The 239,352-nt window shown below is 27.5% G+C and overlaps 1 protein-coding gene across 3 annotated transcripts; it reads left to right on the forward strand.

The window, feature by feature from the left end:
• The first annotated feature begins 8,064 nt into the window (after nucleotides 1–8,064).
• LOC132951959 (protein eva-1 homolog C) lies at nucleotides 8,065–231,159 on the forward strand. Of its 3 annotated transcripts, none has more exons than XM_061024036.1 (9): nucleotides 8,065–8,402; nucleotides 165,279–165,475; nucleotides 194,346–194,478; nucleotides 211,574–211,723; nucleotides 212,942–213,085; nucleotides 216,887–217,096; nucleotides 219,092–219,232; nucleotides 222,141–222,412; nucleotides 228,948–231,159. In XM_061024036.1, the coding sequence occupies exons 1-9, from the start codon at nucleotides 8,327–8,329 to the stop codon at nucleotides 229,023–229,025; spliced, it is 1,401 nt and encodes a 466-aa protein (XP_060880019.1). In that variant the 5' UTR covers nucleotides 8,065–8,326; the 3' UTR covers nucleotides 229,026–231,159. The 3 variants fall into 3 exon arrangements, with proteins under 3 accessions (XP_060880019.1, XP_060880021.1, XP_060880020.1); XM_061024037.1 differs by lacking the exon at nucleotides 8,065–8,402 and adding an exon at nucleotides 14,274–14,740; XM_061024038.1 differs by lacking the exon at nucleotides 219,092–219,232 and having other exon boundaries at nucleotides 8,067–8,402; nucleotides 228,948–231,158.
• Nucleotides 231,160–239,352: the final 8,193 nt, after the last annotated feature.

Below are 239,352 nucleotides of genomic sequence, written 5' to 3' on the forward strand. Positions count from 1 at the left end.
AATAATGTAATATTACGCGTATATTATTATATTATCGTAGTGGAATATACGAACAAATCTGCGCATAAAACGTAGTGACATTAATACGTCGAGAGGTTTTTCTTGTCGTAGGTATGTACTCGGGTATAGCGAACGGATGCGAAGTGTAGCTGCAGGACTGCTGCAGTGTTCGAGGTCTTAGCCTAGGTGGTTTGTTTTTGGGCGGGATCGGAGTCGCAGAGTGTATAAATTCAAATTGAATTCATTTTATCATGCAATTCCGTTGTTCGAGAATAAGTTGCCAGTGTATATATGTCATACGCCAGCGGTGTGTTAATCAACAGTGGCGTATTAATGATTTTTTTCGTTTCGTGCGGCAATGGTGTAATCACTAATTAGGTATGATGAATAATTTTACGAGTCCTCTATTTAAACAGTTTTAGTAATGTTATTATGTGTAGCTAAATAATTAGTTGATGACTTCAAACAATCCCAATGAAACATAAATAAATCGAAAATTCAAATGCATAATCTTTTGTAAAGATATTATTTTTACTTCAAATGTCGACAAAATTGGATATTTAAAAAGAAAATAATGTTTTTCATTTATTTTGTTATAGTTCAAATAATATTGATCGTAGGGACTTGAAACTTTTGGTTATCATACGTGCAATTGTGGATAACAGTTAGCGATATTATGTGAAATAATATTAAAATAATTAAAATATAACCTACCTATATTATATGCTATTTGATTTTGCCAAAATGTAGTTCAACCCAACGCGATATTACTAATAGAAAAATAAATTACTGTAATAACAATTTAAATATATAGTAAAATATCCTTTGGAAAATAAGTTGACAGATTGACTCATTTGTCATAAATTCAAATTTAACACATCCATTACAGTGACCTATACCCAATAACCAGGTACATTTGTGCACACCCACCATATGGCATAGCGTTTTCTCCGGTTTTTTCCCTATATTATAAATTTGAGAAAATATGTATATAGGTTCCAAGAAATATAATATAATACATTTCATGGTTTTGGTGAGGGGTAGCGGTATACCACCACCCCTCAATACGCCACTGATTGTAATACATTATTTGAAAGTAATTTTTGCACTCAAAAAGTAACTCTGATTCGGATGTATCGGTTTGAATCGCGTTTGTTTGTTTTTGTCGTTCACGACACAGTCGATGGCGGTTTTACGTAATGCCTTATGGAAACCATACTGTGAAGATAAAAAAACATGACCTTTTATGAATGCCAACAGCTGTCGATTTCTAAGCTACACGAATCTTTTGACATTTTTTTTTAAACTGCCCGAAAAAGTGTTGCCGGAAAAAACCGTGTAAAAACGCACGAGGTAATGCTTATAGTCGTATTTTACGTGAACTTCAGCCAGTCGATTATCCGACGTCTTGATTTTAGACAATAATAATAGTTGTAGGTATATCACCAATGAATAAACGGAAAAATAACTAAATAATATTATAAATTATAATCTATAAATGTAACAAACAATTAAATAGTTTTTTTTTTTTTTAATTACGAAATGCCAAGCATCAGCTTCAACATATTTTCAAATATCTCTTTAGTCTGCGCAGAGTTGTTATTTTTTTGATTTACATTAGAAACGACGAATCAACATGTGGGAAAAACGGATTTGCTGTAAATCTTATTGTTAAAAGATTTTCAACATTTATTTTTAAACTCCTGGATAATTCTAAAAATGTCCTGTTTAAATTAAATCCTACATCAGTTTCATGTTTTTACTATTATAGAAAGGTTATTTTATTATTATTTGCATTTATACAAATTATTATAATACTGTTAACAGACGCATCAGGATAAAAAAAACAATATGCTTACGAACTACATTTTGATTTCAAACAGCGGTGAATAGTTATTATAGTTTTAAATTATTATATATATATATTTTTACCAGTATTTTTAACCTTGTTCTATACTTAACACTTTTCTAGGTAGTGAAAAAGCGCAAAAAGTTTCGTATAGCATCTCTATAAATTGGAAATTGAACACGGTCTGAAACTTTGAACTTTAGAAAGGTAATTTTTTGAATTCTTCAGCAGTCGAGAAAATTGCATAGAACAGCAAAAAAAAAATTGAAAAATGGCGAAGTAATGAAAGAAACCGCACTGCTCGACAACGAAATCGCCACCGGCTAAGAATCGTTTTCCGGATGAAACAGTTCATCTCGTAAAATCGCTTATTTCCCTCCGTTGCTCCACCCGATTCCTGCAGGATCGGCCGCCGTAATTCGTATATTTGAAATATTTACATTTAACCGTGGAATAAACAGAATCTATTCGATCGATTAAACAAAAAAAACATCACTTTGGGAAGTCGGAAATCACCCCCTTCCTCCCCCCTCGTCGTTTGCATTTCCATTGATACTCGTGACGACGATCCATCCGTATAATGTACGCGCGTACCGTGTCCGTCGTCACGTGCACCGCGACCACCCCCTAATGTGATATTATGTAAAATATTATATTATAATTTATATAATAAATCCGATCGCTCGCTTTGTCAACCGGCTGCGGTACACCGACCGCCCGTCGGGTGACAATTGTGTGTATATTTGTTTGCAGTGATGGGGTGCGACACCGGGTAGGTACCAAAGCTGTTGTCATTAGAAGGGTGTATAATATCGCACAACACACCGCCGGTATTGTATATAGCACCAGTTGGAGGAAATTAAATTAATAATAACTTTTTTGTTTATATATAAAATAAAACGTCTCGTATTGTGTTTCCAAATACAAGTATTATTATTGAGTAGTTTCAGAGAAAATGGTTACACCTCTTGGTGCCACTAACCCATCCATATAATATCAAATAATATACGTTCTATCTATAAAACATATTTTGCGGAAACGGAGTGTAAACAAGATATTTTGTGAATAACTAAAGAAAATAAAATATGATATTTTTTAAATTAAATTGAAATAAGATGTTTGTATTGTAAATGCGAATAGGCCCTAGAATTTGAAACATATTTATTTTTAATGGAAATAAATTGATATTTGGTATCGATTCGAACATTATATTTTAATCAGTTTTCCCAGAACTCGGAAGTGTGCATATAAATTAATTGTTTGTTTAATTTCATAATAATTTATAATTGTAAACACAAAATAATAAATTTACATACAAATGTGTATACTTATTATTTAAGAAATAAATTTATTCAAACTCGATTCACTTTATAACAATATTTTATCATAAACATTTTCTTTTAAATTATTAGATTTAAAAATATTTTATTTATAAGAACTATTGATGCAATTTAAACGTAATTGTATTAACAATTAAGTTGGTACCTACTGGAATGTATTCATCAGGTAGATTTTTCTCTACAAATGTTGATGTTTTCTTTATATATTATATATTTTTTTTTATAGTTTTGTTGAAATAAACGTAGCCTTTGAGTAATTCCAGTTATTACTAGTACAACTATCATATTTTTATTAAAATCGTATCTCCTATATAATATTACGTTTTTAAACCAATAGGTTATAGAATTTACGTTTTATTTAAACTGTTTAAATAATAAATTACTATTCTCTCGACGTGTACATTAATCATAATGATACATATTAAGTATAATAATATGTACCAATTTGTTTATTTATACAGTATACCCACGCAAGATCGTGCCTGGAGGCATCATCCACATTAGTCATTACAAATATTACAATAATATGAACTTCTAACAATATTATTTGAATTGCAGAACAGGGAGAAGGATAAAGGCGACTAAAGGCAATATTGATCACAACTTAGGCAATGCAATAATATTAGGTACCTACCTAATTAATACAATACAGATTGACATTTCAGCATAAATCGCTTCGGAATTGCATTCAATACTATCGAAACATTTGATTTTATACATTTTAACCTTCGATATTGAGCCCCGTATTTTATTTGTTCAAAAACTATAAATGTAAAATATAGTATACTGGGTACTTGGTACTAGGTACTATAGATACTATACGTATTATAATTATTATTGTAAGTTGTAGTCTATGGATTTTAGCCACTATATACCGGACATCGCTTCGTTTGGAAAGATGACATGTTTTTTTTCATAATTCGATATATTATATGTTGTGCCCTGTATAAGATTTTCAGATTTCCATCTCATCCACAACTAAACACGGCAATTTCAAACTGTATTCTTAAGAACTAAAAACATAGTTTACACTTAGGTTTATAGTGGAAACTAGAAACTATAAACCGTAATATATGGTTACACTAAAAATTATTTATTCATATGCCTTTAAATTAACCATCATAATCATCTGTCGTTTTAGAAATAGAACATATTACGCTAGAATTATAAATTATAATACGTTACATCGTGTAATTCTGAAATGGTACCTAGGTAAATAAACTAAAATATATTGTAATATAGGTAGCCTACTAAAACTGATTTGAATGCATGTGATGTCATAAATAATACGCAATGCAGCGTAAAAATGTAAATTGCTTGTATGTTTAATACTTCAGTTTATACCTACATGTTATATTAGTACTTACATTGTACCAACCATCAATTATTAAAAGTAAGGATATTGCTCAAAATTCCAAAAAAAAAATTGGATATTAATAAAAAAATAACTTGTGGGTACACATTTCAATTGATGAGAATAGATATTATAATTTTAAAATTCTAGTGAAAAAAAAGACAAACAATTAATAGTAAAAATGTTTTATGGTGTTTATGGGAAGCTATCAGCTGGTTATGTTATAGAATTAGATACATCAATGTTTGTTCGACAAATTAGTGTTCTGTGGATATGTGTGTGTTGACATGTTTCATTCGATTTTCGCCACAAAATAGATTAAACCATGTGCAATTTCACCGACCAAACGTATTAAAAATATATAATAATGTAGCGAATACTAATTTATACGATTGATATTCGGTTCGCATAAAACTATGTTTTTACTCTGAATTAATCCTCTCTCTCTCTCAATAAAATTACCTATATTAATTCAATGATTTGGATTTGAATGTACGCGGTAAACTGTATTTGGGCCAATGTGGACTACGTAATTTAGCATTATATGATGAGAGCTGGAAATAAAAAGTCGAATAAAATCCAGTGTTTGGGCTTTAAGTGCAAAATAACGGTGTAGGTAAGTACCATGTTATTTAATATTCACTAAATTGAATAAATGATTTAATTAGATATTGTGAGACGTTATAGACTATCTACCTATAATATATCCTCATTTACACATTATACCAAATTATACACACAATAATTGAGTAACTATGGAGACTAAAATATTATATTATTGTTGTAGCTTCTTGATATTTTGTTAGTATAATGTAACCATCAAATCTTTGTGACTACATTGGGTACTTCAACTTCATAGTATTACTTATTGTATAAACAATTATAATAATGTTTATTGTGAAGATGTGTGTAGACATTTTTAGAAGTTGTGACTTAATACGAATATACATGGCTATTCTTAGACCAGAGTAAAAATAAAAATTTTGAAATAGATTAACATTGGATTAATACGAATTAAAAGGAATTCGGGTGTGGTTTTATAGCCTAATCAGTCAAACCCTATAGCTACACGACTGTGCGTGAGAATGTTAACACGCCTACTAGTCACTATTTCGGATTACTTTCCCATTTCACCAAGAAAATAATGAAAAAATCTAATATTCGAACATTTGAATTATTTCGTTCATGATTTATACCATTGAAGTTTTTCACCCGGGTTTGAACTTTAGTGGCATACTGATTACTATTACGCTCATCTGAACATTAAATACTTGCTTAAGAGAAACAACTCGCGTAATATTCGATTATTGTATACATCGACATCTTTAGAAAAGTATTCAGATTATCAAAGAAATTACAATTATAGGGGCTGTTTAATACTTAAAAGTTGATAGTAGTGGGTTTACCGATAAAAATAAGGGTGAAAAAAATAAGGCCAATATATATTTTTAGGGCCGAACATGTTTTATCCAAAAAATATTAATACATTTTGAAATAATAATGAGTGCTCATTGTTATAAGAATCATCCTGTACGTAATAATAGATATGCTCGTAATTAAAAAGTATGGTTTATAACGATATAGGAATAGAAAACAATTTAAAGATACATATTCACAAGGCTATCATCATTATAAAATGGTATTTTAAATTGTATAAGCGTGTTGAGACGTGTTGTTTTATTTTTTTATTTATTAATAAACGACAATGTGTTTATTTATCATACTGACAGTATAATTCAATAATTTTAATAATATCATCTAAGGGGTCAATAATGTGTACCTATCTAGTATCTATATTCTATTTATATAATTATATCAATTATTATTAATTTTTATGTACAATTATAGACTATAGTACAGAATCAAATAATATGTATGTTGTAATATCTGCACATAATATTATACAATGTGCATACCTACGACCTACCTATTATATTATAATTAGATGTGATTATGGATTCAGAGCTGTAGTGTAAGCGTGGAATATGTCTGAGTCGTACATCCATCAGTAATCTCACATGCAAATAATTGTTATTAATTATTGGTTGCTACATTACGATCGGCTGATATATTCATTATTAAAAGAATAAATTATACAGTTATTAATATGAGAATATTATTATACTGAAATAGGTACAAATAAAGATCAAAAAGCCCACATGATAATTATTATTTTGAAACACACTTTTGTAGTCTGTCCGGCTGTATATATATATTATGTTCTGAAGTAGGATATTTTAGTTATAATAAACGATATAATTTTAGTTTAACCTTGGTATAATATTATTATGTAATAATAATAATATAAGATGTATACGTTGGTTGAAAATGGCGACGGTGATTTATGGTTATTAAACAAATCGACAAATTTGTTATTAGAAGTAATCAGTTTGTGATAAATTATTGTAAACTATTTATTTAGTTATAATTTAAATCGATATATACTTAATAATAAAATCAAAATATAAATACATATCTATTATAATTATTAAAGTCGCTATTCTAAAATATTTATCGATGTAGAGATAGCTTAAGATAGAAAATCTCATCTTAAGTCTTACGAATAATTATAAAAAAACTATTTTAATTAAATAAATATACGAGTACGGAGTACCTACGTGCAATGAATGTGAATGTGAGTTGATATTCTATTCTATTTAGAGGTTAGGACTTTATCTATTTCTTATTTGATCACTCAAATTTAAGTTTTGGGTTGTTGGGTTTTAAATGATCAAGGTTCTACTGTTTTTTAATTAAACAAAAAAGTTGAATGGTTTATATTTTAAAAAAGGGCGTTTTTAATTAACCAAATGTAATCAGGTTCAGTTTAATAATATGTATTTATTAATAAAAAATAATACAACTTCTTGACTAGTCATGAAAATTCACCTATTCAATTTTGAACCTAACATTTTAAAATTATTTATTCGACTTTGAATATTAGATACAACGTGCTTAATGTTACCAATTGATCTCTATTTATAAATATGCACCGTACACAGTTTTTTTCACCTATAATAACTAATGATAAAAAAAACGAGTGGCCCCTCGTACTCTGTATTATAGGTTCGGTATTTTGTCGATTGATATCATTTGATTGTTTATATGACGTACCTATATAATATTATCGAAAAACGGGTCCGGAAAATCACAAGCTTATCGTTTATTGTACTGTCGAGAGTATTTGAACAAAATCGCTGTCGGCCCGTCCGTTCAGGTATATCATGTTATGTTTAGCATGTCAGAGTTTATAACGACCATAATGAGACTCGGTGTCAAAATAAATTTTGGAAGTGCACCAATACAACAATAATAATTATTATAATATGATGCCGACCGTTTTGTGTACATCACAATTCACAATGCATATATACCATGGAGGGTGGTCACTGGCTGGTTTAATCAGGGACTGTGGTTGTGGTCATGGCGGGTGGCGGCGGCGGGTGTGGGCGATGGAAGCGGGTGAGGGGCGTTGCGTGATGTTTCCGGTACAGTTCCTGATGGAGCGGCGGCGGTGGCTGCTACCCGCGTGTGTGCACCGTCGCCAGTTTTCCCGCAGCTTTCGTGTTGTTCGTTCGTCCGCCGCCGTGTCTGTAGCGCGTCACCAAAAGACATAATATTTTTTACGATAGACTACTCGTGCCGTCTTTGATTTCCATTTTTACCGTGATACCCGTATATTGTTTAAAATGCATGTCCGAGAAATTTTCTAACGACATGGTTTGTGCGTTGTCCGACGGTAGTGTTTTGTGATATGCCCAAAGTTAAGTGATTGAGACGGCCATGATGTTATGCCGTATCACTATGGCGATGCTGCTGTTGCTGCTGTTTCAACGGACGGCCATCGCGGATAATTTAGGTGCCTAACAATATAATATTATAGTAATTTCAATATTGAATATTAAATTTATGGTTTTTTTCAATATTTTAGATTTTGATTAATTCTTGTACACTAACAAAGATGTTCAGAATATTTAATGATTTTCATGAACATAATATTATTATCATATAACAATATACAACCGTTGTCAGACCTCTTGCTCACAGTATGCAAAATTTTCTTCAACCATAAAAATATGTGTATATATATTCGTAGTTGCACCATTTTTTTTTATAAGGGTATGGTACTATGGTTATGTAAATATATATTTATTGTACAATTTTTGAGTATCAATTTAGGGTTTACATGGGTTAGCCAGTCACCCCTGTATTTTCTATTTTACTGTGTTTGCTATATGATAAATTGGTATAATGCCACGGTCCACTCTATATCCGGCATAGCCTTTGGTATACTGCAAATCGCAAATGTCGAATAAATATAATATTGTACCTTTACCTATTTGGTAACTAAATACCTAGATAAATAATAACATAAAACAAAAAGTTCTTTAATATGTTATCACATAAAAAATTTGGTTAGAAAATTGTTTTAGTCCGAGAAACGAAGTAGTTAAAAAGTATATCATAACTTGTTTTAAATAGGTAGGTATATTCTTTAAAATGTTTTTGACATATATGCGTTGCAGAAATAACTATGGATAAATTTGAACTTGATCACTTTAAGATTTGTGAAAAAAGAACAACGATGGGATTTAATTACTCGAAATTGTATGACATAAATCAATGTTTAGATCAAATTTCAAAAAAGATTTGAGTGAAGAATGAATTTTTCAAAAGTTATTAAGATTTTGTGAAAAAACTGGTATACTTTAAGTATGGAGAACTCTAAAACTTACATTCCTTAAGTAGATTCAGTTCTATAAAAGTATAAACTGTTCTCAATTTTAAACGCACGTAGGACCTACATTGTTGGTACTGCACGGCTTATTCACTATTCCTTTTTACTGCGCCAAAATTAACCATTAGTATTATCTGTTACCTCAAGTATGATGGTAATTTTTTGTATTATGTATATTCTTAACTATTTATTTTATTTTTATTTATTCTTCAAGAAGATAATGGGCCCCACTGAACCATATGTACCGGCATTGAATTTTTTACTGACAACGACGCACGCTCATTTGTTATTTTTGTCTATTTTATGCGTAATCAAAACCATTAATGTTACAGGTTTATGTTAGAACTTATTGTCATATTATACTTCATAAGTTAGTAAAAAGTAAATTTTTTGTAATATAGGTAGTTTTTCACTAACCGGTCAATCTAACCTTGGTTTGAATATTCTTTAGGTTGTTTATTTTTAATCAGTACTAATACAATCATTGAAAAATCGGTACAAAATTTTAAAATTAAAATACAGAAAAATCCTAAAAAGTTCACGGATCAATGTATCTACTATAATATTATTTTTTCATTCGTAAACTTGATAATAGATAATATATAAATTGTAACCAACGACCAACGTTTTAGTTGTACGAATATTATGTTTACGGCATTGCGTACTTACTTCAAGTCTGATGGAGAGAATACAGCGTGCGTGTGTGTGCGTGTTCGTGTGTGTATACTGGCGTCTTCACAAGTAATTATTTACTTTGGTAAAGTATATATTAAGTAAATCACCTATGTTGTTGTATCATTAGGTTTTAATATTATTTGTTTTGGTTTTATAGATAGCCAGGCACCTAGTCCCTAGTTGGCACTTAGCTCAATCGATTGTCATTACATTTAATCGTAATGTGTATTGTTTTAAAATACTGACAAATTTCTAGTGCGCATGTAAAAAGTTTGCGCGTGAACTGTGTACCAATGTGTACGAATAAAGAATTAATGCTTGGACCAATAAATTGTCCAGTCCAATGGCTATGTGTGGGTGTGACACTTACCGTGGTCGCGGTGTATTAGATATGTACATATAATTGGTAATTTTCTTTCTTCCATATACGCAATCGTGTGTTTTGATTAGATGATCGACTTTTGGTTGCTCTACAATTTTCTGTGACCTATTTGATTTTTAGGTTTTCAGTGGGGAGCGAGCAAGCTATTGATTTTACAATATGTGTTTTCGGAAAACACTTTTTGGGGAAGTGAATTTGCTTTAGAACTTTTAAATGGCAATCTTTCGATGGGAAATTGATTTTAAATTGTGGGCAATGTAATTTACACAATTTTCGTATCATATATTATTCTTGGAAAAATCAGCATAATATAATAAACAGACGTTGAACAGTTATCATGAATTTTTAACTATTATTCCTGAATTGTCACTATATATAATGTACGTATTATTTTAACCAGCGTAAAGCAATGATTATTAATAGTCACATAAAATTTAAATTGATTAATATTAATATTTTAGTTCTGTACATCATAAATAGCTTTGTTAAAAAAAAAATATGTTAATTTCCAGGCTTACAATTTTTTTACGATAAATTAAAAAAACTGCTTAATCAACTTGATTCAATATAGTATGGAAAATGTGCAATAATTGCAATTTTAAATTGAATACTTATGATACAAAATTCACCCTAGTGATCCAACTTTTGTTGCTATTTTCCATGTTACCATTAATTATAAATATCAAATTTAAAAATGGCATTGTCATTATTTTGTTGTGACCACATATATATTATATATTAGGTATATTATATTACAACCAGATAGCGGATTCTCTTACAGTCTTACCCGTAGTATAAAATATTAAATTTAGGAAAACAGCTGGCTATACTTATTAAAAGCCCATGTTCATTGACAAAGACCAAATAATAAATCTCAAAATATTGTGGTTATTAAATGTGTGCGGTTATAATCCTGTATTAGATGTAAAATGTAAACACGAGTTTCTTTGAGAAAAGCATTTTCCGTTTTCCAGATTTTAATATGAATGACAAGTCCGCCTATTTAGTTGTATGCTTGTGGTTGGGAGAGTAGCGTAACCTACCAATAAAATAATAATTTATTTTGGTAAATTTTAAAAGAAAAACGATGTATAAGAAAAACTATAATGGGTCTCTCTTTTTTTTTTTTATTGATGTAGAGACTTTTTTATTGGATATGGACATTTAGGTATAACCAAATAAAAATTGTAAGCCAAATTTATAACAGTTCAAAATATTTTTTACTATTAAGTCATGCTACAGTAAATTTCTCAGTTCGTAAAAATGTTGTTTTAAATTTAATTTTAATTTTGAACAAATATTACAATTGTAGGTATGTTTTTTTTGTCGGGTGTAAGACTACTAAATAGGTACTAAATTTGGGGAAAATGCAGTGTTTCTAAAAAGATTCTTGTAGCAATGTCATAGATCAAAACTTAATTTAGTTCTTACAACTTATAAAGATTGAAGTTATAAACGCATTACGTATTATGTAAAAATACATTATTTTAAATGTTTTTCGTTGTTTTAATCAATTTAATTTTTTGAAATAAAAAAAATTGATAATATTATTTCATTTTACATGTTGTATTAAAAACTCAGATTATATTTATGGAACAATAATAATTGAATTATATAATATAATTATTAACTATATTGGTTGTATGTTTAAACTAAATTTAAAGCAATTTTTAAATTACACCATTGTATGAACCAATATTATGTCTAATCAAAAACTCATTAAACTAAAGTTTACATTTTAAAGGTTGTAAGTATTTAAAATGAAATGTAATTTGCTTAGGTATATAATATGTATTATACACTATGCGTCATTGATATTTAATTCTTAAAATTCTTGATATTGATTTAAAAACGAATCTATTGATGTAAATACTATAGTAGGTAGTAGGTATACGCGTACCTCTTATACGTTTATTTGGTTTTCGTGTTAAAATTAAATTAGTTTTAATTAATTAATTAATTTTGTCACACAAAGTGTGAATATTAAATTCTGCTCAACTACTCATATTCTTAAATTAAGAGTTTTAATTAGAAAAAAAAAAGAAAACCTCGAAGATAACATTTTAATGTTCACAAAAACGTCCTTTTGACAATATTATCAACTTACACACTGCATATAGGTTTGACATATTGGAGTGGAAATAGCTGGTGTATTTTTTTCCTTACTCGTATGCTTATGCCGAGTCGTTATAAAAAGTTTTAACATATCATTACGGTTCTTATTTTAATTAAAGCAAGGCTCAAATTGTTACCTAGTTATTTTGTTTTAAAATTGTTCTTTGTAATTTATTGTGTGTGTGCCTTGGATTTATAAAGGAATTATGTAGGTAGAATAATTACATATAACACGTTAATGAACCGTAGAACGTTTGTCCGTCGTTAGATTTTTAATTTTCTTTTACTAACTATCTACCTTCCTGAGCTTATTTTTTTATTTTTCTTATTACACGACTTTTGTTTTAAAATATTTTTCTCTCGTCAAAAGTATGTTTGATAATAATTTTAACTTATGAACACTTTTATATTTCTATGAACAAAGATTAAAATAAAGTTAGAAAAAAAATGCCAAGACTATAAGTATTGTGTGCTGAAACAACCATAAATATCGTATATCATAAATGTTTTTATCAAACATAACGAACCGGAGAATTTTCTGAGTGTAGTAAAGTAGTAAAAATAGTTGTAAAAAATGTATTTTGTACGTATGTCACCGAAAGTTCTATGAGGACGAAACCAAACAGAAGCATAAAATATGTCTTATTCTAATTGTTAGTTGCATTAAAAAAAATAAATATGATCTCAAATATTCAAATGTATAAACTATAAATACATTAAATAACGTAATCTTATCATGACGAAATCGAGATTTTCGTTTTTAAGAAATTGAGATTTTTCACTTACGTCCCATCAGATTTTAAAATGTTATTTTGTTTTTTAAATTGCACAATTTCTACCCTAATTTCAATGAATTCAGATTGAATAAGTAAATAAAAAGTGACTTGGTACCTTTTGTTATTATGCCTACGAATTACGATATAATTTTGAGTTACGCAATGTGATGTTTATTGATGATGAAAACGTGAATAGTTTTTAAACTTGTAGAACACAAGGGTTTGAGTTTTATTTATTTCTGCTCTACTATATTATACATATACTGCAGACAATTTATCGTAGTAAACCACTATACATTATTATCAATGTTTTAAGAGATTTATATTATAATAACTAGATTGGTAGGTAATATTTTAAAGTTATTTGTTTCAAACATTTTTAAAAAATTGTTTTCTAATTGAAACATTTGCATGTCACAGTTAATGTATTGTGTTTCTCATTTCATTTGTATAGATTGAAAAGTAAGCGTGGATGTAATGAGGTGCATAATGCGTTAAGCTATTTTGTAAATTTTCGGGAGATATCGAAGAGATTGTAAAAAAAAACTTTAAAACGTACTATTACATGTATTAACGTGTTCTGCTTATTTATTTTGTATTGTTTTCCGTGTCTCGTTTTAAACTTGAACTTTACAGTTAACCTTTATATACGAAAACGGGTTTTCTCCAGTGTGGCATTCCATTTGTCGTTTTGTTAGATTGTCATTCGTTGAAAAGAATTCATGACTTACAGCTGCTCATGAAAATGGATTTTATCCTGCGTGACTTCTCATGATGTGTGCCGTAATCGTACTAAATACTTCAGTGTTGTATATATCGCCCGCCGCAGCTGCAAAGAAGGTCGTATCCCTGTTTTCACAAATTTTTTTTTTCAAGTTGTCATATCTGTTTTATGTAATTCCCGCGAGACTGATAGTAGTATAAAACAATCAAAGACGTTATATACAATAAAATGCAGTTACTACCGTCTTCGCGGGAACTACAAAGAAAAAGTTATGACAACTTGAAAAAAAAAATTGTGAAAACAGAGATACGACCTTCTTTGCTGCGGCGGGCGATATATTCTGAAAAATGTGACAATTGAATTGGTTTTTCTTATTATTAAAATATGACGTTACTTGTCAAGTCTATTCTATAAAAGCGAATTCGCAAGTGCCGAAAAGTAGACGAACGTTCGTTATTTTTATACCACATATACCTAGGTATAATGTGTTTAAACAGTACCGTTCAAATCATTTGTGGTACAAGACAGACCAGTAATACTGCAGCAGTAGTATTAGTGCGTGGTCCTTGCGGCACCAGTTGTGTTTAGAAACGTGTACAATTTAAAAGGTGCGTTTCTTAATGGGGTGCGTGTGCCAAGTATAGATCAAAAAAGTATGTATATATTATTATGAATCAACCGTCTACATGTGCGTCACGTGAACTCCATATTTCTGAACCATATGGCGGTCCCTTCCGCAGTTTCACCGAAATGTAAGCCGCCGGTTCGTACTGGACCCTCATGTCAGGTATTAAAGACATTATTTTCAAACATATTGTAATAAGAACATAATATTCAATAAAAACTATGGGTAGGTACGTCATTATCTGTATTATTTAAAAAAAAATTATAATATTGTATAATTTTACAAATACAATAGAATAAAAATTGTATTTAACAAAATATAGGTACCTACATGAATCATGATTCATGATTGAATGATCTAAGATTCAATAATTATAAAAAAAAATGTATCGTTTAGTTTTCATTTGTTTCAAACATTTTGTATTTCCGTCTTATTTGTATCTACGTAAAATAATATCTATAGTTTTATATTTCGTCTAGTTTCTTGGAAAGATTTAATATTTTGATATTGTTGCATAATATTTTTATATACATTGTAAACAAATAATTTTAAATTGCACAAGAATTTATTTTTCAATATTATGTAAATGCAAAAGCCAAAAATTATTCTTTAATGGCCTTAGTCGATTGTAAAAATATTCCCTTAAAATATATTGTGATTTGTGAGACATCTTCATGTCCGTATATTATGTGCTAACACAATGCATTTTAAGGAAAATAAACCTAATGTCAAGTGTAGGGAAGAAATATGTTTTTTTATGTTTTGGAAAATTGTGTATGAGCTTTTGTAAAATACTTAAAATAAAATACTATGCAATATAAATGAAAACTAACAACGATATACAATCAATGAGTATAATTTGAGTAATACTAACAGCCTAACCTTAGAGACTGTTTGAGGATTCACCTAGTTTGATTGATATTATTTAAATATAATATTCTCTGAATACTTTAAATTTAACTCGTCATTGTGTACTTTAATGTGGGTAACAACAATGATAATTGGCATTCTTGAAACGTAATCGGGACGTTTATGCGTCATTCAGTTTCACAGGATTTTTTTTCTTGTATTTTTTCTAACTAGGAGCTTTTTTGTGTCAAGGGGTGTACCGTAAGTCCGTAACCATTAGTGGTATTATTCCACACCGAGTTTTATTTGTTTTTTGAATATCAAATAAATTTCCGTTAAAACCCTCTCTTTTTCTTTTTACATTGTCAATACAAATTATTTTGATTGATTGAATAATTCTTCTCTTAAGTTGAAAAATAATACACGTGTTAATTTATATTATAAAATTAATGTTTGGAATTTTTTACTCACATACTTTTATTATTTTAATGATAACGTATAAAAACGTAATTTAAATTAATTAAATCTTTTCAGACATTTTTCTAATAATTTAATATGTCGTGTGTTGTTTTAAAAATTTTATCTTCACCTTTTTTTCTCGAAAAGTTGAATTACGGGTGCAATTCTAACAACCATTTGCTTGTCTTTTGTTAGTAATTATTTTGAAATTAGTGAAGACTGATTTAGTACATACCTAACCGAGGTCAACTGTAGGGTATGTTTTTTCACTTGTTTTATCTTCATGGATTATTTAATTTTGGGGTGAATAAAACAATACCTAATTTTTTTCGTAAGGTTTAGACAAATGAGGTTATGATAGTTTTATGATAATTTAAAAATATTTTTTTAAATAGTATTTTTTTACAGTGAAAATGAATAAAAACTATTAATGTACCTACCTAACTTATTTATTATTTTCCGAGCCTATAGTGTCAGTAAATACTATATATTTAGTAATCTAATAAAAAGCATATTTCGAAAAATAATGTGTAACACTATCGTTTCATATAATAATATATAATAAATGGAGTTTTTTAAGTCAAAATTCTACGAATTTAAGATTTTTTCAAGTTATATTTGGACTCAAATTTAATAAAATGTGGTATTCATGATTTAAATTGTTGTGTCTTGTTAAGTGTAACATTACCTATAGATGTTTTGTATTGGATGCTGTTTTGAGAATACTTTTTAGATTATTGAAAGATTGATTAATTGATTCAGTAAATAAAAAAAATTTTAACATAATTAAAAATTAAATTAAAATTAAAATTTATAATCAGTGAAAAATATGAACTATACAATTAGTAAAATTTAATTATTTTTTATTTTATTCCAAAAAATATAAGTAAATAAAATTTCTTAGAATTTTTAAAATTTGAATTCAGTATAGTGGAATTGATTAAATTCATTAACAATTATATAGGTAGTAGGTATTGATTTATTATGCATTGGAGTTTAATATAGTAAGAATTTTAATTTTAGAATAAAAGCTCAATTTTGATTTGTGTTTTAATAATATTAGGAACTTTTAGATATTCACTTTCAATAATCTAAATTATAGAATAACTTTCATTTTATTATAGGTATTTTAGGGTACATTAACATTATATACACTTTATATTACCATATTTCTATATAATATTTGTAATTGAAACATCAACTTTATAAAAGCAATTTTTATAAACTTAAGAAAAGTCAAAATTATTAACACAATATTCCTCAATTTCATTATTTATCTAAATATGTATTAAATAACATTTTTTTTACGTTATATAGGTACAAAAAACAAACGTTCAGCTATTTGTTCTTTAACTCCTACACTCGAGACGAAAAATTTTCATTTATAAATAGGTTATTGTTGACTTTAAGCCAAGACTATAATAGACAGTATTGTTGTACACGATGAATTGTTGTATATTTTTAACTGGCAAGCACAATTACATAACTCATTTTTTAAAAATCTTTTGCTGTATTAGTTTATTACTATATTATAATTATTTGGGGAAACAAGTTAAATTATATATACAGTTTTGGTACATATACGAAATATAAGAAAATTTTGTTTTCTTAATTTATTTTAATATATTTTGATGTATCTATCCGCTATCGCTATTATTAATTGTTCCATAACATTCGAATATAGCTATATTAAATGAGTAGGTACCTATTAAATAGTGTCTATATTATACAAAGTTGAATTCATTAAATTCGCATTAATTACTAAAATAATTTTACTAATGTTTAATATTGACAAAAATAAATCAAATGATACATTTGTGTCACGTTGTCTAGGTAAATAAATTAAAATATATCCAAGTAAATCGTCACAGTTTTATTACAAAATACCAATTACTCATATTATTGAACTCAACACATTCATTTAAATTATGAATTGATTCAAACTGTTGGTTAATACTTTCTGTGTTAGGTACTATCTGTAACTTGCATTTTGTGTATTTAGAGCAAAGTTCCAGAGCCTGAAATTAGATAATTGACTGATTTACTCATACCTAAGTCATTGTATTAAACACATAATATAGGTGACATTATACAAAATGTGAATTTTAATAAAAAAAAAATTCAAAAGTTTAACAAAATATTTTGATAATTTCAATAATATAGTGTGAATGTGACCACAAACGAGTTAAATTTCTTTTGTTTGATATATTTTGGTAATATTATTGTCATAATACGGTTGTACTTATATAGGTAGGGGGACTGGGTACAATTGTAACACGGGCAATAAGTTGTTCAATATTGAATATAAAAATCTCAAATAAATTTAACAGTTGGGGCCCCTACAATCATATAGTAATATTATTCCATGATAACAACCGATGTTCTCTCCATAGAGTAATTACTCTGTGGTTTCCTTATAAAAATTATAATAACAAGATAACCGTTTGGCAAAAAAATTGAATGTGTTTTTGATAACAGATAGTAAACAAAAATCATACATTTACTATTTGAGTACAGATTTTTAATTATATGTTTGGCTGTAGTTATTTTGATATACACCAAAAGTGGTGTAGTTTTTGTTGGTTCTGGTCTGAATATTCTAACTAGTCAGTATTTTTTCTAATATTTAATCATATAAAAAAAAATTGAATGGGTACAAATGTAGCAGTTACCTTCTGTGTTACACTGTTGAAACTATTTTATTTTATGTTATTTAAATGAAATTAATATATATATATACATTTATGATAATGATATAAATATTAAATTGTTATATATTTTTTAATAATTTAAAAGTTAAAAGTTATGTAACTATTTATTATTTGAGATAATCTGTTTACTAAAGTTATATTTTATTTTAATTAAAGGCTATTATGTTATAATTGTTTAACAATTTAAAAGTCAAAAATTATGATGCTATTTAAGGTAATCTGTTTACCAGAGTTATGTTTCTTTTATTTAAAGGTAACTATTATATTTTATAAGTTTTATAACAATAAAAAAGTAAAAAAAATATATATGTAACATTTTTCCTTGGTGCCGTTACAATTGTACCCTGTATCAAGTACAGTTGTAATATTTTTTTTCTATATTTATATTTATTCAACAAAATGTGGAAATAAAGATTCAATACGCACACATATTTTTAAAGGTAACAACTTACTTTACTAATTGATAGTGTAAACATATCAACAAATTTTGAATTTTGGCAGAAATAAATAATTTTATGAAAACTGTTAGATACAATTATTGTTTCCAATCTACCATACATTTCAACTATTAAATTGATTGTCATTATTGAAGAAACAATAATATTGTGTTCATAATTCGGTACTTCGTCAATAAATATGATATGAAATACTTAATGCAATATCTTATATTTTATTCATACATAACATATTTAATTATTTAAATTATTTAAATTATTAACAGTTGAACTATTCACATTTTGTGATACTAAAATGATAAAATATATAGGTATAGGTACCTACGCCATTATCAGTAATAAATATTAAAATAGGTAGATTGTTTGCAGTCAAGGTTATTCAAAACAAACAGAATGAATAATCTAGAAAAGTATATAGTTAACCAACTTCAGTTAGCGTTTCGATTTTAAAAATAATTATATTAAAATAATAATAAAATATAATAATTGGAGATACCTATAATAAATATATTTTGACAAAAATAATATTAACGTCATGGATTTTAAAAAGTAGTTAAACGATATTGGAATAAAAATTTTTCATATTTCTTGATGCACAATTGATTTGTCGGAATTATCAAAATGTTCCTTCAGAATAAAAAAAAAATGTTAACAAAAGCTGTATAATTTAGAAGAAATATAGAAAATCTCTTATATTATCTTGGATATCTATTATATTTAAATCTTGTTTTATTTGATGACGAAATTATTTCTATTTTGTGTGTTTCATTAACTCACCGCCTAGGTTTAGCTAATGCAATTGTTCTTAAAGCGCTCTATTAATGTGGCAGAGTGGTATTTCTGTTTCAGGTTGTACGTGCATCATTAACACGTATTACCCAAAATTGTTAGTTGTTGAAAGGGGGTAGGTACACGAAGCGCGAAAAACTAGCACGATTTCATGGTGGGGTTATATGATGGATAGCATCCGCGTTCAAGTTAATAGCTCCATACACCTACCCCAAGACCACCCTTTAATAGCACACGTCTCTAGGGTAGTTCTCGGTTGGGTTGCCCACGCAATAAAGGTTATCTGTTCGGACTACTCGTTTACCCTTCCACCGTTAGTTCGTCAACAATCTCTGACATTTTTGTCGATATTATTTAACTGGTCGTTTGTATTCCGCACATTTTATATGTAACTACACCCGGAGCCATTTTATCGATACAGCCAGTTAAATATTAATATATTATTATATTAGCTATGTTATAAATTATAATACAGATCAGAACTAAAATTACCAGCATTATACAAATTTATCGGTTTTATTAATAGCCAGTTAAAATTTAAATCAACCTTATTAACAATATTTTACCAGTTAATTTAACTTGGTTGCCATTTTAATTTATATACTTTTATCTAGTGTAAATATTATAACATGTAATGACATTAGCGTAGTTCAAAATATGTATAATATTAAGTTATTATGATTTTTATGTCTGCGTATAGATCAACAATGATAGAAACTTCAACTAAGTAAACATTTTCGTGTAAGAAATAAAATACAAATTCTTTTGAGATAAGTTTTTACGTTAAAACATTATATTCATTTTTTTTTTGGTTCTATGTGTTTAAATATTTTATATTTTTCTTAGATTTCGAGCGATATCTATTGGTTTTACAATATGGGTTTGTTTTTGATATCCGTAAACAATTTTTGATAGAATGAGTACAACTTTAATAGTTTTATAAAATATCCTCTGTAGATTGGAAATTTTATGCACATAATTGTATGTCTGTGATGCCATTTTTCGTAATGGCACTGAACTGTTGTTAAAAAAGCATCATAGAGTTATTCACGAATCGTTAATTTCGCATTTATTCTTATCGAAAAAATAAGGGTATAAATATACCTTATTTATATAGGTAAAGTAGAATAAGCACGATGTCATTATATCAATATAATAAAAAATAAGTAGTACAATTTTAAGCATAAGTTAGTATTCAAAATATCAGTGAATCATATAGAACTTCAAACTTGGAGGACATGACTAACTTACATTTTTTACGGTTAGATACCTATACTCATCAATTAGTTAAAATGTCGATACATTTTTGATTATATGAATAAAATAAATCAGATTAACTGATAAAAATCAAACAAAAAATTAAAATTAAAACTAGAATTTTGAATTACGCCTGCAAAATACACGTCAGAATTTATAGAATCGCGTGCAATCAGACCGACACGATTGCTGCACGATCATCACAACAGCTGGTTGCGCACGAGTCATCCGTCACATTTGAATTGTCTTTTAATTGCTACCTTGGTATATGAAATCTCAAATCGCGACGTATCATTCACAAGTCGCTAGGGGTGAATATAGCGTTGAACGCGAGTTCCGTGACAATTTTCTCGGAGGGCCTAAGAAAGGTCTAAAAAGGGCTTAAAGAAGGCTGTAAAAAAGGAGGAAGAAATTGATTAAATTACCATTGCCGCTATTTATACTGTGACTTCTCTGCTGTTTAACAATAAGATGTCTTGACTTTAATATGTTAATTTTTATTTTTTTAAGACCATAGGTTTAGAATTAGTTTTTACCGTTATATTAATAATAAATTCAGTAGGTATCTGAATTGCAAACAAATTTCTGTGTTTATTATGTCTTAATAAATTACTTATTTATCATTTACGTACCTTCATAACTAAAACCTATATGGCTAAAACCTATATCTTATAATTATTTTGCCTATAATGTTTGTAATAAGTACCTAATAACTGTAAAATTATACGAATACATATAAATAAATGTACTGTGCAACCTAACATAGTATAATTTAAAAGTATTAAATAACTACCTCCTACCTACCTACTTATATAAATTCTTGTAAATTATATTGTTCATCGATTGTAATTCAGTTTGTAAATTCACATCGGGAATACATACTGAGAAGTGATAACAATAAAATGTCTACGGTCAAAATTAATTTTATTTTGTCCTATTTCATATTTTTTTTTTGAGGAACGATTTATTCGATTACATTTATTTTTAAGCAACTATTTTGTAAGCTATTAAAATCTTTGCAATTTGAAAACAAAATGTACATTTTTGAATTAACGAGATTGCAAATGAATAATTATTTAAACCAAAAATGTACCAATCTTTTGTCAATACACCGATAGACTTGATAACGTGATAAGACTTCTGAAAACTGATATGAATTCGTTAATATGTCTACTTGAGATCGATCATTCCACTTTTTTTTTAAATGTTGTTCCTAAACCTACTATACATTTTGTTTGAATATTGATTATTCAAAAATTAAATGAAGTATCTTAAAATGTGGCCGAGTCGATCTCAAGTAGACATATTAACGAATTAAAATCAGTTTCCAGAAGACTTATCGCGTTATCAGGTCTATCGGTAGGGTTAAAAAAGTACTTACAAATAATTAGCATAAATTGTGTACCGAGTGTTCACCGTGTAGGTGATTTGAACGGGTGCGTGCGGGAGCGCTCTGCTATTTTCTTTACACACAGACACACAGTACACACACACTTAGTACGCGTCTTACGCACACATTTAAAAGACCGGCATACATACACTTTGTAAATTGCATTTTTGAACTCCTTAAAAACTGTCTGTTTGCAATCCCCTTAACTAAGAAAACAGTACAACAAATAATTCCAAAATAACCTATACAATGATTTTAATTTTTATCTAATTTTGCAACGAAACTGGTCTTATTTCTTCTCTAGCGCATAAGATTAAAATATTAAATTGAAATGTCAAACTCACTGGCTTAGTGCTTGGGTTAACATAAAGAATTATTCAATTTGATCGTGTACCTATTTTAATTTTTATATACGTATCTTGTAATTCAGTGACAAACACTTATCACTTCTTAATATTAATGTTCTATAAAATAAATTTAATATCTCAATAGAATCTTATTTTTATCCATTTATTATTCTACGTAAAACAAATACGCGTAAACCTGTTTACTGGCTAAATACCACAGAGGAGCATGTAAAAAAATTTAACTGAAAAAAAAACCACTTCTTTGTATAAGCTCTTGACACACAAAAATAAGACTGTTATATATAAAGATTGTGAATTTATAAAATACAGCTTTTATTCATTAGTTAAATGTTGAATTTGACGAAAGCACTGTAATGATAATGAGTGGGAATGATGATCTGAAAACTTTATATTTATAAGAAGATTAATTTTTTCCTTAAAATAATAATAAATACCTTATTTTTTTTAATTTTGTTGCTTTAAAATAATTTAGGAAGGGAAAACATTATAACTTATTTATTTTTATGCTTTATATTGTATTTAAATGAAAACGTATTTTCACATCAAATCATTTACCTACTTATTTCATTAGGAGTGTTGTAATGTTTTCCAAATATTAATATTTAATTTAAAAATAATAATTGATCATCAAATTAATGATTTTTAAATATTCGTCTCGGAATTCAATGTAAAAATTATTTATAATTTTAATATTAGAATTATTTAGGAATATTAATATAATAATAATACCATAACAGCAAATTACATTTTTATATTTAAAGACACCCTTTGCTAAAGCACTGCTGCTCATTGAGTGGTCATTGAAAATGAGTTAGAGATATTTATTTACATGTGGATTCTTATATTTATTACACTGTTAACACTTAACAGAAACATGTATGGCACAAATAAACGATTAAATTATCATTAAGACATAGCTATTCTATAGTAATAGGTTGTTGTGTAAATTGGCAGCGACCACGAATTTGATGGTGGTGAGATGGAATTGGGAAGCTTTGAATTTTGTCTGTCCTGAGTTTATCTATAGCAGTCAGTGAAAATATTATTGAATTAATTGGTTATTAAAAAAAAACACATTTGTGTGTGGCCAAATCTAGAGTCTAGTGATAATTACTTCAACATTTCTGGACAACTAAAGTGGGAAGATGATTTCTAACAATTATTGTTTTATTAATGACAATTAGTGGAATTATAAGACAACTATTGCGGCAGGTGTCACGTAGGCGCATATTCATTTTTTTTTTATAATAAAAACCTTGTAAGGTCAGTATTACACACGGCTGTAACATCTCTCTGTGTGACGATTTGTGAAGAAGACGATGGTGTGGCCGGTGTGGGTTAGTGGATTGTGGATTGTGCTTTTCGCTACAGCGCATTCCTTTTCATTTACGTTAGAGTGACGGGAATTCAGAATATTTTAATTTTGAAGATCATAAATAACATTTTTGAATAAATACGTTTATTTAATAATATAACCGATTACTGACTAATAAAAATATGTTTGAACGGTTTACAACTTATAGTTATAAAAATAAGTTTAGAAGTTATATTATTTGTAATAAGAATATTTACATCGATTAAAAATATTTTCTCAGAATATCTTGTATGACATCTTGTAATTACAATTTAACATGCTAAAATTAAAATCATATCATAATTTAAAAACAATGTTTGAAAATACATGTGTATTGTACATATTATATATACTATTGTGCGATAAGATTCCGAAGTCATAAAGACGGATTTTGGTTAATGGACCGAATGGTTAACTTAGTTTAGGTGGTGTAATTAAGATATTTTAATGAACTCAATACCCCAGCTAAACTTTTGGTCAAACTTTTGTCATCTGAAATGCGGGCTCTAAGTCACATTATCTGGTGTAGTTTATAATGTTTCTGAAATCATTGTTTAGGTTATCAGGTGGAATTGGAACCTATTTTGAATCTGTGCTAGATCCGTGAGGAATATTTTAAATACATAAATTTAAACTTTTTATACGATTAGTAACTTGTATGATGTACGTTTGACGGTTATTATTTTATAATAGATTTGATTTTTAAAATATTATTTTTAATGAAAGAACATTTTAATGGATGTAAAAGGTTACGAGTGTTAAGAATTTCTATTAATAAAATAAAAGTGCCTTAAGCATAATTATGAATATTTGATATTATGTTTAATAAGTATATTATGTGCAATATTTGTCATCGTTTTTTAATATTGATTACTATTATATTACCTATATAGTTATTGCCTATCGGCTATATAATATGTGAATATTTATTAGGTATTTTAAAATTACATGTTTAATTATGTTTTCTAAGTGACACAAAATTAAAAATAATATTAATTCAACTGAAGTTAAATAAAGTGTTAAATAATCTTTGTTTTATTAAAAATGTATTTATTTTTAAAATGGCCTCACTAAAATAATAATTAGGTGTAAAATGATAAAAGAGAATATGTATATGAAGTTTAATTTAAGTCTACTGAGAATGGCATGAACTCAAAAGCATTGTGATTTTGGACACTGTTCAATTCTCGTTTAGACCAAAATATTAACATGTGTATAAAATAAATTAACAAAAAACTCCAAACACAAAGTTCGGAATTCGTCTTTGTTTTTATGAACTATTAGGTTTCACACTTATTTGTTTTTTGTTCAAAAAATACTGTTATATAGGTATGTGCAAGATAGGTACTTGAAAAATAAGTATCATGATGATAGGTACATGAGATACAATTTTAAAAATAATTATCATAGTAAGTAAAATAAATGACTAAAATGTGAAATACTTCAATATTATTTTCTTTAACTTAAGAGGAAGAATGGGCCTCTAATAATAAGATCTATGGGACCGAGACCGAACACTCCACTATCTTCGGTATTGCATATACTTAAACCTCCTATAGTCCTACACCATTACACCATTAAAGGCGTTCAAGAATAATTTGATTGTTTTTTGTTTCAAATTTAAAAATGACTAAATTATCAATTTTGTACTATACACTGCACTTTGCAGACCCTTTTAAATTTATTTTATGATTAATTTTGTGATTCTATCAATATTAGCCATATGGAAAAAACACAATGCAAATTTAGAAACTAACTCGAATATTTATTTTTGTTAAACTTCTAAAAAGAAATTGTTTTAAAAATGTAATGAGCAGCAAATAAATAATAATAAAATGTGAGCATGCACTTGTCTTAAACAGAGTCGTCACCAGTTCACCGTGTTTGGTAAAATGTGTTATATATTTAGAATATTTTAAATATGAATCAAATAACGTTAGTTTTAACTGTCCAAAACATCTGTTTTCAAAAGGTAATACAAGTGAGAGGTAGAGATAATATGCTGAGATTGGCTCAGAATTCAAAGTGTATTAAACTGTATTTATGTAGGTATACCTCTATATTTATTATTACTATTAATGAGTTTACAAATTTTTTTAAAATATATTATTTCATATTTTAAATGGGTATTTAAGGAATATGTATAATGTATATTATGCTTGTTAAGTTTTAAATGTAAATAACAGTATAGGATTATGTTTGTATTGAGTTAAAATAAAATTGAAGTAAATAATTCTTTGAGTTATGAGCCTATTGGGAAATCTTATTGAAGGTTTTGAAATTATCGTTTAACTGAACAAACTTCGGTCGATGATGTGCACAAGTTGATACAACCTTGTATGTTATATTTTTGTAAATTGTGTGGTATTTTTTTTCCACCATAAAATAATTGAATAGACATTTTAGTAAATTATTCAACTAGTGTCCTGGTACATAATATATACTTTATACTTGATATGAATGTGTTTCAAAGTATTTTTTACTTCAATAAATACTTCAAATACAACGATAATTATTAAAAGTACCTGGTACAAGTACACTCGAAACCCTCTAAAATACACTATTGGGTTTCAATTCCTTATTTCAGTTCATAAAAAAAAGTTGTTTACTGTTAACAAAGCATTACTTAAAACGTTTCGACTTTTATATTTTTAAATATAGTTTTGAGGGATTTATATGTATTGTTAAAAATGTAATATTCACAATGTTATACTTGAACATCTAAAGGAAACCCATGAATGCTGCTCTCTGGAGTAGGACAATTTTATATTTAATGAAGTACCTATTTTTAAAATAACTAATTCAATTTTGTATTTTATTTTCAAATAAAGTCAATGAATACTATTCGAGGAATACTAATGATAAATGTACAATATAAAACTTTTAAAATCTCGCGTTGTGAATGAAAGGTAACTATGACTTAAATCTTTTAGAAATTATTTATGGAATAGCATATAATTTTAATATATAGTAGTAATAGCTAGCTGCTTTACCAAGATATTGTGAAATTCTCTATAAAATAAAAATTATAGCTCATAGTTCTAAGAAGTGGTTTCGCTGTTTTTTATGGTATTACAATATGTTTGTATAATATTATATTTCTTATTTTATCACATATCATAATATCATAATGTTATGGGTCGTAATTATTACTTTAAGTTTGTCATTTATTTCTATAGATGATATTCGTTAATTTGAATTATAATCGGTATAGTATTAATAATTTACAATATTAGTGTTTATATTATGAATAATTTGATTATTTTCAACAAATTTAAAAAAAAAAGTCCCAATACATACAAATGAAAATAGCTATACTAGGTTAGTTTATTTGTATTTATTCTTCATGGCAATTTAACTAAATTGTATATTGATTAACGTAAAATGTATAGCTATTATACATAGTTGTTTAATTATTTTAGTATTTTTTTGTTAGGTTGAAACAAGATGGACAAATAAATAGATACATCGTTAACCATTAAATACAACAATGCCGTAGAACTATTCAAGTTATTTGTATAATATATTATATCATAGAGTTTTGTGAAAAATTATTGTATTCATATATCATACACGATTATTATATGATATTTCGGGGAAATCGCAAACAAAGAGTCAGAAATAACTGTGAAAAGCGTAATAAAAATATGATCATTTCATTACACATTACAATAACTGGCTCATAGTAGGTGAATCCCTCGGTATGTATTTAGAGTCTGAGTAGAGCAATTTATTGTTCTGGAAAAAAATTGTTTTGTATCAGTTGGCACACAATTTTACTTTAGATTGTTCATTTTTGCATATACATGTATTTGTTGAGAAAATTCCAAAATGTATTAACAATTTTTTGGAATTTGCCATGAAATAATTAGTATCTTTTTTTAGAGTTTTGTTTGTATAAAACAATTTAAATGATTTATTTTTGAATTATGTAGGTACAGCGTTTTATTTCTAATTACGTAGGTAATTTAAGGAAAACATAAACAAATTGTAATTATAACAAATTAACTCTAAAAGTAACTAAAATCAACTATTTCATTATATTATTGGTACTTGATGTCATATTCTAATACCTAAATGTAGAATTTAATGGAAATTTAATTTCAACTGAATATTAATGCTTAAGTTTTATAAGCTTAATCAGCTTTATAATTTAAAAAAATGCAATCCACTGTTTTTAAGTATTATTTCTTCTAAAAATAAGTGAAAACCCTTTTTCAATTATTATTATTGTTTTTATCCGACGATATTAATTATTTTTAAATTGAATATGTTTAGGAGGTGCCCAATCACTCTTGTGACCATCAAAAATAATAAATTACTATTAACTCTATTATATACTAATAAGTCACCAAAGATTATGTTTTCGGTTTTTTTCCTCGATTGCAACTACTTAACTATCAGATACCTATTTTACTTTTTGTGTCCTCAAAACACGAATGTTAAATAACTTTTTTTAAACATAAAAAATGTATGATTTTTACTCTCATATATTATAGAGTATACATATTTTGTTATCTCCGTTGTTCGTTTGTTACTCGGTTAGCAAAAGAGGCAATCCTTTTATTTAAGGGTTTGTCACGTATCGAAATTAAACTGACACGTAAAAAACAAAAGGGAACGATATTTCATTTAAAACATTAGGTTTCTTCGGAAAAAAGGGTATTTATATTTTAGTTTACGTATTATTAAAAATATCTTTATTTACATTTTTCCGTGATCGTAAATATTGTTTTTTTTATCACTGGGTCAACATCCATTCGTGCTTGTTTAGCCAGACGTAATATTCGATACAAAACTAGAGTATAACAAATTATATAAAAACAAATTAATTGGAAATATAAAATTAATACTGATCTAAATATCTAATGTGAAAAAACGGTAACCATATAATTATTATTATATTTTTTTTTTGGAGTTATACTATTACATCTTATTTCTTATAGTAGGAAGTAAAAATATATATCAAAAAGTGTATTAAAAATGAAATCAATTAGTTAAGTCAGGATTTAATCCAAAGATTTAATTAATAGAAATGCAATATTTTTATTACAGTTGACGTTATTTGTATTGATTTTATATTAAACTTAAAGCTGAAACCGTTTGGATTTCAATAATAATTATGCATTTTATCCTAATCCTTCACATACTTTTCCTGCAACAGAAGTGCGCTAAAAGTATTTGTACTTTATCAAATAAAAATTTGATATAGATGGCGCTTCAGAAAAATAATTTGTGAAATTTCCCCGAAGTTTTGAGAAAACCATAAAACTTTGGAACATGATGAATTTTTCGTCAATTCCATTCTGATCAAATTCTATTTTTATAGTGTTTTACTTATTTAGAAAATAACTTGATGTAAATAAATGTTTGTTTCAATTTAGATCAATACATTATTACTTACTTCTGTAAGCATTATTCATTATTGAATTTCCATTCAATTGCGTACCTACGTATAATATAATATAGGTAGTATAAATTAAAATTTTGAAAAAAATAAATACTATTTCTTATTCTAAAAAAACTGTAAGAAGCTAGTTGGTTCCCACTTGTTTTTTTGAACTTAAAATAGGTGAACATTGAATATAATATCAGATAAAATATTTTTATTATTAATTTAGTAACTCTTTCAGATCGATGGTTCAATAATCATGTAAAATAACTTGTACCTCGTCCTCGTGTTAGAATTTATTTAAATCTAATATACATTTTTGTACTAAAAACACACACCCATATACGCATATATTTACTAAACATTATTTTAACTTGAAGTTATTTCCGGTTATCACGTTGAAAAAGTACACTAACTCTTTACATTAATTTTTATGTTTTACGTCAAATATATAGTAAGACATGATGATGTGTATAACGTGCCGACGTGAGGGAACAACCGTTTTGGTAGATTAACTATGGCGCCGACTGTTTTTTTTTTCTATTATCCAACACACGTGCAGGATATGCTTTTTGTAACTGGACAAAAAGTTTGTTTGTTATTTTTATAAGCTGAATAAAAAAGAGTAACCTACACGAGCTCATTGGTCATAGAATAATATGTTTTGAAGGAACATTATCAGTAAATCTATGTATTTTAAATAAAATCAGATCTATGTTCGCAGTATCATAATATCATAGTTAATACAACAGTTTTGTTATTATAGTTTATCATAGGTAGTTAAAACCATAATTTTAATCAAAATAAGGAGAATAGTGGAACGGAAAGACTTACAGTTTTTATATTCCTATATAGTTCCTAACTTTTACTGTTCATGGTCTCGTATGTAATTTAAGTATTATTATTATGAATTAGTTTAATTACGAAAATGAAATGAAAACTCATCGAGATGGTTGCATATAAGAGTCGAGTATTAGTGAAGTTAAAACTGATATTACTATTTATCACATTTTGAAAGATGATCTATTGTTCTTTATAAAGTTAAAGGTTCATTATTTTTGTTAGCAAACGAGATTTGTTCTCTTATAATATAGTATGTTGTTTTAAATGTCTAGATGAGTTAAGAAAAAGCGAAGTAAAAGTTTAATTCGATTTCAATGATCATGTTATTTTTGTACAAATGTTGGAAAGTTGTTTTTGCTTTACCGTGAATATACTTATTCGACAATTTTGGAACGCATAACGTAGGTCATTGTGGGTTCAATTTCGGTTTGTATTTTTGTTTGTGCGTGTTGTGTTTTTGATTCAAAATCATAATAATGACATTAATTACACAAAGTACATTATCTATATTAGCTTTATAAATGTATTATATTAATTATGTTTGTTCAGTTTGATGAGCTTTTGGGAGTGAAGAAGAAAACAAGATGAAAAGTATTATATTTCTATGAGGAAAATGTTTTGTTTTATCGAGAGAGTACCTATTTGTTTATGTGCTTAGAGTTATTATTATAGTCATTATAATATAATCTTATTAATTAACAACAATAATATATAGAGGAAACAGCAATATATTTTTATGGTAGGTAAATATAAACCGAGTAGATACATACATTTTTTTTTTTTAATGATTTTGTAAAATCTTGTAAATTCTTTAAGATTTGGAGCAGTTATAATTCTATGATGGAGCTCTAAATATGTTATTTAACTAATCATAATTGTTTATGCATAATTTATACCAAGTAAGTGTACATAGAATTAATATAGTAAATATAAAATAATTTTTTCTAAGGATTTTACAATAACACAATGAAAGTGGAGTTGCTTATATTAGTACTTTATATACTATATTATAGTTAAAAGTACCCGACGCGACGTTCTGACTAACATGGTTTTTATTTAAACGTTCATTGTTAATAAATTGAAATTAGTAATAGAACTAAAGAATAATAACGCCTTCTTTAATTTAATTACGTGCCTTGGTTCTATATAATATTATGAAATTATGAAATATTGTTTTATAACTGTGGAAATCGCCAATCGGTTAAACAATTGTATAAACAAAATAACGTTCAGAGACGGGAAGGGGGATACATTTATTTACATAACGTTTGTATTTATAGTTTATACATTTCTTAAAAAAAATAAAAAAAAACAAAATTAATATTTTCTTAACATTTAAATAACATACTATACCGCGTTTCATAAAGTGATTCATTTGATGAATGAGACACCGGAAGTATTAAAACTATTTAAAAAAGTAGAGGTACTCAACCTTGCTGCAGAGGTCGAAAGTCGTACGGGATGTTATATTACCCAACGCAGGGGGTGAAAATAGTTGAAAATGACATTTATTTTCTACGGTCCTTCCTTCGTCATCAGTCCCATCCCTCAGTGCTACTTTTTATATCCAGACACTGAACAAGAAAAATAAGATTAATGATCTGCCGGTATAAAAAGAAGGAAGAACCGAAAAAAAATAACTATCAACAACCATAAGATGATGATGGATGGGACTGGTATATATGATATGTTAGGTCCGCGGAAGAGCAAACATATCGACAATAGATCCAAAGGACTGCAAAAATATAAATTTCCCTTTTTGCAGAAAGATCTGAATTAATTTTACTCTTTAAAATTTAAATTTAAACTCGTGTATGTATTTGACAATAAGGAGCTGATAATATATAACGTATGGGAATAAAAAATGTGTACTATCATTATCGTCGTAGATATAGTGGTCATTATTTAAAAATATGTTAATATTTTAAGTATAATATATAGTCATACTTGATTGATTGTTTTTTATGCTTTTAAATATTAATAATAATCATCATTATTATTTCATAAAGGTGAGCTTTTATTTTACTTTACATTTTAATGTACTCGTGAATAAATAGTATAGGTAGAGGTAAATTATTGTTGCAATTGAACATAGGATTTAGCGAGAAGATATTATAATATTTAAAGCTTTAAGTGAAAACCATGTTTTTATGAAACGTATTGCATTAATTGCGTGCGTGGTGGCTCATACATTTATTAAAGTCCTAATTGTTTGAATGTACCTAGTACCTACCTAACAGCTAATTGAGTTCATAATATTTAATTTTCTATGAAAAATGTGCAGAATGTGTATATTAATAATTATAGTACCTAGTATGCATTTATAATCATGAGATTCTAATTAAAGATTTGACAATAAAATGCTAATTTCTAATAAATGTACATTTAAAAAAATAAAAACTTAGTCATTATTGATTATAATAATTTGTAGAGCTAATAACTATAGTTTTAGGTAAATATAAACTTTACTTTTTAATATAAGGCAACTCAATACTCATATTATTTGCATTACTATATTATATTTCACAATATTCAATTATTATAGTTATTTTATTGAAACTACAAAAAGCTTGAAAACATACTATAATATTGTATTTTTATGACTGTATCGGTTTTCTTCAGTACACAATATAAATTGTTTAATTTTATATATAGGTAATATATTGTATATAATGAAGTAGAAGTTTGGTAGGTAGCTGTTAATTATTTTACCCTAAATGGCCAAAATTATTAGGTACCTGTGGGATATGTCTATACAACTAGTATATTATTCAAATTCAATAGATCACCTCTGTTAAGCATTTATTATACTGGAGCTCATCCAACCTTCCAATACATTATTAGGTACCGTATTAATATAAGTATTGCGGGTCGCGCATTAATTTAATTGATATCTTCAATGTGTTACGCTAACTAAATTATGCTTTAAAATATTTACTCAGTAAAGATAATAATATTATAATATAGATTTTTGATACTTTTAAATTATTAAAATAACGTGACATTTATAGAATAATTAATGTCTTTGCCTTAAAGATTATGTACATTCTTCAATGTAAGTGAATGAAGTCATTGAACTTTAAAAAAAATTTGAATATTTACATCACTTTTATGCGTAATATTATTATATTTTTATCTTTACACGTTACATATAATACGGCCAATGATATTTATGTGAATTGAGTGGGCGATGTAAATATAAGTAACAGTAGACTAATTATTTAAGAATGTCTAAAACAAACATTGTTTATCGAACTATTATGAGGCTGGTCATTAATATTATATCGCCTAGTTTCTTATGCTTGTATAGTTACTACTAATACAAAACTTGATCCTAGGTAATTTCAGAATGTTCAACATTTTAATCAAACATAAGTTTAAGTATAGAAACTTATCAACAACTCAGGACGATGTCTATATCAACCATTAAATGGGTTCGATTATTAGTTTGAATAAAATTGTTGAGTCTTAGCCAGTTTTGAAGGACCATGGATATTCGTATTTATAAAGACGTAAAACTATTAACAAATATATATATATATAAATTATTGTTTACGCCCCTTCAACAATATCTATATTTTACGCTACGCGATGTCATACTTTTTTTATACTTCTCTGAATTCGAGCTGAGAGCAGTCTAATTCATATTTAATTTATTTAAATAATGTTTTCTTCTAAAGTTTAGGATACATTTCAACAGGTTGAATCTCGGAATTTCGATGTTTTGAACGGTTCAACAATAAAAATATTGAAAATTCCTTAAGATCACATATACAGGCATAATATTATATGTTCAATAATATATTTCATTTTAACGAAATATTAAAAAAAAACAAAACAAAAATTTAAGAATATTTAATAGTAAAATGTCTTAAAATTTTTTCTGATAATCTTTCGAGTATTACTTTTGATCGTCATGCAATCGTGAACAATTTTTTTAAATCATCAAACGCTTTATACTATAAAATTAATGATATTAAATGGAATTGTGGAATGTTCACTACGTGTTGACGGAGAAATAATAATTGTAACAAGTTATTTTATGTGTAATAATTATATTTGAAAAAACTAAATATTTTATTTTCTCGATGCCGTCTAGCAGCACGTAGTAAACATTCACACGTTTTTGTTGGTAGTTACTATTGGTTTTGTTTTAGGGTGGTTGGTGAAGTAGATACCAAATACCAATGTAGTATTTTATATGCAGTGGGACGTTTTACTCATACCATATGGCATAAGGTTATGTTAACATTAGGTACTTTCTTTTAGAAGATATATGGTTTCCACGGAATATTGACTATTGTAAATTTACATTTTGAAAAATGCTATTACTAACCAACTTTTAATGAATTTTGAGTTATTTTAAAACAAACCCAAATGTACAGGTTTAATACGTTAGATTGTTAGAGGCCTCAAAAAGATTTTATAAAAGCAAAAAAATAAAGAATTTTTACTATTCTTGTTTTAATGTGATACAATTTAATTATTATTGTTGCTTCCTCGTCCCGTTATTGAAAACACACGACAATTAAATCGATTTCACACGGAAACTAAGGTTAAATTACGAATTTAATTTATTTCATTATGGACTTAATGAAAATAATAGTATTGTTGTATTTTAAGACCATGCATTTTACCATATAATTCCCTCGCGTAAATAATAATGTCGTAAATCCTCTGTAGGCTTTTCTAAATAATTGTGGTTATGTTAAATTTGAACCATAACCTACGTATATAACTATATAGTATATATGGTTTAATATCTACATGTGCATTTCCGGAACCGCAACTACCTACTATGGATTATGTTGACATGTGTTATAGAATTTTATTCTGGAATGGAACTTTATTGCTAAACAATGTCTATATTTGCAGAAAAGGATGACAGGTATTGACATAATAGATGACTGACAATATTCAATATATTTTAATAAGCCATTTGTAAAGGCTGTATCATTCAAGTTAACCGTGGGTATATTATTTTTGTATTCAATTTATTCACTCAGTTAATTATAAATATTTTTATGATTAAAACAGTTTATCTATAACAAAAATATATTAATATATTTTTTTAAGTTAATAAATTTTCAGAAAATGTGGCATAGGTTAGGTCTATAGTTACTTGATTTAAATACAAACTTTTAATTTCACGATCTATTTTTAGATTAATTTACATATAAAATATTAAAATTATAGAACTATGGCTACTTAAAAAAGAGAAAATGATTTTCGATACAACTTCATCATAATCATATTAAATGTATCGAATATTTTTAGTACATTTCCTCAGCTTAAAATATTAAAAAATATATTGTACACAGTTGTACTGTACTACGTTATTTATTTATATGTTTTTTTTTTTACATTTGTTGATTATTTTTTTATGTGGTAATCTTTTGTATACATATTATACTACACAGTATGCAGACACCACATCAATTGTATTCTCAACGATAGAGAAAAATATTCAAAAATGTAATCCATTCATCAATACTTTGATATATTGATTGTATTTTAAGCAGAAATAAATATTTCAACACTCCGAAAAATTTGCGGTTTGCATGGAGCACGCGTGATACGAAATTAATAAGTTTTCGGCGCCAGATGGTCTGATCGCTATTTTTTCATTTATGTTTTATTTTAATGTGTGAGGTATGTTATACTCGCCTCAACATATGGATTAATTGTAATAATTATTATTGATGGGTTGCATAAACAAGACACTATCTTGTAAATTAAATAAAACAATATGTTTACTATTAACGATTTTAGTTGTAATATAATAATTATTCATTCAAGAACATCATGCAATAGATGTACCTACATATTCTATTATATAAAGATAACACTACTACTATGATAAAAAAAATATTTTAGTTGTTAGTTTGTGGTACAATATTTTGTAAAAATATTATTAAAATTAAAACAATTAGTTATCTCATTATAATGTTATTTTTGGTTATAAACTTAAATTTTTTTATTCATCATAATATAATTGAATATTATTTAAAGTCTGTACCATGTGCAATGTGTACATGTGTTGCATATTATATTTGTTATAGTAAATTAGACGTCGTGTTCTACAGAATAATAAACAAGAGCAGGTTAGTAGAGTAGAAACGGGAAGAAACCCATTGGAATGCACCTTTGTCGAAAATTAAGTTGAAACCTTCGGCAACTATTTGGTTGGATTTTTAAATATAAAAATATATACTTTGATCACATTTAGTTTAAACTTTCTCGTTTTTCTTCTACTAATTATTTTAGCTCAAATTCTATGTTTATTTATCTCTTTGTGATTACCTATTTATCTACTTACCAATTCTGTTCAATTATTAATAACTGACAAATTTCTATTCCATAAATACGCAAAAAAACACTCACACGTCACACAATACAAACATATTACACACAATATGACATGCGTTTTATACTAAGTATTATTTAGTAAACAAATATCTTGTTAACATTGCTTAACTATTTATTATTTCATATTTGATCGTGTCTTTTAAAAACAAACTTGAAGAGTAGGTTAATTGGAAGTAGTGTCAATAGATGCCCACTCACGTGGTCATGTCTAGTTAAAATGTTATCATATTTACTTATTGGATTGTTTATGTATATGTAGTATGTACCATAGAAAATATAAGAATGGATAGGTCACTTTTAAATTTAAAAATAACGGTCCGGAATGCGGATGAGAGACAGGCCGCTTTTATAATTTAGCACACTCAATCCAAAAAAAGGGGATTTTATCATTAATTGTATTTGTTGTATTCACTTATAAACCTAAATGATGAGACCGCTTGAAACCTAAAAATATGTCTATACTTCATTCTCGTGCGATCAATTCTGGTGGCTTATCCATTAATTTATAATATTATTATATCTATGATGTACGTTCAGATTGTAATATATGTTGTATTTTGAAATAAAACAAAAAATAAAGAGGATTTAGGGTTAAATATTGTAATGTATACAAATATCAGTACTTTTAGTATTTGGTTAAACATACAAGGTTTTAGACCATAGATGGTATTTTACCGTAGTGTAATAATTATAATTTATATTTTGAGTAAATGTATGCTAAAAAGGCGTTGTTGAATTTGTTAGATTATTGTCTATGGGTCGGGTTAGGTACGCTCCATTTGTGTCCTCAGAAGGAACACGAAAGAAAAAGCCGGTAGTGCGCGAATGAACACACCGGACGTTTCAGTGCTTATGAGCTCGGAAACACGCAGTAGCAAAATGTTCCTCCGCTTCTATCATGAATAACAATGACAACGAAAATGCTAAACATCATTGTCGTTCGTCTCGAGGAAAAAAATTCTTTTGATAAACTCACTATTAATACTTGCGGGAAAAGAACTCTAGGTTATTATAAAGTTTTAACTCAAAAGAATATCGCGGGCAAAGAAAGCAAGAAGTCCAATTTTTTGTCAATTCGAGACCTTTTTTTTATACTTTATATTATTATTATTTGTCGACGATATAATATTTTGTTCATATTTTAATGTTAGGTATATTAAAAGTTTTACATATGATTTTTTACTTATTTTATTAAAATATTCTGTTTTCTTTTATTATAATTAATATTATTATACTACAGTGTGAGGGAGGAACTTACGAAGCTCGTATAAAAATGTTGCGATTTTTTCGATTGATTTTTGACGTAATCATTAAAATTACTACTATTGGAGCATTTAATATTTTGTCGCTGTTTAGAGAAAAATGGTTTCGTTTTAATGATCTCGAATACTTAGATGATTGGAGATGGAATGTTTGTACAACCTGCATCTATTCCTTCAAAATATTTTTTTTGTTTTTTGTAGCATAATAGTTAATAATAGTTATAATTATGTTTAGGACGTTACAACTTACAGGAGAATTTAAAATTATAATAGAATATAGATACGTAGGTATAGACAGAAGAATTTAGTTTCCCTCAGAAGAAGGTCTATGAGGAGATCAAAACAATGGCAGACTGATAAAGTGTGCAGAGTAGGCTTGAGGTTCAAGGATGTGGAAAACGGATGAGAGTAAACATACAGTGGTTAGGGGAGGCGAAGGAAGTCGGTGGTTGCGTTGGCCTCGATGTCATTTAAAATCCACGGTAAAGGGGAATACATTATGATTATAAATAAATTACGAGTAAGATGGTTATACTCCAATCATAATCATGTTTAAATAAATATTTTCATAGATTTCATTAGCTTCCTGACTTTTTAGATTTTTCTTCTTTAATTTGTATGGGCAAAGGCAATTAATAGTTATTGATTACCTACCTGCAAGATAAAATTTAAAGTACTTTCGAAAAACAATCAAGTGGGTATAAATATTAATTAACTACCTATCATAAAACATTGTTAAAAAGTTTAAAAACCGTTCGTAAACTTGGGGTCTCAATTTTTAGAAGAGTGGAAAAGCTGTACAGTCCCAATACGTTTTTGGGTTGGAAAAAGCTCTTTATAGTTTAAACGTGTTTCAAACGATTTATGTAGGGTATATATTTTAATCGTATAAAACTGTGTATTTTATTTGAAAATTCTAAAATAACAAGTTTCTCTTAAATTTGGGAGATAATCACAAATAACCATACAAATAATTAAGGTCAAGATCCATAACATACGTAGTTGAGTCTTGGTTATAGTATCATGACATATCGTTTTGAATGTGATATTAAATATTATTTATAGTTGAAATAACAAAATACAAAATACTTTTACATATTAACGCAAGTTATCTTTCCAAAATAAATCTCAGAAGGGTACCTATATCATATTCGAAAATTGCCAAATAAAAATGTAGAAAAATCGATTATATTTTTCAAAATATATTATTATTATTCTTGTAGTGCAATATAATGTGTTTAAAAATCTGATAATTATGAATTAATAATTATCAGTAGTAACGACAATACATAATTCTTGAAAAGTTTGATGAGCAGTGAAAAGTCACCACAGTATAATTTAAATATGTATTTTATTTGTTGGTTTTGATGAAAGTTTTAAATAAACACGTACCTACCAAATAACATTTAACAAATCTACATAAATATAATACCACTGGCTATATACAATTTTAACTTACAAAATCTATACTCATTAGTAGGTTATTCAAAATGTAGCGAACTGATAACATTTTTTTTAAATGATTGATGATGTATTCCCAAATGTATAAAATGGGTTAAAATGGGTAGGTATTCTTACAATACTATCTGGTGCTGACTTGAAAGATTAACCTAGGTACTGAAACTAGTAAAGTTTTTGTGTAAATTTTTTATTATGTTCATAAAGTTAAAATTTGGGTGTGTGTGTATACTTTCCTAGAAAGCAGTTACTTCTCAATATTACCATTGAGTTATGAAACCAGATAAATAAAAAGTTTACTACTATAGAGCATGTTGGCGCAAGTCATAAAAAGAAACATTTAAAACTGTTACTAAAAGAAAATATACTTCCATGACATATTATTATTTGTATCGGTTTTTTTTAATTTAACCTATTTCTAAAAATGAATTCAAATATTTTATCGATTGTTTTAAATAAGCACACTAATTATTTATAGATCTGGTAAGACGAAGCTATTGTACATTAATATTTTTAACTTTAGAAAGTTTAAAAGTCTTTATATTTACCGGTAATTTACTTACATGTCATTATCCTTCACAAACACTCAAATGATTTCCATAAACAAATTCATACTTCAAATCGTTTTTAGAATGTGATAGATGTGAAGAACATTTAAATTTAATGTTTATTACAAACAATTATGCGGTCTACATTGGTAAACTAATAAGTAATAATCAACGCACGCGTTCAAAGACCATCTGAATTTTAATGTTGCTTGACGGTAACTATAAATTATTTATGCTATTGTAATACCAATTTTTTGGTAGTGATGTTATCTATACCTATACAGATGATTGAAAATTTACTGTTACCTTTTATCTATGTAATAATATTATGATTATAATTATTATTATTTAAAAAAGTAAAAATTAAAACCTAAAATATAATTATTTTTTAATGTATAAAAGCAATTTGATTGAAATGATTATTTTAAGTATGAAAAATAGAAAAACAGAAAATATTTATTTAAATATCAAATTGTTTTTGATTACCGGGATGATTATACACACATTTTTAATCAAGTTTATTTCTACGAATTTCAAGGAAATAATGTTTGAAAAAACATAAAATTGGATTGGATTATAATTTATGAAGAATGGGATGCCCTAAGGTTGTATTGAAATTTTTTAAGAATACAAAGAAATCGTAAACCTTTATACATCACATTTTTTAACATCATTTGATGTCGTTGGAAATAAAACGATTACAACTGCCGAGCACAATAATTTAAAATTTATTATTTGAACACTATTTAATTACTTTTATAATTTCGTTTGGATCTTTAGAAATGCATATTATTATATTAGTTTAAAACTGCGGAATCTAGGAAGAATAAAATTGACACGCTAATGGCGGAAATGACAGTATTAATTTTTAAATGATGTACTCCTAAGTCATATATTTTATTATATTTTGAAGGATGCACCTACATCCTGTGTTCATACAGTATATTTTACACCTACCTGTAAACACAAAATAAACTTTTTAAATTGTAATTTTTTAATTAAAAATATAAAATTGCAGCCTTACGGTAAATGAATAAAACAATAGTAAGAGTAGAAAGTACTCGAAAAGTACTCTACTACTCTAAAACTACTAAAACTAAAAGTAAGTACTCGAAAATAATCCAAATATAAATCATTATGAACATTTTACTGCAAATACCTAGGTACTGATACAACGCGGTCACGTTGTCGAATAGTATTGATGAATCCTCACTATTGAAAAGTTATGGGATAGAAGGGAGGGGGACCAGCTACTTATCTTAACGAGTCGTCCAGTGTGGCAGTTAGTATCCACGTTCCCCTTTACCACTCGTCACTCATCACCTCGGTTATTTCGTCGTTAACTGTTTGTGTGCACGTGTTATTTTTATTGAATAACTTTTATCAACTATACCTATACTGTATTATTTTACAATAGTAATATTGTCGTGTTGAGAATGAAAAAAATTACAATACTATTTGAGATTCTGATTGTAGAATGCTCAATAAATGTATTGGTTTTATACAATGATTTTATTGTGTGTGTGTTTTTTGTGTCTTATCTCCTTTTGGAGCAGTAAAAATATTCCAGTATTCAATTTTGCGGTTAATGATGATTTTTTATCATAAAGACACGTTAAAATTTCCCAAAAAGTACTTAAAACTATCCCTCTTTACTAGTTTGAATAATGTACGCAAAAAGCGGAAGTTTTATTGTTTTTAAATTTAGGCCTTACCATAGTTACAACTTGTTTAAAAAATAAGGTCATAATATTATAAATTATTATATATTATATTAATATTGATATTATACAGTTTCCTTTCTCGTTTCATAAATATATATATGTTGAATACTTGAATGTATAACACATAATTCTGAGTAATGTTAAATAATGATGAAATGGATGACAAAAACGCTCAATAATACACTCTGTGGCACTATATAAACGTACTGTGTCAGAATATGATATTATAGATATAATACTTGTACCTTGTGTACATTTTGGTACCAACACTTTTGAGCATTTTATCGCGGCTATATATTTAGTATCAATATTTAGAAAATTGCAACAGTATAGGTTTCTTTCATAATATAACATTTTAAAATAATATTTAAAGAAAAAAAAAGGTAAGCTCAGACGCATGACGATCACTTGAAAGTGGTCGCATAAACATAGTAGAAGTGCGGGTACCAGCACAAATATTGCTTGAAGTATGGTGTAAGATGTCAGCCACAGGAATGGAGATTAGGATTTGAATTGCAAGCTCTACACAAATGTCAAAACGAAATATTATTTGTTTTTTTTTTTTTTTTTTGATAACTTGTATTTAATCTATGGACGTAATTTTGCCTCCTTTATCAATATATGTTTTAAACATAATATCGTTTTAAAATAGTTTTTATTTGGGTGACTAAATTATAAAAGTAGGTACCTATGTATACATATTCAAACACTTGAGTCGATTAAAATACCTAAACCTATGTTTAGATAATAATTAGCTCTGGAACCGTATAATATAATATATATATTTTAATCTAATTATAGTGTGAAAAAGGTTTAACGCAAAAGTGCACAAAGATTCAACGATGAGAAATAGGTGTGGTTGTGTTATAGTTATTTAATACATTTAAAAACAATGATAAATCATCTTATTTAAAAATAATTTTAAGTAGAGCTCAGTTTACTAAAATGTTTTTTTTTTGTTAGTAAAATTTTAAGTGCTCAAATAAAAAAAAAATTTAATTATTTAATTATAACTAGTTATTTCAACTATCAAAACTAAAAATTAACATATTTTATATAATTATTAATTACCTACTGTAATATAATATTAATTAATTGGTTTTTAAAATTTTTTTTAGGTAATTGACTTTAAACATTTTATATTGAATCAAAACTGCAGTCTTTTTCATTGAACTTGTAAGTACATTAAAAATAAATAAGAATGAATCTTATACTTAAGTTGTGAGTTTAATTGTAGTGTAATTAAAAATAATTATATAGTCATTCAGACCTGGACACGAATAATACTAAGAATTATTAATGTTCTGAGGTAGGTAATAAAAATTGTCCATTAAAATATTTTACTTTGATGTTGTAATAATATTATGTGCATGCTCATAATGTCAAAAATGAATAGTTAGTGTTCTTACAACACAGACTTATTAATTTTTACCGGAGCATTTTAGTTCATTTTAGATAGGTAATAGCGTATACCTAATACTGAATACAGCTTAATATAGGTACTTAATACATTGTAATATTTAAAAAATCAATTCAGAACATTATGAATGTTCTTTGCAGAATTTATAGTAATATTTAGAAAATTAATTTTATACGCAACTACCTACTCCAAATTAATGAAATATAAAATAGGTAATCATGTTGTTTTCTATGTTTTTCTCAGTTATTGGAATTTAAAGTTCCATAGTCTATTCATTATAGTAAACTTTGTTAATTGTGATTAATATAATACGTATTGATGCATTTAAAAATGATAGCTATTAAATTCCAATTTATTAATTGGATTTTCACTGGTGTTGAGATTTATACTATATTTATAGTTGTTGAGCGTAATAACTTAAAAATAGTTCATGAAACTCTTGAACTGTGAAAAAACAAAATTGAAGCAATAAAACCTCATTTGTATCGTGGTAACGTTTTTAACTTTTGTTATTCCATAAAATATTTAGGTGTATCTTTATATTTTTTTATTGTGCATAAAACGTGTTATATGGTAAAATCCAAAAGTTTATAAAGTATGTGTTCTATCAAAATCCGCCGGTATGTCGCATTGACTACCTTATTTCATATTTTTAATACTGTGTGCTGTGGCCTTTTTCGGAAAAGGGCAGACAAAAAAAACAATTTGTCTCTTTTTTTTCCTCCTAAGTGGCACGCGCGTGTGTGTGCGATGAAGAACTGCCGGTCAGGTTATTGGCGAATGTCTGCACGGGAAATAGTTTATTTTATATGGCACCTTATTCGGACAGAGGGTAGGGCGGGATTTATGGGCCGGGGACATCTGCAAAGTTCCTCTGAGCCGAATATTTATTATGCTGGCTGGAAACTCCGCGGTTGATTTATCGCGTACCGTGGTCCGATGTAGGCTAGATTCAGCTCCTGTTCTTGTATTACGCATGTCACCACCATTATTTATCGACATTTTAAATACGAGTACCACCCTCATTGTAGAATAAGAATTTCTGAGTAAACATTTCTAGTTTTCCGTGTACGGTTCCGGTGTTAGTCCAATTGATAAAAAGTCAAAAGTCTTATTGAATGCGAGTTTTTTTTCCCGTAAAAACACGTTTAATACCGTTATAACATATAAAATCATAATACAATTTAGTGTTTATAGCTAACCGTTGTTGAGTCAACTCAACTATGAAAAGCTAACTAAACGCGTATTATAAACTTAATAATTGTTAGGACCGTTTTGTTGTAGATACTATGGAAAAAGGGCGACCTACATCTAATATTAAATTTATAATTTTTATTTTTCATTAAACTTATTTGATTTATTCTATTATGTTGTATGAATTGTACTTCGATAGTATGTATGTTATTTGTAAAGTATTTTTTGAATAGCTTAATAACGTTGATGATAAATTGAGAAGTATAACTTATGTATAATAGTTCAAACATAACGATCGGGAAGTTATGATTACTATTCTAATTCGTATTGTGTTATTTTTAAATTAGTGTTATTTTGAAGTTAGTTTTTATTTGTTGCAATATAATAGATAAGTTCGGCCAGTTTATATACAAAGTTTGTCATGTAAAAATTGTTATATGTAGGTTCTTATATAGTAAAAAATAAAGTTTGATATAGAAATGTGTGACTTGTCTTTGTTAATTATTAAGCTTTTTTTTATTTTTTCGGGAGCGTAAAATGTTGGCTCAACAAGCAAAACGAACGATTGTCGATCACTAGTCATTTATTTGTATAATAAAATAATAACATAATTTTGAAATAATTGAGAACTATGTGAAATATTTCATTTATTCATAAGATATGTTACTCGTTAGCTAGTAGTTTTCAATCGGTATGCCCCGGACTCACCTAAGATGTGTGAGATGTGTCGCCAAATAATTGAAAATATATATCATCCATATATTATATTATAGACTCTAAAATATAATAATATTATAGTGTGTAGGCCACCGTGAACACAAAAAAATTGAGAACCACTGGATTTAACTCATGAAACAATTTGATGTCTTAAATTTAATGACGTTTGGCTTGTTGATCTTCAAAAAATCTTTAAAGGTCATTAGAATTGTCACTAAATTTTAAATTAAATTGTGGTTTTTTATAGGTATATATAATTTTATCATATCAATATGTTGTCTAGTATAATTTAATTGAACTCAAACACTAATCATTCCATCATCCATGCCATATATGTATAGATCACCTGTGCCGTGAATCAACTAACTGTCTGATTTATTTAAATACACATTCCAAATTTCAGTAAAAAAAATAAATAAATACTATTTATAAGAAATACTCTCTCTCTCTCTACTTATAAATATGATAAGTGTTGAACGATATAAACGATGTTCAACGATTTCTTTCCTCATTTCCGCAATAAACTTCAAAAATCTAGTTTTTATTCTTTAACAATAACATTTTTCAAAAGATCTCTAAATCGTTCATGAACCAGATCTATGCGATGCGCCAATAGGTACCTGACTTTCCCAATAGTATAATCATAATTAGCATACTATCAAAATTAACAACTCAAATATTATTTTAATATAATTCCTACGTAAGTTAAATAATACAAGATGACTATTTATTAAAAAAATAATTTTAAATATTTCTATCACAACAGTCCTGAAACTGAAATTTTTTTGCATTTTCGTGTTTAATTTTAAATCATAATACTACGTTAATTTGTTGTATATTAGGTTTTTCGTAATCTATTGTTACTTTTCTATAACCACCCACGTTTTAACTTTAAATTTCAAGTAGAGGAGTATTTATTATTTATTAGACCACTACTTTTAATGATTGACTTCTCGGTTGAAATTCTTTACTATATTTTCGTTATTTCAGTCTTTTGTTATTTGAGAATAATAACTGTAAACATAATAACATAGGTACATAATATTATAATATATATAATAAACATAATTTAATACCTACATAATAAACATAATAATTTAATATTTGAAAAATTGCCTGTATTTATCGTTTTAAATTATAATCTGTATACAATTTATAATCTAGTTATTATATACATAATACAAGGACTTAATTACTCTTCAAGTTATTTTTCTATGAATAAATTATTTTGAATAGCGTACAAAATACAGTGACTAAGACTTGGAAGCTCGGGTCACTTCAATACAGTGTTTTATTAAATTATTTATTAATTTGAGGCATTGGAAATTCATTGAATTTGAAAAATGATTTATAAGTTAAATATTAAAAAAAAAGTTTAACTTACTTTACTCAAGTGTTGATACTATAATAGTACTCATGAATATCCGATTAAAGTCTTTCAAAATGTATTGAATGGAAAATGAATGGTAGTGCCATCCATTGTATTCAAATTTTTATTTAAGTATCTTAAATTAAATATTACATATTAAATCAAAACAAATATAAAAACAAGTATTAAAAATAACAATATAAGTATAAATATTTGGATTAACACTGAAGTGCGTGTTCTACATTTGTGTTGTGATGTTGAATTTTAAAACGATGATAAATTATTGCATCTATAACACCATTCTAGAATTGTTGGGATTCTATGGTTGCTTAAATTTCTTCATTTTATCAACACTTCTTTGTATTTTTGCAAGCTCTTAGTTTTAAGGAAACTACCATAAACTCTTGAAAAAAATGATTATTTCACTGTAACTATACATTTCATATAATATATTATGTATACGCTGTATATGACGATTAGGTGGGTACTAATAAAATGATTTTTTTTCTTCTGTAAGAAAATGATTGCCATAAAAATCAAAATATAATTAAAATTATTTTTTTCCTCACTTTGACTAATAAGGACCAAATATTATAGATACTCAAAGTTTATAAGTACTTACTTCGATTTTTGAAGCATAACGTGTTATTTTGTTGTAGGTGTACTGGAAAATAATGATAAAAACCTAGATGGTAATCTTGAACTATAATAAAATACATTAATATTATGGATTAGATATATGAACCGAAATGTTGAATTAAAAATATCATTGGTTATCATTTTAAATGTTTTATTATTATTTTATATGAAGTCATGCAAAATAATTATACTACCTATTTATGATTTTATGAATATCATATTCATTTTTTCAAAATAATTACTTTCGTAAGTACTCTACATAATTACTTTATTATACATTTTATTATGAAGCTATACATAGAAACCTAATAAATTATTTAATTTTACAAAATATTAAAATTAACGAAAGATATTGCTGGAAAGTGCCATGTTTACCTATCTGCACGGGAAAACGGTTGCATTAATTATTAATTGTTGACACTAATTTTATAATGATTAGTTTTATATTATAATATATAGTGTCTGCTCGAAGCAATGTAGAGGATCATAGTAGAATGATTGATGGTACACCTGAAAAGTCGTTTAAAGTCTCACTCCTATAGTCTAATGTAATCTCCGATTTGCAGCTAACAACAATTTTTCACATGGCCTTGAATACTTTCGCTTGGAAAAATCTTGATACCCTGGCCGAGTTTTACTAACGTAAACGATTTGGTAACCATTTTTAAATAAAATATAGAAATAGATATGGTATCTAGGTATAAATTGAACAACAAAGTATTTTTTTATTTGATCTCTACGTCATTTATCAATAATTGGTTAACTCGTTGATCGTTTTCCAATTTCTAATATGATAATTATTTTAATTTGTTTATAATTTTTTAGTTGGTGCTTGAGTTTATATATTTTGAGACAAAAATTACACAAAAAAAACCGGTGACCATTTGCACTAGATTTTTTTATAATTATATATTCTTGGATCAATACTAAAGTAAATGGCATTGTAAAAAAGGGTAGTAATTACAAAATTATGAAAACTACTTATTTTAGATGGTATTTTTTGTTATTTTTATTTTATAACTATAATTTAATTTGAATAGCCATCTTTTCTTTTGTTTATAAATTTATGAATATGATAATATAATAATATTCATAAATCATGAATTATATAAGCAAATTCCACATAACTTTCTTGATTGTAATATATTCAGAAATTTCTGCATCTTATTTATAAAATTTAACTAGAGTAGTTATGGTATAATATCACAAGCCCTAAATTACAAGATTAATAACAGGACATGTTTAAAAATTATATTAAGTTTGGTTTGATATTAATTTCATAAACAATGTATTTGTTTCTTATACTATTTTTCTTAATAAATAAATCAAAGTAATAAATCACAACATTTGTATGATTCATATTTTTTTAAGTGGCGGGTAATAAGTGTTCAATTTTTCATAAAAAATATACCTAATTTAAAAACATATTATTTTTGTAAATCTATATAATATTTTCTATAGCTGATTATTATTCCTGTAGACGTGCATTACATATTTATATATCTCTAAAACCAATGCCAAATGTGTATATATCTCAAACCAGTTAAGTGCCTGCCAAACTACGTAATAAATAATATTTATGACTACCGTATTGAATAAGTCTGCAGTTCTTCATTCATCTAAATGGGATTTTATCGGCTGAACACTAAAATGGGATGGTATAAGCTATTTGAAATTCAGCCGGACCACTGGCTATCTACGTTAGTAATGTACTATCGCTACATTTTTTGAATACTTTATTTTATTATTTGTTTATTTATTATTATTGCCTTTATTATATTATCATAATCGTTATAATTATAGGTTTTATTAATTATATATATATATATATTATATATTATACTATTATAAAATTAATTTATATATATTATATTATATTCAATTAATTATATAAAACCATTATGCAGTAGAAAGTTCTAAACATTGTCGGTATGAAAAAAAATTTAAATAATTTTCCCTTCAAAAATATTTTTGATATCACGAATTATTATTTTTATTTATTATAATTAATTATTTTTTCAGTTATATTTTTTCAAAATGTATTTTTTTACTCGTACATTCTTGATATTTAGTAACTACTATCGACAACTAACACTTTTTAAACTTAACACACATAACAAAAATATAAAATAAAATTCAGATAAATATATGAATATATGAAAAATGTTTGAATATAAAATGATACCTATTCTATTTATAAATATTATTTATAATAATTGATATTTTAAAAAATATATATTTTAGGTACAAATTTCTCTAAGATATTTTGAGTTGCAGCTGTCTTGTTATAGGTATCAGCTAGGTGTCTGATATTGTATATAATTATATATATATTATATAAATAGTTATACCGGACTTAAATTTAAGATTTGAGCTCGATGAGGTTCTTTTTACAACTATATATGAGTATTTGCTTATTTATTTATTATTATTATTATTTTTTTTTATTAAAATTGAATATAAAAAGTTTTATATCGCGACGTTATTTGTTGGATATTTAAAGCAGATGGCGAGAAAGTTGTTTCTAGATATTTTTTCGTGAAAATGACCAAAAAACTGAAAAATATACGATAGAATGATTTTAAATGAATTGTATACCTAACCTAACCTACTATATTATTATTTATTATAAACTAATTTGAAAAAGTTGTGGTTTTATGATATTTTATTTTAATTTACTATTTAGGCTTAATGTTGATTACAATACAAAACTATACACAAGTATATTATGATTGATGTTTTACTTTAATTTAATTTAGTTTATTTATTCTTTATTAAATATTGTAGAATACGCTTTGATTACAACTAATAGGAATTCTTAAATCAGAGAATGTTAGTGTAATTAGCTACAGTTTTTACATTAAAACTTTTAAGTGCTGATTCCTACGTGATACATTGACACATTGTTATATCTATTCAACATTTACATTATACATAATAAATAGTATTTGTTTAATATTATGTAAAGCCAAAGAATATTAGATTAGGATTAATTTCATAGACATAAATAACTAACTTTACGTTATTATTTGAACACTCGAGTGTTGTATAACTTTGAATTTATATTCCAATTAGGTGCGTTTCTTTTCAGTGTATATTTTTTTTGTGCAGCACGCAAAAGTTACTATATTTCTTTTTCAACCATACAAACTTTGCAGTAGTCTTTTTCGTTTTGTTTTATATGGTGTAAATTTTAAAAGTTGTAAATCTCATGAACATTTTAAATAGAAGCATATTACCAGTGGGGGGGAGAAGGTTCGTGAAAAAAAAAAGGTCCACCTCGGGATACGACTATACCTTGATTAATAGCCGAGTTTTCCTTCCCGTCGGTTTCCCAACAGCCATTTCGTGCATGTGAGTATATGAGAAAATGTTGGTGTAGTGCGGTGTGGGGGGAGGTGGTTGGAGGAGAATGAGGGAAGTACGAAAATCGGAATTTTAAACAATAGGTACAACGTTGTACCTACCTATGGTAATTAAATATTGTACTGTCTCCAATGTTTTGCGGAAACCGCATAATATTCTGGTCTCTTCTTGTATACGGAAAGTAAATTCTCTGTAATAATATTATTTCGGTAGTTTACTTTATCATGCATATTTTCTGCCTTTAAACACAAGGCTTATAAAATAGGTAGGTAAACTTATCATAAAATTGTGTAATGAAATGGAATTTTCGTTGGCCATACAAGCTAAAGCCTCTCTATTTTTATCAACACTTTTGGACAAGATTCGAAACCGGACCCAAAGCAATGTAAGCATATTTACGACGCGGCCTGAGAAAAGTCAAAAATTCATATCGCTGCATTTAAAAAAAGCTGAATACGCAACTGAAAGGTCGGCGTGTTCGTTATCGGACTGGGAGTGAATTGCAAAACACTGTGCATAAACCCAATACGTACTTACTAGCGGTGACGTGAAAACGGCTGTGTTTGTAGATCGAGATATCGTCAGACTAGAAAACAAATTTTAAAAGGAGATTAGGACACCGGACAAGGATCGTAAGCTCGATCGAGGCGACCGTCGTCGTTCATATCACCTAATGTATACCGTGGTATACTTTACCACTAGGTTACCTCGATATTTTCTGTTTTTAACATCCATTTTCTCCGCGTTTCTCACGCCATTGTCTGATTCATGTCAATTTTCGATTGAATCGTTTTCGCATAGTTACCTACTGCAGAACTTCGAAATTTCAGTAAAACAAGTTTTGAACTAGCCAATATAATATGGATATTGTCACCTATACGATAAAACGCGCCCAGTGGTTTGTAAAGGTCGTTCACCTTTATTATTTATAGGTTCCTTGTAGGAAAAGTGACACATTCATACGCCTCTATGACACTTATTTAGCTTATTTTATTGAATCCAAATGTATACTGCACCATTGGTGTACCTATTATTGGTATTGTATGGGCTTAGAAGATCTTTAATAAACCTTGGTAAAATGGTCGCGGGAAATATAAGGTATACCTCACCTAACCTATGTGTGAGTCTATTGATTATTAGGTATTGAGAGTTATCGTCTATCATTTCGTATGCTATTTATAATATATTAAAATTACATAGATTCTATATAAAAAGTGTATTATGAAGTGATTTTAGAAGGGGGAGGTTTATCAAATTATTAAATTACACAAATTATGGAGTTACTATAAAATAACAAATATTGAATTAATTAAAAATGATTTTGAATGAGTATTATAGCGTAGCACAATTTTGTGAGGGTTTCTCCGTCACTTATAACATCTCACATTTTATATTAAATTTAAATATTTGTAATATTTATAGTAAGTTATTACTATACAAATCGATTTTTTTTGCAGCATACCTATAAACTATACTTAAAGTTGTATAAAAATCTTTTTTTTTCATATATTTTAGCAACTGCATACTGAGTGTTTTGTGTAGAAACATAATGTCTTGAATCTTTTTATAACTATTTAACGAAAATATATAAAAAATCAATATTTTTTTACTTAAATGTAGCAATCATATCACTTTCGGTTGTATAATAATATTACTTGTCAGAATCGTATTGCTTGTATGATATCACTAATTAAAAAGCAAGAATAAAACATCTTTGAAATCGGACCTGTTAAATGTTTTTGTTTTGATGCTCCCTCTATATATGTAAATAACAATAAGTCGTGTCAAAATGCAAATTCGGAATTCGGCAAATTCCCGTTTAAAACGGCTATCAAAATCAATTGGATTATGCTTTATGGAACCCACTGATATTTTCTTTGTAGTTCTTTGGCCCTTTACAATCATGTGGTTGTCGACTTGTAGTGGTTTTAGAAACCTCTTTACAGCTTTCTTGTTGTTTGCGTTATACCTCCCTTGTCTATGACCACCGCCACAGGCACGGTTCGTCTAAATTTCAATTATAATTTTGATCCCAACATTCAATGTTACATCGAGATTATTATATGTTTTTGTATAATTTATAAAATTGTAAAAATGTTATTGTCCACAGTCTATACTTGTCTACACCTTTGTATTATAAAAAATATGTCTATAATTTTAAATTTTAAATCTATTTGGTATTAACAATATTGACTTAACTTGGATTGTAGAGGGGTCACCAAATAAATGTATTTATTCGAAAATTTAAATAATACTAATACATTTAACTGTCTAATTTCATTAAATAAATACATAGGTAATTCAGTTACTTAGGTCTTGCAAAATTATACTACCTTGGAGCCTGAAGGCACATATTATAAGTAATAAAGTATGGGGACATTATTTATAGACGTTAATATTTTATTTTTATCGTAAATTTTACATCGACAATTCTGACTTCAATTTCAACACCAAATAAACATAAAATGTCGTGGTAGAAAATATGGCTATGGAAATGAGGGCCATCCTTCCTATTCTGTATGTCGTTATATGGGTGACAGCAAAATGGACGACTAAACTTGATGACTTTAGACTTCTTCGATGTTTGTCTCTCCTACAAACTTGTTATTTGTTAGTTTTATAGACGGACATTTCGTTAGGCTTATTGGGTTATATTTTTTATACCTTCAAACTTACACTATCATCGATTGCAATTGTGTTTGACTGTTGTTGTGTCGAATTTGATCTCACGGAATAACTACTAAGCTTAAATTTGTACTATACTTTATTTATTTGTTGTTGGAATAATGTTTTATACATGAATTATTTATACATAATATTATATACAATGGACATATATGACTAATACATTAAACATATACTTACGATCGTAAACAATTCTAATATTATAAATGTCAATTTTATATATTTTTTTAAAAATAAATTCATTGAATGATATTGTTGTGTTCATTTTAACTGATATTGACATTTTTACTGGCTTTATTCCTTCCATGTTTGTATTCAAACTAAGCAAATAATAAAAAATTCACAAGACAGAAAAGTTAAAACTAAATAGAGATTGTGTCAGTTAGTTTTGAATAATATTTTGGCTAAAAAAATGTCACCGTTACTTTTTTTGTGAGCTCTGATAAATTTTAGTTTAAGGTTTTATTAGAGAAATAAAATAAAATTGTTGTTATTGTGTGTACAATTTTTGTTTATACTTGTTGTTTTATGGTAATGTTAGTTTTTTAGCTAAAATGTGCTTCATAGTCTGTACTCTGTTGTAAACAATAAGTTTAAACAGATTTCATTAATTATTTTTGTATAAATTTAATTTGTTGTTAGTACTAAGTTAGGAATGTCTGAAAAGGTAATTAAGAAAGTTTAGTTATTATTTTATGGTTTTAAATTTGTTTGGAATAGAACGAGATCCGAAATGCTTGTTTGTTGAGAGATTGTAAAATAATCATAGATATCAACAGTTATTTTTATAAAAATATGTTTTTATGTCACTAATAAAAGTTTCTCAAATATTTAAAGTTTTTATCAAAATTAAACCTAACTCTTTTTAATTTTCCTATTGAAGTAATATATTATATATAGTGACATTATAAATGACTACTCAAATTGTATAAGTGAAGAAAAAATGTTATTATAAACGAAAGGCAAAAATATAAAATATATTAACGACCATTGACAGATTTTAAATTAGTTTAAATAATCATAACGTTATATACAACTACTGTTTAAAATACGCAAATCCCTTGAAAACAAATGTATGCCACCTGTGTCCACTTTCTAATTTATAAAAGGTATACATGATATTTCTGAGAAAAAATGTGTCATTGAAAAATTACAAGTAAAAGAACCCTTACTTGGGAATTGAAAATTCTTTGAGAATTTAGAGTAACAGTCAAATGCAAATTGGTAAAGCATTGTTTAACGATTCATTGTGAATCCTAATTTTGAATTTTAATCTATATTGTCTTACTTTGGTAACTCTAATTAAATAAAGTATTTTTGTTTGTTTGTTATCCTGGTTTCTAACATACTGTATAAATTATTAAAATGTGATTGTTTTTGTGACTTCAATATTATTAGACTAATTTAAAGTTCACAATTTATTAAACTTTTAATTAATTAGTAGCAAACTGTGTTTTGAATATTGAACACTTTTGCTTTTGTTCATCATATGTTGTAGCTATAACGCATTAGGTTAACTTTGCCATTACTGAGTTTTCAGTGTCTACATTTTCTATTATGTACGACAGTTCATGAGGACGTTTTTAGTCAGCGGTCTTAATGTGAGTTAAGTATTAATATAAACCCCATTATTTATAATAAATATGGTATCAGAAACACCTTTTTTCTATTATTGATTAATTTATTAAATTTTTTTCGTCAACTCGTTTTAATCTCTACCAAATAATCATTTTTCTTCGGAAAGTCTCCACAGTGGAAATCCTTAATCGAATTTTTCCCTAAGGGTAGTGATGGAGGAGTAGTAGATACACATTAATTAGCATGCTGTCATTGACAACGGGGTGTCTTTACTTCAAGGATTTTTGGTAAGCAAAAAAAAGACTATTCATTAAGAGTGGAATTATAACGGTTTATTATTAATCATCGACACGTCCTGGTTTTTATCGCTTTTTAAATCAGTCATCAATCAAACAGAGCTTTTGGTTCTTTTTTGAACAAGTTCATCTCGTTAGAAATAATCCAAATATAATAGATTTAATGTTCTACAGGTATTATTAAAATATAATTATAAAATACTTAATATAATTTTATTTTATTTAAATAAAATATAATTTAATGAAATTCATTATTACCTACAATTATGAGTGTTTTGTTTTGTGTTCATCTTCAGTCATCACGTATTTTTTTAGTTAACACTGATCCAAAAGTTTTTCTACAGTGTAGTTTTAACAAAAAAAAAATAGTCTATTTATAGGCTATCATGCTAAATGTAGTCATAATTTATAATTTATTTATTTATAATAACTTATATAAACTTTTAGTTTTTTCATTAAAAAAAAAAAAATTATCTTTGAATATTCCATAAAACCATGTTATTTTTTAATTTTAAAACGATAATCTTTAATTTTAATAAGAAATTATTTAAGTAGTTTTCGAAAAAGTTTGTGTACCGATATAAATTTAATATTTATGTTACTTTCATAGTTTAAGTTTTAGACTATAGGATTGAGGAGTATGGTGACATATTTTGATCCATACACATACACAGTTTATTATTGTATACTATTTTAATTGTTTCGTGATTTTATTAAACTATAAAAACAAGTTGAACCGTACAAAATATTACTGTAAGTTAATTTGCCCACTTTTAAATGCTCATATTTTGGTTTAACTGAATCATATTAATTGAATTCTCGAAATCATACTAATAATAACACAATACTTACATTTCAATGGCTGTAGTCTGTAATTCAAATGTATATAATTTTATATTTCATTTTTTTCTGGCCCCGGCCTGTATTGTACTAAAATAAAATAATAAGTCTTATACAGTCCAATTTGTTAGTAATTACTTTTGGAAATATTATTTTATAGGATATTACGAATACAATGAATAGTTATATGTAGTAACCATATAGTTCATAGTTTTTTTTTTATAATACTTTTTATTATTTTATTTATCCTGTACACGTTTTATAGTGTTTTGGATAGAACTATAAATACCGGGTGATTATTTTATCATAGGACACTCATTATTTCAAAAAGTAAAAAAGTTTTTTGAAAAAAAGAATTTTACATGGTTCGTAGTCATTCAAAATCAATATTTTTAATATGTATATAATATATATATATATATTGATACTTTTTATCCTCAACATTTTTTAAGTTTTCACTTTTTTCAATGACAACATACAATTTTAATTTTATATTCTAAAGAAAAATATTTTTATAAGTATTTTGATGCATAAAAATCAAATTTAGGGCGAGTAGTTTATGAGCTATAATTATTTAAAATATAGATGAGTGGTACGCGGTTACCCCACTAAATGTTTATCGACTACTCCGCTCATCAAAATTTTAAACTTTAAACACTAATTATAGATAACTCAAAAACTACTCATCCTAAATTTGATCTGTATGTATCGAAATACTTAGTAAAATATTTTGCTTTCGAAGATGAAATTAAAACTATATATGTTGTAATTCAAAAAAGTAAAAAAAACATAAGCAATTATAACGAAAAAAAAAATATTTAAAAATATAATTTTTTTAATAAAATGGTTGTTTTGTAACAACATGAAAGCATATAGATAAAATATAGAAAAACCAATGAATATTTTTTTTGAAAAATGAGTGTCTTACGTTGAATGAATAGTAACTCCGATAATTTTATATCACTAATTAGTGATGTACAGTGATTAATTAATCATCAATAATAATAAAGGTATAGAATGATATTATAATACATTTAGTATCTTCAATAAAAATAATAATTTTAAGACATTTTACATTATGTGCTTATTCATGATATTATTTTTTATGTAATTGCCGTTGTTAACATTTGAAATTACAAACGTTATAGTTTTGAGAAATTATATTAAACTAAAGAGGTAGAAACTATTTCAACTGCGTAATCGTCAACATCTTAGAAGTTTTGACAGCAGATTCTTATCACGGATTACCAAAATGTGTAATGGGTATGAAAGTTTAATAACGGTTTCTGGTAAACTTTATTTTGAATATTAATGTATGCACCTACTAGCTAAGAATAGATAATATTTGAATTATTAGGTAATATTATTCAATTAGCACAAATCGGTTTTTTAAAATAAAATTATATTACGTCATCCCAATCACACTGATGATATTTAATAAATTAAACAGTTATTTGTAGCTTTTGAGACAATAACAAAACCCTGATGAAATCTCCTGTAAATTAATCATAAAGTCTTAAATTTCTAGTTTTTAAAAACGTTTTTACTGCATTAGAACTTGTATTAGTTAATTTTTGTAATTATTATTATTTATTAAGATATACATATTTATCTAGGTATATTTTTTATTATTATATTTTTATAATTTTAAAAACACTAAATAGGAAAGATTGTAGTTTTATTTATTTAAAATTAGAAAAATCCACGGTACCTTAGTATGCGATAATAATTTCTTTCAAATTTAATATGACAGCGCACCTGCTTCTGCTGTTGTCACAAAACTGTGGCCTACTTTATGTGCAGAGGATGTCTGCTTTTTGGTGTTAATAAAGTCGAATAACTTTTCATATAATAACCCCACTACCCAAGTACTTATAGTATTTTTTCTTCTTCGCCGTCAAGTAATCATTTATCATGTAAATTCTTAACTTCTTAAGTTATTCTCTTTCATTTTTCCTTGTCTGTTGCTCTATCCATCTTAATTTTAGCCCGTCAATTTTTTCGAGAAACCTTTTTCACTCGTCTTCCTTTAACTTTTTAGAACCTGTTCAAGCTTTGTGTAATTAATTTGAATCTGTATCACTTGTACTACATGTTTCGGATCTTAGAGTTTTAATAGTGCGAATTACTCGTAGTATATATTTTTTCTTTTCATATCTGTCTTAAAATAACAAATGTCTTTATATATTTATACGACACAATATATTATAATCTAATCATACTACTTTCTATATTTTCTATGTTAAAGTAAATAATTGATAATTGGCTTAGTAAATTTGTTTTTATCTGTATAAATTGAAATAACTTGTTTATTATGTATTGATTGGACAATTAAAATAAAAATGTCTGTCCATTCTGTATTTCACGTATTATTTTAATTATTTAATATGATGAAGTATAGGGACAATACTATTAGTTTACTACAGTCAAATAGTATTCCTTCTTTATATGTTATATAAGTCTACAACTGTTGTGGCCTGTGCGTGTAGCGTGCTGTTTTGACGGCATATCTGTAGACCAGTATGTATACCTACAACTTAATGGGGGTCGACCATCGTCGACAAAAATAGATCGTTCTTGTCTTTTTTCTAGTAAAAAAATTATAGAAATTTTTTTTATTAAAGTTTAATAAAACGTATTTTATTTTTATGTCACACTATCTGACAAGTTTCTTATTTTTTTTCTCATACCATTATTAGTTATTACACATAACAACTAATTTTTTTCATAAGACAAATTTAATTTTTCTAAAATGTGTACGTATTATAATACTATCATGCATACTCTAAAAATCTACTTAATTATATATATCAAATATTCTATGATGAACCTGAAGTATATATTATAGTACAATAGTACCTACATTATTATTTATAACCATTTAAAAGATCAATAAGTGGTGTGAAATTGTAATAAATAGTAACATACCAAAATGCTGCTTTAAAAATCTCTCGGAAAAATAGCTGCAGGAAGTCTATTTTAATTTCAGTCAAAAATCTTGTAATAAAAAAGAAGCCCAAAAAAAACAAATTTTAAAGTTTAAACTTCAACTTAGTTTTGTACTTTAAAAATGCTTTGATGGATTTTAAAATTACGATGTTTAAACATTAAGTTCAAACTGAAGAACTATCGATTGTAACCTAATTTGTGTAAATCTATTGTTCTTCTATATTGTTCACTAAATTTTCATTGAAAACTTTTACCAAATTTCTAAAGAACATATTAAAATTTTGCATATTATGAAATAACAATATAATATAACAAAGCACTTGAATCATTTTTATTTTTTAAATCCAATTGTAGCCAAGAAACTGATTAAATAATCAAAAAGTAAGCTCCAAAATCGAAACTATAAGTTTATAGTGTACGTGATTATAGAAGATAATCATGAGTTTAATTAAAACTTAGACCGATTTGGTTTCAATATAACTCAATATATAGTGAAATTCAATAAGGTTTTGAGGATATCGTTAACTTGCACGTTTCAATATTTGATAATGGTATTGGTGTATGATTGGAACCATATAACAATTATATTAGCCAGTTACGAGAGATAGTTTGAATGCAATACATTTTACTCTATAAATTTAAGAGAAGTAAGAAGAATTATTATTACAATTTAAATATTTGTTTCGGAGCACTCACCAACTTTAGATGTACACATACAAATTATTTAAAACCATGATTATAAAAAAAATAATTTTTAGGTAATTTAGAATGATTTTCCACCTATACCTACTCTTGCAGAGTAATACTAAATAATTTTTTTGACTGTAATTAATATTTTGCCCAATGTGAATGAATGAAAACACAGATTAAAAGGTATTAAAACTGAACGAAAGCTTTAAAATATTTTTGTTCTGTTTCATAAATCAAAACGTATTACGTATGTTCATATAGGACGATTCTATAGGCAAAATCCTGTCGTTTAACCAATAATGATCATTTTGATTATATTAATATTGTCGTGTGATTGCATGTTAAAATTAATTTCAGATAATGTTTATGATTTCTTCATAGCAAAACTGATTTCATGTAATAACGAAGAACAAATTTAATTATCCTCGTTTTTAATTATATCACTCATATGGGCACCTCTGCCCAGGTACAGTGATTGCTATTTGTTATGACGTTCTGTTAAATAATTATAAATAATAATATATCCCTTTCAATACAGAACGTAAGAAACATGATATTATGCAATTATTCCATGTTGTAAATAACAATAGTTGTGATTTTTCATTAATTTTAAAAATGGAATTTTTTTTTGTGTAACAGTTAATTTCATTTCTAAAATAAAACTGTCAAACTATAAATATGAATTTTTCGTTATATAATATTAAATGTCATAATGTTAATACTACTGAAATATACATTATGAGAATACGGTAAAAATATTTATGATATTTGCTTCAGTTTATATTGTACATTTACGTCTTACATATATAGGTATTATGTACTATATTCATATATTTTTATTTTTAATTAAGATAAACATTCGTTGCTAAATTTTACTTAAATTGTACGTTATTTATTATTTAATTTACAGAAATCATAATAATACTTGAACAAATCGAAAAAAAACTTCCTAAGAGTAGATTTAAGTTGAAAAATAATTAATATCGTATTTTTAAACATAATTTTTAGCTGAAAATAGTAAAAATATAATGGTGTGTTTACTAATAAAATTCATATAAATCTTTACTAAGATTAATTTTATATTTTTTGAGAAATTAAAAAATTTAAATATGAAAAATCTTCTTGATTTGTGAAGTGAATAAATATTGTTTATTGTTCAAAAAAATCATAATCAATAGTTGTACTTATATAAAATATAAGAAAAAAAAGTCCAATATTAATTATTGTGTTTATGATTTTTGGCTTCTATGTTTTTGATCTACATTATATGAAACGTTAAAAACGTAAGTACCGTTTTTTAAGTTTATAAATCTGCTTCAAAAATAAAAATATTATTAAGCACTGAACAATGACAATTAATTGGACACAGATGGCATTATTTAGACAGGTTAATTTTGGAATTTCCCAGTGGATTTCGAGAAAATGGTAAAAAAAACTAGGTACCGTGAAACGGGGAAATGAACGATAAACCCATTTTAAACCAAATGTATTTCGGTTATTTAGCAATTTTAATTTCAAAGACATAAAATTTGAATACAAGTTAATTATACGTCATTCTGACTATACTTTAATAATCTCAAATAAATAAATTAAATTATACCATTCGAATTAAAATTACAGCGTAAGTAAATTATATTTATTATACGAATCATAATGAAATTATTATTTATTTCAATACCTATGTACCTCCTACATTTCACTTATTTTTATTTTCTGTATTAAAACAAATATATATTACAAACATCCGATTTAAACGATATAAAATATATTTTACCTTCCTTTTATTGGAGTTTGGTAAACCATTAATAGACAAAAACTGCTGTTTCGTTCAGCATAAGGTCTATCGATACTGAAATATATTATTATGCCTTACAATATGTACAGTAGGTACATGGGTATCGGACGGTAAAATCAAACATGATTATAGTTATCCAAAACGGCATATTTCCGCTACGTTTGTTTCTCCAGGAATATCTAATGATGCAAAAATCTTCAGTTCTCCGAACCGTAACACTGCTCTATCATAAGTTTATAAATATTCCTTTAAGAACGTATTTTTCCTATGTATTTTTAGTACTAAAGTCCGCGCAAACAGTTCAAAATTGAAAAACATAAATAAATCACTCCGTTTTCAGCCTTTTTTCACATCAAAAACATAATCAACTTCTCTATATTATATTTAAAAATAAACTAATACTACGTGATCCATTGTTTAATTGGTATCCCTACAATTGCACGGAGGATCATCTTTGTACTTCCATTTGTGTAAAAGGTGTCCACACCTGCCTTGCCCTGTTCTGATGCAATTCGCTGTCGACCAGAAATTGGTTGTAATGTTCTGTTTCGCTTCTGTCTTTACTGGGCTTAAGAAGGGCAATGACTTTAGCTTTTTTAAACGTCTTTGGAAGCTTGGATGTCTGTATAACATTTAGGCAGCCACTTATGGGTACCTGTTTCAGTATATTTTAGAAATGCTGGATCCATCGAATCCTGGCATGTATGTGTATGCGTTTTGTTTGGCTGGGCTTTAATACACTCAGTTGTTAACTATCATTCAAAGATTGTCATAAAACCACTGGTGCATGTAGGAAGGGCAACAAGGAAGCTACCACTATCCTCCATCCACCATACATATGAAAATATACATTTTAGGTTATCACTTTTAACAGAGAGAAAAAGAAAATTGTAAATTAGAGGGGGCTTAAAAGTTTTTTGTGACAATAAGTAAAAGGAAATTTAAAAAAGGGGCGCTAAAATGTGTGTACCTAGGGAGCCAAAATCGTAAATATGCCTCTAACAATATCTCTATATTTATCGAAGTATTTAAATGCATCATTACCTCATCCAAATTATTAATGTCAGTTTTAAATACATTTTTACATTCAATCATAATAACATTGATTATAAATGCTAGTGTTTATAATCAATGGTAATATCTATCTCATAATTATTGTATAACTAATTATTGTTATTATTTAAAAACCATACTATATATTTTATATTATTATGATCATATCAATGATCTGTATTATTAAATATTCTTAATTATCTATATTTTTGTCTTAAGCTATAATTACTTTTTGTCTGTACACATCATATAATCGTTGAGCTGTAATATCATTTATATTATAATATTCTTAGTTTTCCTAATAATAAATTATTTACATCTATTAATTTTGGAGAACTTCTATTCCTTTGATAAAATTGCATGATAACCATGCATTACACTCTTTTGTTTGAGATTAATCAAAGGTAGTATATTTTTAAATTATATAAATATGACTTAATCTTTATTTCTTATTTTTAAATTTTAAATACCTAGTAGGTACTTGTCTAAATTATTTTCTAAAGTTGAATACCGACTGCGGCGGTAAAATATTTTTTTTATAAGTGGACTGTACGTAAACTATGAATACTACTTAATTACATTTCAAAATTTTAATAATATCGTAAAAGCATTAGCATATGATAATCTAAAATACCTAAGATATTATTATTTCGATTTATAATATATTATGTTATGATCCTTAATCATACGGCATGTACAGTTTTAATGTAAAAAGGATATTCAACAACAGATATTTTGGGTTTTCCTTATAACAACATCTGTTATACAAACTTTTAAAACTTGTTTTTTTTTAATGTATGTTGTTAAAATCTTTGGGCAACAGATGTTATATTCACAAGCTCAACGAAAGACATGAGATGGTTCGATTGAAAACAAAGGTTAATGATTAAAATGTTCTTAATTCAATACAGATTAAGCGTAACAATTATAATACCTATTTTTGAATAGCTGAATTTTAGATTTAAATTCAAAAAATACAAAAAATAATATAGGTATTTGACAAATATTAAATCAAAATAAATCAAATAAATCTAAAATGTACAATCAATTTATGTTTAACACCAAGCAGTTAAAATAACTATAGATAGGTACTTCATATTGTTATGTATAGCAGAGGCCTGATGGAATAAATCGTATAAGAACAAATATAATACAAACATTCTAAATCTATATGTAGGTACATAAGTATTTCATGTCTATTTATGTTTAGCAAATAATTAAATAATTAATCTATTATATTATGGTACCTATGTAATAATATACTGTTTGGTAAGATATTATGACATTCTAAATAAGCAGTATTTCAAGTAGCTTAGTTGTATAAAATATAATATAACACGGGCCACGGGGAAAATGTATCACTAACTCTTTTATCACATACAGTTTAGGGTCAAATAATTCACCATTTTGTTTTTAACTTATGATTAATTACCATTGGAAAACTTTTGTAAATGCTCAGAAAGCAAAGGCGCGTAAACTTTTTACTTCGTCAGTTGTAAGCTACAGTTTATAACGGCTTTACATATATGTTTACTTACTATAGAGGGTCCGCGTAACAAAGCTTAACAATTTTATTTTTCAATTATTGTATTTTGAGTTTTTACTTGTGTTAATTTTTCTTAGTGACTTTTAATTTAAATTTATTTATATTTATTATTTTTAAGACAGTTTTTTCTTCATTTTCACATCCATGATCAAATTAATTTGTGATAGTACGCTTTTAATGTTATATATATATATATATATATATATATATTTATTGTTAATATTTCAATAAAAAGTTATTTCGTAGTATGGTACTGAGACAAAGGACATTATTTTTATGTTGTGCACCTCCCCATTAATTTTAGTAATCACATTTTTGTAATGTATATTTAGCATAATATATTATATATTTTTTTAGTTTACTGCTTTGCAATACAATTTGAATAAACTAGAAGTTATATAAGTTATATTGGTATATTAATCATTAGGTAGTTACTGTTTTTGATAAAGATAGTTTACAATTTTCTTTAAAGATCACGTCATACATTGAAAAACAGATTCCTTTTTTAATACAATTGTCACAGTTTTTTTTGTAGGATTTGTGTTTGAAAATTAAGTTGCGTTGGCCCTGGAGACTACTGGTTAATGCGAAACGTTTGAACAGGCTTACCGTCGAAATTGCATTTACCTTCACCCAACGTTTATGTTCTGTTAATGAAAATTCTCGACAAAGCTGAAAGCTCCTTCTGTGCTATGCAAATTCGTTGCGGTCCAGCAATAATGCACAAAAATATAACTATTAATTATTATTCATTAATAATGTATTACCACTTTAAGATAAGATCAACATTCAGTAATAAAAACTCACTTACTATATGCCACTAAACTGTTTAAGCTACATAATTATAAAACTAATTTAGATCATTCAGATTTGACATCTGAAAACGGAGAACTATAATTGAAATTTCAATAACCATCATGAAAAATATTTAAAACAATTTTTTTTTTTTAATGAAATACATTTTTCTCATAAAAAGCTCCAACAAGTGTATTAATATCTAGAACCATAGATTGTATAACTAATTTTACAGTAAAATATATATCATAATAAAAAATATATTTGTTCATATCTTAAAAAAATAGACTAATCAAGCGTGCAATAATGTAATATTTATTTATCTAATAATTTTAAACAAAATTCATAGTATGAATTTGATGGTATATTATCATAGGTATGAAAATAGAACATGGTTATAAAATAAGCATATTAGTAATAAGTTACCAATATTACTGTTTAGTCAACTAAAATAAAACCATTTTAGTAAAAATGTACTTTATTAGATTGCGTTTGAAATTAATTTTATCTAGTTAATATATTACTGCATTAGTTAATATTTCTATAGTTAGAGTTCTTATAGATTTAAAATAATTAATAAATCCTCGATATGAATTAATTTTAACGAGACATAATATAGTGATACATTATATAGTTATAGAAAGTCTTTGATCGTTAAAACATCTAGTGCAGAGACTTCCGGTTCAGTTAACACGAGTAAAATAGTTTGAAAAGTTTTGAATATCAGTCGGGGTAGCGGAGAAAGGTTGAAATTATGTGTCAAACTTATAGAAAAAAAGAAAATGTATATTTATTTCTTTTAAATCATTTAAAACTTTTAAATATTAAAAACTCAAAAATATAAAAAAAAAATTTGTTGCATATAGAGTTTCAAATCTGATTCTAAAGCCAAAAAATAACCCGTACTGCAACGATTGGTTTATACAAATATAATAATGAAAATAAAATAAACAGTTTGACCAATCGTTATAATATTTAACGAAACATGTTAGAAAATGAAATATTTATAAACATGAAATAATAAATGTTGACATGGTCAATAATCCTATAATAGTATATGTTACATACCTACATTGTTTAAATTATATTATGTGTATTGCTTATCAATCTTCTCATTGGTTTGTCATCTTGTCGAGTATAAATTGTGCTTTGTAGTCATGACTATAGGAAAATAATAAATCGTAATATATCATACAATTTAATACAACACGAATAAAACTTCGATACTATAGAGATTTCATTCCATGAAAATAATTACTTATACGTTCTAGTCGATAATATCAACTATTATTTATGTAGTAAATTGAATGCATATGTGTACCTATATGTTTTGTACACGAACAACCTTCCTTTATTATTACTGAAAGGTTAATTTATTTGATTGGATGCCGAAAAAACAAAAATATATTCAACACCCACCAGAAAAACTCGTTTATGCTGAATTAATAAAAAAAAATATGAAAGGAAATAGGAATAGTGGTGGACGAAGAAATTTTCCTTTTTAAATCTTTTAACATCGCGTAAAAGAAGATAACTATACAAAGTCAGGTGCGCTGTGTAAGTACTTGTTATTGGCATAAAAATAAGCAGTTATGATTATTAGTTGAAGAGAAAAAACAATTAAGTGTAGGTACTCACGTTTGATAATTGTTGAAACGTAAGCGAATACTAATAATTTATAACAAGTTTATGTAGCTTGTACAATATTCGATACGATAGCGTTACATTAAAATTACCATTTATCAAGGCTGGGCAAGTTAATAATTTTTTTTAACTCAGTTAAGTTAAGTTAATATGCACCGATAACAAAAAGTTAAAAGTTAATTTAACTATAGGTTAACTCAGTTAAGTTAAGAGTTAATACACAATTTTTGTTAACTTTTAATTAAGTTAAAAAAAAGTTAATTTGTTTATACAACGCTAGCGTACTTAATTTTTTTCCAACCCAAAACTAAATTATAGACTATAGTGTTTATACTTTGTACAGTATTTCCATCTAAGTTAGATTCGAATGATATACATTTTTAATTTTAAACAATTTACGATACATAATTTTTGACATGAAAAAGAAATAGACTGAAATAGTGAAATATAATTAAATTAAAACAAAATAAATAACTTAACTTACTTCTTAAAATGAAAAACTAACTCGTTAATTTCACGTTAATTAAAAATTAAATTTGGTAAGTTAACAATTAAGTTAATGAGAAGTCAAAATTAACTAGTTAAGTTAACAAGTTAAAATAAAATAAACTTTTTAACTTAACTTTAACTTTTTAACTCGTTAATGCCCAGCCTTGCCATTCATCACAATATTATTCTTTTGTGTCCTAAGATCTAATAATATATAGGCATTTCTATCAAATCTCGAAAAACAATAAGATGTGTGATCAATTCCGTTATATGATTAGAAACATCTGTTCCATCGTCAATAATATAGTTGGCTTGAATCTGAAATACTCATACCGATTGCATTATTCATGTCTGTATGAGAAAATGTAGTCTTAGAGTGCTCTGTAAATACACTTAGTTCTCAAAATCAAAAAATTCTCTTGTTCAAGTTTCGTTGACACCTAAAAAAAAGGAATATTTTATTGATAATCGGAAAATAAAGCGTGAGCACGATAAATTTGATTTTTATACATCTCCAAGAGTTATCGGTGATCTTAAAATTATTTATTATAAATAAATTATAAAATAATACTGAAATTAACAAAATACATAATAATATTCATAAGCTAACTATATTTTCATATTTTTTAGACTTTTATCTAACAGGAAATTCTTATTCTTGGGTGTATTATATTATTATGTTCGTAATACAATTATTATTATTATTTTCCATGTTATTTTATTTTAAGATATTTGATTATATAATGTAAACACTTTACTTTACAACATGTTATTTTTAAAGTTTAAATTTAAAGCTTTAGTAGTTTGATAGTAATAATTATTATATTTTAGGTCTTAGAATATATTTTATTAATAAAACTTTGTTTTATCTGTTGTTTCATAAACTATTAAAAGATTAAATCTTGGTTTATGATCAAAAGCATTATAATATTATATTGCACGTAGGTATTGTATTGTGCTAAGATAATGAGACGACGTTGGTATGATTTCGATTCGATTTACCGTTATTTTTATTTTACTAAATATTTTACAAAGATTTATCAGTTTACGTTTTAAGTAAACTGCGGTTGGCAGACGCGTGAAAACTGGTGTTTCGGATGCCTCTTCGATAGGGTGGCTGTATAGCTTTTAGAAATTAATGAGCTGAACATAAAATGAGAAAAAAAAAACCACGTACTACTTATAGCCGATCTTATTCTGTCAGCCTTTGCCGATTTTGAAAAATTACTTACCTTGTCAAAACAATGATGCACGAAAGCTAATGGTCCGCGTCTTGGATGCAGGGATGTATAAAATACTTCAAAAACAATAGTAATGTATTAATATCCAAAAATAAAAGAAAAATATCACGGCAAAACAACCGAAACTTACACTTACAGTGTATTTTATACTATTCTATACAACATAATATGTAACTTAAAATGTTCAGTAGGTAGGTACTCCATAAATTAATAATATTATTATTTACTACTAATAAGCCTAACAAAATATTTTACAAACATAGTTTAGTTTAGTGAACTCACGACGCTTCACTTGTACTTTCAATTCTGCAAATTTCACCAAGACACAATCGTACTTATCCAAATCGTATTTTACATTAGGTAGATTATTATAATATTATGCTTTTGCAGCAGAGTTTATGAAAAATGTTTATAATTACATCAGCAGCGGGCAACGGTGACGGAAAATATCGATATTCATTCTGATTAAAAGTTATTTATGAATGTAACTAATTATAATTTGTTATTCACACATAGTTTTTTTTCGACGATATCATATTATGCAATGAAAATAAATATCAACCAAAGCAAACAGGTTAAATTTTGAATAAAAATTGTACCTTCAATTATTCATAACACTACACTGATTTTTGTTCATTGAAATTTATAAATTATTTATGAGCACTTTAAAATGAATTTTATAAAAATAATGAGCAATAGAAACATTATAATACCATATTATTATAATAATTTGATTAAAAAAAAAAACACTTTTCAACGGATTTGTCTAATTTTAATTAATATAAACAAACTAATATAATATATATATCTTAAACATTTTATGAATAGGAGGTTAATACTAATTTATCGCATATTGCATAGGCCTATAACATTATTTTGGCTATCAATATTGTACCTATAGGACATAAGTAGTTGACATTTCACTTCTGAAAATAAATAACCTTGCGCAGTTGTGCACCTCAGGTGTTCTATATTTCTTAAATTGTATTCACGGTGCTTTTAAAGTCAGCAAACTGTTATAAAGTGTTATAGTTCCCGTAACAGTAAAAAAAAAAGACATGGTAAATTATAAAATTATCTATTTACTTTTTTCTTAATCTGCTAATTTCTCAGATAATTATGTAATTTACGATTATATATTACAGTAATAATGATAAATACCTACCCGTATTTCCTAAAAGCAACAAGTATTATTTATAATATTAATTAATCATTTATGATACACAAAGCCTAAAGTTCCAAATAATAACCATGGTACAAAATAGTTGTACTGAAAAAAAAAATAAATATCAATCACTGATCAATTTTCGTTTGAGTAACAGCTAGTTATTTCTACATGAGTACCTATTATACTAACAGTTATAAATCACTGTAACTGGTATACTTAATTGCGACTTACCCATCTAGTGATATAGAGCTCTTAAAGGTGTTTTACCGAATTAACCAAATTACCTTTACTGACCGTAGGTGGTGTACACTAACCTCAAGTATCTGGTATAATATTGGTCGATCAATGATTCTGAGGTTACCAATAACAGCTGTATTTGCCAGAATACGTACAACTCATTAATTGGTAAATTATCGTATACAGACCTATTTGGTAAATTGCGGTATAGTGATATTTATCTTTGTATCTATTTATATATAAGGTATACCAGCTATACCTTATGTATAGGTGCATGTGTGTATAACATTTGATTTTTGTTGTATGAAACATACTTTTTAGTATTGTTGAAATATCAACAACTCGCAGGAAGGTTGTAAAAAAATAAAATGTGATTTACGGAAAAATCGAAATAAGAACAGTATAATACTATTACAGTAATACATACATACAGTTTAAATTCTTGCTTATTTATTGTTTACTATTACCAATTTTATATACCTAAGTATAAGTTTATGTGATAGCATTTTTTCATTTCTCAGAATTGATGAACAATTTAACGTGGAATGCTATTTATTTAGAAATGCGAAAGTCTAATATTTATAATAATTAAAACATTTGTTAATAATAAATTAATACAACTTGTATTTTTGTAAAAGAAGCCACTGACACTTCACAAGATTCGTTTGATAATTATGTTAATTAAAAATTACGCTTCTCCTAGTGGGGTGTCGTGAATTTAATAAATAGCATTACCATTTTCATTTCAGCTTTTGCGTAAGCTTCCTGGACAATTAAACAAGGCAAGATTTTTTGAGGAAATATCTTGGTAACCACGGAGTGTGTGTATTGTAGTAGACTTTATAGCATTCGGATATATTTAATAAAACTATAATATATCCGTGTAAGAATTATTAGGAGCTTGTATAATGTTAGATTTGCACAAAGAGATAGTTTTGAAAAATATTTAAAGGTTACCTACGCGTTTGTTTAAACAATATGCTGTGATCAATATTCTTGTAAAACTTCGGTAGACCTTTATTTGTTTATTTCATCTTTATATCCTAACACTATACATTTCATTAACCTATTCAAAAGTGTTTTGTGTGTTCTGGAAAATAGGGATACAAACGTTGTGTAAACAGAGACCTAATTTTGAGCTGGTTATGGTGAAATGCATAGACTTTCCTTCTTTTGTCAGATGCTATACATACTCGTAAATGAAGACCGTTGATGAACCTTGGAGATTCTATCACCGGAGCCCCGAGTATTATGTTACTTATCCATAGAAACAAATCGAGATGATCTTCTGAAGATATGTGCCTCACTGCAGCCTGCTATACGACTCCTTTAGTTAGGTGCTCATGATTGTATTTCAGACACAGAAAATAGAGAGATGTATGATAGTGGATGTCAAATTAGCAATTGGTGAGGTAGGAAAAAAAGTTCAGATAGAAAGAAGAAGGATGTGAAATTTTCAATTTGCTAATAAAATCACATGAGTCTTGACGTGTGCCAAACTTTATCGAAGACTGGGGAGACATCAAGAAAAAGCACAGTGCAGTGCAGAATACTTGTGTTTATATATATTTTTTTTTGCAACAAAGCTTTAATTTCGTCGACAGTTTGATTTTTCTTTTGGTGTATTAGAAGTTGAATTGATTGCTGAAAACAATATTAGCTAATGATATTATATTCGGGAATTTAGCACATTATATTTTCCATTATATGTCACTTTTAAATTATTTTTAAAAAATGAGCTCATCTTTATATTTTATAACAAACAATATTAATAGTTTACTATCTATAAAATATATTACCTAGTTGGAATGCGGTGAAAAAGTTTTGCAGCGTAAAAAATGAACAAATATGTAATAAAAATTATTTACCTACCTAACATATTATTTTAACTATATTTAAAAAGTCTAAAGTATTTTCTCAGTGTTTTATGAACACTAAAAATGTGAAAAAATAACCTTTATAATTTAGTAGAGTAAGCCATCTTTAAAACTGTTTTTTGAATGGAATAATTTATCGGTATTCTATCATTTTTTCTGCTTTGTGCGTGCATTGATGCCGTTGATTTGACTAAAGAAATAATAATGAATCCATTAAATTTGTCTATGGTTTTAAAATGAACAGTAATACTATTTTAGTAGGTACCTAAAGTATATTACACCAAAATTAGAGAAATATAACGAATTGTCTTAATCCAACAAAGTATCTATAAAAATGTTTCCGTTTACAATATTTGTGTTATAAAATTAATAATGTTACGTATTTATTTTTTTCAGGTAAATATAGCTGTTATGGAATATTATCGAATACTTAAAAGTTGTATAGTTTGCAATGTAAGTACAAATTAAAAATTTGATCTTTATAAAAATATAATCCTTAACCTTATTATATACTTTTTTTTTAATTTCATATTTTATAAGTTTCGATTAAAATAATTTATAAACACAGATTAGAGAAAAAAATGTCTATTGACTAAACATTAATGTAATTATTTAGTTTTTTAAAAGTCTTAATATTCTACTTTTTTTTTTTTTACTTTATAAAAATCATATTTTCCTGTTTTACAAATTTAATTTTTCATCACATTTTAAGTATCTAAAAGGGAAAACATTTTCTAGTATGCATATAATATAGTGACTATGTTGAAAACAATTATCAACTTTCACCCTAAACTTTGTACTTGATGAAATACACTAATTAATAAGAAGAGTCAACTGACTTTTCGAGGTATTTGCATTTATATAGAAATATCCTGATGCCCGTACTCAAACAAAGGACTTAACATAATCGAAAATGATTACATAAACTTCTATGTCATTATCTGTATTTTGTATCATCTCTACCTTAATTTGAAGTTGAGTATTAAAATACTTACCTAAGATATATATATCATAATATATTATATTTTACTGTCTGTCTGTCCACCAAAAGTATTGAAACAAAGCTCAGTGATTAAAATATTGAAACAGTAATAGTATATACGTTTGAGTGGCTAATGGCTTTACTTTTTATTAATTAGGTTAGTAATAACTGTACCATACTAGTAATAGATAATATTATAATTTATAATATATACAATCTTTATTGTTTTTAAACGTTTATTTTTTTTAAGTCATTACAGATTAAAACAATATGTAACGTATATAGTACTCACAGAATGTTTTTTTAAATTAGAAAGGCGTACCTGCGTCGTTATGAAAAATACATAGAGAACATTATGAAATCATGGTAATGTACCAATATATTCAAGCAATATATTTTTTATGCAAACCTATGAAAATTCAGTACCTACCTATACTTACATAATATTTACATGCGGATCGTAATTATTAGAATAATTATTATATTTACATACCAATGTTTGTTAAACCTACTTTTAAGTTTTAATAGCCTATATAATATTTCACAAAAATATGTTTTTAACTCAATACAGTTTCCTTTTTGTACCGAGGACTCAAACGAGCAACTATTATCATTATTACGGAATTTTAGTTTCCGTGAAATTTTCCACACTATACATTTGACGGATCACTAAAATTGTGACGATTTTTACGATATAATACCATAATCGTAGGGTTAACGCGTATGCAAATTAACTTTGACATATAATCCTAACTAAACACTATTAAAGCAAGGATCAAAAAGTTTGAAAAAAGTTGTTGGAGTAATGACCTAGCTGCTTGAATAATTTGGTTTGTTAACACAGCTTCTCTCTAACATATTATATTTTTGGTAAAACTTAGATTTACCTTGGACCACATTTTTTTTATATGCCAGGGTTTTATTATAATAATATTATCATCTTTGTAGTATAAGTACACCGTAATACCGTAAAATTCATGAAAAACTCTTACTGAATAAGATATATTTTAGGTGTAAACTTTCTATCTTTAGAAATAATAATTTTGAAGACTTCAAATATTGACTGAAAACTGACTGACATTTTTTTGTAAATATCTTACTTTTATTTAGATAAAGTATAATTTTACTACCTTTAGTTTATACGCTACATGTTTATACATTAACGTGTAATAATATAAAATATGTAATTACACATATTATTATGGGCTTTAAATAGATGAGATTTTTCAAAAAAAAATGTTTCAATAGTTTATCATGTTTATAGAGTTTTTACTTTTAGGCTTTAGTGTCCATCCCTAAATAAAAAGCAAATAACAAATTGCTTTTTAGTGAAGAGTTGGGAAATATCCTTAAGTCTATTAATATTGGAAATTTAAGTTTTGTCAATAAAATTAAATATTTGTAAATAATCACTTTGTTTGCATTAATAGTTCAGTCTAAATCAGTGGCGTATTTTCAAATTCTTTGTAGGGGAGGGAGGTCTATTCGTTAAGTATAAGTTTATAATATTATAAAAAAATACATACGACTTATTATTTAATAATTATATTACTTATATTATATTTCACTATTATTATGAATACAAATTAATTGTTTTTTATGGTAAAAAAGGTAGAAGTCTTTTTTTCACCAGTTCTTAACAACTTCTTCGACAAAAAATAACCAAAAGTTAAACCAAGTTATTTATACAAATTGTAATACAAACATTAACACATAATATAAATTAATATTCTCTTTCTCTGTACCTACGTAGCAAAGTTATTTATGACTTTTTAACCTTTTTTTCTGGGGGGGGGGGGGGGGAGTGAGACCTGGGACATTATAAATACATTATTTTAATATATTTGTTTAGAAAATTCGTATAAGCGTTTTTGAAAATATTGAAATCTTATAAAAATTATGTTTTAAATATATTTTTAATTATTTTACCGTTAATCATGATCAATAGTTGAAAATGGTAATTTCAATTGATTAATATAAAAATGTTACTTATCAGAACAAACCATTTGAGATATTCAACAATTATAATATTTACCAAAAATGTTTCGACTTAAAACCCTCTTGCGTTTGTAATTTATTCTCGTGACTGAATCATGATGTAAAGTGGACACTATTTATCACTTCAATGAACGTCCTACAAACATTATTGGTGGTATAGGTGCAATCAATAATCTGTGCGGGTTCTATTTGGTGCGGGTTCTACTTGGTACAGGTTCACTCACAACGGCTTTGACGTATTATCTGTTGACAACAATTTCTTTACATTTATTACATTATTTAGGGAGAATAAATTTCGAGAGAATCTACCGATGACAAAGGATCCACTTTTCGGCGAATGATTGAAATTCAGTTGTTGACTAAAAACTAATAATGTAGGTTAGACTTTTTTTAATATCACTAGAATATCGTAGACTCTTTTTCTCAACAACCCTTTAAACCCAATTGTTATTTTATACTATTTTTTTTTTCGGTACTGAAGTTATTCTGCTTTAGTAAGGTAACAAAACATTCTTTGCCGGATGTTAGCTGTCTCGTAACCTCGACAAAGATTTTGTCGCCTTTTATTATTTGACCTGGAATTTTGATTCTCTTTTTGTTCTTTATTTCACATTCTATATTACGACCATTATAACTAAATTCACAACATTCATGAAATAGAAAAGTCTGAAACAAATTAGTAATTTTCACATTGTAAGACGATAATAGCATCGTCGTCGCTACGCTACAATTTGACAAATATTTTTTAACTTTTGAATATTCCTATAATAATATTATAATATTTCGATCATAAATTAATGTAATTTTAACATTCTTACACAGATTAAAAAAAAAATTAAATAGATTTTTGTTTTTATAACAATTCTGAATTCTTCAAATTAAAATTAAATTTTCATATAATTACACCACTTCAAATTTGTTCCAGACTAAATAGCCATAAATTAATTTAGGTACTATTAAATGATAAGAATTATAGGTGAAAAATGAATTCAACTTTGTAAGATCAATAGCTGTCCTTTTCTGCAGTCAAAAATATATCTCGTTAAAAACTATAATAGAGTGACGCTCGAACTAAGTTTTAACAGAGAACGTCAATGTGTGAACTTCACGGAGAAAACATCTAAATAAATATTATAATATTATTGCAAAAGATAAAAAGTGACTTAGTATGATGAATAAAATTGTATTAAAAATAATAATAATAATAATACGCAATCATAATAATGTCTCAAATAGTTTTTCAAAGACAAACATTTCGTTAAAAAATGTTTAAAAAGTTTTATTAAACAAAAGTCATAATTTAGAGCACAATAAGTTGTTAAAAGTTATAAATTGCCATCATTTAGTTAACTATAAATAAATCTTATTGGTTCCTGAAGGGTATGAGTTTATGTTTATATTACGGAGATAATTTTTGTCAATTGTGTGATTTTGCATTTCGTACGCATTCGGCTGATAATAAATTAAAATTGTATCTCAGACATTTATGCTTATAAATATGTAAAATAGTTTCAGTTTCAAAAATAAAATTGATATACGAGTCAAATTATATATATCTGTCATATGTATAGTATTCGCCAGTTTAAATTCAACTGAGTTTAGGGGTGCAAAAAAATGCTGCCTACTATAGGTAACGGCTTTTCTGGTTCGAATGAGAAATTATGGGAAAAGTTACTGCTACATCTACTCTTGTTCCACATTTTATACCTCAGGTGCGTACAATAGCCAACCGTGATATAATAATATAATCTCATTATTTTAGCCAGGTACCGAAATTTTCTCTCTTTCTCGTGTTAAAATATATCGTACATATCTACAAGAAGTATATAATACGAACATCTGAAACAAAAAACGTCGAAAAATGGTTGACCAAACCACCAGATAATATTACATTGATAGTATCTACACAATACCTATTTGCGAATAATGAACAATAATATTATCATTCATACAATTCAACATACATTTGAAAGAATATAGATTATACATATTATGTGTGATAAAGTTCATGAAATATGTTCCTAATATATTATTTTAATCTAACGTAAACAAATAGAATTTTTCATTATTATCTATATTACATTCAACATCCACAACTCATTTGCACCATATTTATTAAAAATGACAACAAATTAACAAAATCGATTTTGTTAAAAATTGGTGTTGAATGAATAATATTAATAATAATAATAATACATAATATTCCCTTTTTTCCGTAATTTTTTTTATGTTGATGATGGGAGAACATTCAGACATACAGAAAAAAAACACTTCATTGTAAAACCAATAAATTCTTAAATTCACACTCCACCAAGAATCTTAAAAGAAAATGTTGCTTCTTTAAAGTCATTGTAAAATTAAATATCTATTTTAAATGTAGTTTACTATAAAAGAATGTTTGTCCCACGTTAGTATGACAAAAAAGATAACTACCGTAAACTAGATAGTCAATTTTTAATAAGTCATAAAATGTATTTTATTCAGAAACAAATTTAATTAATTAGGTAGGTACTTTTAATGTTATGAGAGCGTTAAGTTACATAATTTGTTGTAAAGCCGTTTATGTTTGTTACATCTTTTCGTTCATTAAAATAAGAGTAAAAAAAACTTAACTATCAACAAATGATGAGAATGGAACGTAGGTAGGTACTAGGTACTCATATTATTGTAGGTATATAACAGAAATACTAAAATAATCCACGACTAAATATTTTTAGACACCTAATAATATTCCCACACACGTTGCACGAGTAAAAATATTAAAATATTATTGATGCGTTTAAAAAAAAATATATTTTTATCAACGATTAACATAATATTACAATATATTATGACAAATATAAATTTCTGAACAAATATGAGTACGTGATACATACACGACGCACGACTGGATGTCAGCTCACTGCATTTTGTTTCCTCTTATTTACATACGAGCCAGCCTTTAAATTTGTACGCCTCTATTTCTGCAGCTTCCTGCCTCTATACCTATTTTAAGAATGAATTCATTATTTGAATACTTAATGGAAATTAATAATTTATTTTTTATTTTTTTTAAATATTTACACATTTTGTTGGCTAGATCAGAAGTTCAAGTTAACTTTTGACATCATTTTTTTGATTTTCGAATAAGCTAAAGAGTACCTTCTTAATTTATGATAAATGTAGTGTCTCTTTAACACAGTTATATTACACAAAAATCCCAAATAAATAGGAAAAATAGTTATTGACGGGTTAAGCACGATGATACAAACGTGTATACATAATATTGAGAGATTTTTACAATTTAGAGATAAATACCATAATCTAAGTACAACTTATTAAAAATAATTTTCAGAATTTACTTGAAAATATTTTGCCTTTTCACGGGGATATGGAATTGTATGTTTGTGAATTTGTTGTATTCAATGGGATACAGACCATACAGAATAAATATAAACATTTATCATGCTGAATAGCCAAATCAATTTTCTCTCCTATAGGTAAGGTCTTTATTTGATCTACCTTATTATTATTATGACGAAAGAGCTCACAGTCCAAAAGCTTTGCTTTTGTTGTGGCATACAAAGGAAACAATTAACGTTGTTTCCTTTTATGAATGTCACTGACATTAATTTGGAAAATGTATCCCTCTTATTTGGCGTAGAAGTAAAAATAATATGGTCAAACACTCTTACACACCACTAGAGGTACGTTTAATATAATTTTAATATACTTATAATATGCTTCCTAACACGACCGTAAGAAATTAAAAATATTTTTTAAAAAAACGAACATATTTAGGTGTTATTTCAATGATACTCATTAATTTCAATTCAAATGTGTACCTAACTATACTTACAAAAGTTTAATAATCAGAGTGTTGAATAGATTGGATTTCTGTTTTGCCCGTACTTCATTATACAGTTTTCTTTCGATAGCAATCAATACCGTCGCAGGTATTCTAAAAGTAGGTCCTTACCTACCATTTGGCAATGTTTTTAAATTTTCAACAATATTAGATCTTAGCTAGTAAAATATTACCTTTTGTATTTTATATTTTCGTCGTGGATTAATAAATGATCATTTTTTAAATTAAATAACACTCATTGATAGAACTAAATGTTTTTATTTTATTTTTTTGTGCTTAGAACGTTTGTTTGCAGATAGTATGTATTCGCTTGCAATCTGATACGATACGCCAATATTTGTTGTATAAAATTATACTTCTGTTGATATCCCCATTAAGTTTAGTGGTACCTAACTACAATAAAATCATAACATTTATAAACTTCAGTAAACATCTGTAACGCCAAGAATAACGCCCCGGGCTTCTTTCCATGTTTACGTTTTATGTACTGGCTTGTTTATATAAATGCTCTCTGTTCCTGTTTATTTTTATTTCACTTGTTTTAATCTTTTGCTTTACTATCACTTGAAACTAACATAAATATTATTTGTAAACATTATCCTCCGCATTACATCAGCTCATAAAAATCAAAGCATAAATACAGATTATTATTCCAGTTGTATAATATTTACAGACAAAAATAATATATTTTATTGGATTGTCGATGTCCTAGTAGCGTTTGTTTAAATTGAAAATCATAAATTCGTAGTCTCAGTTTTTACAATAGAATGATTTTCTTAAAATGATATTTTTTTGCAACAAAAATTGCCCACAAATTTTTCTGTCAGAAAAAACATCACTTATAAAAAAAAACAACAAGCGTACAGTTCCAAGACTACACCAAAAAGCGATCTTCTATTGATTTTGCTGCATTGAATCGCAAAGTTTTTTTTATGTCTGACCCGAACCGACAAACAATTTCAAAGTTGCAATAAATATTATAACAGTATCTCGTTACATAGTGGTTTTTAAATCTATATTATTTTTTTCTTAAAACCTTTGCTCGTTTCGATAAGAAATATCATGTCTCGTGCACCGGTGGACAGACGTCGGATAACCAAAGAAAGTGAACTGTTTATACAAAATTTATAACGTTCTCAAAACTGCCATATCGAAGATTATAATACACGACAGCGTATTTCAAATCATGGACAGATGATGGCCGTCAATAAACACTACACATAAATCTCACGACACTTTGTGATTTGCAATGAAGTATTTCCTAAACTGTTCCTTACAAGAGACTATACGACTGATAATATTACAACAGACACACGAGCAAATAGCTGGAAATTTCAGAACGGTATTGATAACGATATACTATAGAGACGAATCATCTAACCACGACCACGGATTATTATTTGTTCTCACGGATGTACGATTAAAAGGTGGGATGACGGTGCGAGTTTAGAGGTTCAGTTCTGGCCAGTAATATTATATACTCTCCATTTAAGCCAATTGGTACATCTGCAAGAGAATAAGCAATTCTCATATATTCCTACTGCCTTTTTATACTAACTTTTTACACTAACTTTTTACATCGAATTCAAAGAAATTAATATTTTGTTGGAAGACACGACATGTTTGTATTAAACAGTTTTCGTTATAACTCTTAATGTAATATTATATTACCTAGTCATGCCTAAGTTGCCACGGGTTAACAAATAAAAAAAAAATTACCTAGTTATTACTATAATGTGCTTGTTAATCGTTATTACAGATAGAATATACCTAACCACAAATATATAAAAATACTAGATAGACGACTCCCTATTCCTACAATGTAATAATTATGAATTATGTAAGTAAGTTAAGTTATTAAAATCATGAAATATCTATACAACTTAAAAGTTTAAACTTGTACTTTATAACATTAAATATTAATTATTATTTAATATGATCAAGTGATAATAATAATATCTTTATCAGTGTTATGAAAATGTAAACATTCACCTCTTAGATAAGAGAATTTCGGCCATTTTGTAGGCTTAAAAACATTTCCAAGTCGTCTATCTAGTATTTTTTTATATATCTATGTACCTAACGCACTGTTTACATGGTGTTGTAGTAGTATCTAACTATATAAATGTGAAATAAAAATATCCCTACAGGCTAAACTCTGGAACTACTCATCAGATCTTCTTGATTGTTTTTTAAACGAAAGAGTATATCACGGAGAAGGTTCTTATGAAAGAACATTTTAGGAAAATCCACCGGAAAAGTAGGAAATCTGGTTGTCAAAAGTACAACCGTGGCGCCATCTGTCCAGAAAAAAATAAACTAAATAATAAAAATGTAGTTTATTGTTGCAGATTGAAATAATAATAGTGTATTATATTGGTTGCTATTGGTTAATCGGGCATGTTTTTTGATTTGTATTATTATTTTTTGTCAATATATATGTATATATATTATATATAAATGATTTTTCGTGGGTAGATTAGACCTATGGGAAGAAGATGGGATAAATTAAAAAGGGTTAAATTTGGTTTTTTTTATTCATCGGATTTTAGTAGAGTTAGGTTAGGTTAGGATTTTATATTAATTGATTATATCAATCCATGGTGTGTGGAATTAAGTAAAAACAACAAACTTGGTATCACTTTGATACTTTAGAGTTAAATCATACACTTACACAAAACAGCACGAGGTCCGCGATCTTCTGCAGGTAGATTGCCTACCTGATAATATACTGCTGCGAATCAGAATTTTTATTCCGAGCAACAGAAAAGTTAAGATACATTTTGAAAACCATACACCAAATATTGAATAACGAATTGAACAAAGTTTGAGTCATATAGATTTGGTACATTTAACGGGCAACGGAGTGCACGGGATCAGCTAGTATGATTATAATATAATCTTATATTACATTATCAAATGTAGTGAAATTTTAAAACGTAAACAATTTTTTATTCAAAACAAACCCATATCTTATAAACGCTTATACATTTAACACACGTGCGATTATAGTGCACCTTGGAATAGCAGATATTGGCATATTATATTATAGATGCATTACGTGCCTATTGCGTAAGACGTAATCCATAGAAGATTTGTGTTATATAGCTGTAGGTTCTATTAACCAAGTCCTGGAAAATAATATGTTCTTTAAATGTTATTAGCGGTGTTATGGTTAATAATAATATTATGGTCAAGTTTAAAGTCATGGTCTGCTTTTGTTTAAAAATAATATTACGTTGGTCAGTATCACCGCCATTACCACGTATATAATAATAATAATGGCGAAAACACGATAATATAGCAATAGCGCCGTTGAGAAAGTACGTTTTTGCTCCTTATAATACGTTTGACCTTTCCCCGCGTACAAATGACTGGCTGTTTCTTATGTGTTGTTATCAAAATGTCGACGTCACGAATCCCATCAGCCTTGTCACATTCGGCAATACTACAGCGGCCGTGTACAGCGGAGGGGGGGGGGGGGGGTTGTAAGGGGGTTGTATAGGGGAGGGTCGGCCGGATTGGCGTACGGAGGAAAAACAGTAGAAGAAGACCGGAGTTAATGTAACAGTATTATTTATCGTGCACAACCGTTCTCGTACAGGCGTATCAATCAATTTTATTTTTAAAAGGGTGGTTGCCCCAAATAATATATATCGTACTTTACCGAACATCCCTTTGGGAATAGTGCGACCTTAATGTGTTTGTTCGGCTTATCGGCCTCGAGTTTAACATTGACGAGCATCCGCCTGGACCATGATTTGTTGTGGCGCATCAGTTTTTGACAAAGCGCCACTGTATAATAATAATATAATACCTACACCGCCTAACTATAGAATTATATTTTACACCTTCCCGCCAATGAACAGGGCCACCTCCACTACCTTCGCCACCTCCACCAACGGCGGTATGACGGCTATTGTACGTCAGCCGTCTGTCGCCAATTGTTATCACAATTATATTTGATTCTGGACGCGGGACACCTGGCTGATAATCGATTTCTGTCGCTGGCAATAAAAATAATAAGTATATTATGGTAGTATTATATCGATCGCGCGTTCCGGAGACGGTTTAACGATGATAATAATTAATGATGACGAGAAAATATAATATTAAATAAGCGTGTGGTTTATATAGCTTGAGGTGTCTTAGAAATAAATATTTGAGCCAAGCGAATCATTGACAGACTTGTACGATAATTGGTAACGACAGTGTGAAGCGCGCGTCTTGTTTATATAAACGTGAGTATAATAAATACTGAAGCATTTTTTGTCGGTTACTGCACTTTTGTTGCACTTATGATACTTTTAACAAATTACCGATTTTCGCAGGGTACTTTATATTATTAAAATATCATAGTAAAATATTATTATAAAAAAAGGTTAGGTTAGGTTATAGTTTTATTTTATTATTGTTCAATATCAGTTTTAATTGAATCAGCTGTTTTTATTTTCGTGATTAATATCCGCAGGTATATTTTAAAATATGTTGAATTATAATATATCCAGTGAGATCATCGCAGTTATGATTTTGTTATGCTATGTTTTAAGAACAAAAAATAAATAAATATTATTTGAAGTAAGTAAAAAAACCCCAGGGAACTGACTTCTGCTGTATAGTAGATTTCATGTATATCTCGTTGTAAAGTAGATCACTGTTACATTAATATTGTGATAAATTTGAATTCAGTGATAATCATTAAACGTGAAAAAACGATTCTTAGCTAAGGAGGCGCATCCATCTAATTCACCACGGTCAGAATCTATTTTTAATGAAATTTCATGTCATATTAATATTTATTTAATAAATTATTCGGAAGATGAACTGATTTCTGCGAAAAAATCATAGCATATCATAAACTTTCAAAACCATACTATTATTTACTTTTGAAGTTATATTATATAATAATTTAAATTCCAACTAGGTAAATTTTTGGATTTTATTTACACAATAATTCATCACACCTGAATTCACTGAAATGGAAGACATAACAAATTTTCCTTCAGAAAATTGGTGTTTTTATAAAAATTAAAGGTAATAGTAAGTAACAACATTTGTTCAAGAGTATTAGTCTCTCGTTAGTTTTTTTTCAATATTTTAATTTTCAAACTAGTTATGAACATTATATATTCAAATATTTATTTTTTACATACTTAAATATCGCTTAAAAATTAAAATATCCTAAAATACTTACAAGAAAACACAGAGAATGTTTTTACTTTTAAGTTTGATAATGGATCAATTCACTTTAATATTTAAGCTGACAACACAAAATTTGGATTTGTTAAATATATATTTTGGTATGTTATACACTTATGCGATTATAAGACGGCAAGACACATATGCGGGTACAATGTCCTCCTCATTGTAACATTTTATGTTATGGTGTAGGTGAATTTTCAAGGCTTTTCGCTATAATGTAGTAATCTGCAACCTTAATAACTATGCCTTACTCGATTTTTTCTTACATTATTTTTTAAATGTTAAAGCTATCATATCAGATATTCTGATTAGGTAGGCTAAATCTTTTTTGTTATGTTACTTATATAACCTAATAATGTCTGTTCTATTGTGTTTCGTGTTGAATAATCTCACAATAGGGTTTGATGTACCACAGGTGATTACATTCATTTCAATTTATTTTAAGATCAATAAAACAAAGTTATCGACTAAAAGTTAAATTCAAAAAAAAATATTTTCCAATTTGGTTTTTATAATATTATATTCTATTTTTTATTACTGACCTCATTAAATATTTTAGATATTGGTTACAGTCTTCCCTGATACCCTGGCTATTAAAACACCTAGGTATTGGTTTATTATTTAAATGACTGTTCTATATATAGCTATAGTGGATATAACATTAACTTTGCATTTTTAAGTCATTTTATCAGTGAATGTATTTGAATCATTTAAATTTCCGTAATTTAAAATCTACATTTTTTCAGAGGGAATACCTTTATGATATACATTTGAAAACCTTAAACATTAATAAAACTGATAATCAATAGTTAAAACCAATTAAAAAAGAAAAAAAATTGTTGTTAAAATATACAAATACCTATAATACTGTTACTTTAGATACCAATTTCTTTAAGTCCTTCATACGACCATTTCAAATTATCGTATAACATGTATCGCAAAAGCATACACACGTTAAGCACGTCTTATATAGGTTAGGACGTTAGGTACCACGTGAGATCATTGCCATCCAAATTTGTTTACATAAATATGATATATTCTATAAATTTAGTTCGACACGTAGAGAGCGACGTCGTATAACGTCACTATAACCTTATATATTATTATTTTTTGGAAATGTCAGCTCGTGTCCCGAATATCATCAGTAAGTAATATTACAAATAACTCAATTTACTGATGAGTGGGGAAGAGGATGTCTTGGACTATATACGAGTTTCTCAATATGATTTGATAATATAGAGCGTATAATTATACAAGTCAAATTAGATTATTTTGTTTTTATATTTCATATTAATTAATAATTAAAATATTGTATAATAGTAACCTTACTATTTATAACAGCTTATGAAAAAGTCTATACCCACTACACGCCTGGTTTAGGCCATTAAATACCGTTAATTAAAGTATATTGCCACCAGGGGAATATTAAAATATAGTTTTGTGGTATGTTATACTCGCCATTAACTTGTAATCTATTTGTAACCGTAATAAATCAATTCATGATCACATCGCCACGTTGTGATCTGCTACTTAAGATATATGGCATTTAGACTTATAACGATCTGTCTATATTGATATTTACTATTTGGTGTGAAAGAGATGAGGGTTGGTCGAAAGTGAAAATGTATATTATAATCTGACGAAGGGTGTAATGGGAATGAAATTGCTTCTTGTTGTGGGACACCAGAATATTATTGTATTGTACTCGTCTCTCAAACTTTTCGGACTCTGCTGATGGAAATAACATCGTTGATGATAGGGGTGCGGTTTAAAAATTCCATCCGGTCACGACGTGTCGTTCATTGTAATTGCATGGGTTCGAAAAAAAGCAGGTGAATAAAAAGTATACCTTAAGAATCAAGACGTGACAAAAAGCACAGGGAAAATGTTAGTGAAAACAGAATATTATACTTATTTAAAAACATACCGTATAATATAATTGGGTAGGTATTAAAATATTTCTAAAACCATGAAAATAAAAATTTTAGTTAATTTGTTTACTGGTTGTTGACGTTTCGGTTGAAATTAACTATATTAAAAGTACTATGTAAGGAGAGGCTACCGATCTAGTTAATTTTTACCAAACTTATATTTTTGGAATTAACGAAACAATTTTACGGCTTAGTAAACAAATCACATTTCAACAATAGTTTTCATATTTATTCCGTTGGTCACTGCTATGTGGTCTGCAGTTGAGAGCGCTTTTCACATAACATGATTGGAGCGATCGACAAAACTACGAATTTTTTGTTCAGTTTTTACAATTAGTGCTGTCGATTAATGTTTCCAGGTGGTCACCACTCGGCAAAAATAAACGATATCCTATAATATCATGCAGTAGCTAGTATAGGTACTGGGTCGGTAACTACGGTGGAGTGTTCTTGAATAAATTAACAATATATGGCCATATTAACCCGGTATAATATGAAGTTTGTTGAGTTACATGTCCTCGAAACTTCAAGTACCTATAGGTAAGTGCTACCTAAGATCCTGAAAAAGCAATCATATATTTTTTTTCCAGTTGATGACGTTTCGGATAAAAGTTAACCTTTATTAAAAGTATCTATTAAGCCAGGAGAAGCCTGATGATATTATGGTCAATTCAAACCTATATTTCTGGAATTGATATAACAATTGGAATTTCACGGGCTGTTAGTAAACAAAATATCACATTTCAACATGGTCTACGAATTTATTAATTATTCCGTTATGATATAATAATACAGGATTATACAGGATAATACAGGATTCGGTTAGTCGTCGTTATATGATCTGCAGTTGCGAGTGCTTTTCGCCAAACATTATTGAAGAAATCAAGAACCGGCTGAGTACCTAAACTACGAGTCTGTTGTGCGATTTCGACCATAATTAGACGATGGAATGGCCGAGTGTTAGAAGTCATAATGTGTTATCGATTAATGTTGTTTCCAGGTGGTCAACCATCCGGTAACAATTAACGATATACGCATCCTATAATATCCTGCAGTAGGTACAGCGGTAGAGTATTCTTCGATAAATGGTATATGATATACCATATATGGTCATACTAACCCGGTATAATATGATGTTTGTTGAGCTATTCTTCCTCGAAACTTCAATAGTAAATGCTATATATCTCGTGTAAATTCGCTTTGTCTAGCCCAGTACAGGAGTTTAGGGATCTCGTCTTTTCAGAAGGCGTTTTTGTAATAAGAACTTTGTCTTGTAAAATCACAAGACGACCTGCAAGCAACACGCGTGTGTAACTATATTTAATATTATATTAAACGCATTTATATTTTTTGTGTAAGTATAATATTATATATAGCTTACAATATTTTGAGTGTTCGGGTTAAAAACCCACAGAACACATTTTGATTTACTCGTGCGCGCATGTAATTCTTTTTTTTTCTCGTTACACAATTATGGGATCAAAATATATTTTTAATTATAGTCAAGAAAATCGTGTAAAATATTAGCTCGAGTATTATAATAATTGTGGGTAATTAATAAGTATGCATGTAAGTATAATTATCCTATTTTAAATGGATTATCTTTTGTTTAAATGTTAAAGCTATATGCTGAATGGAGGAATTCCATTGAAATTACCACCTTGTGCGACAAAAAATAATTAGGGTGCAAATATAACACTATACGTAGTTAATTTAGGTTGCATTCTTTACAATTATTTATTTTTACAACAAAAAAAAAACAAAACAAACAAATAGTAACATTAATAAAATCCCACATAATTATATGCGTAGCCAACAAAAATATAAATATTTAAGTATTAATGTCCCTGTTGTGCACAAATATCATTATAACGAGCAGACGTCTTTAGGTATTATTTTATTGGAAATATTCAGTGTTGAGCTATATACAAGAGAATAAACTTAACTGTAAATCCATTAACAAAATTATTTAATCTTTAAATTGAATGCAAATCTTAATAAACTCGGATTAAGCAAATTAATTGAATAATTATGATTTAAAAAAAAAAAACAAATTAATTTAACTATCAGAGAGACATATTATTATTCGTTTGAATAATCTGATTATATTTATATAATTTTGTTCAAATGTGATAATTTTGTTGGAAATGTTCAGAGTGTATTATTATATTATTCGATTAACGAGAGTTGGTTAAGAAATGTAATAAAAGCTAACGTGAAATTTTGTCACGATGAACCTTTTAGCAAAATTGTGCCTGAAGTACTTAAGCTAAATGTAAAGTATTTAAAAAAAAAATAAAGGGAAATAAAAAGGTTGAAAATGATTATTTGGTTGGATCGTTTAAAACTTTCCTATCAGCTGATAATAAAATTGCGAACGTGCAATCGGTAAACAGCATTGAGCAGAAAACTTTTTATAGGTACTCTTTGAGAAAGAGTATTCACTTTGTCTACCTACTTTAAGACTTTTCCTACAATATATTTAAATATATCACTTTTATTTACACTTTCACCTGAAAACAGCTTAAGACGATTTTATTGTTTTTATTATTACGCAATGAGTTTATAGACCAAACTTCTCAAAAAATGTACCATTTTAATACATGAAATAATCTACCTTGCACTAAATATCCATACTTAAAATAATAATTATTATATTGATTGAATAAAAATAATTTAAAACAATATACGACGCGGGATATATTAAATTATATTATAATACAATTTAATATAATTTTTGATACCTAGTCCAATATTGAATATACCATGGGTAGGTAATAAATAATCATTAAGTATTTCAATATATTCAGTAGATTTTCATTATTTCTTTGTATGTTTAAGTTTAATATGTAGTTTTATTTAGTAGGTATGTTGTTTATAAATTAAATTGTATGTATAATATATCTGATATTTTTATAATTTAACCACATTGATATTCGCAATTTTAACTGGTCGCTGTTATGATGGGCCAAGGGGACGAAAAGGTTAAAATCGGACATGATTATGATGTGTCATTCAATCTTCCACTATACTCAATTTGGAGTAAATTATTAGTGTATTATTTGTTTTTATAAATTTGAATCAAGTGATCTAGCTCATGGTCACCAGGGCAGTTCGCTCAATAATGATTTCTTTAGGCATTTCTAGAAAAATAATACTTTAGATTTTTTTTTAATCCAAGTAAGTTGGAGTATTATAGAATCAACCATGTTGATTCCGTGATTTAGTAGAAATTAATCAAACAGCCATGGACTTGAATTTGGAAGATATCCAAAAATCTGGATAATCCAAATAATAATAAAGATACCTAATCTTTGTTTTCATATTTACATTTTTAATTTGCCAATTATTATATAAAATATCTATTGTGGGTTTTAAAGTATTTGTCGCTCTTTTATACTGTCCGGCATAGTTTATAACATGTAACATTATTATTACACAATACTTAATACATTTTAAAGCATAAATTATAACAAAAGCCAGCTTGTTCAGATATAATCAAACCGTTCACAATTCTGCACGTAATCATATCAAATATGTATCCAAATAGATGTGTACAATATGTACTCGAGAGCGTAAGTTATTATAAAAAAAGTAAACCCTTCGTGAACAAATTCCTGAATGCTAAAAACACGAATTGTGAAATATTATGTAGCGCAGAAAATCAAATAACAATACATAATCGTCTTGTATTGGCGGTTGTATTCAAAATAATAATATATTTTTATTATAATTTAATGTGTGTGTATATAAAATAGTAGCTACACGTATAGTTACGATATGGAATATCGACTAACAGTTCGGTGAACCGTGTCAATTTTATATTTGGGGAAAAAGTTATTTTTCGAACGGCTCTGCAGCGACTCCTACGTTTATTTTATACCTTTCACACTACATTAAATCGTTTGAATTTTTTCGCTGTACAACCGCCTAGTAGAACCGAGTAGAACACCACAATAACCTAAATGGATGAACAAAAAATTATTATGGTGAACAAAATGTGGATTTATTCTGACGGTTTTGATTTTCGTGCGCCTGGACACAAAGATAATTTTTACATTCTATTAAAATATTCATAATCTATAAAACCTACATGCTTTATGTTTGTATGCCATTATTATATATATTGAAGTTTATAATTTTATTACAAAATTAAATTTCCTGATATAGCTAGGTAGCTTTAAATCTCTTAAAACAAACAATGTAAATAGTTTATCACTTATGAGTTGTCACGCAATTATGGGGTGTTCACTATGAATTACACATTATAAACCTATTACCTATGGTACTATATATTTTCTAAAGCTTATAATATATTATACACTGTGTAATAAAGGTGTATAATAGCCATAATATTTGCAATAATATGTATATAAAACATACTATGTAATAGGTATTATATGACATAAAATAATTTTTTTTTTATTAAAATAAATATTTTAAAGTTTTTTATTATAATTATTAATAGTCAAAATACAAATTGAATTTTAAAAATATTATTGATTGAAACAAGAGTATTTGCATAGTGTTATATTTTCCAGTTAAGTATTTCATTTCTGTTATACCCTGTGTACCATCCGATACATAATATTACCAGCTATTACATAATACTATATTACCATAGCGATAAACCAGGAAAAGCTCGCGGTGTTCGTCCTGAAGCTATGTTGACGCGAGACCCGACAGAAATGTATTTTATTTATATTTATTCATTATTGGAATCACATAAACCTAGTTTATTTTGATTTTTCAAATAATACTCAGAACTGTCATGTACTGTCATTTTATTTAAATCGAACCAGAACGTTTATTTTTTCTGCATGTTATGGATACACAAAAACATTGTTGTTATTATACCTACTGTAGATATATTTGTAGGTTCTTTACGAGAAAACCGCAACAACTGCCAAAATGGTTAAATGTCAATATTTTGAAATTTAAAAAAAGTATAATTTACAATAAAGTTGTTTTTTTTATTCATATAATATAAGATATGTTTATGAATTTTTTTTTTCAATTCATTGCCAAATGTCTTTTTAACTATTATTAATATCCGATGTGACAGTAAATTATATTTATTACAATTCATGATAATGTAAGAAATATTCGAAAATACATGCAGTACAATACTATTTTCCAAAAAACGAACGTACCTATTAACTCATAAATATGTATTAATTATTAACTGGCAATGTGATCAAATTAGAGGGTGAGTTGGTTTTTTAATTAAATATAATAAAATATGCTGTTTAACGAGTTCTGTGGTTCTGCAGATATTCCAAAAGTGTAGCTGGTCCATGGGTGTGAACTGTACCTAATTAGGTATATATATCGGATTTAGTAGGTACAAGGACCAGTCGATACTCTCAAAACACACAAGTGATATATCCACTTTTTTAATGTCGTGATATTGGTATCCATGAGTTTTTCATCAAAAGCAGAATCGATTACACACTTGTATTAATAATACAAATGTCCATAACCCACGGCCTAAGATATATCTTAGTCCGTGCCATAACCAAACAAAATTCCGTTAATTTTGAATTAAGAGCACAAATGTGACATAGAACATTTTGCTCTTAAAATAGAAATATCGGAGACAACAAAACTTATTTTTGCGTTTACCGAAAATTACAAAGAGTGGATAAAGTACTTGTGTGCTTTAAGGTATCCCAGTGTCCTAGATAAAAAAAATATCAAAGTTAAAACTAAGCGCTGGGGTGCAGAAGTTACACCTCCCTCCATATCACATTATGGGATTTATCTGGGTTTAATAGGTGACACATTTTAAGTTTAAACCGATAATTTTACAGATTTGATAAAAATAATAGTTTGGCGGTGTATTGAATTCAATACAACGAAACGCCGTGGTCATAAATTGTTGCTCTTATCCCTAATAAAACGAAAGATAATGTATATTTCCGTTTGTTCAACATAATATTGGAATCAAACCAGAATTACATCCTGTTCCAATAATGCGTGGTTTTTAGCAAACTGCCATAAGTACTGTGCAAACATTTTCTCCGCAAACAGCAATAAATAGGAGTTTTGTTTTAATTCATTCACACTGGACTTGCAGCTTTCAAGTACTGTGAAACTTCTTATTTTGCGTACATCGTTAAAATGCTGAATGAACTAGCATAAGTTCGAAACATTTTTTAAGAAGTTCTGTTAAAAATATTGAATTGAACTTATTGTAATAATATGTACCTATAGTTAGTAAGACAATATACATAATATATACGAGTAAATGCATTTATGCTATAGTTCATAAAATATGCACTTTTTAACTTGTTATTTATGTACACCATATACTATACTTATTATTATTATTGCACACGAAAGTCATGTGTTTAATTTTCCTTGGGCTCAATTTTCTCGAGCTCAACTTATCTACGATCAAATGTTCCATGCTCCATTTCCTGTGCTAAATATGATCGTAGATTCATTTTTGAAATATTTTTATTACTATACACATCGTTTACCAAAAACAATAAATATTATTCCTCATTGTAAAAACTAAAAAGCATGTATTAATGTTGATTCTCCCTCCCCAATAAATGTAAATTAACAGTCAAAAATGTTTCATAATAAGTATTATATTTTTAAAATTTAAATATCTAATTATAAAATAAACACGAAATAGAAAACTGTAATGTTCTAAAATTATAATGCGGAATCAAATATTCAATGGTTAATCTATTATAAAGTTTATAATTATAGTTATCGAAGTGCTTTCTCAAAACGATTTATATGTTAGTCATGTCTCAAAATATCCAATTGAATAACGTCGTAAAGTTTACCTAGGGTACGTTTCGGGCTTTTGTAGTGCTTTCTATATTATAATTGCTATGTTCTTGCTATTGTAAAAAAAAAAGAAAAAACGTGGAACGTCCATTAAATGTATGGTTGGAAGACATTTTTTTTTTGCAGTTTATCGCTATGGGAATAACGACGTATGAGGTATATATTATGTACATTGTACAATATAATAAATCAATAAAAATTATATGTATCAGTCGTCACTATAAACAGAGAGTAATACAACGATGAAATAACGTTTTAGATTGTAAATAATAATAATTCTCACAACCAATTGTGATTATTATGTTTTAATCGCCATATTTCAGAGGTTATAATTAATGTTGTTTTACCCAAATAGATAATTACTTTTTAATAACCAAGGCTTGATTGAAACCAACAAGAGATCAAAGTAATTGTGTAAATATTATGTAGGTCTATATATTTGAAATATAATTTCAATAATATTTGATTTTTTTTCAAAGTAGCATGACGTACATTATACATGTTATTCTTATTACGATTTATTTAATTCCATACCTATATATTATATATATTAATTTTGTTTATTATTTTATGTATGTAGTGATTTCGTGTGAACGCAGCGATGGATCATTGATTATAATATATACAAGTAGTATTTGTAATTAAAGGTTGTACCTTTGTGCCTATTTGATTTAAACTGTCGTAAAAATAATAATATTTAAATATATAAAAATACCCTGATTTGCAAGCTCTTGAAACCTATCTTATTAAAACATGAGAACAGTATCTTTTTATTTTATTTTAAGTTAAAATATTATAGAATATATTTGAGTATCTATTGATAATGCTCAAAAACATTGGTACGAAATTGCCACGAACATGAAAGAATTTTGATATTATATGCAGAAAAAGTTTAGATAGTTTTAATCACGGACTAAGATATACAGGACTAGACACGACAAGGTTGGAGGGCGTGGGGGTTAACCACGAAATGTAGTACAACGGGCGGTGTTTGGGGGGGATATTTTCCCTTTAGCATTCTAGCGCTGTCTTAGTGGTTATAGAACTAGACATTTGTATGATATGTTCTAGTTCCATAAGTATCCACTAAGACGGCGCTAGTAATACTAAAAGGGAAATATCCCCCCGAACTCGGCCTGTTGTACTACATTTTGTAACCACAATATTCATCTCGTGTCCAGTCCTGTATATCTTAGTCCGTGGTTTTAATTTCTAACCATAAGACAGTTATCATAATGATAATATACGTATCATTATGCTTATAATATTATGTTATTACTAATAAGTAAACATTTTATTATATTTAACTGATATGAAAATATGTAAATAGTTTGTTTCTAATATTCTATTAAATATAATATTATGCAAGTAAAGTATATAATAAGAAGGAATATATTTTTCTAAATTAAACTTTTATTATAACGTTATGATACATATTTTTGAATAATAAATGTATTTGAGGTTTTAGTTTTGTTGTTGAGAATTTACAAAATAAAGAATTATACTGATGTTGAATTCCGGTTTGAGTTAAAGGTACATAAATACATAATATTATGTACAACAATTTTATAACTGATTTTTATTTTTATTTTTACTTATCTTGGAGTTTTTTTATTGTTAAAACATCACAAGTTATAACATCATCATTTGATTTACGATTTTTCCATCGAAGAATATTGTATTGTATTATAAATGAATAACTTAAAATGTTTAAAGTATTTTACCTTTTACAACTACCTACTTTTTCCATAAATTTCATATAAATTCTCTCGGATCATCTTTAGATATTGTTATAGTAATTTATTAAATTAAACAATGTAGATATTGAAAATAATAACTAATTGTTTTAATTGGAAATTTAAAGTTTCAAAAAAATTATTGTAAGTAATTAGTAAAACTCTTCAATAAAATTATAACTTATAAGTAATGAAAGTTTGTTGTACAGGTGAATAGTATATTTAACTAGAAATATACATATGACAAATTGTATTAATTAAGAACTAGGTACAAAAGTATAAAAACGTACCCATATTATATAATAGGTAGGTATACTATATACCTATAACCTATTATATATTATATTACTAGCCGACCCGTCACAGCTTCGCCCGTGATTGGTTTTTTATTTTGTCTCCGGAGGATGAAATGTATAATTTTTTATTCAAATTTTATCGTTTAATGTGATCGGCAAGTAAATATAAAAAATTGTTAATGAAAACGTATTGAAATGTTTCTAGCGGTATTAATGATAAATATATTTTTATCAAAAATAGCTGATCCCGTGCACTACGCATTGCCAGTTAAATGTACCAACTCTATATGACTCAAACTTTGTTCAATCCATTATTTAATATTCGGTGTATGGTGTTCAACATTTATCTTAACTTTTCTGTTGCCTGGATTAAAAATTCTGATTTACAGCAGTAGATTATCAGGTAGACAATCTACCTGCGGTAGATCACGGACCCCATTCTGTTTGTACGTAAATGTATGATTTAACTCTTAAGTATCAAAGTTATACGAAATTTGTCGTTTTTACTTAATTCCACCTACGCTGGATTAATATAATCAATTAATACAAAACCCTAACCTAACCTAACTGTACTAAAATGCGATGAATAAAAAAAAACCAAATTTAACCCTTTTAAAATTAATCTATCTTCTTCCCAGAAGTCTAATCTACACACAAACATTCATTTATATATACCGATATATATATTGACGAAAAATGATTATACAAATCAACAAAAATGCCGGATTAACCAATAGCAACCAATACATAGTACACTATTATTATTTTAATCTGCAACAATAAACTAATTTTTTTATTATTTTGTTTATTTTTTTCTGGATAGATGGCGCCACTGTTGTATTTTTGACATCCCTATTTTCTACTTTTCTAGTGGATTTTCCTAAAATGTTCTTTCATAAGAACCTTGTCCTGACAATTACGAACACAACAAAAAAAGAATCAACCAAATCGGTTCAGTAGTTTCGGAGTTTATCCCGAACAAGAAAAACCGACTTCATTTGATTTAGTAGTATAGATATAGATATAGATACAGAATTAACTTTTTTTAAAAGAACATATTTTTCCAATCTATTATCCAAAGTAGGTATGTTGAACATCACATATTTGACATTGACGTAAAAACTGTAAAAAATCGAGTAAAATAGGTACCAAAACAGGGAATTTCAAAGGATACCGGTATCTATACCGGCATTTTGATATGCCACGATTATTTCTTACTCTTTATACTGTGGATACCCAGTGGCGTTCTCATTCATTTTTATTGTGGTTATATATAATGCAAAATGTGCAATATGCTCCTGCAGCCCCTTCCCTTTATCAAAACAACGCACATTAAAATCACAATATAATAAAATATTTTAATCATGCGTCTTCATATTTTAATAATATTTTTACTATTACATCTACATTTTACAAAACTATATCAATTTTCTTGTTTTTTGAGCCAATAAATCAATAACTTCTTTAGGATAAATATGCACTTCTTTATGGACAGCCAACAATGTTAATCCACTATAGAGTATAAACGGTTCTAAAACCGTCATTGAATTTAAAAAAAATATAATATTAATAAATTTACTTATTACTTCAGTTGTCGAGTTCCTTAAATACGTTTTCAGTATTTTTATCTATGCAAATATTCTCTCAGGAACGGACGTAGATACTGATATAGGGGTATATAGTATATACTATTTTAAATAAACGATGAATATTTAGAAAAATAAAATGTCTGCATTCAGCAATGACTAACTGAATTTCAGTCACCAAATAAAATTCAATGAGTTTTTCAAATGATTCATGTTCAATTTCATTAATGATTTTCACTAAATATTAGATAAGCTAACAGTACCTAAAAAACCATAAAGGACGGACAGGCAGCAGGGAGACTTTCATCCAAATCCTCCATCGTGAGAAGGCTGATACGGTTGAAAATGTTCTACAGTATTTAAAAGTCAAATAGCTGATCAAAGTAGAGGTTGGGGGTTGTTGAGTTCGACAAACAATTTGGTAAAATCCATCTTAAATAAGTTAAACATAAATAGGTATTAATCGTATATGAGTGCTTTAGTATGCAAAAAAAACTGTGTGGGAGGGTACTGTAGAGTCTAAACACATTTACACAGTTCGGCAGATTTTTAAGTGGACACCCGTAGGTGTCTGCCATGCCCGGGTGGGGGATGGCGGCACTTCTTTCCGGACACCGTGACTTGCCCGAAGAAAAATGCCGCCGGCGGCTGAGGTTTTGAACGTGCGTCGGTGCACGTCGCAACCGACGCCTTAGTCCGCTCGGCCACTCCGACCCACTTACCTATATTATTTCTATACTTAATATAATATTGAATTCATACCTCGTTAATGAACAACGACGATTTTTGTTATGTGTTGAAAATTAAAAGTAAACATATTGTATTCAAAACATACAGCATTATAGGTAGGTATCTAAATAGAAAACTACTTGAATTGAAATAATATAATGAATCTATTAGATAATTATAGGTAGGTACTTTATTGTGCTATTAATTATTCATTATTATAGGAACATAATGGCATAATATTATTATACATACATCAAGATAAAAACGCATCCAATGAATTATTAAAAAAAATGAATAGGTTACATTATACTTGACGTATTATTTTTAACTGCTCATTCGATATTATATTTATAGTTTTTAATTTAAATCTATATTGTATAAGTAAATATGAATAAAATATCTAAAAAAAATATTTTAGTTCTTTCTGCAGAGACATGTGTGTTTCTTTTTGAAAGCCAATGTTATATTTTTTTCGTTTTAATTAAAAACTGAGAAAAATCCAACAAAAATGGTTTAATGTGTTGCGAAAAAAAAATTTTTAATTATATTAATAATAGCTAAAACACAAACTCAACAGAAAAAAACTGAATAATCATCCGCAAAGAAGGGTTTCTTTGCTAAATTGATAGTAAAATAAAACCGGAGAAGTCGCTCTGCTGTATAATAGCTGGTTAATGGTTTTTAGTTCACCTCATCATTGAGTAATTCACTGTAAATTATATGTTAAATTTAAATTTATTGATAAATATTGCAAGATTATGAATGGCACAGGGTGTCATTCTCTATTTCTAAGAATATATTTTTATGATTTATTTCTAATAAGTACTGTAATTAGTAATATATACTTAATATATATATATTTTTAATTTATTATATTTGAAGGTAAAAAGTTTAAAAATGTAATTTTTAATTTTGAAATTTTTGAAATAATTGAAGATAGCTATTTTAAAGAGTTTAATTTTCTGAAAATGTAAACCTTTCAACATTTTATTTTGATTAATCTCATGATTTTTAATAATTTTTTTAGTTTATAGGTATAACAGCACAAAACCCGTTATGTCCGGGCGGTGAGTCCCTCTCTGCGGCTATGGGTATATCTTCACGGGACACCTTGTATAATATCTACGATTGTTTCTATAAATATAAAAATAAATAATGCCATTAAAATGACAGTGAGGATCTCCAGAAAAAGAGTTCTGGTTCAGTCTATATTTAAAATACATTATACGTCATATTTACATTACTTACAAGTATTCAAATTCTAAACTATAAGTTAGTAAAATTAAAGTTTTATGTGTATTAGGTCTCTTGGAAGTTAAACTATTTAAGTAAAACGATTCGTGATAGGTATCCTCGTATTAATCATACTATGTAATTAATGTTGTTTTTAAAAATAATTAAGGGAAGTATGAATGTACGGTACATTTTCTAATGAGTATTGAAATATATTGTTGTTACACAAGTTTGTAAATGTCGTTTAAAATTCGTTGAAACAAACACTCAAAATCAATTGCGCTTGGCTTCTACCATATTGACTCGGGTGTAAAAACCCCGCAGATGTAGGTATATGGCTGTGTAAACACGTATTTCCTGTTTGAAAATCGAATGAACTAGTACCGTAACCAGGAAGTGGTTTTTGTCATTTTTTTTCATTCTCTATAGATACTTTCCGCACTATAATCAATGTGCGTAACACGTCTTGAACGTCTGCATAGCCGGAACCGTTACTACCCGAAAAAAAAATACGAGAAGCATGCAGTTCCGTTTTTCACCAATTTATTTTATCTAATAATATTCGTCAAAATGACATCTGTATGATTGTATTTTTACATATATTAAGAAACCTTGAATTCTTATGTTATGATCATAATATTACTTATTTATTTCAAGAAACGGGAAGGTGTGGACCTGTGGCCAGGCTCTGGTTGCAATGTACACGTGTATTGTGTATATCATGTACTTACTAAATTGCTGGTTTGAAAATGAAAACTTGTTCGCGAAAATCAGTGCTAGCGAAAAACGGTCATGGTATAATATCACATACGTATACCTACGGGCTACGTAACTCAAATCTGCTATTTTTGTTGAGTAAAAAAAAAAAAACACGGGTTCCTTACAACACAAACGGTGTGATTTTTTCCAATCGATTAATGTCTTTAAACGCGTATACGACTAGGGGGTAGATTCTAATGCGTGGTCGTCGTTTACACCGGAAACTATAAGAAAACCCTGTCGTGTTGAACGTAATAGCGTATAATGATAGGGCGTGGGCAACTATGCTCAATGCGACCAACACGCATTAGTAGAATCTGCCCCATGGTCGGTGTCTGTAATATAAACAACTAACATAAGACATAAAAGGCCTGTATAAATACAGGAATAAAATATTAGATCAGTACATGGAGAAACGACACTGCAGGACACATCTACCGTGATGGCACGAATACTGCGTTTATCATAATTCTTGCATATTTTTCAATTCAACAAAATATATTATTAGTGTACAGAATGTTTAATATTTTAAATACATATACAAAAAATGCAGCCCTCAAAATTTTTGGCTGGGGGTAGTTGCCCCTATTTCCCCCCTAAATCCACCCCTCCCTATGTGTCGTTACTCATTACTATCGTCTATCAGTTCTAAGCTAGTAGGTACTGAAAGTCGGTATACTGGCGATCAGCACTTCGATAGTACCCCAGTACAGGTAAAGTCTGATAGAAAATTACAGTACAGATGTCAACACAGGTTATTTACAAGTTGCAAATGATAGGTATAGTGTGACGTCAATAATCCAGTACGGACGAAGTATCACGCTCATTGTGAATTAGCAATAAATTACCATTTAAAATTCGTACCTCAACTTATTATAGACAATTGAATGCGTCCAACAACAATGATAAAGACATAAAGTAATACTAATACAGAATGCTAATAATATACCTAGGCACCTATAATACCTGTAGTAATATGAAAATTTGTGTTTTGATGTATTTTAATGGTATTTTTATAACATGCAATAAAACGTTACAGTTGCACGAGAATCTGGTCTTTATAGTCTGTCATAACGTTAGTATAGTTCTACATCACTCAAATATTATATTATACCTATATTTAAATATTTTACAGTCTGCACTCACTCCTGCGAGGGGTAACCTTAATAGTAAGAGTTTATTGTTAAAATATGCTATTTTCTACTCACATGTGTGCATGACCTACCCTGTCATACACTATATTATATAGGTAGGTACCGCATAAAATTATAGAGAAATATATACATAATATTATATCATAATATATTATGGTAACGACAGACGGAGAACGAGTCTTGGTCACAATTTGCGCGTGACGTTTAGTGTGTTTTTTCATCACCCCAACCCTATTATACCTACTTACTACTAATGGTAATATGTATACAGGATTGTCCACCATTTATTACCGTTTTTATATGTCAATCTAGTGCGGGTGAAGTTTGAAAACCATGGTGACCCTGCACTTGGCATCCTGTATATTGGTGCTATATTCGACTTTTACCCATCCGAGCTACTTGTATAATAGTCATTGTTCGTCATATGTTTATTTATTATTCATTATTCGTATTCAGTCCATATTGACATGTATATACAGAGTATAGACCAAACTGCCAACTGCAGTGCAGAGGCAATTATTTTGGAAAAATTAACTTAATTTTGATTTCTATTTGATACTGACACGAATTTATAGAATTTATAATATTATGTCCGTATATCATTATACTATTATAGTATTAAATGATAACTATAAACTAAACTAAAATATATTAAAACAAAATATACTATTCACAGCTCACGTCGCCTCTTCGGGTAATTAATTTAGGTAATAAAATAAGCGAACAACTTTGCGAAAATCTGATATAGGTACCTATTACCTATACCGTGTATTCATCCCTACCAGACCGTGTTACACGAATATTAACTATAGATAGGTATGGATGAAACAATTATTTTATCTCCTACACAATAGGTATAGTATATAATATCCGGTTACGTTGATAGTTTATTCCATATAACCAATTATGGATTATTATTTCATATATATCACATTTTTCGTGGACAAAATTCGCTTCTATAGATATGAATATTGTTATTTACATTTTAAATGTCGAGCCTATGATGATATATACGCATAATATGATTGAATCACAATAATTATGGTCGGTAGATCGCTATTGAAAATTAAATGTATACCATTTAACCATTATAATATATTATATAGTATAGTATTTTCAGTGTCATGCCCTGATCTCGTTCTTAATGTGTTTGACATTAACTATAGGTATGTATTATAATTTATATTATAAATACGAATTTTCTTTTTATCTCTCGCGGTATCGAACGAGAGCTGTTGGGAGGCGGGGATCGCACGGTGTCGTTGTGCACACGCGTTGAAATTATTATTATTATTATTCACTCTCGCCAGGCCCCGAGGCCCGAATTCTGAGAGGCTGGCTACAATATGCGACCCCACGATCTCGGCCGACTACGTTATAATAATATACGCGGTCGACGACTTGCGCGAGGTATTCGCTTTATATACGGGAACGGCCTTATACAGTCGTAAATAAAAACACTTGCCTCCCTTCGCGGGCTGCAACACCGGGCACAATAGAAGCAGTCGTATTACCCACGTTGTACGGTGTAGATTTACGATTTCGTCGGAGCGCGGGTTGCCCGTGAGAACCACAGCTACGATCGACACACGTGTCTCCCCGCACGCACCTCCCGCCGAGTATTTTTCACGACCATGTTCGTTCGCCGATAGCCAGATATATTTATTATTATTATTATTGTTATTATTATTATTTTCATTGTATCACTATTATTTATTTTATTTGTTTGTCGACGCCCAAAAGGCAAACCTGCAGTTGTTATAACTGCAGTATGTATACCTATAAACACATATGATATTATATATATATATATATATATATATATAAAATATAATAGTTTGTGTACGAAACGAGAGAAAGTGTTATGCTTAAACCGTTAACGATTAATTACGAAAATTATTACGAGTAGAGCACTAGAGCGATATAATGTATCCGCGCTTCCCTGCCTTCGTTGTTTATTCTAAGTAAACCGTGTTACAAGACTCGCGTTCTTAATTCCCACAAAATATCCTTCGAATTGGTTTTGTCGTAAAAACGAAAGAGCACCACTTCAACAGTGCCATGACAGACCGAATGGTTAAGTAGATGATTTTAATACAACTAAGTGATAATATAATTGATATGGAAAAAACGATTGTTTAGTTACGAACAATACCAAAAATATAATATAATACCTAACGATATATAACTTTTACACATTGGGCTCGTAATTGAAGTTGTGTAACATTGAAAACACCGAAAATTTCGTTCACTTACGTTTTTAGGTTTGGTCACAGGTGATTCCATAATTTGTAACTTTGGATGATACTTATTACTTGGAATCACGAACGTGAGTTAGGTAGTATCGGGCGGCAAGAGGATCCTTATGATGCTCGCTTAGGACAAAACTACATTGGTAATATTATTATGTTAATTTAACGTACACCGCACTTAACAGACGTACTACACCTGATAGGTTTGTGGTAAATGTTAAGTATATGATCGACGTTGTATAATTGTGACGGACAATTAAAATGACTCTGAGCATTTAAATGATTGACCTATATCGTATTGTTTAGTGATCCCAGGAGATGGACCGCGTGTGGGTTATTCATAGGACCGAAAACAAATTTAATAATTTCTCATCAAATATCATACGGCGGTGGTGGTCAGCTATATTATATACCTACGTACTACATAGTGTTTATATATACACCATAAACTCACTTATAGGCAAACGGAGAGAACGTGTGTGTAACGAGAATTTCATGGCGAAAACCAAGCTATCGATCGCGTACGTGTTAAAGTTCTCGATGTGATTTCCCCGGACATCCTCGATGTTAGCGATTAATCCCGAGTGCACTTGAGCTGGATTTCACATTACACGCTGTACTACATCACTGCGGGATCGATCAAGTTATAGGCTGCAGAACATATTATACAGAAACGTTTTCAGCAGTCGCGTAACAGTCTCATACTTGCAATGGTTTCGTTCGATAAATCTCTAACCGTAATAATTATTGCTTTACACCGTATAGTATAAAGTGTAGGTACAACGCGTTAAAATATTTCACCGAGGTGAGCCATCTATAAAATATACAAGTAGTTTAGGCAAGTGCAGAGTCACAGTGTATTTCATGTGGGCATCTGTTTTTTTATCATTTTTTTTTTTTTTATCGCGAGATATTGTCAATAGTTTGAAAGGCAATTTCTATTTACTACCAAAACAGTTTTCAATTGTTTACAATTTTCAAAAATATGTTTTACCATTTTCCAATTGTTTGTCTGGGACACATAGGAAACGTACAATAAATATCAGGTTTGCAAATCAAATATATCGAGATAGGTACCTACTAAATTAAAGAACTGTACATGGTAAATTATAGTTATTTTCATCGAAAACTGTAAAAAAAATTTAATTGAATACCGTTTTGCGAAAAAAATCATTTGGGCGTGAATAGAAAAAATCCCTCAAAATGTTTATGATTATTGTCACGAAGGAAAAACATACAATATAGTTTCTAGGAAACCCAAAATTAATACTACACTTAACACGTCAATAGGTAGGTATAGGTACATGGGCCATATTATTATGATCGTGTTTATATAGTGCTAGCACGCATCTAGTTTTAAAACATTCGATTCGAGCCGTCGACGAATTAGAACCTCGTATAGTCTTTAAAAGTTAAAACCAATTTTTTATAATTTAATGACTAAAAAACCGGACACGTTGGCTTGTTATTTTTTTTTTTTTGTTGGTTGTCCTCTATTCCTTGAACACAATAGCTGGTTGGAAAAGTCTGTTGAACATAATATTCACTACACGAACATATTTTATAGAACAAATCTTACTGAGAACTTTATTTTAGATCAGCTCATGTTGCAAATGTGTGACGCGTTTTTTTTAACTTTATCGCCAAATTCAAATGATAAAAGATAGTTTACTGGTCATTATGGGAATATATTTTTTTTTGGGGATCGGTATCTAAGACTCATCAATATAACATTTGTAATAGGCTCAGTAAGCTCGCAAACAGCCATTTAATCGTTGTTGAAAAATTATGGCTTTATAATAATAATATATATATTTCATAATTTTTTTATTTTGTACTATTTCGACGCCAGTTGGTAATTTACGATTAACGAGTAAAATATTATACCTATAAATATTCATTGTTTGCAGGCACGCGACAACGTTTTTTTATTCGATAATATAATTTAAGTATATTACAAGGTTCATGTATATGCTTACCGAGCTGGGTGGTTATGTATAATCATTAAATATACCAACTTATAACATTATATTACATTTAAATACATAGCACACTTGCACACGTAATTGATATTGTGTTCTACGCATTATACGAAATACCAGTCTGGCCAAATTATATGTTACTTTACTTTACGTCACTTTTTAGTAGGTATTAACTTCCAACGAAGCCGAGACATCTCACATAACTCACGATAATAATATTTTATAGCGTCGCAATACTCTTTTATCTTGTAAAATTGTGTTAACTCGAATGAGGTTTTAATCATAACGCCGGGCACCGTAAATTTATATTATTTTCATCACTTGGTGTTCAGCGCACAGTTCAATCCGATTGTTAAAAAAACCGATATAAAAACGTAATAAAATAATCGATTTCTATAATAGTTTGTCAATTTTATTTGGCGTGAAGTGTGTACAATAACTTGTATAAAGTAATAATTACTTGATTTTACATAATATAAATCCGGAGTGATTTTTGAACGTCAATCGATTTAAATATTATTTTTCTAAAAATGTTAAATATTAATTATACAGCCTAAATTATCTTTAATATAGTACATAATAATCTTTAATAATATATATTATTATAAATGTTAAAAATATCACTTTGTATTAAAATTAAAAATATGTATACGAAAAAAGGTCATAGTTAAAATTAAATAACGTGTAATTACGTGAACCATATTTTAAATTTTTTTCATATGGTAAATTTAAATATTAATAACAACGAAGTAAGTTATGAAATTCCATTTTTGGTTGCTACTTTCCAATTTTTTTACTAAGTTTTTATTTCATGTTTGGGTGTAGTTGGCAAATAGTAGAACAGATCAGCAAAGGGAGATTTAAAAAAATTATAGGTATAAAACCTATTTTAATAGACGAACTTATAACTTACTAAGATCTAATTTATAAAACAGCTAAAGCCTTATTATTTCTATAACGTTTTTGAAAATACTTACCGAAAAACTCAACCAATCTCTGTAATATATAATTATTTTAACGTATGGTGGAAATCTGAAGAGGATTTGACTCTCAAAAGTTTAGCAAGTCCCGTAACACACTATATAAGGATTATCAGCAATAAATAATATTTATGAATATTTTTTTAGTTTTCTTGTAAATAAAAAATAGGAAAATTCCAATTTGATGACAACAATTTCAATTAATTTTTCAAAATATAGTTATTCGAAAAAATAATTTTTTTGAAAATTTGATAATAGTCAATCCATTTAAAAGTCAAAATAAGATAACCTACGTATGTAAAATACAAAAACGGATTGTATTCATATAAATCAAACACATATAGGTACCGTAGTTATCGATCACAATTTAAAAACATTTTTTTTTTTATGATTTACTGATAGCAGAGGAAGCACTGTATGAAGTATACTACTGACTAATAGTTAACTTATTATAGTAAAATAATTTCAATCCGATAAAATATTATACATCAAGGAAGTACATTATGAAAAAATAATGATAATAATTTACAGTTAATCACAAATGTTTTATTATTAAAATTAGTAAATATATTTCAATATCATCTTTTTAAACTTAATTGTAGTAGTGTTTGCACAAAGGAATTAATTACATTTTCCAAAGTTTCTGTTTCAATCTTTTGAATGTATCGTCAATTGTGTTCAAATTATACTAAGCAGAGGTAGATATCTGAAGTGATTTTTGTGAAAAAGTTTGCATTAGGTACAATCGAGTCTTATAAACGAATGCGACCAGTTTTTGTATTCACTAACGTAATCATTAATTTCAAGACAATCAAAAACTTAACCAGCTGAAACTTAGTACATTTTTATTCAAATTATGATTGATTGAAATATACCTTGCTAATTCCTTTGATAACCCATGTATGCAGACAAAAATCACGAATATCAGAAATGTATATATTTGTATGTGTTAATCATGTACGTATAGGTAATCATAAATTCGTTTTTGCTCGACCAAAAAACATTATTTTCTTTCAAATCTAAATCCAAGTATAGTACGCCTTCTTCGAAATCAGACATTGTATCTAGCAAAAAAAAAAGTTAGAATATCATTAAAATGGAAATACGACTATAAACTATGCGCCACGGTAAAGTGCTACCTCAGAAAAACCTCAGACCCATAAATCGGAATCCCGTATAAAGATCGTGGACAGAAATTTCGATGGAAATCCACAATAACAATGTTCACCTTTTTTTTTTAAACAAATATATTCTTTGACCTACATAATAATATTATTGTCTATCCATTCGATTTTTAAATAATTCAAATTTAAAAATATTATTGAGTTATACAAATAAATCATGTAGGTGCGACAGAATATTTCGTTTGTTTTAATAAATTGTCCAATGCCTATAATCGAATATTATATTCACCTCGCCGGGCACTGAACTGTATTTACTACGACAGATTATACCTATGTGTACTACGGAATTTAATAAGTGCATTAAAAAAATGTAAAAATATAAATTTATTTTAATGGTTAGTAATTTATACACCAAGAATAATTTTTTTTTTGGTTTAGTATAGTGCAGAGCGAAATTTGAGAAACTAATGGCAGCGCCACGTTTAAACTTAATAAGTTACTTTTTTTTCTTTAAGTATAAAATATAAAGGGTGATACATTCAACACGCAGCTACTCTTATTTTTTTTGTTCAAGTTTAAGTACATATAATAACTTATAATATGCTACATTATTGCAAAAAAACAAACCTATACTTAATCTTACTAAATTTAAAAATGTTATAGGTACTTACATCACAACCTTAATTCTTATGCGGAATAATAAATATTTGTAAATGTTAACATACATTTTGGATTTGATTATATGAACTAATGTAAGAATTAGTATTTAACCCTAAGCGATATTATTGTAAAACAAAAAAAGTGTATTCAAAACAATATTTAGTAAGTAATAAAGATGAATAATGATAACCGCACCAGATACAATCAAAGATCAAAGTACTTTTTAAAGAATAGCCAGATGTTTCACATTACGAGAACTTTTACGATATTACTCTTTTTATATGACTATTATTATTGAATTCTTCAATATTCCAAAACGTAATCGAAACACAATAACTTTAGGTTTACGTCAAAAACAGATTTAAAGTTATTTCTCATAACAAAAACGAAAGCCACTTGATATTAACACAAGTGAATGTCCCCAAATCTCTAGATGTATTTTATATATTTTGTCCTTTTGGGTTCAACAATGATGCCCATTACAATATTGAATTTTTTTTAACCTATGATTTTGCATGAAATTACTGTTTTTATTCGAACCATAGAAAATAAAATGGTTTTCTTTTAGTTTATTTCTACATTTGGACTCAGATAAACTTATATCCGCATATATTAAATGACTCGTTATAATACCTCTGTCCTCTGGGATCGCTAATTTTCAAATACCTCCTATACACAACAGGGTTTAATTTCATACGACTGGTACCCTAAGAGTTGAGCCCACTTTATGGATTCCAACTTTCACAATGAAAACGAAAACACAGTTTACCAGGTCATAATAATTATTATTTCTTCATATTAAGGTTGAATGTAATTCTGGAAACATGAGCGAATCGTCGGTAATATTATATTATTACTACGGAACTTAATTTCATTCGGTAAATTAATTATAATTTATAAACGATTCGAGAAAATAATACATAATATATTAACGTAGGTATTATGCTACACGAAAAACTAATTATGCTTAAGAGAAAAATAAACAAACTACCTAAATAGAATTACTCTAATAGATAAGGTTACCAAACGACACATAAACGAGTACATGAAATCCATAAATTAATTTATAAGGCGGTATAAAACAATATTTGATAAAAATGAAATACATAAATTCACCTGTCACAAGACATAAGTAAAAAAATCGAACGTAGCCTGGTTGAAGCCTTATCTACACGTATTTATATATGTTTATATATATATATGTGTATAATGTACCTATGTTTCGGGAAAACTTAACTATACAAGTTTAACATTTTAACTTACAAGTTTAAAATGTAAATACAAACGTTGTGTATTGTTCGCATGGCGTGTCCGCGAGGACGATGAACGTATTTTTCGCTATTTTTCTTTCCAAATGGCTTGTTTACAGTTTTGACGAAGGATCTTAACAGCGATGAAAAACTATCAAACACCCAACTATAATCCTGCAAGAATTTATTTATCAACCGAGTAAACAATATTTTTACTAACGTTATCCCTGTATGCAGTGATCGCATTAATAGACAATAACACATTTTGCTTTATTGATCGGTTTGTCTCGAAGCTTATCGTATAACATTATGTCTCCCAGACAGTGACGCAATTCGTTGGATGTTGATGGCACTCAAGAAAGGGTGTACATTTTCGTTCCATGATTTTTTTTTTTAAAAGTGTTAATACCTCTGAAGAAAAAATGTATACAGCTATTTGTGGATTTATAAAGGGCTTACCTATCTTACGTCCCGTTAAAAAAAAATAATACCGAGCAACGTCATTTATAGGGAGCATTTATTATCACGTGTAGGTAAGCTATATTCGTGAGGTACAGTTCTCTATCAGAATTTATTAGATATTATATTTAATTACTTTGAAATGTTCAGGTCTGAATTTTTACTGCATAAATAATGTGCAATAACGATGTATAATATTAATAAATATCATTATAAATTATAACATACCTATCTACTGTATAACATTTTTCACGGCATACAAAACATTCTAAACTCAATATTTTTGTCATATGTAATAAATTTATAGAGGCGTGTGTCATGGAAATTTGCATAGTTCTCGGTCACAATGTTTAAACCTTCAACGTGTAAGTTCACTTGATTGAGTATTTAAAATTACATATTTTATTACAACTATAGCAACTAGGATAGATATTATGTTTTGGCTTTATATCACACAAAAAAAAATGTTATACTTACATAATATAAACATTTAAAAAAGAAAACCAATGATGTAACTAATAAGTGAATCTATTATTAGTCAATACACGAATAAATTTTAATTAGTTACAATTAATAAAAAAATTAAGCGCTGTGTTTTTACGTAATAAATAGTACTCATTGACGTACCTATTGATTGTAATTTAATAATAACATTAATCACCATACAATAGTGAGCAATTATGTATACATGTCAATTACGAGTGGTAAAATGGGAACTTAATAATACAACAAAGGAGACATCCTTCACGCATGGTGTATATACTGTATACATACATATATACAAGCAAATATTTTGAGTGGACAACAAGAGTGAGCGAATTATATCATTAAAAATGAAAGCCGGGGTTGTCATTTAATTATTTCAGTCGGAATACGGTTTTGAGCAAAGCTTAGTGTATTATATAGTGTCCATGTGGTTTATAAACTTACAATGCTTATATAAATAAAAAAAACTGTAAATAAAGATTTTCGGAATTTATTAAATATAATATTAAAATAAGACGCTCGAGTAATCTGGATTAAAATTTCATGTCTTTACACATGCGTCTATACAAAGTTTATCAAAATAAATAAAAATCACACAGCCTTATATTTATACATTTCATAGTAAATCGTAACTTATTCATTTAATTGTTTTTCTTTTGAATTTTTGGAAATGGTGTTCAAAATTATGAAAATCAATAACAAGTTCAGAATATTGACCCGTAAAGTGGACATAAGCGCTTTTCAGTTCCGTTTATATAATATGACCGATTTCTCGTTTAAATTAAAATATTATTAAGATATTTGTTAATCGTAATTTCTAGTAAACTAAACATTATTAGAAATATATAGGATATAAGCAAGTTGCATGATGTATAGGTACCTATATTATTACATGTATAAATTAAATAACGTAAATAGTATACCATTTAAGTTTTAAACTAATTGAGTAACACTAATAGGCTATAGATTTTTTTTGATTTTTTTATTGGATTAAGGCTTCGATGACTAAGGGCATTATCAGCTGTAAGGTTGGTAGGGTTGGTATGGTAGGGTTATAAGTTATAAAATTACACCAAATATATCGTTTAGGACTAAAAGCTAATGATTGTAAGTAATTTTTAACTAGGTATTAAATATTATACAACATTTTAATAATTCATTAATATATTTTAGTACCTATATAGTGTACTACTATAAATAAAGATTGTCAAACAAACAAAAAGTTATACGCAAATTGATCAAATATGCAATACGTAAAGTAGGTACCTAATTTTAAGCTAATTGTTTACAATAAAGAATGATATGTTTTGTTCGAAAATAGTTTTACTCTAAATTAATATCATAAGATTGTGTTCAATGTGAGTGGATATTTAAATCTTTCAATTGTAATTTTATCTTTTTTGAATTTCTTTACAAACCACAAATAATATTTCTAAACTATAATCGTCTAAACATAATATGTATATGATACACTAGTACTTTAAGGTAGTAGAAACCAACATATATGACGTAGTCTGTGGAAATTATATATGCACATCTGGTCGCTATATATATAATCAATATATAAATAGCTACGTTCCGTATCTCAAATTATTATAATGAATCAGTTAAGTTGTTAACTAATTTGATAACCCACAGTGGGCACATGAAATTTGTCAAATTATTATTATAATATTATATCTTAACCCACAGGTGGCATTAAAATTCAAAACTACCCCAAACAAATGTTAATATTATCTAGGTAATATAAGTCGATGGCATAACTCGAATAATTTCCAATGTTATAATTATATTGGTTTTTACAGTCCGTTTACAGTGTATAACGCACTAACTACTATGCAGATAGTAATACTAATATTTATTTAATATCTATGGCCAAATTGGTCATAGCGGTGCACTATATCGTGAACCATTAATAATTTATACAGTACGCATATACACATAGGTATATAATATAACTATGTATATATGAGTATATTAAATTGTACGTATACTGCACATGGAATACATTATACATCAACCTATATTGTATATAATAATATAATATAGTATTATTATTATTGTATGAATGCCCGCAGACATTGTTGCAAATAAATACATACGTCCTACCTACCTACCTATACTGGAGCATTATTGTCGAAGCCGTTAAAAGTGGCCGTTAAGAGAGCTTGGCGTACGATTATAAATTAACGATATTGATAAGAAGATTATAATAATATTATGAGACTACAAAATACATCAAATATAATAGAGCCCCATACAGCCACAGCAGGTAGTTAGGACGTGTATGATATACATTTAACAATGTACACGCACGGTATGTATATACTGTTCTACATAATATAATATGCTATGCCATATATATATTTAATATTCATATTCCATATAGATACCTATGTGGCTATGTCGTAATATTATATCGTATATACAGTTTGAAAATAGTTATCACACGCCTTATCCAAGTCGAGTAACTATTATTATAGTATAGGTACCTACGATAGTAAAACTACATTACGCCTCCATATTATCGAATAGGTCGGCCATTTCGAGACTTCGATATTATACTTCGCATTACTGAGATGTTGTTGGCTAACTGATGTGTGTTACTCTTCGACCTCCACAAGTGCAGATTATATTATTCGTTGTAATCATTCATCAGCAAATTCCGTCCATTTATTCTTTTCAACAGCGACTACTGCAATAATACGGATATGATATAATAATAATATCGTCTGGGTTATATGAAATGGTGAATACAGTGGTATTCGCAATATTATAATATATTTTTAATGAAGAGTGAATATTATTTTATTTCAAATAACAAATCAGAATCAATCATTTAAAACAATATTATAAGTAATATTTACAGTAATATTCTTAAGTTTTTGGTGTTACCCTGCTGATACGCATCAATGAAAATAAATAATATTATTATATAGGTAGCTAATAAATAAAACAACATTTTAAATTAAAAACGTCTAACTAAGTGCATTAACAATAAATGCGCTTTTGTTCTAAATATTCGATAATATACTTGATAAAAATAATAAAATTATCTTTTCAATATTTGGTCGATGATGACACTAGTTCTATCTTCAATATTATTACACTATTCATCCGCGATACATCATAATTTCGGTTCTCGGAATCTCACACAAAGTCTGTTTTCCAAACATTTTTCCTCTGCCCTTAAAAAAATCCCTTCTTAAAATAGGAACACCTTTTACATGACTATTTCCTTACTCGAAGTACCCTTCACATACCAACAGTCACTTCCGACGCTTTGATATAGCCGACCTTCTTTTCATTTCCCGTCTTCTTAACGGCTTTTTAGAAACACCTGACTCCAGTAGTTCTTTCCATATTCACTCCCACAGGTCATAACATACCATTTATTTACTACATAAATCATGAAATTATCAACTTGACTTCTCACATTCTGCCTCATTCAGCATAAATACATGCCACGTTGAAAAATGTTCGTACTCAAACTTCTTATAAACAATTTAATGGGGGACGGAGTGGCCGAGCGGACTAAGGCGTCGGCTGCGACGCAGCCGGCCCGAGTTCGATACCTTGGCCGCGGGCGGCATTTTTCTTCGGGCAAGTCACGGTGTCCGGAGAACAAGTGCCGCCATCCCCCACCCGGGCATGGCAGATACCTACGGGTGCCCAAATTAAAAATTCTGCCAAAACAAAATCACGTGTAAAAATCTACAGTACCCCCCCTACAGTACCACAGGCTAATGACCTGAGCAGTCGAAGCCTTAACCCTAATAAAAAAAAAAAAAAACAATTTAATACCTAGTAATTTAATGCCATATGTAATATTGGTTTGAAAACTAACAAAGATTGAATTTTTTTTAGTAAAAGCAAACTAGGTTACATTTCACAAATTGTTAAAAAACATCGTTTATTTAGATTTTTCTTTTAGTAAACTTTTAAAGTATTTGACATTATATAATACGGTGGGAAATTAATTTAACGGTGTTTTAGATAAGATTTACCTTTCTGAATCGTCACAAAGAAAAAAACTTACTTATGAAAATTAACTTTATAATTAAAAATAGGTAGGTATAAGTACACGTCTAAAATTGTAAATTTAGATATTTATAGGCTTTTTCACTACCTCGTCCTATACGGTAGGTACTTATATAATAATAATAATAATAATTTTAATAGATGTTGTTGTATAAATATTAGCTATTGTTCTCATATGGTATTGTCATCACGAATTTTTTCTTAACACAAACCGTCGAATTAAGCCCCGTGCGAAAAAAAAACCTTTAATAGCCGTGTTGTACGATACAGTTCCAAATATCTAACCTATAGATACTGTATAATTTGATTACTACTGCTCGCCCGCGCCCGTTCACCGTCGAAATTCAATTATTTAAACCTGGCGGTGCATCTTTGGTTTACCGACGTGATTACACAAACACACACGTATTTCACAGTCAGCACCTTAACTATAATGTACCTATATATATATATATATATATATATTATATATATACACTGTGACAATAATACACATAATATATCTCGCTGTGTATAATGCGTGTAACATTGTTACAAAATGCTCTTTGGCGTCGGTTTTCCTTGAATTATTCGTCGTCGTGACTTCCGACCGAATAAGGGTTGTCTGGCCGCCGCCGCCGGATGCCGCCGCAACCGAATGTATTTTTGAGATGAGGGGTGCGCAGCTCGGTCGACTGGGATTAAACGCCTGCACTCCTATTACAGACAAGGATATTAATTAGACAACCACCGCGTGGAACTGCACGCGGTGTTAGGTACAAGATTAACTTCTAAACCATTTGGCGATCCAACGAATATAGTAGGTATAGAGAAGGTACACAAATAGATTTCCCGTAATATGCCCAGTTTGTTGTACCAGTTTGTGCTGGTTAAAAAAAAATATATCAAATTGAAAAATATTATGAGTTAGTTCGATAACATTTTCATAGTATGTGTTTAGAATTTCAGATTGCATATTGAAATACGATATAGGTCTGATGGCTTTGATGATACTATGTAGGTACCAATATAATCATCTTATTATAATATTATGACACATTGACGTTGTTAATAGGAAACCGAGACGCTTTACTCTGAATCAATATTTTTCATCGTTACCTAATTTACTAAATTACTACCTACCTATCTCAAAAAAATGGATAAAACAAAATCGGCACACATGCGTACCTATATTACATAATATTATAATAATACATTATTACTATTTCGTTACTGTTGACAATCTAAAAACCGGTAACCACTGATCACCAGACTAAAGAAAAATACCACATTTAAGTGTTAGATTCTTAGCGGAGCGATAAATGTATTGATTTAACAATGATGTGTGTTTATATATATTTTAATTTTTTTTTTTTTTGTATCCGCTATCATTGATTCTAATGCAATATTATATTATCTTAATAGGAATACCTATAGTAGACAAAAGTATTATTTGAAGCGTTGTATTTAATAAGAAATATTTCTCTACATTATACCTAATAAGTTAATTAATTAAAAACTAAAATTTTCAAAAAATGGGTTTGTTAGTTTAATGATCTTGATATAGAGAAAAACGTAATTAAAAATAATCCCCTGCTTGTGCACGAAAATACACGAAAAATGCATTAAAAAGAACAATTGACAACTTTATTCAATATTTCAGTATGGGTTATGGAATTCTAAAACTTGCTGTATTTTGTTTGAAATACTACAGTACTCCAAACTTGAAGAGTATATTATATTGTCATTCTTTTTTTTCTTTTATTTCTTTAAGTTTGTCATTTTTAGTTGAAGTCATGCTATAAATTGAGTTGTTTTCATATAAATATATTAAACGGGATGTCTCGTGGTGTTTGCTTTCGTAAATATATAGCCACCCACACCCTTAGTTCACCCATCATGTATACTATTATACGCATCCACTCGCCCACTTACTATACTTTTGAACTTACGTAGGTATTAATACTATATTTGAATACTAATAATAGAAGTCAATAACTCAAAAGTTAAGTCAATAACAGTGATATGTGCAGTGTCATACTTGCAGTAGATAACGTGAAAAGTAATTTACTTAAACGTTTAACACGGTCAGGCAGCCTTCAGCATTGCAGTTTAATATTTAGTTTCGTGGATATCATGCCGTTTTTTTGTTTAATAAAATAAAAATCTGTACAAAATATGTTCAATAATATAGCTAGGGTGTATGCGATTTGCGTTCCACAGATAAGATGACAATATAGGTATTATTTGCGCTGTATGCTAAAAGTGAATTTATGTAATGTACGCTGCTACTGATAACGAATTTAGATGTGTAATTTGCGGCACGGGTCGCATGTAAATTTCACCGTTGTTGATCTTTTGGGGTTCAACACTTCATTTTTATATTGCGCTTTCGTGTTTGGCATTGGTAGTCATACGCCGCGCTCGTTTAGCACCGCCGTTGCTACGCTCCGTAAATCGAAAATATGAAAATTCTGCGAAACAACGTCGTTTGTAGTTAGTCCATGGTTTGAAACAATTTTTCGTCATAAGACATATTTTATCGAGAACACGAGGAAAAACATGTTGTAAGATAGAATTTTTATTTATTATGAAAGTGTAGCTACCTACGGAATAGTGTAAGGATAAAAACGAAAATTGCATTACAATTTATAGTGTATGATGTACAGTACCTTAATGACAAATGACAGTCGTTATTTCTTTTTGCAATTATTGTTTATTTACTGTGTCGCATACATATACGAGTATACGACGTTTAATATGTACTAGGCACATCTAACAGAAGTAAATTTTCGAACAATATTTATTTTAATAGGTTTAAAAATGTATCACAAAGACGCAAACTACATTATTATGCATACTATAAATAATAACTGTTTGATTATCTCACGACTTTCTCGATATTTACGTCAGTCTTACGTTATTTGGATACGGAGGACGCTTGTCGCTTGTGATTTAATCATAGACCTTTTAAGGTTTATGCCGTATATAATTAACAATATTTATTGACACAGTGTAGATATTGTCAAAATATGAATGGGAAGTTTTTTTTTATCGATTTTGTAGCACTGTTTTACCGATATTTTGGTGACTGAGCAGCGATATTATTATATTATGTACATGGACGTGTGTCGTTTGAAAACCACGATCTTACCGGGAATTCCCGGGATTCTGATTATACCGTGAAACGTGCGTGGGAATTAATAATTTAAATTACATTTTGAAGGATGCGTCAAAAGTCGTCGTTTAAATGTTTACTGGCTTGCGATACGATGAAATGCGAATAGGTATCTCTACCCGAGACGATCGAATTGTTGACTCAGCTCGCCGTGCAGCAGCCACCACGTATCCCCCCCGATAGGGGTTCGTCGCCTAGCTGCACCAAACTGTATTTATAGAGAGCTCGTGGTAAAACGCAAATGTATAATATTTAATGATCGGAAAATCACAAGGTGCGACCGGAAACATTTTCACCGGTGCGTTGTTTTTTTACGCGAGCTCGTCCAAGCAGGAAAAAGTTTCGCGTGGTAAACAATAACAACGGCCGATAAATACGCGTATTTCTACGACTACGACTCAGCCGCCTACAAGTCGAGACGATACGTATTCGCTGTAGCTTGGCCGTCTGCTTTGAAGAACCTTTATATTATACAGAAACGCTCTTTCTTTAACGCTAGGTACCTAACCTACCTACCTTTCCGTATATTCCGGTCCATTGTTCGCGTGGAAAATATGTGAGGAGGCACTATTTTTCTTCTGTTTATTGTATAATGATTTTCAACCATCTCGGTACGAATCGCGTGGACTCGATTTCGCTCCGTTTTTGTGCGTTTTATACGTCGCCGCGGTGCTGCCAAAATTACGGATTTCAGTGTTCGTTGATAAAGACAAGAATAATGGTACATTCGCCCATTTCTAAAAAGACGCCGGAGTGAAAGATAATATTATTATTTTGCTTCATTTCAACATTACGTGCCGTGTTCAGGTATATACTTTATTCACGTAAAACGAATATATAAATACCTACACAGTGTTGTAGGTAGGTATATTGCGTAGTGTCTTAAAACTACGCGATTCGTATTGTGATAGTCGATTGTATAATATAAATACGTTAATAAAAAAATTCCACCGGGTTTGCATAGTTTGTTCATAAATTCAACTCGTAAAAACAAAATGTGTACAAAAAAAGCAAGAACTTAAAAAGTTTAAAAATGAAATACTAAAAAATTATTTTTATTCTAGAAATTCCATGTATGGTATTTTTTAATTCATTTAAAATTAATAAAGATATATAGTCACATTTCGTTCCAGTTTTCTGTCAGAAGCACTGATATTAAAGCCACTGTTCATTACAATGCCAGTGAAATTATTTTCTCTTTCGTATTTATAAATCCATTTTATTTTTATATTCAAGATTAAGTTGGATAAAAGTTTAAATATATCTAATATACATAGTATATACATATACATATGATTTTTCACTACCCCTTTTAAAATATGTCAAATGAATAAAACATTGTAACAATTTATCATTTAAGCATGCAAAACACATGTTATGTTATGTAAAATGTAGTTATTAATAATAATAAATGTATACAATATGTTTAATATCGTATTTTTAGTTGCAAAAAACTTTGGAATTACTGTGAAAATTACAGTAACACCGATTTAAAAAAAAAGGAATTTCGGTTACAAACCTATTTTTGAATATTTGCACTATGGTTTTCCATTTTTTTCATTTAAGATTTAAGTATTAGATATTTTTGTAGGCATTTACGATTTACTATTAACAAAATCAACAATATAATATAATATAAAAACTCGTAAATATCAATACCAAGGTATTTAAGTATTAAATTTCATAACTGAATGTTAAAAAAATAATTTGTAGCTGATAAACGTATACTTGACTTTGAATCACTTATGTTTCAGAATATTTCTTCAACGATTAGTACCTATATTATAAATTGTCAAATAGAACGGTTAATTGTGCAGTAATAACTTATAAGTATCAAAGTATGACATGATTAATATTTAAAATATCTCAATAAATGTAAAAATGTGTTATTTAAATATATTGGATTACATACTTAAAAATAGAGATAATGATGCTTAATAAATGTTTACCATACAACGTAAGGGTTGAATATAGAGTAATACAAAATTTGGTTGGTATCACGGACTAAGTAATCTTAATCCACGGTTGGTATCAAAAGGTGTTCACCAGATAAGGAATAAGAACTTAACCTAAACGAGTATGAAATACAATTTGTTAGGTACTTAAATATTGTATATTTGATATGGTTTATTAAATACCTCATCACTACAATATGAGAATTTAGGATATTGTAATAATTCTTTTCTTTTTTTTTTCAGGTAATATTATAAGATACATACCTAATCAGCCAGGCTTTTAAGTAAACTACCAGAGGTTAATTATAGAGAAGTTTATTTCATCAAAAAGGTAGGTAACATATTTTTGAACTAAGGTTGCCACCTAAGAGTGCCCTAAGAGTGCACTCTTGGAAATTCTCAGAGGGTTACTGAAACAGGATCGTTCCCGGGAATAGAATAAATTAAAACTACAATTTTATGTATTTTTTTTTTTTTTTATAATAGGTAGGTACTTTATTTTTTAGGTTTAAATTAAATATCATTAGAACAAAGCAATAGCATACAATAAATGTTTAAATGTTTTTTATTCTATGATTAATTTATGATCAATTGGATAATATAAAATTACAATTTTATTTTTATTTCAACATTTCACTCATAATATTTAACTACCATTAAATGGGGTATGTTGAGGCAAATATTTTTTTTGGATAGTACATTAGTACAAAATAATGGCCAGGTACAATAAATAGATTATTAATAAATAGTTTTTATCAAAATTTGTTTGTGATATATTGTTATTTAAAATGCTGATAAAAATCAAATTATTATTTTCGAAAACATAGATCTGCGCAAATTCAATAAATTTGGAGGTACAATTATTTTTTGTATGCCAAAGACATGGTGATGGCAATTGAAATACAATGTGAAAAGATTTTTAGATGTGTGATGAAAAACCAAGCACGAAGAACCTAACGAAAGAAGCAGTGATCTAAGGATTGTAAAAAAAAATGTGTGATAATTTGATAATTTGAATAACTTTTTCGGGATAACTTTGAAAAATATTTTTTATTTAATTATATTAAATATTTTTATTTAATTATATTAAATATTTTTATTAGGCACTTGATTGTCATTTTTTGAAATAAAATAATATTACTTTTCGAGTGTCTATGTAAATACCCCTATATCAATGTTATCCAACTAGGCACTAATGTAAAAGGGGAATAACATAAAAAGTATAAGTAAAATATAAGGAAAACCAAAAATAATTAAGTTGGTATCAAATTTACCAGTTTTATGGTATTATGTTTTGTATATTTGTATGTGATCAAACAATTGTATGGATAATTTAAATATTACTTAAACATCACATGCGTAAACATATTAGTAGGTAGGTAATTAATTATATTGAATTGATTGTGTCGCCGCCGCGACAATACTTATAATACAATACAATAAGCGCTAATAATACACACACGCCTATATTATTACCATTTTATTATTATTTATCTTGTTTAATTTTGTATTAATTACGTAAGAATTATATTATAATATGTAGATTACGCGTATCGACACGATAGCGGTCGGCGCCGCCGAATCGCCGGTCCGCGAAATAACACGGCCGCCCAAAATTATTAGTACTGTTCGCAGAGCCAAAGGCGTACGATCGTCACGCGTCGAATTTAGTGTTATATACGTGCGCTAATTGCCGTTGCGTTTCTTTTTTATATTATTGTTTAATTGTAGGCGCAAATCGCCACAATTTATTATTGCAGTTAATTGTAAGGCACAAATTGCCATTTCATAATATTATATTTGTAAGGCACTAATCGCCAACGTTTTATTTTGTTTTTGGATAGGCGCGAATCGCCGGCCTTATTATTGTTACGACGCTTTGTCAGTGTCGTGTGTCAGTACTCAGTATATTATGTTCTTATAACCATAGGATAGGTAGCAGCTGGCCAGCAGCATACCGTCGTACCTGTGAGTTTTATATATCTTATTATTATATTATTATTGTGTAGGATCTCTATATTTATTATTTATACTATTGCTATTGCGAATTAATTATTATACAGCAACTATATACCTACCTAAAACCGCGTTAAAATTTTTGTATCATAAGTCTCATTGTTCTACACACATATACACACCCACCACACTCTAGCACTCACAGGTTTTGCTCGGCGAACCTGTCCAATTCCTGTTGAATGCTAATACACATATACACACATGCGACACTGGTCGGTCGGTGAGTAGCGGTGTAAGAGCGCATAGAAGTATTTCGGTGACCGGGCGACTCCGACTATTATTGTCCGTACCCGGCCCGTACAGATTGATATTCACGGAAATTGACCAACCTTATTCCGGGCTCCAGGGTTTTAAATATTTTGCCTATGTCAAAAAACCGTAAGCAGAGACCTGATAATATTAGAGTGTTTATAGAAACCTGTTAAATTATTTTGAAAAATTGTCGTTTTTGTTTTTTCTAATATAAAATTTCACATTTTAAAATGAAAAATACACAACATGTTTATTATTATTTTAACAAATTATTGTTGTAATGCTTTTAGAGATTAGTCAGTTCTAATGATTTATAATTTCTTTTGAATGTGTTCAACTAATCTTTAGTGGAAAATATTTCTTAGGATTGCAATATTTCAATACTTGGAAGGAAAACACATCGAAAGGAATTATACCGTCACTACTTTTAATCTAGACTTGTATTTTCAGCTAATATTTCTACAAAACGTATATTATTATTTCCTGGCAAGGCTATCTGCAGTTTTGAGAATATTGAAAAAAATGATCTATACATTTCGGGTTCATCAGAATATTATTGTTTTTGAATTCTGAGTGGTGTGACGAATGTATTGGATTTAAAATCACGTCACAATCATACAAATGTGCAAGTTATTATATAATTAACATTTTTAAATTTTAATAACAAGGCTTCCAAATGTAAAATAAAGTTCTAGGTTAGTTATTCTTATAGAAACCTAAAATTACATAATATGTTCAATTTTAGATTCTGAGCGAAGCGATGAATGTATTGATTTTATAATGATTACAAATGTTTTTTTATTTTTTATTATTGAGTCTGTCATCACCTTTTACGACAGTAAAAATGCTCGAATTTTCTTCAACAGTAACTTTTTGATAAGAAAGTGAATCTAGTTGGTATTTTTTTTTTGGGGAGGGGGGGGCTCAAAAAAATTCCCAGTAGTTTTAAAAGCGCCGTGAAAAACAAAAGAAAAATTAATGAAAAACGGGAATTTTTAGGCAAAATTTGTTTTTGAGAACATCAATTTTGGTTTTTGGTGTAACTAAAACAAATGAACGTAGTATATACATAAAATTTTTACTGGTTGTTTATATTTGCATTTTCTATACACGATAAAATTTAAAAAATATTTTGATTTGTTTTGAACTGTTTATGAACATTTTCAGTTTCCAATTTTATTAGTATTTTTTCTATGGATGTCATTAAAACTTTATTTGTTGGGTAAAAAAGCTTGAAAATTTAATACAAGGCTCCTACTATATTGTTACTATGATATTTGAAAAATATTAAAAATCCTTAGCCACAGTTTTTATTTATAAGCATTTAAAGTTCAAATCTTGACAAAATACGGAAAAATCAAGAAAATTAGTAAATTATTTTGAGCTGAGAATTCATAAATATTTTTCTTTTTAAATCCGAGATTTGAAAATATAATACAAGATTATCCATAAGTTTATCTACCTTTATCAAAAAAAAAATGTCTTCAAGAAAGTCAAATTAAATTTTTATGAGCGTTTGAAATTCATATTTTTACAACATTTGATATTCACTCGATTTCTCGTGTAACCAATTTCTTATTTTGTTGTAATTAAAAAACGTATGACTGTAGATACTTGAAAATTTCACTGAATGTTTATATTAACATTTTCTATTCACGATAAAATTTTGAAAATAATTTGACTTTTTTTGAGCTGTTTACGGACATTGTCAGTTTTCAATTTTTTTAGTTTATTTTTCTATAAATATCAATACAATTTTATTTGTAGTGTAAAAAAGCGTGAAAATATAATGCAAGGCTTCTGATATATTGTTGCAATAGAAGTTGAAAAATATTAAAAATACATAGGCACAATTTTTTTTATTAGCATTTAAAGTTTTAATTTTGACAAAATTTATCAAATTTGAAATTTAATAATTATTTTGTAGTTAAAAATGTATAAGATTTTCAACTTTTAAAGCTTAGAATTGAAAATTGAAAACAAGGCTTTACGTAAATAGGTTATATATAAATTACTTTATTCACAATAATATCATCAAATATACTTGGTAATATCATAGGCTGACTGACCGTTTTCGCTCAGAATCGTTTTTCTCATACAATGATATTATACCATTGAATTCAAATTTAACACCATCCATTACAGTAACCCACTTGTAACCTACTGTACAGCAGAGCGACATCCACTTACACACCTTTTTTATACTTTATTTTATAGATATTTCATATTAACATTTTGACAATATTGGATTTTTAAAAGTTTAACCGAAAAAAAACCATTTCAGTTATTTTATTGTAATTCATATTCATACAATACTATTCGTGGAGATTTGAAATTATTCGCCATGACCTATTATTATTAACTACACAGGGAGATTCACCAAGCACACTCACCCCAACTTTTCCTTTAATAATGAATATATTAAAATCTGAAGATTACTCATTAACCATATTTTCAAATTCTTGAATTTTTTCGTACTACTTAAGGAATCCCTGGACGATAAAAATGTCCGTTTTTTTAAAATGAGAACCCCCCCTCTTTATTCACAGTAAGTTATTTAGTAGATAATTTTTAAAAAAATTTTTACATACCTAATTTAAAATTTGAATGAGTAGTTTCTTAGTTATTAAAATGTTTGTACCTATTAAAGATAATAGTTTTTAAATATAGTTTTACAAAAATATAAAACAGAAGTAAAACTGGATCTAGTTTTTATTATACTTGGGCCATTATTAAAAAATATTAATATTGATAGATTAATACTAAATATTAATAACTACAATTTTCAAATCACCATATACCTATCATATAAACCCATTACCATGACCCTTTTATCCTTAGAACACAAAGTTGAATAACTCAAAAACTACCTATACAATTTTTGATTCTAATACGTCAACAATTTCAAAAAAAGTATAATTTAAAGTTGAAAAGGGGTGTTCTTATTTGAAAAACAGAAGTTTGTATCTACACAGGACACTCCTTATATAGTAAAAAAATTTTAAGAATTTGAAAATATAATTTTAAAGTATATTTAAAAATTCCAAAAATCAGATTTTGAATAATCGCATTATTGAAGAAAAATACGGAGTGAGCGTGCTTGGTAAATCACCCTGTAGAAGTATAATGATATTTTCAAAATATTTATAGTAACTTTAAGTTATTTTCACCTATTAGCGCCTTTCTATAATTCTATGGAAGGTACGTTGTTATTGCATTTTAAGTTAATAATAGTTAGTATTCAAATTATATTCTATTTGTATAATATGATATGCAATTAGTTTTAGGCAAAAAATAGTTCAATCGGCTGAATTAATAATAAACAAAATAAATAACTAATAGGTAAAAAAAAATTTTAAAAAAATATCCTTAGAAATATAGACTCACAGAACTCCAATTCAGAATTGTTTTCCGTCGTAGTACAATGATTTACCGCTGAATTCAAATTTCATATCACATCCATTACAGAGGTTAACTGTCATCTACTATACAGCAGAGAGACTTCTCCAGTTATTTCTTTTCTTTGATCTATTGTGTTCATTTACTTAAATTCCTAGCAGTTCATTTATCTTAATAGTAAACCAGTATATTACAATATTATAATAAATTTCGATAATATTATAGTTATCGAGTCAGAAAACCTTTTTTTAATCTCGGTCGTTCACAATATTTTTTAATTATTTAAGTTAACAAGTTATTTTTCATTTCTATATACGTTCATTATAGATGTGTTCTTTCTATATAATCCAGTTTCTGTAAAACAAAAATACAATTCCCTTTGTCTGATTTTAGATGAAAACAGCCTTTCTTTCTTTATGTGACCCTAAATAGGTTTTATTTTTTACACCTAAATTTTGTTTAACATTTGATTTGTTCTCATTAAGTAGAAAAATTCTTGCTTAGATACCTTGCTTATTCGAAATTCCATAATGTATTACCTAGATACAACCAGGCCCGGCCCAAGAGGTAGGCGACATAGTAAGAGGGTGGCATTTTCAAAATACTGATAATATTCTATTGTTAAGGGCGGCAAAATTTGGTTTTGCCTAGTTCACTAATTTCCCTTGAGCCGGTCCTGGATACTACTGACAATAATCTTCTAACGATCATTTTAAAATAGTATGTTAAAATATGTATATATTTAGTTTTTATAAGTTGATCCTGATTATTTATTTCCAAGTTTCTAGTATTATTATTTTTGTTTGTTATTTAACAAATTAATACTCAAATTTGTTTTATGTATTTTTTATTCTTGCAAACTTTTATATTATTTTAAGTTTGAAGTATTCTGGTGCGTAAAAATGATATAAATTCGTAAATATGATATTTGTTCTAATAACACGAATCTTTAACATCATTTTCAAGGGTTTTTTTTAGAAATTTAGATTTTATTATAATCGCTTATAAAATAACATAGTTCAAAATAATAATAATTTGAAAATATTGTAAAAATAAAAAATACAATGTAAACCATTTTTCTCATGTAAAGATGACGTAATCCAAAAATATTTTTCTATAAAAATTTCCAAGTAAAAATGGGAAAATTGTCAATCTGCAGCCATCTGTTTTAAACTGCGAGGTTCTGTGTTTGGCAACTTATTATGGTTATAGGATTTTGAATACAATAAATACAAGTATGTACTTACAACATGTTTTATGATTTTGGTTTTTTTTTTCAAATTTGTATTTCTTGTATCAGCTTATAAAATCAACGATAAAAATTTATTTCAAGCACAAATTCGGTCAAAATATAAATATCATGTTTAAAAAAAAATTATCAATTACTCATATCTTACTGAACTATATAGGTACCCAACAAAATAATAAATAATAAATATATCCAAAGGATTTAATGATAATAGGTTGTTATTACTTATTATATTTATAGTATTGCAGTTATTATATATTTATATTTTTTTTTTCAAATAATATAAGTTAATATTGTTTGACAAGAAAAAAAATGTAATTATTTCTCACAATATAGTTATTATAATTATTATATTATATACGAGTATTCAGTATTGTATATACATGTATAGAAAACTAAAACGCCGTTATAGCGTTATTTGTATTCTTTGTTTCAAAAAGTTTCCGTATGTATACCTAGTAAGAAACCTGCAGTGAAACATCTCCGTTACAAAATGATTTAGTGTACACTTACAATTTTTATAAGTGCAACTACTACACATTAACGTTTAATTGGCCGGTCACGTCTATATATCTAACGCCACACTAGATCGCAGTGATAATAATCTACAGTATAAAGTTTAGCGATTTTCCGTTTTCTCCAACCGAATTTTTCATTCCACGTATGACCGTTATATATGAGGAAAAAAGAACGGAAGTAACCATTAACACGGAAACCGGTGAGATCACAGAAGCGTAAAATATATCAGTGTAGAAGACTCGTCGTCAACACAATATATAATGATATAAAGAACCTTAAAATATCTGATGATCAAAATGTTATAATTAGGATTAGAGACATATAGTACGTAAGTAGGATAGTTCTACAAAACACACAAATAAATAAACATAGTAACACAAAAAATCGTTGACTGAAATATCAAAATGTTTATTTTCTTATTAATACATTATGTTATTAGTTTTCCTCGTTTTGTATGATTATATGGCTTCCAATGTCTTCAGATCTTTTTATAAAAACGAGATCACAAGTCAATACAGAATGTCATCGGTGGCACGAAGAGCGCAAAGCTTATCGCGTGGAATTCACCCTATATTTACGTAAGGTCAGGTTATATTATAATATTAGTATTATACTATTATGTTAGTAAAATATTATAGGCATTTTGATTTTAGATTAAATTTTTATGAAAGATTTTTTTTCAGTAGAATTTTTAAAGAATAAACGCTAAAACGCTAGATAATGCGTAAATACGCTCTGATAAGAAAAAGTAAAACCTTATTGACCCCGCTATTTATTGAATTATCCGAAAAAAAAAAGAAAAAAAACGTGCAAATGCTAGAAGTTTGTAAGCCTATTTATTAACATTCTTATTTATTTCGTTATTATTGTTTTATTAATTTTTTTCCGGTTTTAACGTTGCTGTTTTGCGTTCTGCTAAACTACAGTGAACAGCAAAAGACAAAAATTATAAAATTTGGACAACTTCATGAATGGTATCAAATAGAATAGTGAAAAAAATATTATTAAAGATTATCGCTACGTTTTCAAGTGACATAAAAAGAAGTGTAATTCGTTTTTTTTATCGGGGGGTTTTTTTATAATAGCCATTCGTATATATTGCACATTATTACATAAGCCAGTCGTAACAATGGTAGGTACATAACTTATATAACTTTCCCCGAGTGCACTTTTACAAGATTTATTGGGCCTTTGAGACACACAATTTTAATTAAAAGTTTTTTATTCTTAATAGGTAATAACAATATCATGTCTTGTCTGAATATTCAAATATCCATTTTAATTAATGAACCAAATTAATCACCTATTATAGACGCAATCAAAATCCGAAACTTACTATTTAGGACAAATCCTAATTCAACTTTATAAATTATACCGTTTTTTACATAGTTACCTATAATAAACTAAATATTTAAAAATATGTATATTCAAATATTTAATCGGTCACAATTTAGTGCCTTATGATTTAGATTTAATATCTACATATGATTTCAATCGATTTTCTAAAACTTTTACTAAACATATCATAATAATATGACCTAAATAATCACTATATTAAGACATTATTTTAAAAATATAAACAATAGGTACAATTTACCATCTAATTACAATTAATCAATAACCACATACATAATCATATAATCAATTCTTACTTATTCCTCAGCAATGAATTGATTTTGCTTTCAAATTAAAACTAATGATACTGCTTTAGACGACTACACTGTGATATTTCTACAATGTTTTCAATTCGTTCGACCTCTTGTCGACAAACCCTTTTTTTACATGAGTTCTATTATTAATATTGTTCATTCCACAAAGGGCAATGGTAATAAATTTTCACACAAACTTTGACAAATTGGTTGTTTTGTTCTACATGCCCATCTTAAAAATGCATGTACACTCTATCATGGTGTTCAGTGATTTGTATTATAGTAAACTTCGAGTGCTCTTATTAAAGTTGATAACACCAAACATGTTGCCTGTAGATACATTTATACAGTATAGGTAGTTAAAATGCTATACTATATAGGATATTATATTATTATTATTGTACCACATTTATTTTTATAGATCATAAATTTCAATGTGTCCGTATTGGTTAAGGTTTTTATTTCAAAAACTCGATTACGAAATTTTAATGTAAAGTCCTGCTACAATGGTAAAAAATAATGTTGCTACTTATTTGCAAATTATATTTCAAATATTAACTAAGTATAACATAATACAATACATTTGATATAGGTACATATTAATTTGTAATCGTATTTGAATTATTGATTTTTTAACAACATTATAACTTTGTTTTTGATGGTTTTCTTAAATTAAATGAATAGGTGCAGCTATTTGTTTGTATTTCGGTAGTATGCCTCTAGACAATTTTTTTTTTCAAAAACCTACTGGAAAAAATACCTACTTAAGGATAGTATCTATTCAGATGTGTGCAATTTCTAATGGATAAAAAAAACTTATCAACCACATAAAACGTTTGAAATTCTGCAGTCCTTTTCTGCATGAATGTGATTAGATATATTGTATTATACTATATTACAGACCGTAACATAACAAATAAATTTGTAAATAAATAAACACATCATTGTGAAACCAGTACAAAGCTTTCTCTGTACCACGTAATCGAGAATATAATTTGATTTTGTTCGTTGTTTTTTTTTTGTAACAACTGCTTAAAATATGATAGTGTGTGAAAAATATTAACAATTTCTGAGCGTAACATATTGTGAGTTATAACAAATATGATATTTCAAACATTTACAATATATATTCACCCGTTGGATTTGAGAAAACGTCTTATAATACATTATATAATATGATTTACAATATTTATTTTTACGATTTTAATGCATACGAGATTGCCAATCATTAACGTAAGATGGATATTGTTATGTATAATATGTTCAATTCTTGTTGGGGAGTTTATTTTTTACAGCTGATGTGACCCGAGCTTTCAAAGAAGTCTGGGTGCATACAACCTAACCATACATTGTGTATACATTGCGTACCTACCCAAATTTTCTTATATTCTAATAATATTACTTTCCAACTGCTGAACCTTTCCTATTGAGTGCGATTAATACCGTTCAATAATAGGTGACCGAATAAAAACGGACGTATCACATGGGAGTATATTATATATGTACTAATCCCGGTCCTGTATGACATTTACATACCACGCCGTAGAAACTACTCATATAGATCCCTGCAGTATCCCACAGCCCTAGTCACGTTCGCCAATATTACCCAACTGATTGCCTAGGGCTCTAAACTTCCTTCTGACTACCTACTCAATAATTTATACGTCCATCAAACATTTTTTTTACGATTTGAGAATAAAAATTGATTAATATAACGAGAATTTACCTAACACCGTGTATCTATAACACACATTTTTTTAAAATAATATTCTATCTGGGTCAGTCGCTAAAATAATATTAAATAAAATTAATACCTTGAAAATCGAGTTAAAAATATAAATAGATTACCACTTACAAGAGAAACGCTTATAAAACAGAAACAAAATGCTTATCCATAAAGGTTACATCACTACCAATAAACTATTATGAATTAAAACTTAAAAGACCACTACACAACTAAACATACTACTAATAACCATACTTTTATTATTTATTAAAGTTCTCATTAAATCAAATTTAAATTACAATTATAAAAATGATAATTGGACTAGTTATGAGATATTATATCACAACTCTTTGTTACTGCATAATCCTCTATGCTACAATATTTCCAGAATATTAATTCTATTAGTCTAAAGCTACTCACCAAAACTCCTAGGTTCGTAAATTATTAAATCCCGAACCATGATCCGAAAATCCAAATAGTTTCCAACTCAATACCACAAATCATTCCTTCTCAGAATCTAAACCACTCTCACAGACTGCCCAATACGTCGTCTAAATACATACTAAAAATAATATAATTATATTTGATAACGTGGAAAAAAAGTAATAAAGTAAACTATAAAAATAAACTATACAAATATTAATTGAATTTGATTTCCAACGTATAGTCTTCAATTTAATATTATAAATATATTTTATTATGCTAAAACCTTTCTTCTGTATGTTAATAGTATATTACGAATTGTAAATAATATTTTATATCGTGGACAAAAATAAACAATGGAGTTAAAAAAAAACCTATGAAATATTAATTAAATTTGATTTCCAACGTAGTATCCAATATATTATGTTTTATTGTACTAAAAACTTGTTAATTTAATATTATAAATGGTAAATGGTTTTCATTAAAAGAAAAAATATTAAATACATAATACCTACGCAATAATATGCAAATACTTATTAACAGTACAGGCCACAATTAAAATGTTTTCAAATTAAATTATTCTTTGTAAGTACCTATATAGACTGAAGTTATAGATTTTTCATAAGATATAATATAAGGTATTGGGCAATAGGCGCAGATATTATATATTATATTAAAATTAAATACGAGTGTACCATATCAACCAGCGTTTCAAAGGAATTTCGACAATGGACTACCTATAGAGATATTGACTCTCTTACTAGTCAATTTCCTTTTTTTATTTCGCAGAGAGCCAAATATATACTGATAGCATCTCCAACGAGACTGGTTTTTGAATTAACATAGATAAAACCGTATTTATCAAAATAAAATAACACGGTTATTGTATTAAGATTTGTAAAGAAGACTGTTTTAGTATTAACTTAAAATGTGTCTATATTATTACTACCTATCTATATGGCTATAAGAACTTTATTCTCTGTTCGATTTTATTCCATGCAGTATTATACATACGACAAGATTCACATCCTAAAGTTAATTAATTTAATTATATTTAATTTACATAAAATGGAAAAAATATTTTCACAACAATAAAATTGTTTTTTTTTCTTATACAATAGATAGTAACTTTATTTCATTTCATTGAAAACCCTGTTTATTATTTTACTATTCAATTAAAATAAACGGCACTAATTTAAGTCTTCGGAAAAGCTTTATGGAATAGTTTTATATTTTTATATTAATTCGTACAATGAATGGTACTTTTCTTTCAGTATTCATAAAACATTAATATATCTTCATAAATTATTTATTTAATATGCAAACAAATATTTTTTCAAATGATATTTTAATAAAAAATCTATTACCTATTATTTAACAATTTACCTATTTTGTAAATAACGGTCCATTAAATGTAACTTTTTAAAGTGTACAGTTCATGTTCATTTTATCCCTTCGATAGTAATGTAGGTTATGGGTCCAGTCTCTTGGACTCATATTTATAGTAATGGTTCAAACTTCAAAGTCTACTGTATAAAAGCATATGTAGGGATTTGTATTTACCTTTATGTTATCATAAATATTATTCTTTTAAACTGACCATTAAATGTATGAGTACCTATTAGCATCACTATGGTGAAGATATGAGATAAGTATTTTTATTTTATCAATTTTATCTGTTACCTACTGATAATTTAACTTTTTAAAACAGTAAATATCACTACATTATCTGTTCAGATATTTTGCAACATAATTATTTCATACAATCTTATAAAACTTATAAATGTCAATACAATATTTACTGTTTAATACAATAATAATAATTTATTTATTTTGTTAGGTTAAATGCCTAAATCTAGTGTTGTGAACAATTGTTCAAGCCTATACGAATGACTATATCTGGTACCTAAATTAAAAGTAATAAGTTAAGATTTTTTTTTTGGTATAATATGCTGAACTTTGGAAAATAAATTATAGAACTGTACAAGAAATAAAATTAAAATGGAATTCTATAAAAGGAGAGCATGTACTTAATATACATAGTCACGAGATTTTTAAAACAAATCAACAAAAAATCGTAAATTAGCTATGTATTTTGAGAAATTAACAACTATTTTATCATTAACCTAACCTAACCTAACCTAACCGAATAATGTACAAAGTCTCAGTCTTGAAAAGAACATCGCCTTAAATTAAGAAATTTGAAATTCTTAGGTATTTGATTAGTGTATGAAAACTGTTAACGTGAATTATGTTTGTTGGTACTGTATAGCAGTATGCACGTGTTATATTTTACGGGAATACAAATTCACAAATATGACTACTTAAATATAATGTTTTAAATTGTAAACACGTTAGAGAATTTACAGTTTTGTAATACACAGTTTATAATAATATGTGCGATTATCACTTTAAAAATAATTCATCCACAAATGTTTTAAATTACCCTCATGATTTCGTCTAAATGTATTTACCTACTCATTTATTTTGCATATTAAAATCCTTGTAATTAAAACATTTTAAGAGTATTCATGAAAATTCATCTCATTTCGTGTCTAAACAATACCAATTAGCCATGGACTAAAATATAATATGTTTTAAACAATGCAACCCGTATGTCACTGAATTTGTCACCTAGAAGTGAATACCTATATTATCAAAAACGATGGGGTGAAGTTGATAAAAAAAATGTGTAGGTATACCTCAATAATTTTTTTGTCAATCGAAAAAAAAATAATGATAGAGAAGTCCGTTGAATTTTTTTTTACAATATTGTGTCTTATTCAGGGGAATGATCGAAAAAGAAAACTTATTTTGTAGACCATTCAATAAGTGATGAAAAAAAAAAACAATTTTATCAACAATAAACGAAAATGCCCAAAAACAACCCCGTGGAGAAATGTCCGCGTTTTTTTTCAGGGAACTAGCAGATGAAAAGAATTGAGTTTGATAATAGGGTAGAACAATTGGAACAGATAACTGGAATCTCTCCAAAGCATGTTGACTTGTAAAGAACGGTTATATGGAGAATGGTGCTAATAAACCGAAATTGATTTTAAACTCATTACGCAAAGTTAATAATTCAATACTCGAAACTGTTAACAAAACAGTGATGAAACTTTAGATTAACGTATCGGTCATTTCATAAGAGATAGTTCATTTATCAATTCATATTTTTTCTGCAAGAAATATTTTTTTTTACTTTCGAACTGTTAGTAGGTAAACTAAATATGATATCTGAACTCCTCCTATACATATAAAATGTTACACTAATATAATACGTATTAAAAAAAAATTGTTCGTCAAGTTCATACTTACATTTACTAAAATGTATATAAAGTTTTGGAGACAATACAACAAATTACCGATAGAAATCGACACTAAATTTACGTTGAACCAAAATGTTTGTTACTCTAGAACTGTTAAATTATATATCTATGTATGTAAAAATGAATGTGTGTGTGTGTCTGGACCAATTGCGATGAAATTTGGTAGAGAGATAGGCTGGACCTCCGATAAGAAGATAGGCTAATTTAAAAAAGGCAAATTCAATGGAATTTTTTTTTTGTAAATGGTTGTTATTGGTTTTAATAATAATTATTATTATTAAAGCGATAACCAAGTTGGCGCAGTGGCACTTCTACGTATTAAAATACAGAATGCCTGAAGCTCGAACTACGGTTTCAGTGGACAAATTTTATTTTATTGCTTTTTCAATGTTTTTTCAATGTTTTTTTATTTTTCTTCTTTATTTATACATACAAATGTTTGGGTTTTTTTTATTTAGTAAGGTTGGTTAGGTTAGGTTAGAATTTTGTATTAATTGATTGTATTAATCCATCGTAGGTTGAATTAAGTAAAAACGACAAACTTGGTATAACTTTGATACTTTAGAGTTAAATTATACACTTACGTATAAACCACACGGAGTCCGCGATCTACCGCAGGTAGATTGCCTACCTGATAATATACTGCTGCGAATCTCACGGACAACGCCGGTCGAGACGGCTATACATTAAAATATAATATAATTTACACTTAAAAAGACATCGCTTCCACAGCGTGTTACACCCAAAAGGAGTTGAACAATCAGAATTTTTTCCGTGCAACGCCGGGTAATTCAGCTATTTATTATAGAAATATGTGAAAAGATCTATAAATTCGTGTTTACGAATTTTCCAGACATTGTATATTATTGTCGTCCTGGAAGTATATTATATAATATAATATAATATAATATAGTATAGTATATATATTTCATATATTTTTTAATTTTTATTTTAGTATTGAAGACTTAACGTTTTAATTCAACATTAATTGTACTATATTATTCTAAATATCGTTTGATAAATTTAAATATTTTTATTCTGTACAAGTTGTATTCAAGTAATAATAGTTAAAAAATACAATATACACCTTATTGGGTTTTTGCATCGTTGGCAGTATTTAACAGCTAATTTATTTATTTGACAGTAAAATCAATCTCCTCTTTTCAATTATTTTCATAATTCATAATTCTATACTTGATTGCGCGTAGTTTATATATTATATATTTTATATACTTTATTTCCTAGAACACAAACAACATATATAATATTGTTCATTTAATTAAGTCGCTATAAACATCAATCAAACCCTTTTCAATGAAATATAATACGTGTTTAATATCTCCATGATCATTTTTTGTTTGTTTATATCTGATAACCATAAATTATATTTTTAATAATTAAATAGTGCATGTCAAAAAATGCCCTCCCCCCCCCCGCCATGACATAATAATTTTACCGCCATTACCATAGGCTCAATTAGCATTTGAGATTTTTTAATATTAAATAAGCTTAAAACAAAATTTAGGAAATGTTTGTGGGGGGCTATAGACTATTTTGGGAGGCCTTAGCCCCTAAAGCCTCCCTTATTTGCATCCATGTATAGGTATTATCATGTTATATAATGTTTAATCATTACAATTATGTATCATTTTAAAAACTGTATGATAATGATTGATACGATCATAAAATTATATTTTAATAATACATTTATAATTACACAGATAAATATTATTGAAAATTATAATAACAATTTAAAAATTTCTGAATTTAGTGATAAGTGAAGTTATAACAATTACAGCAATAATTACAAGGTGTTATTTTATATAAGCATCTTATATTCAGGGTATGATATAATATGTCTATTAAGTTTGAAATGTGAAAAAAATCATTACTTTCACGATTAATCTAATAATTTTTTTTAGTGACGTTAGAGTGACGTGATTTAAGTCATTTAAGTTAATACTACACGACAAAGTCATATAAAACTGTTAACAAAAATCCAGAACTTTTAAGAAATAAGTTTATTATGTTTTTTCAAAGAAATCTGCTCTATGAAATATAATTCCCCAGTGCTTTGCAATTAATGTCACCATATAATATCTACTTAGTTGAATATTGTTCTCAAAATTACAAATTCTGTTAAAAGGTCTGTCGTAATAGTCAATTATACACTGATGTCAGGCCAGCGATGTTTTCTGTCGTGGCACACTGGTATTAATCTAGAAACAATTAAGTATCACTCCAAAACAAACTTACACAGCTTAACTTAATCAGAAATTTGGTTTTAATTTTTAACTTTCTCAAGACATTTTTACATACATAACTACAGCAGGGAGTTGACTCTAAAATGAATATTAAATTCTTAAACAAATGTAAAATTCCTGGAATATCATATTATTATAGATAAATAAATTATCGACTTTGGCTTTGATTTTCACCATGTAAGTATAAAGCTCAAAACGTTGCACAAAATAATGTTTTATGATTTTCACAATTTTAAGACTGGATATCTATAGAAACCTTAAAATTAACACAATTTTTTATTTATAAGATTTCCCACGAGAACCTGCTTTCAAAATTTAGATGGATTTTTAATACGCAACAAAGACTTCAACAAATCACTAGAATTATTTTTTCTAAATATATTTTTAATTTCATAACCCATAGGAAATGATTTTTAGATCTTCTTCTGTAAAACTAATAGCTTTGAGTATTAAGACTGGATAATGCATAGTTTCCCATATCATATTCGTTAATATTTTTAATACATTTTGAAAATCTTTACTCGTAAATTATTTTTATGAGCACTTAAAATGTTAAAGGTGTCCTATAAACACTTTAGCAAACCGACCTCCACGTAAAATCATTTTGCAAATGAAATGATTTATCATTGCTTTCAAATTTATAATAACAACATAACACTGGCTAGAAGTGGAGTGAGTACAACAAGATAAGTGCTCAACACCTACAGTCTCAGTTTTTTATTTTAACTTAACAGTATTCAGAACATAATTACAAATATATTTAATGTTCAAACTAGGTAAAAATAAATTGTTTAACAAAAACCAAGTTTGAACAGTATTATATCTATATAGTATAATATTATACGAAGTATATTATATTACATGATGCCTATAATATTTCATAGACTCGTTCTACTATTACCTATAGTCACATTTATCAAGTAAGATATAATATTCAACCTTTTAATAAATTGTTAAAACAAACGAATTTTAATTTGCATATTTCTTAAATATTAGTCTATCACTGTATTTATACAAATTGTAGATACTGTTTGAATGAAATTTCCATCAAGTCCTAAAACTGTAGATAACCTGAGTACTTATTCAAGTGACATAACAATGGGGGTGGTAACTTACCTATTTGTGGTTTCTGATTAGCTTATATTTACATTTAAATAAATAATATTATAATTACAATACAATTACTGAAAGAAAAAAATTGTTCTCGTGTTTTTAAAAATACTATATAAATCACCAAATAACATTTATCAAATCAATTCAATTCGGTGTATTTATTGTGTTTTCCAAGTCATAATCGTAGAATATGCATTTAAAAATGTAGAACTACAACACGAACATAAGACGAAATAAAAAATAGTTTTTATCATACGTTGCAAATCTTCGCCTTTTTTTATTGAGTGTGCGATTGTACACGAGGGTCCTGACTATTATTCATAATCAACAGCGCACCATGGACTCAAAAGGTAGCCGCTATCTTCAAATGATCGTAGTCATGCCCATTTTCACCAACGTATCCAACTAAAATTAAAACAAGAGGTACAAAGAAAAGTCAAAGAACAAAAGAATTTCACTTTGTTTTTTAGATTTTTTTTTTCATTTGTGTAAAAAATATAAAAAAAAGGACGAGAAGTAATTGAAATTACTTTGAACTTCTAATATAACATAAAGTAACAAATAAATGTAAAGCAACAATAAATACCTACTAACCTAATGCAAACACATGTTTAGCTTAGTAGGTACATTGGCGCTTTGAAAAATACTCATTATACCATGGTTTGCTTGTGGTTTTTGAAAATGTTGATGCTTAAAATTTGCATTTTTAATTTGTAATTTTACATATGAATTATCAGTACCTATAGTTATGTTTTTATTTCCATTAGTACTAACATAATTATTTCACTGAATAGTTTGTAACATATTATTCAATGTTCTCTAAAAAATATACTATAATATATAATGTAATAATAATCAAACGACTACAAACTACGATTTTGAAAAATCCAGATATATGAGTGTTGTTGGATTTTGATGATATGACATGTTCTATGAAATAAATGGTAATAGTAAAAACTCTTACAGATTTTATTAAATCTTTTTATTCTTATGATTCTAATACTTAAAATAAAATATGTGGCGGTGAGAATCATCTGTATCGCAACCGCGAGTTTTTGGTTTTCCCATAATAATAATATATTTAGCGATATCAATTATTTTATGGAAATTAAGAAAAAAATTACCTTAAAGTTAATACTTTGCAACGCAAATTAATCGACAAAATATATGTATAAGGTAATCTTTATTTCTACTTGTGGAAATCATCAAAGCAAGTGTATCTTTTCGGAATACATAAGCTAATACGTTTTACATTTTGCGCATATTACTTTTGATCTACACGTACAATTCTGGCGCACACAAAGCTTAGGGGAGCCTTCAGTTCCATAATTCTTATTTAATGAATATAACTATATATATCCAGTCTTACATCACACCCACTCATAGGGGTTGTATATTTACAGGAACTTAATTATTTACTTAATAACGCTCGTTCCTTTCTCTGGTCTTCTTTAAGGGTAAGCTCTAGTCCTGATTTCGTTATTGAACATTCTTGACCCACAATTTCTGAAAAAAATGTATTATTCTATGGAGCTAGTATACATTTGCACACGAGTAAGTGAGACATAGCATAATTATTATTTTAGCTGTGGTGTAGGTACCTACCATTACATTATGTTTGTATGTCACACAATATCGGTCAGAGATATTTTACTCGTACGAGGAAGTTAAGACGGCTGCTGTGTTCATTAGGTTAGCTGCTGTGGGCGCTTGTTGCCAGTTTCCTGACATTCGGTTTTGTACTCGTTCGCAGTAGAGTTTACTTGCGGCTGTTCTGGAGTTGTACGAACAGTTGTAATGTTGTATCATAATATAATTGCGTTGCAATTGATACAGAACGAGGGCTGCTCGTTGTTGAGCAAAAAGGAACGATATTTAGTTTTGCGTGGCTGATACGGATGCGTGTGAACAACATGTGACATAACACAATCATATAATAATATGTAGTGTCTCGTTTACCTTTTATGCAGTTTGAACTTCTCATTTGGAAAACTTTTTTTTCCAGTTTTAATTTTTCGTTTGATGTACAGCTTCGTTATCACGTTGTATAGTTTCAGTGACTTTCAATGACACCCCTTTGCAAGTGTCAATAGTATTTATGTTATACGAGCAGTACGAACAGAAGCTGTGTACCTATACTAGGTACCTACGTTTTTAAGCTAGTTTATGTTCTATACTATATTGTTTACACATTCTTTTTTTTCCAGCCAACTCTACTTTACTACTGCATAGTTTGGAAATTAAATACATAGTGACATATTGTAGCTTACCGTGAAAGTTACTTTCTTGCGTTTTTATTGGGCTATAATAAAAAAAAAAAAAACAATACAATGACGAAAAAAATATATTGTAATAATGAGTATGCGTTACTATTTTCAATGTGTTCCACATTTGTAATCATTATTAATCATATAATATTAATGATACCCGTAGAATTTAAATAGTCTGAAAACACCACTTTCAAACTCATTTTTGCGATGCTTGCATTTCAGTATATTAAAATTATTTGAAATAATAAACCATATAATGACAGTACCGTCATTGAGATTCTAGGTGATACTATGTAACGTATACATGTTGTCCTGTCCGGCTTTTTATTATTGAAATATAAGCAAATTGCTTTACCAAAAATGTCGCAGGTACATTGGAAAGCCGTGTATGTTATTATGTAAATTTTTCAAAATGTCAAAACTGATTGGTGAGTTTGGTAAAAAAAATTCGTTTTAGGTTAGAAATGTGCAGTATATGCGTATACCATACTTTGTACTTTTTTATACGTATACCTACTTAAGTCGCTATAGAAACGTTTAACGCAATATAACCTTACGTGACCTATTTTTATTTCTTATTTTATATACTGTTACGTACTCAAAAAGCACGTAAAAATGTGTTGAAAACATTTTCATGCCATAATATTTTTTCATTGATGTTTTGTTCTGATATTTTCTATTGAACGGCTCACGTCAAAACCCTTCATGTATTTTAAAATTTTAAGCCTAATAGTTTGCACGTGTATACATCGATGTTAATCAATTATAAATTAAAGCACGGACACTTTATTTTTGACATGGTTAGGTCAGGTACTCAAACACTCTAATTTCAAACATTGACGTCAATTTTTTAATTTAATAATGTGGAACATTTTTAGTGACGGGTCAATACGTATTGATTGCCAAGTGTCACAAGAAATGGTTATTGACTTTGATATGACTGTCAAGTTATTACCGGGATTTCTTTTAAGTGATCCAACAGGTTTTAAATCTAGAAATACACAAAACTTATTTTTTTAATCTTCTAACTACAAACTTTATTGGATGTTCTAAATTTGTTTATGATATTAAATAATTGTATCACATCCTCTTTTATTTAAAACATGTGACAACATTAAATTTTAAATTTTCAAATAACAACCTGCAGTAATATGGTATTCATAAAATTTCTTATCTTGGGTTGTATAGTTTCGTAAGTAGTCTACCAAAAGTAATGATTTTACAACTAATTTAGTCCTGATTACAAGAATAATTTTCTGCTAACAGTATTGAATATCCTCAAGCCCATAGCATTTAGTGTGTTTGCTGTATAGGGACTGGAACCGAACCTAAAAGAACCTAAACCTTTATTTATTCCTCTATTTTAATTAATAAAGTACTGGAACCGAACAGTTATTTTTAAATTAAATACCTAGGTTCTTTTTCAAAAATAAAATAATTTTATTTATTATAATTTAATGGTACTACTGTTATGTGTGTAAACTATGTATGATCATATAAGTTTTCTAATATTTTTCATACTATTAATTAAAGCCGCATTCCGGATATGTATTTAAAATTATAATACTTTTCGGTACCTAAATTATCTGGAACTGGTACCGAAATTATTTGGATACCTTTGTTTTTTTATCAATACCACAAAAAAAAAAATAAATACAATTTGCAGTATTAAAAAAAAATGTTGTACTACAATCTCAAAAAAAAAGATTTAAATATTGATTAGAACAAAAGTTATTTAAATTTTCATGTCTTTCTGTGACACCTTGTATAAGAATATCCGATATAAAAGTTACCTGCAGTATGTTTAGTAAATTAGTATGTGTGATGAAAGAATACGAATATTTTCCGAGCTATATAGGATAGTTATGACTTTTAAAAATATAAATCACTAGCTGCTGTGTAGTCTATACCTAAGTATACAATGAAACGTATAACCTAATTATATTAATATATACTGTCTGCAGTAATGTACACCAGATCAAGCGCGATACGCATTTGACTGCGATAATCAAATTCATCATTTTACACTTGTCATCACTCTATAGTCCTTACCAATACGGAAATATAATAATATAAAATACGTATGCACAGCATTGAAAATAACGAGACTATACAAGTACGTGATTTTTTGACAGTGCTATTTCGATTTTTTCTTGTATTTCAAAAATGTAAATGCTTTTTAAAGCCATTAAAATAATATATTGTTTTATTACGATCATATGAATGAATGACCTGAGCTTGACATTTCGGGGTGATTTTCACGATCCAATATAATTATGTTAGAAATCAGAACTAGCGTTCTAATTGTTCACCTTTTGTTTTAACGGTTTAACATATTGCCACGCCCTGGTTTTAATAGTGTATTGTATTGGTTTTTTTTATTATTTATTTAGGAACCAATATTGAATATTGTTAATATGAAAAATCCTGAACAAACATGCGTTATGTATATTTATTGTGTCCTGTAGATTATGTCGTAGGTATAATTTACACGAAAATTGTTTGGTGTTTTTTTTTCTCCAATAGGTTTTTATTAATATAATTTATATATGATATATGCGCATGTAATATTTTATATTAAAATAAAATTTAGCGAGGTACCGGTATCGATGAATTTTATTTTTAATATCCCAACACCGCACAAGCATTATAATATATCATATATTATGATGCGATAAATATTAAATGTTTCACGGACACGCTTAACGCTAATGTGCTTCGTTATGATCGAAAGAAAATATAAAGACACGTATTTTAAATAATTTTTGGTATACTATTTATAGAAAATAATTGTAAACGATTGAATTTATTTTATAAATAACAAAAGAAATTTATCTATATCGACAAGAATAAAATGATTCTAACAAACCTAATAGACTTCGTGATTTAAATTACAGAATATCAATCTAATCCTCGTTTCTAAGACGTATGTTTTTTTTTCTTAACACTTAAAAACACCAACTGAATAATGATTATTTTACTGACGTTCATGAAATACATGGATCAACAAGAATAAATTCTTTCAAGTGAAACTAATCCCATTTTCCACTTTTCTAACTTTTTTTTTACTTCCAAGGGCATGTAAAACTGTAATGTAATTGACCCAGACACTTGTATTAAGCGTAAAAGTCGTGTATTTTCTTATCTCCGTGAATTATATAACTAAGTTTTATATATTAAATTTTGAATAAATTTATAATTAATACAATTTTGTATTTGAATAATAAGTTTTCATTAAAATTGTATAACTAGATAATTTCAAACATTGAACTTCATATATACCTAATAATTTTTTTTGAAATTACAACTGATTTAAATTCATTAAATATTAAATTCGGTGGTTACGATACAAATTTCTGTACATATTAATATAAAATGAATATCAAAAACAAATTAAACAGATAATTTATGATCTGTATATTTACACATATATTCACAATAATTATTAGTGTGGGTGTACATAATATGATGAGTTATTTAAGAAACTTATTGATAAAAAAATCCACCCCGATAAAATAATTGAAAAAATTTACGTGAAGGCGGGGCTTACGTTTTACAGAAGTCTCCACTCTCCAACTAGGTTTTACTAAAAATGTTATAATTTATTATGGGATAATGATAACTACCAAAATAACTGTTAAAATGCGAATATTATTTTTTATCGCTTCTATTCTTATGATTTTTTTTTATTATAGACACAATGTTAGAAAAAGTTTAATTGTAAATGTATGGAGTAAAATTTGAAATTTTACTAAACGAAGTGGCAGTTTAAAATATTTTTATTTTATTTAAATTCTATGTAAAAAGTATACTAAGTAAGTACATAAATGATAACTCATAAGATATCATCAATTCGAGGATAAAAAATGTCAACGATGTATTTTGTAATAGTATTAAGTGACGTTTAATTAAAAGCCAAGACATGTACGAATTGAAGAGGAGATCAATTTTATTTGATCTGCGTATAATATGCCTACCTACGTATCGTACCACATTTACTCATAAAGTTTTCTTTCGAGTGACGGCAGAAATAGCGTCAACGACACAGAACTTGGTAAATATGAGATTTAATCTTTTTTATCTTCAAAACAAAATACACCTAATGTTACAAGATCCGTTGTATATAATGTATCATATACACCAATCTTTTCATAAATTCCCTTCTTTTTAAAAAATATAATAATTTAAAAACCTATTTTCCACTTTCAAGAAAATCAACATTATAGATAGAAATGGAGTTTCCTTTCGAATAAAACCACATTTTTTAAGTTTTCATCTAATATTGGCTTAAATATTTATTATTACTTAAATACAATATTTAATAATTATTGATTACTAAAACCATTCACAGTTAAAAGAAATTCCAAAACCTAACTAAATAACAGTAATGCGTATAAGATGTATTTTTTAACACGAATAATTACTTTCAAAGTTGCTTCTTAATAATCTTCAAAGTTAATCGCCACCCAAGGGATCAAAATAAACACTACTATAGTTTCTCATGACAAATAAATTAATTTTCGTATGAAATGACGCTTTCAAAAATCTACAGTAGTTCATACTTATTTCCATGAATTTGAAACTTTATTTCATATCTTGAAAAAGCCGTAAAATATATCTACTAGTGTAATATAATATATTTAGTTGACGAATTAATCGTATATGCAATTCCTGTTCACATGCTTGTACACCAGTCAGTAAATAGAGATGAATGTTTAAAAAACTAGTGAATCTAAAAAATTACAGTTGATTATAAATATTAAATACCCATCATAGTTAAGACCCTAATCAGTTAAAAATAAATCTAATCTATTTACGGTTATTTACTTTCAAAACCAATGTAGGTACTTTTTTTATATAAAATACTTGTTACACGATAATATATGATATCACACTAGCCACAAAGTAAATATAAAAAACATATTTTGCAAATTTCAGTTATGTTTAAGGCTGAATTAGGGTGCAACACGTACGGGAAAAAATACTCATCTAGCATGAAAGGCAACTACCATATTTTGACCCTTCGGGTTATGGTAAAACTTTGGGTTCATTGGAAGGCGATTTCATATACAAAATTATCCTACCTGTCATGGAGGTTCCCTCTGACGCACTTGCCCAAAGTAAAAATATATTATTTTGTTTAATATAAGTAAATAAATACTATAAATATCATTCGATGCAAATGTTTGATAAAGTGAAGAAAATATGAAATAATTATAAATCCTTTGTGGATCATGTATTTAAATCTGCACAGTAATAATACCTACCAAGAAAAATAACCATATTGGGTACATAAACCGAGTTTTGAGGACTTATTCCTTATTTATCTCACCAGCAAAAAACAGTGTTCTTTATGAGAATTTCAAAACCAATTTCAAATCATACTGTTTGAAAAATTTATTATACTTAAGTCGTTTTTCAATTTTCATTAAAAATGTCGTGAGTAGGTATTCCCGAGATTTTTAATTACAATTGTTAGCAAACGACATGGTATAATTCATTTTCTAAAGATCTTTTTGAGTATGAAAATAACAAATTTACATGAAATAAATAAAAATTAATATTTATTATGAACATCATTGCGAAATAAATAAAATTTACTTCAGCCTAATTAAGAGCTAAAATTAATTATTCACAATTAAATACCTATATCTACCCGGTATAAAATTTTTTTTAATAGCAACTTTTAAAAATAAGTCTATAATATATTATGAAATATACCTATCTATATAATATATAGTTATCATATGTATACTAAATATAATATTTTAATTAATATGTTTAGTTTAGTTTAAGTTAATGTAGATATTATACTTTATTAGTAAATAAATAAGTAGGTAGGTCAGTACAATACAATAAATAACAGTATAATATGATACATTAACGTAATTGATAGTATAAGTATTAAGTAATATATAATATATAAATATTTTATATTATAAAGTATCACAAAGTATTATGATCATAATAATTTTAAGATCTAAAAAATCCAACCCCTTAAACATATGTATCAAATTCATAGAAAAATATTTGAAAGGATTTATAAGTATTTTTTTAGTTGATTAGTTTATCTAAACTAATCCCAACCCTCACCGACATACATTAATAATTAATTGATAGAATATACGATGTTTCGTAATATTATTCTACGTACAAATAATTTATGTATATACATGAAATACATTAATTCCATTTAATGCTAAAGGTTATTATTTGAATGGATCATTGTTAAATATTAAATTTAAACCATTTTTTGGTTTTATTGATATTGTTTTATATGTTGTGAAAAGGTAATTCATTACTATATAATATTTAAGCATAATATTGAAGTATTACACCACTTGAAAACCAATAACGACAACTATATTCGGTACCAGTTGCAGTAAAACGGTATATTGTTGATCGTGTGTTAGTGTGTTACAAAATTAAATTTATAGTTTCCCGGTCAATAAATTCAAATTACCTTACTATTTATAATTGGCTGGCAACGCGATGGTCTCCATAATAATCAATCCATATCATAGGTGAGATTTATTCCATAAAATAACTGTACACTTTGTAAATCCTTTCCAAAATTTTAACCAAAAAAATTTCTATACGTCTGTTTGATAAATAAAACTATTTTCAATTTAATTCGATCTAAACAAATATTTAAAAAAAAAAACATATTATTACTAATAATTGATCCCCTTGACTTCTGCTTTCATCAACTGCAACGGTCATGGAAGTACTTCGTTTAATGAATAAGGACAGCTGGTGTTTCATTAATAAGGACGATGAAAGCAACCCTTTAGAAACGTCGTTCAAAATACCAGCCAGTCAGCGAGAATTAGTTATGGTAGAGTAGTTTGTTACTTTAGCCATCATTATTATGTTCACACTACCCGAGTAATATTGGAAATTTTCTTCGATCAATATTAATATGAATCAATGGCCTTAAAAACAAAGATGCTAATTTCTCAGAGAATATGGCCTGAAAAAAATCAAAGTAATAACATAATTATTTCAAATAATGCGACGGATGAAAAGTGTTTTCTACGTTTGACTAAAGCAGAAAATAATTTAAAATACAAGAAGGTACATAATAAATATATTTTATTTCTTTTTGACTAAAGTATACATTGTATTTTGGTATTTTTTTTTTTACGTTGCCCTTTTTTAATTTCAAGCGCCTATTGTGCATATCATAATATATCATAATTATTATTATGTTTACGATAATATATATGTTTGAAATATTATAATTCTTACTTCAAAGTTAATATATTTTTTTTCTAAATATACCTTTATATTATATAGTCTAAAAAAAATTTGGCAATCAATTTCATATGGAAAACTAATAATAGCATACAGTTTTTGATTCCAAATTAATCAATTAAATGGTTCATCTAGACAACTAGACTTAAATTGATACATTTCAGCAGTTCAATACAAAAATAAAACAGATTTTTGTTATTTTAATATTTGATTCAACTGATTTCAAGTAGACTAAAATAATAATAATAAAAAAAAACCTAACTACATAATAGTAAACATAACACTAAGTTCATATTATTATTACATTAAACTGCTTCAAACTTGGTCGTATTACACTACTACACTTACAATAATATTATTATCAAGCCATATCAAGAAAGAAAAATATAGTTTATGTTGAGCCACTCCTCTGATAGTGTACTCAAAGTACGTATATAACACTGTTATCATATTAAATTTGAAAGTGATATTATCACGTCATTTTAAAACCATTCTTTATATGTTTTTATATCATTTATTATTTTTATTTTTAGATTTTTAAAATTTCAAAACTTTCAATTACCTACCTAATATCAAGATTCATAACTTTATTTAAGTTTGAACATAAAAATAAAAACGTTACCAACATAATAGACGTTTTGATATTGTTTTTACGATATTTTTGGTACATTAATAAAAAAATATATACACAAAATGTTAACTTGTACAAGTATCTAATATAGATCATTTTAATTGAATTATAACATTATAGTGTATGACATTTTTGGATCAATTTTATTACCCCCTAAGCTCGGGTTTTCTAGAAAAGTAAATAATTAACAAATTATTGCTATACGTCTACCTGAACTTAATGAAGAAAAATTAGTTAATGTTGTAAGATTTATATTACCAACTTTAACGTAGCGTTTTATACAGACCCAACAAAATCCATAAGCTTATCAGTTAGGGAGCCTAATCCTATACAATATGAACATTTTATATATATATAGATTAAACAAAGTTTCTCGAAGGAATAATACTAATTCTAAATATAATAAATCCAGTAAATTATACCTCGCAAACATCGACACGAAAATGTCAAAGTTTATTTAAACAATTTAAACAAAAGAGTAGATTATAGTATGACATGATCAATCCTGATGTAATCATGAAAATAATTATTCAATAATATCTATGGTAATTAATAGCTATAATTATAAGGAGGTAAAATTTCTATATACTATAAAATAGCAATATATAGGTAATTTAAACTTACTTTTTTAAAAAGTACAATTTAAAATAAAACTTTTAACTTACAATTTCTAAACTTTTCAGGGGAATAATAACTATTAAAATCCTCTTAAATATTATTTTCAAATGAACACAGTCTTTAAGATTACATTTATTATTTATGAATTAGTAAATTTCAAAATTGTAACTTCTATATAGTTTTAAATATTGTATGATAATAGTTCAGTTAAACAAATCCAACTAAATCAATGTTTGTCACACTATTTAAGTTTTGATAGACCCCAATGACGTTGGTACAAAAAAAATATTGTAATATTAAGCAACTTACTTAATGTTTGTTGACTTGAGTGAGGACAAACCTTTTTAAATATATTAACAGTTTAACATGCTTGCAGCCATAATAGAACATTTGAAAAGAAGTATCCGAAATAATTCTGAAATCGACATATGAAGCTCAATTCTACGTTAATAAAGGGTATAATATAAAAATCATGTTATTATAAAATTGTACTGTTTAAAAAAGAAATTGTTTATGAAAGACGTTTTGAATGAAAGAAAAACACTCAGGCCCTGGTTTTTTATTTGTTTTTATACCATTAATTGAATTAAAGTTCTTTAAGTTCTTTAAGTATTAAATTATCGAATTTTAAAATAATAATTAATTTTTATTAATTACCTATATCAAAAAAAAATTCTACGACAGAGCTCATAGTATTATTTTGTGTCATTTCGAGTATAAATATAGTTATTAGTTACTATGAATAAAACTTAAGTAGATCTTTTTTACGTGAAACTGTTACTCTATTTAAATCTGCTAATTACATGACAACCAACAATGGTACTGATATAGGACAACTTGTAAGTAAGTTTGAATTAGTATTTGAATATAAGTATAGGTACGTAAGTACTTAAGACTTTAAATTTTAATATTTCTCAAAATGTCAATAAATCTTATACGTATACAACTGTTTAGCTTAAATAATCAGTAGGTACCTACACTACTATCTAAACCTCCGTTTTGTTGTCATAAACATTTTAAAATTACGTTATAGTTTATATGTTCATTTTTATAATTTTAAAGTGCTATACCTATAACTGGGTAACTATTTTGTATTCTGAGCGAGAATCTTATTGATTTTTCAACAATATTTTATTTTTTGTCCGTGATTACCATTTCGATACTGAAATTGGACGAGTGCAACATAAACATTTCATAACTCTTTTTAGCAATTAGGAATTGGAAGCATATGGGAACACGCATGAGGATATTTTTGGGATACACTGTACCTAGTTTTCAAAGAAATTCTACTTACTTCGATGAATAAGGAAATCTATATTAAAACCGTTTTTGATCGAGATATTTCGTGGCTGGGATGAAAATAACCTATAAAAAAAGAAATCAAATTTGTAGATTCTGATTATATTTATTTATGTGCATGCGATTTCATAAACGGATAAAGACGTCTTTCGGAAATAATTGTTAACTAATCACTGTAAGACCCATATAAGGTATATTTACGTTTAATAAATTAATACATTGTGTGTATGTATGGTAACGTAGGTATATATTCAGTGAAGCATGCAAACTTTGTACCTAGCGTTAAGTTATTAGTCCATATTAACATGTATGTTACGCGTGATAAAATATGCATTCATATTTATTATTTATTTGTAAGCAGCAAAGATTATGGCAGGGTTTAGTGCAGTGGCTAAGTAGGATGTTGAAAGCCGATCGCCACTGGAATTTTCAACAGGTGAATGGGGGCGTTTTATAGACTATCAGTAAGTATATTGTTAGAGGTAATCTGAAACTTTGCAAAGTTTATCAATACATTAATTGGTGTATTTAATACAAAATAATGTTTAGTAATAATATTTTTATACAATACCATGAATTCTCCAAAACAGTTCTAATTTGTCAGCCTAGTGTTGATATGTATTCAATACAAAATATATAAATGTTACAAATTTTATAATTAATATAATAATGCGGTCATAAAAAAACAGACATATTATACAGTTATTATAGAGTCTATAAAATGGCATGTAATTATTTTAGTTCATAGAATTCAATTGTAAATAAAAATAACTTGTCGATTGCAATTGAAAATTTCGAAGATTTTTTTGTCAGTTTATTATGATTAAAGATAAAATACAAAAATCACGTACACCAGAACATCCAATATGTCTTCTACAAACATCGTTTTATAGAAATACCAATAAGCACAAAATACATTACGGTAAAAAAAAAAAAAACTGTCATTATTGACATTAATTTTTTCTTTCGACTTCATAATATATAACTACTATCATATTTACCAACTTTTTCATATTACAGTAAGTTTTATATATCAATATAATATCATATAATATGATATATGTAGACAACGTTTTGAAAACTTTAGATTAGTAAAACGAACGATGCGTGTATGTATAAAATAGTTTTAAGGACTATTCCCGAAATTAAATACAAGATAAAATGTTTATTTGCTACATCGCAGTATATTGTATATACAGTCAACTCGCGATATAACGAATTTCAAGGGACCGAGAAAAAAATTCGTTATATCGAAAGTTCGTTACATCGAAATTCGTTATATCAAGAGAATATACCAATTGAATTCGTTATAACGAGAATAAAAATAAAAATTCAAAATTTTATTATTCGTATACATATGCATAAAATATATGAGTCATATAAGTATATACATATTTATTGTTTAATTTCAATATAAATGTATGTAATAATATTTCTAATAAAAATATGCTATAATAATAATATGTACATATAATAAATCGCTATACATGTGTGCATTTATTTTTTAAAAAATCAGATATTTTTGATTGTTCGCAACTGCTTGAGTTTACCTTATCAATAGTATTGTCCAGATTTAAAATGCTAGAAAACACATTGTCGTCAATATCATGTCTCTGTAAGTAACTTAAGACGGCGCGAAGACCTAATTTGGCTTCCTTCGAGTTTACCATGGGGTCTTCAGGAGATTCTTCTTCGTCATTTTCTTCGTCATAACCTTCTTCGTTATTAAAACTGGTAAAAATCTCATCGTCTGTAAGAGACCCACAGACAGCCAAATCATCGTCGATAGCAACATAATCTTCAAACGTCAATTGATCGTTTAGAACAGTCGATAATGTGTTATGTTGAGTGTCAACTTCTAAAATGATAGGGAATTCTTCTTCTTCATTATCAATAGTTTTCACAAATCCACATTTTCTAAAGCAGTTTTGAATTGTTTGTGTAGTCACATTGTTCCAAGCATTATGGCTGATTATTATAGCAGTCAAAACGGTTACTTTCGGAGAATCATTATTATCCAAGCAAGCCAAAAATTCAGATACAATTTCCTTTCGATATAGAAGTTTGAAGATATAGTATGTTACGTACATTTTGCGTAGAGCCACTAATCGACATAAGTCTTATCTTAATTGCGATACTGTACTTGAGTGTACTATCGCATGATAATCATCAGAAAAACTTCGTAATCTATTATGTGGTAATAGCAACATACTTATTTTTATATATTTTTCATAGAGTTATACACTAGAGACATGTATCTTATCTTAATTAAAATTAAAAATTCGTAATAGAAAGCTCCAAATTTATAAAAATTCGTTACATCGCGAGAGTTTTGATCAAAAACGCTTCGCTACATCGAGGGGACCAAAATACATTACATTTGTTCGTTATACCGCGATATTTTCAAGGGACCGGTAGTTTTATTCGTTATATCGAGATTTTCGTTATATCGAATTTCGTTATATCGCGAGTTGACTGTATCATTATATGTGTATATCCGTGTCTCCACATAAACAGGGTAAGTACACTCTATAAATCAGTTACCTACTTGAATCAGTCAGTACCCTATACATATTTTTTAACTTTGTTTGTGGGACACGAGACCATGAGGAACATACTATTGTATTATAAATGCCTATAACTTACAATTGTATTTAGCGTATGCGTAACAACTTCACTTTTTCTGTGTACCTGTTTTTGGAGACACACGATATAATATTAGTCCTACGAAACGTACAGTTTCTCGTTCTAAACCAGAGGTTTTCAAATTGTCCGTTAGGGCTCCACACGTATAGTGTTAACAGAGTGTCAAGAAAAAATTGTACTTACCTTATTATGATATCATATGAGATCATTGGTTGAGATCACTAGTATTGATGGCTATACAAAATTATTTTTCATTGTACATTTTAAAAATATGTATTTAGGTATATTCTCAGTTTTTGATTTTTGTTTTGGACCACAAAATCAAAAACAAAATGTTGTCCTAATATTGTTTTGAAGTTTTCAGAATTGTTGGCACTATTTCAGGGCTAAATAATGGTGCCAAAAATGTAAAAAAAAAAAAACACGAAACATGTTTTTCATTTTTATAATATTCATAATACCAAACAAGAAAAAATGTATCATGAAAAATTATTCATTCATATTAGCTCTTTTAAAAAAAATTATCAATAACAATATAGGTGAATTAAAAAATTAAATATCAAGCTTCTGTATTATAATTTACAAGATATATTATTGTTATTTTTATTATCTAAGACTTAGGACAATTATTTATTTGTTTTATGTTTTATTAACTATTTCATTAATTTGTGTTAAAAACGCATTTAATTGGTCGATGTTATTCATAATAGGTCCAACAATTATGACAATAATTTACAACAATATTGTCACACAATTTTACTAAAACACGAGTCACATTATTTTTTTTTACCTTATTTAGCAACATTTCGATGCCAAAGACGGTGTTTGGCGTAAGATATAAGAGTAGGTACTTACAGTTGAACTATTGACCGTTGTATTTTAAAAAATCAAATGGATATTCTGACAGCTGGTATAAAAAATTGATAGAATGCAATAATTTTTAAAACCGACACCGAAATATATTTTTTTACTCTGTTTAACCATAATAATGGTTCGTATAAAATACACCTTTTCCTTTTTGTCCAGCGGAAGAACACGTCGACTCTGCACATCTCGCGTCACCATATAATTGAAACTGGTTGCTCCAAATAATGAAGCGAGCAGGAATTTTCAATGGTGAGAAAGGGGTGTTATAAGTATTGATACATTTAAATGAATTGTTGTGGTAATACCAAATTAGGTGCTTTTTATGGTAAAATTATGGTGGAAGGGCAATATATCTTAATTTCCAGGCAGGGCGTTGCATGAGGATGCACAGAAGAACCGAGAACCGTGTTCTCTCGCTGGAACAGAGTATATAAATTATAAATACATAATATATGCAACTATAATACAGGTAGCCATTTTGCGACATCCTGGACACAGTATACATAAAACATGTATATTATTATTATTATTATTATTTTAAATATTTATTACTGCTTCAACAGTGAAGTCATTAGCCGGGAAAAAACAATTTACATATTATATTTTACATTATAATAATATGTACATTCATCGTAATAATCATACATTACAAAATATGTAATTAAGTAATAAGATTAGTAATAGCTATAATAGTACATATGTAAAATATTTAGATTCATTTGTACAGATTAGTTTTTTTTAAGGAAATTCAATTAAAATGTTTCAAATATCTTCAAGATTTGTTGGCTGTGGAAAGATTTTTCCCTTTTTGGCTAAGTTTGGGCATTCGAGGAGGAGGTGTTTTATAAATATTAAAGATGTGTTGTAGAATTCGCACAAAGTGAACGTGGGTGATGTTTATGTGGCCGATTTTTATACGTGACCACTGACCATATTGTTTGTTCTTGTCTTGCACAGGAGGGGAGATATGGGTTTGAAGCTAAAAAGTCTTGATTTACACGTATATTATTATAATGTCTCACTAAAGGTATTGGTTAAGCGCGTATATTGATAGTTTAGGTGTTTCTAAAATATAATACATCGAATACATGGGATATATAAATATTTCTGCATTTTTATCGTCGACTATTAGCTGAACAGCAGTATTATATACAACTATATGTGTTACACATAATATCGTATTTGCCACTTAGATATCGTAATTTACACACGTTTCAATGTTTGCGTTACACTACACGCGTTTAAGTACACCACACATATAAAGGTCACATAATATAATAGTCACCAGTCAAAATGCAAATATTATAAAAGCCGCACGCGGTACCTATATAAGTATATATAACACATATACGTACATAAAGCTTCGTCGTTACACTCGCGCGGTGCAGCTTCTATTTTTTATTTTACATTTCTTTTACCATCACAATAATATTATTGAGATATTATCGCCTGCGCCAACCAGAGTGTATAAGTGACAAGTACCTATCGACAAAAGTGTACAATATCCTCGCGAAGGGTGTGTTCGATACATTCGCCCTTGTCTACGCGCGACTCTCTGACTGTTAATAATATTATAATATTAACTGCGCTGACTTCATAATAATAGGTTAACATAGCATCTATATTAAACGCCAGTCAAAAATACTTTGTTTGTTTTTCTTTTTATCGGATCGAAGTACAAACAGGTACAAACTAGTCGATAAAAGTTTACAGACTGTACATTTGTATTTTTTTTTTTTTTTAATTGGTATATTTAACTTTATCCGACGAGTTGTATTTTCTACGAATTATATATTGGGAGCTAAAATTTACCAGGTGATCGATTTCATTACGTTTAATTGTTTGAATTAAATATAGAAAGCATGCGTGAAATTAAGAAAAACGATTCAATGAAAAGTTTCGATTCAGCTATTTTCCGTCCATTATTATTCAGTATCTAGATAATTATGTGTAAACAAAAAATACGCATAATAATTAATATTGACTTCCAAAATGTCCTAAAAGTCTGATTAATTATTTTTTAAGATAATCTTTACTTGCATTTATTACTCGCAGTATCAAATTAATGACATTATTTATAACTCATTAGTAAAATGAAACTGTAATTAAATTAATATGCTTTTGTTGTCCTCATTGTAATTTAATTTATTTTTTTCTTCTTGGATCAGTAAAAAAAGGTAATGTTTTGTTAGTACTGGTGTATGTATTTGGTTCTATAGTTTAATAAATAAAGAAAAACAACATAACATAATATTTTACTTCTCCGTATACGCTGATCGAATCATGATAGCTAGAAAATCAAATTGTATACTTTCATAAACAAAATATGAATTATGTATTATTTTATTTGTATAACTCACACACCGAAGCATTGACAATATATAGGATATACACCATACCATCATCAATATTATATTTTTAAAATACATAATGTGAGATACTTCAGAATATAGATGAAAAATACACAATTACAATTCAATTCATATTAATTATTTTAAAATCGTTCATCAGACCTCAGAAAGACTAAAAGGGATTTTACCATTCAAAAAATCTGACAAAAGGTCCGACCACATTATTTGTATTTCCGGTTTATTGATACGTAGTGTGATTCGTATAATATGATTAACGACGACGATTAGAATCGGACGACCTCTATGGTTACAAAAATATTCAATTTATCTTTTTAGTACGGTTAGCATAACCTTCACCAGATTTAGACCTTTTACCATTTTCCAATATTAATATGCCTACACAATAAAATACCATCACTATTATTTACTCACTAAAGACTCCAGTTATATTAAAATATAGCTATATATCATGACCATTTATATGAATCGAAATGGTTATTATAATATTTAACGTTCCCATATTGGCGTAAACACAAACCCTTTACCATCGATACTTTGGTAGTTACCTACTGTATTTAATTTATGATTATTATGAGTCAGAAATGGAAGAAAAATAATTTTGTATTTTATCCATTATTTTTTAGATAGTTTTAAAACTCTAAATTAAAAAAAAAACACGCGCGCGCGCGCGCACACACACACACACACACACATACAATAATCTGAATTGTTTACTAATAAGGAATACATTTAAATTAAACGGGGAAGATACTGAATACGTGTATTCACGTATTTCAATGACAGCTACGACTGTTCTATCATTTGAAAGCAATACCACCGTACTCAAAAAATAACTCTAAATAAAGCATAATATAAGTGACTATATTTAAACAGTGTGTTTATAAAAAATGACATTAAATAAAAATATAATATAGTATTTGAATATATCATTATGATAAATTCATTAAAATTTTAAAACAAAAAACCAGAGTACTCGCTTCAGCTGTATAGTGAGTTTCCAGTATTCGTATAAAAAAAACCCGTAATTCTGAGCATAGGATCATTATTTATTTTTAAGAAAAGCTGTTAATGTTATATTTTGTTAATATTATTAAAATAATTTTCTTAATTCGGGAGATTGAACTAACTTTTTGGCAAAATCATCCTTCATAACTTACTTTTAATAAGTCAACACTGGCTTAGCGTAAAATGTTGTAAAATAGGTTCATAATATAAACAGCTTAGGATTTGTCTAAATATGTTGAAAATTTCAAAGTGTTAAATATATTACAATACAAATATGTTTGATTATTGATTAATATTTTTGAACTAGGTAGAACAAAGTAACTATACAATTGTATGAGAAATAAAATATAATAATGGTTAATTATCGTTTAAGTGTCCAATTTTGTCCAACTTTGAATTCATATGATTATCAAAACAAATTGGTATCAAGTATTTTCAATATTTTTTAACTGCTGCAAAAAAATCTTTTCAGGTACCCACCTATTATTTTATTAAATATTGAAGTCTTTTGACCAAGATTAAAAATCATCAACACATTATATCGAAACTAGAAAGGTGGAAAATTTCAAAGGTTTATAAATATTCGAAATAAACTAAAATACTTTGAAACCTAACCATGCCTGGAACTATATTATATAAATAATTTGCTCCTAAATGTTAAAAGCTTAATTTATCAATAATACCATCGGTGTTTCATTCTTTAAACAAAAATATTAAGTAACAACATTTTAAATTTGGTTAAAAATAACAAGAGTAACATGTGCCCGCTAATGTAATAGGATATTGAAATTAAAACTACTTATGTATATGACATGAAAACCAAAAAGTAATCGAGGAAAATTTCATATCTCTAGGATTATTAAAAAATCGTAGAATAATTCAAAAGTTTTCCTTCCGTTGGGAGTCAAATCCCCAGGTCTAACTGGGTATACCGTATATGGTTGTGGTTTTCCCGTAGTCTTTCGAAATTTTCCTGGGAAATACTGTGGGGATATTCCAAAACGACCTCTCTCTAAAGTACCACCTGTGTCCAAAATCCGATGTATAGAGAACCTACGAAACTTTTAGAGCACTTCTTCACCCGGGAAAGTGATTACATACAAACTAAAAAAAACAATACAGATCCACATTATTGCAAAACCGATACCAAAACAATTTACGTTCTACCTCGATATTTTCCACTTTAGTTTAAATACTACAATTATTTATTCTGGTTGAACTTTCAACAAACAAAAAACATTAATTCAGCTTCTTAATCTATCAATAAAACTTGATTAACCAAAAAAAATAATTTTTACTGATATAAATTTTTACATATTATTGTAGATCTGATAAATGTTATAGGTTACCTATAGCAATTAACTTATTTAATTCTTTTCCATATTATACTTTCTTTTTTAATGCTAAATATTAAATAGTGAATTTAACTAATTAATATTGTCTGCCTAAATCATTTTTTTTAAATACATATTTACATTTTTTTAAACGTAAGACACTAATTTCATCAGTAAACTTTTACTGCTGAAAACATTTAAAATTGTAAAAAAAAAATACTAAAAATAAATAAATACTTCTTCTTATTTCATTACATATTCATATTAAACACATCAAAAGTATATTTTTTTGTTTGAAAAATAAAAATTGGTTATGAAAATAAGTAGTTTATGTTTAAAAAAATCTCTCCTGCTCAAACTAATAGTGAAAATCATTATTATAATTATAATAATGGTTAAAATCGTTTGGTGAAATACAATGAAAATAAAAAATTTTAAACAACTAGGTTTTTAACCAATTTTTATTAATAAAAGTGTAATATCCATAAAAGTTTTTCGATATTTTAATTAATTTTATACTGAACAGTTCAATAACCTAAATAATCATAAGCTCTATTTATTATTTTTCAATCCTGAAATAATTCTTTGAATTGATGAATATAAATAATCCGTAGTCTGTACCATATAATTATTTATCAACAACCACAGAAGAGAAATATATTAGACAATAAATTACGTGGTGTAATATTACACTAAGTGACTGTAATTTTTACTCGAATTACGATATTTTATTATATAAATTCAATACGCGAGAAATCATATCCTAAGGTTACCTAACTAAAATTTAAAACTACCTAATCCTAACTTAATGCTTAATAGTAAACATATTATAAGTAAATCTTTTAACTATAATTTATTACCTATCAGTCCCTTATTTAAGCAAGTATTAAAATATTGAACTATTCATCCATATGGATAATAAAAATCAACATTATGTACTGCACATAGTCTGATAGCCATTCAATTAATTGAAATTATTTATGACCATCACATCAGAAAACGATACATATTGTTTTTTAATTTAATGAATGTATATCAACGCATTTAGTTATTCTAAAATACCAATATAATAAAATATTCAATCAATACTTGCATTATAAGTTCTAAAAAAGAAAAAAAAATTATAGTTAAACAATAAAATTATATAATTTAAATTACTCCGTTTCTCGAAATAAATAAATCTTTGTGGAACACCCGGCAATTACGAACCAAAAACTTTGAAAATAATTTAATTATAAATACAAAATTGTATTAATTTTTAATAATGTAAATTAATAATTTAACAATTTAATGTTCAAAAATAATACACAAAAATAGAAATATTGTTTTAAAAAAATTATTATTAAAATAACAATTGTTTATATAGATGTTATACACATTAATTAAAACAAATCGTTTAAACGATTGGTAAAATCTGTGAAGAAGAACAAAATATTCAAAAAAATACATACAATTTAAATATCCCGTCACAGAACACTAATGTATTATAACATTATTACATTTGAAAGCAATAATAAATCAACTCGTTTAAAAAATGAGCCAAGCCCCGTTAAAAACAAGCTTGCTTGAATTTCTTTATTTCTTCAATACTTCTCTGTATTTTTTTCTTACGCCTTTACATTGAGAAATTAAAAAAATTATCTATTCGACGATTATTGTTACAGTCGATATTGTATTTGTATTGGTAAACAAATTATAGATATTGTTTTGGAAAGAGATAGATTTCATACAAATCCACTTATTAAATCAAAACTTACTATATTCATTATTTATGATTTATGAATTTTACTCAAATTACTTTTTTTTAGCTAACCACGAAAACATGTAAAAATAAAACAATTTTTTGTTAATTATTATAAACTCAAATTTCACCATGCCTCGGAAAGTGTATTTGAGATTCCGCATAAAAGACCCTGCAAGGCTGTTTCAATATTGTGTTAATTTTACTTGGACTTGGACAGAATAAGAACTTTGGAAATATTGTGAAATATAACCTCACGTATGTAAGGGTTCGGCCACATATCCCGAGTGTATAATTAGGCCCATCTTATAAACAAATAAAACTAAAACTGTTTGCATATGTACGTTGGTACGATTGTTGAAAATAATTAAAATGGGGGAGAAAAATGTATTCCTTTCACGTCGAATTAATTAAAATATATTTAGGTGGGTACTTTATAGACGCGGCAGAGTTTCATTCTGATATTTTTTATACACCCAATCGTTTGCATTTAATTGTATTAAATTATCATTTATAAATATAAGTCTTTCAAAGAGCATATTGCGGCCATAATTATAGTAGTTATTCATATGTCGTTCGAAGAGCGCATTGTGACCATGGTAGTTTGCTGTGATAATATGTGTTCAATCTATTTGAATATGCACATGGAAACCGCTGCAGTATACACGAAACGTAATATAATAAATTATTTTTTTAAATCCCGAATCCCACCGTGCAAGGGACTGACAATTTTAATTGTATTTATTTAATTAACACCATCGCCGGACGGGATAGGGTAGGTAGACTCTCGTGTCGTCTGGTTTATGACCACCGAAACAATACAATAATATTATATAGGTACGAAGGATAATCCGAAATGAGATTCCCGCTGTTATAATCCACCAGAATGTTTATTATATACATATATTAAAATTTAGCATATCGACATTTGGGAAACATTAGTAAAAACAATGAACATTTATTTATGGACTTAATTTTTTTTATCTATTTATTTATTATTTTTTTTTTAATCGTACATTTTAATGAAGTATTTTATCATCATGCTTTATTTTAACATAGTAAGTCGTATACTATAATCTAAAGAGCGATGCAAATAATAATTATAATATAATAAATTATAGAATCTTATCGATGTATATTTTATTCGGAATTGTATGTATTTACTTTGAAATTGTATATATTAAAAAAACGTTTGAATACTGAATGTTTTAAGAAACATTTTCCACGGTTAATTTTAATTTCTACTATTTAGAATTCTTAATGATATCTTAACTGAGTTTTTTTTAAAGCTTTAACTCAAAGATATTTCAAATTTTATCGACCATAAATTTAAAAAGCAACCGCATAATTGAAATAAAAAAGTTTTGAAAGTTTCACACTTAATATAAAAATATAGTTTCTAAATTAAAATATACGTTTTTGTAATTTTTCATTAAATTGCTAAAAAAAATATAAGTACCTATGTACCAATTCTTAATTGTTTCATTATTATGAATTACAGTAATATATTATAAAAATAATATGTTTGTGCCCACTAAACCAATTTAAGACTTACTTGACTAATTTCACATAGGTATAATAACTCTGCATGTTTTGGACGTGTTGATAAAAAATGCATTAAACAAAAAATGAAAATCGTATACGATACCCGCAATTTTTGTATTTTATATTTCTGAAAACTATACCTATTTAATAATAATGAATAATAATAATAATAATAACATGATACAAAAAAAATAAATATAGTTTACAACATAAAAAACATTGTTCTTAATTTAATAAAACCAGAGTTTTGTAAAACAATGTGAAAGTCATTGTAATTATTTTTTTTTTGTGTAAACAAATTTAATATTGTCACAAACTTAAGATAACTTATAAGATATTCTATTTGAGCTCATAATATTTTCAATATCATGATATTATAATCACTAACCGATCCTTCCTCAACAATTTATTATTGAGAGTTATCGTTGATGTACCTCTGATGTATAGGTCATTACTATATTTCAGGTATATCATTTTATCAGTCAACATTGATACATAAATTAATGAAATACCTACACATATTTTGTAATAATTATATTAATATAATAAGTTAGTTTTATTCCAAAAAAATATTTCTGAAATCTGTTTAAATACTTTAAATATTTATACCATGTACTATGAAAGCACTGCATATTATATTATCATTGTTTTGAAATGTAATTCATAAAAAATTATATCAATTACAAAACTTTAGTGGGGGACGTATTGGCCGAGCGGACTAAGACGTCGGTTGTGACGCGCACCGACGCCGGTTTAAAACCTCGGCCGCGGGCAGCATTTTTCTTCGGGCAAGTCACGGTGTCCGGAGAGAAGTTCCGCCATCCCCTACCCGGGCATGGTAAATACCTACGGGTGCCCAGTGCCCACTAAAAAATCTGCCAAACTGTGTAATACGTGTTTAAACCTATAGTACCTTCCCACACAGTTAAAAAACCACCCAATGGCCTAAGTTGCCGCGGATTAAATAATAATAAAAAAAAAGGCTGTTATTCTAATTTCTTAGTATTCCACCTATTGTGATTTTTAACATTCAATGCAATTCATTCAATTTTTAATATATTATTTTTATATGCTGTTTTTTTAACTAGCTTGTATTTAATTTTTCAAACAAAAATGTTCTTATTGCAATAAGTAACTGTACATTAAAAACCATGTAATGATGCTATTAATTTGTACCTACCTATTCATTTTTTTTTTTTGCTATTATTTTAAGCATTGAAAAACTTGAACTTTTCATAGGTATAGTAAACAAAACATTTTAATATTTTAATAATATATTAATTATTAATTCATTTTTATTATGTATATTTATTATTTATGTTAACTGTTTCTAAATAAAATTGCTAATGCCTATACAACAATATATACTCCGTCAATCTACGATGTTTTCTCCTAAGTAACAAAAATGATTATTAAAATAGATGCCAAACAGCAATGCTCAAAAATTGTTTTTAAATTAATCTTGTAAGTCTATTGCAGATTATTGCATCGTGTAGGTACGATTTGTTTAAAAAAAAGCTCCAATGATTAAACCAATTTTTTTTTTTAAATATAAGATTTAATTTATTTAATGATGTTGGCACATGCAGATACCTAAACTACTGCATAATTGTTGTAAAATGTTGTCTGTAATTAATTATTTTTGTACCTACCTACATTACATAAGTTACATATTATAAACTCTAAAGCCTAAATAATTAGTACAAATAATGTTTAATTGCTTTACGGTTATAATGATTATGTAAACTTAACTAACAATACAATATTGCCTGAATATACCTAAGCTTTACAGTTATTTCCTCCTAATTTTCAAATCAAGATAAATTGGTTTTCATTTTATTGTTATGACTTATTTTCAAATATGATTCATACAACGTTTTTAAATATATTTTATAACACAATACTTTTGAAGCTAAACCAAAAACGTAATAATTATAAAGGTTTATAATTCATTAGTACAAATAATAGTGTAAATTATAATATTAACATTCAGCAATAGGTACTATATTGGCCATTTATCATTATAACTAAACGGAAAACAACAAGCTATTATGTACATATACGTATCTTATAGCAAGTGACATGATACAAATCACCTATTATTATTATTATTATTATTATTATTATTATTTGTATCAAACTATTTTCATAAACATGTTATAACTTACAAAATATACAACAACGTAAATCAATAAACGGCTCACAATATAATATGTAAAATACTAGATTATAATATTATTATCGTACACACCGATACGTATTTATTTATTCCGATGTTTTTTGATTATCGATATTTATTATTCTCGGGACATAAATATCGAAAATATGGTAAACCTTTTTTTCCGTTTCCGGTACCTATCTCGTCAATAAATAAAAAAAATTACCCACAGCTCATAGATTATTATTATTATATTCCAAAAAAATCTGATTTATATGATTAAAGGGTCAGCACTTGACATTATTTGTCTGAAAAAAGTTAATTTAGTAACCTGTATCAAAAATATTTTGTCGTTTTTAGAATTTCGTATATGTTGTGGCGTTACGCTTACACCTACGAAACATTTACAGATAATAGTTTAAGTACATCGATTTCAAAAGAAACCATTTCGTTTGGGGATTTTAAGAGCCTCATATAAATATTATGTGAGAAATGTTTGAAACACATAATTCTCTTACTAAAAGACTCTACAAACAAAAGTGATTTATTAAATGCAATAAAATAAAAAAGTTTAAAGATACAAAACTTGGTGTAGTAAATTTCATTTACAAAAAAACGAAAAAAAACAATAAAATACATTATACAATATACACTATACATATAATGTAAAATACAGTAATATACTAAGATTATTACGATTTTTATTTTCAAGTTAGAATGTTATAAATACATGTCTTATTCTGTTTATTAAAATAAATACAACTGTAATTCAAATATTTTAAAAATTCCATAGCTACCTACGGTATAATATGCTGTGTTGTAAATTGTAACTACTACAATACGTATTTATTTAAATAAATAATAAATTACAAGATAGGTACCTTTCACAATATTGAATTATTGACACAATTATATTATATATCAGGCTGATAAAATAAAATAAATCAATATTTTCGCATCCTTAATAACGTGTATTCAAATATGGCATGTGCGTATGTATATGAATTTGAGTTTTAATAATTTTACTCGCGAAGTCACACTCCTCAAATTGAATTAAAGATGGCATACCTCGATTTTAGTATTTCCGCGAATATTTATTATAGACCCTTAACTGTCATCGATAATGATTTATTTTTGAGTTGAATTTATATCGTAATCCGTTATTAAAATTCTCTATTGTGATACAAAATAAGGTCAACAATTACTCAGCATTGAATACTATTTGAATTTTGAATATTCTTAAACTATTTATAATTTAAAATCAACGTCAATTTCAAATACAATCAAAATATTTTTTTTAAACAATGATACAACCAAATCAGATTTCATGTATATATATAATATTATGTATAATATAGTTAATTTATTAATAAAATAAAATTAATTTGATTGCTGAATGGAAAATTGTCGCCAGGGATATAACAAGACCGGGTTTTCGGTTGTCATCGCGCTTCGATGTCAACCTAGGCACATCCACACAGGGCACAGTACTATAATATTATTATAATACCGTTGTAAGTACATGCAATTTATAAAAATCTTAAAAATATGATGTTTATCTTAATAAAAAAAAATGTAGTTATATTATTATAAGACATATATTTTACATATTAAAATGTATTATGGCTATATATGAATTATATGATAATATATAGTACAACTATACTCTATAATATAAATATAGATATATATCTGCCTTTGAATTTTGTTGGCTTGAGTCTCATATAAAATTATTTTTTCATATTATACTAAATTCTTTTTTTAGGGCATTAAAAATATTTTAAAACAAAAGCGCCTGCACATATTATATTATGCCCCACCCAGATAGTAACATTTATATATAATATTGTCATATTGATGTATCTAATTCAAAATTCAAATGAGAAGTTTCTGAGTTATTGAAATGTATAAACTAAGGACAATAGTACATAAAAATAGGTTTAGACAATTTTCAAATATATAAATAATATTGTATCTTGTATTACTTATACTCGAAAAATGTTTATAAATTATAAAATGTTGATAAATATTAATTAGGTTTAGGTTAATAATGAATGCAAAATTCAAGTGCTTTGTTGATTACATTTTTATGACAGTAAAGTAACCAAAATTGAAAAAAAAAAACTTTTTTGGTTTTGTTTTTCATTATGTTTGGAATACTAATAAAAAATATTAAGAATTACCTTTTTAAAATCTCACCAACTATATAAAATATGACCAATCAATAGATAATTCCATTTGAAATTGAACACTTTTTCTGCTAATAAACATGATGACGGACAAAACTAACTAAAAAAACATCATTTTTATATTTGCATATTTCGCTTCGCTGAGTATCTAAAATAAGATTACAAGAATTTTCTAAAATTGGTTTTGCATATATATCCAGCTGATGGCGTTTGTAAGAGTTATTGCTACAAATTTGATTGAAAAATATTTAATGTAATATAAATTTAGAACGTCGTTATAAAGTAATAATACAAATAAATTTATACAACCGTAATAAACAATGAGTTTACAATATTTGAATATGAAAAAAAAATGTATAATTTTATTTAAAATACGCGTCTGTGGGGAATAAAATTGTTATCGTCAATAACATTGCGTTATATCTTAAGAAGTATTTATGTATTTATTTCCATGTAATTTTTATGGTGTATAACATAATATATATATTATTACGTGTACATATTATATACGAATATTTTTTTTCCGAATTTGGCCAAACAAGTTTGGTAGTCATTGTTGTACAACTGAGCAAATAGAACGGAAACCGCAGTGAAAATGGATCGAAACGAAACTGAGCGTGGGGGACGAGGTGGCCGAGTGGTCTAACGCGACGGATTCGGCACAGCCGGTCCGAGTTCGATCCTCGACCACTGGGCGGCATTTTTCTCCGTGCAAGTCACGGTGTCCGGAGAACAAGTGCCGCCATCCCCCCACCCCGGGGCACGGCAGAAACCTACGGGTGCCCCATTAGAAATTCTGCCAAACACAACACACACGTGTACCAACCTACCCAATATAAAACCTACCAAACCTTCCAAATATAAAAACCTACAGTGCCCTCCCCACACCCAATGGCCTATGTTGCCGCGGGTTACCTAATTAAAAAAAAAAAAAAAAAAAAAGAAACTGAGCGTGATGAAGAATAGCAATAGCATAACTCCCACTCTAACCCTACACGGTCCCACACCCTTTGCTACTCGCGAATCCATTAGGTAAATAAAAAAGGAAACGCCCAAAATATTGATACGTCACACGCAAAAGTTCGTGTGTACCCCTGTGGGAGAACGCATCCTAAGCCGATGACTCTCCGCACATAAACACCGAGCGCACGTGTGATATTATATAATATTTTATAAAAGGTAGGTAGGTAATTATACCTACCTACCTGCTTTTGGGTTTTATTTCGAGCCCATCTATCATTATACTTTGCGCGACGCGACATTAAAAAAATACATTTACGATTCGTCGAAAAAAATATGTTTAAATAACAACTATAGCCAGGTATAACCTATATGACTACGATAATTTATTAAATAAAATATTAGTGTCTCGAGATTTGAATTTGTTTTTTGTTTTTCCTCCCCCAGCATTGTTAACCGGTACGCTCAGGACATACCACAGGGTGGGCTGCGAGACCCAATCGTTGGCGCTGACGTGCCCAACCGGTACGATCATCTCGGTGCAGTCGGCCCAGTACACGCCGGGTTCGTTGGCGTTGCCCTGCTCCGACACCAGACTTGCCGCCAATCTCAACAACAGCTGCAGCTGGCCTCAGGCCTTACAGGTACGCCAAAACGAATATATGATTTAATAATAATATACACTTAATGAGATATAAGCAGCGTGATCTACGTCGCATGCGCATAAAATCTCACCAACTTGCACAAATTGTATTTAAGTACCTATGAGTCGGTAGTACAGCTGGTACCTACCTGACGTTGGTATTTTTTATTTTATTTTTATAAAATGTTAAACACGGTGGGATTGTGATTCATCAAGCGTATTTTATGCCGTTTTGTAATGAACAAATAGACACACTCCTTTACTCCACAAAATATCTAATAAATAACAATCTCCTCTCACCCCACTCCACTATTTATGTATACCGAGCGTCATATACAGACGAATAAAAACAAATGTTGATTCAAAGGCATGAGTGAAATGAAAATAAATCGTATAAGTTTTTAAATCAATTTATAATAAAGAGAGACGGAAACAGTGGTGATGGTAAAGAGTGAGAGAGAGGGAATAAATTGGTGTACTACAAAATAATCTGTCAAACGTGGAAAATAAATTACAAAATAGCAATACATTCCTCACTTCACTCAGAATCTAAAACCATAAATATTTAAGAAATAAAACTGAAAACCCAAAACAAATATTTTAATACTATTGTTCTGTGATTTATTTTTGCATATTATACCTACTTAGCTACTTACGTATCACCCGAAAAAAAAATCATTTTCAATTAAAAAACACTTGTTTACAGAATAAATTTCACTGTTGTTATCTCAAGCAATCTGTTGCTATACTTGATATGACGTGTGCACGTCCACTTGTTTGAGCATGAAAATGATATCATTACAAATGTCGATGACGGATGTTAAAACCAGATTTAATTAATTAATTAGTTAATTTATAAATTAACGCCATTTGGCTTTTAATAATAGTGATTTGAGATAACAATAGATAAGTGTAAACATAAACTTTAACAATATTTACTAGATAGAAAAATGTGGACTTGGTACAAAAGATCGTTGGTTGGTATTAGTTAAGGATATCATTCTTGTAATGAGGGCATTTTTAGCGAAGTTGAACCTACTCGTTGCTAGATGAAACAGATCTTGAAACCTGGTGTTGCCTGGGACACGAAAACAAAGTTGCTCTAGCAAGCGCAGTGCATCAATCTCAATGTTCAATTTGCTGATCAATTTTGATCAAATCTCATTCAAAAATGAAAAAACCCCACAATTTTGTGCGGAAAACTCCATAAGTTAGGTTAAATTAAAAGTTTAAAATCAAAAATATGTATTTAATTTATGGCTTTTCATAATAATGCACAAACGATTTGGATCAATCAGAATATATTTAAATAATATTTGGTTAAAACTTCAAAAATGAATGTTCCTGTGTTTCTGATTTAAGCTCAACTATGAAGTGGATAATAATAGTTTGGCCATAATTGTAAATACAGTTCGATTTATCACATGTACCATTTTTAAATAATGATACAATATTTCCATACAAATATACAATTATCGAATTACAAATAACTATTTAAGTATACCAATTTTTCCATAAATTTGCCTACCTATAAATGCATTTTGTGAAGTGTTAAACAGTTGTGTTGATTTTCCCAGTGAACGGTTCAGCTCAGTCGAGTGTCAAACACATGAAATAAACATAAATTTATACAAAAATATAATTTTTCATAACAAATCGAATAAAAAATATGTCCAGATCATGTATTGTTTATACAACAAAATAATATTAAATAATAATGTAGGTACCTATACAAATACGTGTTCCACAGAATCATAATAGGTTGTATTCAAATAATTGTATTGTAATTTCAGAAAATCGACTGATTTTCATCAGGGAATAAATATTTACTATTTTACAATAATATACTGAAATAAAACAAGGTTATTTTTAAACATAATATTATTAATTATTATGGTAGTATAGTAATATGTAAGATGCAACATCAACCAAACAATTTATGTGATGGGCCAATTTCAATATTATAAGAATTTTTGTTCAAAAACCTTTACACTTTTTAACATCATCGTGTTGTTGTGTTTAACATCGGGGTATTGTTGTGTCAAACATAAACCCAGTTTACCATTAGTATTACATAAAACCCACAAAATAAATAGTTGTAAATAATCTTACAACTATAGTAAATATAATATTATTTAAATAAAATTACCATGTAGACATGTAGTTATTTACATCATTCTCTCCATTAACAAATTAAAATGTTAATGTTTTATACGACGTACACGTAGGGGTCTTCTTTATTTATACAACATTACAACACCATAGAGTCCTAAACGCATAACCTTCAATTACCATTAAGTAAACCTTGTGATGAATCAACTAATTATCTTAACTAACGAATCAAGATTATTAGGGTCGTTATTATTTCAAAAATTATTTCTCCGAATATTTGAAGAATGTAATATATAAAATATTTAAATTATTTATCACAATTAAATAATACTTACCCAAATTTATAAAAATATGTTTTACAGCATTATAATTATATACATGGAGATAAATAAATAGTGTTTAGTGCCAACAGGCTAAATTAAAGCAAGCAATTAGGTACGAGTAGAAATAAATTAATTCAAAACACTTTTATTATTCAAAAATAAATGAATTAATTATACATTTAAATCAGAAAAGAACACTCAAAGTAATATATGCATTTGAAAATGTTGATAATAACAAAAAATTCTTCAATATAGATAATTTAAAAAAATAACCATAGCATCGAAACCATTTTTAAAGTTTATTAAATCCAATTAGCAATTTAAAAAAACTGTAATTTTTCTACTTCAATCAACTTTTCAAAATCATCTTAACTTTAAGACACCTTTAACTCATGATGAGTTATAAGTTACAACATGACAGTGTTCTTCATATTATTATTTTTAAAAATCCAATATTACTGAAAATGTTTAATAGTAATTGTTAATTCCCTCATTTTTCAATTACTTATAAAAATAGATTTATTTAGTAAAAATGAAACGTGGACATGCAATTGACAAGTAAAATATAAATTAATATTTGAAGGTACCTAGTTTAATAATACGTAGATAAACGCTAAAAGTATATTACACCCAACAATGTTTAGATTTAGTAATTTTAAAAATATATTTACCAACGCTTATATAATAATACTATGGTAGGGAATTGAAATAATAATTGTTTATCAGACGCATCGACATGATTGATTTTTTATTTCATATTTACCTTCATATTATACTTTTACAATCGTTGTCTTCGACTAGCTCTTCCGTGGATTATTAAAATAATCATAATAATATTATGAATCTTCTTCTCTTTCTCATCCAATAATGTTTGAATAACGTCTCACTTGACGTATTCTTGACTTCTACTTCGTCAAATCGATAATACCTTCCATTTCCCGCGCCTCTCCTAAGCAATGTCACATTAATAAAAAAATGTTCTCTCCATACCAAGCTTATATTCCACTATACATCTTTCCACGAGTTTCCGTTGGCGATATCAGGTGAAATTCGAGGTTATGAAGTTTAAAATCGCTTGACTGAATCTACATCCATTGTAATATTCACATTCACATAATATTATCATCGTAAACTTCTCGGGTATGATTTTTTCCCCCTTTTACGACCCCGCACCGACTATAACTACAATAATTCTGGTCTACATATCATACTAGATTTAATCTGCATGCTAATTTTGTCTCTATATTATAATATATTATTCAAACATTGAAGTATACCACACACCACAGTCCACCGTGCTGCACATCAACTGTGGCTTAGAAATAATTATAAATCTTAACTCGTTTATGAATTGTATTGTTTATTTAGCCGTATGCGTACGGGTCATTCATTATTATACCTGATTACCATTTACCACTATACCTACAGTATATATGTTATGCTTTTCAATTTCCATTCAATGACTCGTCTATCCGTACGACCGCGCCTTAATTAATGTATCTATGATCTCTTTCTCACATATTGTTTTACTGTCCGTATCTCTCGGCTCAACATCGTGTATCTCTTTCACTGTGATTATATACACTCACTATTACACTGCCTCCATTCATTACTGAGCTTTTGTTGAAATTATAATAAATAAAGCATAACAATTTGTATTCTGAAAATGTTTTTATATCTATTCTCTATTGTTGTGTTGAACTATAGTTACGTTGAGTTTTAAACGAACGTTGTTTTTATTTTTAAACTACGTAGGTATAGACTATAAGTATATATTTCTCTATCGTCAAAGTAAGTACTCAAAGTTACTACTAAACAATTTTTGATTCTGAGTGAAGCTATGCATGTATTGATATTACAATGATGGTAGGGTTAATTATTATTTATAATTTTAGATTCAAAGCCAGTGGCGCAGCTAGGGAAGGGGATATGGGGACTTAATCCACCTGAATACGATTTAGTACCCCAAAAATATATCTCATTGATTTAGATTTAAGCCCTCTATTAGTTATTTTAAATAAATAGTTCTGTTAGGTGGGCTATAGCCCCCTCAAAATGTTAACCCTAGTTGAGGCTATCTTCAGAGCGGAGTGATAAATGTATAGATTTTACAATATTATGTGTTTTTTTTTGTGTCTGTGTACACGATAAATAGTTAAAATAATACTTTGATTCTCAACTTCAGTATCTTGTTTGATGGGAAAGTGAATCTAGTTTGTGCATTCAACTGGTCAAAATTTAAAATTCCTAGTAGTTTTCAAAAGCGCCGGGAAAAACAGAAAAACAATTTAAGGAAAAACGGGAATTTATACGCAAAATCAGTTTCCGACAAAATCGATTTTGGTTTTTACCGTAACTCTAAAACAAATGACCGTAGATACTCGAAATATTCACAAAATGCATTTATTACAATTTTACAAGGCTAGGTAAACTTGACTCCAACTGTACGGCTGAGCGGTTACCTACTTAAGTCCTTACTTTTTTAATTTACAACTATAATAGGTACCTAATCAATAACTATATTATTATATTTAAAACTGTGAATTTTAGTTTGTAAATTTAACTATAAAGTATAAAATACAAGCATTTACAATTTATTAAATTTTGATATTTAGTACTGGATGATAATATACCATAAACACATTTAATATATTAACATGTATTTCATAATTTAATATTTTTAGTTAAAAATATGTTGAGCACTGAATATTAAATAAAATTACAGAAACGTAAAATGTAATATTTTAATAATATATGGAATCCTTTTACTGGCGTTCCAGTTATTTTAATAATTTAATTTAAATACCTTTAATAGGGAAGGGAGTGATTCAATTTTTGCAATATTCCAAAAATTTCACCATACAACTTTTTTACCATACATTATTTGATATAGTTATAAGTTATCGTTGATTATACATACAAACAAAGATATACATAACACATGTTACTACCATCAGCCATAGATACTTGATTAATACCTACCAATAAACTTTGATTATATAAACATACTATTATATTATATTCATAGACACATAGTATAAAAGGTTAAACATGGTAAAAAAAAAAAGGCCAGGAACTCGTATCATCAACATAGATAATATTCTGTTATCCTTTGTTAAAAAGTTAGGGACTATACATCAAAGTAACACAACATAAAACATTTATATAACATAAGATATTATAGGTGTTGAGCCAACTTTGGTATACCTATATATGTATACCAACGACCAATGTACATTTAGTAATCTAGGTAGACATAGGTTCTGTGAAGTCATAAAGCAAGTATGAATACACATATACTGATCATAAAAATAAAACAGCGTTACGAAATTTTAGTGAATACCTGTATCATTATTTCTAAAATTGTACAAATAATTAAAATGCGTGCCAGCCATATTTAATTAATATTTTATTACCATCATTAGAGTTGAAAATTGTTTTGTTTTCAAATTTATTCACCATAAATACATCACTGCGGAGAACTCGAGAAATTATCATATTTTAGAATCATTACAAAAGTGCATTTTTTAAGTGCTCTTTTTGTATTGTTAAATTAACTTATTTGTGTGCCAGTCACTGTTTTTTTAATGATTATTATTTCTCAAATTAGTCTTCAAGTAAATATTTAAGTGCGGATTACCGTAGCTTATGAGTGTTCATTGTTTTTTTTTTACAAAACTTTTTTTATATTTATATGGTCTACTAAATAATTTACATTTAATTTCTGATTTTTTCATCATACTAGTCTTACTTATCGACGTTTTTGTCTGCCATATTTAATGTCCCGATCAATATACTTAAAATAAAATGCAATACATGAACAAAATATTACGTAGGTATTTTTAAAGCAAGTTCACGAATAAATAAAATTCTAATGAGATGTTTAAATTTCATATTGTACACATTTTAAAACGACTACCCACCTATATTGTTATATTATGTATGTAACGAATAGAAATAAAAACCACATCCTACAGCGAATTCCCCAGATAGGTACTTTTACTGTTTAAAATGCATTAACTACCGCTTATTCCATAATCGTTTGCTTCCATCTGTCGAAGCACAAATTACATAATAATGCATATATTTATTATTAAGTCAGCACGCATACCATAGGCGTAATTACTAGGCTACGTCGGGAACTCGCTCATCCGGGTATTTTAGCGTGGGTATAAAACGATAAGTTTTGCACCCTCTCGCTGCAGTTCGTCCAAGTTTAATTTCGGTGATTAGCTGTAACTATCAATAGACAAATGATAGAAGTGAATTATTATTTTAAACAACTGTAAAATGGCTAGTAAATCGAACATTTTACAATTGATAAGGATAATTTACGCACAACGCGTTCTAAATTTGACAAAATTTGATATATTTTAATAACGAAAAATAACGGGTTTTTCTCCAACGATATTGATTACTATATAATTATGTTTTAATTCAAACCATATTCTTCGTAATGACTCAAAATTTTACACTGTCACATATATTATTATTTTCTATTCATAATGGAATTTTCAAAATATTTAGATTAATTTTACGCCCTTTATACCACAAATTTATTAACATCGTTCTATGGTATGCGGGACTGACTTATACGTTAATAACAATAATATTATATGATACAATATTATAATTATTATTATAAAATAATAAATGCGATGTTTTGGGTAACAATTATACCAACATATTATCATAAAAATAATAAAAATTTAAAGGCATAGAGCTGCTACACTGAAGATTCACAAATAAAAACTAATTTTACTTAACTTTATATGACCAAACATATTTAAAAAAAGTGTATTCATAAAAATGATAAAAGAGGCAAAGTTACATTTTTAATTTAAACTCTTTGATGTTAAATTCTAGAGAAGCATATGCCATAAATCTAAATAATAATACTTTTATATTATAAACTCATATCACAACTTAGTGGTCACAACATTTAAAAAAAATTTAGTTTTAAGTAAAAAAATATTTCGAAAAAATACAACTAATACACACTATTAAATTAATTATATGATTACAACGTTCCACCGTGCAGCATAATACGTATTGGCGGTGAATAATTATCCTTAATTAATAGATTTAAACTCAACATTTCTAAAAATCCTTTCTTATTGCCCGGTGAAAATAAGAGAAGAACCTCTATTTCAAATTTCAAGTTCGTACGTTGCGTAGTTTTTGAGTTACAGCGATCAGTGAGTGAGTGGTATTATGATTTTATATATAAATATATTGTATAGTATTTACGTGGTACACAATAACTTTTAGCTCCTCAACAAAATATTAAATATTAAATTTATTTTACACCTTTCCCAGAGAAAATAATTTTTGATTTTAACATTATATAAAACAAAACATTACACCTATATATTATTGTTATAGTAGACAAAATATGGTAAATACGATTTCATATATTTTTGTGTAGCATATATTATTATATTGTTTGGAGTAAAACTATGGATTCCTCTCACTCCTCGACCACAAACAATTGAAGGGATTAATTCCATTCATTCAACTTGTTGGGTTTTTTCTGTCCTCCCAAAAGTGATCGTAATTTCCCATTTAACTGTGAAAGCTTTATCTCCCTTTTTAACCTCTCTTTCCCGGGTAGCTGTATAATAAAATATGCCTTAAACAACGTGCAGTTCAAACTTTAATATATATACCTATACTGAAACACACACTCACATGCACACACTTGTATATATAAATATATAAATCATTTGGAGTTTGAACTTTTACAGCGTCAGCTTTTCGTTACAAAAGTTTAGCAGTGTAAATGATACCCCCACCATGCATCGTTACGTTATGTTTCCCCGTAGTTTAAAACTTCAGGAGAAAAATAATTGTCAAAGGTCAATTGAACAATAGCTACCAATTAGCAAACAATACTATGACTGTATAAAAAACTACTATTTCGGCATCCCTAAAATGCTTAAGTTAATTTTGTAAATTTAGATTGATAAAATAAATATAAAAACATTGTAATAATTAAAAAGAGAACTTCCGTTGTTTAAATTTGTTGAAACCCGTCAAAAAGATAATAAATCGATTAACTCGCAACTTTTAAGACTTAGTTTTTTCACTAAGAATTTATTACCCAACATTAAATACAATGTATAATGTATTTCGTTCTAAGATTCAATATTGAAAATGTCAATATTCTTCAGAACTGTTACAAACGCCAAAGAATTCAAGAAAAATAATGACTTTTTAAATATTTTTTTTTCCCACAAATTGGTTTTATATGTAATATAAAAATTTCTTTGAAATTTAATGTATCACATGTAGGTATCTACTGATATTGTATGAGTTTTATTTTTATAAGCTTTGACATAATTGTAAAGTTTTTACGCTCTGACCAAATCTATCCATTTATAGATCAAACCCTTAAAATGAATCATTTAAAACGCCCTAAGCGATATAAGTCAATTCAAAACATAACGAAAAGCTCAAATACAATATATATTAAGTATATTATTAAACATAATAATATTTAGGGTACCTGAAACTTTTAACAGCATTAAATAATAAATTTGACTTAATTGTAATAGTTATCAAGTCGTTTTCCCAAAAATACTATAAATAACGAGAATAGGTACCCAACTACATTGTAAATGAAACTCATTATAAATATATTTTACCAAGTCACGTTTAAAATACGTGTAGAAAGAACGATTCAAGATTATAATATTATAAGCATTGTTGAAACGCATTCATTGTTGAATTATTTTTATCACTTGTGACTTTTACTAAAATAATAAATACTTTTTTGGGGTCGCAGTTCTAGATTATTTACATACAAGTATATAACGTGTTAAATAAACAAAACAAAATTGTCCGGGAAGTCGATAAATCTACGATAAAAATAAGAAATGTCCAAAGGGCTCATAAATAATTTATACAATTATTTAGACTGCTAAAACATGGGTGCACCCTTTGTTTCCTCCCTTACCTCATTGGTAGATTTGTGTATGCGTTTTATATTATATAATATACATATATAACGCCCATCGTAAAAAACGTTTAAGCTTTTTGCGTGTATACGTTAAAAATATATACAGTGTAATAAAAAATGTTTAGAAGGCAAGTAGAATTTAAAAAATAAAATGCACACCATTTAATAACGTTATTTCCCTACTTCGATAAAATCGAAATAAAATCCTGTCCTGGCACTCTCATACAGTTCTGACACTATCCGAGTTTCACCTACTTATACGTTATACACTTATCCGCAATTCAAATGATACGCGTGACTGAAGTTTTTACGTGATACACTCACTCAATTTTCAGTTATGGCGATGTTATATCATTAAGTATTATAGTAAATACTTATAAGTTACAACAACTCTACTACATTATAACGAAATAAAAATGTTTGCAGTTTTTTCAATATATATGTATATCAAACATTGAACTTATTATAGTATGTTATTTATAAATATTAGAAGCTAATACAAGAAGAGTATTCTGCTAGAGAACTTTCAACACTTATAAATAACAAGCTATTCAAGTTCCAAATTTAATGTTTGCAATATGTTCAGTAAAATAATCTGATTTGACATAATTATTATTATAATATTTAGAAACTCTATCTAGTTATGAAAATAAAATAAAACCATGAAGTCACGCTGCTGTATAATAGCTTTTAAGTGTACCTATCTCGTTATTGAGTAAGTCACTGTTATAATGGTGTTAAATTTGAAATTAATGATAAATATTTGTATACGAAAAACAATTTTGATCGAAAATGGTGGGTTAGTCTCTAATTTTAATGGCATTTTATAATTTATTTATTATACTTAAAGATTTTTCTATTAGAAATACGATTTGAACTAATTTTACCAAAACCATCATATATATTGGATAATATAATAAATAATAATTATCGTATGATCGGAATATCTATATAAATGTTAAGGTCTTCTGTCCGTGTGTATGTCATTGAACGCCTCCTAAACGGCTGGACCGATTTTGGTGACATTGTTTGTGTGTGTTTGAGTGGTTCCCTGGATGCTTCAGATCCACAAAATTATTATTTTGTTATTTTAAATATCCAATTTCGTATATATTTCATTTTTAAAGGCTATAAAAATTGTGAATAATATGTATTTTTAATATTATGAAATTTCTGTAAGAACAACATTGTATTAAATTTTCAAGCTATTTTACTCGGAAAAAAATGTTATTAAAAAGAGTTCAATTAAAATTATATTAAATAGATAAAAAAAAGTCAACAATTTTAAATGTCTAACCTATATAATTTTAAATTATCCAAAATAAAATATGACAATACAAAATTCTAATATAATAAATATTTAGTGAATACTTCAAGTGTCTGGTGCTATTATCAGTGAATCAAATGCATTTTCTGAAGCAAGTGTTAAATATACTTAAGGTACCTATCACCTATGCATTGGTATAATTGTATAAAATACTTTTGTTTATGAACACCAATGGTAACAGTCCATCTGTTATACAACTTTAACTCTAACCAACGAGAGTTGTATATCTGTATTTTGTTTTCTATCATTTTGAATGAAAAAAAAAAAAACTTTTTATTACATAAAATGTTCACTATAACAAATAGTGTTGTCCAAAATTAAGTAGCGTGGCAAAAATAACAAATACTTTTCACTTCCCACATCGAAAACTCTTCTCTCTTCGAATAATTTCCTGTTCCGCCAAAAAAATCCTTAAATCAAAAAACCAATTTACATTTACTCATAGCTATGTGAACCATGTTGAAATTAAAAAAAATGAACTAAATAAGAATGTTCTCTTTTAATAATTATTAAACGTAGGAGTTATTTAAAACAGACAAGTTAATGCTATCGATGTTATCGAAAATTGTTTTTAAACACGATTTAGACCACATAAATCATCTGAAAATACCAAATAATGATTATTGTTTGTAATATGCTACTGTTCATTTGTTTATTCGTAAAACAGGTCACAGGTATGAGGTAAATATAAATTCAAATATTTTACACACAACACAATTATTTTCTAAATCCAACTAAAATTTTTTTTAATGATTTTAAATTTTATTTTCTTCATAATATACAACTATATTATACCATAACTACTAAAGCATAAGTTGTACTCAGACAAGTTTACCATTAAAAGGATAATAGATTACTTTTTGTCGGTTATAACACATGGAGGTGATGTAATTTTTTCCCAAAAACACACTTTGTCAAAACAATGATACTGCCTGGTAAAAACATTAAAATTGTTTTTTTTTTCGTATTTTTAATTAATAGAAAAAAACATTTTACAGTCCACATTAAATTTCATTTTTTAATATTATATTAAATTTTAGCTCTGTGAGCCTGTACATGAAATTCAAAAATATTAATTTTAGGGTTTCTGTGTAGAGTAACTGACAAAATTATTATTTTATTATGACACATTTTGTCATCTACACTTGATGATAAATTATGAATAGATTTCAACACTGATTAGAAGTATTAAGATCCGTATTATAGGCATTAGTAGTTATTCATAATCATAATAATAATATATTTATTTTTTTTAATTTAATTAATTATGTCAACATACTTAATATTTTTATAATGTTACAAATATTACATAGTTATAGTTATAATATACGCTATATTATGATACAATATACCTAATTATACATAAAATCGTTGTGGAGTGATTGATAAACCATGCAGGCATTAGATATCTATCTTTAGATTTTAAATTTAATTACTTGAATTTTGTATAATAGAGTCTTTGAAGGAATTCCAAAACTAATAAAAATAATTATTTTGTTGGAAAATCGAAAGAAAATGCATCCAGTAAAATATTGTAACATACGAATCGTTTTAGTAAATATTGAGTTGATTAAGTAATCGTTTGGTTTAATTGTTGGTTTTGATTGTTTGTTTTTAATCAGATTTTGAGTACATAACTAGGATTTGGTCACTAACAAAACATTATAATTTATTATTCTCCTACAACTTGTAAATATATATTATATATAAACACTTGGTGTAAAATCAATGTGAATCAAAATGTTAATCACTGTACTATATCAAACTTTTAATTTACACACATAAATAAGTATAGTGATTTTAATTAGTACACGCAAGTTTTGTTTGAAATTAAAATATCTAACTTAATACTCGACATTTTAGAAATGACGTTTCATGACAAATTAGTTTTATGACATTTCATTTCATACGGGATGTGACAAATGATATTTCAAGTCTATAAAAGAGGCCAGTCTTAAACGTACTGCCTTATACAACAGTTACTTTTTTGAGTTAGCAAGTAGGAAGTATCTCTTGCCGTTTCATCGTTGTAGTTGTTGCCATCGTGTAACGAAAGGGGAGAAAGTCACAGTTGACAATCCTACCCTTAGTCTTACATACTTCATTTTTCGATGTCAACTTCATACAAAAGGTCATGGGTTCAAGATTAACTCATTGTCTGTGAAAAAAGCTTCGTCTCTGTTACACTGTAACTGCTGCTGTACAAAAACTACCGAGTTAATGAAATTCGATTTATCACCGTCTGTAGTCATTGCCGAAGGGTATTTAAGTAATAAAGCTCAGACTACAAGTAAATCGTACAAAACAACAGTATATATTATTACCCATAAAAAGTCTCATTAGACACGATTTACAATTGAAATGGATGAAATGGGTTGTATTTTTGGAAATCGGCAAATGTATTTTACGGGAAATATTTTTATTGTGGTTTGAAACGGGTTTCATATGAATAATATTAATGTACGCAATGATAAATACAATTTGTTTTATAACTTTTTCATATCATCATATCAATAAGAATATAATTTTGAGTTTCCACACGACATATTGTTTTCATCCGTCGCCTTTTTCATTACTATGATCGATGATTGATTAATTGATAATCGTATATCATTATAAAACGGAAGTTATTGCAAATCAATACTTCTATACACATAGGCATATTTATTTTTGACTTCTATCATTTGATCAGTGTAAAAACAATGATATCTACCAGACAGTTGTGCTGGTTTATCGACGTTATGGCATATTAATCACGTGTTGTTTAATGTGTTAACCGTTTAAGTACGTATAATATAACGTCAAATGTCTATTTTAGGTGAATATCAAACTTCGCAGAATAGCTTAATAACTTTAGTTTAAATCTTGTCTCATAGTAATATCATGTTTGTGAATTACCGAGAAATGTCCACCACGACATTGGTGCAGCTAAATTGCATATCCAAGACGCCGTGTTATCACAATTTTGTTGTTAATAATGCATGAAAAATATATTATTTCATATAAATTAAATATAATATTATCCTAAGAAATACCGGAAAACGGGCCAAATTTAAGCGACAGTATGAAAATAAAAAAAATTCTCATTTAAAACGTGCGCACTGAATATACCTACCTAAGTCGGCTGTCAAGGAAATTATAACCGTTATATTATATTATACGATTTAATTTTAAACTTATAAACTACGTAGGTATAAAAATTATTAAGTAAACACTGGTAGTGTACGATTTTCTTCATATATTTTAATATTTAAGCGTGTAATTATTAGTTTTACATGTGTCATATTATGTGTTACAGTATTTGACCAAACATTTTTGTAAAAATAAAATTTTTTTCGACTAAGTATCCAATTTAATTTATAAATGTGTTACATTTATGTATGATTCATCTTAATATAGCACGGTGGCTGATAATCCATGCTCTAGCAGTCATGGTTTCTAATTTATAATACATTGCATTTTATAACGTGAGATATATCATATATTTGTATACTATGGTATCTTTTGATTCACGATATGGTTGATAAATTGTAGCACATTGAGAAATATTTGTTAATTTATATAATTAAGTTATAAGTATTGTAAATTTTAACTTTTGGGTTTAATAGTTTTATACTAAAGTTGAATATACAAATTGCAAAAAAAAGTTACATTATAATAACCATATTATTATACACTAAAAATTATTAAGTTATATTGATTATATCCAATTCATCATGGTTGTCGCAGTTTATTTTACACTGTTGAAGCGAGTGTATAAACGGCAATGTTCTCGTCGGTTTTTTCGATTGATCCTTCTCTGAAGTTATTTGTTTACTACTAATCAATCATTTACATAATAAATAAGTTAATTCTACACATGGTATATGGGATATGAAAAACAAGTACTTACTAACTAACAATTCAATAAAGTGAAATGAAAAAATATTAAAAATTAAAATTAAAGTTAAATGTTTTTTTCTATCAAATGAAAAAAAAAATCATATCTTCTTTATACGTCATACTAGTTCCAAATAATTCAATTTTTTATGATCTACCAAAACCCACATCAGTACACATATAACTAAAATACTAAAAATATGTGTTTTTATATTTTTTGGAACAATAAACTAACTGATTATATCTACTAAACTTTACTGTATTTGTAGTAACCCTCAATATTTATTCTAATAAAATTACTTCTGTCAACATAACATTTATATACTCTCTTCTTATTAACTTAAAACATTTTATTGTTATTATATTATAGCCCTTAATAATGTACACCTTATTTATTTTGGCTGTTCAAATTCGTTATATTATGAATATTAATTTTACATTAGTTTAAGTGAGAAAACATACTTCAACTATTGTGTTACATTTTTTATATTTTAACATCATAATCATTTACCTATTGTTTATATTTTTTCCCTTATGCCATCTCTTTGAGTGTTTCAGTGGAAAAATCATATCTTTAAACGTTTTGTTATAACGAGTATTTACTTTTTTATTGTTTATATTTTGGGTATGGTAAAAAAAAATCAAATACGTCTCCATAATGTCGTCTTTATTGTTTGTCTATTTTGACACCAGTTGAACAAACTTGAGCTTTTATTACCGTTTTTATACATAAAACTGACCGTATAAACATAATTTGTGTCGGTGGAAGTTGCCAAAATGTTGGTAAAATAAATCGGTTACTATTATTTTCTTCATTGTTAATACAAATATAGGTATATTTCAATGTATTATATCAAATACGTTCTATGCTCTAAATGTACCTATGACGTGGTACATTTATATGCGAAATACTCAGAACCTCAGTTTACATTTATTTTATTATCTTTTACAAAATTATTTCTCTACACTTAATAATATTTTAATCTTGATAGAACACGGGGAGAATGGATTTTTAGGATTTAGCTCCCACCCAAAAACAAAAGGGTGTGACAACATTCTTAAATTTTAAGTCTTAGAATATTATAGTTTTAATTATATAAATAATTTTGTTTTTAGAAATCCCACTTTTTTCTAATATTAGTTACAGTTTTCATAGTGACATCTATTCAAAGGAATTTTATCTTATAATACTAAACCTACTAATTTTTTACAACGCAAAAAATTACTTTATTGTAATAATAACTATTATTATTTTATCGTAATAATAATAACTATTATTATTTTATCGTAATAATAATAACTATTATTATTTATTACTATCAATAATAATGTATAATGATTACTACGAGTACCTACCAAACATTTTTTTCTGTAATATTCTGTTGTTCTGCACATTAAGAATGTCAAATAACACTCAACGAAAATTAATAGCCCCAAGAGCCATAATGAATTATTCGTGGAAACAAAAAGAGCATCATCGTAAGAAATGTTTAGTATTTAGAGTTAATAACTAGGAATGTAACTATTAAGAATCGAAAAATAGAGTACATTTTTATGTAAATATCACAAAAATTCCCGAAAGTACAAATATTGTAAATTAAGAGTATTTTTAAATCAAATTATTAAATGAAAATTATACTGTCAACATAACTTAAAAAAATAATATTATAATACATATTTATGAAAATTTGTTTTGATTCAAATCTAAATTTAGTAATATATATATCTTCGTTAAATTCTAAAATAATTATGCTAAACTATCCTGATCATTAATCACAACAAAATTATAACTCAACAAAATAGTAATTACTCAATATTTACTAAATTTTATTGATTTATTTTTAGAGCTAAAAACTATTTATTTAAAAAAAGTCATATTATTTGTATACGGTTCTCTATTCGTACACTTAATCTAAATTACAAATATTAAATGTAAACATGGTAGGTAATAAAATAAAAAATTAATGACTGTTGATATAATACTGGAGTTGAGCCGAACCTTGTCCTTATAATTGCAATCTATTTAAGTATCTATATGATACACTATTTCATATAAATAACTAGTTACCAACCAACGATTTACAGCGTATTTGATATATTTGGGATTTAATAACTAGAATCTATGTACAATGATTTCAATGATACAGGTTAGGTTATACGTGCTTCACTACATTTTCGAGCTTTTTACTAACCTCATTACCTCATTTACTCACCGTCTTACTAAAATTACATAAGTATTATGTAACCCGAAAATAAAAACATTTCGTTGTTGTAATAAATTTAATTTTCTTTTACACTATTTACATTGGTTATCATGCCGTTTATCACAAATATAAATAACATTGTTACAAATGGGTTTGGTAAAATAATCGAACTATAAAATTGGTTTTATCAAAAAATGCTAAGTAAACAATTCCAAATGGTTGATTTAATTCGTTATGTATTTTTTATCATCTTATAAATGAAATAATGTCATATTTGTGGTTTCTTCAAAGCCTGAATACGATAAAAACATGCTCCGTAAATGATTCCTAACATTTTTCACCTCCCATCAGTTAGTATAATGATAAATGTATTAATAAAAGGCACGAATGGCTTTTATGCTGTTAAAACCTAAGTCTTACGTTATTTATTTCTTATCAGAACTCACTTTTCGTACTTAAACAACAATTTATTTGATAATTATAACAGACACTCGCGCAAACACTTTCTTAAAAACATGGATTGCCTTTATCATTGATTTAATAATACAATATGTAGATTGTAGAATATAGATAAGCAATGACGTAAAAGAAAACGACTACCATTTAAATTTTAAATTGTTGGCAGCTGTTTAAGCACTATATATTTGGTAGGAGCTACTGTTGAAGGACGAAGGTGTTATTCCATGCACTAAAATAATCTATTTAAAAAGCATGATTTAATATTTAAAAGCAAATAAGTAAACACGAGTCAATAGTGATTAATCAATGTTTTTTAACAAAAGAGAACAACATTTTTATGAACTTACCAAGTCGTTTTATAATATTTGTCAAATTTAAGTAAAAAATCATAAAACATTAACGCGACATCATAATCGATATACCTTGCGTCAATTATCAATAATTCCAGTTGTGTGTTTTTTTAAATTTCTGATTAAAAACTTCTTGTTTTTTATAGTAGTGATGCAAACTATTAAATCGTGCAAAATTATAAAATCCTAATATTTAAAACGTTTTTAAACCTTGTTAAAAAAAAATAATATTCTACAACAGCCTAACTATTATCCACATACAAATACACTAATTATTGTGTGATATAAAAAAATATATTTTGATTTTTAGATGATTTTTAGTATGGAAATAAACGTAAATAAATATTCTCAATTTGAGTAAGAATATCAAACGTAACTCGCCACTGTGATATTATAAAAGTACTACATTTTGGAATATTTATAATATGCAGTAATAGATTATACATATTTTATTTGTTTAAACTCCCTAAAGCTTAATGTATCAAAAAAATTAATAGTATATATCAATATAAAATAAAATGTAAAAATAAAAATAAAACTAGAAATCTACAAAACAAAACAAAACAAGAATATGTACCGATGGATTATAGAAGTAATAATATTATGTTGCATGATATTTATGATTTGTTTGAATAACGAAATGATAATGATAGATATCATTATGCATAATATTTTATTATATATTATAAAATAATATACTAATAGATAAATATTTTTAAATAATATCATATACTGTTGTTTGTCATACTTTAGTTTTAACACTGACGGTAATATTTGACGACAGGGTTATCAAAAGACATCGTATGTAAATTTACATTTTAACTTAGATTTCACGTTTTATGAAGACCAACGTGTTTAAACTATTAAATCCATGTTTATACATAATCATAGAAAGACCAGTTATATTATACAGTATAGCCGTATAGAGCTGAATGACTAAGTCACTGTTATATCTAAACTCAATATTATATTTTATTGTTGGTAATTAGTAATCCGAACCCTAGTAATTACTATATAAATATACATGTAATAAATATAAAATTGGTTGGTTGTGTTTTAAAATGATTAAACTATATTTTAATGATTCCTATATTAAATTAAATAACATTATTGCGGTAAATTCCCATATTTTTACTAATGGCTTAGTATTTCTGCCTCACACTGTATATTATAATTAGGGGCCGGAATTATTCTTTTGCATATTTTTTTTTAGTCTATGCAGTCAGACGGGGGTTCGAAATCTTTACAAATCATGAAACAGGTGAGTTAATGGCAAAAGTTTTTTTTCGCATATTTGGGAATATTTCAAGATAAAATAATATTTCGTATAATAAAGAATATTAGAGAATATATCGATTAATTTTTATAGATGTTCGATATTTATTGTTGCAGTGGCGTTAATAATATAAAATGATATGACCGATAATAGTGATATGATATTGTATAAATTGCAAAATCCACAATTTCGAGCATTTTTAGAAAAATATACTGGCAAACATAAACCCGATGAAAGTCTGTTAAAAAAAAATTATCAATCACATTGTTATGATAAGACTTTATCCAATATAAAAAATGAAATAGCGATAATAATATTTGGTTTGCTGTTGATGAGACAACGGATATAAATGGCCGTTATGTGGCGAATTTATTTGTTGGGGTATTAAAGTCAAATCATCCGACTCGTTTTTTTCTCTTAACATGTAAAGTATGTACCTATTTATATCAGTTTTTTTGTATTATGTGTTTAATTATTTAACATATAAATGCATATTTTTAGTTCAAAAGAATATTTTAATAAAAAAGTATATTTTTTGCATGTTTTATTATGATTTCCAATTTATCAGGAGAACTTTTTAAGAGAATATTAGCATCTTATTTTGGCTATTTTAAAATAATATAATTCCGGCCCCTAATTATAATATATATTATTATATAAAGTTAATAACGGTTCCAATTTCCGAGGGAATGCACTTGGCGATTAGCCAGATCAAACCATACAGGCAAACAGTATTATTTCGAAATGTGACCGGGATATGATATCAAGATGTTTCCATTAATCGTCGGGCAAATGTGGACAAATTAGTGTTTTTTTTTTATGTGTGATGATGTGCTTTTTGAGTTTTAAAATATACGTAAACAATTTGCCGGGTAGGAAGAATGCTACAAAAGTTGCATATGGCACCTCTATATAATGGGGTACAACACAGATGGTACTTTATACATGTCATTTTTGGAATTTCCCAGTAGATTTCCAGAAAAATAGAAAATTCTGAAAACCCACGGGAAAATAACAGTTATATTTACGGTAAGCTGGTTAAGAAATATAAATATTTTGTTTTAATTCATAAAATAATAATACTAGCTGTGTGAATATTGTACTTGCAAATAATTTCTTTTAGTATTTTATAGACGTATATATAGTTTAAGGAAAATTAGTGACAACGCTTTTGAGATTCTGAGTAGAACGATGAATGTATTGATTTTACAAATGTGTGTAATGATGTGTGTTTTTTTATTTATTAATTTTTTTGTGTCTGTCATCCATCACGGTTTGGGGCAGTAAAACTGCTTCGATTTTCTTCAACAGTATCTTGTTCGATCGGAAAGTGAATCTATTTGGTGCATTCAAGAGGTCAAATTTATAATTTCCCAATAGTTTTCAAAAGCGCCGGGAAAAACAACATAACAATTAAGGAAAAACAGGAATTTTTACACAAAATCGGTTTTCCACAAAATCGATTTTGGTTTTTGGTGTAACTCTAAAACAACTGAACGTATATACATGAAATTTTCACTGGTTGTTTATATTTGCATTTTCTATACACGATAACATTTTCAAAATATTTTGATTTGTTTTGAACTGTTTAGGAACATTTTCAGTTTCCAATTTTATTAGTCTTTTTTTCTATGAATGTCAATAAAACTTTATTTGTTGAGTAAAAATACTTGAAAATTTAATACAAGGTTTCTACTACATTGTTACAATGACATTTGAAAAATATTAAAAATCCTTAGTCACTGTTTTTTTTTATAAGCATTTAAAGTTTAAAAATTGACAAAATATGGAAAAATCACGAAAATTAGCAATATATTTTGAGTTGAGAATTCATAAAAATTTTTCTTTTTAAATCTAAGATTTGAAAATTTAATACAAGATTATCCTTAAACTTGTCAACCTTTATCGAAAAAAAAATGTCTACAAGAAAGTCAAATTAAATTTTTATGAACATTTGAAATTCATATTTTTACAACATTTGATATTCACTGGATATCTCATGTAACGATTTTCTTATTTTGTTGTAATTAAAAAAACGTATGACTGTAGATACTTGAAAATTGTACTGAATCTTTTTATTAGCATTTTCTATACACTATAAAATTTTGAAAATAATTTGACTTTTTTTGAGCTATTTACGGACATTGTCAGTTTTCAATTTTTTTAGTTTTTTCTTCTATAAATATCAATAAAATGCATTTGTTGGGTAAAAAACGTGAAAATTTAATGCAAGGCTCCTGATATATTGTTGCAATAGCAGTTGGAAAATATTAAAAATACATAGGCACATTTTTTTTTTATAAGCATTTAAAGTTTAATTTTTGACAACAATTTAAAATTTAATAATTTTTTTTAGTTGAAAATTTATAAAATGTTCAACTTTTATAGCTAAGGATTGAAAATTCAAAACAAGGCTCCACGTAAATAGGTTATATATAAATTACTTTATTCACAATAATATCATCAAAATATATACTTGGTAATATCATAGGCTGACTGACCTTTTTCGCTCAGAATCGTTTTTCTTATACAATGATATTATATCATTGAATTCAAATTTAACACCATCCATTACAGTGACCCACTTGTAACCTACTGTACAGCAGAGCAACATACACTTACCCACCTTTTTTATAATTATAAATTACTGTATAATTTTGATAAAATAAATTAGTTTTTCTAACTAATTACTTATTGTCTTATTTATTTAAATTTTTTTATCAAATGTGTATTTTTAAATTTTGTATTGATACTTTAACAAAATAATGATACCACAGTAACTATAAATATTATCTAAAGATTAAAATTTTTTTTTTTAATGGTCTAAACAATAATCATTATTGTCAAATCATCAATAAAATAAATTTTAGGTAAGTACCTAAATTGTTCATAAACAATTAAAATTTTTAAAATTACATGTTAACTCTAAATTGATATGTGTTAATGTAAGCTAATAGGAAATACTATAGTTTAAAATACAAAGTCTTAATACAAAATTCTATCAGTCCGTTTTGTGTAACTATTTACAATAATAAATACAATTACATAATGACTGTATCTATATTTTATATAATTATTTCTTTGAATGTTTCAAATAATTGATAAAAAAAAATAAATAAAAATGTGTGTCTATATTTACTGTTTAGTATTGTAATGAAAAGTTACCATACATCAGGTACTTTTTGTCAATATGTAAGAAAATTCAAACAAAGCATAATTTACACTATAACTTAACAAGCTGTATAATCTATTCATTGTCTATACGTGGGTTCTATTATATACCATTCAATCTAACATATATAATTAAATTGATATTTGAGGTGTCCATATATTTAGGTAAAAAAGGATGAATTCGTGAAATTCTTTTACTGAAAAATATTATATAAAAAAAATGCATAAATTCTTAGTCTATACTTCGTTTTAAAATATCTTATATCATTGGGAGGTAATAATAATGTATGCATTTTTTAAAAAACATAAAAATGTATTAAGCCAATAATAATAATCGTATTACTTATAAAACCTAATGTATTTAATTTAATTAAGATATAATAAAATATTGGCTGAGACAGGGGGATTCAGTGTTCCCTATTCTATTTAATTTAATATTATAGAAAGTAATAAGAGAAATCGATATCAAACCGCAAAAGGGGGTTAAACTTTGGGAGTCTTCCATGGAAGTGTTGGCATACGTAGACGATGTGGTACTCATAGACATATCACACAATAGTCTAAAATCATTATTCAGTCGACTTGAAAAAGTGGCGAAGAAAGTTGGGCTACAGGTAAATGTGGACCAACCAGAGTTCATGGTCACAGGGAGACGAGACGGTGTAGAAATATTTTTATCCTTAAATGTTGATAGTAAGTATGAGTTTAGCAGTGCCAAAAAGTTTAAATACTTATGTTAGATATAGACATAAAAATTTAGATTAACTAAGAAATCGATAATTCTGTCAGGAAACAAAATATGTTTATATGGACTCGCGAAGATATTATTGGGGTCGTGGTCACGGTAAATAAAAATAAAGGAACAATTACCTATATATATTACAATAATACACCCTGTAATCATTTATTGCGTGGATACATGGACCCTAAGGAAGATGGAGAAAAAGAAACTGATGGTTTTTGAAAGAAAAGCCCAAAAGAAGATTATTGGGCAAGTGAAATATGAAGGGACAGGGAAGTGGAGGAATGCAAGGAAAGATAATCAGTTAGAGAGACTCGATTTCAAGAAACGAAACATATTGGACACTATCAGGAGCCGACAACGATTAAAGTGGGTGGGCACGCACGGCAAAGTTTGAACCAACCTTCACGCATGATTAAGGAAGACAATCCAGTAGGAAAAAGATGAATTGGAAGACCCCGTTTGATATAGAAAGATATAATTAAAAAATACTTAGAACCCCTGAATGGAGAATCGGAATGGAAAGCACGAGCAGTTTATAGGCAAAATTTGAGGATTGAATTTAAATATTGTCACAAAATGACTTATTTAGATTATATACCATAAGAATGTATACTTTATATATTAACAATAATTACTTTCAATTAATTTCAGTAAATGATGATTGTCGTCAAATTTTCGTAACTATAATTATTCATAAAAGTTAAACAATAAATCATAATTTATATTATATTTTATAGTAATAACATTACTAACATAACTAATATTGGTAGGTATCATATTATATTTAGAATTTATATAATATTATATATTAATATTATGAAATATAATATGAAATTATTAACTTAATACTCAATATCAAAACTATGACAGAGCATTGAAACTTAGAATTTTAATCTACTTCAAAATTTTCTAATATCATTATTAATTAGGTAGGTGTAATGACAGTGCTAAAAAAAACAATTTATATGATACAAGTTTAACGTTTTTAAATGGGTTATATGAGTATTGAGTAAGATTTCACAACAATTGCTGAATACTAATTAAGATCTAATCCAAAGTCTTATTATGTGTTCTGTAATTATTATGTTCAGCTAACGATCAAAGTTATAGTTCCCATAGCTTTTTGAAACGTTCACAAAATAATACAAACTACAGTATTTCATTATGTATAAACGTATTTAATTTATTAACTGTTATATAATTATTTCAATTGTTCTATTGTTTACCATTACAACTTAATGCATATTTAAAAGAAGCCATTTACCACAGTTGTTTTTTTTAATTAACTACCTATATAATATATAAGTAATAAGTTTAATGAGTTTATGTGTTATTTTTCTTGTGTATATGCCAATTCACTTAAATTTTTAATAAATTTCAAACTTTTTTCTATTATATTTCATATAATATAAAGTGCTAAATAAATAAATCAAATTAAATTAAGTTTTTGACGTAGAAACTTAAATAATATAAAATACCTACATAGTATAACCACACTAAGTCCAATATAATATAAACGTCTACGTGTTATTCCGTAATTTTGGCTGACACATTTATAGTTTTAATTACGCGTTAACTTAATGTTGTACAGTGTATTCAATGATCAGACTTTCAGAGTATGTAATAAGTATGTTAAGTAAATATATTATTTTAATGGCGTCATAGTAAAGAATCGTCCTTATAAATACTTACTGTTGATTTTATAATAAACTGTTTGTGAGTTGTATGAATAGAAAATTATAAAAACAGAAATATATTGACTCGATAAATGAGTAAGATGAAATAGAGGCATTAATAATCGTACATATTTACTTGTTGAATCGAATAAAAAAAAACATTTTTTTTTATCTTAATTCCATATTTACACTACATATAAATTAAAACTATTATTACAGTGTTAAATTATACAATGTATTGTCTTTTATAACAATTAATTACCAAACATGAATATTATTATTTAACGAAATAATCATAAAAAAAACCAATAGGTATCAAACAAACTATAATTATCATGTCAAGTATTATTTAATGTAATTAGATCAATTCAGATATAAAAATACAACAATAATATGTTAGTTAACATAGTTTATTTATAGTTGTAATTTAATAAACACTAAACGTGTTTACTAGAAATTGTGAATTGTATTTCATAATTTCATATTGAATCAAACATTTTTGAGAACAATTGTAAATTACAACATTTTACCATTTAGCGTTGAAGAAAGTTTTTTTTTTAATACCTAAATCTTTTACTTTTTCAATTTTGTTTCACAGCTTTTATCATTACCATCATAATTACCATCGTAAAATATAAGTGTATTCAACGTTAGTTGATAAAATCTATGCAATGAAACAATGGGGTAAACGATAAGAGTAAAAATTAAATATTATGTTCGCGAAGTTTGTTTACATAATTGCACTAGAGATAAAAAAAAATATTTTAGATCTGTGTAAAACTTACTGTACTGTACAGAGTGATTCGCCAATCATCCTCTATCACTTTTACCTTTTAACTATACATCCATTCGCATTCTGATTATTGGAATCGTTTATTAGGCTGCTTGATATACATATTTTAAATACCAACTTAGACTTCTTCGTTCTAATTAATCAGTGTCCAGTATACAAGCTCTTTTTTAAGGAGAATGTTTTTACAGTTAATTGTTTCCCGATGGTTTTTTAAAAATTTTGATGCATCTAAATAAATATTTTAAGTTGTAACTAGTTTAAAGTTCTATAACCCATGATAATAGGTTTGGATTATAACTATATAGATTTGGGATAAAGATGGTTTAAAAACTGTATTAGTTAATATTATTTTATTAACGTTTTATGGTTAGTAAAAACTGTCCGAGTATAATAAGTACTAGACTAAATATATTACACCTATTTTCTATTTTATTGCAAACCTTTATAAAGGACTATTATCCTTAGTGTACACTGTGTACATAAATTTAAATAACTCGAAAACTAATCGTTCTAATATCGATTTATATAATATATCCAATATCCACATTGAACATTTTTGAAAAATCATCTATTAATATAATTTCAAGTAAAAAGGCTGGTTCAAGACAATAATAATTCATCACAGGACACTCTTGAATTGGCATACCTAAGTATTCGAAAATAATATGTTCTATAAGCATATTTAAAAATCGGAAGTTAACAAAATGCATTAGTTTGGTTTATAATATTAATTAAACTATTAAAGAGTTGTGAGCATGGTTGATGAATCATATATCAATCATGTATGTATTATATTAAAGGATTGGAGAAATATCAAGTCAAACAGATACTATCGTTATACATACCTACCGTATGGCTCATTTAATCGTGAATTATAATTTTCAATTTGTGTATTAAGATATATTATACCAATTTAATTGGTATTATCTACTCCTACCATTCCTGACTCTTTCATTTACGCAATTTATGCATAACAGATTTGTTTACGAAGCACAGAACTCGATATCTCCGTTTATCCGTATGTCTGCCTGACCACTGACCATCTGCGGAATAAAATATACTCTTAAACATCGAGCTAATTAAACCATCGACATAATCGTTAACTACATTTTCAAGTTTAATAATTATAGGCACTGTTATTGTTGTTATAAGCAGATATTAACATTTTAAATATCCAGAACAAAACCAGACTTATTTCAGCTGTCATCCGGAACACTAAACTTTAAAATACAAAATCTCTTTTTTTTGCTTTATAATATTTATTTCAACACATCGATGTCAGAATTTTCTTATACCCCTTGAAATGCTTACTAGACGCGACATCGTATTTTGTATAGGCATATGCACGAGTTTAGGTGTATGTGTGTGTGCAAATGTCGTAGGTACAATGTATATTTTACATATATTATCGAACATATAAGGATTTGTCAACAGGCACATTTCTTATAGTGAAATGTCAAAATGTCATTTTGATATTTTAGTGCAATATTCATCCAACCAGAGTAATGCAAAAATATTATGTTTGATTTTTGCGCATACCACAAATATACTTAGTATATACTTACAATATACACCGAAATATTTACCAAGATAAGCAATGAGCATTCAGCGTTAGACATTTGGAGAATACTTGAAAACTAATTTATTAATAAATTATACTAAAAGAAAAAATAAGTAAAATTGTATTTTAAATTTTAAAGCTCAAACTACAATTTCTATAAAAACCAATATCTTTATCTAAACTACTGTTTTTATTAAGCTCACTGTACCTAATTAGTTTATGGTGTAAATTTCACCATTTGATTGCAATTTGATGGTAGTTTTTCCTTACACATGTGGGAACCACCTAAAGATAAAATCGAAAAATTACTTTTATTAAGTACCATTTTATTTAAAATGTATATATTTTATGTTGTCAGTTCAAACATAATATTATATCTAGTTTAGTGGTTTTGAACATTTTAGACACTATAGACCAATCAAAGAAAATTTCTATTAGAATTTTGCATCCCAATCTCCACCGTAATACATACCTAAAAATAACAAAATGGAAGTAAAATAGTTTATGCTAGAGTGCTAGACGCTAATAAAAGGATAAAAAAAACAACAAATAAGATAAATTTCATTATTTTTTTTATATATATTTTATAATTTTTATATTTCCAAATATTTCTTAAATATAATGTATTACAATATTATTTACAGTTTTATAGTATTTTATTTTATATGTTATTATTTAAAATATGAAAAATTGAAAATTAAATGCATAGGTCAATATTAATAATTAGGCTTAAGGCACATTTTAACAGAAAAATATAATAATAGATGAAACTAAATTTAAAAAATCCTCTACTTCCCTAGCTACTCTCAAAGTATAATATAGAGGAAGAAGAAAAGCGAAATATACATTAATATTATGCAATGTGACTTCCCGGTTAAATAAAAAAAAATTTGAATAATTCCTATTAAATAAAAGTGTATTTAAAAATTGAATTAAAAGATTTTGATTTTAATAAAAAAAACGTTGCAATGTACAAATGCTATAATATTCAAATTTTTTCTATTATAAAATAAGCTACACATAATTATAATTAATTTTTATTTTATTCTTTTTCACTATTGCAATTTCGTATACATAATTTGTCTATACAGCTACGGATGAAAAAAACAAAATTTCTATGATTAAAATTATAATATAAAATGCAATAATCGTAATACAATTTCTTACCATACTAGCTAAATAATAAAACTACCATTGTTGAAAGAGGATTCAAAATATGACAGGATAGTTTCGATAAGAGCAAACCAATACGTAGGTTAGGTCAAACGTTTTTAATGAATGGCGATTATGTTACAATAACAGACGAATACATAAAATTACAATAATTCCATTTGTAGGTAATTAAAAGGTTTGCATAACTGCAAGCGAAATAGAAAAATATATTTATGACATATATAATATATAAAAATATACAATTTGACTAAAACTGTTCTTGAAATTTATTTTTTTTTTATTTATCAACTAAAATAATAGGTATTCATACTTACGAGTTATGAAAATTAGCAAATTTAAATTACATACACGGTGATATATACGAAATATATTTACGTTATTAATATTTAATAAGAAATTGATCAACGGCGTATAATGATGTTATAATGTCATATTATTCAAAACGGTTTTATGAGAGAAATTAAAATAAATACTTTCAAACGTTTATTATATTATACATTATTCATCATTAATTAATTATGATATTAGTATATATTATATATTATTATATATTTATTTATTTCTCCATAAAATTATTGAACTTTAATTTGATACTACCCATATGGCTATAGGACTACTGTAATCTATTACCTATACTTGCAAATAAATAGATATAATCATATCACATTGTAATGTCAATACAATCTTAAAGACGTTGAACATGTATTTTAGTTTGGCACTGTTTTGGTCGTATCGAATTGTATATTAAAAAACAATATCCCAAATCCCGTCAAATACAAAACACCTTTTCAGATTACCCTATATGCTGTTATAAACGTTTCAATTATGATATGGAGGTAATTTATTGTTATGTTATTATAGTATTCGCTGCTACAGACTGTGGTAGAGGCGTGTCAGAAAAAACAGCAATGCAGAGTTCAGCCATCTGTGGGCAAATACGATCCTTGTCCAGGCCACCCAAAGTTCATTCAAGTCGATTATAAATGTCGACCATGTAAGTAATTTTCAACTACATTGTAGCACTAAACTATAACTCAATTACTTTCATGCTACCGCTGGTCAAATCCGACGGAACTCGACTGCAAGTAGTCCTAGTAATTTGTAAGAAGTGTGTTTTACACCAAACTAAAAGAATTTTTTTTTACACGTAATTTGCAATACAGTAATAATATATTAAATATAAATATAAATTATTAAACATTACGGTAACGAGGTTGAATCGCATTATAATATTATGTCTAGAGCTGTAGATAAAAACCGTGTGTTTGTAAATTACGCAGACAATAATAAACCACGATATTCAATATTTATACAAGCGAATTGGGCCAGTTGAATTATTTGTACAATAATTATTATTCGGTCATACCTATTGCAAAAATATGTCAAACAGAGTGTGAAATGTGCATAAAATGTAATTTGTTCATACAGATCGTGTCAAAGGTATAATTCCTATATTAAGTTAAATATTATATTTAGCATACAAATAAAATGATTCCCGTGTATTTACAAAATATACAACATAAAATATGCAATAAGAATAATTTAAATTTAAACAAATAAACTCAAATCAGAAATTTAATTTATCAAGATAAACTACTTACTGGTTTTTTTTATAGTTTTATTAAACTTAAACAAAGTTATTAGTAACGCCCGGTACTCAAAACAATTGCCAAATATTCATCTTCAGAGATTGCTATATACGTCATCGCCGTTATAACAACATCGAAAATTTAAAGAGGCTTATACAACAGTTATACAAACTAAAGTGATGAATTTCGAGTATTCTTAATAATTTCTTTATTTTTGAATGGTGATAAAGTTAAGGAAAAATAGATTAGGTACACAACAATATTTTGCCAAATTTAAACCGTTCGTATTTTTGTTTTCTCGAAACTGAATAAGTAATTTACTGTACTGATAAACTCGTAGCGCAATAATTAATGTAATAATTTTTTCAACTAGTTTATTATTAAATCTTTAACTGTACACAAATGTTGCTTACGACCAAAGTTCAAAACGATTTACCTACTTGTAAGAAATAAACTGATGTATACCCAATAGCTTATTGTCTTCAAAATATGTAGACAATTAATTTTTATACTGTTGCCCTGTGAGAACTGATTAGCTGTACCACGCGACCATAGGTTATTTCGAGGCTCACGCTCGACTGATAAACGTGTACATATTATTATACTACTCATTTTAACGAAATTAAAATAATAACATCACTTTACTAATTAACTTTACTAGATTTAAAAATTATGATAATTTATTATATGACATACAGTATTTGGCCTCTCGCGCCCCCCAACAATGATCAAAATATCAAATAAATGAAACATAAACTTATGAAAATATCATAAAATATTATATTTGTTGCAAGTTTTCTTTGAATTATTAATCAATTTTAATTTCAGATGACACGATATCTAGGAATATATTATTTTATAAGATTTATGTTTTCGATATTTTTTAATGAGATTTATATAAATCCCAGCTGTTGTTAATTATTATTGGCAAAAAAACTGATCAAATTAAAAAAAAAAATAATTGCATAATAACGAAATTACGAACGAATTTACCTGTAACAAATGTCAACTTTTTAGAATTTAATTTCTTCAAATAAAATTTATATGCCGTTAAAATATTTAACATCCACTATAGGTATATAATATTTAAACTCGTGTTTACCAAATAAACCCGTCCAGTCATTTTTATGTGTAACTGTAACGTTTCCAAACGAGGAGAAATACTCAACAAATCGATTTTTGATATTACCAAAATATCCATTGCCGTACTCTATATTGGTATATTATAGTGACGTTTAACAACACTTGCACTCGGTGGGCACTGAACAACACGAAATAATTCCTGATCGGTATGCGATGAGGGGTGGGGATGTTATGCGAAGGGCACGAGGTTCACCTGTACCTTACCTTACCTTACCGCACCTTCCTTTGCCTTGCAATACAACCGCACGAATTCAAATTTAACTCTGTGCCACTGCTTGCACTCGTATAATATGTGACATTTATGCAAAAATAAAGCATGTATGTTTCGTTTTATCGTTTGCTCAACCCGAAAAGTTTTGTAATCGGATCATTGTTAAAACTGTGTATCTATGCCTCGTATAATAAACATTTTCCACAGGACGGAACAACCCCTCCCCCCCCCCCTCCCACTCAACCTACGACCCACCCACGCCACAATTCGCAGATTTATGACTACGCTTGTTTTAATACTGTTAGCTTAAAATTTATTATGCTCATACTATAACAGAGAGCATAAATTTAATAATAATTATATCAGTTTTAATATTAAGAATAAAAAAAAAAAAATTGCAACGAATATTATAATGCGACATAGGATGTAGGTATGCGTTTCTTATGCGGTAACAATTCAATGAATGCCATTATTATTACATTATAAACAATCGAAAAATAAAAAATAAATGTTTATAATAATTTACGCACCGTTGTATAGAGTTATTATTAATAAGCAGTATTAAAATAAATGTTTGTTTTATTTTATTTATTTTTATATATATTTCAACGTTTTGGTTTAATGAAACACCAACCGTTAGTTGTTACTCACTTGATATTGTACAACAAGTAAAAACTATGTAAACATAATAAAAACATATGTATTTTACACTTGAAATGTATTTTTTTTTTACTTGACTATACTAAATGAAATTAATTAGAACAACATTAAATAAGGAGGACAATTAGGTAACAGACTTATCTTTAAATCATATTATACCTATTAATAAGTCAATTTTTTCTATGAACTCGATTACTCTTCATTTGGCATTTTCATATTATTATGGTGGATGTGATGAGAGATCCATTTTATGTACACAGTAAAATAGGAATATAAACTGTTCAATTAATATTATATCATCAATAATTATATAACTTTAAATTACAATTTATATGTACTTACTTATATGATTTATATTTATAATTTACATTAAAAATGTATAAATAACTAAAATTAGGGACGTGTTTACTATATGTATCGAAATCCACGCATGCCTATTATATTCCGCGATAATTAAATAATTTAACGAGTAAAAAATTATTGCAATAAAATATTATAAACGCATATTTTACGCTTGGAAGTATTTTATTATGATAAACATACTATCTAAAAATCCACATATTTTAATATACCTACTAATTCATTACCTATATGCAGTTTATACAATGTACACCTTATCTAAAACAAACTTTGAACTCTTTAATTGATTGATTGTATTATAAAGCGCTTCAGTGGTAATTTGAATTACTCCTATCGTGTTTATTATGGAATTTGGACAATATAAACCTTTTGGTATGTCTTATTTGACAGCCATTCGTATGGAATATAATATATGTATTAAAAATAAACATTTTTTACATTAAACTGTTGTACAGCTGAAATGGGTCACTGCAGTATAAGTACACACGTGCAGCACATCTGAACCTTTTTAACGAAACGCGTAATATAAAAATTTTAGTGTAAAAAATAAATTATGTACAAATGCAATAAAGTTGACAAGCGTTTTGTTTCAAACTCAACACAGTTTAGAAAAAAATATTTTTAACAAAAATCTCAAATTTCTCAAAGATAATCAAAAAACGAACTATTAGGTATAACTTTTATGCGTGAACATTTTAATCGACAAATTTATCACGTAGGGATAGTAGGTACCAATATACACAGTTATATCAATTATATAGGTAGGTTCATTAAACACAATTTGAAATTTTATGTCTTGGAATAACAAAATTAGTATTAATCAATAATATTCATCAATAATCATATGTTATTAACTACCATATTATAAATTTATTTTGCAGTCAAATTAGAAGGATACAAAACTAGATATTATATAGATTTTACAATTGATAATATTATGTACCTACCCACTACCTATAACCATTGATTATGATATAAATTATAAATAAATGAATTATAATTATTATTATTGTTATTATATAATTATATTATTCATAATCAATGCTATTACTTTATTTTATTTTTTATCCGTCAAAAATTCCATATTATTATTATTGATTCTATCGATACTTAACATTTAAATAAATAAAAATTGATCATAAATTGTCAATGAGAAAAAATTTAGATAATGATAAAAGGTTTAAATATAATAATAAACAAATATAATGTAGGTTATACGGTATCGTATGGCGATTAGGTGAATAAACAGCACGAAGATTGACAAGAAATGTCAAATTAATATCAAAATATAATATGACACTGTTCCTATACGTTTTGAGCGTAGAGCTAATATTTTAATATTATACTCGATCCGTCTTTTTATAATATACTTTAAACAATGACTGCGTATTTTTTTTTCATTTTTTTAGACAGTCCTCGGCAACTGTGGCCAACCGCATGTTACTGCAGTATTCATGTATAGAAATAAAATATGTACCTAGTTTATAGTTCATTTTTTTTTTTTTATTTAAGATAATATAATATGTATGGTCTAAATTCTTACATTTGAATTGTCAACATGACTTCGTCATATCAATTAAACAAAAAAAATAGTAATAATATTTCATAATTTTATCACACGAGAGAGCTTCAACGTCACTACTCACTAATAATGAAACAAAAGTCAATAAAAAAATATCACACGGTGAATTTTTTATGAAAATAATAATTGGGAAGACTATTATGCGTGACGTTTAAAGATCATAAATAACATAAATTCACAATCATTTTTGGGATAAATATCATGAAACCGTTTGCCTTAATAATAACTTTGCTACAACAATATCATGCTAAAATAATTCATTGCAATTAGGTATATTATTATTTTTCATTTGAGTAAGTTTTAAATATATCCAAACTTTTACTTGTAAATAAAAGTTATACTTAATGTGATGCTAGTAACTTCATAATTTATATACATACCTATAATATATATATATTTGTTTTATTATTGCAATGCTACTTTAGTGGACAAATATAATTATGAACATTATATTCGTTTAATATTAAAAATTATTGTATAAATATTTTATTTTATATGAAACTAACACCCAAGTACAAAATACAATTTACATTATTTAATAAAAATAAATAAAATATTCACTATGAAATATTATTATTATGTAGTATTATCTTGTAAACATATAAGAACTATAGTAATTAAATGTCTGAATTCAAAAAAAAAAAACAAAATATCTTTTTATAATTACTATGACTAATATTTTTGATTTTATATTGCCTCGTTATAAAGATGAACAGGTGTGAAAAGTGAAAATTATGCACAGTGCTTGTCATCATTCTGTTTCAATTTTAAATTATACACAAACATGTAAATAAAAATATACATTAATTAATATAGGTAATATATTATACTAAAATTGTTTTTTGCTTGTGGGTTGTTCTATCGGTTTTGGTCACAAAAGTGTGTAATAACTTATGAATAATGACAAATCAGTAAAGTGCGGTACGTGGTCTGTAAATTTAATTTAACAAAGTGTGTTACAAATAATTAATGAAGCTGTTCCGTGTATTATTTTTAACCATAACAAGTACAGAGGCCCATAACGCGAAATCAAATTTAAAAATGTTTTCTGTAAGTAGGAATAATGAAAGAAAGTAAAAAACTGCAATGACACGATAATTGTCGCTCGTATCGCCTCACTCGCATAGGTGCTGAGCACATGATTGATAGTGTTGTATTTGTATTTTTATAATTTTAACAAAACGTTCGTCGCTATTTGAATCGAATTGTTCACAAATCGACGTGAAATCAATAATATGTAACTATAATATACTTGCCTACTTTTTTTTCATCATTTTGTTTCAAAGTTTTAAGTTGTTATTTTTTATAATTTTATAGGACATATAGAAATTATTTTAAAACTATGTTTAATATACAAAGATACCACATCAAATTCCTATACAACTATACAAGCTAGTATAATAACTCTACCTGTTACCTATTTCGTTCAAAGTTTAAAATGTTTTTTTACCATACGAGCAATGTTGCGTGTTTGTAACAAAATAATTTGTTAAACGACAATCGTTTCCTCGTACGTTTTAGGCGTTTATAAACTATTAAATCGTATAGGTACCTCGTTATGACAAATGGTTAGACAACATAAAGAAAAATCGAGCAACAGTTTCACTTTTCAGTAATTCCAGTAAAAAAAAAAATGCGCAATATAAAGAACCCAATTATTTATAAATTGTTCAAATATAATATTCAAAAATCCATACGTCGAACAAGAAGATGAATTATCTATTAATTTAAAAAATAATTCAAAATATTTATTATTAGTTTTTTACAACAATTGTTTTTAATGCCTATATTAATTTACATAAATAAATTTACTATAAAAAAATGCTATTTTGTTTTTTTGTTACTTGCTTCGATTTGTTGGCTTGGAAATTCGTATATTTATTCCGTTGGTCTGTATATTGTTTTCATTGTACTTTAGAAACAATATGGAGGTAGGTTCCTATATTAATTCTAATTGATTTAGTTTATATGGACACATTACTTTAATAGAATGCTTGTAATGCTTTACCTTAATTGTAATTGATAACGTAGATAATCAATATTTGAAATATCACTCACAGGCCACACCAAATGAAAACACAAATTTTCGATCATCAATAATACTCGTATATTTAGCAGTACCTACCTATACCAAATTAAAATTCAATGAGCTAAGTACATCATAAAATAAAGCAAACCTAGCAAGTCTCTTGGGAAATGGTACAAAGTTTTAATAAACTTAAAGAACATTAAAAAAAAATCAATAATTGGCAATAATGAAATGCCATAAGGAAATAATTACAAAAATAAACAAGTAATGGTAAGTACACTCTATGGACATTCAGTGCTCCCTATACGTAATTTATGATAGTAATAAAATTAAATCAATAATTATTAACATCACTTTACCTATATAGTTATACCTATAATGAATATTATGTTTATAAATGTATAACTAAAATGGCAAATACATACAACAACAATACCTGCTAATATTATTATCAGTTATAACTATTTACTTCCTTACATTCACATAAAACATATTATTAAAAATAGTTTAGTTGTTAATTATAAATTTTAATTTCAATAAAACCATAATATCGTATCAACAGTATGACCTCGTAGAATATTGTACACCAAAGATGTTATAATAAATCAATTATTGTATCGATAAAGCAGTTGAAACATTATGTTCAAGTTATATTGTTATACACTGAACACCTATTATATAATATTATTTTAAGTACAATATTAATAAACATGTTATATTTTAAAGTATTCATACAATCATACAATTGGATGACAATTTAAAAAGTTACAATTGAAGACTATACATTAAAATGTTATATGTAATACGCTTATTCAATAATGGTGTTAGTTATTCATAATATTTATAAATTATAATTAACTATAACTACTTAGGTAAGTAGATTTCATTAATTAATACTTCATCAAGTTCAATTCTCAGATCTAAGTATAATATGTACACTTACTGTGACATGGTATACGTAATATAAAATGTAAGTACCATGATTATGAAGAGTACATAATATTACTATCATGGTTTTATTTTGTAAAACAAGCTTATAATACTTTGTTAATGGAAGTTTAAACTCCATTATTCAAATTCGATAACAAAATAAATAATTGTATAGGTACCTACCCATCATTATATAATAGTATCGCTTTGATTAATTAATTAATATATTTTTGTATCGAACAATATAATAATAGGATTGTTTTATTTTTCGACGAAATAAATTTGATTCAACAATATTTTGATCACAGTTGAATGAGAAATTATAATCCGATGAACTACCCAAAGTCGAATTAAATCGCAAACAAATTGTATTTATTGTTTTAACATCAATACGTCGGAACGTTTACTACTATTACTACCTATCTAAATATTACTAGTTATTGGTTAAAACTTGTTATTATTTTTAAAACAAACGGATTTGTCTATAGCATTAATATTAATGAATAAATAATAATGTGTAAAATGTACTGTTATCCATTTGGTTTTTTATGACGAGAAAATTATGCATGACGGACATCCTTTCCATGCCGAGGAGGAAAACTTATCGAGCATTATTCATCCGAATCAAATGGCACACCACTGGGGTCCATGATTTACATAAACTTACATTCTGTACACATACGACCTCTTGTATAGGACAGGGGGATAGTTGATAGCTGCAAACACACTTCGGGTTTTGGTTGAATAATTTACATTATTATAACCATGTGCATTGAGAGTGTTATAACGTTCACCTATAATATTGGCCAGAGACGGTGGCACGGGCGGTTGGATGGTAAAATATGCGCTGGTAGAATTGCAAGATTATCAACCAAGTTATCGCCAAGTTTTCCTACCTCCCTACTCTCAGAATTAATTTAGTTAAAACTGAATATCACCATTTCCCCGTCTTCTGTAAAACCCTTGTCGCCATAAATGAGATGCTTGGACAGTTTCAATGTTTATAAACAAAACGCGCCTATATTTACAACGATAAAAAGTTTACCGTGATTTCATGCGATTTTTTTTTAATATCTTTTATTACTGCAAGACAGCAACATTACGGTTTATCATATCCGTTTTTCATGAAATTATATATAAATACAAGAAAATAATATTCAAATAAATCCTTTTAGATTTTATCCTGTAAACATTATACAAAAAAATTAACTCTCCAATTCGTTTATGAAAGCTCTTCAAACAAATGCTATTTTAATTTAAAAAAAAAAATAAATATTTTTATAAACAACTAATATTAAATATCCTGTGGAATTTATATATAGGCACGTATTATAAATTGTACTGTTTATAATATATGCTTAGATTCTATATACAATATACACGACTATTATTCCATATTGTATAATATTTTTAACCTGAAATTTCCGTCTGCGGGGCGGCATCACTATTTATGAAGGTACGACAAGTTTATTTGCACCACATTACCCGTAAACTATAACCTGTAATGCCAATCTTTGAGCTGGTCCAAACATTTTGTTCTGGACGTCCAAGTGTCCTGCAACTGTATCTATAAATTAATAAAACAAATACAATTAGTATGTAATATTAATTAATATCCTATGGAATTTAAATATAGATATAGTCTAAATTGTATAGTTTTAAATACTTACACACGATACACAATGTATACACGGTTCAAACATTTTAAACCTATTATTAAATATATGAATATAATATTTTTAACCTGCAATTTCCCATCATTTCGGGACGGTAATACTATTTAAATACGACAGGTTTATTTGCGTCACATTACCCGTAAATTATAACCTGCGATGTCAATACTTAAGCTGGTCCAAACATTTTGTTCGGGACGTCCAACGGTATCTATAAATTCTCATAAGCGTATCGCCACGACATTGGTCCCATGATAAAGTGGCTGACCTATACCACTCTCCTTAAATTTCTCCACTTTATCATAGGTTAAAGGGAGCTATATTGAATTATTGACTTAAGCCTTTGAGATTTATTTCGTTTAGCCACAAATATCTTACCAGTTACCGGGGACAATTTTCAATCGAAAATGTCAAAAACGTCTGTGCAAAACGTACAAACAAAACGTTTAGGGTAGTAAATAATACACCTCATATTTATTTTGGTCATCACTTGAAAATATACATAACCATTATTTGACACATATTTCATTAATGGTTGACACGTTATATACCCATTGTATCGCAATATATAAAATATTGTTATACATTTTTTTAATAATAGTATTATTTAAATAAGTACCTACACTATAAAAGTATAACACATAATTTATTTAAGTTCAATGGATTCTAGCTATAATAATATAATAATATAATATTTTGTGTGAATTGTACATTATATTACGATTTCAACTCGATTTTTTATTTAATACAACTTAAATCAGTTTAGTTTTAATTTTCAATTAGTACCTTTGTTAATTACAATGAATTTTATGTAATAATCAATAATATATGACGTCGTAGTTCATTTTTAAACTTACATAACGTTTTTTTTTTGTTGGTGAAAAAATTGTTATTGACTGGTACGTCGTTAAACTAACATCAAAAAAAAACATGTATTATAATTTTTTTAATTTATACTGATAATACTATGATTTGAATGTGATATTTCATCATATTAAACATAAAAAACATACTAATTATAAAAATATATAATAACAAAGATAGTTCTATTGAAATTTTTATTGAATGGCTGTTATAAATATTTTTGATAATATAAATTTTTCCAGTCTTTTAAAAAAAACTATTTAAAATAAACTATAATAAATTGAAAAATGAACATGAGTATGTACTAAACTGCATATTTGTTCCTTGCAACCACTGAACTTATTTTCTGCGGGTACTCCTGATGTATTTGGTCATTTGGTCTTGATACTTTTTAAAACTTAACTACTTTTGACTTTTCCACTCATTTTAGAAAAAAAGTTTCTATTTGTGTTTAAATTTTTGAAACACAAACGAGAATAAAAAATAAAATGTTTTCTTGACATATGATTATCAACGTTACAAACAACTTTTAAACAAAATTTAAATGTATAACGATGAGTATAATATTATATTATAGTTTAAACACTCGTGGAAATAGAGAAATATAAGTAGGAAGGCTAAATTTTTGTGGGCGTCTACCCATTGGAAAGACACGAGATTAAATTCCGATTCGCCTTACCCTTTTGTCCATAGTCCTATCTCCGACTCTGCTCTTAATCCTTCTTTGAGTATTCAGGAATTTAATTATTATAAATGTATAAGTACACTGCTTATACTATTGTATTATCCAACATATATATTATAACATTCTCACGAGCAACTCAATTGCTACGTTTAATACTTCCAGCTGTACAAAACTTTTTATTCACATGTGAGCCCCGGTGAAAATAATAAATAATAATCTATAGCATAACTGTTTCGTTTAATTTAAAAAAATGACCGACAAGTATTTTTTACATAATTCCAGACATACTGTTTCCACACCTAAAGTTGTGATGAAAAATAATATTTATTTTTACTAATTTGTACACAACTTATTGTGCATGTAACCATTTATCAGTATAAAAATAATTTATTTTTAATTTCAAAAACGCCTTTGTCCTGGCTGCTGTGTGACGTCGAAAAATTGTTATAAAATAAAAGTTATACATACTCATTTGTCAAACAACCCATTCAACTTATCCATTTCATCCATCTCACACATAATTTCAAACTTTTTAATCGATCCTTTTTTTTTATCTCTCTCAACGTTAGACGCAACCGGAAAATAAACAACGTGAAATTTAATTGCTAGGATTGCCATTTACCGACCACATAGTCGAGATGATTTTTGAACGGAGTGTGATACGTGAATTTTTATGATTTATGTCATACATCATCAAAACCGTAATGTTATTATAGCAAGTAATTTAGATATAAAATATGTTATCGACTATATCAGACGGCCTTTTCTCTAATTGTGCACCATTGAAGTTAATGACCAACCATCACATAACATTAGATAAAATATAAATATAATATCAGTGTCATTACTTGCAATGAACTAAAATAAAATATTTCTTTTTTAGTTTATAAATTATTAAGGGATTTTTAAAAAAATTTAAATTAAAATACTCATACGGAACAAGGTATATGCGGTTAGTGTCGTATTTTACATAATAAATTAAACAGTTAACATTTAACATTTTAAATAAATATCCAAAGCAAATATAAATAAATACTGCTCGTTTTTATTGCTCGTCGTTCATAAATTACTATCGTCAAATAACCTTGATTAAGATTAACTCAAATATTTCCGATCTATTGAAAGTACCATTAATGTAAATTAATGATGAATAATATTTTACAATTAAAGTAAAATTACGTCGACATTATATCTTATTTCGTATTGTACTTGTACTTACTAGTTTATAAATGCATACAATGAAATTTATTTGAGGCAATTGTGCTGTTAACCACGAATTAGAACTTTCAAGTGACCGGTGATTTATATTATATAATGCCATACATTTAGCCCGAGCTCCAAAATTTTACCAAAGAAATTAAATTTCTGATAATATAATAATATATAAACAGGAAATCGATTACAGATTTAAATGAATTAGCTATAGTGATGATTGCGAATTTGCAGGTTCGTTATTGAATTGACGGTACCTGGGTGATAAATCTTGGCTAAGCTTAGAAAATCGAGACTGTTCAAGAGAGATATTTGGAAAATTGAGATTAATACTAAAATAAACGTGCAAGTTATTCAGTGATAAACTTAGTGAGCAATCCAAGTCGAGTCAAATAAAAAAAAAATGTTTTGAATTTAGTCACAAAATTGAAAATTTTAAAAATATTAAATTTTTTTACGAATAATTAATTACTATCTATATTATCTAACTGTAAATCTGTATATAGGTAAGTGTTTTAAAATACTGTATTCAATTGCATGCTATGTAAATTTTCTAACTAGAGTCAATCAAGGTCCATAAAAAAAAAAATTAACCCGTCGTCAGCCAGGTATAAAATATTTTATAGAATCAGTCGTTTATATTTAAGTTATGAGTATTGCACTAAAAGGCCTTAGGTAAGGATCAAAATGATAAAATTATTTCACACAAATCTTCCAGATATTGTAAAATGTTTAATTAAATGCTTTGCCATGCACCTTAAATCATAATAAAATAAATCTTGGAATTGTTGCCACGTGTTCAAAATATATTAAATGTACATCTCAGAAGTAATTATTATATAAACATTAAACATATTTGAAATTGATTTTGTTGATAGTTACTAATAATAGTTAATGGATCGAGTGGTTGGTCTATGGAAAATATTATAATGGCTACGAGAGTGATAGAAGTGTTAACGAGCTATTTTATTGAATTTGGGACGTCGGAAATATTATATTATTAGGTGATAATGGTCGACCGTTTGTCCCCGGTCCTGGGTATAATGAATTTAAAATATTTCGTGATATGAATTATATTAATCAATATAATTTCCCTCCGTATAAGACCCTAAATATAACTGCATTTCAACGAGTAGATGAGGGAGTGTTTTAATAATCACAATTTCATAAAAACGAATGTAAATATACATTAAACACGTTGTATGGATAAACATAATATTTAAATGAGGTTATTCAATTGAAAATGGACGACATTTTATGCAGTCTAATCGAAAAACGCCGCCAGTATTGCTACCTCCGGTATTGTTATGCTGTGGAAATAATATTTAACATTTACTGGCGTAGTTGAAAAACAAATGAACATCTAACACATAAATGTGAATCGAACCGTTATAGACTTTCATTTGACACGATTTAATAATTATTATTGTACACCGTATTCACATAATATTATTATTATGATGATCTGTGAGGCATACAAATGGGACATTCAAATTATTTATGCAACCTTGCGTCATCGCAGTACGTAGTTGTGCTCGCGGGGCTGTCCGTGGCAGTTTTATTCATTAGAAATTCGAATAAAACGCAGTCGCAAGCTAATGTATTATTTATATAGGAACACAATCCGTTGTCAGGGGTATTAGTGATTGAAACTTTAAGAAAAGAGTAATTCACAAAAAGTTTCCTGACAAAACGATTTACGTTGTTTTGATATTGGTATATATACTGTAAAAAAAAATAATGATAAACCAGTAAAATCCACCCACACACACACACTCACACACCTGGAACACGACTTTAAAATCCCATATATGTGCCTTTAAAGGATGACGTGAAGATTTTATGCCATTTCTACACAATTATATTATATACACCAGCGTTGATTAAACGCATTGGTAACTTCACACGTCGATACAATAATTAGTATAATATGTACACCTGCATGGCTACATCTATCACGGTTATTATTTCTGCTTACATAGTTTAGATGATAAAAAGATCCTAGAAGTCTCATCACTTTGCTACATTTTAATTATTGAATTGATTAAAAACCAAAACTTTAACTGGTCAATTTTTAAAACTTCTCAATAATATTTGAACAAAAAATATGAGTATACGAAAATTCGTATAGACACGGATAATATGATTATGATAATTTTTTTTTCGACAAACTAAACTCACAAAAACTGAAAAAAAACTTATTTTAAACTCATTCCTGTCTATATAGTTTGGTTGTTTGTTTTGGAAAAGCTTATCCTCCCATAGACTGACCCAGATGGTCTGATACTGGAGAAAATGTTTTTAGCTCAGCTACTGCCCACGTATAGAGTCGTTTATCTCAGCCAATATATTTTTTTCATTTTTTATATTATAACCGTATTAGAGAAACTCAATTATTATATTTTATGGAATTATTTGATTCTTTGTTGTTCTCTAAAATGCAAAATAAACAATTTATAGAACTAATTATTTATGTAAATATTTCGAAAGCTTAACTGATGAGCTATTTATTAACAAATAGTATTGAAAGTTGTATAGGTTGCGGTAGAAAGTGGTCGTATAAATAATAGGTGGGCGGGAAGTGTACAAGTAAAAACACGGTGAGACAAACTAGGTAGTCATGTTTGGTAACTTGTTACTGCGGACAACGATAACAGCAGCTTGTTGCCGTGGTTAATGTATATTGTTAAGGTCAAACTCGTAGAGGCCGGAAATTATAATATTTAAAATACCAACAGAATACTGATAAGATAATATGGTTAATATTCCGACAACCCGTCTAGCTAACAACAGGTGACCACTCAAAAAAAAAAAGGATTAAATGCATATAACAATGTTATGGTCGACGTGGGTTGTCGGAAATTTCATGATATTATTATTATTATTATTATTATTATTATTATTACTATTATATCGTTGCGCGTCGTTTCATTCAAATGCCGCGAGAATTAAACCCCGAAAATCGTGGTTTTGGTACTTATATTATATATATATATATAAATATAAATTGTATGTGCATTTAAAGCGTGAAAAACGTCCGGATAAACTACACCGCATAAAGTAAACCTAGCCAGCTCAGTTTCGTTTTTCGAATGCGATGATTTATAATAATAATACGACACTGGATTGCCCCGGGGGTGAACGTAGCGAGACGAGTGCCCAACACCGCACAGTCTCTGTGCCATGCCGTTTCTTTTTGTTTTGTATATAATAATAATATAATATACCTAATAACGATTGTTTTTTTTTTCGGATGTTGTGTTGAATCCGGCTATTAATCATTATAATCAACTGTTTGTTTTTGACTTACTTAACCCTTTTATTCCTGGATTCGTTTTTTCCTTCGAAACAATTGAATAAAAGTTAAAGTATACTCTTAGGTTTCAAAAGATTTACGGAACATTTGAAAGTAAAAAAAAAAACGATGAACATTTCAATACATTTTCCACGCAATCGTTAACATTTTAAGTTTATGCTTATAGGAGGTGAGCAACCTTACTATTGTATTTACAAATAAAAATATGTTAGGAATTGTTTGCAAATAAAATACAATTATTATTAAACAAAAAACACACAGTTAATAAGCCGCACAATATGAAGATAAAGATAGTTTGACATAATATTGTAGGCGCTTCTCATTTAATTTAAAATTGGCAATACAATAAAATGTGAGTGACTCGGCGCGGTGCAGTGGCTGAAATCAATGTGATTGAGAGTAAGCAACGACCGCTGCCGGTCATTCGGATGGGTGACCTTGCCACACATACAAATTACACATTTACACGTGTTCCAAACCAACCGTCCAACCCTACCAACCTACAAACTAATTTATTCAGTCGTCGAAGCCTTAAACCTAATAAAAAATTGTATTTATTTATATTTTATATACTAAATTTAATCTTGTTCGTCACTTTATGTAAATAGAAAATAATATGTGTATAAAATTGTATTTTAAAAGTTAAATACCAAAGAAAAATATATGCAACATTTTTAAAAATAAGGTTGTAATGTTCATGTATGGATATTTTTACGTAGTACAATCCTATAATTATAAAAACTATATTTTTATTCAAGTATATAATTACTCTTACACAATTTATTCAAATTGATTATCATAATACAATTTAGTTTTAAAATAGTTGTTTTGAAATTACATGTATTTATAAAAATAATTTATTCCATGAATGATACTTAGGTAACGTTTTCATTTTTCTTTACATTAAAATAATATTTTTTATATTAAAAAGGATATTCTTACTTTTTTTATTGACTTTTAATTACTTAGTTATATCGTTAAAACTCATATTTACAGAAGTTTTACAAATATTATACACTTTCTTGCTGATTTTGCTTAACCCTTAATTAAATGCATGTGAAATTGTATAGGTAGGTAGTAACCGAATCAATAACAATTGGTACCTATACTTTTATTATAATATTATGTTGAAACTACTATGAAAACAAAGATAAGAACAATATAGCTTTAGTACACAATAAGTTATATTTCAAATGTACATACAATTATAAACTATAGTTGTTAGTTTTATAAAATTTTGTTTTAAGCAAATTAATTAAAAAAAAACCGTTGTTTTAAATAAAAAAAATTGTTTTTCTAGCACTTTTAAATTATAAGAATAAAAATAAAAATAAAAGAATAATGTTTTTACATTTCTATTTTCCTAATCAAATTTTCTAAACGACCATTCCCTCATACGAAAATGGGTGTAAGTACAACATTTTTAGAAATTACAATTTTCAATTAAAATTCAGACATTACTATAGTTATGTAAAATATTATTCAAAGATAAAATGAGTTAAAACACTGAAGACGGTTTCTGCAGAGTAGCGAATAGTAGAACGTGCAATAATACGCATACAGCAGTGCACTTAACAGTAAAGTTAATATTATCATTGAAAAAGAAAATGTTTTAAACGACTAAAACAATAGCAGGCGTAGGTCTCCTGCACGTTTAGAATATTATTTATTTCATTTTTCTCGACGCTTAACTTTTCACAAAGAATCCAAAATCAATAAACGAGTTTCGTCACCTGCTACTTCATGCACCTGCGACGGTGTTAACGCATTATCTTATCATACCTATATACGTATATTGTATAGTGTGGCCAGTATATTCATTTATTTGTTGACAGTCGAGTTCAGGAGCAAAGTGGCATGCGAAAACGAGGTGGTCAACTTGCAGTGCAATCCGAATTCCCGGCTAGCCATGTTCTCGGCGAGCTACGGACGGACAGAGTACGAGAGTATCCAGTGTCCGCAACCACAAGGCGTTCCCGAAGAGAGTAAATATCATGAAATTATTATCATTCGTCTATTTCCAGACTGTCACAACCCCTCGAAAAAGAACCTACTCTTTTTAACATCGCTATTGAAAAAAATCCAATAATACTCCTTAACTGCAGTATAACAGTATGACTGGTATAAAATTTGATGCAAACGTGTTATGCATAATATATAACTTTGTGAATACTCATTTTATATAATAATATATATATAGGAGGTATTTTATTGCAGCCAATATGTTTTGATCGTTGCTAACATTGTTTAAGTAATTTAGTTTCACCCACGATTTAAGATAGTATGGTTGCCCAACGAGCTATGATAAGACGGCATTGGATTTAAATCGGACCCCCGGCACTAGTGGTTCTAGAGGACTATTTTATAATTTATAGTATAATACGATCATTATATATATTTTTATTGTATATAGGTATAACATAACAATTTTTATTAGTTTTAATTTGACCGATATGAGCACTGTATGCGGGGGCCCCCGTAGATCACGTGACTTTTCGATTCAAACCGTATGCCGTGTGATAACATTTTTCTAATGGGTCGTTGTGCAACCATACTATCTTAAATCGTGGTTTCACCTAAGAGTTGGACCATGATACACACAGTGTCGTGGTGAATGACGTATACCTAATGTAATTCATCTTTAAATAATATATTATGTGGTAGGGGGTAGTGGGTGGATCATTGTTTAAATACTTAGGGTTTGAAATATGCTTCCCAGGTCACTGGATACACAAACACATTTTACTATACAACGGTATAAAAGTGATAATTGTAGAATGTATTTGAGGGTTAGAGTTCATTTTTACAAGGAGATGAAAACAGTTCAAGCGGACATTACTGACTTTCACGCTCAACGATTACCATGTACACATAATGTGTAAAATATATTTATTTTTTTTATATTCGTGCAAATATATTTACTGCATAAAAAACATATTTTAATCCCACAATTTTTTGTAATTTTTTTTTTAAATGAATAGATAAATGCTAGCAATTTATTTATTTTTTACTATAAATTATGTCCTAACACAAGTACACAACTCGAAAAACGGTAATGAGCTGTTATAGTCAAAAGTTTTAAAAATGTGCACGATTAAAGTAAAACAATATTATTATTACTATTATTACGATTCGACGAACTTAACGGTTATGTGTTGAAAATGTATGGTTGGGCCGTGTTGTAACGTTAAACTGTTTTCCAGCGTGCCTGGTGAGTTACGCGACGGAGACTGTGATGACTGTGTGCCACGGCAAGAGAAATTGCAGACTGGCGGCTGATGCGGCAACGTTCGGCAACCCTTGCAAACCAGCATCGAGGATGTACTTGAAAGTCGTTTACAACTGCGGTGAGTATCTAATGCTATTCCGCGGACATTTTTTTATTACAATGCAGTAAACCGGCAACAGAATAAGGGAGACCCCCTGTAAATAAAAAATTAATTTATACATTTCTTGTCGTCTTGCATTAGCACGCTTACTACCAATCATCTTATAACCCGTGAATTGGAGCCTATAGCTAGGTACATATGTGCGGCAGATGTACGAGACTATTCTGAGAATGTATTCTAGTTGGATAATAAGTGTGATCTGATATTACGGAGGCGCTAATATTATGGACATTAATATACACAGTGATGCCTCGATAACTCGAATCGGTTGGGACAAAAAAAAAATTTGAGTTATAGAAAAAGTTGCGTGTATAAATATTGAAATGCGGGGGCCCGGATATTCCTTCGAATTATCAAAAATTCGACTTCCCAGATAGCATTTTGTAATGATAATATTATAATAGTATTATAATAACGTTATACTAATATTATTCGTTATTACAATGTTATAATAATATTATTAATCAAAAAATTGCTGTCTGGGTTATATAGACCTTCGAGTTCTAGAGGTTCCACTATATTATGTGTAGACAATAAAGTACTATATTCTGTGGATCGTAGGTAGACATGTAGGTACGCTATTTAGTGGCCAGTTATAGAAGACTATAATATACCGTCCGGGTCGTTAAAAATCAATATTAGGAAATTCTAGAAATGGCAAATACGTAATTGATTCCCGATAAAAAAAATATCTTATCATCATAAAACTGTTCGAACTGTTTCACGTACATACAAATAAGAAATATTATTGAGATCTGATGACTATGAATTTCCACCAGAAACATGTGGGCAGAACTTTCATGTACGGCAGAACAAACTACGCATATTGTTGCAAATAGTTTGACGGAAAACTTAATACAAAATTGTATTTCACCCACACAAATATTTTTTTTTTAACTAAAAAAATATCTAACGTGAACCATATCTAAAACAAAGAAGCCCACTCAGAGTCAGGAAAAACAACTAAAAATGAAAAGTTAATTGGTAAAAAAAAAAATAAATGAAAAAATTGAATGACTGTTAAATTTCGAGTTGAAAATATGCGTAAAAATAAATGCATACTACTTCAATTATTTTTTATTATTAGGTATTTATTTTAATTAATTTCGACCCACCTATTTGTTATTGGGTTAGACTATTATTAATTATTATATACCATTTTATTGTTATTGTAATATTGAAAAATACGTATTAGCTTATTGCTTATACTGGAATGTAGATTAATTTGTAACACAAACTTATTAATCTGTGAAACTGTTGTCGGTTCGATATGAAATAATTGTTCGAAATATATTTCATAATTCTAACATAACATGGTGTATTATTATAAAACAATCCATCGGAACCAATTCGGTAATTTGGAACCAACTTCGAGTAAAGCGTTTAGAATACCTTGAAATTAACGATTATATTATGTGTTTGTATCTCACCATTTTAAAAAATAAACCGTAATAAACAGTAAAGATAATTATTTTCAAATGGTTTTTAAAAATCCAAAAAAAAAAAAATAGGGCATAAAGTCATCGGCCAAAATGGTGACAGCCCTAGGCATTTGACTTAAAAAAAAAAGAAGTAGGAGCACTGAGCACCTACGCTAAAAAATCTAAAAAATGTGTATGGACACTCGGTGCTCATAGCTGCGACCTCCTCACAAATCATTTTAAAATGAAATACGTCTACGTATATATATCATACGTGTTGTAGACAGATACCTAACCCGTAATGCATTCCCGGAAAACGAATTGATGAAAAGCAAATATACTCGTCCAAAACGTTTACATTTCCCGCCGTTGTAATACGGCGGAATAAAATATCTTTTAAAAAAGCGACATGTTGTAATGCACCATATTTTCTCCAACTCAAATTATTATTATTGTTATTTTTATTAAATAAAGCAACAATATATAGTTCGCTACCCCGTGTCTGTACGTTATAATAATAATAATAATAATAATATGATGTATATACACTATATATTCTATCAATAACGCATTACATTTTTGAGTTATTAATATTACATTTAGTAAATATTTGTAGACTTGTAGTGTGCACTGAATTCCCAGTATAAGATTAATATATTCCACAAACTGTTATATTATATTGTTTCATGTTTTCGTCGGTACAAGATCCTATTATGAGTTCCCCAGAACATGTCCATAATTTGATATTTTGATGAATTAATTTCTAACATTTTCATTTTCATTTTATATAACTCACAATATTTCTATGTTGATCGTCAGAATATTATGTTAACTGTTTTCTTCAATAATTATTTTACATAATATACATAAATTTTCATAAAAGAACCCTAACATTGATCATTCGCTTAAAAAAATAAATCTAAACTGTAACTAAATATAGGTACTAGTAATATTAAAAACAATCATGACGTCAATATTCTAAATTTCTAAATATATTATATACGTGATTGTAATAGTCTATACAATTGTCATTTATGAGTCTACGAACAATATATTTTTGCATTCATTCGCCTATATCAACACATAAAATGTTACCTTTATGTTTTTATTTGTCTCATGTTTTATAGCGTAGTGTATACCTACATTTCAAAGTCAAAACATTAATTATTTGTGCTAATTTGAAAATTTTCCATTTGATAAATTAATTGAAACAAGTTTATAACGAAATGGCACATATCATCCCATATTCCTTTGTGTTTTAATAGGTTTACATAGTTTAATAGTTTTGTACACTGTCAATATATATGATAAACTTACATTAAAGTACTTCCATTTATTTAATAGTTTTCTTGTTTACTCTTACCTACACTATATTTATTCTAATCAACTTATCATCTTTTGACAATTCCAGATGAGTTATATAGAAAGATATACGTTTTTATGTAGTTCCTAATACTAATCCATCATTCCATGAACTCTATCTACTTTAAAAATAATATTTCATAATAATTACTTAATATGATTATACGTATTACTTGATAGCACTTATTGGTATACACTATACATATACATATTACTATTACTAATATGTACTTAAAAAAGCGATTTTCAAAAGCACATTTACTTGATGTTTTTTTTTTTTTGTTGATGTTTTTTACAAGGACAAAAAAGCTGCAACAGTTTTCCTCTAAGTAATACATTTCGTTTTAATGGAACTACCTACATAGTAGGTATATAGTTAAAAAAAATAAAGTAAAAATGTTTAAATAAAAAAATAATTACAATCTTAAACAAATTGATTGTTTGAAAAATATCTTTAGAATAATAAATTATTGTGAGAAAATATTTTATTAACCGCCTATTAACCTGGTATTGTCTTCTAATAAATAATAATTTTCCGTTTTATGTTTATTAACATCAACAATGAATAGGAAAATAGATACAATTTGCTTCTATTAAATATGCATTATAAAATATTATAAAATATTATAAAATATTATGTCTTGAAACTAGTTACTAAAACATTATTAAAATGTATTAGAGATACCGAGTTATAAATGATTAATGATTAATTAAGATACCTAAATGATATACACCACAATAAACCATATGGAAATAATATGTCTAATGTCTATATGTTGAAAACGCCGATCGAATTTAAAATGGCGTTTTTAATACCCCTCGGAGTGTACTAGTCTATTTTATTTGAAACGGCGTTTTCCATGATGTACGATCCCATTTGAACCATAAACACAAAAAAAAATGTGATAAGACCCCGTGTTAACAATATAATATATTGTAGACTAATCTACATTTTTTCGGTATTGGTTTTTTATAGTGCCCAGGAGAGTGTTAAAAGAACAATTCGAAGAGCCTGCTCATTCCGACGAACCGACTGTAATGGAACTGGACTACTTTGACAACCCCGGTGTGGCCCCCGTACAGCCATTCGAATCTTTATCCCCGCCCGCCAACGACCCCAGGACTAGGTATAACGAGTCGGCTGCTGATCCCGTTGGGCATGGAAATTCATCTAGTTCGTCACTGGGTAAGCATACGGAAATATTGATTTATTATTATATTTATAGCACAAACATATACCTATCAGTAATGGAAAAACGTTGATATGGTTCTTGAATAACACAAAATACGTGTCGCATATTGTTGTATATATATTGTATGTAGATTGTAGGGTATATATTATTATAACGAAGGATTTTCGATTTAAAATAACGAGGAAACCGTATCAACATTACCACTTTAAATTAGTAATTCCTCGTGGGACATATTCTATAAAATACAAATTATGTTAATACAGTGAACTCGTTGAAGACTGTTCACTGTTTTATTTTTCTAATAAAAAAAATATGAAATAAACCATTTAAATAATTCCCGCTATAATTATTGTACTTAAAATAAATTAATTTTAAACGTTTTGTGTAGTTTTAATTAATTGTTTGACCTTTTTATTTTATCATAATGTTTTTATATTAAAATAATATCAATAAGCATTTTTAATTGCTGTTGTATAAGTTAAACATAATTAATGGATGTTTCTCAATGTATAATGAGTTAATTGGTAGGCGTTCAAAAATTGCCCGATGTATTATACCTATTCACAAATGTCGTATAAAAATATTTATTTTAATGTAAGACATTTAAATAAAAATATAAGGATTACTGGAGAAAACCTAGAACTAATACTTAAGGAGATTATAAATCAACTATGAAATTAAATCAATTTAACAAAAAGCCCCAATGGTCATCAATTAAATTTATTTTGATTTTTTAGTAGTATATATTTTCTTGTCACGTATTATTTCTTGTTGGTAGTGGTTTTCATGTTTAAATAAAAGGATATTCACATTTTATTTGTTTTTCTTCTTAGTTTGTATAATGCATTGCAATTATTTTTTCGTCAGTCAGAAAAAAAATATAAATAAAGTAAACCTAACTTAAAAGTAAGGCTCACAATTTAAAATTTAAATCTAAATTTATTGTTTTAATTGCTTAAATGGTAATCTGATGTTTTAATCTGACTCACGTTAAGACTATCAACATATTATAATATGTGAGTACCTATGTGCTGTTGTAATTTTGAAAATAATAGACGATCAATATAAATTTTCTCATATCAAAATATGATTATAATCATACTAGTAAACTCTTCAGTAAAATATTCGCAAATTGAAGTTGTAAAGACTACAACAGTGAAATGCACAAAAATGTATATTTAACAGTAATACAATAAATAATATTGTTCTACAATAACGAGTAGGTAACCTTGTTTTCTTTTTATTAAAAAGTATTTTTTTCAAAAATTTAAAAGTAAATTATAGCGAGACGAAAGCTACCTACTTATTGAAACCTAATAAGGTTTATATTTTCTTAACTGTATTATTAAAAATGAGAAAAACAAAATAAATTAAAAATATTTCTACCGCAGTGTTGAAAGTTGCACACTTGCGCCCTTACACTAAACAATCTGTAAAAATCTGCCTTTAATCATTATAATCTTGTTTAACGTAATTATTTTCAATTAAAAACTATTACAACAGGACTCCCCGCGATTGTCTATACAGTTCTATAGAAATATTACTCGATTATTTGAGAACACAATATCATTTTCGTTTTGTCATACTTTTCGGGCTAATAATAATTTATATTAGGTATACCTAATATAATGGTTTGATTAATATTGCTAATTTTGCTTGATACTAACCCTTTGACGCACTATTAATATCTAATATTACATGCTGGTTTCTATATAACTACAGTGGGTAATGCAATAACAAACTAATAATCATGTTTAATTGTAAAATACCACTAGTGCTACACAACTATATTATTATAATTATTATACCTACACAATACACTGTAATATACGCTGCGGCTTATAAGTTATCAGTATTTAGCGCACGCGCTGATGCACGGTCATCGCCTACCACTGTATAAATGGAACACAAAAACCTTCGCTTTGCTGGGCGGATAAAACACAGAAAATAATTACTGACAAATCTCATTTCCATATTGTCAACATTAGGTACGATATCTCGGCATACGTATCAACAGTCCACGACACAGAATCCGGTACAAAATATTACCACAATGAAGACTGCTGATCCGAATAGCGTCTTAGCTAACATCGTTACTTTTGGTTACGTTTCTTACAAGATTGTGTACAGTAAGTGAAATATTAATGACTGGTTTGAACGACATTGCGAAAATAAGCGTTATCTGTCAACAAAATCAAACGAAATTTAATTAATTTAAAATAAACAATGTATAGGTAAGGTTATTGAAAAATAATTTAGCGTCTAATGGTACTTACTTAAACAAATTAATTTTCCATATTGTTATGTAATACTACATTGTTTCATTATATATATAAGATAATATTGGTTTGAATCATTGAAAGTTATCAATATAAGAACAGATTTCTGGGAATTGTTTCAAACTGTTGTTACAACATTTTTGAATTAAAAACTTTTTAATAACTACTTATCAAGTCAGTTATTTCTTTTGACAAATATTTTTATGATATTCACAACAATAGTATCCTTTCTCGTGAATAAAAAAGATGAGAATTTCAAAAAAAAAAAAGATAATAAAGTACCAAATTCGTTACAAAAACTCTATAAATATAATATTCATGTGTCCGTGTAAAACATTCACAAATAAGCATATAAATATAAGTTTTAAAAAAATATTATATAATGTATGTACCACTATAAAGTATTATTATTTGAATATAACTTTAGAAATTCATATGATGCCTAGTATAAATATTTAACTTAATAAATAAAACTAATAGTACATATTGTAGGACTCCAAAAAAGTAAAAACTAGACAAATGTTAAAATGTCTATTAAAGTGTTTATATTTTAACATAAAAACTGAATAGATAATAATATAACCAATTGATATTATAATATTATGTTGAAGACTTGAATCATACATATTATTATGATTATGAAGTGAACACAAAAATAAACGCACCAATATAATACAGCTTATCAACAACAGCAAAAAACTGGAAAACCGTTCTGCTGCTAGTTCGAGCCTACCTCGTCATTAAGTAGGTCACTGTAATGGATGTAAAATGGATTTTAATTCAATGATAAATCATTGCATCGGTACGAAAAACGATTCTGAGCGGAGACCGTATGTCTCTGCCTCATATTTCTAAGGATATTTTATCATTTGTTTATAAAACTATTACGGTAGGTTGAACTAATTTTTGCAAAAGCATCGCATATAAATTAATATTGTTATAATATTATATCATATATTATTGTTATTTATTAATAACTTATAAGTCAACACTCAACACTAATAGAACAGTAAAACGATGAAAATAATTTTACGATATTAATAAATAAAAATTAGTCAACATGATTTGAAAATGTCATCAGAAAACAATTATATACATAATGGCAAAAAGTTTCAAGTCCCTACTATTAATTTTTTATGAATTATATAACATAAATTGTTATTTTTAGTTTAATAATCCAATGTTATCAAAGTTAGAACTTCAAATATTTATAAACAAAAAACTGTGCTTATATATTTTCTATATTTTTAGAATGCTGTAAGATCAACTTATGAAGAACTTTGTATTACATTTTCAAACATTTAACTAAACGTAAAACTGTTATCATGCCTGATATATAAAAAAAAATTAAAACTTGTAATATCTACAAATGAGGAAAAATATTTTGAAAACGATACCACTTGTATAAAATGCCAATATTAATATAAGGAAAAAGTATCTACGGTTATTTATTTTTAAATAATAACAAAATCAATTTTGTCATGAATTTGTTTTGCGTAAATATTATCATTTCTCAGTTATTTTATATTTTTTTCCCTATCGGCCCCTGAAATGCCATCTATATCTTGAAATTTTCTCCTAAAAACCACCTTCAAAATTGAAAATTGAAGAATTTTTCCTATATTATATTAAAAGTGTCTTCAGCCACTAAATTTTTTTTAAAAATACACTTCGTTGCAAGACCTATACTTTCATGGCTCGGAGTGTGAAATCAAATATGAACATTATTCTTATATCACCTATTTATTACATATTACAGATTAATAAACTAGGTACATGCCATAAAACCAAAGACTATCACTGTGGCTATTGCAGTATTATAATATTACATTATGACGATAATAATGAATGTTATACACGGTGGTTGTAGTTATCGTATTACGTACCTACGACCGTAATACTGATAAAGATGTAACCTAACCTAACCCTCGACCACGAACGGTATCCGATTATCTCCTCACAATATTTTATCTTGTGAATTCGTTTCCGATGAAAAACCCAAAACTAATATTAGTATACCTAATATAATAATATTATGCCAAAGTGGCTTTGTTGTTTTTCATATAAACTTTTTTTTTATCATTATTATTATTATTACTATTATTATTGAACGACAGACTTTTATTTAGAAAGCGTACTGTACTGAAATAGAGGTAACTACCTCCTGTATTGTATAACCCGCCCGGCAGACCTTAAATTAATAAACGTAGCATCAAAGTCAGTATATATTATAGAGGTTGTGTAATGCGGCCGGGGCTATAACGTCAATACAGCAGTAATCTCACATGCCGCGTGCGTTTACCGCTCACTGTGACTGGGCTTATAATACGCGCAAGACGTAAGTTAGACAATCGAACCACTCCACCACAGTAATAATAATAATAATAATAATAATAATAATAATAATAATAATATGCTCCGTATAATATTATACTCACTTAATTTGTATGCCATCTCTATTACATAGGTACGTCACACGGTGTCTATAATACGCAGAAATATTATAGTCCCGCCGAATACGTTGCGGATTTTTTGATTTTTGTCCGAAGTCGAAATTTTGATATAATTTAGTTAAATAATTATCGACGTTTCGATATGTTTTAACTATCGATGTTTCGATATGGTTGTATAATATTATAATTATCGACGTGTCATTTCGTCGCATACGATCGATCGATTATAATATTACCACCGTTGTGCGCGGCGTGCGTACGGAACTTATGTATAATTGTTGATTTTTTGTGTATTTTTTGTTTAGAAAAACAAGACAAGTTTTACTTATACTTGGGTGGTGGATTGATTGGCGGCCTGTTGTCTATATTGTGTGTCGTGGCGGCCAAATTCGTCTGGCAGCGTTCCAGGAGACATTTGGACAACAAACATAAGTCCGATAACGCCAGCCATGACATGTCAATCGACCCAAACGCATTTGGCGATAACATTAGCGAAGTAGACGCCGATATTGATCTAACGGATATTACGCAATTTCCCATCACCGTTATACCCACACAACAGTTATCGCCAAGCGAAGTAAGAGATTTATTATTATTATTATTATGGTAATTAAAAATATTGTGCGCCCAAAATGGCAAAAGATGATAATAACGTGCAATTAATCAAAATAGAATAAAGTGATGGATGGAACCGTTGAATAATTTTGAGCAGAAAGTCAAACTATTTTTTGACAAAATTCGACGAATAAGATGTAAAACCGTACCTATAAACTTTTAAATGTTATAAATCATTTGGCAATTCTAAAATTCAAATATTTACGCACCAATAAATTAAGTAAGTTCTCTGCACGAGGGGTGGGACTGAGGAAGTTATTTTATTTTTATTTTTATTTTATACGTAATAGGAGGGAGTGATCGCATAATTTACTTCTCCCTAGGTTTAACCTCTACCTTATAAATTATATAGGTACATAATCTGTTTTTTTTTTTAAATTTAAACGTTTAAAGTACAGTGGTTTAACATTTTTAATCAAAACTAAACTCTTAAAACTTATCCTATATACGCTCCTATTATTTAATTAAAAAAATTACACACAATTGTTCTAAAACGAAGAGGAATATAATAATAAACTGTGATTGTTTGGTAAACCCGTATACCAATCCTAAATTGGTACAAAAGTGTGTACATTTACACAACTCGAATAGTAAAAATGCACACACTTGCAGAATACAATATGTAAATTCAATTTACCCATAAAAGAGAGTAAATTTGTTCCGATTACGCAATAAGTGAATCTGCATAAATGTCATATAGTATACCTATGCAAATTTGTACTTGCACACATAAGCAATAATAAGTATTCGGGTAAACTTCATTGAATCGTAAAATTAAAATAATAATATAGCAAGGTAACAGTAATAATGCTGTAATACTAACTATATTATTATTTAAATGCATTGGTATAGAATTGAATCTCTAAACCCGAGTTTTTAAATAAACTAAAGAATAAAAATGCCCATAACACTTCCTATTAATACAAAATGTTGTAGGCCTTTGGTAGTAACTAAATTCGTGATTTTTCGATATTTCTGTAGGTAAACAATCAGTTTGCGTAGTGTTATCGGCACGGCAGATATCGTGTTGTATGTGTACCTGGTAACTAACAATTGTATGTGTATCAATTATTTATTGAGCATACTATAATAGCGGCAAAGAAACGTAAATAAAACATATAAACAATGACAAACAAGCAAAGTTAATTGAAATCGTGGAAAAAAAAAACTTACAAAAAAAACGAGATATCAATAAAGACTTTGGAATACTGCTAGTAAGTAGTAACACTTTCAACGATTAAAAAAGATAAAGGTATCATCTTAAATAATGTATTATACCTACCCAATGCAAATACGACTCGTAGAAAATAAATTAAACATTTTCTTATATTGAACAAATTTAATAATTGACTTAAAAGGTTTGTTCAATACACCATAAAATATAATATATATATACCTACCTATGTCACTCAATAAATGGATCAACAATGAGACAAACATCAGAAGTATTAGATTTAAAGTTAAGGGTATACAATTTTTACAGGTTCAAGATAAACATCAATTTGAAAATAGCTTATAACATGCGATAAAAACCCTTTGTGGTAAAAAAATCCACGGTTGATCAATAAATGTTCAAATTGGATTTTAAATATACTTACTAGGAAAAAAAATAAAAACAACTAAAAACAACTCAGCAAACTTACCTTTTATTTTAAATAAATAAATAAAACCTACATACATTTTTTAATATGTAATAACAAATAAGTTATAAGCTTAACATAAAATATAAAGAAATTTTATAACTATTCAATTTTAATATAAATATCAAAATGACTATAATCTCGTTTATAGTAATGAAAATAAAATTATAAAAGGTAGATGATAAAAATTATTCTTTTTATAAAGACTCAAGTTATTTTATTTCTTTTTTAATTTGAATTACCGAGGTACCACTGTACTTAATAATTCCAGGGATTCACTACATTTAAAAATATACTTTAAAGTATATTGAACAATTGATCACAAAAAAAATAAAAATTTAGGAATATCGCATACCTAATACAATATACCATAATTTTTTATCATAGGTATACGTCCTAACAGATGTATAAACTTATTATATATTTAACGATCTACAAAATAATGAAAATCGTCGGAAACTGTCGTATTTAATTAATAATATATTGAAAATAATGTTTATCCACGTACCTATAACTCAACCTTGGTTTCTAAAAGATGTTATAATAATAATTAATACAATTATGAATTTAAATTTAACTTAATTTTTCAATTATAAGTGAAGCAAGTATAATCTCTATGAATTAGTGATGTTTTATAATATTATTATGTATTATAATACAATCACAACCCCGGTTAAAAGGATTTTAAAGTAGCTATGTACTCAAAAAGTTTCATATGGACCATAATATTTTATTTTATATCGATCAACGATTCATAACACACATACAGGATGTAACAGAAAGACCTGACAAATAAAATAACTTTTGTACTCACCAATATTTCAAATTATTTTTTTTTTTTGGAAAAATTCAAAACAGCCTATTTTTAAATCTAATTTGTAAACACATTTGACATTTTAAAACGTAAAAAAGTTTATTTAAATCAAATAGCTTATTTTTATACTAAGTATTAAAAAGTCTTTTTTTAAATATCAATATTTTTTTGACTAAATTTTTATTTGAAATGTTATAACTTTTTTTAAATATTCTTTTTGGAAATTATTTACTATCCATATAATTTTCAAAATTGTTGTCATACTAGTATAGTAATAGTAACTAGTATCGATTTTAGATTCTGAGCGAAGCGATGAATGTATTGATTCTACAATGATGTGTGTTTTTTTTTTTATTTTTGTGTCTGTCATCACCTTTTAGGACAGTAAAAGTGCTTGGATTTTCTTCAATAGTAACTTTTCTGATAGGAAAGTGAATCTAGTTGGTACTTTGGGGGGTCAAAAGTAAAAATTCCCCAGTAGTTTTCACAAGTGACGTGAAAAACAAAAAAAAAATTAAGGAAAAACGGGAATTTTTACGCAAAATCTGTTTTCGAGAAAATCGATTTTGGTTTTTGGTGTAACTCTAAAACAAATGACCGTAGGGACATGAAATTTTGACTGAATGTTTATATTAGCATTTTCTATACACCATAAAATTTTGAAAATATTTTGACTCTTTTTGAGCTGTTTACGGCCATTGTCAGTTTTCAATTTTTTTAGTTTTTTTTTCTATAAATATCAATAACATTTTATCTGTTGAGTAAAAAAGCTTGAAAATTTAATAGAAGGCTCCTAGGTTATTGTTTCAAAGGCAGATGAAAAAAATTAAAAATCCTTAGTCACAGTTTTTAATTATAAGCATTTAAAGTTCAAATTTTGACAAAATACGGAAAAATCACGAAAAATAGCAAATTATTTTGATGAGAATTCATAAAAATTTTTCTTTTTAAATCTAAGATTTGAAAATGTAATATAAGATTACTCATAAGTTTGTCTACCTTTATCAAAAAAAAAATGTCTAAAAGAAACTTAAATTAAATTTTTATGAGCGTCTGAAATTTATATTTTTACAACATTTGATATTTACTCGATTTCTCATGTAACGATTTTTTTATTTTATTGTAATTAAAAAACGAATGACTGTAGATACTTGAAAGTTGAAAATTTCACTGAATGTTTATATTAGCATTTTCTATACACCATAAAATGTTGAAAATATTTTGACTCTTTTTGAGCTGTTTACGGACATTGTCAGTTTTCAATTTTTTTAGTTTTTTTTCTATAAATATCAATAAATTTTTATTTGTTGGGTAAAAAAGCGTGAAAATTTAATATAATGCTCCTGATATATCGTTCTAATAGCAGTTGAAAAATATTAAAAATACATAGGCACAATTTTTTTTTATAAGCATTTAAAGTTCAAATTTTGACAACATTTATTAAATTTATAATTTATTAATTATTTTGTAGTAAAAAATTTATAAATTTTTAACTTTTATGGCTAAGGATTGAAAATTTAAAACAAGGCTCCACGTAAATAGGTTATATATAAATTACTTTATTCACAATAATATCATCAAATATACTTGGTAAAATCATAGGCTGACTGACCGTTTTCGCTCAGAATCGTTTTTCTTATACAATGATATTATATCATTGAATTCAAATTTAACACCATCCATTACAGTGACCCACTTGTAACCTACCGTACAGCAGAGCGACATCCACTTATCCACCTTTTTTATATCAGGTCTTTCTTTTCTTGCATACGTATTTATACACACATTGAAGATCTTAATTTTTGAATTCAACATAAAATGGGTAAATTATAAAAAATAAAATGCTTTAGTAATGCAGCTGGTGACATGGATTCGATTTATTCGGAGGGGAGTAAATCTGTTTGCATTGTTATTGTTTGTTATTCAATTTCTAATAAAAACATACATTGAAAAAACATAATGTATTAAGTTGAGACCTGAAGAAATAATTAAATTTTCATTGCCTACCTATAATATACTATGTTATTGTATATTATATAAAGTGGTTTTGGGAGGTTTGTTCAAAAAATACCTAGACTAAAATTCTAACAAAAAATGAAAATATAGCAATAAAAAATAATTAAATAAAAAATTGATTAAGCCTCTCTCCGTTTGGTGGCTTGATGAGTGATAAAACCCGCCCAACTCATGTATTAACATTTAAACTATACCTAGTCAAACATATTATAAAATAATTTGTTCGCAAATACTTATAAAATTAAACAAAAAATACGAAATTGTTAAAATTCTTTATAATAATATACATGACTTTGGCCACTAGATGTTTATAGTTTTTCAATTTATGATACATTACAGTAACTATAATCTAATTTAATTTAAAAAGTAGTATTTAATATTTATACTGGTAAAAAAATGTAGGTAATAGGTACCTAAGGTTAAAGTTAATATTTATTTAGTCAACTCTTACATTCCACTCATAATGTGGAAACCCGTGTTCAAAAATATGCATTTAAAAATAGGTTATTAAATTTGTAACTGTATAAAACGATTTTTAAATTAATAAACGTATCACTGTATATAGTAATATATATATTACTATATAGGAACTTTATATAAATGTAATAGAACAATACAGTTTTACATCTATCTTGAAAACGACTTTATGTAAACATAAATTTAAAAACTTTTTCTTATTTTTATACATTTATACTTATGCGCTTTTTTTGGTGAAATATTATTTCACATTAAACACTAGGCTTAAACCACAAATTTTATATTAAATGGCAAATGGTTAAAAATATATACACTGCAGTAACATGGTAACATATACTTAATGTCGTTAGATAAGTTTTCAACGATTTTCACGAAACATAGGTTATATAACCTGAACGTAACATCATCTAGTGTGTCGTCGTGTAATAAACATTGCACAATTATACAAAGGAGTATGAGGATTGTTGAGTAAAATAAAATACAAGACAGTTAAAAATATATATTACGATTTGTATACAACTATTTTTAAACTCAAATAAAATATAAAACTTTCTAATTTTTTCCGCTTTAAGCTATCATAATATCCTTGATGCCGCTTTAGTAATATTCTAAGTTCTAACTATTTAAACTAGACACTGATATATTTTATGATATGCCAAAAAATGATCGACGTCTTTTAACGGAAACACAGAAGCCTGACTCTTGATAAACGAACAAGTTTGTTTCACCAGTCACGTATTTTAGTTAATAAAGATAAATCTAATAATTACGAATCATAATTACTAAATGACACCTACTTAGTTGCGCAACCAACGGGAGGGGGCCCGGGTCAGGACCTCCCCTTGGATCGTATACCTATTATTACTAGCACACCAGATTTGTTTTCTCTAGTTGAATTCTCAATGTCTAATATGGACGAAAAAAAAATTTAAAAATTCTGGACCAACTATATATATATATAAAAACGGCAACTTAGGCAATTGTGTGGTTTTTAACTGTGGGGGAGGGTACTGTAGGTTTTTTAACACGTGTGTTTGGCAGAATTTTTAAGTGGGCACCCGTATGTATCTGCCATGTCCGGGTGAGGGATGGCGGCCTCTCTCTCCAGACACCGTGACTGCCCGAAAAGAAGTGCCACCCGTGGCGTGAGTTCGAACCACTCCACGCCCCCAACTATATATTATTATGTACTAACTGTACATTTCTAAACTATTCTTCACTGTCTTAAAAAATACTAATAGGGCACACTACTCTCTTTGCTCAAAGCTTTTTTTTTCCAGCAAAGTTCCCCTGGACATGTTTACCTGCAACTCCTTAGGGGGATGATTATTAAGTGTATTAATGATGAGCATATTATACTCAATTATTCTTAAACAAATAAATTACCAGCACCTATACGCAAAACCTGTTATATTTAAAGTTGTCTCGTATAATTTTTTCATTCATTATGATCATAATATTATTGACGTCACAGATGTATTCTAATCGAGTTTAATATTTAAATTATAATATACGATTAATATTGTGATTTACTTTTGTTGCCAATATAGGTGGTGAGATATGGAAACGAAGGTATCGCACCCAAAAGTCTGTGTAGGAATGACAGCTCGCAATATTATTATGGATGACAAAATGGCGGCAAGGAGACGGTCAGCCGGCTGCCTTGCTCATCCCAAACGCCAGCAAATCCTACCGCATCGAGAATGTATTGTTTCTAACGGACGGGATCGTTGCTTGCCCAAGAATGAGCTTAGCAAAACCCAACTTAAAAGACTTTCGAATTTACTTTAGTCTATAATTTCTTTTGTTTATGTATAATGTATGTAATGTATAAATAAATATCTGCGTATCAGTCGAATCGTGTTATATAATTTTAAGTATATATTATTATTATTATTATATGATTAATTTACCGGTGTAAATCAATGTACTCGAAACCAAAGAACGATACCATTCGAGAACAATAAATATGAATAATTGATGAACAACATTATTATGTATTACATCAAACGAGTTTTATAAGCTGCGAACAGTGTGTAATGTAAAAATATGAAGAGGGTTACAGCTTGTTCGTACAGACAATTCATGTCCATTACCATAATGAATATGTTGCTATTGATTTTTTCCACTTAAAAATAACCGTAACCGACGAATAGAACCTCGTAAAGTGATAATGACTAATTTAATAAATTTAAACATGAAAAGACACTTAATCTTGGCGGTATGTTATTAACTTTTGACACGTAAAATAAGTAAAATTACAATAAAACTTATTTTAAAACTACTTATTTGTTACATAAATATAGAGATTTTTTTTTTTTAATTCAAAATATACGAATTCTAGGGATTGTCGTTTTTAAATAGCATAGTTTCTCCAAAAAAATATTTTATACTTAAATAAAATACAATACCATAAATATGAATAATACACTTTCTGATAATTTTCAGTTTTCACATAAATAACTTTTAATTTGAGCGCCACCACAATGTCTTGTACCTGTACAACTTAGAAATATTTTGAATATACTACATTCATAATTGAAAATTATAGCATAATTAAATCATAAAAATATAAAAATAATTTTTTTTTAGTTTAGATTTCAATTAGTTTTTTTTAACATGTTATATAATATACAATATACATATATACATATAAACGATTTACTAATGGTGGATAACCTGTTTTTCCTTTACAATCTTAATGAGGATTTAAAATGACACCTATAATCGCATATTACGCCAACCATGATGAAAATCTAGTATTAAACTCCATTATTAAACATAATAAATCAAATAATGAAAAAATAAAGTTTAAATTAAAATTAATAGATATTATAATGATGAAAAAAAATATTTAATTAACATCACAACACAGCCAGAGGCACAGGAAGAATCATAGACGATATAATATCATCCATTTAACATATATTAAATAGTTATTATAAAACAATAAATTTCTTTAGTACATGGATATAAGACATTTTTTATGCACAAAACATTAAATAATATAAAATTATTATAATGTAACAATATTTGGTCAAGTATAAAATTAAATCAGAGCAATAGGTACACACACTTAAAATATGTTTACACGGGACAACTATAAATATGATATTTCATAAGAATAACTTTAGAGCTAAGAATAACAAGCCAAAATTGATCTCTCGATTACTTAAAGGCTATAGCACTTAAATATAATGTTTACAAATATTTAACAATACCTATTATAATTTTAGTTTATTTTTTTTCCTATCGTTCAAACTCTATACGACTATGCAAGTATAAAACCTTCTCAGTAGAAAATCATTAATAATTTTAAAAAAATATTGTTTTGAAGTAAAAAACCAACGCAATTGTTATACTTCTTCATAATAATTATATATAAACGAACCATATCTTTATTATCCCAGTTTTCAAGTATAATAAAATGTTAATATTCATAACTGTTAATTGTATATGTAAAGAAATTGTAAGTAATACGTTCATTTCTTGTTGTATTTTATTATTATATTTATGTTTTTTAACTGTGTTGATAACTATAGCTCATTGTTTATCATTAAAACTGTACATTTATTTGTGTTCTCGCAACATGTATTAATTTATTATTTTTCTTTATATTTAATACTTTTATGAACAAAAAAAAAAATGTTAAAATATAATTAATGTAGTCAATACAATTTATTTATTCATTTAATTATTATACAGTAGGTAATATACAGTTTAATCATTGTAATAGATATTGTTTCATCGTGTATTTATCTAAACAATTTTTTTATTTATTTTTCATTAAATCTCAATGCAATGTAAATAAATGTAATGTATATATACTACGAATAAACTTATTTTTAAAAAAAGATCATACAAACCACATTTATATTATTGTTTAAACAATATACCGAGGTCATAACTGTAGGTATAACAGTTAGACTTGCAAGTTGCAATTACTGAACAACTCATGCTGTCTTTTCATGAATAGTGGCTATTTGATCATTAAAATTAATAATAATAAGTGTTGAAATTATCTAGACAAGTAACTTTTTAACTTTATTTTAATTTACTGAAATCAACCATGGGCATTGGAAACATCGACCGCATAATAAAATATTCCAACTCAGTGGCGGGCGTGTATCAAAAAAAAAATGATGTTGCTCAAATAATTTTAGGTGACCTACCTCTAGTTATATCTACCAATAAAATGTCCTATTTCGCTACTGTCAATGCCCTCCCACTCATATTTAAGGTGTTTCCTACAAAATACTTGGACTCAATGTTTACATGCCACTAATTAATGTTAAACTGAAAATCAGTTTTATATCAATTATAATTTTAATATTTGTGTTTATTTCAGTATTATCATCTAAGAACTATATATTAACAAATATTAGATACCAAATACACACGTGTATGCATTGTGTAGGTACCGTTGTGTACGTAGTATTTAGTTTCGAACGTCTTCCTCCTACATAAAGCAGTTTACCATAATACCGACTGCGCTCTTTTCCACTCACTCGTCGTAGAATGCCGAATGATCAATCAAAGTAAAATATTATGTCAATTTGTATTTTTGTTCGTACTAAATGTTTACTTTAGTTTTGACTTTCAAAATAATAATATTAATCTGCCATAATATAGGCGCTGTACCCTAAGATTGATTATTTTCGCTTTATTCGGTCGTACAATAAAATATTCATCTAAACCTACTCTCACTTTAACAGGACACTGAAAACCGTATAACTGTACAATCAAACGCCTATTGCTAAAATGTATACGTTTATATGTACAATTTATCTGAATTTTATCTTGATTGAATGCGCTCATTCATTTATATTTATTAGTTACCTAAGTACAAGCATAGTTATATGGGCTCAACATAGAAATAATATTTGTCAATGTAGCATAATGTAATTTCAAAAGGCAAAAAGTACACACAATATGTACTTCTTATGATATTTTACACAGACGAAATTACAGTGGAAAGAAAATTTTTAATTACAATTGAATTAAAAATAACACAATGTTAAGAAATGCATTTCTTTATTTTGGCGGTCGGTCTATTACTTTACTGACCTCGACCATTCATTAAAATAGCTAATGATTTTAATCTAAATATATTTAATCTACTAACCAACATTTAATGAACCCAAAAGTTAATGAGTTGACACTGGCGCATTAGCTGATCATCTGGTTAAACAAATAATAAATTTCATACTGAAGGCTTAATATTGGTGAAAAGTCCTATGCCATTCTCCAAAATACTCTACTAAGCCGTTATAATTTATCATGCTATCAGATAAATTGTAAATCACGCACAGTGAAACGGAGAAAAAATTATATATAATAATGCAACTAGTGTTATACAATAAAACACTGCATATTACGTGCATTAAATGAAAGTTCTTGGCCGCCACTATGTACCTATATTGCCTATACAATACGCCGCGCTATACATTGTGTTTACAAAATATATTACAATAACGAGTATAATAGACACACACAAAAACACATCATTGTAAAATCGATACAATCATCGCTATACTCAGAATCTAAAATCACTGCATATGAAAAACGAATCCAAGCGAAGGTGGTCTGTCATCCTATATATTAGGTATAAATTAGTATAATATATTTTATGATATTATTGTTACAAACGTAATTTATTTCAGTATAATGAATATAGTAATGAAGAAAAATATTAGAATGAGATCGCAGGAGCCCACATTTTTTGCAGCAAAAAAATTAAAATTCTGATAAAATGTTATAGCAAGTACCTATATATTCGCTGAAGAATGCAGTTAATAATCTCCATTTTTTCGTCGGATAACGTTATTAACTATTGATATCGAATAAAAGCTTCTTTTGAAATGTATAATATACGAATGGAATTGTTTAATTGGCTAAAGTCGCTAAAGAATTAAAAACGTATACTGCGACAAATCGTTGATGTGGATACCGAACACCGTGGACGAGTGTATTTGTTTAACACTCACTATATTGATTATAAACATTAAATAAATAATATATTCATTAATCATAGTAAAGTCAACTATATGATGATACAAATATACAATAACACATTATGATTAAAACTAATGTGTATGTGGTATGTCACATACCAACTTATCTTGAAATAATATTTATTTATTTAATTTTCATAATTATTAACATTGAATATTGTAAAAGTACCTACCTACATTATGGTGAAAAGTCTAAAGACTAAAATATAACAAAGGTATAAAAATTAAGTTACATGCAATAGTAGAGCGTTTGGGTTGAATACCATAAGTTGCTCGTCGAGATAAAACGTTATAACTTAAAAAAAGAAGTTTACGTCGTACAAACAACTAGATACTTGAATAATTAATCAATATGGAAACAAACTATAATTTCGTACCTTGTAAGAATCTTTATCGATAGGCTTTCAAAATTTAAATGAAAGAGAACAATAATTGATTACGTTATGGAAATGTATTGAGTGTTCACGAACAAAAAATCGATATTGTAATATTATCGAGACATCGACTTTATAACATTTTTTACGAAGCCATAAAAAAGATATGTTTATACATTCTTGGAATGTCCAATTCATTTGGACATTGCAAAATATACGAAAACGATCTAGCTGACAAACACGCAAAAAATGCAATAGTATCCGGTGCCTCTGAACAAAAATACAGCACGATATTAGACAAAAAAAACACATCAGAATAATCACACAGAATATAGCTATGGCACTATGGCAAAATCACTGGTTAAGCCAATACAATAAATTACGTGAAATAAAACAAAGCATAAATCCTTGGCCACAATATAAAACCTCAAGAAAAACAGAAACAATAATAAACCGACAGAGAATAATCACACTCTTACACATGGACACCTCATGAAAAACCAACCACCGGCGGAATGCACCTCATGCGGAGTTACCCTCGCAGTAAACACCTGATGACAGAACGCAGATCAAACGAAGAAGAAAGGAAAAACATAATATTATGCCAACGAACCTATATGAATTAATCTGTCAGCCAGAAAACGTCACGTCATTTCTCCGGACCATCAAAATGGAGAAATACATTTAGAATTAAACAGTTATGCCATTAAGTCTCCCTATATTATTTAATCGAATTGTTACCAAAGAATATAACATATTGTATAATTATTATTCAGTTGGCCGTTGACCGTTGACATTTATAGCTAACAGACGTCTGTAATCGCGATTGCTGTGCATCATTATTATATTTTAATTACGTGTTTGCTGTTTTGCCGTTTTGTGATGTCCTCTAATTTAAAGTGTATATAACATGTAATATTCGATTCGCTAATTTTGATATAACTATAAAATGCGATGAATCTGCTGCTGCTCTTTTTCACAACAAGTGTTCTAGTCTATCTGCATCGGAAATCAAATGTGTTTATCGAAAAATATAATTTTAAAATATTTCTGTGACGATTGTGAACGTGATCTCAAGAACTTGCCTGACTTATAAGTGCTGATAAAAAAGTTGCTTGTTCAAGTCGAAGGTTTGAAAAACTCTCGCTCGATAAATTAAAATCATTCATTTGAAAATGAGTTGATTATTGATGAAATCAATGATCGAAATAGTCGTGCAACGAATCTCATTTTTTATAATGTCAAAAAATATCACTCCGATATTACAGAAGAAAGAATTGCTCATGATTTAAATCAGGTTAATAAAGTTATTATATCTATTGACTCATACCGTTGAAAGTTATTCGTTTGGGTCGTTATCAAAGTGGTAAATTACTCCCGATTAAAGTTATATTTAAGACACCGGCTAATACATAACAATATGATGTTCTAAAAAATAAACGTAAACCTTCTCAACATGTTCCTCCTTCTCTGATAAATATTATTTCTGATCGTACTCTATCGAAGAGATTCCATTAAGAAGCTACTTCAAGAGTCGACAGATTGCTTGTCTAATGGGGAAATCGGTTTAACAATCAAGTTTGTTAAAGACGTTCCAAGAATAGTAAAAAATTGTAGAAGTTTTAACTTCACAACCTCAATCCATGGATTTTCAAATCTCCATGTAATTTATTGAAATGTTAGAGGTCTTAGAACCAAACTTCTTTTTTTTCGTAATTCTATTTTACATTTTTGTTATGGTTTATTGTTGATAACTGAAACATAGTTAAATAATTCTATAAGTAATTTGGAGTTAGGCTTTTGTAATTATAATAATCTATTTAGAAACGATAGACATAGTATGTTAAATAGTAGAGGTGGTGGAGTTCTATTAGCAGTTAATAATAATTTAGATTTCTCTTTAACTAACGTAGATATTGTTCTCGGAATTTAACAAATATATGTGCTATTAAAGATTAATACAATTAATATTCTGTTAGGTTGTGTGCAGTGGCGCCCAACCCTATAACTAGGTATAGCAGTCGCTACACATTGAAAATAAGGGATGGGTAGGTATAGTAACATAAAATAATTAACTTGAAATATGTTCATTGTTAATCACAGATTATATTGGTTGATACCTTAATATTTACTAATATTGTCAATTAAAATATGATAATATGTAAAAATAATAAAATTTTGAGTTTATAAGGGGGTGGGTGGGTGGGTGGGTAAAATTATTTTTTGCTACACCTGAAAAATATATCTTGGGCGTTACTGGTTGTGTGTATAGTGTATAAATATACCTCCATCAACACATAGAGATATTATGTATAAATAGCATTGTGAGATTGTTGAAAATATTATTCATAATTATTCTAATGTAATGAAATTAAATATAATATAGTAACAGTAATCAAATTTCGATTGAGATATTTTTACTGAAAATTTCTAAGCTTAAGTTTAAGTTTTAAGTTTCTTTTAAGTACTGTAGAATATAGTTTAAAGTTTAGATACTTCAAAAGCTGTAAGTTTAATTTTTCAGATTGTACGAATTATTGATCAATTTCTATTAAAATGTATATGTTTAAGTTGTAGATTAGACTCCTGGGCCCCCACACGAGAGTCTCGGTGGCGCCCAGTATTCTGGTTACCGTGAAATAAATAAATATAATATGAATCATTAGATAAAAATGTGATTACTGGTTTTTAAAGTATAATATAAGGGTAAGTATACAGTAAAATATACATTAATTTTACAGTACCTATCGCCGACTTATACATGGGCTGCCCTACATACGCAACAAACGACTAGTTCTCAACAATCGTCAAAGATAGCTTCGCCTCCTCCTTCCGTCCAAACATGTCACACTAAATAATTAAATCCTTATCAACAAGCTATACTCCTCAAACCCTTCTGGTCCTACGGAATTTAACTCTGGGGATCAGCCAAAGACTCAAATATAAACAGAATCCAAACATTTCAATCCAAGTGCCCCCGGCAGATAACTAAAGCTCCTTTTTATGTATCTAATGATGTACTCTACACAGGGACCTCCTCATTCCGACAATAAAAAACGTTGCTAAAATTCTATATAAACGTTTCCACCTTAAACTAGCGAGTCACCGCTACCCACTCATTCAAAACCTCTCTTCCCGAACAATCCTAGGTGACCCTGCTCGATGTTTAAAGCGTAACTGGTGCCGTGACTTACTAGTCGACTAGCCGACTAACCACTATAGGTACTACCCACGACATAAAGTAGGTACCTACTATTATTGAATAGTTTCTTCAATCAAGCCAACCAAGCCCTCTTATGTATCCCTCCATCTATTGTGCTTATTGTAAAATATTTTATACAGACTGTACAAATTAAAATAAATATGACAGAAAAAATTTATTTTTAAAAACTGTTACAAAATTTATTTTTACGAATACAAAAAAAATTGGTTTTTTGTTTCTGTTCACGATTAAAATAAAATAAATAAATAAATAAATCTTTGATTTTTATATAATATAATATTATATATTATACTCAGTATGTAATCATATGTTTATTTTTAGTTTCATGTATTTACTAAATAATAATATACGAAATTGTGTTTCCGAATAATAGTTTATTGCTTGTACTAATTAATACCTACACTATAAATCATAATATTGAACTAAAATCGTTATAACTGGTTAAAATAACAAATTTCGTCAACATTTTAATTTAGAAGGTGTGCTGTGTATAGGCATAATAAAATATGTTGTATAAATGTATTTTTGGTATTATTAGGCTGCTGTAATATCAATTTATGAAAATCTTTGTATTAAATTGTTAGGATTTTCCTACATAATAAATTCGATCAAAAACTATTTAAAATTAATGTTATTATAGTTAAAAGCTATTAAAATATCCGTTATTTGTATTTATTTGTTAATAATAATTTTTACTATTAGCAGTAATCGTGTTCATTTCACACATTTTTTTTTAATTATTCATAATTTAATTTACATTTATACTTTTGGCATTTATCCCTAAGTGATCTCTGAATAATCATTTAATGATAAATTTGATAGTTATTACATTAATTGTTTTATAAATTAGAATAAACTGCTTCCAGCTTCTTCTACAGTCTACGACCTTATTTTATATTTTTAATTTTTTTAATGCATTCTACCACCTTGCGCCAGTAACCCTAGACATTAGACCTTAGAACTTAGACACACATTACCGGCCCTGTACAATTAAGTGCGTTAAATATTTTATTTATATCTATATTTGTTCTGAGTGTTACTGCTGGCCACTACTCACCTCAAGATTTCAGGTCATGGATATTATTTTTGTTTTTGTTCACGCCCATAAATCATAATATGCTTATTGTAACTGTTTTTGCAGATTATAACTACATATTATATTCTAATTAATGAAAAAAATATGATGCCAAATATTATGTAATGTTATATTTATAATTATATAATATAACATTACTATAATATATAGTTTGTCAGATAAAAATGTTCAGATAAAAATTTACCATGAAAATGGCCGGCGTAACAAAAATTACATTATAATTAAGCTTAAAATTTTACAATAACGTGTTCTTAAAAAAAAAAATTGTTGTGCGTTTTTAAATTTTATTTATTATATATGATTTAATAATATGAATTATTAAACAATATTTCATGTTGAATGAATAAGCGATTTACAATTTTTATAATAATTATGCCGTAAAAATGAAATACAATACAACTAAAGTTGCAAAAACAATAAATATAATTATTTTAATGAAAGAAAAATCCATCAGACAAGACGAGGAGATGTGGGGAATATGTGATGGCGAGTGGGCGGGCGGTGATGCTGATGATGATTGCCACTGGTCACCTCTACAGCGTTCTCGCGGCCGGTCCTGCGGGGCAGACGAGAGTCGCGGGCGCGTTTGCTCTGGACGCGAAAACGATCATATAGCAGCGAGCGAGAGCGACGACGACAGTTGGCGACCAGCGGCTAGTGCGCGATGTCGTGCGCTTCATGATAGAAGTAATAGAAGTTTGTACTTCTATCGTGGTGCGCTTGACGGTACTGCAGGCGCATGAAGACGACTGTTGTGCCGGCGACGACGGTGACCAAAGCTCGACGAAGACTATAATGTCGGCTGACGGGATTAGACCGCTGGGCGAAAAGGGGAGAGAATCGGCGGACAGCATCGCAACGCGCCGCTGCAGTGCTGATACTGTCCGTGGTTTTCGCCCTGGCGTCCCGCCGCGCCGCCGGCACCGTGTCTGCCGCAGCCGATGGCCCCGCCGTGGAGTCGCGCACCGCTGAACTCTGAAACGTTTCGTTTCCTCGAGCCCGGTACTGCTGACTGCCGTGTTCCTAGCCATGTCGTTCGTCACTCACCCGCCGTGACCTCTGTGGTATCCATCGCCGCCGTCACGAGTCGTCTTCGTGCAGCACTGCATCAGTCGTCATTGGTACGGTCGGGGCGGCGTCCACGTCTGCGCCGGTATACCGCTAACGGCGCTAACCACCGTCGTCGTGTCGTCATCGCTCTCGGACCAGAGCAGCAGGGCGTCCGCTGAGCCACCAGAGGGTCTCGCG

Source organism: Metopolophium dirhodum, chromosome 9, assembly GCF_019925205.1.
Source record: "Metopolophium dirhodum isolate CAU chromosome 9, ASM1992520v1, whole genome shotgun sequence".
NCBI lineage: Eukaryota > Metazoa > Arthropoda > Insecta > Hemiptera > Aphididae > Metopolophium > Metopolophium dirhodum.

Bases quoted from the DNA above. Each gene is read 5' to 3' on its own strand.
- LOC132951959 (XM_061024036.1), top strand. From the start codon at position 8,327: ATGATGTTATGCCGTATCACTATGGCGATGCTGCTGTTGCTGCTGTTT. The intron at 165,476-194,345 runs GTACGCCAAAAC...ATGTTATTATAG, and splicing joins GCTGGCCTCAGGCCTTACAG to TATTCGCTGCTACAGACTGT. The intron at 211,724-212,941 runs GTAAATATCATG...ACTGTTTTCCAG, and splicing joins ACAAGGCGTTCCCGAAGAGA to CGTGCCTGGTGAGTTACGCG.